This window comes from Sus scrofa, chromosome 2, assembly GCF_054392235.1.
Source record: "Sus scrofa isolate SSC_HxYL_T2T_F1_AM1 chromosome 2, Sscrofa_HxYL_maternal_Yorkshire_Landrace_v2.0, whole genome shotgun sequence".
Taxonomy (NCBI): Eukaryota; Metazoa; Chordata; class Mammalia; order Artiodactyla; family Suidae; genus Sus; species Sus scrofa.
In genome coordinates, this window is record NC_139384.1 from 68310034 (window position 1) to 68546713 (window position 236680).

The following is a 236680-nucleotide window of genomic DNA, read 5'->3' on the forward strand; positions in this document are numbered from 1 at the left end:
CGGATCGTTAACCCACTGAGCAAGGGCAGGGACTGAACCCGCAACCTCATGGTTCCTAGTCGGATTCGTTAACCACTGCGCCACAACGGGAACTCCTGTGATGGCATTCTGAGCAGCAAAGCAAAGGTCTGGAGGCTGAAACATTGATATTACTGCAGGAAACAGCACAACGTCCCTTATGTCTTTTTTTTTTTTAATTTTTGTCTTTATTTTATTTTTATTTTTTATTTTTTTTTTGTCTTTTGTCTTTTCTAGGGCCACACCCACAACGTATGGAGGTTCCCAGGCTAGGAGTCTAATCGGAGCTGCAGCCGCCTGCCTACGCCACAGCCACAGCAACGTATGATTCAAGCCTTGTCTGCAACCTACACCACAGCTCACGGCAACGCCAGATCCTTAACCCACAGAGCGTGGCCAGGGATCGAACTGCAACCTCATGGTTCCTAGTCAGATTCGCTAACCACTGAGCCATGATGGGAACTCAAGTCCCTTATATCTTCAGACTAAAAGATTGAAGGGCCATAACAGGAGAAATGGCTGCCAGCCTGGCGAGGATTAAAAGCCTTTAAAAGGTAAGCAGAGGAAATCAGATGGTGGCTGAGGGCAACAGGGAGCCTGTAGGAGAGGGACAAGGTCAGATCCCATGTAGGGAACGAACTTGACTGGGTGAGGCTGCTTTTGGGGTCTGAAAGGGAAGCAGAGAGACACCCAAGCAAAAATAGTTACTGATCCATGTAATTATGATCCGTGCCAGGTTGCATGTGAGACCCTTGGAAGCTGCCTTCACGGAGCTCATAAAATATGTCAAAGGAAGCTGATATTGAAACAAATAATCATGGGACTTCCCTGGTGGCTCAGCAGGTTAAAGATCCGGCATTGTCACTGCTGTGGCTCGGGTCACTCCTGTGACGCAGGTTCAGTCTCTGGCCTGGGAACTTCCACATGCCATGGGAAAGAAAAAAAAAAGAGGAGTTCCCATTATGGCTCAGTGGTAACGAACCTGACTAGTATCCATGAGCATGTGGGTTCAATCTCTGGCCTCACTCAGTGGGTTAAGGATCTGGCATTGCCATGAGCTGTGGTGTAGGTCGCAGACAGTGACTGGGATCCCATGTTGCTGTGGCTGTGGCGTAGGCCAGCAGCCGTAGCTGCGATTTGACCCCTAGCCTGGGATCTCCCATATGCCACAAGTTCGGCTCTAAAAAGACAGAAAGAGAGAAAAAAAGAAAGAAAGAAAGAAAAAAAGAAAATAAGAAAGAAAGAAAGAAGGAGAGAAAGAAAGAACGAGAGAGAGAGAGAGAAAGAAAGAAAGAAAGAACGAGAGAGAGAGAGAAAAAGAAAGAAAGAAAGAAAGAAAGAAAGAAAGAAAGAAAGAAAGAAAGAAAGAAAGAAAGAAAGAAAGAAAGAAAGGGAGAGAGAAAGAGAGAGGAAGGAAGGAAGGAAGGAAGGAGGAATTATTAATCCACTATAAATATGGTAAGCAAAGGGAAGAAAAACAGAGAGCTGAACATGGGTATAACAGGGGGTGCTGGCCCAGTCTATGGTGGCAGGGATGATTTTGGCTGAGGAGGAGCCAGTTTTTTTTGAGAACTTGGGTAGAACAGGGCTCCAGGGTGTTCTTGGCAGAGGGAAATGCAAGTGCAAAGGTTCTGGGGCTGGAACAGAAAAAGCAGGCCGGCAGAATCCAGAAAGAACCTTTATGGCCAGAGTATAGTAAGCAAGGGGCAAAGCCTCTATGGAAGTGGTTGCGGAGGAAGTTCCCCTGTGGCACACTAGGTTTTGTTTTGTTTTGTTTTGTTTTGTTGTTGTTGTTGTTGTTTTGCTTTTTAGGGCCATACTCTTGGCGTATGGAGGTTCCCAGGCTAGGGGTCTAATTGCAGCTACAGCTGCAGCCCTATACCACAGCTACAGCAACGCAGGATCCAAGCCGCATCTGCGACCTACACCACAGCTCAAGGCAACGCCAGATCCTTAACCCATGGAGCAAGGCCAGGGATCAAACCTGCAACCTCATGGTTCCTAGTCGGATTTGTTTCCACTTCGCCACAATGGGAACTCCATGTGGTGCACTAGGTTAAGTGGGTAATGTGTAGGGTGAGATTTGCTCCATTGGGTGAGAGGTGGCAGCTTGGACCTCAGCTGTTGCCATGGAGATACAGAGATGCATGTGGGCTGGAGGCCCTGGGGAATAGGCCCTGCTGATGGGATAAGGCAGAGTGAGGACAGAGAAGATGCCACACAGGTGTCTGGAGCCATTGATATGGGGAGGCCAGGGGCAGGGACAGCTAAGGTCTGCTTTGGGCTGGGCTGAGGAACTCTAGCAACCATTCAAACAGATAGTGGTGATAATTATACAACATTGCGGATATACCCGATGCCACTGAACTGTCCTCTTAAAAACTTGCTAAAATGGCAAATTTTACATGATGCTTATTTTTGACCCCACCAAAAAAAAAAAAAAAAAAAATAGAGGAAAACCTTAAACATACATCAAACTACAGAAAATGAGAAACAATCCTTAGGTTGCACTAGACATGACAAGGGCTCCACAACACCGTGTGGCTGGAGGTGGTGCAGACAGAACATTTCCATCATCACAGAAAGTTCTGCTTGGCGGTGCTGGCTTGCCATCACTTTTCAGCTCTGTCCAGGTCTTATTTCCTGGCGGTGTTCCTAGGGGCTGCCTTGAGCCCCACGCTGGGCTGAGAACAACATTCCTTAAATTGGCTTTATGTTGAATCCTGATGCTCATGATATCAGGCAGAGTCCTGGCAGCAGGCAGGAGTCCCTCAGAATGGATGATTCAAGAGAGTGGTATTAAGAGCTCCTGCTGGGAGTTCCCGTCGTGACGCAGTGGTTAACGAATCCGACTAGGAACCATGAGCTTGCGGGTTCGGTCCCTGCCCTTGCTCAGTGGGCTAACGATCCGGCGTTGCCGTGAGCTGTGGTGTAGGTTGCAGACACGGCTCGGATCCCGTGTTGCTGTGGCTCTGGCGTAGGCCGGTAGCTACAGCTCCGATTCAACCCCTGGCCTGGGAACCTCCATATGCTGCGGGAGCGGCCCAAGAAATAGCAACAACAACAAAAGACAAAAAGACAAAAGACAAAAAAAAAAAAAAAAAAAAAAAAAAGAGCTCCTGCTGTGGCAAGATGGGATTGGCAGTATCTTGGGAGCACGGGGACATGGGTTTGATCCCCAGCTGGACACAGTAGCTTAAAGATCCAGCGTTGCCACAGCTGTGGCTTAGGTTGCAGCTGTGGCTTTGGTTGCAACTGTGGCTTGGATCTTATCCCTGGCTAAGGTGCTCCATATGCCACGGGGCAGCCAAAAATGGAAAGAAAGAAAAAAAGAGAGAGAGAGAGTGGTAAAAAGGGGATATTTGCAAAGATGTGGCAGGGCTGGGTAACTGACATAGGGTGGTACAGCACACAGAATGGACAACAGTGAGGAGCTGTTAACATGCCCAGGCAGATGGCTCACTTGCTGAAACCACGGCCTTGGGTTGGGGGATGCAAGGCGGGAAATGTGGAGAGGAAAAACCCTCATCTTCTCACCCCTTCTTCCTTCCACCTCCTGCTGGTGGCCCCCCTGGCTGACTCTAGCAAAAGGCTGAGGGCCCACGTGAATGTGAATCAACCTCCCAGCACACAGGGCAGGGTGAAGTGTGGACAGGTAGATAACTAGCCCTACTCAGCTCTCTCCAACTCACCTTCCCCCCACTACCTGCCCATCACTCACAGGCCTCCATCAGCCCTTGGAAACCATGGCCATTGACCGCCATGCCACTCATCCCAAACTATTCTTGGGGTTGCCAGCAACAGAAGCAACTACAGCTGACTTAATCAAAAGATTTATTGGGAGGATCTTGGGGAGGCTACAGAATAGACAAGGAGGAAGGAATGCCATGGCTGTGGCCTCATCAGGGCCTCTTGCTCCCATCCTGCAAGGCTCTTCTCAAATGAAAAGTGTGGGGAAAGAACACCAACTCTGGACCCCTTGGGTAGGGAAGGGGGGCAGAACCCATGACCAGTGTCCTGAGCCTGCCTCCCACCTCCAATGGGGCAGAGATCCATCCCCCAAAGAAAGGGGGATGGAAGCCACGTGGCAACAAAATTAACCAATATCCTTTTCAAGATGTGACCTGTCCACTTCACAGGAGGGACTGGGGGGCCCAAGAAGTGGCCCCGACCCACCTGGGCCAGGCAGGTGGCACAAGACACTTTTTCAGAGACACCCCTCATTAGGAACATGACATGGGCTGAGTAGCAGAGAAGCTGTCGTTCCAGATGGCAGCTGGTTCACACTACTCAAGCCATGAGGAGTTCCCAGGGTTCCCCTCCTACCCCTGTCTCAGAAGGGGCCTCGTGGGCAGGGGTCATGGCCATGTTCAAGCCACTCCCCAAGGGACAGACGGAAAGACCAACAGAAGCAGGCTCAGTCGAAGGCATTTCTTATATACACGGTTTATTCCTCCTGACCCCCATGCTGCAATTCCAGCCTTATCTGCCTTCCCAGTATGGAGCTACCCACCACCTCCTCCCTCAGGGGGCTTCCTCTCAGGGAGCTAGATCTCCAGAGATGGGGTAGAGAGAAAAGGGGAAGCCCTAACACAAGGTGGCTCCCCTGTGACCTCAGCCCCCCAGAGAGGGGAGAGAGGAAGAAGGAAGGCAGCACAGAACTGGGGTTCAAATACTCAAGAAACTACACAATAAAAGACAAAAGTAACACGCTCTGGGGATGGGGGGCAGGGAGGAACCAGAGTCAGATTCCCCCCCTCCCAGCAGGGGCATGGCAACCCCAGGACCCAGGGGGTGAGGGGCAGGGCTTGAGAGAGAAGGAGAATAAGGGGGAAGGAGGAGCCCAAGGATGGTCCCACCCTGACCTGGCCTCTTAGGCAAAGGGCAAGGAAGGCCCGAGGAGCCCTTGTACTTGGCAATGGAGGCCTACAGCTTGGTCAGGTCCAGCTTCAGCTTGTAGGGTGGGGGGCTGTCTGCAAAGGCGTGAGATGGGGGAGGGTACAGAGGCCAGTCTGGCTCTACCATAAAGCCCTTGTGCTGCTCCAGAGTCAGGGGCTGCAGGGGGAGGAAGAGGGAGGGAGGGCTATGAGTCTCCCTGCCAACCCCACCCCACGCAGGCAAACCTACTTCCCACCCCTGATCTCAGGTCTCCCCTACTAAGAATGGGCGTTGTTTTCCTGCATTTTCACATGGGAGTGAAGAAACTTGCCTATGGTCACTCAGCCAATCGGGGTCCCTGGCTCCATGGGAGAAGGGGTGGCCCTATTCAGATGAGGGAACAGTTCTCCCCCCATGCTCCTGGCCCTGCCCGCTGGCCTCACCCACCTGGAACTTGAGGTGCTGGCCGGGTGCAGTCACCAGAGTGGAGCAGCTCAGCCACAGCATCACCAGCACAGAGAGGAAGAGGCAGCAGGCCAGGATCCAGCGAGGAAGCCCGGAGCGCCTGCCCCACCCAGCAGGCTTGCTCAGCGGCCCTGGTGGGGTCAGAGAGCCCCTCCCCTCCGGCCCCACCTCCACCCCACCTCCAGTGTTCTGCCACCCACCGGGACATGCAACTGAGGAAGTCATTGTCCTGAAGCTCATCAGACTCAATCTTGGCTTTGCTGCTGGTCTTGACTCGAATCTTGGCCTTCCTTACCTTGTCCAAGGGGCCTACGGGGTCTGAGAGAACAGGTCACCTCTCAGCAGCCTCCAGACTTTTGCCAAGAGGTGACAGAAGCCATGGAAAGAAGAAAGGAGGCCAGGACCTGGGACAATGGGGCATGGGGTCCTGGAATAGATCAAAACCCTGAAAGGTGGACCATGGAACCCTGGGAGATGGACCATGGAACCTGGGGAGATGGATCACAGACCCTGGGGGATGGACCATGGAACCCTGGGAGATGGACCACAGAACCTGGGGAGATGGCCTATGGAAACTTGGGAGATGGACCATGGAGCCCCAGGAGTTGAGAAATGGAAATCCCAATCCTCAAGGATTTGTTTGCCAGGAGGACCCTTTGTGGCAGTGGAGCACCTGTGGCAGGAACACTGGTCTAGGTTTGGACCTTACCAACATGCACCTCCAAGGCCTCAGGGTGGGATCCCCGCCAGGTCACCTCTACTCGCTGCAGACGGGTCCCCTCGTGCCCCAGGCTCTCTACTACAGGCTGGGTCTGGACCAGGAATAAGACAGCACAGAGAAGTCTTTTAGAAAGGCACCACCTTGGCCCTAGCAAGCACCTCTCTGTGCCCCCATGTGGGTTACATTGTCCCATGCTCAGCTGGTACCTAGGTCCACTGGGGAGAGAGAAGACACCCTCTGTGGAGCCATGAAACAGTGCAGATGCAGTTCCCTGCCATTGTGTGGCCCTGATTTTCTTGACCCCATCCTCCAGCTCCTAAAGTAGGGACATGATCCAGGGCAAGCCAAAAGAATCACAAGGATTAGCTGAAAGGTCATCACATGGCCAGCCAGGGCCAATCAGCTTAGTCAAAACCTTGAGAGAGGTTGTAACCTAGAGCCTCAGGCATCCACCATGCTGTGAGGAGGAAAGTGCTTGCTTGGGAATGAAGCCACCTCAAAGGACTGCAGAGTCAAGGGATAGAGGAAGACACTGAATTTCTGGATCCAACTGTCCCTGAAATTTGCTTACCTGTGGACTTGGCATCCCCTGAGCCAAGAAACAACACATCCCGCCTTCCTACCCTGACCACCCAACCACTACTCTGGTATGGCCCCTGCCAGAGCCCTCACCTGGAATACCACCACCTTCCCATTGTCAGTCTGCAGGTAGTATGTCCAGGTAGAGGAGACGAAGCCCTGAGCCGAGTTGACAAGGTCATTGCAGAGGGTGGAAAACAAGTCCAGGAGCGAGAGGGCCCCACTCGGAGCTTCCAGGACCTTTCTCTGCCAAGGGGAGGCCCAAGGCACAGAAATGTCATCAACGTAGGACATTAACCAATGGGAGGGGATCTGGGAGAAGTCACTGGGATCAAAATCCAGTAAGTGGTTTGGGGCAAAAGGACTTCATACAAAGAATCCAGACCTCAGCACTGCATTTGGCTGGCTTGGTGTGCCCTTGGGAAAGTGGATTGCCCTCTGAGCCCCAAAATGGGGTGATTCTATTCCTTCATGGGGTTGCTATGAGATTTCAAGTAGACAATGGCACAAGTGCCTAATAGGTAGTAGCTGCTCTTATTAGAAATGTTCACCATCATCATTGCTCTTATTTTGACAGCATCAGAAGAGAACTCGGAATAGGAAGAAATGACAGAGCACTGTGCTTGTATGAACAGTGAAAGCCTGGAGAGGGTGAAGGAAAATGAGGGAAGAGAGGAAAGGTCTTTCTGGGGAATCCCAGCACATGGGTTTCTGGCCATGATGAAGGATTTCCTCTGCCTCGGTTTCCCCTGATGCAGTGTGGTCTAGACTCACTCCCAGACTATGACAGGTGAGCAGTTATTGTCTCTCCCTGGGGTGGAGGGGGGTGTTATGTGTGTGCTTGGGAGGCTGTTCTTCCCCGAACCTCTGTCCTGAGCCCCCCACCCCAGATGACAGAAGCTCCCTGTTCATCGCAAGGAAAATGGCCAGGAACTGGCATGAAGGTTGCTCAACAGTCAGCTCTGGTGCCACTAAACACAAGTGAGGTGAGGGGTGGTCACCACAAGTCCTGGTGGCACTGACTTTAAATCTCACCTCTGCACAGCCCTAACTGTGACCTTGGCCAGTTGCTCTGTGGGCAAGCAATGGGGGTGACACTGTCTCAGGTGCCTCCGGGTGGCACAAGGAATTTGGAACAGACCGAGGTCAGGCCTGGATCAGGACAAATGCTTGGTAAATGCTGTAAACAGTGGCTGTTATGGTGGGGGTGGGAGGAGGGAGGATTTCTCACATCATGGAGATGATGATTGAGGTTTGAGACATGATATAGCTTAATCAGAGACACCCAGTAGGCCCGGAATGGAATGGAGAGCTTGGGGGACTCCGCATATGAGTACAGATTTTGGGGGGCAGAGGAGAGGTGGGATGCGCCTGGGGCCACAGGTGGGAGGGTGCCCACCTTCTGCTCCGGCTCCAGCTCAGGCTCAGGTTCCAGCTGTGGGTTCTGGCTCCAGCAGCCCTCGCTGCAGGCCTGCTGCTCCGTCTCCTTCACATAAGCCTCCACACAGGCTGCAGGGAGCAGGAGGGGGTGACTAGGGGTGGGGGCAGCCCTTCCCAGGCCACCTCTCCCCACTCTGGCTCACCCAGCCAGCCCTCACCTGCTTCACACTCTGCTTGGGTGGCATTGGGCTTGGAGCTCCTGGCCACGAAGCGGCAGATGGAGAAGAGGCGGCAGCCTCGTTCACAAGCACTGATCAGCACGGCCCTATCATACGCATTCACATGCGGGGACTCAGTGGGGTCCTCCTCCAGCTCCTGAAAGCGGAGATGTGGGGCTTAGCCCCAGCGGGGGTGGGGAGGGGGAAGAGCAGCAGGAGATCAGCACTGGAAGCTCTTGGGGGGAGATAAAAGATTTGATGCCCCCCCAAATCTAGGGAGATTTGGGGTGAGGTTGGTGAGAAGGCTAAGAATAATAGTAGGGCCTCTTAACTCTGAGGAGGAGAGAGGGAGGGGGGCTTGGGAAGGGGAATAAACAATGGAAGTCATCATTGGGTTTGGGTAAAGGTTGGAAAATTGAGTAAGAGGGAGGGAAATTGTTCCCTCCTCCCCCAAAGGCTTCAATGAGGAGGGATTGTCAGGCCTGGGGGTGGGGGGTGCTCAGAGGAGATTTTGTCATCCTTCAGGCCTGGGAAAATTGGGATCTGACTTGGGAGGGGTACTGGTAACTGAGGGGGGTAGGGTGGAGGATGTAGAAGCTGCTTGGGTAGAGGGGGAGGAGAAGGGGACTGTCAGGCCTGAGGGAGGTGGGGGTTGGGCGCCGCGAGGGTCCTTGCGCAGCACAGTACAGCCAGAGACCGGGAGGTGGCATCCAGGCTTAGAGGGTCTTCCACAACCCCGAATTCATCAGAAGGACCCGCATCCCTAAACCCTCCCGTATCAGAGGCACCCCACTGCCCCTCCCCCCTGCAGGACCCCCAGCCACTTCGAATGAACCCCAGCCCTTCCCCCACCAGAGGGACTCATCCCCATTGGAAAACCCCTCTTCTCTGACCCCTTCCCCCTCCGAGGAACCCCTGTCTCCCGCTCCCCAAGGAGGAAACCGCATCCTTAACCCCTCCCCCATCGGAGAGATCGCGGATCCTCTCGCTGGAGCCGCATGCGCTTCACCTGAGCCGGCTGCGGACTAGGGTAGCGGTCTCGGCACCGCAGCTGGCAGCTCTGCGTGTCCCCGAGCTGCAGGGCGAAGGGGTCGCGAACAGGCGGCGCGGGGGTGGCGGGTGGAGGCTGCAGCAGCAGCAGCAGGAGCGGCATCAGTACGACCGAAGCCATGGCCAGGCCGGGCGCAAGGAACGCGGGGGACGCCGGCTCCTGGCAGGCACAGAGGATGCGGCGGCAGCGGGGATTGGGTCGCTGACGTCACCCGAGCGAGGCAGCCTGGGAAGGGGGGGTGGAGGATGCGGAGAATGGGCGCGGGAGCAGCGCTGCGGCACTGTCTGGGTGCTAGCAGGGCGAGGCAGGTGGATCGTGGCCCCTGCCGTCTGTCCCATCTCCAGAGTGTCATAACACCTCCCTCGCATCCAGGGACGAGGGGATCTCAGCCATCGCTAGGGGCCAAAAGGAAACATAGGGTGATAGGATGGGAGAGAGATCTATTCGCCAGGGGAAATCAAGGAAGGCCTCTAGGAGTAGGCGATATTAGAGCTGGCCCCGCGAGAAGGGCAATCGACGCAGAACAGCGAGGGCCCGAAGAGGGGACGAGATTGTTGGAAAAGAAAACAGCAGGGCGGTGGGGCTGGCCCGAGCCCCGCCAGAGTGGAGGTGGAGGGTCCTGAGGGTTTCAGGGCTGGATTAAAGAAGGCCTTCGGAAAGATCTGTGGCATCAACTCCTCTGATACGCAGATCGGAGAGGGGGTACCTTGTGTGCAGTTTGCCTCCTTTAGGAAGCTCTCCCAGGCCCTCCAGGGTTACCCCAGCCTCTCCTCCCACTGGCCCAGCCCTGATCCACAGACCCAAGGGATCTGGCCCCCCGAGTGGGGTTCCCTCGGCCTGGGGCTGAGTGGGAGGGGGCGCAGAAGTGGTGATAGGGACGATTGAGTGCTGTTAAAATTTCTAATTCTCGTGGGAAAACTTGGGGCAAACAGGAACACTTCTGGATTCCACAACTGCGCACTCCAAGGTGACACAGTGCAGCCCTATGAATCTGGGGTTAGGAGATTCCCCCTAGCTTCCTCTCCTGCATGCATGTTAGTAGGGGCGCCCCTTTAAGCCTGAGTCCTTGCAAAAGTGACACTCTCTCCATCGCTGGCTTGCCCTGCACAGGTGCCTGCCGCCTGCGCAACTCCCATCCACGCTCCGCCCCAGCAGACCCGTTCGGCAGCCACGCGGGGTCGGCGGGTCAGAGGGCGCCGCAGGTTCCGGACGAGGAGGAGGGGACGCGGGGGGGGGGTGCTGGCGCGCCCCCCGCCACCTCCCCTGGCCGGCCGCCGCTCTTTCATCTTAGCGGCCTCGGCCAGCCCCCACGTGGCTTAATCAGGCGCGGCTGTGCCTGGCGGACCCTGAACATCTGGATCCCCGTGCGGCCCCTCCCCCGTCCCGCCCCGCCCCTCCCGGGCTGAGCTGCCGCAACCGAGAGGGGAAGGCTTCCAGTCTGTGGTTTGCGGGAGAGCCAGGGAACCCCACATATAAACCACCGCTCGCCAGGCCTGCGCCTTGGGAAATAGCCATTGGTTTTGACCAATACTGTACCCCATTTCACAGGTGGGAAACTTAGTTCCCAGGACATCCAGGCAGAGCCAAGAATTCAAGCCCACACATGTCAATTCCAGAGCCCCGCGCACTGAAGCCTTCCACAATTACTGTTCTCATTCATTCCAAACAAAACACTTCCCAAGCATTTTCTTGCAAAAACCCTATAAGGAGGGACTGGTAGGTTGTCCTAATTTATAGATGAGGAAATTGAGGCTCAGGGTGGCAAAGGCGGCCGGCCCAGATGGCAAACAAGGGAAGCAAAAAGAGACGAGCAGACCTCTGACAAGACTGGAAGGTGGGGCGTCAGGAGAATCGGGCTTCAGAAGCTTCTCTTAAAGCGCAACAGGAAGGAAGGACACCCGCTCCCCTTTAAAAGCTAAAGGGGAAACTGAGGTTGGGGGAGTTCGGGCGCTGGTCTAGGTCGCAAGAGAGGAGTGAGAGGGTTTGATTGCCTCCCATCCACCCCCCCTTTCCGCTGCAAGAGGCCGCCTGGGGCGGGAGCGGAAGGAGGACTTGACCCTGGCCCCCCAGGTGAGCCCCCGCGCCCCTCCTGCCATTCCCGAGGGAGCAGGTCCAGGTGAGGGGCGGCGGGCCGGCGGGCGGCCGGGGTCGGGTTTCAGGAAATCCGCCGACATTCCTTCGGGGCTTAAGAGGGAAAGTTGACTCGGCGCCGCCCCTCGCCCCCCCCCACTTCCTACCCCCCGGGGCGGCCCGGCCGGGGCGGCGGGGGGGGGGGGTGCGGGGGGCGGAGGTGGGGCGCTGCGGCCCTCCTGGGCGTGAATCAGAGGCGGGCCAGGCGTCCGGGAAGCGGCGGCCGAGGTCAGCGCGGGCATCGGACAAGCACCCTTTGTCCCTTGCCGCCCTCGCCACGACCCTGCTGACCCCCACCGCCAAGCCGGGTACAGGCTGGGGAGCAGGCAGGGCATCACGGCCCCGGCGCTTTGCTAACAGTGGGTGGGGGGAGGGGAAAGGGCACATCTGTCACCCCCAATATAACTGGCTCCTCCTGGGGAATCCAGACTTCTGAAGTTCTTCTCCAGGGTGCGGAAGGGTAGGGAACTTAGGCCTCTGTGACCTTGTGAACACTGGCCCTGACTTGGACATGGGCACCTCTGCACTCCTGAGATCTCACCTCCAATTCATATGGGATCTGGATTTTTAAAGTACAGACTGCACAAAGCTTGAGACCCAGGCATCCCAGCTCTCCAGGCTCATCCTCTGGGGTAGAAATGATAAAGCCCTACCTTCTCCTGCACACAGGTCCTGAACCTGGGTTTTCTGTTGCCCCAAGCTCATGTCCAGACCCTCACTGTCCCCGCTTCTTGGGAACACTGGCCTGGAACACAAGGCAGCTAATCCCATACTGAAGAGCCCTGACCATGGGGGTCTCAGCATGGGAGAGGCAGCTCTGTGCCCTCTTCACATGGGACCTGATGGTGCTGTTACCACCACCTCTCCCTGGTTTCCTCCCCAGAATTATGCAGGGAGTTGAGCTGGAGGGTCTCCCCCACCCCCCTGCCCGATGATGACGTAAATCCTTAGGTGTAAAGACTAAGGAGGAGCCCCTCCCTCCATCTGTACCCCCAGTACATTCCTAGCCACTGTCAAGGACTTGGGTCAATATTTGCCTGAAGTTCCATCAACGCTGGTTCCCCTTCCTGCACAAAGAGGTGGTGGGGCTGAGGAGGAAGGGGTTAAGGAAGGCACCTGGAGGACCAAGGGCAGGGAAGAGTGCACCTAAAGTTCAAGTTTCATTCCTTAAAGTCAAAGGTAGTAGGTAGAGGTCACCCAGGAGGCAGAGGGCATGCTCCAGGGTGGGGCTGGGCAAACAATCCATAGCCTTCTACAGGTAAAGGACCAGAGAAGGGTACTACCAGCTTGGGTCACACAGCAAGTCAAGGCCTGGGTGGGACCCCAGATGCCATTATTCACTGGGACTGAGTTTTCTTGCTACTCAGAAGGACTGGGATTCTCCATCTTTTTATTTTGCAAATGTTTACTGAGCTCTTCTCCTGCTAATGACACTGGGCCCAGCATGGGGTCCTTATGGCTCTCAGGGTGCTCATGATCTAAAGATGTCTCAAGAGAAAGATGATGTTTGAAGAACTGTGTTACGAAGACAATTGAAAAAGTGGAAGGGGATGGAGGGTGCCTAGGAAGGAGAGTGGGTGACCCTCTGAGAACACTTGACCTGTGACCTGATGGAAAAAGTGCTAGCTGGGTGTGTAGGGGGGATTGGGGGGAACTGCATCCCTGCAGAGGGAACAGCAAACATACCAAATCCTGTAATGATAACAAGCCAAGTGTATTTGGGGAAAATGGGGCTGCAGCAGCTGGAGTGGAGTGAGGAAGAGGAAGGAAGAGGATGATGATAGTGGAGAAAAGGAGGGGGGAGAGGGTGGCAGGGCAGTGAAGACCTGCTTTGCTTCTTTTAGAAGCTCCGTCTGCCTGCTGTGCAGAAGAGGGCTGGAGGGTTTACTGGGAAAGCCCAGGAGGAGGCTGGGCAGCATCCCAGACAGAGATGATGGGGCCTAGACCCAGATGGGATGGGGAAAGGGGGTCCGAATCTCAGAACGGGGATGTACTTTGGAATCAGAGCCAGCAGGATTTGCTGATGGATTGGACATGGGGGATGAGCGAAGGAGAGAGTTGTCACGCGCACCTCCAGGTCTCTGGTCTGAGCACCTGGTTGGATGGGGAGAGTGGGGAATGACTTGGGGAGGATCAGAGACTGGGTGGGGAGGTGGGATATCACCCCAGAAGCCTGAAGTGCCCTAGGGGTGAGGCAAACATTGCAGGGCAGAGGTTGTAGGAGAGGAGGGGTGTATATCCTGGAAAAACAATTTCAGACAAAACCCGCCACCTCCCCTTAACACTCTGGCAGGTGTGACTATGGTCCCATTTTTCAGAGATGACAAACTGAGGCTCCAAAAGAATGTGCCCCCAGTGCCAGGCGCTATTGCTTAGACTGTGGAGCCTTCTGCTGTGTCGCACCTTCCCACAGGAACCCTCAGGCTGGCTAGGAGTCGTTCGCCGTGCTGAGGAGGAAACTGAGGCAGAGAGGCCTAGTCTGCCCCAGCGAAGGGCGCTGCACCATGCCAGGGCTTTATGCTCTTCTTCACAAACCCATCCAGAATTGAGAACCGGGCGGGGGTGGGGGGATTCACTCTGGATTCCATCCTTCAATCTCTTTTCTGACAGTCTGAGATCTGAGTTGGGGACCTAAGGAGTAGCCTTGAGCAAAGGAGGTGAGAACTCCTGAGCCCTCCTTGGACACTTTTACCGCCTTGGCCAGTTAGGAACCTAGAGGGAAGGTCCAGGCCTCTAAGGGAACCCCTGGAAGAGGGGGTTAGAGCCCTTCCCCTCTGAGGGCACGCGACTGGGGGCGGCGCTGCGACTCAAACCGCGGGGCTGGAGGCGGCCCCGGAACTCTCATTTCGGGCTCCCCCTCCACCCGGGCCTTAGGGGCCAGGATCCTTTTATCTTGGGCGCCCGAATCTGGTGGGGACCTGGGGGGAGGGGGAGGCGCCCGGAACGGGAGGGGTCCCAAAACTCAAGCAGTGGCCAAAAATAATAACACGGAGAAGGATCCCTGCGCAAGAAAAGGAAGACAAACTATGCGTCGCTCGGGGCGGCCGGCGTTACCTGGAGTCGGCAGGCGGCGGCCGCCCCAGCGATTACTCACTGCGTGGCGCACCCCACCCGCGGGCCGCTGAGCGGATTTTTCCGTGGGGGGGTGTCAGCGAGTGGCGGGGGGGAGGGCCTCCTTAGCACTTTCCTTCTGAGAATCTCTCCTGCCTGGCATACGCTATCCTCCCAAGCCCCCGTCCCCTTTCGCACCGGGGCCCATCTCGCCGACCCCCCGCCCACTCGACAACTCCCTACTGAGGCCCCGGGTGCCTGCGCGGAACCTCTGCTCGGTCCTACTCAAGGGGGACAGCTGAGCCAGGGTGAGGTCCGGGGACTCCTTGCCTTGCAGCTTTTTCTCCGTCTTCCCTCCAGCAAAGCCTGGGGCCGAGGCTGCTGCACGGGGAGGACCAGAAGAGGCGGGATGAAGTGGGAGGGGGAGCGCTGGGCCGACTGGTGGGACTCGAGAGCCGATGACTTGGGGCAGGAGGGAGGGCGACTTAGGCCCCTGGGGAGGAAAGGGGGCTGGAGAGGGGAGCAGGCGGGGCTCAGGGACCGCTCAGTGGTGGGGGGCGGGGCCAGAGTTGGGGTGGGGGCCGAGACAGAGGATGGGGGAGGAGGAGCGGGCCAGGGCTTGGGGCCGCAGGGGACATTGAAGGGGCAAGCGGCTGAGAGCAGGGTGCAGGGCAGTGGGCAAGGGTATGGAAAAGCGACTGGGGGCGCCAGGTCCCAGACTGGGGGTGGGGAGCCTAGAGCTGGCGGGGTTGGAAAGGGAGGTCCCAGGTCGATAAGTGTAGAGTAGGGGTTTTGGGGCCGCGGGACAGGGCGCGTGCGGTGAGCAGCAGGGCGGAGGCCGGACGGGTGGGGCTCGCAGTGCCCGCGGGCGGCCGGGCGGGCGGCGGGGAGGCCGGTGCGGGGCCCGTCGCCCGCCCCCCCCCCCGGGGCCGGGCCGGGGGCGGGGCCGGGCGGGGCCAGCGGAGCATTAGCGCCTTGTCAATTCGGCTGCTCAGACTTGCTCTGGCCTCCGCGCCCGCGCCCAGCGACGTGCGGGCTGCTTAGCCCGCGCCCGGCCTGCGCCCGCGTCCCGCGCCGCCGCCGCAGCTGCCGCCCGCCGCGCGCCCCCGGCAGCGCCGGCCCCATGCCCGCCGGCCGCCCGGGCCCCGCCGCCCAATCCGCGCGGCGGCCGCCGCCGCTGCTGCCTCTACTGCTGCTCTGCGTCCTCGGGGCGCCTCGAGCAGGATCAGGAGCCGGTGAGTACCCGGCGCTGTGCTCCCCTTTTCCCGCCTGGGCCGAGAGCGTGCGCCCCGGGGGCAGCCGCGGGGGGAGGGGTCGCGGGCGCCACCTGGACGTCCCGGGAACAAAGGAAGGCGCCCCCGGAGCGGCCCTCGGGGCGCCCTCACCTGTGGGGTGCAAAGCGCCGAAGTCCCCTGGCCCGAGGGTAAGGCTTCCGCTACCAAGGCCTTCTTACCTGGGCTTCCCTGCGGAGGACGCCCGACTCGGCTCCGGGAGGTCGAGGGGCCGCGGCCTGGGACCCTCTGCACGCCGGGACGCGGTGGGCGCACGCAACAGAATCTGCCACCACTCCCGGGCGGGGGCGCACGCGGTAGGCGTGCTGGGTGCCGGCCCTGAGCGGGCCCCCCCGGGTAGAGGGATGAGCCCCGTGAGGAAGGCGGGGCGGGAGGGGGCCCGCTCTGGCCGCCTGGCGCGCGGCCCGGGGTCCCCGGGGACGCGCCTCTCCGCGGGCCGGCGCCGCCGCCCTCCCCCGGCGGGACCCCGCGCGCGGGGGTCCGCGGAGTCCCCGCCACCGGCGACGCTCAGAACCGTTCCCGGCCACGCTGCGCCGGGCTGGGATACTCTAACGAGAGAAATCTTTGTGAGAGAGTGGGTGAGAGGGAGAGGGAGCAGGAGCCAGCGAGTTCGGGCACTGCGGGCCTAGTCTTGTGGGGGGGAGGGTAGCCACGGGGAACCCAGAACCCCCGCAGGCTGAGACCCCCGCCCAGTTGGGAGTTCCTGGCCTCCGGCACTCTCCAGTCCCCCACCCGATACACACCCCCGCCAGGACACCGTCTCCACATCCAGACCCACTCTGGGACACACCCAGAGACACACAAAGACTCACACTGGCTTGTGGCCCGTCACCCTCGCCCTCAGATGCGCGCACACTGCATCCCAGATGCACATTCGCACACCATCGGGGCGCGCACACACACATTCCATCCCTGACACACACACTCATGGTCACACACTCTTTCTGAAGGGGGAGGCAACATAGGGCACACACGCAGGCACAGCCTGTCCTGAATGTTCGCAATCACTCCATAAACCCCATCTAGGCATACAAATTGATCAGGGTGGGCATATCCTGCTCCCCAGGTAGAACCACACTGCCCAGAGCTATATGCAGGCTCCCAGAGGTGCTCCGCCAGAAAGGGCAGGGTTTAGTTTTTTGGGGGCACTTGCTGAAAGCCTCACATGCCCAAGGCTCCCAGGCAGGTGAGGGACTGTCCTGGGCCCTCCTGGGGTTCCTGACAGTTCTGCCAGGCAGTGGACAGCACCTATGAGTGCCACCTTCAGTGGCAGGCTTTGTTTCCCAGCCAGCAGAGCAGCAGGAAAAGGTGGTGGCAGTGGGAGGATTGTTGTGCGTGTGTTTTTTCCTTTAAGGGGGAAGAAATTAAATAAAGGAGTCTCACACCTCGGCAATATGTTTCTACTTACGGTGTGTCTTAGCACCTGACCAGCAGGCGGGTGGGTCGTAAAGTGTCTGCAGGTACCAGCAGGACAGGAGATGGGGACCCCTGTGGGGACCCTGGGATAGAGGCCACCCTCCTGCCTTGCTTGCAGAGAATCTCACACTTTTCCCTTTTAAAACACATGGTGTTCCTTTTTAATAACGGCAGTGGCTCCAGATTGGGAAGGGGGAGAGGAAAAAACTTTTAAAGGCCCCAGCTCTGCGGGAAAGGCGGGGAGTCAGGGAGCGGAGGAGGGGGGGCTGTCCAGAAGCCTAGCCCAGGAATATGCTTAGGGGAGCCTTACAGGAGGCCCCCCCAAACCAGGCCAAAGGCCCCCCTCACCACAACCTCAGTGGGCTGTCTCCAGCTGCTTAGCCGCAGGGGCTGGAATGTATGCATCCTGGTCCCAGCTTGGTGCATTACTTGGGGAGGCCTGGAGGGAGTGCACCAGCCAGCCAGGAGCCCAGAGCTGGGAGGAACCCTAATCCCAATAGTCCCTGGGCACCACAATGTGCTAGACCCTCTGGACATTGTGAACTCATCTCATTAATCTCCCCAACAGGTAGAACGTATTTTTCTCCCATTTCATGGAGTAGGAAACTGAGAACAGGGGTGGGGAAGCCAATTGCCCAGGTGCTCCAGCTGAGATTGGCACCCACGTGCCAGGAGGAGAAGGCGTCCCTCTGACCTTTCCCGCTGGAGCTTGGGGTGGGGGGACGGGCCTGGACAGGCCCGCCTGGCCTTGCCCTCTCGCCCCGTCCCCCGCCCAGCCCTGGGAGGGCAGCTGCAGCTGCTGGCAGGCAGGCCACACCAGCCCAGGCCAGGCGGGTGTGGCAGAGGGGCAGTGCCCCCCCAGCCAGGACCCCCCAAAGAGCCCCCTTTCTGGCCTGGCCTTGGTGATGGGTGGGGGACAGAAGGGGCGTGATCCACCCCAGGAGGGCTGACAGTGGGCCTGGGGTCTGGGCAGGCCTGGCTGTGCCGCCCACCCTGCTGGGGGGGCCCAGGCAGGAAGCAGTGGGTGGGCCGGGGCAGAGACGCTGGCACGCCCGAGTTCATGCCGGAGGAATTCCGAATTAGCGGGCGGCTGGCTGCCTGGGACCTCCGGGGCGGCCCCCTGGCCCCCCGCCCCCGGCCGCCCCCGCCTCCTCGGCTCTGGCCCGCTCAGCCGGCTCCTTCGCACGGACGCTGAGACCTCCGGCGAGCCCTGGGCCAAGCCCCAAACGCAACTGCGATCCCAGGCTCCAGCAAGACATGGCCCTCAAGCCAAGTTTGCCCCGGAAAATTGTAAGGGCCGGCCCCAGGAACTGTGTCCACCCCACCTCGCCCATCTGGGGCAGTAAGGGCCAGCACAGGGCAGCTGCTGGCATTCAGGGGACCTCCCAGGGGACCAGGATCACCCTTGGCTGCCAGGGAAGCTGGGCTACTCCCGCCTCTCTGCCCCCCTGCAGTCCCTTCTGACAACTGCCTGGTGATCCTTTTAAAATATAAATCCCTCCCCTGCTAAGAACCCTGGAATAATCCCTCCCTTCAGGTTTGGCCCCTGCTGACCTCCCAGGCCTCATTTTCTACCACCTCTGCCCCAGGATCTTTGTACTTGCCACTCCCACTACCTGGACACTCTCTTCTATATATTTTCATGGCTCCTTTTTTCACTTTATTCATGTCTCGCACAAGTGCCACCTCCCCAGACAGGCCTCCTGGGCCATTTAGCTCTCACCACTGATTCAGGCTTTATGATTAAATTCTACCTATTTAATCTTTTAGATATTAATTTGTTCTTTTTCCTGCTGCATCTTTGGATTCAAGGCCCACAAGGCATGAATTTTGAGTATCTCGGTCATCATTATGCCCTTAGGTCCCGGCACACTGTAGGTGCTCCTTAAATGAATGAATGAATAACAAAATGAATGAATGAGACCCTGCAACCACTCTGATGGAGGGAGAGACCCTCTCCCAAAGACTCAGATTAGTAAAGGGACCAGGTCAACTTCCACAGTGAGTTGGTGGGATTCGAACCCAGGTCAGCCTGGCTTAAAGGTCCCACAGTGTTGTCCTTAAAGTAATATTTTCACTCTTTTCAGACAATTCCATGTGGTTGATACTATGATGCCCACTTCCCAGATGAGGAGACTGAGACTCAGAGGGTCATCAGGGATTTGAACTGTGCATCCCCTCCCCCTCTTTTGTGCCTTGGGTTCCCCTTGGGTCAAAACAGATTCCTCTTAGGTTCTAATCTTCAGAAGGGGAAGCCATGGGCTGCCCTAGCATCAGGCAGGAGGAGAGGCATCAACCACAGCATTCCAGAGGCCCCTGAGCCCAGCACCCAATTCAGCGCACAACCCAGTTTAGGAAGTCACTTCCCATCTAATCTTCCCAACAGCCCCGAGGACTGTGAGCTTTCTTGTTCCCATTTTGCAGATTAGGAAAACAGAGTTGCAGTTCCCGTTGCGGCTCGGTGGTTAACGAACCTGACTAGCATCCATGAGGACACGGGTTCGATCCCTGTCCTCAATCAGTGGGTTAGGGATCTGGCATTGCCATGAGCTGTGGTGTAGGTTGCAGATGCGGCTCGGATCCCATATTGCTATGGCTCTGTTGTAGGCCAGTGGTTACAGCTCCCGTCGGACCCTAACCTGGGAGCCTCCATATGCCTTGGGTGTAGCTCTAAAAAGACAAAAAAAAAAAAAAAAAAAAAAAAAAAAAGGGAAAACTGAGTAGAGGGAAACCATGCTAATGGCAAGTCACTTTGGATAGGGATTGGGAGTCTAGAGCTTGCCACATCCACCTTCAGTTCCAGGTGGCAGTGAGGAGCAGAATTTTGGAGACTGACAAATCTTGGTTTAAATAGTGTGCCGTTCTAGTTGGTGATCTTCTGCAAGGGACTTGATCTCTCAGAGCCTTGTCGTCTTTTTTCATCCATAAAACAAGCGATTCTAGTAAGGGGTCATGGCACCCCTTTTTAGAAATGCCTTCTGGAGTTCCCGTCGTGGCTCAGTGGTTAATGAATCCGACTAGGAACCATGAGGTTGTGGGTTAAATATCTGGCATTGCTGTGGCTATGGCATAGGCAGGCGGCTACAGCTCCGATTGGACCCCTAGCCTGGGAACCTCCGTATGCTGCAGGTGCGGTGCTAGAAAAGGCAAAAAGACAAAAAAAAAAAAAAAAAAAAAAAAAAAAAGGAAATGCTTTCTTCTCCACAGAGACATCTACTATTGGTGAGGTTCTGGGGGTATCAGAAAGAACACACAAACTGTTATTTCTAATTGTTAAAAAGAAAATGAAATGAGATTTAAAAAAAAAAACAAAACAGAGTGTAGTGATTGTCAGAAGTATGTGCAAAGCAAGAATTACTTGGATCTGAGTGAGGTTTGAAACCACTCAGAAAGCCTTGTGCAAGTCAGTGAGAAAGTGGCTTGGAAGGACCTGAGTTGTAGAATCAGACAGTTCTGGGGCTGAATCTCTGCTTTACCACCAATCTTGGGGTATTCTAATTGAACCTATCCTAACTGAACCTCAATTTCCTTCTTGGTAAAATGGGGGACAATCATAAACGGCTTCTCTGCAGAACTGCCATGAGTCCTGGAGGACCTAGAATGGTGGGGGGGCGGTCAGGGTAGCTCCATCCCAGTCCTGACAGGTGCTCCTCTCTGACCCCAGACACGGCTGTGATCAGTCCCCAGGACCCCACGCTTCTCATCGGCTCCTCCCTGCAGGCCACGTGCTCAGTGCACGGGGACCCATCTGGGGCCACGGCTGAGGGCCTCTACTGGACCCTCAACGGGCGCCGCCTGCCCCCCGAGCTCTCCCGAATGCTCAACGCCTCCACTTTGGCCCTTGCCCTGGCCAACCTCAACGGATCCAGGCAGCAGTCGGGGGACAACCTTGTGTGCCATGCCCGTGATGGCAGCATCCTGGCCGGCTCCTGCCTCTATGTTGGCTGTAAGTGCCCCCCGCACCAGGACACCCAGGGGTAGCTCTCAGGTGCAGCATCTCTCTCTGGAGAGAGGACACGAATCAGGGACCCTCTGGTCTGGGGCTGAACAGCGGGCATACCAGCACAAATTGAGAGGTACGGGCCTCTGGGGTGGGAATGAGAACCTGGAGACCCACCCGACACCATCTTCAAGAGAGCCATGCAGGTGGTCCTGCCAACATCCACGTTGTCCATCCTCCTTCCACTCCACGGTGGGAGCCCCCGCTGGCAGCCAGCAACTCCTCCCTCCACCTGTCCATGGCTGGCCCAGACCCTCAGCCCCTGCAACTCCACCCCTTCCCCAGTGCCCCCAGAGAAACCCTTCAACATCAGCTGCTGGTCCAAGAACATGAAGGACCTGACATGCCGCTGGACGCCGGGGGCCCACGGGGAAACCTTCCTCCACACCAACTACTCCCTCAAGTACAAGCTGAGGTTGGTGGTGGCCCTCGGGTGACATATGTTCCAGCCTGGCTGTGTGGCCTTGGCCGAGCCCGCCCTCTCTGAGCCCTGGTGTCCCGTCTGCACGACAGGGCTACCATGGGGAGGTTTGGGGCCCCAAAGGGACCTTCACATGTCCTCCTCCCCTTCTGCCCCTGCAGGTGGTACGGGCAAGACAACACGTGTGAGGAGTACCACACGGTGGGACCTCACTCTTGCCACATCCCCAAGGACCTGGCTCTCTTCACACCCTATGAGATCTGGGTGGAGGCCACCAACCGGCTGGGCTCAGCCCGTTCAGATGTGCTCACACTGGACATCCTGGATGTGGGTGAGCCTGGCCCCCCGCAAGTCCAGCCTGGCCCACCTGGGGTTCCAGGCCCCACCTCCAGCCCAGCCAGTGGCTGCAGCTCAGCTGAGGTCGGACCCTGCTAGTTGGGATGAGGAGGAGCTAGGCATCCACCCATGGGTCCCCAGCCTCCTGAAGCAGCCAGGATACCCCCACTCTGTGGAGAACACCTGGCCTGGCTGCCTCCCCCCTCGGCAGCCCAGGTGTGCTGGAAGGGGCCCCCGGGGAGCTGAGAAGGGGGCGTCCAGGTCGGGAGGCGCCCCAGGAAGCAGCAGCCTGGAGCTGGGGGGGTGCAGGCGGGAGGCAGGAAATGGATGATCTGCGAGCAGAATTGGGCCTAATCTAATTAGGGTGTTTCTCAGCCCCTAGCAGGCCTGTGCCTTAACCCTTTCAGCCCCTCACCAAGGCCTCAGGGGAAGAGGCCAGCCTTCCTTACTGCCCAAGGGGCTCCCAGAAGGATCCTGCGGAGGCTTGGACTCCTTCCTCTAGCCTGCTTCCCGCTCTGCTTCTTTATTAAGTCCTGAAGCTGCAGTGGGCATGTTCTAAGCCTCAGTTGTCCCTCTGCACCCAGCTGTCATATGGAGGTCCTTTGTAAAGTAGGAGGAGCTGGGGGTGGGCGGTGGAGGGGGTCAGGAGGAGCTTCTTCCCAGGGGTCTGGCAGCCTGAGGGCCCCCTGATCTCCTGGGCATCATCATCATAATAATATCATCGTCCAGGCAGTGTCTGCTTTTTAGATAGTTCCCTGAAGATAGGATTATGTTTCTCCTGTCACAGATAATAATGGTGATAACAGCTAACATTAATTGAGTGCTTCTAGGTGCTGAGTGTTTTCCTGAATAATATCTAATGTAATCCACTCTTCCTGAAGGGGGCGGGGGGGGGGGAGAACGGAGGCAGGTGCCATCTAAGCCCCGTGCCCTGGTATTTGGACCTAGACAGGGGCCCGCCAGGTCCAAGGAGACTCCGGTGACTAAGCCCCGCCCCGCCCCCCTAGTGACCACCGACCCCCCGCCCGACGTGCACGTGAGCCGCGTTGGGGGCCTGGAGGATCAGCTGAGCGTGCGCTGGGTTTCGCCGCCCGCGCTCAAGGACTTCCTCTTTCAAGCCAAGTACCAGATCCGCTACCGAGTGGAGGACAGCGTGGACTGGAAGGTGCCCGCCCCTGGCCCCCCCAGCTCCGCTCCTCCCCCCACCGCCCCTGTCCCTGCCTCTGACCCTGCCCTTGGCGCCCAGGTGGTGGACGACGTGAGCAACCAGACCTCTTGCCGCCTGGCGGGCCTTAAGCCAGGCACAGTCTACTTTGTGCAAGTGCGCTGCAACCCTTTTGGCATCTATGGCTCCAAGAAAGCAGGGATCTGGAGCGAGTGGAGCCACCCCACCGCCGCCTCCACCCCCCGCAGTGGTGAGCACCCCATCAGGGCTGGGTGGTACCCCACCAGCCAGCAAACCAGCCTGGGCTTCACTTTCCTTGTTTCCTCCAAGAAATCAGAGGTCTCAAACTCTTGGCCCCCTGGAGGCCGAATGTGGCCCTTGGATCTATTTTCTTGGCTTGTCATTTGGGGATAAAATGTTTGACCTCCACGCAGACTTTTAAAAACATTAAGTTTTAACACAAATATCCTTGATTCTCTAGAAAAACTGACTAGAAAATGTAACAGGGAGTTCCTGTGGTGGCGCAGTGGTTAACGAATCCGACTAGGAACCATGAGGTTGCGGGTTCGGTCCCTGCCCTTGCTCAGTGGGTTAACGATCCAGCGTTGCCGTGAGCTGTAGTGTAGGTTGCAGACACGGCTTGGATCCCGTGTTGCTGTGGCTCTGGTGTAGGCCGGTGGCTACAGCTCCGATTCGACCCCTAGCCTGGGAATCTCCATATGCCGCGGGAGCGGCCCAAGAAATGGCAAAAAGACAAAAAAAAAAAAAAAAAAAAAGAAAAAAGAAAAGAAAATGTAACAGGGCACAGCCAGAGTTACCCCCAGAGCCCCACAGCCCCCATCGGCAAAGGCTGCACCTTAGGTCAGGACCCCCACCCTTCCATTGCACCATCCCCATCTGGCCCAGTTCCCCCACATGTACCCCTTCTCCAGCATCTAAGAGCCAGTGAGTTTGAGACCCTTGATTCTAAGGCTGATGGGCTGCCAACTCTCCTTTTGAAAGGCTTGGTTTGCCCTTCTGTTCAAATTAGGGGGATGGGTGATCAAGGGCCTGGCCTGATTCCCTTTGCTGTCTGGGGTTCATCTAAACCCACAGACCTCCCTTCTCTCTTGTGTGAAATGGTATGAATTCTTACTTGGTATGTCGGGCCTCAACTTCCTCATCTGGAAAGTGGGGACAATAAGCATGCCTGCCTCAGTGCGTTTAGATGAGAAAACCCATATTAAGTGTCCTCGTGGTGGGTGCCACCGAAGCATTTGGCAAGTAATAGTGACTGAGGCTCCAATCCCTGCTCCCCCCATGGTTTGACCCAAGGGAGGAGGCTTCTTTTTCTCAGATGAGGACACCAAGACCCCAAGAGGTTCAGCCAGCCCCTAAAGTCAAACAGTGATCTGAATGAACTCAGTTCCCCGGAAATCCAGGCTCACGCTCCTGGGACGATGGGGAAACCAGGGCCCAGAGAGGGTCCCAGAATCAGGGAGTGGCAGAACAGGACTCCAACCAGTTCCCCAGCCCCCCTCCCGGGCCCCTTCAGGTTCGGGGGTGGGCGGGAGCTAGCATAGCCGGGAGGGGCCTGAGCCTTGGCCCCTGCTCGTGCCCAGCACCTGTGATTCTTGCACGGGAGCCAACAGGCGGCTGCGTCCGCTTGGGAGGCTGGGGAGGCTGGGGGAGGCCGGCAGGGGCGGTGGGGGCCGGGGCTGTGCCAGGGCCTGTCAGCGGGTCCCCGGTGTTATTTATGATGTGAGGCCGATGTCCTTATCCGCCGGCCTGCTCAGGCTGCTCAGGGCTGGCTGCGGCCAGCGGCTGGACCAACAGGCCAGCCTCCCACCTGGCCCTCCTGGCCCACTCCCCATCCAACCGGCTCTTACTCTCAGGCCTGTCCTGGGGACTGTCCCCTGCCTTCAGAGTCACCTCGAATTGTCTGGCTCCCTTCATTTTTCTGTCGCTCTCTTTCTATCTTTCTGCCTTTCTTGGTTCCTGTGTCCCTACATCCCCAGGGTCTCTGTCCCTCCCTGCTCTGGCTCTCTCCATATCTCTCTCCATCTTGCGACCCTCTGCATCTCCTTGGCTGTCCCCAACTGCTTTCACTGTCCCTATATCTCCTTGCCTCCATCTCTCAATCCCTGCCTGTCTGTCTTTGTCTCTCCAGCTCTTTCTCATCAGCGTCTCTCTCTTCCTTCCTCTGCCCCCTGCTCTCTCTGAATCTCATCCCTCTGGCCCTGGCCCCTCTCCTCCCTCCCTCCACTTCCACTCACACCTGGCTCAGGCCACAGGAATTGGTTTCCTGGAGGAGATGTGGAGGAGGAGCCCCTTCCTTCCCCTGCCCCCATCTCCTCGGGGGCGCAGCTGGGCTGCTGTGCTTGACCGTGGGGAGGACCGGGTCCCAAAGAAACAGGGAGGGAGTTGCCCAAGGGGAACGCAGTCCCGCCGGCGCGGTGGAACCTCCCTCTCCCGCTCGCGCGCGCCCTCTGCCGGGCGCGCCCTGACGTTGCCGCTCCGCCCCATCAGAGCGCCCGGGCCCGGGCGGCGGGGCGTGCGAGCCGCGGGGCGGCGAGCCGAGCTCGGGGCCGGTGCGGCGCGAGCTCAAGCAGTTTCTGGGCTGGCTCAAGAAGCACGCGTACTGCTCAAACCTCAGCTTCCGCCTCTACGACCAGTGGCGCGCCTGGATGCAGAAGTCACATAAGACCCGCAACCAGGTAGGAAGGAGGGACCCCCGGGCGAGGGGTGGAGGGGTGGGGCCAGGGCGGGTGAATGGGCTGGGGAGGTAGGTCCGCAGCCCCCAGACACTGCCTCCTTCCTTCCAAGCACAGGACGAGGGGATCCTGCCCTCGGGCAGACGGGGCGCGGCGAGAGGTAAGGGGGGCCCAGGTGGGTGGGCAGGCAGGGAGACAAGGGCCCCTCCTGGTGGCCACAAGCCGTGGGCCCCCCACCCTCAGCCTTAGAGTTACTGAGGTGCAGCCCCTTCCTCCATCTCTTATTTGTCAGCATTTACCTACTGTATGCCTGGCCCCGTGGCCCTTAGCTTAGTAAGAGTGTACCACCCCTTTAAAATGCCCAGAGGGGAATGTCATCCTCAAGAATGAATGCACATACTCACTCTGGTAGCGTATGAGCGCCTCCTGCATGCTGGCCCTATGCCAAGAGCATCACCTGCAGGACATCCCAGGGGATGGATAGATAACTTCTCAGACGGGAAAACCACTGCCCAGAGAGGGACAGTAGCCTACTCAAGGTCACCCAGCTGACAGTGGTAGGGCCAGGCTCTGAACTGGGGCCTCCTCATTTGCTCTGTGGTGCTGGCCCCTCCCAAACTCCTTGCTAAGCCTGGTTTCCCCTCTGCCTGCAGGTCCTGCCAGATAAGCTCTAGAGGCTGGGGCTGCCCTCCTTGCTTCATGGAGACCCAGGGGCCACCCCAAGACTGGAGCCACCTCGGAACCCTCATCCCAGGGTGCCTCAGCCCTCGAAGCTGGGGCAAACGCTCTGAGCTCTGAGGGCCACAACAGCTTTGGCTTCCATGTGAGGTGTACCCCAGTGTGGGGGGGGTGTATGAGGGTGGGCTGAACTTCAAAGAACGCCTGCCAGGGCTGGGGGTGAAGAAAGGTCATTGCTCGCCCTACCCAGGACCCCTCCAAAGAGTCTTTTTAAATAAACAAACTATTTAGGTGCCATGATTGTGAAGGTGAGTTTGGGGCTAGAGTAGGGGCTGTGGGGTTTAGTGGAGGTGTAAAGAATCCTAATGACCCTTTGGGACAGGAATCTGCGCCTCCCAGAATTTCTAACTTTCTCCATGATCTGAAATATCTAGTTCTAAACTTCTTGGAGAGTGTGACTCAAAACACCAGTTTCTCGGAGTTCCCGTCGTGGCGCAGTGGTTAACGAATCCGACTAGGAACCATGAGGTTGCGGGTTCGGTCCCTGCCCTTGCTCAGTGGGTTAACGATCCGGCGTTGCCGTGAGCTGTGGTGTAGGTTGCAGACGCGGCTCGGATCCCGCGTTGCTGTGGCTCTGGCGTAGGCCGGTGGCTACAGCTCCGATTGGACCCCTAGCCTGGGAACCTCCATATGCCGTGGGAGCGGCCCAAGAAATAGCAACAATAACAACAACAACAACCAAAAAGACAAAAAAAAAAAAACAAAAAAACACCAGTTTCTCAAAACAACAAATACTAGCTTCTACAGTAATGGGGGGGTGGAATCTCGCATCCCCCCCCATTCCTGGCTTTGTGGGAACCCACCCTAGGACATGGAGACCGTACAGCAACTGCAGACATAAGGTTTTTTAGGTTCTTTATTATGAGAGGTGAGGCAAACTCAAAGAGGGTCAGTGGCCTGGTGGGGTGTGACCCCAACCAGCTGGCAGTCAGGGCAGGGTGCCATATGCCCCATTTCTCATCTTCGGTTCATCCCTGGGGTGCCACCATCACTCAGCAGATTCTGCGTCAAACCTGAGGTCCTGAAGAACCTCGCTGATCTCTTCCATGGTTTTAATTACCCTACAAGAGTGGATGGGAACTATAAATAAAACCCAGATGGGGCGAATTAGCTGCCGCTGCGCAGCTCTGAGGGGGCTGTGGCAAGCCCCGGGCCCTCCTGCCTGCCGCCAAACCTCCAGGCAGCACTAGCAGCTGGGAGGACCATTTGGGTGCCTGGGAGGAGGGGTGGTCCCTTGGGTCAGAGGGATAGAAAGAAAAGGCCATCTTGGGTGGGTGGATGCCATCAGAAACGTGTGCTCAGGGACTGTGACAGATGCTAAGTGGGTGTGCATCTGTGCGCCTGGGGGACTGGAGGCCAGAATGTGCAGATGTGTGCCTGGTGGGGCCCAGGTGACTGTCTGAGCTCCAAGTTGAGCCATGTGAGCAGGACTGGAGCATGTGAGGTGCACAGCCATGCCCTAGAGATGTACAGTGAGTCTGGTGTGCAACTGTAGGGCATGTGTGCTGAGGGAATGTATATCTAGGAGCCACCAGATGAGGACTCTGGAGTGCGCACCCTAAGGGTTGTGTGCAGGTTCAGAGGATTGGCACAGCCTGACCTTGCCAGCCCTGGGGCACACCTGGCTGGGGATGGGTGCCCAAGGATGCGTGTGCAAACCAAACATGGGGACAGCGCTCACTTCATCTTCAGCTGGTCCATCTGCATGGTATCCTCCTGCTCAGTCAGCTCTGGTGTCCCCATCAGCTGTAGCAGGGCCACCTAGTTGGGGGGTGGGCAGCAAGGAGGATGTCACAGCTGGCAGACCATCCCCCTGCCCTCCCATGTGTTAGGAAAAGATGCTGAAGCACCAGGAAAGCCAGCACCACGGTGGGGCCATAGGAAGCTGAAGTCTCAAGGGGTGCTACTAAGCCCAGGAGGAATCTGGGGTTAGGTTTAGGGGGCTCCTGAGGCCAGAGGCCGAATGGGCGGGCCCTAGAATCAGTGCAGAGCACAGCACAGGCGCAGCCTCATGTAGGCAGGGAAAGGAAATAGTGGTGAAATCTCGGCCAGTGATTGGTGGTCCAGGGTGAAGTACGTGGGGTCTCAGGGACCAGCCGGGGCTTTATAATCCCAGGGTGGATGTAGGCCAAAAACCTCGACTGAGGAGTTCCCTTGTGTCACAGCGAGTTGAGGAACCCGTGTTGTCCCTGCGCGGTGCAGGATGGGAATCCCAATGTAAACTATGATGCAGGCGTGGCTTGAGGTGAATTTGGACTGGGAATGGTAATACATCAGCAGAGTAGGCGGGGCCATGGAAACCTAGAGGGAGGAGCCGGCCCAGAACCTAGGGTGGGAGTCTAAGGTTACTCGGAATGGGACTGGGACACGGCCAGGAAACTCAAGGCCCCCAATCTTCAGGGGGTTGAGTACCACATCTGGGGTATTGGCAAAAGCCAGAGAAGAAGGAGCGCGGTAGGGGCGGAGTCTGGGATAGAGTAGGCGTGTCCTGGGGCTAAAAAAACCTGGATGTAAGTGGAGGCAGACAAGAGGGGACTAAACCTGAAAATTTCCAGTGAAACCTTAATGGACGACTAAAGTGGGGGCAAGAAGAAGTGGATTCTGGGGCGCCAGGGGCGGGACTTGAGAGGACGGAATCTGGCCCCTCCCCCAAGTGGCGCCCAATGGGCCAAGGCCCGAGAGACAAGCCCTAGAGTAGGACACACTGCTGCCGGGCGGGGCCTCACCGTGGCCAGGCGCGTCTCCTCCAGCTGCTGCAGCCTGCGCACGTGGCTCGCGAGCAGCGGCTGCTGTCGGGGTCCGGTCAGCTCCGCCTCCACCGCCAGCACTTCCCGAGAGGCGGCGGTGAAAGCCTGGGTCACCTCGTGTACCGTGCTCCGGTAGCGCGGGAAGTCGTAAGGCGGGCCGCTGCTCAGGTACTGGCGGTGGCCTCTGTGGCAGGTGGGGGTCCTGAGGCTACGGTCCCAGCTCTCAGTCCCTGCACCCGAATCGACCACCTGAAAGCCCCCCAAGAAGTGTCCCTGCCCTGGACCCCAGAGTATGGAGGACGTTGTGAGTACCGCAGGGTAACCCAAAACGGGCCCACCCCTGCGCATGGGGAGGGGGAAAGATCTGGTCTCCCTGTAAATCCCGCCCCACCTCTGACACTGCGTTCGCTCAGGTTCCCAGATTCTTCCCACGGCGCACCCGTCCCGCGAGCGGGCTGGGTGCTGAACCTTGCGACTTCTCCTTTCCCCTACGCCCACACTTACTCCTCCAGCCGACGGAAGGCCTGCGCGCGCTCAGCCTGCAACTGGTGGATGCGCTGTACCAGCACCCGGATCGGGGCATCTTTCTATGGGGCGGGGGGCAGGGCTGGGGCATGAAAACGGCGCCCTCGGGCCTGCACCGCCCACCCCATGCCTGTTCCCGCTCGGGCTCGAGCTCACCCAAGGCCACACCAGCTCCTCTCTTTCCGGGCCTCCCGTGTTATCCGCAGCCTCAGGAACCGCGGAGACAGCCGACTCTGCCGCGGCCTCGGCGGTGATCATGACTGCGCAGCCCTGGCCCCGCCCGGGAGCAGGTTGCATCGCTGCGCCAGGCGCCCCCTGGAGGCCCGGAGGCTTCTAGACCCAGCCTGCGGCAGGAAAAACTTGAGCGATCCTGGGGAAGACTGGGAAGCGAAGACAGCCAGCTTCTCTGTCCTGACACTCTCCAAGCACCCCCCACTCCCTTGTTTCCGTCCAGCGCCTGCCTTCTTAACATTTTTGATCTTGAAATGTACAGGTTCACTATAGAGCAAGGGTATTCCTCGGTTTGTTTCCATACGATGTCAACGCTCGACTTCCATCTCCTCACATCCCATCTCCACTCAAATAAGGAATGGAACCTGAGGTGATATCCGTCATCTAATGCCATAAGCTTGTGACAAGAGTAGAATCTGGAGTTCCCGTCATGCCTCAGTGGCTAACGCATCTGACTAGGAACCATGAGATTGTGGGTTCGATCCCTGGCCTTGCTCAGCGGATTAGGAATCCGGCGTTGCCTCAAGCTGTGGTGTAGGTCGCAGACACAGGTTGGATCCTGCGTGGCTGTGCCTGCGGCGTAGGCCAGTGGCTACAGCTCTGATTAGACTCCTAGCCTGGGAACCTCCATATGCCTCGGGTATGGCCCTAGAAAAGACAAAAAAAAAAAAAAAAAAAAAAGAGTACAATCTGAACGCAAGTTGACACTGGAGTCACTGGAACCCAGTCCACAGCAGATTCCCCGGGAACTACTCAGAAATGAGCTAGGAGAACCTGTGCAAAGGCCCTGATGTGGGAGTCTGGGGCAGGGCTGAGGCCAGCAGGGGTTCATATTAACCACAGAGGCCTGGGAGCTGGAGATAGAGCTCATGGGGTAGAGGAGAAAAATGGTGGTAGCCTGGCCTAAAGAGAAGGGGGTAATTGAACAAGATGAAAATCAACCACCTGGGGTATTAAGTGACAGCCTTTAGATGACACTCCAGGTCTCAGCTGTTTTTATTTATTTTATTTATTTATTTATTTTTGGTCTTTTTGCTATTTCTTTGGGCTGCTCCCGCGGCATATGGAGGTTCCCAGGCTAGGGGTCTAATCGGAGCTGTAGTCACTGGCCTACGCCAGAGCCACAGCAACGCTGGATCCAAGCCGCGTCTGCAACCTACACCACAGCTCATGGCAAGGGCAGGGACCCAAACCCGCAACCTCATGGTTCCTAGTCGGATTCGCTAACCACTGCGCCACGACGGGAACTCCTCAGCTGTTTTTAGGAAACACTGTCTAGGTTTGGGTTGTCATCTACAAGCTCCAATTTTTGCAAGACAAAAAAAAGGCATTGTCTTACCAGGGAACTACAACCCTCACCCGATTTGCTGGGGCCTGCCCTTCCCAAACATCATTGGTCTTGGGTGGGGCCCAGAAGCTAATGGTCAGTCCAAACTGAGAACAGGTGTTTTATGTGAGATGAGGGTGTTCCTTTCTACCTGCCCACACTTGAACACCTTTAGGGCCCAAGAATGAGAGTTGTCAATGTGCCTGACCAGACCCCATCAGACACTAGGCTTAGTCTATTCTCAGGTTATAGATAACATAACCCAGATGGGCAGGCTATGTGTGGCTCAAACTTTCCTGTGCTGTGGTTATGACAACTTCAGATGGGAAGGGCAGGGACCATGGCCCATTTTACAGATAATACAGCTGGAACCCAGGATAAAGGACCCCCATGCACTATGACAAATTGGGTAATAGCAAGTCCCTAGGGGAGACACCTACACTCAACCACCTCCCCATTGGACAGACCAGCCACAGGGACACCAGTTACTGCTCCAGTCAACGAAAGGGAAACTTTATTGAGGCCCCAGGGCCATGGGGCTTGGGCAGGAGGCTGCCCTGCAGACAAAGGAGAAGCTGGTGGAAAGGTCTTATTTGACCTTCTTCTTGGGGCGCAGGTTGTTGGTGTGGCCACACTTCTTCTTGCGGCAGTTCACCGCGCGGGGATGCAGGCGAGCATAACACCTGAACAAAGACAAGAAGAAGTGATAAGGGCACACCCTGACTCCCTCCAAACCAAGGCCAGCCCAGCCCCCACATCTGAGAGTGCATACTTGCGGCAGATCATCTTGTCGCAGTTGTATTTCTGAGCGAGCTGGCGGAGGGAGGGCTCGATGATGCCACCTCGCAGACGAAGCACCAAGTGCAGGGTGGACTCTACATGAAATGAAGGGTGGAGAGACAGCAACTAAGCCTAGGCCCAGCACCTCAGTTCCACAAGTGCAGGGCAGCCTCCACCACCCTGTAGACCAGAGCTTCTCAAGTGTGATGGGGACACATCAGAATCTCCGGGGTGTTCTATGTGTAGATGGACACACCACCCCATTCCACCCCACCACCTGCATCCTGTTATTTCCCACCAGTTCTCAGGGGGGGTCTGAGACTAGTATATACCAAAAGTGGTGTCCATCTGAGTTTCCCCACAGGCAAGGCAATTATAAGTGATGCCTTCTACTTTGCTAAGCAATATAGCTAATCTTTCACTGCAAAAAGTGATGCTGATTTTTTTACAGTAGCTGTCACATTAAAACACGCACAACTTAAATTTTTAAAAAAGGTGAATAAAAACATGTGAAACCACTGCCATTTGAAAACACAGGTGGAGATCGTAAGATGCTTTCCAGTGATGAAAACAGTTATCTTACAAAACAACACTCTCTAGCTCTATCAGGTCCTCACCCTTAATAACCACCCCTCCCCCTGCGGCCCTGTTCTGGTGCCAAAGAGGCTGTCAGTGCCTCTTCTTGGGTCGCAGGTCTCACTGAAGTCCTATTAGCCACTTCGCCCCAATACCTTTCTGGATATTGTAGTCTGAGAGAGTGCGGCCATCCTCCAGCTGTTTGCCAGCAAAAATCAGACGCTGCTGGTCAGGTGGGATGCCTAGAGAGAGCACACTTCAGTTACAGAGGATCTGGTAAGCATATTACTGGCAGCACTCCCCTCCCTCCACAGAGCTGCTCCAGGATTACCCCTAATATGTTAAAAGAGAAACTGATAAAGACGACAAGCTGCCTCAAGATGACATGGGGGAAGCACTAGCAAGGCTGACATCCGTCCACACAGGACAGCAGATCCCCAGGGCTGAGGAGCTCCCTACTGGACAGAGTACCCAGGCCTAGCCCAACTCACCCTCCTTATCCTGGATTTTAGCTTTGACATTCTCAATGGTATCACTGGGCTCGACCTCAAGGGTGATGGTCTTGCCCGTCAGGGTCTTCACAAAGATCTGCATCTCTGCGTCTGCTGGGAAGAATGGGGAGAAAAGAGAGAGGTTGAGTGGCGAGCACTGCAGGTCCAAGCAGTCTGAGCTCACAATCTGCCAACCTTAGTCTCTCAGACTGCCAGCCCTATGCCTGCAATAACCTCAACAGCAGGCATGCCCCAGTACCTCTTTCCATCCACCCTTTCCACGCCTTTAGCTTCTCCTTTGAAGTTAGAATAAGAAGTACAGCGATACGGCACCACCTTGCCAAGCATATTTTCCCATGCATGGTTTGGAAGTCCCAGCCTTTCTCTTCTCTGGCAGTCCCTGCTCTTCCTGAAATCTGGGTGGGAATCCCATCTTAATAGCATCTCCCCAACACACACTACATCCCCCCCACCACAGTCCTTCTATTTCCAAACTCACAAACCTAAAACTCTCGCTTCCTTCTGGGTAATGGCCTAATTCTCAGACCACACTTCCTGCCTTTGATTCAATCCATAAATAACTAACCACGTGCCTAATACTTGTTTACAATAGTATCAAATGGTCGCCACTACCAAACTCTCTTTACAGATAAAGAAATGGAAATAGGTAGCGACCCAACTCAGGCACTTGATATTTTTAAATGGGCTGGCAGAGTGCCTGGCCCAAGTAAAGTTACATAACTAATACCTATCCCGACAACACAACATCGTAAATCAACTATATTCCAATAAAATTGAAAAAAAATACCGACCCCTATTAAATCAAACTTATCCCAGGGAACACGTCCTTGCCTTTTCCCCCTATGCCTCGTCTGATAGCTCGGGCCGGCAGCAGGCTCCTCTTCCACAGGCCGATTCCCCTCCTGAACCCCAGTCCAGGCTCCCAACCCCGACCCAATGCACCCTGCCAAGCCACCCCACAAAGCCTGACCCGCATAGAAGGGTGCCGGGCACCCCCTCCGCTGCCTGGGCCCCCACGCTCCCCCACAGCCTATCGCCCACCCTAGCCCGGGGCCAAACCGCAAGACCGCCGCCACCGACCTGCTCGGCCGCCTCGTTGAAGAGAAAAAGGGCGGCGGAACCGGAAACCGGCGATTCGCCGCCGAAAGCGCCTGCGCACCGAGCACGCTGCGCGCTTGCGTCACAATCCGCGCCGTGCATCCTGCCCCGCCCCATGCTGGGTGCTGGCGAATGAAGCCACGGCGTCTGTGGGCCACCGTCGCCCACCTGCTTCCGGGGGCGAGCCCCGCCCTTCAAGGCACGTAGGAAGACTGCCGCGCTTTTCCAGGTGTTTCTGCTGGCTGTAGACTCCCCGCAAGTAGCGGTTGAACAGAGTAGGGGAGACTATTTGGTGCTTAAACAAAGACATTAAGAAGAGGGTCTAAGAGGCACGAGTCCATACAGGAGGCGGCCGGAACATGCCGAGGCCTGTGGGAGTCACTGGACACTCTCTGGCCGCTGTACACAGATGGATTTCAGGGCGGTGCCTACAGGAGCAGGGGGAGCAGGTGGAGTGGTGCATTCACTCAAGAAAATGAGGTGGGACCCAGAGTCCTGTTTGGAGTATAGGACGTTGGGAACTCAACAGCTAGAGTGCTGAGCGCCGGAAAGAGGTGAAGACTGAGATGTTACCTGTGGGCTTGGCAGCCTACCTCATTTATTTCCTGGAACATTCCTAGCGTGTGCCATCACCCCCCAACCTTGGACCAGGCAAAAGCAGAAATCTGGGAAGAGGGCTTTAATAGCATACTTTCTTAGTGCTTCAAGATGAGGGGACTGTGTGAGAATGTCTCTTGGGGAATGAGACCCAGTCTTGCTCCCTTAGGAGCCCACCTTAGGGCTGAGATTTGGAGAAGGAATTATTCAGGAAAGTAAGGGAATAATCTTGTGAGGAGTGGGAATAGCACATGCCAAGGCCTAGGCGGCGATAGGAAGTAGGGTTATTATGGCTGTCCCCACCAAAGACTCTACCCAAAGCAGCCACATCTTACTAGCCCAGTGGTGCCTGGCTCTCCATAACCATCTTGTCCACCTTCTGAGCTGTTGGGCCCAAGAATAGAAGGAAGCCACTACTAGATACAGTCTTCCCTTTGTAACAGAGTCTTTTTATTGATAACTTCCCAACAGCATCTGTAAACATCGGGTACAAAAATATTCTGCTTAACTCTGTTTTCCATGGTGGCTCGGCTTGCTCCACAGAGGCCCCGAAAGAGCCCTGCTGGCCCCTCAGAGTCCACACCTCTGGTCAGAGAAACATGGGCCTTACCAGGTTCGAGGCCAAGTGGATGGCTAATCTCTGCCTTGAACCTTCCACAACTGTCTCGAACCTTCCACAACTGTCTCAGAAACCTTGAGCTAATGATTGAAGAAAGTACTGAATACTTTCATTGGAGGGAGGAGCAAGGAGACAAGAATTTGTAGATGCAGGGATGGGCTAGGATGAACTCAGACATGACAGTGCTTGGCCGCCTTGAGGAGGTCCTGACCAGGGTGCTGGGGCAGGGGACATCTGGATCTGGTCTCTGGGAATCTGAGTGTTGTTCAGAACAGATCACAGGCCTGGCTCTGGAAGTTTCCTTGAGCCCAACCCAATGACTCCAGCTGGGCTGCTTGTCCCCTGGCCTGGCAGAGGGGTCTACAGAGGAGAGATATTCTCAGTGAGGAAGGGGTGGGAATGAAAGATCCCCAGGAATTCCATATTCCAGAGAGGGAGCCTTGTCCCCCAGGGGGCCCCAAATGACAGAATAGGGAGGCAGAGCTGACCATCATGGGGCAGGGCTATCTGCTGCCACCTCAGACATGTGGGGTTGGTGCTGCCGCTGCTCTGAGACCCCTTGGAGCTCCCAGGAGGAGAGCTACTCGCCTGGTGTCTCCTCGTCATCTGTATGGCTGTGGCCATTGATGGCAGGGGAGCCAGGCCGGACATGGGACAGGTCCTCGAAGCCAGGGCTGAGGGAGGGCGAGACTGTGTCAGGGCTGGTGTCACATGAGCCTGTGCTCTGTTCCGAGGTGGCAATGGTTGTTGTGGTGCTGGGAGGGATGGGGTCTTCATCCTCGTCTTCCAGGAGGGACGCCTCCGGGATGTCTGGGGGAAGGAGGCCCAGGAATTGGCTTAGTCACCATGCTAAGTCACTGTGATTAGGAATTAACTGGGCCCATGACCCCTGATGGCTCCCCCAACCCCATGGGACCTGGTTCATTTTATAGAGGCCTGAGTGCATGAGAGGTCCCTCTTCAAGGTGAGGTTAAGGACTCAGGTTCTCTGGGGTCAGGCCTAGATGGGCCCTGGGGTAAAGTATCTGGGCCTGGCTCTGCCCTCTTGACTGTGTCACCTGGGTCTGCTCCTCCCCTGCCCATGCCTCAGCTCCCTGCTCTAGGAACTGGGAATGATGGCATTGCTTTCATGCCTGTGGTTATGTTCCTATGGTTATTTGTGCCTGTGGCCTTTGTGGCCCTGGGGTGGGGAGCTGTTGGCCCATTCAGCAGACTGGTGGACAGAGGCTCAGCATGGAGGATGCTGCCCTCCCTCTGACAAGTCACTGCTCCTCTGGGCACAGCCTACACCTCATAGCCTGGCCCCTAGAAGTACATGACATTCACTGGGGTAAGGACTATCATCATTCTTCTTTTTTGGCCACACCCGTGGCATGCAGAAATTCTCAGGCCAGGGATCTACCTGAGCCACAGCAGTGACAATGCTGGGATCTTTGACCTGCTGAGCCACCAGGGCACTCCCAGGACTGTCATCATTCTTGTCCTCATCCCCTCATGTGACCTCCCATGAGGGAGGAGACTCTGGTCCCAACACCTGTTCAGCAGGTTGCTGAGACCAGGCCGGCACCCCCGCCCCTGCCCCCAGCTTCTCTGGACCCACTGCCCACCAGGGCCTGGGCTTGGTGTCAGCCTGCGGTGACCTTCTGGAAGCCAGCCCTGGGCTGAGGGCATCAGCATCCAAGGGCGCAGAGCCCAGAAGCAGGATGCAAGAGCTCTGGGTGACACTTACGGCTGAAGGCCTCCGGGTGCTGCCTGGCCAGCTTCCCTTTCAGTGTCCTGTGGGGGAAGGGAAGGCACACAGGGCTGAACCTGCTGAGTGGACTGGCTGCACCTGGTGCAGGCCATGAACCCCTGCTCCCAGCTCTGGGCAGGTAGGAGTGGGCAGACCTCCCCCTGACTGCTTGCCACACTCTGCTCCAGGCAGGAGGGAGGCCCAGGCACTCAGCCCTGCGGACCTCCCACCCCCAGGATGGGTGGCAGCTACCCAGCTGTCACGTGGCTTCTGAGTGCCCTCAGCACTGGTTCTGCCCACAGTGCCTTATGTCTATCCCTCTTCTACCAGGACAGCCTTCCAGGAAGCCTCCCTTGCCCCCTCTTCAATAAGTTCTCCTTGGGGTGACTTTCGTCCCAGACTGTCTCTCCATCCCTATGGGGAGGATGTCTGTGTGTGGCCAAGAGTGCTGACTGTCCAAACCCCAAACACTGAATATGGGCACCCACGAAACAGAAGCACCTGCTTCCATCTTGAACCTGCTGGTGTTTTTCCTTTTTACCTGAAGTAACACAGTTCTGTTTACAAATAAGTACAAAAGGGTCCTCAGAGCAATCTCTCACCCCTGACTATGGGCAACCAGCACCCCCACCCCCACCCCACCCCCGGCCCTGAAGTACCAGTGCTGCCACTTGCCGCCCTCACAGCCACAGCCACAGCAATGCAGGATCCAAGCTGTGTCTGCAACCTACACCACAACCCACAGCAATGCCAGATCCTTAACCCACTGGATGAGGCCAGGGATTGAAACTACATCCTCATGGATACTAGTCAGGTTCACTGCTGCTGAGCCACAACGGGAACTCTTGTCTTGTGATTTCTGCACACAGCTTGGTCAAGGAAACAGGGTGCCTTCAATTTGTGGCACCTGCACTGCCAGCAGGTGCAGCTGCCCCTGGAACAGAGGAAGTGGCACAAGTGGGCAGAAATACAGCTGCAGTGCCAGCTTGTTCCAGACCTGGGTGCCCCAGCAGCAGTTGTTAACGGCAGCAGTGATGATGCGAGCTCCAGGTACTGTCCAGGACTCTGTGTAGCTGCGGATTGGACATCATCTGTCCCTGTCCTCAGGGACGCCAACTTAAGAAGTACCCCTGGAGTTCCTGTTGTGGCGCAGCGGAAACGAATCTAAAAACCATGAGGTTGCAGGTTCGATCCCTGGCTTCACTCAGTGAGTTAAGGATCTGGCGTTGCCTCAAGCTGTGGGGTAGGTGGCAAACATGGCTCAGATCTGGCATTGCTGTGGCTCTGGCGTAGGCTGGCAGCAACAGCTCCGATTAGACCCCTAGCCTGGGAACCTCCATATGCCGTGGGTGCGGCCCTCAAAGGACCAAAAAAAAAAAAAAACAAAAGTACCCCCAAAACCTGGCATTCTCATTTGCCTCCTGACAAAAGACCTGGGCAAAGGCCAAGGAGGACAGGAGGCTAGCCTTTCATTGTCTGCACCAGCCTGCCTGATGCATCCTGGGTCTGGTGCTATGCTATATTTTCAAAAAAGAAGTAAAATTTAAATTCAGTAAGTCTAAAGTTTTCAGATCTTCTCCAATACTAAGTATACATTGAAGACTCATAAAACAAATGAGCTAAATCCCCCTACTGCCCTGTTATGTGGAGAGAATGGCCCTCGTTGAAGAGGAGAGTAACCTGAGGCTTGGATGGGGAGGCAGAAGTTGGAGGGCCAAGCACCCACCTGATCCTGCGAAAGATGCTGTCCAGGTCCCGTTTCATTTCCACCAGGGTCCTTGTGTGGTGCAGGAAGCGCTCACTCATCTGTTGCAAGCGGGCACTTGACAAGTTGTTGAAGTTCAATAGCATCTCATTGGTCTTCTCAAAGCGGTCCAGCCTGGGGCAGAAAGAGGACACCAACTCCTCTGTTCAGCCTCCAGGGACCATTCCCTTGTCCTATGGAGCTCCACCTGGTGTTTGAGCAACCTAGCAAACTCCTATTCAACTTTCAAAACCCTAATCATGTGTGCCCTTCTTGGGTAGCCTTCATTCTCTCCCTCAAGCAGATTCTTTTTTTTTTTTGCTTTTTAGGGCTGCACCTGCAGTATATGGAGATTCCCAGGCTAGGGGTCCAATCAGAGCAATAGCTGCCTGCCTACGCCACAGCCAACACTGGATCCAAGCCAAGTCTGTGACCTACACCACAGCCCATGACAACACTGGATCCTTAGCCTACAGAGTGAGGCCAGGGATCAAAGCCGCAACCTCATGGTTACTAGTCGGATTCATTTCCGCTGCGCCACAATGGGAACTCCTCAAGCAGATTCTTTGATTCTTCTGATTCCTGTAGCTCCCAGGTTGTTTCTCTAGCCCAGACCTGACATCATGAGGCCAGGAAGGTTCAAGTCTGATTTTGCCTCCTCTCAGTCTGGGAGTTCCCCAGGGCCAAGTGTGAATCTGACTTAAAGAATTAGAAGGGAGATGTGTATTGCTGAGACCTAAAGATATCCAGCACCCCTGTCACAGGGCAAGAAAGGTAAGATACAAGGTTTGTGCTATGTTATAAAGCAAGAAGTAAGGAAGAGCTTTGGGCTTAAAGTCACAAAAATAAAGCCCCAGGAGGAGTTCCTGTTGTGGCTCAGCAGGTTAAGGACCCAGTGTTGTCTTAGAGAGGATGTGGGTACTGGTCTTGCTCAGTGGGGTAACGATCCGGTGTTGGTGCAAGCTGCAGGGCAGTTCATAGATATAGCTCATATATGGTGTTGCCGAGGCTATGGTGTAGACCTCAGCCACAGCTCCAATTCAACCCTTGGTCCAAGAACTTCCATATGCCACAGGTGCAGCCATAAAAAGAAGCCCCAAGAGACTATGCTTCCTTCCACCCAAGATTGTGTCAGCTGTTACTCCCCACAGGGCAGGCCAGATTTAAGGTGAGGCTGCAGTGGCCACAGTGCCAAGCCCCAAGGAGGGCAAAAGCCCTCTTTCCCTATCCTTCCAAATGACCACAAGTGCCCTGTGGAGACAGCCAAGGCTCTAAGAGAACAGGTTCCCAATCGGAAGTGAGCAGACTGGCTCCCTTAAATCCCTTAGGAGCCCTTTCCTTATCCCGAGTCTCCCCAATCCAGGTCTCAGAACAGGAGCTGCTGCTGCCCCCGCCAAACTGCCCGCAGCTGCAAAACAGTCCCAGAGCCCCGCTTCCTGTGCCAAGGCCTCGCCTCCGGGCCAGGAAGGAATTTACTTTGGAGCCAGCCAGCGGATTTGCTCATTTCCTTCATTTTATCACCAGTGTGGGCCCGAGGTAGAGGCGGGCAGGGCAAGAATGCTGGCCAGCAAGTGGATTCCTTCCCACGCCAAGGGCCCAGGCCTTGGCCATCACTCACATGTTTTTCTGGGCCAGGATAATGGCATTGACATCGTCTGCATTCACCATACTCAGGATGCGGCTGCAGAAGACCCTCGAGGCCGAGTCCGGGGGGTCCATCTCTTCCTCCTCCTCCGCTGCCTGAAACAGGCAGGAAGAAAGAGTCTTCAGTCTGTACCAGGAAGTGGGGGAAGTGGAGAGGAGGGGCTGGGAACCCTGCAGGACCATAAATTGGTCAAGGCACCTGAGCCTAAGCTTTGTCATCCCAGGAATTCAGGAATGTTTTGAGAACTACAGGGATTCATATTTTTAACTTGTACCCCAGCACATCAGACTCTCATTTCTCCCACCTGCACAGCTCCCCCGTCCATGTGCCCTCCTCCCACATCCCCCTGCCTTTGCCACCACGGGGCCTTTGCACCTGCTGTCCCCACTGGTAGAACATACATGGCTGACCCTCAAATTATGGCCCCCTCCAATGCCTTCTCGCCCAGGAGGTTTCTGATAGCTACCCCTACTCTAGTCACTCTTATCACTTCACCTTGTTTTAACTGCTGCACTGGCACATCTCTTTCTGAAGTTATCAGTCGACCCATTTGCCTGTCACCCCTATAGCAACGTCAGCTGCAACAGAGCAGAGGCATGTTGTTTGTGCTCACTGCTCTGTCTCCAGAGCCTGGCCCAGAACCTGGTTCACACCAAGGATTGGGAAAATTAGTTTGGTGGAGGCAAACGGACCCTTTCAAACCCAGCTCTGAAGCTGGATTAGAAGTTAAAGGCAAGAACGGGAGTTCCCTTCATGGCTCAGTGGTTAACGAATCCGACTAGGAACCATGAGGTTGCGGGTTCGATCCCTGGCCTTGCTCAGTGGGTTAACAATCCGGCGTTGCCGTGAGCTGTGGTGTAGGTTGCAGACATGGCTCGGATTCTGAGTTGCTATGGCTCTGGTGTAGGCCAGTGGCTACAGCTCCGATTACACCCCTAGCCTGGGAACCTCCATATGCCACGGGAGTGGCCCTAAAAATGGCAAAAAGACAAAAAAATAATAATAACAATAAAATAAAATAAAATTTAAAAAAAAAAAAAAAAAAAGAAGTTAAAGGCAAGAACTTGGGGCACTGGCAGCCAGGCTGTGGGTCCCAGCAACTCAGATGGCTTGGTAGCCTCCAGCTTCCTTGACACACAGATGCCATCCCAGGAGGTGAAGACTTCCTGGACCATGCCAGGGCAGGAGGGGGCCACAGCTTCAGGACTGACCTTCCTGAGGGGGTTCAGGAAAAACCCAGAATCCTGACACAGCTTGGCTCTAGGGACTGCACATTTAATGGCCCACAGAAAGGCCCACATGCAATTGATTATATTCACACACAGGATCAGGAAGGGCTTTCAGAGCCTGCTAACTCTACTCCCCTCTTTGTTACCTACTGTATGCTAAACAGGACACCAACTTCAAACACTGGCAATTGTTATCATCCTTATTTCTATATGACAAAACTGAGTCTCAGACACTGAAGAACTGAGCCACTGTCACATAGCCAGTGAACTTGAGTCACAACTTAAATGCCACGGTCCACAGGATCCACAAACTCTGGACAGATGTTCAGTATCCACCTGTGACAGAACAACTGCTTCTTACAGCAGCTGATTCCTGCCAGACTTCTGATTTTTTCCAGAAAAAAAGCTGAGTTCTTTAGTGGCACAGTAGGTTAAGGATCTGTGTTGTCATTGCAGCAGCTTGATCCCTGGCCTGGGAGCTTTCGGATGCTGCAGCATGGCCAAAACAAACAAACTGAAACATATATTTTTCCCCTTATGAAATCGCCTCATTTACAAATGTTAGCAACTAACACTTTTTTTTTTTTTTTTTTTCCCCAAAGCTATAGAGGCTGAGAGTACATATCTATTTGTGCTCTGAATCTAGCTAGGGTCTGCAGCCTTATGTGCCTTCTGGAGATGAACTGCCACACCTGATGAAACCCCCCTCCCCCGCCCCCAATAATCACAATGTTTATTTTGTTCTGACTGTGTGCCAGGTATGGACGCTCACAGCCTCCACATTTCCAAAGATCATATATAAAGAGGATACTTGGGCTCTCAAAGGACAGAGGCATGTGGCAGGAACCCCACAACTAGGCCTGGAGGGCAAAACATTTGGACCCCGGGAAATGGTTCTGCTTCAAAGTAAGGCTCTTTCCTGTCTCTGGCTCCCAGATGTGAGGGCTGAGAGATTCAATGCATACTCCCTCACCAGCTGCTTCTCACGGGAAGCCTTCCCTGACTAAGTATCGGTCTGACCCATATACAGGGTGAAAAATGATCCAGTATAGGCACTAGTCCCAGCTCCAAATATATTTATGGGGGAAACACGCAGAGAGGGAGGCTCCGTGACCTTAGGAAAGTCACCTCACCTCCTGGGTCCTTCTCATCCAGAAGCTAGGAATAACAAAGAATCAGAATCTCACAACACTATCTTTGGGTAATGAAACCAATAGTGATGAGACAGTGGACTGGTAGCAGGCAGTTTCTCCGAGGGGAGTGTTAAGAAAACCTAGGACTGGGCCAAGAATCACTATTCTAATGAGGGTCTCCCCAGTGCTTCCAAGAATACAAACGAACACTTGTAAAACACTTCATTTAATCCCTAATCACCCCTGAGAGGCAGATAGACTGACACTATCATTTCCGAAGGCAACCAAGGCTAGAGAGGTGGGCTCAGTTGCCCAAGGTCACACACCTAGGCAGAGAGACGCCGCGACTCCACCTAGATCATTTAACAGAATTTAACTGGGCTACCCCAGCTCTGCAAAACCCCCCAGTGCGGCGGGGCTCACAAAGCCCCTCAAGCCCCGCCCCTGTGAAGCCGGGAAACTGAGGCCTAAGCAGGGAAAAGCCCGGTTCTGGGTGATATAGCACAGCTTCAACATAGACGCCCCCAACTCTGGCGCCCCGGATCCGGATCCAGCCCACGGCGCCGTCCGCGCGTCCACTGCGCAGCCGGGGAAACTGAGGCCTGTGCGCAGGGTGTCCAGATGTTGCCAGCGGCGCGCCCCACCCCGCGACAGCCCGGGGACTGCTCCCGCCCGGCCCAGCTGCCCAGAAGCCCCTGCGTCCCCAGCCCCACCCTGAACTCGGCCCCGGCGTCGGTGGCAGCAGCACCTGCACATCTGGCGGCCTTGCTCGCGCTTCCGGGATGGCGCCAGTGCCGCCTCAACGTCATCACGTACCATGAGTGCTAGCGCGCGTGTCCGCAACGTGCCCGGGGCCGACTTGCGTGCGTGGAGGCGCGGCAGGAAGAGGTGGGACTTAGACGCAGTTACTGTTTGCGGGGAGGGGGTTCATAACAAATAGCCAATCAAGCAGTCCCTCGCGCGCCTGCGTAGTTTCCAAAACCCTGCTCCTTGGCAGCCCGGAAGGGCGGGGGGAGGGGTGGAGAGAGAGGCTGAAAACACGCCCAGTTTTGTAAGTGGTAAGACAGAGATCCGAGAGTGGCGGGCATTCCCACAAGGGCATATAGTGCTCTAGTGGCCTGTGGTCGACCCAGACCCACGTGTTATGTTTTCCAGGCTGGGAATCAGACTCATTCCGCTTCAAAAATCCCTGCTCTGCTTTTGGTGACCTTTTTCTGGCCAGGCTAGGGGTCAAATCAGAGCTGCCGCTACCAGCCTATGCCACAGCCACAGCCAAGCAGGATCCGAGCCACATCTGCAACCTACACCACAGCTCATGGCTACACCGGATCCTTAACCCACTGAGCCATGCCGGGGATCAAACCTGCAACCTTGTGGTTCGTAGTCGGATTCTTTAACCACTGAGCCGCAACGGGAACTCCGGATTAATTATCCTTAGTTATTGAGGCCTTGTGATATGTGTTACATATTATATATCTTATTTTTCTGGTCCTCAGTTTAACTGTGAGTCCAGGTGAACACAGGATCTGCCTCTTAAGGTTACCAAGAGCTTGGGAGAAATACACATGCTCCTGGGCACACGGAAGTCTCTTTGAGAGCCCTGGAATTGGACATATCTGAGTTCAAATTCCAGTTCTATCAAATCCTGGTTGGGGGGGCCTGGTGCAAGTGGCTTAACTTTATGAGATCATGCAGGTAAATCTCTTGCAACAAAAGACTTGGTCCAATGCAAGCCCTCAATAAACTAGGGGTAAACTGTATTATCACTGCCATGCTCTCCTTCCTTCATTCATTGAATAGTTAATGATGACTAGGATTCTTATTTATAAGGCCAGGATTCCAGGATTTCTATATATTCTTATAGTTGAATCAATAGTTTTTGTTTTGTGGGTTTTTTTTCAGCTGCCCTGCAGCATACAGAGTTCCCAAGACAGGGATCAAATCCAATCTGCAGTTGCAACCCAAGCCATAGCTTTGGCAACACTGGATCCTTATCAAACCTGCATCCCAGAGCTCCCAAAACGCTGCTGATGCTGTGGTGCCACAGTGGGAACTTGAAACCAATAGTTTGTTTTGTTTTTTGTTTTTTTGGGTTGTTTTTTGTTTGTTTGTTTTTGCTTTTTAGGGCTGCACTTGCAGCATATGGAAGTTCCCAGGCTAGGGGTCCAATCAGAGCTACAGCTGCCAGCCTACACCACAGCCACAGCAACGTCAGATCCAAGCCGCATCTACAACTCATACCACAGCTCACGGCAATGCCGGATCCTTAACCCACTGAGCAAGGCCAGGGATCGAACCCTCAACCTCATGGTTCCTAGACGGATTGGTTTCCACTGCGCCGCGATGGGAACTCCGAAACCAACAGTTTTACAAATTGTTCACTAAACCCTCTAGCCACCCCTTCTGGCTTTGGCCCATATTCTGAGGATGCAGAAAATACTCAGTCCCTGCCTAGCCTTGGAGGATGAAGGAGAGTCTGACACAGACACTCCCAGCCCTGAAGGGAATAGTGTTGGCTTAGAAAGAGGAGAGATTCAAGCCTGGAGGAACCTGAAGAGTGGGGTATAAGAACTCATTCTAAGGCAAGGAAGCAGGTACATCTGGATGGAATTTTGAGGTACAATGAGGAATTTTCCAGGTGCTGACAATCATTCAGGGCTGGGGGGAAAGACAGGATGGTAGGAAAGCACATAGTGTGCATTTGATCTTTGTAAGAATTGTGGAGCTCCACAAGCTAGGCAGCAGCCAGTGCTAAGAAGGGCCTGGGTGGGGGCTTCTGGGAAAAGTAGAAAGAACCATGGCTCTGTTGGCGGGTTGTAACAGAAGAGGCACAGACTGGAAAAACCAAGCTTTCTAATGGGCCCCTTGGGCTCTGCTGGAGGCCAGGAAACATTTATGAGGGTCCTGGAAAAGGTGGGGGCTGCACATTGAGGCCAGAAGGGACTTGGCGGGCCCCAGATGTTCTGTGCACAGTGGAGTAGAGACAAGAAAATATTTACCTCTTTTGTGTTTGAGGAAAAGGGTGAGAAGGGATGGGAATGCTCAGTTAGCCCAGTGATGGGGACATTGATGTGGGGGGAGACCTAGGTCTAGGGACAGGAAACCTTTCTCTGCCACTTTTTTTTCAGTTTATTTCCTGCATAGCACTCATCAAAGCTGCAATTAGATACCCATCTGCATTACTGATTGTGCAATATCTGGCTCCCTGGCTGGAAAAGAAGCTCAATGGGTCAAAAGAACTGGCTCATCTTGCCCTTCATTGCTGTGACCCTGAACAAGGTAATTAATTTTTCTGTGCCTCAGTTTCCCTATCTGTAAAATGAGGATAAAGAAGTCTCACCAGGAGTTCCCTTGTGGTACAGCAGGTTAAGAATCTGGCATTGTCGCTGCAGGGGCTCAGGTTGCTGCTTTGGCACAGGTTCAGTCTCTGGCCCAGGAACTTCCACATGCTGTGAGTATCACCAAAAACATGTATTTAAACCACAAACAACAACAACAAAGAGTCTCACTAGAACAGGAGTTCCTGTTGTGGCTCAGTGTTAACTCGACTGGTATCCATGAGGACAAGGATTCCATCCCTGGCCCCACTCATGGGTTAAGTATCCGGAGTTGTTGTGGCTGTGGTGTAGGCCAGCAGCTGTAGCTCTGATTTGACTCCTTGCCTGGAAACTTCCATGTGCTGAGGGTGTGGCCCTAAAAAGACCCCCCCCAAAAAAAAGTCTTACCAAAACATACACACTCAATCCTTAAGAAGGCAGAAGAGAGGAAAGGACCATAGACTAGGTGGGGCAGAGAGAAAAACACATAAAAAGGCAGATTTAAGTCCAAACATGTCCATAATTACATTAAATGTAAACAGATAAATTGCCTCAGTTAAAAGGCAAAGATAGGCAGACTGAGTCAAAAAGCAAAACCTAGTTCGATATTGCTTACAAAGGACACATAAAGAACATAAGGATAGGAGTTCCTATTGTGGTGCAACGGGATTAGCAGCCATCTCTGCAGCACTAGTGCAGAGGTTCAATCCCCGGCCCAGTATGAGTTAAAGGATCCTGTGTTTCCACAGCTGTGGCATAGGTCATAACTGCAGCTTGGATCTGATCTCTGGCCTGGAAATACCATATGCCATGGGGCAGCCAAAAAAAAAAAAAAAAAAAAAGAAAAAAAAAAGAAAAGAAGAAAAGGAAACAGGAACCAAAAGACAAAAAGGTGTGTGATCTTTATACCAAAGGTCAGTCTAAGGCAAGAAGCATGGAGATAAAGAGGGTCAAGTCATAACAATAAAAAATTCAGTTCTCTGGTGGCTCAGTGGGTTAAGGATCCAAAGTAGTCACTGCTGTGGCTCAAGTTTGATCCCTGTATATTGTGGGGTGCAGCCTAAAAAAAAAAGTTCTGTTTACCAGGAAGATATGACAGTTGCAACTCTGTATGCAGCCGGAGACATGGCCTCCAAACATCAAAGTATTTGTCTCGTAAGGCTGATGTGATGATTAAGTACATGTAAAGTGTACACCTGTGACACCTGTCAGTCATTGCTGTCATAATTGTTGTTTTTATTACTTTGTATTTAGTTTAGTTGTTTAGGTATTATTGTTGTTATTTATAGTTCCTCCTGCCCCATAACAGAAGTGGGACTGGATGGGTAAGTGACTCCAATGTGCAGATAAAAACACTGAGGTTCAGAGATGAACAAGGAATAGTCCAAGTCCCTCAGACATAGGACTAGCCCAAGGTTTATTTGATGTTCCTTCCCAGGCAATTTCTCACATAATTCCACTGTCCTATCACCTCTTCTGGCCGGCCAGCATTCCTCCCTCCCTCCCTTCCTTCCAAAATGATTTCCCTGAATACCTTGCCCCCCCACCTTTTGTATCAGGCACTATATAGGCCTCGGTGCTAAGACACTGAGAAACAGCATACCCTTCCCTGATTTTGAAGATCTTCCAATCTATTGGGAGAGGCAAAGGTAAATCAACTGATGGTACAGACACAAGTAAATTAGCTATGAAGTGGGGGTTCACTGTACCAAGGATGCAGCCAATCAGGACACCTGGCTTTGCTTTGGGGTGGTCAGGGAGGGCTTCCTGTAGGAGAGGACTTCACAGCTCCTATCTGAAAAGTTACCTCCAAAAGCCAGTTACATCCTCCACTGTTAGCTACCTCCAAAAGCCAGAGTCTCACTCATTTACTAATTAATTAATTCAATTATTCATTCATCTCTTGAACTCCTTTAGGCCCTATTGGAGGTATTGGGGACAAAACAAGCAAAATTCTTCCCAGGATGTGGAGTTCCTGTCATGGCTCAGTGGTTAACAAACCCAACTAGGATCCATGAGGTTGCAGGTTCCATTCCTGGCCTTGCTCAGTGGGTTAAGGATCCAGTGTTACCATAACTTGTGCTGTAGGTCACAGATGCAGCTCAGATCTGGTGTTGCTGTGCCTGTGGCATAGGCTGGTGGCTACAGCTCCATTTCGACCCCTATCCTGGGAACCTCCATATGCCCTGGGTGCGGCCCTAAAAAGACAAAAAAAAAAATTTTTTTCCCAGGATGGAGCAGAGTTGGGGAAAGCAAAAGTATGAACATGATCTGGAAGAGGGTACTGCTGGGACTAAAACAAAGTAGAATGATGGAGGAATAAGTGTCCCCCACTTCAAAACAAGAGCCATAAAAACCCTTCTAGGGAGTTCCCGTCGTGGCGCAGTGGTTAACGAATCCGACTAGGAACCATGAGGTTGCAGGTTCGGTCCCTGCCCTTGCTCAGTGGGTTAACGATCCGGCGTTGCCATGAGCTGTGGTGTAGGTTGGAGACGCGGCTCGGATCCCGTGTTGCTGTGGCTCTGGCGTAGGCTGGTGGCTACAGCTCCGATTCAACCCCTAGCCTGGGAACCTCCATATGCCGCGGGAGCGGCCCAAGAAATAGCAACAACCACAACAACAACAACAAAAGACAAAAAAAAAACAACAAAAAAAAACCCTTCTAATTGATGCTGCCACCTCTTCTGGGGCCATGGGCACCTTATCACACTCTAGCAGAGGGTGCCAGGAGGATGGACTACTCCCAGTGGCCCTACTCTCTCTCAACAACTCACCTAGCCATTACTGAGTTCCTCCTGTATTCATTAGGCTACCTTCTCGGAATTAGAGGGACTACACAGCGGGGCGGAGATTTGTGTGTGTGCCCTTCTGCACGTCGTTTGCCCTCTGGGCCTCAGGTCTACATTTGCAACTAGGGGTTTAGGGTGGGTCAGCAGTCCGAGTTGCCCTGACAATCGAGCCTGTGCTCTTTAAGGAAATACCATTTAGTGCTGTCCTCCAGTGGATGTTTATCCCCATTTTGCAGATGAGCAGAATGAAGCTCAAACAGGAGTTGTGAGTCTGACCAGGCTGTGCGGCGCTGACCTGCAAACAGTCACAGATCTACAGCTCCCTGCCCCCGCCCGGGGGTGGTGCTGTGGCCTCTACCCCTTTAAGAACGCCCCACGGATACAAGCAGGAAGGGGGCGGTGCCTACGCCCGAGACGGACGTGCGTGCAGACCAATGGACGCTGAAGTCACGGTGGCGGCGGCCAATGGGCGCGGTGAGGGAGGGGCTGGGCGCCAGAGCCTGGTTCCCGAGGCGCGGCGGCCGCGGCTGGGGGCGGGGAGGGGGGCGCAGGACCCCAGGCGGGGGTCCCGGAGCCGGAGGCACGTGTCCCAGGGCGCCGGCGGGGCCGCGGCGGCCGGGAGCGCTGCCCGGGCTTGGGCTGGTCCGGGGGCCGGCGCGGCTGGGGCTGCAGCCGATAGGCTGGGTGAAGGGCCGCGGGGGAGGCGAGCCGGGGGGCCCCGCGGGGTCGGAGTGCCGGAGGGGGCGCGGCCGGGCGGGGGCTGCTGGGGGTGGGGGCCATGGAGGGCCATGGGCAGCGGGTGGGGGCGCTGCTGGTGAAGACGTGCAGAGTCGGGGGTGCCCGAGGGGTGCGGGGGGGTCTGGAGCCCCAGACGTGGCGTCAAACATGCGTGGGGCGTTGGGGACTTGGCTGGGAGGTTGACGGAGGGCCAGGCCGGAGCAGGGGGCGGCTGGAGAGCGTAGGGTGTTATGGGATAGGGATGGGGGCGTCTGGGGACATTAGGGTTTTCAGGGGAGAGAGAACGGCTGTGGGGGGAGCTGGCCCGGGCTGGGGGCGATGGTTGGGGTGGGGGGAGGGCTACTTACGCGGGCGCAGGGGATTGTGGGGTGTGAGGGCTGGGAGGGTCTCAGAAAATGAGACCCTATCCCAGAAGGAACAGGCAGGTGAGCGTTAGGAAGGAGATGCAGTGGGTTAGAATGATGGTTCTGCCACCTCTCAAGCTTGGGGCCTGGGGGTGGGGGCCAGTTCTTGATGGTCCAAGGAAAAAGCCTTGGGGGTCTCAAGCACTCCTGTGAAGGAGGCTACTTTGAGAGGGTGGTAAGAAGGCCTGACGAGTGGAGAAAGCCCTGCTAGGGAATGGTTTGGGTGGTTTGGGTCAAGGTCTCTGGTGTCGGGGTTGGCAGGGTATTAGGTTCAGTGTATGGAAGGAAAGACTGGCCTTTCTGGGTGGCTTTCTTGAGGAGAAGGGACAACTGAGGGTGGGGAGCCCTGGTAAAGATTCAGTTATTTTTCCCTTGGGCTCTAAAAATAGCCTCTTCAAGATCTCAGGGGTTGTCCCTCTGAAAAAGAGCCCCAGTACCTGCTCTGAGCATTTCATTAGATAAAGCCCCAGGTTCAAATCCAGCCCCTTGTGTTTGGCTTGTGTTTTGACCTTGGACCAATAGCTTTGGCTTTCTGGGCCTCAATTTCCTTTTCTGCTGAGGGAGGTGGGGGTGGGGGTGATGGGATATTCCCTACTTCCCAAGGTGTTGATAAAGATTAAGTAATAATTGTTTCTAATAATAGCTAACACTGTTTGAGCCTGATGCCCAGGGCTTGATGAGTGGGTTGTTAAGTCCTTTGGACAAACCAGGGTTGTTACTGTACCCACTGTATAGAGGAGGAAACCGAGGCCTGGAGTCCCTGAGTCACACAGAGCAAGTGATTGGCAGTGTGGGGAGTGGATGCAGAGGAGAAGTTGAAGGCTTGGTGGTATTTTTACCTGCATCCATTTTCCCTACCAGGGCCAATTCCCGTCCCCCCAGCAGCATGGCGTCCTGTGCTGAGCCCTCTGCTGCAGGCCCTGAACCCACTGCCCCGCCACCTACTGGAGCCCCACCACTTGAGGACTTCGAAGTGTTGGATGGGGTGGAAGACGCAGAGGGCGAGGAGGAGGAGGAGGAGGAGGAGGAGGACCTGAGTGAGCTGCCGCCACTTGAGGATGTGGGGCAGCCCCCAGTGGAGGAGGCCGAACAGCCCGGGGCCCTGGCCCGAGAGTTCCTGGCCGCCATGGAGCCTGAGCCTGAGCCCGCCCCAGCCCCAGACGAGTGGCTGGACATCCTGGGTAAGGAGCCGGGGTGGCTCGGGTTGGACCACGGGGCCCAGACAGCTCAGGTGCGGGAGTGACCTTGGCCTGGGCTTTCTACCCTGAGCCTCATTTCCCTATCTCTGTTTTGAGGTAGGTTGGAAGTAAAACGTGTAACCACCGTGATCATCAGCCACAGGTAGTTGCTTGAGACACTTCATGGCTCAGAGAGGCTGAATCACCTGTACAGGGCCACACAGCCAGCTCAGCAGGCTCTGACAGCTTTCAACCCCCGCTCCTTTTCTTGTCATTTGTCTGACAAGTACCTGTCCCTAGAAAAATGTTCTGAGGTCAGATAGACCTGTGGAACATCTCATTTTATTCATCACTCTGTCAGGTTCAAAGTATTCATTAGTGTTATTAGTGTGCTCATTGTTTAGAACAGTCCTGCAAGAAAGAAACCAGGAGAACCCACACATGTGCTCCTGTCCCCTATAACCCTTCCAGCACCTCTAGAAAATAAACATAATGCTACTAGTTCTGATATCTAATATACTGAATAATGCTAATGTCCAGACAAATAACAGTGAAACATCCTTCCTGCTACCTTTAATATTAACAATACAGTAGTATCAAATAATGCTGACAGGAGTTCCCGTCATGGCGCAGTGGTTAACAAATCCGACTAGGAACCATGAGGTTGCGGGTTCGATCCCTGGCCGTGCTCTGTGGGTTAAGGATCGGGCGTTGCTGTGAGCTGTGGTGTAGGTCGCAGAGGTGGCTCGGATCCCGCATTGCTGTGGCTGTGGTGTAGGCTGGTGGCTACAGCTCCGATTAGACCCTTAGCCTGGGAACCTCCATATGCCGTGGAAGCGGCCCAAGAAATGGCAAAAAGACCAAGAAAAATTAAAAAAAAAAAAAAAATAACGCTGACACTAATGAAACAGAATTGGTACTGATTTCGCTTCCACCACAGGTATAACCTTTACTACTCCTAAAGATAACAGCGGGTAGTATTTACTGAGCCCTGGTTTTGGGCCTGTGCTTCGTCTTATTTTATTGTCATAACAACCCCATGATGTAATTCCTAACGTATCCCCATTTTATAAATAGGGAAACTGAGGGTCAGTGAGGTGAAGGCACTTACTTGCCCAAGGTCGTGCAGCCTCCTTGGCTGCATTAAAGTTTGGAAAGTTCTTCTGTGCTAATACTAAGATCTGCACTGCACCCTGTGTGAGCATGAGGCTGGCTCCGTTTGTTTTTATTCAAGCCAGCTACTTTCTGAGGTCAGAATTCAGGCTTCTAGACAAAGAAACTGAGCCTTGGAGAGGGGATGTGATTTACCCAGAGTTTACTCGCTCTGGATTAAGACCCTACCAGCACATCCGCTATTAGTGTCCAGAAACCTCAAAGATTCAGGGGGTCCCTTGGTATCCACTAGATCAGTGGTTCTCAAACTGCATGCAGGAGCATGTATAAATTGGGGAGCATTACAGAAATTTGGAACACTCTAGAATATTCCAGAATATGAATTGCTATCTCCCTGCCCCTAACCTTTGGACTAGGATCTACTTAGACTCCCGGTGGCATTTTCCAAACCAGTGGTCTGTTATAGAACAGGGGTACTTGTTGGAACATGGGTAACTACGGATGCTGTCAGTCTGTCGTGCCCCATAGGTGTAAGCCTTCTGTCACCCCAGCAGTTGTCATGGGACCACAGTGGGTGTTGTCGTGGTGGGGGCTCCTTGAGTGGATTTGTGAGGGCACAAGGCTTTGTGCCTGGGTATTTAGAAGTGTTGGCTGTGGCCATTTGGCTGTTCCTAAGATTGCTTGGAGTATGGAGGGGAACAAAGGGGTCTCTTCGGTGGCTGTGGGAGCGTGAGGGGCTACTTTTCCTTGCAGGCCCTTTGGTGGTGTGGTGCTTTGGTTGGTACACACTCCTGGCATCACAGGTACTCTGCTAACCAAGCAAACAACTCACCACGTGTCGTCAGGAGACCCCCTGATCACCCCATATCATGGCTGGGATAAATCAAGGCCCACACGTCACAGGGCAGAGACTGGAACCAGAGGAGGGAGGAAAGGGTAGCTTCAGTCTCTCCTGGGCATCCCACCACCCTGACTGTTGTAGGCAGGATGGCTTTTCTCAGCCCTTTGCCTTCATTGAGTCTTGATTTTTCTCTTCCTTCCTCCCTGCTTCCCTCCCTCCCTTCCTTCCTTCTTTGACTTCCTTAAGATAATAGATCAGCCAGCGTTCACTGAGCCCATACTTAGGTCCAGTATCGTCAGTCCCCAAATCAGTCCTTTGATGTCAAGTGTCCAGGCAGGGACACTGAGGCCCAGAGCCGTGGGTCACCTGCCCAATAAGTGGCAGAGTGGCCACTGAAAGCTCGGCTTGTACCCTGGTGTTGAACTACTCTCAGGATAGGTGGAGCCAGGAGGGGGATGCTAGGGAGCAGGCACCCATCTGAGCACCTGGTGACAGGCTGCTTGCTCCTACTCCTCTGCAGGGAATGGGCTGTTGAGGAAGAAGACGCTGGTTCCAGGCCCACCAGGCTCAAGTCGCCCGACCAAGGGCCAGGTGGTCACTGTGCAGCTGCAGACATCATTGGAGAATGGCACACGGGTACAGGAGGAGCCGGAGCTGGTGTTCACCCTAGGCGACTGTGACGTCATCCAGGTGGGAGTAGGGTGGGGCCTGGGTAGGGTGGCGGGGGAGTGGAGGTAGTGGGGGAGGTGGGGGTGGCTGTGCAAGCTGGGGGTGGGGCTGAGGAGGGCTGAGCACTGCTATGCAGCACCTGGACCCACTCAATTCTCATGCTTCTGCCAGGCCCTGGATCTCAGTGTCCCACTCATGGATGTGGGGGAGACAGCTATGGTCACTGCTGACTCCAAGTACTGCTATGGCCCCCAAGGCAGGTGAGAACCTGCTGTCTGCAGGGGTCCCTGTGGGGGTGTGGAAGTGGGCGGGACAAGTTGCTCAGCTGTCTCACACTATCTGCCTGCACATTTTATAGAAAAGGAAACTGAGGAGTGCCCTGGTGGCTCAGTGGGTTAAAGATCCAGCATTATCACTGCTGTGCCGCAGGAACTTCCATATGCCACAGCCAAAAAGAAAAAAAAAGCAGAAGGGGGAGTTCTCACTGTGGTGCAGTAGGTTAAGGATCTGGCTTTGCTGCAGGTGCGGCCTGGCTTGGTTCCCTGGCCCGGGAACTTCCATATATCACTCAAGTGTGGCAAGAGTTTTACTGAAGAGGAGGTGACAGCCCTTTCCCACCTGCTCTCAAGCCAACCCATTGTGTCTGGGGTTCAGTCATGGTAACCTCTGGGTCTGAGTGCTATCCTACCTCCTCCCCCAGCAGGAGCCCATACATCCCCCCACATGCGGCCCTGTGCCTGGAGGTGACCCTGAAGGCTGCCGTGGATGGGCCTGATCTGGAGATGCTTACAGGGCAGGAGCGAGTGGCCCTGGCCAACCGGAAGCGGGAGTGTGGCAATGCTCACTACCAGCGGGCTGACTTCGTGCTGGCTGCCAACTCCTATGACCTCGCCATCAAGGCCATCACTTCTAGTGCCAAAGGTGACGGCCAGGTTGAATCCTAGCATCTCCCCTGCAAAGCCATCCTCACTAGTGCTAGAAACCTCAAGCTACAGAGGGCCTCACATTCAGAACACTCTAGAAAATTCCAGAATATGGATAGATGTTTAGCTGTGCCTAACCTTTAGATATATCCAGAGACTTATTATGGCACATCTCAGATCAGTGGGATGTTGTGGGTGGTGTGCGGGTAGACGTTGGAACGTAGGTGCCTGCAGATACTGTCAATCCATGTGTCCTTTGATCAAGCTCTCATTCCCATGGGGTCCATTTGTAGACTTCTTGGGAGTGCTGAGGATGGTGCTGGTCTTGTCCCATGTGAGAGATGAGGAAACTGAGGCCAGAGAGGCCTGGAATCTCCTGAGGAGTAGGTAGTGGAGGCCGCAGTACAGGGAGCTTGGACACCCCCTCTCCTGTGATGGGGATCCTCAGAGACCTTCCGCCTCAGTCTCTTCTACCACCAGGTGCAGAGGGGTGGACTGTGGCCTGGGTCACACAGTCCTTCTGCACATGGGTGATCATGGCGGGCTGCTGGCATGATAATGGTGGCTACAGCTGAGTGCTCTCTCCCAACAGTGGACATGACATTTGAGGAGGAGGAACAGCTTTTGCAGCTGAAGGTGAAGTGTCTGAACAACTTGGCAGCCTCACAGCTGAAGCTGGACCACTACCGTGCAGCGCTGCGCTCCTGCAGCCTTGTGCTTGAGCACCAGCCTGACAACATCAAGGCACTTTTCCGAAAGGGCAAGGTGAGCTGCAGCCAACAGGCAACAGGCGGGCAGACTGGCTCCCCCATTCCAGGGCAGTGAGGCTGGTCCCAGGCTTTAGATTGGAGAAGGGTATAGGCGTCAGCTAGCCAAACACTGGGGTAACAGGGGGAGACAGAGCCCCGGATGGGTGTGGGGGTGTGTCCTGAGTCATAGCAATTCATTAACTGAGGTCAGATTTGAACCCTGAGTCTTAGGTTTCCTCTACTCCTTGACACTGCCCTCTGGCCCATTGGTAACTGTTCCTCATGTATAACCCTTTGTGGCTCTCATCTCCCTCAGACTAAAAGCTGGATTCTCATTGTAGCCTTTGAGGCTCTCAGCCATCTCCTCTTCCTCCTGCCATCCCCTTCCAGTCTACTCTTACTTCTTTCCATCCTGCTCAGCTTCACCACTGCCTGCCACCCAGCCCAGATCTGCTCCCACCCTAGTGCCTTTGCATAGGCTATATCCTGAGACATTCGTACCTGAGATATACCCATGGGTTTCTCCTTTACATCCTTCAGGTCTTTGCTATGATGTCACCTTCTTAGGAAACCCTCTCTGTCACCCCAACCCTGACCCTCTGCCCTATCTTCACGTTTCCCATGTCACTTGTCAGCATGGGCAGGTGTTCTGCCCCTTGTCCCACTCCCTTACCTGAATATGGGGATCTTACATATCTCATTCCTGTTAAATCTCCAGCCCTGTAGACAGAGCCAGGCACACAGTAGGTGCAAAGTAAGTGCTGGTGGAAAGTAGAGATGAGTTTGGCTCCAGTGAATTTGAACTTAAATGCTTTTGCCCCCATTTCTGTTCATCCTCACTCTGTTGGGGAAAGGGGGTGATTTCAGCATTTTTTAGCAATAAACCAAGGAAACCAAGGTGCAAGCAAATGCTATGTCACTCAGTGTTTTTGTGAGAGGTCTGAGCAGTCCAGCTAGTACTATTGTTATTATTGTTATAATTTTTTTTTAGGGCTGCACCCACAGCACATGGAAGTTCCCAGGTTGGGGGGCAAATCAGAGCTATAATTGCTGGCCTACACCACAACCACAGAAATACTAGATCCAAGTTCCGACTGCGACTTACACCACAGTCCACGGCAATGCCAGATCCTTAACCCACTGAGCAAGGCCAGGGATCGAACCTGTGTCCTCATGGATACTAGTCGGATTTTTTCCCCCTGAGCCACAATGGGAACTCCAACCAGCCATCATTTTTAAAATACTTTTTTTGTTGTGGCTTTTTAGGGCCACAGGTGCAGCACATGGAGGTTCCCAGGCTAGGGGTCGAACCCAGGCTACAGCTGCCGGCCTATGCCACAGCCACAGCAACACAGGATCCGAGTCGCCTCTGTAACCTACACCACAGCTCATGGCAACACCAGATCCTTAACCCACTGAGTGAGGCCAGGGATCGAACCTGCGACCTCATGGTTCCTAGTCAGATTCGTTTCTTCTATGTCATGACGGGAGCTCCTTAAAGTACTTTTTTTTTTGTTTGTTTTTTTGTCTTTTTAGGGCTGCACCTACGGCATATGGAGGTTCCCAGGCTAGGGGTCTAATCAGAGCTGTTGCTGCCAGCCTACGCCAGAGCCACAGCAACACCAGAGCCAAGCCATGTCTGTGACCTACACCACAGCTCACGACAATGCCAGATCCATAACCCACTGAGCAAGACTAGGGATTGAACCTGCAACCTCATGGTTCCTAGTCAGATTTGTTTCTGCTGCGCCATGAGGGGAACTCCTAAAGTACTTTGTTGTTGTTGTTGTTGTTGTTGTTGTTGTTGTTGTTGTTGCTATTTCTTGGGCCGCTCCCGCGGCATATGGAGGTTCCCAGGCTAGGGGTTGAATCGGAGCTGTAGCCACCGGCCTACGCCAGAGCCACAGCAACACGGGATCCGAGCCGCGTCTGCAACCTACACCACAGCTCACGGCAACGCCGGATCGTTAACCCACTGAGCAAGGGCAGGGACCGAACCCGCAACCTCATGGTTCCTAGTCGGATTCGTTAACCACTGAGCCACGATGGGAACTCCTCCTAAAGTACTTTTTGAGTGTATAGTTCTACATAGAAACATGAGAAGAGGAAAGATGCTGTCCCTATTTTTTAAGGGTTTATAATCTTGGGGGAGTGAGACTGTCTGCTCATGTAGCTTCCCACATGTTTGGATCTGCTGGTTGAAGGTGATGAAAACCTATTCAAATGGATTCAGGGAAAAGGAGAAATTGATGGCATGTGGAACTGCCAAGTCAGGAGGATGGCTTCAGGCATGGCTAGATCCAGGTGTTTAGCAATGTTGTGCAGACGCTATGTCTGTCTGCTGTGTGATTCTTTCTCAGGCACACTTCTCTCTCAGGGTGACCAAGACGCTCCCTCCTGCTCTGCCAAAAGCTCCAAGCTTCCATCCTCCACATTTAGCAACTGGCCTCCCAATGGTACAAGCATAGTTCAGGCTGGATCTCATTGGCTGGCTTGAGTCACATGCCTGGCTCTGAATCATTCGAAGCTTTGGAAACATTCAGCTGACTTCTCGAGCCACGCAGGGTGGTGAGGGAGGAGGAGAGACTGCTGCCTTGGGTCTCCTGCACAGGATGAGACAGATACTCAGGGGAAGGAGTAGGTTAGGGGAATGACACTGAGTCTTATGGGCTGCCGCTCTTATAGTCTGAGGGCTCAGGAACCTCCAGGACAGTTGCTAGAGATAGATTTGGGACTGGTCAGGTGAACTTAAAGGAGAACTAGGCCCAGTGTGGGTCCAGAGTGATACACTATGTGCTTCCTCTGGCAGGTGCTGGCCCAGCAAGGTGAGTACAGTGAGGCCATCCCCATCCTGAGAGCAGCTCTGAAGCTGGAACCTTCCAACAAGGTGAGCAGGATGGGAGCCCCCTGGAGACATAGTGTACTGGCCTGTCAGGGAAGTTCCTCCTGTGGTCTGCCCCTTATCCTTCTTGCTGTGGCTCTGCCTGGGCAGTGGCAGGGGGTAGGTGGCTGAAGGGCCCCAGTCAGCCTGAGACCCTTGTTGACCCCTGCATAGGCAGTCTGGGCTCACCCCACCTCCCCCAATGGGGGTCCCAGAGGCCAAGGGCACTTGGCAGCCTGATCAGTGTCAGTGTCCTCAGCTTTCCTCAAAGAACCTTCCTCTTGCCTGGGCTCCTTTGCTCCACCCCATCCACTGGCTTCTAAGGGAAAGGAGGCAGTAGCCCCCACTTTGCTGATGCCCAGAGAGTAGCTGATGGAAGTGCTGTGTCCCAGCGGTCCCAGTCTCAAAGGGCCCCAGGGCTCCAGAAAGGTAGACTGCCAGCACTAGAGCCACCTGCTCTCACAGACAACCCCCTCTCAACAGACGATCCACGCAGAGCTCTCAAAGTTGGTGAAGAAGCACGCAGCCCAGCGGAGCACAGAGACCGCCCTCTACCGGAAGATGCTGGGCAACCCCAGCCGGCTGCCTGCCAAGTGTCCTGGCAAGGGTGCCTGGGTGAGCTTGGGCTGATGGGCACAGGGAGGCTCCCAAAGTAGGGGCAGGGGCCATGGACAGGGTACACCAGGCAGAGAGTTTCTTCATCTGGCAGACATTGATGTCTTTGTGAACTGAGCTCAGCTGGACCATGCTGGGGTCATAGAAAAAGCCTGGCTCTGTGTGACCAGGGCCAGAGCAGAAGATGAAACACAATCTGGAGGGCTCGGGAGGGGAATGGTGGCTCCTCTAGAGGGGAACAGGAGGTATACCAGAGGAGGGACATTTTGCTTGAGTTTTGACCCATGAGTAAGGGTTTTTCCAAGAGGCAGGCAGGTCATTGTCAGGCAGTGGTTTCCTGGGAGGCTTGTTTGGGCCATGTTGCTAGCTGAGGTGCATGACATCAGTCTTAACTTCTGCCTACCCTCCTCTTCCCTCTCTTTTATCCACAGTCCATCCCATGGAAGTGGCTGTTTGGGGCAACTGCTGTGGCCCTGGGGGGCGTGGCTCTCTCTGTGGTCATCGCTGCCAGGAACTGACTGCCCATGTGGCCGCCATCCCCTCCACTCATGGTGGACCCTACCCTGCGCTCCCTGACTCCCCCAGGCTCCCTGTCCACTGCCCTAACTGGCCTAGCCCCCTCCTCTGGGGCGGGGACAGTGAGGTTTGGGGGTTGTGTGGCCCAGTGAGCAGGAGGGACTGAGCCCTATAGGAGGAAAATGAGGCAGGGCCTGGGCCCCATGTCCAGCCCAGAGTGAGGGGGCCCTCATTCTTCCAGACCCAATTCCCACCCTTACCCACACTCTCCGGGTTAGGTCTCAGTTGGGGCCAGCCTCAGTTTCTCTTTCCCGACAGGCCTGGGGGCAGCCCTTCCCCCACCCAGTCCCTGTCCAAGCACCAACTCTTCCTGCCCCGCCTGCTGCCCTCTCCCCAGGTCCCCCTCCCTCCACCCCCAGCCCCAAACACAGTGAAATAAAGCCTCCCACCCGCACCACACTGGTTTCAGAACCTTCTTCCTCCGTCGCTTGGGGCTGAGCCAGGGACGGGCCTGTGCCACATCCAGGGTCACACAGGAGTGTGGGTATGGCTGAGCCAGGTCTATAGTGGGGGTATCTCCTCTTGGGCCCCAGCAGACCCTCTTTGCCGAGGGGGAAGCAGATCCGGAGAAGTGGGGCGGTGTGCTCAAGAGTTCCCCAGTCAGACCCTGTAGGAATTCACACCCAGGTATACTCCTTCCCCTATTCTCATGAGTCTTACTTCATCTGAAATTGGACCCCCTTATGGAGCGTCACTAGGAGGTGTACTGAATGCTCAGTGACCTCAGAGGTCTGGCTGTGCAGCAGGGGCACAGCCCCATGTCTAGGCAGCAACATAGCCAGTGCGAAGGCCCTGGAGCAGGATAGAGCCTGGTATGTTCAAAGATGATAAAGGCAGGTGGTCGGCAGATCTGGATCCTGCAGGGCTACAGGAAGGGGTTGGTGTTGACTCCAGGAGATCCATCCGATCTCACTTTGCTGGGGCTGTTGAAACTTCTCCCCAAGATGCTGCCACGTCACAGCCAGGACAGGCAGAGCCAGTGTTTGGGCCTTTACCAACCAGCACCTGAGGTCTTTCTCGCTGCTTTATCCTGGCCTCAGGATAAAGGTCTATCTCTGAAGTAGACCACTCAAATGTTTAGTCTGCCCCCATTCCCTTAGAGTCCTGGAAGGAAGCCTCTAGCCACAACTACTCAGCAGAAGGTGGCTGTCAGGCCTTGAATCTGTGTTTTTGCCCTGTCTGCCTTTTGAACCTGCATCTTTTCCCTGCCTGCCCCAGACCTCTGCTTTCTGGGCCACCTGGATTACTCTTAGGGTACAAATCTGGGTGTGGCTTGACCTTGCTCCTTCTCTCCACCATTCAGACCCCTTAGGTTTCTACCTTGTCCTCACAAAGGAAGGGGGCTTTGTGGGAGGTGCTGGGTCTGGGACTGTGGGTTGGCCAGGCTTAGGGTGGGGATGGGGATCATCTCAGGCGGGTACCCGCTCTTTCCTCAGTCTCATTGACCTCAAGCTGGGAGGCCAGCCCAAGGGGTGGCCAGTGGCACTGTGGAATGGCTGGAGTGACTTTCTGGCTCAGATGTGAGTCACCATTGCTGTGGGCAGATTGTATGTTGTCATTGGGTACCAACATAGCCTCATTCTCTGTAACCATTTTTGTTATATTCTGTGAAAAGTCCTTTGTCAGGTATGTTGTGACTCTGTGGCTCATGTTTCATTTTCTTACTCTTTTTTTTTTTTTTTGGCTGTGCGCACGGCCTGAGAAAGTTCCTGGGCCAGGGATCGAACCCAAGCTACAGCAGTGACAATGCTGAGTCCGTAACCTGGTTCCCTAGGCCATCAGGGAACTCCCACTTTTAATTTTCTTAATGATGTCTTTCAAAGAGCAAACATTTAAAATTTTAATGTGGTCCAATTTGTTAGTTTTCCTATGTTCCATTACTTTTTGTTTTGTGGGTTTTTTTGACTTCCTTGCAGCATATGGAGTTCCTGGGCTAGGGATCAGCTCTGAGCTACAGTTGCTACCTAAGTTACAGCTGTGGCAATGTCAGATCCTTAACCCACTGTGCCAGACTGGGGATTGAACTTGTGTCCCAGCATTCCCAAGATGCCACCAATCCCGTTGTGTCACAGTGGGAACTCCTCTATTTGCTTTTGGTTTTTTTTGGACCACCCATGGCATGTAGAAGTTTCCAGGCCAGGGTTTGAACATGTGCCACAGAAGCAACTTGAGCCACTGCAGTGACAATGCTGGATCCTTAACCTGTTTTGTTTTTTGTTTTTTGTTTTTTTTTGCTTTTTAGGGCTGCACCCATGGCATATGGAGGTTCCCCAGGCTAGGGGTCAAATCAGAGCTACAGCTGCCGGCCTACGCCATAGCCGCAGCTACATCAGATCCGAGCTGCGTCTGTGCATGCTAACTACACGTGTGAGTTTTTCTGAGCTCTGCTCCATGCTGAGGGTCTCTGTAACCCCTTGGCAGGTTCCATGCTGTCCTGAAGACTGTAGCTTTTTAATAATAATGGAGTCGGGCTGGGTGTGCCTCCCACCTTTGCTCCTTTTCTCCAAGGTTGCCTGGTTGGGCCCACTATTAGATGAGCAGACTGAGGCCCAGGAAGGAGACAGCTCCTGCCCAGGGCACTACTACTTGGAAGCAACAGGAAGGATTTGGCCCAAGTCGGCCTGCCTCCAGAGCCCATGTTCCACCGACTGGTTCTGCATCTTATTGCAAGATAGGGCTAGGAGATAAGGAGAAAGGCCTCGAATGACAGGGCTTGTAGTGTGACTTCAATATGTTTATCCCCTGGGGAGTCCATCCTCAGTGGTCTGAACAGGGCATGGGTAGGGAGCCAGGCATCCAGCATGAGGGTCATTGAAGTTGCCCTAGAGGAACAAGAGGCCTTTGGCATGTGGCAAAGGGTACTCCTGGTGCAAGCATAGCATGTGCAAAGGTGTGCTGGCTGGACAATGCATATAATATGTTCAGAGGACAACTAGGATGGAACTCTTTCATATCAAAATATATACCAGTGCCTTCTGTACACTGTCTTGGGCGATGACTCAGCCTGGCCTTGTCTTCAAGGGGTATGACTCGCAGCAGGCTGTGAATTGGAAATGAACACAGTAGAATGAGCTTTGTGTGCAAAAGCTCACGTCTCCTGAGCATGTAAACAGGGTGACCTTTGCATGCCTCCATCTCATGTCATCCTTTTTTTTTTTTTTTTTTTTTTTTTGTATTTTTAGGGCTGCACTCACAGCATGTGGAGGTTCCCACGGTAGGGGTCAAATTGGAGCTGTAGCTGCTGGTCTGCGCCACAGCCACAGCAACTTGGGATCCGAGCCTTGTCTGCGACTTACACCACAGCTAACAGCAATGCTGGATCCTTAATCCACTGAGTGAGGCCAGGGATTGAACCTGTGTTCCTATGGATCCCAGTCAGATTTGTTTCTGCTGAGCCACGATGGGAACTCCTCATCTCATCCTTAAAGGACAACTTCTGGAGATGAGTGCTGACTGGGCTCACTCAGCATGGGATCATCAGTCTCCCTACCTGAATGCCAGTCCATTATTTCTCCCTCTGGTGGAAGTCACCTTTATTTCTTTTCTTTCTTTTTTTTTTTTTTTGCTCTTTTTTTTAGGGCCATACCTGCAGCATATGGAGGTTCTCAGGCTAGGGGTCCAATCACCTGCTGGCCACAGCCACAGCCACAGCCACAGCCACATCAGATCCAAGTCATGTCTGTGGCCTACACCACAGCTCACGGCAACGCCAGATCCTTAACCCACTGAGCGAGGCCAGGGATCGAACCCGCAACCTCATGGTTCCTAGTCAGATTTGCTTCCACTGCGCCACAACAGGAACTTCTTATTTTATTTATTACCAGACAAATTGGGCTGGTTCCCCAGAAGACTTCAGGAGTGGGTCTGCAACCCAACCTGACCATTCAGAGCATTCCAGTTCCCGGGCCACAGTGATTGGCTCCTAGATGGTGATGTGGCCTACAATGACCCAATCAAATTTTTCCTCGGTACTTCTAGAGACATGAGGGCACTGGGGGCCCCACCAGCTGCAGAGCAGTAAAGAAATAACTCATCAGGAGTTCCCCTCATGGTGCAGTGGAAATGAATCCGACTAGGAATCATGAGGTTGCGGGTTCGATCCCTGGCCTCGCTCAACAGGTTAAGGATCCGGTGTTGCTGTGAGCCGAGGTGTAGCTCACATATGTGGCTCAGATCTGGTGTTGCTGTGGCTGTGGCGTATGCCACGGGTGCGGCCCTAAAAAACAAAACAAAACAAAACCAAAAAAGAGAAAAGAAGTAACTCATCAAACCTGGGTTGTCCAAACTCTGCACATTTAAAGGACTGGCCCTTGGAGTTCTCCGGTGGCCATAGTGGGTTAAGGATCTTGCATTGTCACTGCTATAGCTCTGATTGCAGCTGTGGTGCTTGTTTGATCCCTGGCCCAGGAACTTCTGCATGCCACAGGCGCAGCCAAAAAAAAAAGTAAAGGACTGGCCCTTGACCAGCACCCCGGGGTCACTTCTAGGCTCTTGGAATATCCTGACTGATATGAGTGTCTCTTACCTGAGGTTGTGGGTCACACCAGATTGTCCACACTAAGACTATGCTAAGGGCTTTTGACCACATGGTATATTAGTTTAACCTCTGGATGGGCTGAAGACTTGAGTTCAGTCCCATGGGTGTTCAGCCATATCTTCATTACTGACCCCTCCTCCCCAACAACAACCCTGGACAAGGCTTGGGTGAGCTTCTTTGGTTGAAAGAATGTGTGTTGCCACAATTGTTGCTGGGAAAATTAAGTAAGTACTGTCTGCAAACGGAAGCTGGTGCTGGCTTTCTCTTGGTTTCTGCCTTTTGCAGGCTTCTTTTGCTGATCTTAGACCATGTCTTTTCACTGTGATCAAGTCTAGCCACAAATATAACAGCTCTTCTGAGTTCTGTGAGCCCTAGTGAATGAGCAAACCTGAGAGTGGTCTTGGGGATCCCTAATAACGTATGTCTTTACCACCATCCTGAGAGGGGCTATGAGCCTTCCTATTGCACAAATAAGCCTTGAGGCCCCCCAGGGTGGGCTTGCTAGCTCTGAGGTACCCAGCTAAGGGAGCAGTGGAGCAGGCATGGGACCCTGGGATTGCATGCTGGCCACCCCGCTGCCCCAACCCCTTGCAGAGGGGCTGGCTCCAAACAGAGCACTCTCACATATCCTCATGTTCCCTCTGCTGCAAGACTGTATGCTTCAAAATCCCTAAGGCCCATTTGCTCTGACCTAGCTACTCAACTTTCAGGAAGTGTGGGACAAACTGTGCAGAGAGTCATCTCTAAGAGCTGTGCATTGCAGGAAATTTAAGGCGTTCCTGAGATTTCCCATCCTGCATCATCCCAGGAGTGGGAATGGAGTAGATCTCACTCCCACGATTGTATTGTTACTGGGCACAGTTTCCCTTAAGATATGGAGATAATCTGGGGTGGCCCTGACCCTGCTGGATGTAGAAGAAGAAGTCAGGGGGATTCAACGTGAGGGAGGTCTCTCTTACTGAATAGAGGGGGCCATATGGCCAGCATTTGGATAGCAGATAGCAAGGAAGTGAGGACCTTAGTCCTACAACCACCCAAAAATTAGTTCTGCCAAAAACCTGAAGGAGCTTAGACACAGCTCCTTCTCCAGCGGGGCCTCTAGATGAAGACACAGTCCAGCCAACATCTTGATTTCAGCCTCATGAGACCCTGAGCAGAGACCCAGTTAAAATATACCAGTTTGCAAGTGAATCGACTGACAAGGGATTAATCTCCAAAATTTATAAACGCCTTCTGCAGCTCCATACCAAAAAAACAAACAACCCCATCAGAAAATGGGCAGAAGATCTAAACAGAAGAAGACATACAGATGGCCGAGAAACACGAGAAAAGATGTTCAACATCACTCGTCATTAGAGAAATGCAAATCCAAACCACTCTGAGGTACCACCATACACCAGCCAGAATGGCCATCATCAAAAAGTCTGCAAACAATAAGTGCTGGAGAGAGTGTGGAGAAAAAGGAACCCTAGCACACTGTTGGTGGGATTGTAAATTGGTGTGGCCACTGTGGAAAGCAGTATGGAGATTCCTCAGAAAACTAAACATAGAACTACCATTTGATCCAGCAATCCCACTCCTGGGCATCTATCCAGAGAAAACCATGACTTGCAAAGACACATGTACTCCATTGTTTATTGCAGCACTATCTACAACAGCCAAAACATGGAAACAACCTAAATGTCCATCGACAGAGGCATGGATCAAGAAGACGTGGTACATATACACAATGGAATATTATTCAGCCATTAAAAGAACAAACTACTGGCATTTTTAGCAACATGGATGGACCTAGAAACTATCATGCTAAGTGAAGTCAGCCATACGATGAGACACGAACATCAAATGCTTTCATTGACATGTGGAATCTGAAAAAAGGATAGATTGAACTTCTTTGCAGAACAGATGCTGACTCACAGACATTGAAAAATTTATGGGAGTTCCCATCGTGGCGCAGGGGTTAACGAATCCGACTAGGAACCATGAGCTTGCGGGTTCGGTCCCTGCCCTTGCTCAGTGGGTTAACGATCCGGCGTTGCCGTGAGCTGTGGTGTAGGTTGCAGATGCGGCTCGGATCCCGCGTTGCTGTGGCTCTGGCATAGTCCGGTGACTATAGCTCTGATTCAACCCCTAGCCTGGGAACCTCCATATGCCGCAGGAGCGGCCCAAGAAATGGCAAAAAAAAGACAAAAAAAAAAAAAAATTTATGGTCTCTGAGGAGACAGTTTGGGGTGGGGGATGTGCTTGGGTTATCCTGTGAAATCAGACTGTTATGATCATTATACAACTACAAATGTGATAAATTCATTTGTGTAATTAAAAAAATATATATACATATACCAGATTTGTTGTTGTTGTTGCTCCTCAGGCATGCAGAAGTTCCAGGGCCAGGGCAACCTGCGCCACAGCCACAGCAGTGACAACACTGGGTCCTTAACTCACTGAGCCACCAGGGAACTCCAAAATATACCAGATTTTTGGGGAAAAAATGTAATTGTAATGTATACATGTAAGGATAACCTGACCCCCTTGCTGTACAGTGGGAAAATAAAAAAAAATAAATTATAGAAGTCAGACATTAAAAAAAAAACAAAAAACAAAATATACCAGATTTATAACTCATAGAAACGGAGATAATAAATGTTCCCAGTATTAAGCCACTAAGTTTGCGGTACTTTGTTATGCATCAGTATACAGCAATTGCTAATACGTATGTTAGCAATAGACAAACAGTGAATAGTGGGTGTTCATCCCAGTGTGGTTTAAAACCCCATACACTGCAAACACCATAAATGTCTAACGAAAAGGGATTGCGTAGATAAACTCTTGTAAACCCATTAATAATAAAAATAATGATTTCCATGGTGATGTCATTTGTTTTTGGTCTAGGGTCAGGCTCTTGGGTAAATACTGATATTTTGTTTATGGATGAGCAAAGTGAGGAACAGAGAGGATGGGACATATCCAAGGCTACATGGGGTGAGGGTCACACTAGGGTCATCATAAAGCTAGAACTTCTGCAATGAGCTTACTAGGTAGATTATGTGTTGAAAGCCCACCCAAGGTGATCAACTAGCTTCCAATTTCTTGGCTGACCTAGTTCTTAGAGACTTTGTAGAGCATGCCAATTCCTGATGATTTCCTCCATGACTGTTCTTGGGATCCTATTGGGAGACACTGGAGCATTAAGTATGTATATGTATACTTTATATATTATTATATATATAATTTTTTTTCTTTTTAGGGCCACACCCACAGCATTCAGAAATTCCCAGGCTAGGGGTTGAATAGGAGCTGCAGCTGCTGACCTGCGCCACAGCCTCAGCAACTTGGGATCCAAGCTGTGTCTGTGAACTACACCACAGCTCAGGCAATGCCAGATCCTTAAGCTACTGAGTGAGGCCAGGGATCGAACCCACATCCTCATGGATACTAGTTGGGTTTGTTACTGCTGAGCCACAACAGGAACTCCTTGGGGCATTAAGTATAAAGTGGAGCACAGCCCCTGGTTGCAGTGTTCTTAATTCTCTTAACTTTTCTAAGCCCTCAATTTCCTCATCTGGCAGATGGATCCGAACCACTGTATCTGCCCCAAAATGCAGTCATGGGTGCCAAACACTGAGCACAGAGTCTGGTGTATCTTAAGCATTCAACGCGAGGTGACTGTTATTAGTATTGCTGTCTGTTTCTTAGATGAATGCATTTAGGCTCAGAGAAGGGAAGTGCTTTTCCCAATGTCACTCAGAAAGCCAGTAAGCACTCACAGCTGCTTTTCCAATGTTCTACTTCATTTAGCAGTCTGGCCGTCTTTCCCCTTCCCATCTTCTAAACTCCAGACTGCCTGCTCCTCAGCCACCCCACCTGCCCCTTCTTTCTAGGTGCAATGAAACCCTGGTCTATTCTAATTCTTACCTGGCCCGGTCTCCCAGATAAACAGCTGGACACAACAGTGGGCAGACTGGTTAGTGTGCGAGCAAGTGCCAGCATCTTCCCCATAGAATGGACAGATCCTAGGTAAAGGGTGGAGGATCCCAGAGTTTTGGCCTTGGGCTCAAACAGGCTGGAGTTGGAATTTCTGCAGTAGCATGTGAGACCTCTCTGACCCTTGTTCTCATCTATGAAATGGGCTGATAGCTGTGTTGTGCGTATTAAATGACATCCATTATTAATTCAGCACAACCACCCAGTGCTGGAGGTTTTCAATGAAGAAATATAGAAAGGATACAGTGGTTTGGACCCATCTGCCAGATGAGGAAACTGAGGGCTTAGAGAAGTTAAGAGAATTAGGAACACTGCAATATAGAAAGGGACCCAGGTAGCAGAGGCAGGAAAAAATGTAGTCGGGAGGGCTCTGGGTCAGAAAGATCCAAGTTCAAAGTTTCAGGCAGGCCATTCACTGGCAGGGTGTATACCCCTGCTGTCTCATTCCTTTGATTCTGTTTCTCCATTTGTAAACGGAGATATTAATGACAGGCATGGGAAAAAGTTGCAAGGAATCTAGCATTGCCTTTAGGATCAGCCTTTAGGTTCATGGTCAAGGGGTAAATAGATGGCAGTGCCGGCCTGGTAGTGATAGGCAGAGCTAACAAGATCATCTGGGTAGAAACACATAGAAAGTCCCTGAATTCACCTTCCTCCCTTGCCTCACTTCATCCTATGACCACTGTCTGTAATTAGATTAAAATGAGAAGGAGTCCCTGCTATTGTGCAACAGGATCTGCGGTGTCTCTGCAGTGCCAGGATGCAGGTTTGAGCCCTGGCCTGGCACAGTAGGTAAAAGATCTGGAGTTGCTGCAGCTGAGGCTTAGGTCTGGATTGAGGCTTGGATCTGATCCCTGGCCCAGGGAACTCTATATGCCACGGGGCAGCCAAAAAAGGAAAAAAGAGAAATGTCCATAGATACAGAAAGTAGGTTAGTGGTTACTAGGGCCTGGGAAGGGGGAATGAGGAGTGACTACTTTGTGGGTGTGGGTTTTTCCTTTAGGGGTGATGAAAACGTTCTGGAACTAGATGGTGGTAGTGGCTGCACAGCATTGTGGATGTATTAAATGCCACAGAATTGTACACATTAACTAACTTCATGATAGGTGAAATTTTTTTTTTTAATGGGTGAGCAGGACAATCACCATCTCTCAGGGCTCTGGGGGGTGTAGGATTTTATTCTAAGTCTACCCTTAGCACAACACTGTAAATTAACTATATTTTAATTTAAAAAGAAATCTACTGTTACCATGAGCAAAGTTAATCTGACCCCCAATCATCCAACAGCCCCAGGCCCACCTTAGGGGAACCCTATTAGCCCAACCCAGCGTCCAACGCGCGCTCAGTTTACATAGCCACGCCCATCCAGCAGCGGATCCCTCCCCCCACGTGCTTTGCGCGGGCCCCGCCCCCTCCCACGCCCTCAATGCGGCTCCTCGCTGAAGCCAAAGACGGAAGACTTGGAGAGACCTCATAAATAATACATCACGTCATTGGCTGGTGGGGCGGTGCTTCGACTTGCCTGGCTGAGTCAAGATCATGAATAATACACACTGAGGCGGGGCTTGAAGGAGCGCGCGTGTCGAGGCGGAGTCCGGGCGCGGAAGTGGACACCTCTAGGGTCTTGAGAGGTTAGGGATGGGGGGAGTCCATCCACGCCTTACGAAAATGCAGGAAGTCGGGGCGGTAACTATGGGATTCCCTGGGCCCACATGATGCGTGGCCAGCCGCATCTCATGAATAGTGCAGCACGTCAGCGGGCGGTACCGCGGCGTCTGTGGTTCTAGGGGGGTTCCGGCGAGGGCGTGGCCAGCCGCGTCTTATGAATAATGCAGCACGTCAGCGGGCAGCAGGGTGGGGCGTGGCCGGCGCACCGCCCGCACTGGAGCCGGGAAGGGGGGGCGGGGGAGCGATGGTCGCAAGATGGCGGCGCTGAAGGAGGCTCGGAGCTACGGGCTGTCGTGCGGGCGAGTGAGCGACGGTAGCAAGGTGTCCGTGTTCCACGTGAAGCTCACCGACAGTGCTCTGAGGGCCTTCGAGAATTACCGCGTCTGCCAGGTGAGCGGTGCAGGCGGTGCGGCCGTCGGGGACATCGGGACGCAGGTCGGCCTCGCGCTCCTCTCGCCACGGCGTCCTAGCCTGGGGGCGCGGGGTCCGGCTTCTTAGGTGCTGCTTGTGAGTTCCTGGGCCAGCGGGGCGCGGGGTAGGCGCCTGTCCGGCTCGGAGCGCAGGGAACCTCGGCGCCGGGAGGAGAACCTGGCGGGTGGCCCGGGGCGGCCATGGGGCCCGAACTCTCGCTCCTGGTCTGGGGATAGGGGGTCTGTCCGGCGCCTTTCTCGGCCCATCCGGCACCTGAGCAGGAACTGGTCTTTTCACCTGTTCAGGGGAAGGGGTGGAGGCCCCGCTGTCCGAGCTCGGAGGTGGGGGTTTGGGGCTTCTTTGGCTCCTTTGCGGGATGGCCGGTAGGGATGACTGCCTGCACTCCCGAGGAGCAGCTTTTCCGTCTTGGTCACTGGTAGGGTGGGTCAGTGGGGCACCGCTGTCGGAGCACCTGTGGGGTTTTGTTCCGTTTGTATGGGGAGGTTGTGTCTGCACTTGGGGGCTGTCTTTGATGCTTTCCAATGAGGCCCCTGGAGTTGGGTTCACTTTTCGTTCCTGGGAAAGGAAATTTGGGCAAAACCTGTCAACTCGCCTCCAACTCCCCAGGTGACCAGGTCTCACTGGACACCTTTAGAGAGTAGGAGTGTTTTGAGAAGAAGAGGCTGTGATTGTGGAGGGGGGGATTGCTGGTATGGTGCCTTTAGAAGATTGGGAGCCTGTGGTGGGCACCTGGGAGGGAGCTCTGGCCACCGCACCTGGCTCCTGACTCACAAACTTCTCAGGGGCTGATTTGGGTCCATCTGGCTAAGTTCAAGGCGTTTCAGTTCTGCCACCTGGCGGGGGGTGGGGGGGGTTGGGGAGAGGCTTCTGTGTACCTTCTTTCAGGCCTGACTGTAGGGTACATCTGGGGCCCTGGTCAGAAACTGCTTCTTCCCATTTCTGTTTGTGTCATGGCGCCCTCCTCCTGTGTTGGGACAGAAGTTGCAGGTGCCCAGTGGTCAGGTCCTGAGGGGAAGTGGTTTGGGAGCCCTTTTACCTCCTCACTGGGAAAGTAGGGGCTTCATCGTGGCTAGGGGGAGCAAGGGGTCTGGTGTCAGGTTCAGGAAGGCCCCGCCCTCTGAGAGAAAGAGAAAGAAGAGAGAGAGAGAGAGAGTGAGAGAGAGAGAGAGAGAGAGAGAGAGAGAGAGAGAGAGAGAGAGTGTGTGTGTGTGTGTGTGTGTGTGTGTGTGTGTGTGTGTGTGTGTGTGTGTGTGTGTGTGTGTACTGGGGCTGGGGGGGGGCTCAGGGCGGGTGAGGAGAGAGACTAACTAGGAAGGAATGTGGCTTTCTTCCTGCCCTGGACTTGTTCGGCACCATTAGCTAAGCCGGGAATTTTTTCCCCTGTCTTGTTACCCGTGCCCACCCTTCCCTGGCTTCTTTCCACTTTTGGGGGCAATTTCCTTCCTGTTCTTGCGTCTCAGTTTTCTCTTCATAGAACAGGGACTTCATCTTTGTTGGAAGAGCAAATTCTCACCTTGTCAAAAGTGATTCCCCAAGGTGAGCCTGGGGTGCCACTGCAGGTGAGGAGGAGGGGGCATGGTGGCCAGCTTGAGCCTTCCTTGTGGAATTCCAGCCCGGTGACTTTTTCCCTGGGCAATTCCAACTTGTTCTGCAGGAAGGCGGGCTTTCCTAGAAACAGCTGGGGGAGAGCTGGTGAGTCATGTAAATAAGGTGAACTTGGTACCTGGTCACTGAGGGTTAGGAGCCCCGCCTTCCCTGCCATGCTGCCCTCCCTTGATCTACTCGTCAGGAAGGCCTGTCTCTGCATCCACCTCATGCTGTCACGCTGCTATTTTTAATTTAGGGTGTTGGTTACATCCCCTGAGCTGGATCTTCCTCCTGTGAGGGTGAAGGTATAACTGCAGACTCAAGTTTGTCCCATGCAGAGCCCAGCTGTGTACATTGGTGTTGATCAGCCAGATGAGGCTCCCTCTTAGAGCTTCTCCAAGCCATTTGTGTTAACTTGGCTGGGTGAGCTAAATTTTGGGGTTGACTTTGAGCTAAATTTTGGGGTTGACTCAAACTTTCATTTTTCTCAGAGGCTGACTGGTAATTTAAGTTACTTGGCAATTTCATATTTAATCTTACTCAATAGTGGACTGAGGTAAAATCAGGGCAGCTCGGGCACACTCAGTGCTCTTGGGTGGTGGGTATGGGGAAGGTGACTTGAAGAATTTGTTTGTGTGACCAGAGAAGGATGATTGGTTGTTAACAAAGCTCTTTATGTGTGACTTGTGACTGTCAGTAGTGTCTGTCTAGAGTTTCCTATTCTCTAGTGCCATGGTTATATAGTTTGCCAGTGACAACTTGTGAAGAGGGTTTTTACTTTTACTTTTTTTTTTTTTTTTTTTTTGCTTTTTAGGGCTGCACTTGTGGCATATGGAGGTTCCCAGGCCAGGGGTTGAATTGGAGCTGTACCTGCCAGCTTATGCCACAGCCACAGCAATGCGGGATCCGAGCTGCGTCTACAATGTACAGCACAGCTCAGGGCAACGCCAGGTCCTTAACCTACTGAGTGAAGCCAGGGATCGAACCTGCATCCTCGTGGATACTAGTCGGATTCATTTCTGCTGCACCACAATGGCAACTCCTACTTTTAGTTTTTTTTTTGGATTTTTGCCTTTTTTAGGGCTGCTCCCACGGCATATGGAGGTTCCCAGGTTAGGGGTCCAATTGGAGCTGTAGCCACTGGCCTACGCCAGAGCCACAGCAATGCGGGGTCCGAGCTGCGTCTGCAACCTACACCAGAACTCACAGCAACGCTAGATCCTTAACCCACTGAGCAAGGCCAGGGATCGAACCTGCAACCTCATCGTTCCTAGTCGGGTTCGTTAACCACTGAGCAACGACGGAAACTTCTACTTTTACTTTTTATAGTTGCCTCTAGAACAATGGGTTTGAACTGCCTGGGTCCACATATACATGGATTTTTTTCACTAAATATGTGTCACGGTGTATGGGACTCACAGTTGGTTGAATCTGCAGATGCAGAATTTGGGATATGGAGGGCCAACTGTCAAGTGTATTCGTGATTTTTTTCGACTGCTTGGGTGGGGGTTGGTGCCTCTAACTCCCCTGTTGCTGGAGGGTAATCTGTAATTACAAAGAGGTTTTTACAGATTAAGATATGGCAGGGTACTGGAGAGGAGCTTCCTTCAAAACTTCCTCTGTGGCTCCCAGGAGCCTTGTAATCCTAGCTGTTGGAGTAGCCCAAGTAGAAGTCCCTGACAGCTACCCTTTCCAGAGGGGTCTGTGTTTTGAGCTGCCTTTGTACAGACCTAGTGACCAGCTTGGAATGAAATGGAAGGTAAAGATGTAGTAATACGTGCAGCTGCCACTGTCCAGACTTGGGCTTCGTGTGGTCTCAAGTGAGTCCCAAAGCAGCTGCTCCCGTGGATCTGCGTGTTCACTGTGATGAGTTACTTCGGGAAAGAAGAGAGAGGAAGTGTGAACACAACCCATCTTTCTGATATAGCATCATGTGCCTATTCAGGGATGCGTCCCTGACACTGACTCTGAGGAAGTAACCTTCCTTGGGACACTTGCCTCAACCACCTGGATATTTCATGATTGGATTTGGTGGGCTCTGTTGCTGAGTGACAGTCTCCTCTCATTGATTATAAGGTCCTGAAGAGAGAGGAGCGTTTTGTTGTTGTTCAGGAAAATTTGAGGGCCCAGGGAGGGGCCCAAGAAACCTGGGGATGGGAGCCTATCTGGGTTTGAATCTTGACTCTGCCTTCATGAGGCCTTGGGCCAGTGCCTGACTTTCCTAGGCCGGATCCTCCTCCTCAGGTGGTGAGATCCAGTTGCCTCTTTGTATCCTTCTCTTTAGGATTTTAAGTGTCCCAGTACCTGACTTCTCTCACTCCTAATCCTTTTGCTCTCAGGGTTGTGGGTATCCCAGTGTCTGACCCCTCCCACCTCCAGATCCTTCCCTCTGGACTCTGAGGGTCCCAGGCCCTGCCCTCTCTGAACTCTAGTTCTTCCTCTGTGGGCTGTAAGGATTCTCTTGGCATGTGTGTGGCCCTCAGTATAACCCTGACCTTTCCCATGTTCTCAGCACTTAGTGCAGGTACCCAGGGCCAGTTCCCACCTGAAGGTTTGAGCAGAGACCATGGGAGACAAGGAGCCTGGGCTCCTACGTCTAACTGAATCTGACTGAGTGCCTAGTCTATACAGGACCACTGCTCAGAGGCTGGACATTTACAAGTAACCAAGACAGCTCTCAGTGTCATGAGGCAAGAGACAGATGATGAACAGGGTGGCACAGAAATCAGCCTGAAGAACTTGTCAGTGGTCAGTGTCAGGAAGGAAATAAAATGAGGTGATGTGAAAGGGCCCTGATTAAGAGAGGCACCCCTAGGAGTCCCACTGTAGCGCAATGTGTTAAGAATCCAGCATTGTCTCTGCAGCAGCTCGGGTTTGATCCCTGGCCCAGTGCAATGTGCTAAGGATTCAGTGTTGCCACAGCTGTGGCATAGGTCTTAGCTGTGGCTTGGATTTGATCACTGGCACAGGAACTTCTATATGCCTTGGGTGCAGCCAAAAAAAAAAAAAAAAAAAAAAAGAGCGGGGGGCACTCCTAGGAGATGCCAGAGCTGTGGTCTAAGGGGGGTTCCAGAGGTGGCACATGCAAAGGCCTTGAGGGTGTTTGGGTGGGGGGTGAGGCCCACGTAAAGGAGTGGGGGCAGCTTCAGGGCTCTGTCCTGGGATGGGCATTTAGAGAGAAGTTATGCAGTAATTACTCTGGGACTGTTCTAGAGCTGAACTGGGGGTTGCTCGCCTGCTGCTAAGGGGGCAGCTGTGTGGGTGTCAGCCTGGGCACTGGTGGCAGGAGGAGCCTTAATTTAGCCTCTGCTCCCCTCCCACAAAGAGGCCCCAGGAGATGCCTACATCTCTTCTCCCTGGGAGAGGGTGTGCCCCACTTGGCCCTAACCAGTTAGCTTCTTGTCTGCTTTTCAGACCATCTTGGGACTAGAAATGTGCTGCCCCTCCTGGCCATAGGCCAGGCCCCTGTAAGCCCTTTGTCCAGGTACATCTCATCTTCTTTTTTTTTTTTTTTTTGTCTTTTTGCTATTTCTTGGGCCGCTCCCGCGGCATATGGAGGTTCCCAGGCTAGGGGTCGAATCAGAGCTGTAGCCACTAGCCTACACCAGAGCCACAGCAACGCGGGATCCGAGCCGTGTCTGCAACCTACACCACAGCTCATGGCAACGCCGGATCGTTAACCCACTGAGCAAGGGCAGGGACCGAACCCACAACCTCATGGTTCCTAGTCGGATTCGTTAACCACTGCGCCACGACGGGAACTCCACATCTTATCTTCTTGACAGTCTTGGCAGGAAGGCTAGCTTATTGTTCCCACTGTTCACTGGGGGCAGTTGAGGTTCTGAGGGGCAGTGTTGCCTGTCTGTGGTCACTTAGATTGCCCTTATTGGCCCAGGATGCTACTTGAGTTGGGAGGAAGTTTGAGCCACTGGGACACAGCTAGGAAAGAGAGTCCCACTGGGTAAGTCCTTATGTAGTGCCAGTGTTTCAGGCTCCCGGGAGCGTTAGTGACCTGAATGGCCATTGCATATTCCTAAAGTTGCCAGCTTTTGACTGTACTGTGCCCCGTCCCCTGAAAAAGCCTGCAAATGGTCACCAGCACCTGTGGATCATGTCCTGCATGCCAGCACTGACCTGAGCTGTATGTGTTACTTCATCTTGTCCCCTGGCTGTCAGCTTTGTAATGGGGGGTGGTTCCCATTTCTCCAGTGAGGAAATGAGTGAAGACCCTGGGAGGCTGAGACAGCAGGAGTCTCCCAACTGGGATGGGGCTGGGAAGCGGACATCTGGCTTGGATGCAGTGTATGGCCCTGAGGTCTGCCCCTCTGAAGGGTGGTGGCTGGGAAGAGTGGGCTGGCCCATTGATGTCAGGATCATGACGTAGAGGTTCAGTAGGGCTTGTGTTTCAAGGTGGGCACTTGATAGTTGTGGGGACATTTCCCTCCCAGGAGGAGCATATCTCATAGGTACTGAGGGAAGGTTAGCAACCTGGGGTGTGGAGTGAGTGCTGGCCAATGAGGCTGTGTATGAAGATGGCCAATGAGGCTGTGTATGAAGGTCAAGCCCCCCCCACCCCCCTCCCCCGTTTTGGCCCCTGTGACCCTTGACTAGACTTCTGGCAACCGTTCACCATGGTGATTGTGTGTAAACAGCTGGCAGCTCTCGGAAACCCACTCTCTGTTGACTCATCGGCAGGGCCAGAGTTCATCACCCTTGAAGTAATTTTGACATCACACCGGATTGTGACATCTTTGAGGAGTCCTTGAAAAACAAGGCTGCTTCTCCTGTTCCATGCAGCTCTGGTCCCAAAGCAGACCCTGATTTTGGGAAATTTACTTCTTTGTGACAGCAGCCCTGCTTGACATGCCTGGCAGGGCCCTAGTTGGCAGTTCATCCTGTGCCTTTGGGTTTTGCCTTCCCTGGGTCTTTCATTTGCAGGGCCTTGGTCCCCTGCTCTCTGCTTTTATGACTTTCTCCTTGGTCTGTGACTCAGGTGGCCTGGAGTTGTCTGAGATCTCCTCTCTAGCTATATGTGGCCACTCTGAAGTCACCCAGAGCTCAAAGGGATGCTTTCCAGAATGATTCCTCCAAATGACCTCTGACTTGTAGTGCGGTGACACAGATAGCCATAATGTGTAGTTTTGTCACTTCGCTTTTTAGTAAAGAAGCTGATGTCCAGGTAAACCATTTGGGGGGAGACCTCCGGTCCCCACACTAAGTGGCTGCACTGTAGTCTGGTGCTAATTATATCCTTCCAGCTGGGTCCCTCCCTGGCCACGTTGAGATGTGGCTCCTGGCTGAGTCACCAGGTCAGAGGGGTCCGTTGGTGACTCGCCACAACCCCTCCAGAGGGGAGGGACCTTTGCATGTTTGTGAAGTTTATGGGGTCTCCTATTTAAAAGCAACTCGTTTGAGAAGTTTATTTATTTATTTATTTATTGCTTTTTAGGGCCACATCTGTGGCATATGGCAGTTCCTAAGCTAGGCGTCAAATCAGAGCTGTAGCTGCTGGCCTATACCACAACCACAGCAACATGGTATCCAAGCCACGTCTGAAACCTACACCACAGATCACAGGAATGGTGGATCCTTAACCCACTGAGCAAGGCCAGGGATTGAACCTGTGTCCTCATGGATGCCAGTCAGATTTGTTTCTGCTGAGCCATGATGGGATGTCTCTCTTTTTTTTTTTTTTTGTCTTTTTGCCATTTTCTTGGGCCGCTCCCTCGACATATGGAGGTCACCAGGCTAGGGGTCTAATCGGAGCTGTAGCCACTGGCCTACACTAGAGCCACAGCAACGCGGGATCCGAGCCGTGTCTGTAACCTATACCACAGCTCACGGCAACGCTGGATCCTTAACCTACTGAGCAAGGCCAGGGATTGAACCCGCAACCTCATGGTTCCTAGTCGGATTTGTTAATCACTGAGCCACGACGGGAACTCCCCTATGTTTTTTATTGTAGTGGTACACTTTGCGATTTATTGGCTGCATTTTCCATTCAGTGAGGACTCTAACATGTCAGTATTTTTCCAGCATCACACTGATCCTGGGGCTTCCTAGGTGCCTGGAGCCTTGTCTGCTCTGTGCTGTGGGCTGTGCAGAGTTGCTGAATTGTGGTGAGGGGTGTCCCCGGTGTACCTCTGTGTTTGTGAGTGGAGCTAGAGGTTGCAGGTGCTGAGTGGTACAACTGTGGTGTGTTGATCTCAAGGCACAGGAGAGGTATAATCCAGCCCGTGGTGTTGGATGGTCAGGGAAGACAGGTCTGGAGGTGGGGAAGCAGGGAGAGAAACTTGAATGGCCTGAGCTAGGGCCCACTAGGGGTTGGGCAAGGGGGCAGATGTGGGAAGTATTTGGGCTGCCACCTGTGTCTTGTTGGGGGAGGTAGACATTCCTAACCTTTCTTGATTCTGGCCATAGGGCAGAAATGTCTTCTGTATAGTTGGCTTATTGTCATGCCTGAGCCGGGTTTATGAGAGTCAGGTTATGCAGGCCTTGAGATGTTGATGGTCACCTCTGGAGTGACTCTTGGCTGGAGGAAAGGTGACTGTGTCTGATCAGAGAGCTGCTGCAGGTCTGCAATGGATAGATGATGTTGTTGTGATCATCATCATCCTTAGTGCAGGGGGAGGTGGAAGATATGTATGTGTGGCTGTGGTGTTCCAGGGTTTGGATGTCTTGAGGCTCTTGTCATTGTCCTAATGAGTGCAATTTGAAGGTGGTTTTGAATGGATGTGGCAGCTCTGAAAGCCAGCACCTTTCCTTTTCTTGGATTTTGTTCCTTGCTGCGGGCAGTTGGATGGCAGATTTCGTTTATTGGGCTGATGTTGAGAGTTTCTGGACAGTTGGGTGTACTGGATGCTGGGGGAGCCAATGCTGGGCCTGGACAGAGGGGCTGCACCCTGAGACAACATTTGGGGGTCAGTGTCACCCATAGTCAGCCTCATGGGCAGGCAGGCAAATGGGCTATGCCGTCCAAGTACAGAGCACATTGGCCCAACACCCACTTATCACTTCCCAGTGTTCCCAGGCACACTCTATAACAGGTGGTCCTGGAGTAGTTTAGCCTGCCATGGACTGCTCTGCTGTTGAGAAATTAATGAGCTGCTGATGGTCTAGGGCCATGGTTAATCCTCCACGCCATTGCTCTGTCATCAGCATTCTTCTGGTAGACCTCCTAAAAGGGAAACTGAAGCTCGGCACAGAGGTTCCTTTCTTGAGTATGTGCCCCCCAGCTACCCTGGTTTTTAATCTAGGCCTGTCGGGAGAGAGTCAGCTCCTCCTTGTTTACCTTGCTGCCCCTGTGTCCATCTTATATACTCAGGGAGGGTATCCTAACAAGGACATGCCTCCCTTGAAGGATGTCACACAATGGGTCAGGTAGCCTGGCTCCAGCTAGCTCCTACGGACAACCTGGAGTCCCTGGCTCCCTCCTAAGCCTCACTACCGGCAGTTGTGGTAGTGGCCTCCCAGGTCAGGCAGGCGATGCTTATGGATGCCAACCACTCCTCCCCGTGTGTGTGTTGGTGTGTATGTGTGTATGTCCTGCAAATGACCTGAGAAAGTGAAGCCTTTCGGAATTTAAAATACCCACTCCTTTGGCTCTGATGTCAAGGATTTCTTTGCAGAATAAAAGCATGGCTAGATTAAATGGCTTTCTCAAGTCTTTTTTAGCTACTTTCCCACTGGGAAGTCTACCACACTGTCAGAGGGAACTGGGCCCTCTCATGCATTCCCTTTGATCCTGCCCATGGCCTCAGTGGGCAGTGCACAGGGGCCAGATGGAGCTGAGGAGGGCCAGGAGGTGGTGGCCAGGTTTCTGGAGACAGGTCTGGCTGCGTCTGGAGGTGATTGCTGAGTCTGCTGGGTCGGTGGCCACTGCCGGTAGAGTGTGAGGAGTCAGGCACAGAGCCCAGGTTGTGGTGACTCCATCTTTGCCTTTAGGTTGTGCTCAAGCTTGTGGGTGTTGGGGAGTCACACAAGGACATCTTCCAGGGGCCAAACCCCCTCTCTACTTGGGAATGCTGTTCCCTGGGTATATGAGGGGGTTCTCTCCCTTCTATTATCCAGCTTGGTTGAGTGTATTAGACTGACCCAGTTGGCACTTACTGGTGAGCAGCCTGGCCAGTTCTCAAATCCCTGTGGGGGAGGCCACCCAAGGGTGATGGCTGCCTGGAGGGAGAAATGCAACAAGAGATGGGCTGGAGGTGCTCGGGAAGTGGGGAAGGTGAACTCATCCCCAGAAGGCCAAGGATGCATGAAATCTGAGAGGAAGGCTGGGGGCGGTGGGGCAGCCAGAGGAGGTGGGGAGTAAGGGATGCCTGAGCAGGAAGTTGGGGTTAGTTTCATCATCCAGGGAAGCCCAGACTGAGTGGCTGTGGCTGTTCTTCTCTGTGTGGATGTAGATGGCAGTAGCCTCTTCCTGGGCTCCCTGTGGGAGCCTTGACTCCATGGCTGCTTTCACTGAATGCATGAATGTTTGCCCTTGGGGGCTTCCTTCTGTGGCAGGTGGGACTTGGGGCAGGGTTATCATCAGAGAGGCTTTGGGAATGCTAAGACCAATCAGCTCTAGTCCAGTCTTTACCTGGGACCTCTCAGAGCCTTTGAAAAAAAAAATTTTTTTTTTTTTTTTGAGTTCCCATTGTGGCTCATCAGAAAGGAATCTGACTAGAACCCATTAGGATGTGGGTTCAATCCCTGGCCTCACCCAGTGGGTCGGGGATCTGGCGTTGCTGTGAGTTGTATAGGTTGCAGATGAGGCTTGGATCCCGTGTGGCTGTGGCTGTGGTGTAGGCCCGCAGCTGTAGCTCTGATTCAACTCCTAGCCTGGAAACTTCCATATGCTGCATGGGTACAGCGCTAAAAAAGCAAAAAAAAAAAAAAAAAAAAAAAAAATTTATTTTCCTTTTTCTGGCCGCACCTGTGGCATATGAAGGCTCTTGGACCAGGGATCAAATCTGAGCTGCAGGAGTTCCCGTTGTGGCTCAGTGATAGGGAACCCGACTAGTATCCATGAGGACGAAGGTTCAATCCCTGGCCTCACTTAGTGGGTTAAGGATCTGGTGTTGTCCTTGAGCTGCAGTGTAGGTCACAGACTGGGCTCAGATCTGGTGTTTGCAGCTCTGATTCAGCCTCTAGCCTGGAAACTTCCATATGCTGTAGGTGTGGCCCTAAAAAGACAAACAAACAAACTTGAGCCTACCACAGCTGTGGAAATGCTAGCTTCTTAACCCACTAAACTACAACAGGAAATCCTAAAATTAAAAAAAATGATTTTTTTTTCTTTTTTTTTTCCTTTTTGTCTTTTTGCTATTTCTTGGGCTGCTCCTGCGGCATATGGATATTCCCAGGCTAGGGGTCTAGTCGGAGCCATAGCCACCAGCCTACGCCAGAGCCACAGCAATGCGGCATCCGAGCCTCGTCTACAACCTACACCACAGCTCACGGCAACACCGGATTGTTAACCCACTGAGCAAGGGCAGGGACTGAACCCGCAACCTCATGGTTCCTAGTTAGATTCGTTAACCACTGTGCCAGGACGGGAACTCCTATTATTTTTCTTTAATTGTGATAAAATTCATACGTTTGCCATCTCAACTTTTTTTTTTTTTTTTCCCCCTTTCACCTGAGGCATTTGAATATTCCTAGGCTGGGAGTCAAACCCATGCCATAGCAGCGATAATGCTGGATCCCCAACCTGCTGAGCCAACAAGTAACAACCATCTTAACCTTTTTTTTTTTTTTTTTAAATATTTTACATTCTTTTTCCTGTATTATCTTCTATCATATTCTGTCATAGGATATTGGATATAGTTCCCTGTGCTATACAGCAGGACCTCATTGCTTATCCATTCTAAATAGTTTGCATTAGTAGTAGTTTGTGTCTACTAATCCCAAACTCCCAGTCCATCCCACTCCTTCCCCCATCTTTTTTTTTTTTTTTTTCTTTTTTGACCACCTGGCAGCATATGGCGTTCCTGGGACAGGGATCAGATCTGAGCCACAGTTGTGACCTATGTCCCAGCTGCAGCAACACTGGATCCTTAACCCAATGTGCTGGGCCGGGGGTTGAACATAGGTCCCAGTCCACCAGAGATGTCACCGATCCCATTGTGCCATCTTCAACCGTTTTTAAATGCACAGTTCAGTGGCATTAAGTACATTCACGTTGTGCACCCATTACCACCATTCATCTCCAGAACTTGTTCATCTTCCCAAACTGTAATTCTGTCCCCATTAAACACTTAATGACCCATTCCTCTCCCCCAGTCCCTGGCAACCGTATTTCTATTTTCTTTTTTTTTGTCTTTTTGCTATTTCTTTGGGCCGCTCCCATGGCATATGGAGGTTCCCAGGCTAGGGGTTGAATCGGAGCTGCAGCCACCGGCCTACACCAGAGCCACAGCAACGCGGAATCCAAGCCACATCTGCAATTGTTAATTATCTATTTTATATCCAGTAGTGTGTATATGTTACTCCCATCCTCCTTTTTCTTTCTTTAAAAATTTTTTTTTCTATTATTGTTGATTTACAATGTTCTATCAATTTCTGTTGTACAGCAAGGTGACACAATAATACAATAATTATTGTATTGGTTATACAATAATTTTTTTTCTGTACAAATCAAGCATTTTCTTTAGTTATATAGCAAGGAAACACTCATTCTGGACTTAAATATCGTACTGGAGATTTAAAATTACATTTGGCAGTGTGCTACAGAATAAGACTTCATTCATATCAGCTTTGGATTTCTTGGTATCTTTATATGTTTTCCATCATCCATTGGAACAATTAGTTCATCTTCCTTAGCCTAAAACCGATGCTTCCTGGATGTAAAAGCTACAATACTTTTTTTTTTTTTTTTTTTTTTTTTGTCTTATACCTTTTTTTTCAGGGCTGCACCCACAGCATATGGAGGTTCCCAGGCTAGGGGTCTAATTAGAGCTGTAGCTGCTAGCCTACACCACAGCCACAGCCATGCCAGATCCAAGCCTTGTCTGCGACCTACACCACCGCTCACGGCCACACTGGATCCTTAACCCACTGAGCAGGGCCAGGGATCGAACCTGCAACCTCATGGTTCCTAGTTGGATTCACTTCCTCTGCACCCTGACGGGGACTCTCAAAGCTACAATAATTTTTAATATTGTCAAATCCCTAGCTAGTGTTTAAATTTCCCTGGTTGTCTTAGACATGTTTGTACAGTTAGTCACAATTCTCTTTTCTGTCTCTATGAATTTGATAGCTCTGGAGATGTCTTTTTGTCTTTTTGCTTTTCTGGGGCCACTCCCATGGCATATGGAGGTTCCCAGGCTAGGGGTCCAATTGGAGCTGTAGCTGATGGCCTATGCCACAGCCACAGCAATGCGGGATCTGAGCCGTGTCTGCGACCTACACCACAGCTCATGGCAACGCCGGATCCTTAACCCACTGAGCAAGGCCAGGGTTCGAACCTGCAACCTCATGGTTCCTAGTCGGGTTCATTAACCACTGAGCTACGACGGGAACTCTCGGAGATGTCTTATAAGTGGAATCATAAAGTATTTGTTCTTTTGTGACTGGCTTATTTCACTTAGCATAATGTCCTCAAGGTTTATACATGTTGTAGCATGTGTCAGAATCTTCTTCCTTTTTAGGAAGAAATTTTCTTCCTTTTTAGGGCTAAATAATATTCTATTATATGGATCTACCATTTTGCTTTCCATTCATCTGTGTCCTTGATGGACACCCTTGGGTTGTTTCTGCCTTTGGGCTGCTGCTGCAAATGATGCTGCTATGAACATAGGTGAACAGTTATCTATTTGAGCCCCTGTTTGCAGTTCTTTTGGATAGACACTCAGAAGTGGGATTGCTGGATCATATGAATCATAGTCTGTGTTTAACTTCTTGAGGAACCACCATACTGTTTTCCATAGTGGCTGCCCCATTTTACATTCCCATCAACAGTGCCCAAGAGTTCAATTTTCTTTCTTCTTCTTCTTCTTTTTTTTTTTTTTTTTTTTTTTTTTTGTCTTTTTAGGGCCGCACTTTGGACATATGGAGGTTCCCAGGCTATGGTTCAAATGGGCTGTAGCTGCCAGCCTACATCACAGCCGCAGCAATGTCAGATACGAGCTGTGTCTGATACACCACAGCTCACAGCAATGCCAGATCCTTAACCCACTGAGCGAGGCCAAGGATTGAACCTGCGTTCTCATGGCTACTAGTTGGGTTCATTACTGCTGAGCCACAACAGAAACTCTGAGTCCAAATTTCTTGATGTCCTCACCAACACTTGTTATTTTCTCCTTTTTTGATAGTAACCATCCTGACAGGTGAGAGGTGGTCTTGGAGCATTTAAAATGTATTAAGAGGAGTTCCCGTCGTGGTGCAGTGGTTAACGAATCCGACTAGGAACCATGAGGTTGCAGGTTCGATCCCTGCCCTTGCTCAGTGGGTTAAGGATCCGGCGTTGCTGTGAGCTGTGGTGTAGGTTGCAGACGCGGCTCGGATCCCGTGTTGCTGTGGCTCTGGCGTAGGCCGGTGGCTACAGCTCCGATTCAACCCCTAGCCTGGGAACCTCCATATGCCGCGGGAGCGGCCCAAGAAATAGCAACAATAACAACAACAACAACAACAACAACAAAAAAGACAAAAGACAAACAAAAAAACAAAAACGAAAAAATGTATTAAGGGAGAGTTCCCGTCATGGTTCAGTGGTTAACGAATCTAAGAACCATGAGGTTGCGGGTTCGATCCCTGGCCTTGCTCAGTGGGTTAAGGATTTGGCGTTGCTGTGTCTGTGGTGTAGGCCGGCAGCTACAGTTCCAATTAGACCCCTAGCCTGGGAACCTCCATATTGCTGTGGAAGCGGCCCTAGAAATGGCAAAAAAAAAAAGTAAAAAATAAAATGCATTAAGGGGTTCCTGTCATGGTGCAGTGGAAAAGAATCCGACTAGGAACCATGAAGTGGCAGGTTTGATCCTTGGCCTCACGCAGTGAGTTAAAGATCCTGTGTTGCCGTGAGCTGTGGTGTAGGTCACAGACTCTGCTCCGATCCCCCGTCACTGCGGCTATGGTGTAGGCTGGCAGCTATAGCTCCAATTTGACCCATAGCCTGGGAACCTCCATATGCCACAGGTTTGGCTCTGAAAAGCAAAGGAAAAAAAAATTGCATTGAGATGCTTGTGACTCTTTGGTGAGAATTAAGGTCTGCAGGGCCTCTGACACTTGCTAGACCAATGATAGGCTCAGGAATTTTCTGGTTGCAGTTGACAGAGAATTTGACCCCAGCATAATAGGGGTATGTTGGTCCCTGTACTTGAAGTGAGCTTGGGCTGGCTTCGGGTCCTGCCTAAGGGAAGATCTTGAGCAGTGTCACCTGGGAGCAGATGACAGGAAGGGCAGGGAGAACAGGTGTGGCCCTGCCCTGGATGAGAAGCTGTGGTCAAGTGGAGATGACAGTGATGGTGCAGAAGCCTGGGCCCAGTCAACCCCAAGTGTCTAAGTTGAGAGAGTCAGTAAGTACCTGGGGTGGTCCAGAGAACCTGTGGGGAGGGGGCAAGCAGTAGGGGCTGAGGGCCAGTAAAGGGTGGGAATGTGTTTGATGTGGGATCAACCTAGGTAGAGCAGTTCTTTGTCACCCTTACCACTTCCTGGCCCTCTCAGAGGCAAGACCTGTGCTCCCCACTCCTGCTAAAACCAAACAGAGGCCCCAAGGTCATGTGGCAGGGAGGGTCTGGGCTCTCCCTGCAGGTACCTGAGGCTGCTCATCTCTTTCTGGTTATGAGTTTAGATGGGGCAGAATCTCCTCTGCTTTTGTGAGTTTAGCTGTTGGTGTCCCATGTTGAATCACAGGGGGACCGTTTATGAAAATGGGCTTTCTTCCAGGTGGGAAGCAGCCTGGAGGCCCCCAGGATCAGGCTCTGACCTTTTTGGGGTGCTGGGCAAGTGGGGGCTGAGGTTCAGCATTTAGGACCTCCAGTACCACTGTACCTGCTCCTGCCTTTGACTTAACCTCAAGGCTTTTGTGAAGGTGCATGGGAAGGAGGAGGAGCTGTGTTTTTTTTTCTGGACCCTGTGGGCAGATGCAGCCTACTTGTCCTGGGGGGCCTCCAGCAAGGGAAGTTATGCCTCCTTTCTCTCTTGCTTCTGCCTCCCTTCCTCCTGTATGGGTGTGTGTGTGTGTGTGTGTGTGCGCGCACTCTTGCATGCACGTGCATGTCTGCGTGCGTGTGCAAATGCCCTGGGCCCCACTTTGGTTCAGGGGAGGTTTCCTTGATTCAGGAGAGGCTGATCTAAGGGAAGCCCTGGTTGGGGTGGTCACCCTGTTATGCTGCCCTTCTTGGTGAGGGTGGTGTCTCTGGGACCCAGAGGGTTCAGGGTGACCTTGCCTTCTGCTAGTGCCCTGAGGAGGGTAAGTGGGTCAGGTGGTTCATTTATCCTTTTCCCCTTTTTTTTTTTAAGGGCCACACCTGAGGCATATGGAAGTTCCCAGGCCAGTGGTCTAATCGGAGCTACAGCTGCTGGCCTACGCCACAGCCACAGCAACACCAGATCCAAGCCATGTCTGCGACCTACACCACAGCTCACAGCAATGCCGGATCCTTAACCTACTGAGTGGGGCCAGGGATTGAACCCATATCCTCAAGGATACTAGTTGGATTCATTTCCGCTGTGCCATGACAGGAACACCCTCCCTTTTTAAAAACAGTGACTTTTTGGGGAAATTCAGATTCCTGCTGTGGATCACGTGGTTCTCCCCACATCTGGAGGGAGTGATTTAAGTGTCCCGGTACAACATTTCCCGCAAGGGAACACCCACTGAATCAAGTCAGTACAGCTGGGTTCACAGGGGCTAGAGCAGGGGCAAGCTCATCTTGGCCTTGCCCTTGATGATGGGTCCCTCCTTACCATGTTCTCAAGGTCCTGACAGTGAGCCTGTGCTGTGTCCCCCTTCCAGATGCTTCCTTTACTTGTGGGATTAGTGGTAGAGCTCATGAGCCCTCTTTCTGCCCCTGAAGAAGGTAACATCTCTTGTGCCCATTGTAGCTGCCAGCCCCCCAAACTAAGGCCTTGGCAGTTTGCCACCATGTTGAGTGAACAGAATGGATCGGATGAGGCTGCTGATGAAGTGCACTGTTAGGGCCTCTTCCCTTTTTCGGTGTCAACCTTGGAGTATAAAATGAGCCTGTAAACCATGGCCTACAGGCCAAATCTGGCCCCCACCTGTGTTTGTAAGTAGAGCTTTATTGGGACACAGTGGTGTTGTCTATGGCTCCTTTTGCACTCTGAAGGTGGCAGACTGTTTGCAACAGGGACTGGCCCTCAAAAGACTGAGACAGTGACTCTTGTCCTTTTCAGAGAAGCTTGTGGTTGAGTGTCGAGATGGGTGCGTTAGCAGGCTGTGCTCTCCTGGGGCAGAGCTTAGGCCTCGGACCTGTTTCCTGTGCTGTTGTGTGCAGCAGACCTCTTGCCATTATATCTCAGGGTTAGACCGAGACCTGGCAGGGTCTTTTGGGTCTGGCCCCTTCATGTCATAGTTGGGATGGTCCATAGTCAGGTCAGCACAGATTAAATCAAGCCTAAAACCTGAGGGTGTCCACTTTGGAGCTGCCTGCCCTCCCAATTTCATGCAGACTGAATGCTTCCCACCCCTCATGCATCCCTGGTTTTCCCAGGAGCAGCTTTTCTCAGGCAGTATCAAGCCTGGCACAGCTTCCAGTGGGCCTGGTCTTTTTATGTGTGACCTTCTGGTGAACTCTGGAAACAGAGTTGCACAGCCTGAGTGGGAAGGGCCGTGTGCATGTCCCTGTTGGAGCTGGGAGGGTGAGCTTCTGCCTGTGATTCCAGTCAGGCTCTGGCTGAAGTTCCCCTGGTCCCTTGGCCTCAGTCCCAGGGTGTAACAGCAGGGCCGGTTTCATCTTCTGAGGCAGGGCTGTGCCCCTTAAGGGTTCAGTTCATATAGTGTTTTTGAATGTATGTTTCATGGTCTGGTAGCAGTCAGATGACGGTGGTTTCAGATGGCTCCCTTGTTTGGAGACAGTGGGCAGCAAGAGTCTCCCGCTCCCCAGGAGTGAGCTCTCCACAGGCGGGGCTGGGGGCTGGTGCTTGGTGAACTCTTGGAGCTTTGCGTTCTCAGCTCTGGCCCAGTGCCACCTGTAGTTAGATTCTGACATGTGCCGTCTGTAGATGATTTGGAGTTACACACTGGAGAAGGGCTTCTTGGGCAGGCCTCTGCTAAGGGGCTATGGTTTTTGGGTTCTGTTAGCAGAAATGGCATGATTTTGCTGTTCTTATCATTTGGTGGTGTTTCTCCTTTTTTAGAATTGGGTGGGACTGTTGAGCTGTGGCAGGCTGGGCAGGGGGGACGGTGCAAGGGGAGGCCTAAGGGAAGGGTGAGGTCCAGAGCAGGGGATCGTACTGGGGACGTCCCAGGGCAGAGAGACTTCGGGGAGATGTCTGAGGCAGGGGCAGGCCACAGCTAGAAGAATGTGTTCCTTCCTCCCCTGGTTGTACTATTTTTGGTATTGGATGCTCACAGATGTCTGCTCGTTCCAGTGAAATACGCTAAGTTCACAGTGGATCTGGCAAGTGGGACGAGGACAGACAGCCCTGGTTTTCTGTGTCCAGCTTGTCTCCAGCCTGCTGTGGGGAGGGCACAGGCCCATGCCTGCTCCCTTACCCATGCACAGGGTCCTTTTAGTCGAGGGCCTTGTGTGTGGAGCCAACATGACCCGGTGAACTGTGCCAGCTCCTCCCCACTGGAAGTGGAACTTTGTTAAGAAGGATTCTGAAGTGGTGTCTGGCCTAGAGTGAAGGATTAATGGTACGTGGCCCCTGGCCCTCCCTGCTTTTAGCTCTGGCATCTTTGTGAGGAGGGTTATTGAGCAGATGAGGTTAATGATCTCCCAGGTGAGCCTGGGCTCTGAGATTGCAGCCAGTGAATGGAGTTTGCCGGTGGCTGGGTGTGTAGGGTGAGGCTAACCGTCTGTCTGTCAGTGGAGGTTGGACTGATGCCGTGCTGCAAAGACACAAGGTTTTGGATCCCTTTTTCCCCAGGGGTTGAAGGTGATTCACCAGGGTCTGTGCCCCAGAGCCATGGCTCTGATTGCACTTTGTCCTGAGATCTTCACATAGCTCCTGCCACCTGCCTCTCCTCTTCCTGCTTTTGTCTCTCATGTGTGAATTCACCAAGGCTTGGAGGCTTTCGTGTGACAGGAATTGCCAAGTGTGTGATCTACTCAGCACGGATCAGCCTCAGTGAGTGGTTGGTCTGAGTGGAAGTGGCACCTGCTTGCATGCCCTCTTCTTGGGGCTCCTGGTGCTCAGCCATTCAAGAGAGAGCACACAGTGGGTGTCCCTCTGCTGCTGCTAAGCTCAGGGTGGGCAAACTTGGAGGTGGTTGAAGCAGGTCATTGGAGGACGCAGGGCCCAGGCTTGGGGCAGGGCAGCAGGATGCCTCACAATGGCTGAACCAAGGCTGGTGTTGTACCAGCATGCAGACCTGGGGAGGCTGCCCACTGCCCTATGTTCATGTGGGTACCCGGCGGGCCTAGGTACAGAGGTTCTGGGTGTCTGAGCTCTGTCCCTCAGACAGCTCAGAGCCAGGGTAGGGAGACTGGCCGTATTGTTTATAAACCCTCACTGATATTGAGTCGACATGGGCTGGGTGGCTGCAGAGTCTGGGGCAGGACACAGGGAGTGGGGAAGAGGGGGGGATGGTTGTGGTGACAGTGGTGCTGCCTTCTGGACTTGTTTGCCCCCCTGCAGAATGGGGTCATCATTCTGTTGTGGGGTCTGTGCCTTCCTTCCATGCTGCAGCCCTTGCTGTCTAGTAGAATAGTCAAGGCCTGAGGTGTCTCTGAAAGGTAGGCATTTGCTCCTCTGTTGAGCTATGGGCTCCTGGGTGCAGGTATCATAGAGCCCTGGCCAGCCAGCTTCTCTGGTGTCTAAGTTTATAGGGTCTCTCTGGGCCCCCAGAGCCTGTCAATTGGACAGGTTAGTGGCAGGGCTTGACAGCGGCCATACAGGGCCTTGAAGAGTGGGCAGGTTCCAGTGTAACATTTCTCGTGACAGTGTTAGGGGTGGGGAGTGGGGATACAGCTAAAGCACAGATGCTGCCAGGCCTTAGTCAGGATGCAGCCTGGAGAGCTCTGTTTTTTTAAAGTTGGGACTTGTAGGAGTTCCCGTCGTGTCACAGCGGAAACGAATCTGACTAGGAACCATGAGGTTGCGGGTTTGATTTCTGGCCTCGCTCAGTGGGTTAAGGATCTGGCGTTGCCCTGAGCTGTGGTGTAGGTCACATATATGGCTCGATCTCGCGTTGCTGTGGCTGTGATGTAGGCCAGTAGTTGTAGCTCTGATTAGGCCCGGGGCCTGGGAACCTCCATATGCTGGCAGTGCGGCCCTAAAAAGCAAAATAATAATAATAATTAAGCTGGGACTTGTGTTTTTTGTTGTTACTTGTTAACTTCTTGATTAACCTTGTGAGTGGTCCTGAGCTGGCCTTAGGCCTGACAGCTTGGGTCAGGAGGCCCAGAGTCCCAATTCTGAACAGAAGGGTATTACTTCTTTGAAAACCAGGTCCTGGGATTGAGGGTTCCAGAGCCTGTAGCTGCTTCCTTTTCCGGCTCAGTCATAAATGAACGCGACAGAAATCAGGTATGCACAGCAGTTTCTTTTTTCTTTCTTTCTTTCTTTTTTTTTCTTGTCTTTTTGCCATTTCTAGGGCCTCTCCCTCGGCATATGGAGGTTCCCAGGCTAGGGGGCTAATCCGAGCTGTAGCCGCTGGCCTACACCAGAGCCACAGCAACGCCAGATCCGAGCCACATCTGCGACCTACACCACAGCTCACGGCAATGCCGGATCCTTAACCCACTGAGCAAGGCTAGGAATCGAACCCGCAACCTCATGGTTCCTAGTCGGATTCGTTAACCACTGAGCCACGACGGGAACTCCTGCATAGCAGTTTCAAATAGGCATCCAGGAAGAATCCTGAAGTCTGCAGAAAACTTAGGGGAAATTTAGAACAGGGATCACCATCTCCATGTCATTGTTTTCACTCAGGATGTGCATTGCGATTTTGGTAACTCAGATGCAAGATTGCAATTAAAAAACTGAAGGGGGAGTAGCATCAGACCCCTTGAGCAGATCCCCAGTCTCTGCTCAGAGGGCTCCCCATGTACCCCCGGCACTCAGCGTATCCCCTGAGGCGTGTGTGCTCAGCATTTGGGGACACATCAGCATGCTGTAGGAGCAGGGTGAAAACCATTATCATGTGAACACCTGGTGGAACTGTGTCCAGGAGGGCGCAGGTCCTGAGTGGTTCCCTTGTCCAACACACACTGCATGGTCTCTTCTGTCACTCCAGGGGTCGCTTCCTGCTCCGGATTCACTATGCTGTCAGTTCAGCTCCCTGAGCAGAGCCCTGCCCCCGAGGCTGTGACTCTTCTCGGTTGGAGAGACTCTCCTCAGTCTCATGTGTCTAATTCCCTCCCTTCCCATTCTCCAGCTAGGCTAGATTCCTTTTCTGACTTTTCCAAAAATAAAAGCCCTGCCACCTCCTTCTCACCTGCTTTATCCCGGTTCTCACCCAGTGTGGTGGACTTTCCTCCCAGAGTGCCATAAAGGCCCCTCTGGAGTTGCCTGGAATATCAGCACAGGCCCAAGAGTGGACGGTGCTGCTGGAGTGTTCTCTAGACCAGCTGCTCACAAGCACTTTCCCCATGGGGGCCTGGGCCTGGTGTGTTTGGCTGATTTTAACTCTTTTCCTTTTTGAGCTGGGTTCTCTTTTCACCAAGTAAAACCAGCTTTAAAGTGCCACTTTATAAAGTAGGCCACTGTGGTCTGCTCCCTGGTGAGGGTCGGGGAGTCCACCTGGATGGCCCATGCTGTGGGGGTTGGGCTTGGCTCTGACCAGGAGCTGGTAGTCCTTGGTGAGATCTGACCTCAGGGAGTCCTGGGCAGTGTTCCCCAACTCCCAGGGTGCTTGAAGTCCCTGCAACCTGCCCGTGAGGAGGGCACCCCCGATGGTAGCATTGGGGCATTTATCTGGAGCCCTGGCCGGTATTGTTACCAATGACCAGGCCTCTTCCTTGGCATTAGCAAACCTTGGCAAGCTGCCAAATGCTTTCCCCAGGCAGGGGCTTTTGAATTCTGCATTTATGGGCTCAGAACTTCTAAGTTGGCTCGGAAGCAAGAAGAGGAAGAGCATCAAGGTTACTTGCTGAGCACTGATCATGCTGCATGCCCTGCGTTCCTGCTTCTCTGCCTGGAGATCTGGGCTGATAGTAGCAAGTGGTGTCGCTGCTGTTTGTCTTCCTTCACAGATGGGGTATTAGAAAGCTTCAGAAGCCACTGTTCAGAGTACTGGAATGTCTTTTAACTTTAAAGATTTGTTCCTAGTTTAGCTGGTTGCAGAATTTTCCGTGGTGGTGGGGATGGTAGTCCCCATTTGCAGAATTGACTAAGGCCAACTTGCTCTGGGTTCCGGCTGCCCTGTCTGCAGCTGTCACCAGTGCACTGTGTGGTGAGGCCTGCTGCTTGCCAGTGCCTCTGTCTGGAGCAAGGGCTGCAGTTGGTGCAGGCCTGTGCCTCTCCCTCCCCACCTGGGATGCCCTCCGTCCCCTCCTGACTCACTGCTGTCACACCCAGGACTCATGAAAAGCACTCTGTCAGCATAGATAACTCTGTGGTCATGGCTCCCGGAAGCCTCTTTGTACCCACAGACACGGGGCCTTATATGTTTTCTCCTGGCGCATCACCCCAGGGTGGCCTCTCTGTTCCCTGGGCTCACTGCTTTCGTGACCCTCATTCATTTCCAACCACTGGACTGGGAGTGTAGGTCTTTAACAGGATATCCAGCCACAGTAATAGGGGCCACTCCCAGGGCCTTCCTGTCCCACAGAGCTATGAGACATTTGATGACCTAAGATGGAGTTTATGCCTCCTGTTACAAATCTCATGTCTGGGCTAGCTGTGTGCCATTGCTGCTCATTGCACATGTGGATAGTGATGTGTGATTTACAGGACTTCTGGGGACCCCACTGCCCTGGTCCCAGCATTCTCTTCTTGACTGCCAAAGGCTTTTCTTTTTCTTTTTCCTTTTTTTGGCCATGCCCTTGGAAGTTACTGGGCAAGGGATTGAACCTGTGCCATAACAGCAGCCCAAGCCTCTGCAGTGACAGTGCCAAATCCTTAACCTGTTGTGCCACAAGGGAACTCCTCAGAGGCTTCACTTTGAAAGTCTCCTCTCTAGCCTTGGTGCCATTGCTGCCCCCCTCCTTCTTGTCCACCATGGGGCACACTCCTGGAGCCCATGACACTACCCAAGGACAGAGTGTGCATGAGAGGACCTACTACACACCAGGCCTTTGCCGTGAGCCTGTGAATTTGATTGGGCTTTCTCTTCCTGGATCAGTGGTTTCCGACTTGGTTTTGCTCTTACATGTTGCAGCCAGCTTTTGGGCAGCAGCCAAGTGTGTGCAAGCAGACAGACCAGTGGAAAGTGTCTCACACCCCCAGAGTGCGTCCTGCTGAATGCTGAGGTCCTTTGGGTACTGCCCCATGGTACCTGGCCCAAAACCCTTGGCTAGTTGACCACAGATTTGAGGGAGAGCCTGGCTCTGCTGTCCTATGGGCTGTTGGGCTGTGCCTTGTTCCCTGCCACCTCTACCCCCACAACAGCTGACCTTTCATGCCACCTCCACAAGTGTCCCAGGACGTTTCCCACTTCCTTTTGCACACCAGATTGTCTTATTCTTCCTAATTTTGTGGTAGTGCTGGGCAAAAATGTTATTTCTCATTTGTGTTTTCTTGATGGCTTCTCAGGTGTTTTAGCCACTTGTACTATCTTCTCAGTTTGTGCCATATTCATTGCCATTTCCTGTTGGTGTGTGTGCCTTTTAATGGGGCTTACTCCAGCACCAGTTGACCCTGGCAGCTCTCTCACTGGGTGCCACCTGAGTGCTGTCTGCTGGCTGAGCTGGTGAGACCAGCACTGGATGTGGTCATTCCTTCTCCCAGGTGTTACTCACCACACTCTTCACAGAACAAGATAGGCTCACCTGCTATGAGTGTTGGCCTGAGTTGGCAGCTCAAAGTTGTTCTGGCTGTCTCTTGAGTGATGCTTACTCATAAGCCCTGCTCTGGGGAGTTAAACGTGTGAAGTTGGCAACCAGCTGGCCATTTGTCACTTTCTTTTGAGTGTGACCATGGACCCAGCTGACCAATGACTTTGAAGCACTTAGACTGTGTTGTTAGGCTATTTTCCAGGGTCTCGGGTTTGCTTCCCTTTACCTCAGTGACATAGTAGTGGAAAAACCATGCTTGTGGATTGGAAAATACTACATTCTGTATGGGGCCTGTTGGTTCCCAGAGTTATTCCATATACATATAGCGTTTGAGCTCACGGTGACTTCAGGAAGCAGTGTGGTCACTCAGGGTGCTGCCTGTTTCTGGGGCAGAGTGAGGGCTCACTGAGAGATCTGGGCCCCTGCGCCATGCTGGCTTTTGCTGGGACGAGGATGCGCTGTCCATCAGCCCCAACACACAGCTGCTTCCTTGAAGGAAGCCACAGTTCCTCCATCATCCCTCCAGCCTGCAAAGAGAGTTCCTGTTTCCACCTTTGTCAGAGTCAATTCCTCGAAGTGGAATCTGCTGACAGGTCCTACTTGGGGAAGATTAGCTTTGGCATACAAGATTTCAAATGTCATGACCAGAGGGTTGATGGGGCAGCTGTTAAAGGAATCCTCGACAGACGTCTGTGATGAGTGCTTGGCGAACATCGTCTAAAGGGTTTTAGTCAGATGCCAAATGTGCACCAGGGTGTTTATAGCAATACCCTCTACATACGTGACACGTGTGGCAAAATGAGCATGGCCAGTAGCTATGTTTTACTTAGATGAGCACTTACTGTTATTATTGACTTGTTATCACTTGGCTGAATATTATTTGAGGTCATTGATACAGTTTAGGGAAAGGTTCTGTGGCTTTGATGTTTCCCTTGATTTGAGGGGGCATGGGTCCTCCCTTTGTCTAGGTCTTTTCTGTCAGTAGTCCTTGATGGGGCCTCCCGGTGTGCCCAGAGTCCCCAGGCATCCTTTACCCCCAGCCCCATTTCCCTAAGGCCAGTTGTTACCCTGGTGGGAAAGCAGGTTCAGTGAGATCATATGGCCCTGGCTACCCCAGCAGTGCTGATGGGGTTGAGGGTATAACCTCACTGCCTTAAAAGGCAGGAACAAAGGCATTCCCATTTCACAGATAAGAAAACTGAGCAGCTCAGGCATAAAATATGCAACCCAAGGCTACATAGCTAGTTAGAGAGTGGTCTCCCTCACCCTGAAAGTGCTTGGAGGCCTCTTGGCCTTGATTCCTCCTGTGTCAGGGTTTTTTTGTTTTGTTTTGTTTCATTTTTAAAAGGGTGTTGCAATGCTTTATTTTCCAGCGTTTGGTAACTTAGAGGTAGGAGCTGGAGGTCATGTGTGTGGCAGAGCCGGTTTGTGCTGTTCTGTTCATTGTTTTAGCAACCTAGTGAGTTTTTGCCAGCCCTGTGTGACCAAGCCAGAGAGTTTAAGTGTCTTACTTAGGTCACACAGCTCTTAATTTTTTTTTTTTTTTTTTTTTTTGGCTGCACCCATAGCATGTGGAAGTTCCTGGGCCAGGGATTGAACCCACACCATCTGAGCAATCTGGGCTGCTGCAGTGACAATATTGTATTCTTAACCTGCTGCACCGCAAGAGAACTCCAGTCACACAGCTTTTAAATGGCAGATCCTGAAGTGGAAGTGAATCTTCTGAGCTCAGTTCTGGCCCCTGAGACAGAGGTTTTACTTTCAATTCCCAGCAGCTGCTGATGGCCCCAGTGTGTCATTCCTGTTGTTAAGCCCTTGGTTCTCTGTCTCTGCCGAGAGTGGCTGATTGATGTGGAAGCCGGGCAAGTGCACTGCTTCAGCTTCTGTGAGGAAAGGATGGATGGGACACTGTCAGGTGCTGCCTTGGCTTTCAAGCAAGGCCCAGCCGTTCCCCCCAGCTCTGGGTTGGGTTCGAATGGCTTGACGTAGTATGGAGGAGGGGACTTGGACCTGGGGAGTTTTGCCTTGTCATTCCTGTGTATGTCTGTGAGTTTCATGTTGCTTTTCTCTTGTTCTCCTTAACCCAGGCCCTGGGGCAGCACAGCGTAGTAGTGATGAGAGGCTGGACCAGCCAAGGGCTTCCAAAGTTAACCTGATCTCTTACCCTGGTTGATTCTAGGGTCCTAGCCAGAAGGCCAGAAAGAGTTTGGATTGGACTGTGGCTCTCACTGTCGATACACGCGCCTGTCAGTGTCCACTCCGTTTGCCTTTCCTAAATAGACCTTCTGGTCCTCCTTCCACTTAGGCGGCTGACCTGGAGTCCCGCCAGTTTCTACTGCTGTGATGGCGCAGTTCATAAGCTGTTCCCTAAGTCAGATTTTGGGCCAGAGATAAAATGATTCTGTTGATGATTAGGAAGGCGGGAGACTTGAGCTTTCCTTCTAGGTGTTTCATGTTAGGGTGATGTTTGCTCGCTTAGAAGACTTGTTATTATGGTCACAATGAGAGAGGTCAGTGTGCTTCTCCTGTCGCTGAGGGAAGCCTCACTTTCTCTTCTACAGAGATTACCCTTGTAATAACTTTTTTTTTTTTTTAAGGGCCACACCCACAGCATATAGAGATTCCCTGGCTAGGGGTCTAATCGGAGCTGCAGCTGCTGGCCTACACCAGAGCCACAGCAATGCCAGATCCAAACTGCATCTGCGACCCACACCACAGCTCATGGCAACTCCGGATCCTTAACCCACTGAGCAAGGCCAGGGATCGAACCCACAACCTCATGGTTCCTAGTTTGATTCATTAACCACTGCGCCATGACAGGAACTCCTGAAAAGTTCTTTCTTGCACCTTCCCTGGTTTTATTTATTTTCAAGCTCAGGAAGACATGCCCACCCATAGGTGCGGTGTGTGGCTAGGTCTCCTAGGGTCTGGCCCGGTAGCAGCTGAGTGGTTGAGGCAACACTTTCCTGAGTCAGCCCTCCGGAGGCACTGCTAGTTCCTGAGCTTGGCAGTCTCTCTGGCTCCATTGTCTCTGAGATGGCAAAACACTGTGAGAGGCTCCTGCCTCACTCAGAATCTTAGCCAGTGTCATCCCAGAGTCCATGCTTGAGGTCCTCCTGCATGCAGGGGAGACTTCTGGATGAGGCAGGGTCTGCCCCCACCTCTGGGGCTCACATGTGGTTGTCCTCCCCTCCAGTATGCCACTTGCCACACACACACACTTAGGTATGGCTGTCTTAGCTCGATGTGGTCATGATCTCATGTTTGGCTTGGTGATGCCGAAAGTCACCTGCTGGGGGACCTAGCTGGTCTGGCTTAAGTCCTCCTTCCCTTGTTGTGGGGCTTAGGCATGGCTCGAGCCTCAGTTTCTCCCTCTGTGAGAAGGGAGCAATCGCACTGGCTCTGGAGCTGGTAAGGGACTGAGTGGGGCCTCACATGAAGGGCCATGGGAAGGGCTGTCCTCTGCTCATCACTGTCACACTGAGGTGAAGATGTGCTTGGCCCCATCTCCTTGCCTGTCCAAACCCTGGACATCATCTTTTGTGGTATCCAAACCCCCGTTTTCAGGGCAGGGAGCAGGTGTGCAGAGGAGAGGCCCCTTCTGGAGTGTGTAGAGGACTGTGCTCCTTGGCTCTCCTCCCTGAACCCTGTCACCCCAAGCTCAGGACTGAAGGTCAGCAGAGGCACTGTCTGCTGCCAAATTTTCCCCACAGTCCAGGCTTAGATACTCGGGGCCAGCCCGTCAAAATCGTTGAGACTCCTCTGAAGTGGCTGTGCATGGGGCCTGGCTTCTGCTGGCTCAACCTAGGGCTGGGGCCCCCTCTGCCCCTCCCTGTCACTCTGTGTGGCCTGTCTCAGCATCCTTAAGGCTAGCCTTTCTGTTTAGGTTCCCCACTCCCCTCCCTCAGCTGCAGTGAGTGCTAATGGGGGCATGAGTGAGCAGGAACAGCAGAGCCCAACATCTTCTGTCTGGGGTCTCCTGCCACTCCTGTGTCCCAGCTGCCCAGAGTACTCGTTGACATGCATGTGGGGGCAGGCGTCTCCCTTCTGGATGCTCAAGCCCTTCCCTCTCTGCTCCGTTTCCCTGGCTTGGCTTCCTTTGAGGTCTGTAGGCCTCCCATCCTTCTGGTCTCAGCCCAGTGTCCCCTCTAACCCCTTGTCAGAATAGCCTCTCCAGTGTTACTCTGTTGTGCCCTCTGTAACTGTACCAAGGGCCCTGAGTGGGTTCCGGAGTCCTTGTTGGCTCCTAAGTCCCTGCCTCCTGCCTTGGTCCTTTTAGCTTGCTGTGGTGCTTCTTCTGCCTTCTCCAACTGTTGAATCCTCGGCCAGGTGCTTCTGAGATTGTACCTGCCTAAAGGTGTCAGGTGTCCAGGTGCTGCCAGCTCAGGAAGATTGGAGAGGATTCCAGCTCAGCCTGGGTGGAACTGATCCAGTTCTGAAGGCAAAGAAGATTCCAGGAAATGCAGTTACCTGGTCTGGCACCCAGAATGCTGGCAGATGAATGTGGGGTAGGAGGAGGGGTTTCAGCTGGGCAGATATAGAGAGCTGGAAATTTTCTTTTGCAGCCTTTAGTGCCAGGTAGCAGAGAGGACGGACAAGGTCACGGGGGGGCAGGGGGGTGTTTCAGGGGGGTCTTTGGGAATCCTCCTGCCTGGGGATAGATTTCTGGTTTTGATTTTGGTTTCCTACTACTTGCTTGGGGAGAGAGACTTCACTGTGTCCTCATGGGACAGGTCATCTCCTGGGGGGTCTCTAGGACTGCCCTACGGGAGGGCACCTCTGTGCTGGGACCAGAGCAGACAAAGCACAGGGAAGAGTGGTCATTGTCCCAGCAGCCTTTCCCAGACTGAAGGGTGAAGGACAGTGTTTCCCAGGGACCAGGTGGCTCATGGCCCATGGCCGTCCTACCCACCCTACCAATTGGGTCACCTGGGTAGGAAGGAGATAGAAAAACATGTTCACATGGTTCCATCTTTTTTTTCTTCTTCTTTTTTTTTCTTTTTAGGGCCGTACCTGTGGCATATGGAAGTTCCCAGGCTAGGGGTCCAGTTGGAGCTGTAGCTGTCAGCCTACACCACAGCCACAGCAATGCCAGATCCTTCACCCACTGAGCAAGGCCAGGGATCAAACCCGCATCCTCATGGATACTAGTTGGATTCGTTAACTGCTGAGCTACGATGGGAACTCCAAGTTTCATTCTTTTGAGTGAGGTGTCTCACTCCCATTTAATAGTCTGTGTTTTTTTGCCCAAGATGAAGACCCACGCCCTGCATTCAGAGAAACCCAACCCCCTCTGCTCTGGCCAGCAGCCTTGGAGGGGACAAAGAAGTCATTATGCTGCCTACAGCCCAGCAAGTTCTGCAGTGCCATAGTACAGAGAGTATGTTTTCTGGAAGGTGCTGGGCAGAGCTTCCCGGCACAGCCTGGTGGGCAGCTCTGAAGATAGTGGCCCCTTGGGATCACCCTGGGCTCTGAGCTGCCTGTGATGGTGTCCTGCTTCTTTGTTTTTAAATTTCTTATACAGATCCCTGGGTCTGTAGAAGTGGTTTGTCTTAATTGCTACAGTACGCCCTTTCTTTCTCAGTTACCTTCCTGGTCTGGTCTTGATGCAGAAGGTGAAGGTAGCCTGCACTTGCCTCTGCTTGTCCTTGTGGGGTTTAGAGACCACACCAGATCAGGAGCAGCAGTGTGGCCCAGGCTGCTCTGTGAGGTGTCTAGAGCTATGCTTTTCATGGGATGGGAAGGGGGGCTTAGGAGGAATTGTTGGGTGTGGGGAAAAAAACGTACTTATTGTAGCCTTTCCTGGCGTCATTCAGCCTGGCTGATGGAGGCTCAGCTGAGGCCAGCACACAGGGTCTTCCTGTCAGGGAGTTTGGGGAGATGCGGCAGGGGGGACAGCTGCTCCGTGATGTGCAGGGTTGGGGGAGATGGCCTGATGCTGGAGATGCCACCCTGAGTGACAAGGGGAGGCTTTAGAGAGAGGCCTGGTGTGTGTTGGGGGGTGTGGTCTAGACAGACCCCATGGGGGGGGGGTCTTTCATTTCCAAGTGTCCTCTCAGTTGTGTGACATCTTTTTTTTTTTTTTTTGGTCTTTTCTAGGGCCGCTCCCATGGCATATGGAGGTTCCCTGGCTAGGGGTCGAATCGGAGCTGTAGCCGATGGCCTACACCACAGCCACAGCAACGCAGGATCCGAGCTGCATCTGCGACCTACACGACAACTCATGGCCGTGCCGAAATCCTGAACCCACTGAGCGAGGCCAGAGATTGAACCCGCAACCTCATGGTTCCTAGTTGGATTCGTTAACCACTGCACCACAACGGGAATTCCGTCAGTTATATGACATCTTGTGGTGCCTGCATGCACCTGTGTTCATGATACGGTAAAGGCATTTTAAATAACTGGAATCACATGCTCCAGAACTCACCTGTGTGGTACCCACTTCCTGGAGACCCCTTACCCCATTTCTGTGGGTGTCAGGAAGTACTGGGGGCATCAGTCCCGAGCAGCACTGGTGTGGGGCTTGGGGCACTGATGTTCTGTGCCTGAGTTAACACTTTACATGGCTTATCTGGTGAGTGCTTACCCCCATCTTTCTGAGACCAGGAGTAAATAATGTTTCAGAAACAGTGATTAGTGCCAACTTTATAAGCACCTTTCGAGTTGGGCTGTCATGGCCATGCCCCATTTGGTGCAGCTCTCGGTCAGCTAGTGAGTCACAAGGGATCTTGGCCCTTTCTGAGGCCCTCTCAGAGGCCTGAAATATGTAGAATTACCAAGGAAATGCACTCCACAGAGAGTGAACAAAGTATTCAAAAGAGATGTGTGACCTCATAACAAATATCAGTGTGTTAAGTGATGAGATCTAGCAGTGAATCTAATTGCTGTAATTATTATTTTTTTTTAATTTAATGGCCGCACCCATGTATTGACCCCATGGATTGACCCATGGATTGACCTGGCTGCAGCTGTGGCAATGCCAGTTCCTTTAACCCACTGCAGCAGGCCAGGGGTTGAACCTGTACCTCCAGGACCTAAGAAGCTTAGTTGCTGTAATTTTGAAATACTCTTGAGCAAAAATGGTGTTTGAAGAGAGCAGCAAACTATCATTTGGCATTGTCTTGTGCTGCATCGGGGTAGTGGGTTATGGATTGGGAGGGGAGGCTTGGGTGCTGCTGTGGCAGCCAAAAGGAAAGAGCAAACTATCCTTTGATGCAGTAAAGCACATCTGAGTTGTTAACTGCTTGTACTACTGTAGTTTTTTGCCTACCTTTGTAACAGAAGGAAATGCTGAGTTACAGTTAGTGGCAATAGATGTGTTTTTGTTTGTTTTTCTTTTTTGGCTGCCCCCGTGACTCATGGAGTTCCATGGGCCAGGGATCAGATCTGAGCTGCAGTTATGACCTAAGCCACAGCTATGACAATGCTGGATCCTTAACCCACTGTATCGGGCTGGGATCAAACCTGTGTCCTAGTGCAGTGCTCCCAAGGTGCCGCTGATCCTGTTACATCACAGCAGGAACTCCTAGATGTGTTTTTTCTTCCCGCCCAAATTCAAGGACACCCCAAATGTGAGCCTGTCCTGTACACTTCCTCCCATGTAGGGCTCTCAGCATCTGTCTCTCTAATCTGCTGGATGGATGAAGAAGCTTCTCTGTCTCAGTATTGGAACTAGGGCTCCTTGGAGAGATGGGCGGCCCCGTGGTTCTGCCCAGAGCCTCCTCTGGTGCTCGGATATCAGAGCGGACTCAGAAGAGAATGGGGAGTTCCCGTCGTGGCGCAGTGGTTAACGAATCTGACTAGGAACCATGAGGTTGCGGGTTCGGTCCCTGCCCTTGCTCAGTGGGTTAACGATCCGGCTTTGCCGTGAGCTGTGGTGTAGGTTGCAGACGCGGCTCGGATCCCGTGTTGCTGTGGCTCTGGCGTAGGCCGGTGGCTACAGCTCCGATTCAACCCCTAGCCTGGGAACCTCCATATGCCGCGGGAGCGGCCCAAGAAATAGCAACAACAACAACAAAAGACAAAAAGACAAAAAAAAAAAAAGAGAATGGGAACCAGTTGAGAGCCAGGTCCAAGGGCCCCAGGGCCAGCCTGGGACAATCTAAGTATCAGGATAATTAAGGACTGTAATACACTTGAGAGTATTGCAAAAGACAGTCTGTGAGTCTGTGTTTGTCAGGGTTCTTCAGACAACCAGAACCAGTAAGAGTCAAAGAGTGAGAGGAGACTTTTTTTTGGCTGTGCGCATGGCATGCAGCAGCTCCTGAGCCAGGGAGTGAACCCGCACCACAGCGGTGATCCAAGCCACAGAGCAGTGACAGTGCCAGAACCTTAACCTGCTAGATCACCAGGGAACTCCAAGAGACTTGTTTTAGAAGAGCTGGCTTGTGCAGTTGTGGGGGCTGTCAAATCTGAAATCTGTAGGGCAGGCTGGCAAGCTGGAGGAACTGATGTTGCATCTTGAGTCCAAAGGCTAGGGGCAGGATTTCTTCTTTTTCCAGTGGATCTTGGTCCTTTTTTCTCTTACAGCCTTCAACTGATTGAAAGGGAGGTGGACGGTAATGCGCTTTACTCAGAGTCTACTGATTTAAATGTTAATCTCATCTAAGAAATACCTTCCCTGCAATGTCTAGACCTGGTATTTGACCAAACAACTGGGTTCTGTGGCCCAGCCAAGTGACACATAAAATTAACCATCACACTGCTGATGATAGCATGTAAATAGTGGGGGAAGGGAGGGCTCCTGTTCATGGTGGGATGCCGAGGCTGGCAGAGACAGGAGTTGCATTTTACAGTCACCACTGTGAAGCTGTGGACGATGGGGCTGGCTGAATGCTCAGGCTGTGGGTGGGCAGCAAGCATCTGCTCTGAGCTGCATGAGGAGAAGGCAGACAGAACAGGGTGGCCCTGCCTGAGCGATGAGGGTTACAGTGTCCTGTGAGGGTGGACAGACCCCTCTGGTTGTGCCTCTGTGTGAGGTGCCACAGAGGGTGACAGTCACCTCTAGGCCTGCGGCTGGAAGACAGTGCAGTTCATCACACTAGGCAGACCCAAAATGTAGCATGCTCTAGTAAAGAAAGGGGGGGGGCTATATCAGCCCCAAAATGTCAGTGTCTTATAAGTCATAGGACAGCTGAGAAACCTCCGGATTAAAGATAGCTTATGAGAGGGGTGGCTCAGTGCTGTGTGCTGTTCTCACTGGAGGAAGAGCAGTGCAGGGACACTGCTGAACCAGATGGCACTGTGGAAGGTAGACAGTGGTGCAGTAGTGTCCTGTTGATAATGAACATAGTGAAGCTGGTGGCTGTTGTGTGGTTTAGTCCCTGGAAACACACTGAGCATTTAGGGGGCAAAGCACAGTGATGCATGCTGCTTCTCAAAGGAAAGCAAGTGTGTGCATCTAAATCTGTATGTAGGAGTTCCCATTGTGGCGCAGTGGTTAACGAATCTGACTAGGAACCATGAGGTTGCAGGTTCAGTCCCTGCCCTTGCTCAATGGGTTAACGATCCGGCGTTGCCGAGAGCTGCGGTGTAGGTTGCAGACGCGGCTCGGATCCCGTGTTGCTGTGGCTCTGGCGTAGGCCGGCGGCTACAGCTCTGATTAGACCCCTAGCCTGGGAACCTCCATATGCCGCAGAAGCGGCCCAAAGAAATAGCAAAAAGACAAAAAATCAATCAATCAATCAATCAATCAATCTGTATGTAATGGTTTGCGTGGAAGTAGTGGGGCGGGGTGGTGGTGCAGAGAGAACCATGCACTTGTGGGCCACTGATTCTGAAGGAAGGCAGTCAGGGGAAGAGATAATGTCCTAATAAAGCAGTAGAGGGCCTCCAAATAAGGAGGCGGTCCTGGGTTCAAGTGTGTACTCTACCATTTACTGAGGAAGCTGCGGGCTTCCTTGAGCCTCAGTTTTCTCATCCACTTGAAGCTGGCTATGGAAACATGTGACCTTATCCACAGGTGGTCACCATGGTCGGGCTCCCGAGGGCCAGTAGGTCCCAAGCATCTGGCAGAATGTCTGCTACTCCCATCCTGGAAGAGATTGGCATTGCTGTCCCTCCTGTTCTGTGGGATGAGTCCAGTTTGGTGACATTTCAAAGCATTGTTTGCTCTAAGGGCAGAGCATCTTTCTGGGGAACAGTCAGTTGGTGGATCTTGATGTACACCTATGCATAACCTAACCCAAGAATGGGGCCGATCCTTTTGCGTGATGAGAGGCAAGTGGCAGCTGATGTATGTGGAGAGGCAGCCTGGGCTGAACATCACTCACTGCCAGGGGCCCTCTGGCACATTTCTGAGAACTTGGGGTGGGTGGAGGGTGGTTGAGGCTACCCTCCCTGTAAATGCTCTCCAGTTGGCCTGTTAGTGTCAGAATGTGCCATGCTCCCCATCTGGCCGGGGCAGCAGGCAGAGAGCCCATTGAAGGGTAGGTCTGAAACCAATGGCTGGATGAGCAGCTAGACGGGCAGCTGAGCTCTGCTCCCCCTGGGCTCCAACAACTCCTGAGTGTCCAGAGTCTGGAAGTCCGGGTTGTTCTAGGAAAGTTTTCTGTTTGGGTGATAGAAGATCCTGTTGTGCCTAAAGACTGACACCTGGGTTTGTTGGAAGCCAAGTGTGGATGATCCATTCTTGGCTCTGTCAGTGATGAAACATGAGCCCCTGAGAGCCACATGGGTCTTCATCATGGAGATACTCTGTGGGTGCAGGGCTCAGGGCAATATTTTGTCCCAGGGCTTCCCACCAGGTCCAGCACAGCCCAGCCTTGGCCAGGTTAGATTCTGTTTCTCAGAAGTTAAAAATGTGCTGATCCCTTTCCATCCAGGGCCCGGCAAAGAAGGGTGGTGAGAAGAAGGGCTGGTCTGCCATCAGCGAGTGATGACCGGGGAGGGTGGTGACTGGGGAGTACACTATCAATATTCACAAGTGCATCCATGAGGTGTTTTTTTGTTTTTTTAATGGCTGCACCTGCAGCACATGGAAGTTCCTGGGCTAGGGGTCGAATCAGAGCTGCAGCTGGTAGCCTACACCACAGACACAGCAACACCAGATCCAAGCAGCATCTGCAGCTTATGCTGCAGCCTAAGGCAATGCTGGATCCTTAACCCACTGAGCAAGGCCAGGGTCAAACCCACATCCTCACAGAGACAGTGTTTGGTCCTTAACTTGTTGAGCCACAATGGGAACTCCTGGAGTGGGTTTTAAGAAGTGTGCCTGTCAGGCACTCAAAGAAATCTGGAAATTTGCCATGAAGGAGATAGGAACTCCAGGTGTACACATTGGCACCAGGCTCAACAAAGCTGTCTGGGCCAAAGAAATAAGGAATGACCCTTAGGGTATCTGAGCATGGTTGTCCAGAAGGCGTAATGAAGATAAGGATTCACCAAACAAGCTCTATACATTGGTTACTGGTGTACCTGTTACCACTTTCAAAAATCTACAGTTAATGTGGATGAGAACTAACTGCTGATTGTCAAGTCAACTTATAGGCAAAAAAAAAACAAAAAAAGTGCTGATTTCATACAGCCTCCTTTTTTTCAGACCCAGTGAGGGCAAGGACTTCCTTGTCCCAAGCCTGGCCCCATGCGTGGCCCTGCCTGCTCCTCCAGGAGAAGAAAGACTGTGGGCTGAACTCATTTGGCTTGGCTTTCTGAGGCCTTGCTGCCCAGCACACCCACCTCACACATGTTTGTCACATTTATTCTGCTCTCTCTTTCCCCACACACTTGAGGGTAGGCCAGGCCAAGCCTTGGTCCCAATCAGTGCCCACTGCCTCGTGTCAGGAAGAGCATGTTGCCAGTGCCAAGGGACCTGCGAACTTAGCCCTAGGCAAACTTTTCTCCCAGATTTTGATGGCTCTTTGAGACTTTCAGGATTTTCTGGCTCAATATTTGAGCTGCTAGAACGAGAGAGGTTACTCAGCTCTCTGGGGAGCTTGGCTTTCCCAGGCCTCCAGGATGTCTCTGGAGCCCTCAGGAGGGGTATCGTGGGTAGACATGACTGAGGTCACGTCTCTGACCTGACCTTGTGTGGAGGTGGCCTTCACCACCCAGCTGCTTGAGGGCTGGCTCTGCTCAGAGGTAGGCCCGCAGCTGTGAGTGGTGTGGTGTCTAAGGCAGAGTCTACAGTGTGGCCTTCTCTGTGTTCCTGAGCAATTAGGATTTATTCCAGTGTAACAGTGGAAGTGGCAGAGAGTGTTAAACATGGCCTGGAACGGATGCCTGAGGCTGATCAGAGGCTGATAGGATGGAGAGGTGCATGGACTTGGAGCATGTATCTGAGGTGATACAGTGAGACCAATGCTGAGTGAACTCCTAGGCTGGGAAGGAGGCCTCCTGACCTGGCAGCTCCCAGGTTGCAGGTCATGTGTGTGTGAGAAGAGGATGCAGGAGAGTGACCCTGCTTTAGCACCAGCTTGAGGCCATGGGTGGGGGTTGAGGATGTCACATCCCAAAGGGCAAAGAATGCTGAGTTCTCAGCCACAGCTGTTTGTCTCTGATTTGTGCCTGCAACTCCTGGGATGGGTTTGTGGCACTTTGCAGGGGCAGGTGATGAGGCAGGAGAAGTGCGAGCTAAGCCTCATGCCAAGATGGGGAGCATCTGGGCAGCCAGCATCCTGGGCTGGACTCCAGAGGACCCAGGCCATCTAGGTTAGGCCCTCAGTTTCCTCTGCTGTAAGATTCCATCTTTGGGGAGTTCTCTGATGGCCTAGTGGGTTGAGGCTCCTGCGTTCTCACCGCTGTGGCTCTGGTTGCTGCTGTGCGGCATAGGTTCAATCCCTGGCCCAGGAATTCCCACATACTGCCTGTGTGGCAAAAAAGAAAAAAAAAAAAAAATACAAAAAAAACCCAAGAGAGAACCTGAAATAAACGTTGCAACTCTCATTTAAAAAAAAAAAAAAAAAAAGGGAGTTCCCGTCATGGCGCAGTGGTTAACGAATCCGACTAGGAACCATGAGGTTGCGGGTTCGGTCCCTGCCCTTGCTCAGTGGGTTAACGATCCGGCGTTGCCGTGAGCTGTGGTGTAGGTTGCAGACGCGGCTCGGATCCCGCGTTGCTGTGCTTCTGGCGTAGGCCGGTGGCTACAGCTCCGATTAGACCCCTAGCCTGGGAACCTCCATATGCCGCGGGAGCGGCCCAAGGAATAGCAACAACAACAACAACAACAAAAAAGACAAAAAGACAAAAAAAAAAAAAAAAAGGAGTTCCCGTTGTGGCGCAGTGGTTAACGAATCCGACTAGGAACCATGAGGTTGCGGGTTCGGTCCCTGCCCTTGCTCAGTGGGTTAACGATCCGGCGTTGCCGTGAGCTGTGGTGTAGGTTGCAGACGCGGCTCGGATCCCGTGTTGCTGTGGCTCTGGCGCAGGCCGGTGGCTATGGCTCTGATTCGACCCCTAGCCTGGGAACCTCCACATGCCGCAGGGGCGGCCCAAGAAATAGCAAAAAGACAAAAAAAAAAAAAAAAAAAAAAAAGATCCCATCTTTGTCACTGCTGTCTGGGCAGAGGGAGTGTTGTCATATTGCTGTCAGGCCATGGGCGGAGGACGGGTTTGGGCAGAGTGAAGTGCCTGTTGATGAATTAAAAAGGAAAAACAAGGAGTTCCTTGGTGGCTTAGTGGTTAAGGAACCAGTGTTGTCACTGCTGTGACTCGGGTTCAATCCCTAGCCTGGCAACTTCCACATGCCTGGGCGTGGCCAAAAATAAATAAATAAAAAGGAAAAATAAGCCCCCCCAACACTCAGGCTCCTGGCAAGGCATGTCAGAAGAACATTGGTATGGAGTGCACATATGCTTTCTTGCTTATTTGTCTGCATTTCCTGAGTGCTTCCATCAGCCTCCTCAGAGGTCTCCCTGAGGGAGAGAGGGAAGAGACCCAGGACATAGCCTCTGAAGTGGGCTCTTGCCCAGGTGGTGGGGACCTCAGGTCTCCAGGTCAGAGAGCATGGGGCTGGGCTGCAAACTCTGAGACATAGCTCTGGGGTTTTGTGCAAAGCGTGCTGTGTTCCTGCAGGGAAGCAGAAACACAGACGAGATGAGGTCCAAGGTTCGGCCATCTGTCCCTGCCATGGGGATGGGGCTAAGTTCAGCATATGGACCCAGCCTCTCCACAGGCTGTGCTCACTGCTGCAGGCTGCCTGTGCTGGAGGCGTGCAGCAGGTACTGACATGGGGCGGCTTCTTAATTTTTCTATTTGAGGAAAGGCAGATGGGAAAGATGAAATAATGATGAGGCGAAGGTGTTGAAAAGAGGGTCTGGCGCAGGCGTGGGTTGCACAGCTCAGAGAAGTGGCAAGGGTTGGTGGCTCATGACAGCCGCACACCCCTGGAGGCAGGCCTGGAATGTGCCGCTGGCAGCTGTGGATGGAGCAGGGCTCAGCGGAATAGAAGCACTTTAATGTGAAGAATTGTTTCAAAGCAAATGTTTGTCTTGTCCCTTTACCACGGGGTCAGGTGTGTTTCACAGTGTTTGGATAAGTTGTGAAATTGGGATACAATCTAATGAGTGGAGTGGTGATGGAGCGTGAGCTGTGGGTGACCCCAGGGCTGGTCTTCCTGTGAGGGTGGGATCAGCTCTTCTGGTGGAGTGAGTGCCCCAGCCCTGCCCCTTGGATCTCCACCCTGTCCCCCTCTGTACCTCATTTTTCTCAGTCGTAGCAGTAGGAACCCTGATACCTGAATAGTTGAAGATGGGAGTGAGTTTCATGATGGTGGCTGGCTGTCCTCGATACCACAAGTCATCATGTTCAGTTTGGCTGTGATATCCGTGGAGAGCCTGTGCCCAATGAGTCCGTGCAGCCCCTCTACAGTGTTCAGATGCCATCCACCCACTCATCTCTGAGGGGAGCATGGGCCAAACCCTGCCCTATGGGTCTTTCTTTCCTTGATGGATACAGAGGACCTAGTGGGGGTGTGGTCTTGGTTCCAAGTGGCCCAGGCCCAACTTGTTACCTTTATTGGTGTGTGAGCCATGAAGCAGTATGTGCTGCAGCTCAGAGTGAGGCATGGGTGTCAGGGGCAGGGAGGACACCACCTGCCCCACTCCACAGGGGTCAAGAGGCTGAAGCCAGACAATGGCCACAAACCTGGCACCATCTTGGTGGTCAGCACCCAGGGAGCCCATGGTTGTGACATGGGAATCTGAAAGAGACCTTCCAGTGGGACCCGGGGTAGCGGAGGTGTTGGACTCATCAGTTCCTTGGAACTTTTTTGGGGGGAGAGGAGAGGGAAGTCGGTAAGAATTAAGATTTTCAGAAATGGAGCTATTTAAAAAAAGGAAGGATGATAGCTTTAAAAAGCAAGCCCCATAAAAGAAATAAGTGCTGCTACTTCATCAAAATTAAGAACTGCTGGAGTTCCTGGTGGCTCAGCAGGCTAAGGATCTGGCATTGTCACTGCTGTGACTCTGGCTATAGCCACGGCACGGGTTTGATCCCTGGCCTGGAAATTTCTGCATGCCGTGGTTGCAGGCCCCCCTCCAAAAAAAAGGAATTAAGAACTGTTTTTTGAAAGACACTTTTAAGAGAATAAGAAGACCAGCCATGGGCTGGGGGAGAATCTTTGCAGACCTCATCTGATAAAACTCCTGTATCTAGAATATATGAAGAACTCTAAAAACACGATAATAAGATGATCCAGTTTTAAAAAATGCATTGGAGATTTGTATAACTTCACCAGAAAGATACAATAATGGTAGATTAGTCCTTGAGAAGATTCTTCCCATCATTAGTCATTAGTGAGATATAAGTTGACACCATGAGACAGCACTTCACACCTATGAGAATGGCTAAGATAGAAAATCTGAGGACACTAAATCCTGGCATGGATGGGGGAGCAACTTCCTTCACTGCTGATGGGAATGCAAAAAATGGCATAGCTACCCTGGAAGACTGGCTGACCATTTTTTCATGAAGGTAAACACACACTTACTGTGGAACCCAACAGTCATGCTCCTGGGTGTTCATCAGGCGAAATGAAAACTCATATCCTCACAAAAACCTGCATGTGAATGTTTATAGCAGTTGATTCATTAGTTCCCCAAACTGGAAGTGGCCCCAGTATCATTCAGGCCACAAATGGATGAATAGCTTCTAATATAATATGGTGGGTTTATCAAGCAGTAGAAAGAAATGGACTCTGGTGTCAGCAACATGGATGAATCTCAAAGATGTACTAAATATCATGTGGTCAGCTGAGTAGGGGTCCCAGTACCTGTCCAGGTCTTAACCCCTGGAACCTGTGAATGTGACCCTTTGTGGAAAAAAGAACTTTGCAGATGGGGTAAGTTAAGGATTCTGAGATGGAAATATACTGGATTATCTGGATGGGTCCTAAATGTGATCACAAATGACCTTTTAAGAGAGAGGCAGAGATGGGAGTTCCCTGGTGGTGCAGCAGGTTGAGGACCCGACATTGTCACTGCTGTGGCACAGGTTCAGTCCCTGGCCTGGGAACTTCCACATGCTGCAGGTGTGGCCGAAAGGAAAAAAGTAAAGAGAGGCAGAGAGAAATTTGACACAGACAGGAAAAGGTGATACAGAAGGTGATGTGACTACAGAGGTGGAGACAAGTCGTATGACCACAAGCCAGGAATGCATACAGCTTCCAGAAGCTGGAAGAGGCAAGGACAGCTCCTCCCCTTGAGCCTCTGGAGGGGTGCACCTTGATTTCAGCCCATAGATGCTAATTTCTGGCCTCCAGGACTGAGAATAAATTCTGTTTTTTTTTTGTTTTTGTTTTTTTTTTTGTCTTTTTTTTTTAGGGTTGCACCTGCAGCATATGGAGGTTCCCAGGCTCAGGGTCTAATCAGACCCACAGCTGCCAGCCTATACCACAGCCACAGCAACACCTGATCTGAGCTGTGTCTGCAACCTAACCACAGCTCATGGCAATGCTGGATCCTTAACCCACTGAATGAGACCAGGGTTTGAACCTGCAACCTTGTGGTTCCTAGTCGGATTAGTTTCTGCTGCACCACCATGGGAACTCCAATATCTGTTTTTGTTTTTTTGGTCTTTTTTTCCTTTTCTAGAGCCGCTCCTGCGGCATATGGAGATTCCCAGGCTAGGGGTCAAATCCGAGCTATAGCCGCTGACCCACGCCACAGCCATAGCAATTCGGGATTCGAGCTGCATCTGCGATCCACACCACAGCTCACGGCAACGCTGGATCCTCGACCCACTGAGCAAGGCCAGGGATCGTACCCGCAACCTCATGGTTCCCAGTCGGATCCGTCAACCACTGTGCCATGATGGGAACTCCCAATATCTGTTGTTTTAAGCTTTTAAGTTTGTGGTGATTTGTTACATAGCCGCAGGAAACTAATACAGTATTATTCCATTTAAAAGATCTTACAGAAAAGGGGCAACCTTAGGGACAGGAAGGCAGATTGTAAGTCACTGGGAGTGAGGAGAGAGTTGGAGTACAGGTGGGTACATGGGGATTCTAGCAGAAAGCACAGTGGCCTGTCCATTGCTGGCTGTGTTTATTTGTTGACCCAAGAAGAGCAAACAGAAATGCACGGGAGTGTATCAGGGCCAGTTTCAGATGATTTACCTCTATTTTTCTAATCCTCTATATCTTAAAATATTTTCCCTAAGCTTTTTTGTGCACTTCTGTGACTTTAGGTAGAAATATATGCTGTGCTGGCCACCAAGTGGGTCCTGATTTACACCTGGCTAATGGCTGCTTAGAACCCCTTTTCTTGCTTTTATGTGTCCCTCCACATAATGATAAATGTCCTGCTGTCCTCCTGGCCCAGGGGAGGAGCTGCCATGGGCCCAGTGCCGGCCCTCCACACCCTTGCTCTGCTGTGACCTCATCCTCAAGTAAGTGTAGAACCTCAGTGTATCTGCCCAAGTTTCCCAGCTCTGCCCTGATCTGGCCACACCCACTGGACTGATGTCCTGGGGATGTGTCCCAGGTCTTTCTCCCTGCCTGTGGTTCATGGAAATGGCCGCTCATGAACCAGACACTGTGTAAACCCTCCACTGCCTCGGCATACCACTTGGAACCTGCCAAGAAGTCAAAGGGAGGATTCCTGAAAGGCGTTTCCCAATGGTCTCTGCTTTACTGGAAATTGAGAGACAGTTGCCAGGAGGTCGGCAGCCAGGCCTTTTCTCAGGACTTAACCTCCCCCCTTTTGCTGGCCACACGCTGCCCAGGAGGGGTTGGATCCTTGTGCTTTGTAGAATCAGAAAGACTCTTTAAAGAGCAACAGAAACTTTACCTTCGGTCGTTTTCCCTAGGCACCTCTGAGTTATGGGGGTTCAGGTCACAAGGATTGTGTTGCCTGGGCACAGTTGACACTGCACCCAGTGGGCATTTCAAGACTGGGAGGGGTGCTCTTAGGTACTGCTCCCCATGCCCAGCCAGTGGCAGGCATCCTGGGGCAGTGTCCAGATCTGCCCTGTCCTCGGTGGTCCTCCTACCTCCACTGGGTCCATCCCTTTCCCCCAGATAAAGCACCAACTCTGCACTTACTATACTCACACCCATCCATTCTGTGTGCTGCGGGTGGCAGGGGGGTCTTATACATGTGCATTTTTATCTTAAATTTTTGCGTGGGAATGTTTCAGAGATGGGAATAACAGTCCCCTTACTGCCACTCACTCTCTGAGCTCTGACCAATCTTGGCTGACCCATCCTGTGCTCACCTCATCCCCCGGCTTTTTTTTTTTTTTTTTTTTGGTCTTTTGGTCTTTTGCCATTTCTTGGGCTGCTCCTGCAGCATATGGAGGTTCCCAGGCTAGGGGTCGAATTGGAGCTGTAGACACCGGCCTACGCCGGAGACACAGCAACAAGGGATCCGAGCCGTGTCTGCAACCTACCCCACAGCTCACGGTGACACCAGATCCTTAACCCACTGAGCAAAGCCAGGGATTGAACCCTCAACGTCTTGGTTCCTAGTCGGACCACTGAGCCATGACGAGAACTCCCTCTCTGTTTTTTTTGTTTGGTTTTGCTAGAACATTTTAAGAAGTCCCAGGTTTCTCTTCTTTTCTTCTCTTTTCTTATTTATTTATTTATTTTTTTGTCTTTTTGCCATTTCTTGGGCCGCTCCCGTGGCATATGGAGATTCCCAGGCTAGGGGTCGAATCGGAGCTGTAGTTGCCGGCCTACGCCAGAGCCACAGCAACACGGGATCCGAGCCGCGTCTGCAACCTACACCACAGCTCACGGCAACGCCAGATCCTTAACCTACTGAGCAAGGTCAGGGATCGAACCCGCAACCTCATGGTTCCTAGTCGGATTCGTTAACCACTGCACCACGACGGGAACTCCTCTTTTCTTTCTTTTCTCTTTCTTTCTCCCTTCCCTTGCCTTCCCTTCCTTCTGTCTGTCTTTCTGTCTGTCTTTTGCCTTTTAGGGCCATACCTGCAGCATATGGAGGTTCCCAGGCTAGGGGTCGAATTGGAGCTGTAGCCGCTGCCGTGAGTTGTGGTGTAGGTCACAGATGCGGCTCAGATCCCTCATTGCTGTGGCTGTGCTATGGGCCTGGAAACTTCCTTATGTTGCAGGTGCAGCCCTCAAAAGACAAAAAAAAAAAAATGTCTCCAGACATAACTAGTGTCCCTTGGGGCAAAATCACCCAGTTGAGAACCGCAAGTGTAACTTGATGCTTTAACTACTGCACTTCCTATAAACTGGGTCACTAGACCTGGACGTGTATTTCATAAGCCACTTCCTGTTGCTTCACCCCTGAAGGGTTCTTCTCCATGGGGAGAGACAAAGGGATTCTGGCCATAAGGTTCCTCTTTGCCCTGTGCCCCTTCTTAGGGAAGAGGGGTCTTTGGCCAGTGTTTACACCTCCTTCCACATAACTTGTCTGTTCCCCTGACTGTCACTGCCCTGTGCCCTCCCTGTTTTTCCTTACATACTCAGCATCTTTTTTACATCTTCATTTTTTCACCCGAGTTACACCCCCTTGTTGGGGAGCTGCATAGGGGCCCAGTGACTGCTGGGTGTGGATGTCCTTCCCTGCGGTGTTGAGGCCTCTGCACCGCCCACCCCTGCCAAGCCTCCCAGTTCATCCCTGGGCTCGCCACCAAAGCATGGCACTAGCAGTGACACTTGTCTCGAGAAGGTCCTGGTTTCATACCCTGTATACCACCATGGGAGATGGTATTCTGCCACTCGGGGTGCTGACAGGGCCAGTGTGGGGCTTGGTGCCTGGTGCTCAAGAGGCACTATCCTGGGCAGCTTGGGCTCGGGGGGGGGGGGTGACCTGTGAGCCAGTGGTATGCACAACATGAGCCCTCAGAAGGTTTGAGGAGCCTAAGTGTGTCGAGTGTAATGTTGCTGGTCTGAAGCGTAGTTCATACAAGTGCCGAGTATAACAGGCAGGGAGGTGGGCAGTGCTGTGCCTGAGGGGTATTGTGGGAAGTTACACTACCGGTGACTTGCCAATAACAGTCTGAGGGCTGACCCCAAAGAGACAGGGTGGGCAGTGCCCAGGCTAGTCCGTCAGACCTTCCTGGTCCCCAGATGTGTAAAGGAGGTAACAGGGTGGCAGGGTACCCCTAACAAGTGATGTCTCCCTAATCCTGTGAGCTGTTAGCCCCTGCAGGGAACAGTCAGCCAGAAGGCAGGAAGGGCCATGTTTGCATGGTGGGCCCGTGCACCAACAAGGGTGTCCCAGCTGCCGGAGTCCAGGCCAGACTGGGTGGGTCTGGAGGGTGACACTGGTCCTGTTGTAGAGATACTTCTTGCCTGCTTGTTCTGAAGACACTGTTGGTACCATGTCCACCTTCAAGGGGCCCATGAGCCCAGGGGGACCCCTGTGCCCCTCAAACTACTGCAGCCCTACACACCACGCCTTCTTCCCGACAGTGCTCATGCTGCCACCCTCACTACCTGCAGTCCAGCTCAGTGTCTGCTTCATCTCCCTCGCTGTGTGCGCCGTGCCCACTGTGCTCTTTACTTCTTCCTCTCATGTACAGTCATGGCCTCGTGGCATCCTCTGTCTGTCCATCTGTCCCACTCTGTGAGGCATGGCCTGGAACCTTCGAGGCTCAGAAAGTGCTACTTGAGTGCAGGAACGGGTAAGAGGTGCATGTTTAGCACGTTCAGCATGTTCAGTATGTCCAGCAGGCATATGTGTGAGTCCGCCTGCTCCATGTCCCCAGAACTGAGGTGCAGGGAGTTCAGGGTCAGCTCTGGTCAACCTCCTGCAGTGGATCACATAGTGTCAGGACCCTGGGACAGTCTGCTCTCATCTCCTCCTCGTCCTTGCACCTGGTTGCCACCCATTTAGCACCACACATCCTAACCTTGCACTTCATTGTTACTTATGCCTTAAACTGTCCATTATTTTTTACAGAAACATAACGAGAAAAAAGTCTTTCAAATTCATACATGTTCCTGACATTCTTCGTCCTCTATGCAGATTTGTCTTATCCATCTGATGTGACTCTCTCTCCTCCTAAAGAACTTCCAGACCCTTCCTTGTAAGAGATCTGCTGCAAACAGATTTTCTCAGCCTTTGTCTAAACAAGTCTTTATGTCTCCTTCCTGGAATCTTAGGATGACAATATTGTTTCTTCAGTGTCTTGGAAGATATTCTTCCATGGTCTCTGAGCTTGTTTCTGGCACTTGGCCTCCTGAGTTGGGTCTTTGCTTCTCTGTGGCGTCTCAGTCAGTGGTTGTACTGATTTGCATGATGTCCCCTGACATGTTTTTTGTTTTTCCTGCCGGAGCATCTTAGATCTGTGGATTTATAGTGAACACATCACATTTGGGGACTTGGGGCTGTTATTTTTTGGCTACTGTGGCCTTGAGGATTCCAGTTGCACTTTTTTTTTTTTTTTTTTGTCTTTTGTCTTTTGTCTTTTTAGGGCTGTACCTACAGCATATGGAGGTTCCCAGGCTGCTGGCCTATACCACACCCACAGCAACGCCAGGTCCAAGCCGTGTCTGCAAACTACACCACAGCTCATGGCAACACTGGATCCTTAACCCACTGAGCGAGGCCAGGAATCGAACCCACTACCTCATGGTTCCTAGTTGGATTTGGTTTCTGCTGTTCCACGATGGGAACTCCTCCAGTTAACATTTATAATGGGTTTCTTTCTACTGTCCTGCCAAGACCTTCTTCATTTTCCTATAAATTTTTTTCCATGTTGGGGAGCCTTGGAGCCCTCCTGGGCAGCAGCTCAAGGCCCTGCACAGGTGCCAGAAGCAGCCGCTCTGCACTGTACTGCCTTCAAGAGCCTCTGCCTGCACATCCCTTTGGCTTTTTTACCCTGAGATCCAGAGCTTCCTTGAGGCAGTGAGCTGGGCAGTCCCTTGGTCCTTTCCCTTCTTGTAGGCCTCTCTGGCCAGTGCTGCTTGTATTTGTGTTAAAACATTGTATGTTTTATCCAGCACCCTAGTTGTCACCTCTGGATAGCTTGTCTGATCCCAGGTGGTCTGTCTGGCCCTTAGGTAGGTGCATGCTTGTGAAGTTGCTGAGAGGATACAACAGGCCAGCTCTCTGTCCATCCACTCTTCTCTCCAGCCATTGACTGTTTCCTGGCTCCAGTTGCCCACCATGGCCTCCCAATTGTAGAAAGACCTGCCCCCCTCTAGTTGGAGTGGAGGGCCTGAGCTATTGGACTGAACACCTCATCTTCAGACTGAAGTCTAGAGATGACTGTAGCAGACGTGGCTGTGTCCTCCTTGGGGTTAGCCTACAAGTTCCTGAAGGGCTCAGAGAAAAGGAGGCTATGAGTATGTGTACCACCTAGCACAGTACTTGGGACTTACAGGTGGGCAGGTGGAGTTGGATCCTGGTTCTCTATAGTTTTGGGCAACATTTAACCCTCCATGATACTTGAGGTTTGTGGTGGGGTTTAGTGATAACAAGCCTGTGGCCTGCATAAGGTGTTCCTGGGTGTCATGTGCCCTGGTCCTGTGGTGACCCCTTCCCCTCTACTCAGGATGGCTCCAGGTCCCAAGCCCTTGCCAGCTGTGGAGGCTAAGTCAAGACACGTGTAGGTGTGCTGTTCCTCAGGGATCCTGGGTCTCTAGCTTTCATTGTGCACTAAGCATCCCCATTGGCATTGATGGAAGCTTGCTGGTTGGAACGGGAGGAGGCCCAGATGGTTCAACAGTGGAGGGAGGAAGTGGGGCCATGTCCCCAGGTACTGAGAGCTATTTCTGTCAATATGAGCGACCTATATGGCAGGGTTTCCAGAGGGGCCTATGGCATTTGGTGTTCCCCTCAGCCTCCCTGGCCCACTCTGAACCTGATTCAGGGAAGGGAGAAGCAGCCAACTTCTTCTTCTTCTTCTTTTTTTTTTTTTTTTTTTTTGTCTTTTTGCCATTTCTTGGGCTACTCCCACGGCATATGGAGGTTCCCAGGCTAGGGGTTGAACCTGAGCTGTAGCCGCCGACCTACACCACAGCCACAGCAACTCGGGATCCGAGCCGCGTCTGCAGCCTACACCATAGCTCACGGCAACGCCAGATCCTTAACCTACTGAGCAAGGTCAGGGATCGAACCTGCAACCTCATGGTTCCTAGTTGGATTCGTTAACCACTGCACCACAACGGGAACTCTGCCAACTTCTTTTTCTGTAGGTTTTTAGAGGTGACAGGGCTGGATGTGCTTTGAGTCATTCAAATTTAGTATAATTTAAAAAAATTAAGTGTATTTGCTTCACAGTAAACACCTGAGAACTTTTGTTTAGGAAAATAAAAACATTGCTTTGATCTAAAAACAAATCTCCATTCTCAGGAGCCCCCCACTCCTGAGGCCACTTTGGTGGATGTTGGAGACATACAGTAGTTTTAGTACATTTTAGAACTCTAGAAAATTCTTTTATCTTAAACCTTCTGGTAACAATTTTTTGTTGTGCATTATTAAAATAAGGTTGGACCTCTGAGCTGGGAGTTTATGACAGGTAGGATGGTCATGTACCAGTGTGTAGGACACTCCAAAATTCCAGACCCTGGCAGCCCTTGGAGAGGTCCCCTAGCTAGTACCTGTGTTTCCTCTTAGAAACCTGATGGGGGCCACAGTGGTAAGCAGGTAGCTTACCTACATGCACCCCATGTGGAAAAGTCTACACAGAGGGTCAAAGCTGTCACCCCTAGGATAGAGGAACTGATGGGCAAGAGCCACAGTCAGCTCAGGAGGCTGCATTAACCCAGACCACTGAGGGTGGGCCCTCCAGTGCCTGCAGACATGCTTTTTGTTGTTGTTGTTGTTATTTTGTTTTTTTAAGGCAGCATTCATGGCATATGGAAGTTCCCAGGCTAGGGGGTGAACCAGAGCTATAGCTACTGGCCCACACCACAGCAAAAGCAACACGGGATTTGAGCCGCATCTGCAACTTACACCACAGCTACGGCAACACTGGATCCCTAACCCTCTGAGCGAGGCCAGGGATTGAACCTGCATACTCATGGATACTAGTGCCATTAGAGTACACCTCAGTCATTCAGCAAGTGTCAGGGCACCAAGAGCTGCTCCTTCTTTTGTTTTAAACCCTTACCAGACAGGGCCCTTGTTCCCCCACCTGCACAGGGGCCTGTGGAGCTTAGGTCTTGACTTGGTGCCTTTTTTGTTAATAGATATAGGCAGGGGTATGTGTATGTGAGAGAGCAATGGTATGAGTAAATTGCTGTGTTGTTGATAAGAAGGTCCTGACCTGGAGTTCCCGTCATGGCGCAGCGGAAATGAATCCTATTAGGAACCATGAGGTTGTGGGTTTGGTCCCTGGCCTCGCTCAGTGGCATTGCTGTGGGCTGTGGTGTAGGTTGCAGATGAGGCTTGGGTGTGGCATTGCTGTGGCTCTGGCATAGGCCAGCAGCTATAGCTCCAATTAGACCCCTAGCTTGGGAACCTCCATATGCTGCAGGTGTGGCCCTAAAAAGACCAAAGACCAAAAAAAAAAAAAAAAAGGTCCTGGAGTTCTCGTTGTGGCGCAGTGGTTAACGAATCCGACTAGGAACCATGAGGTTGCGGGTTCGGTCCCTGCCCTTGCTCAGTGGGTTAACGATCCGGCGTTGCCGTGAGCTGTGGTGTAGGTCGCAGACTCGGCTCAGATCCCGAGTTGCTGTGGCTCTGGCGTAGGCCGGTGGCTACAGCTCCGATTAGACCCCTAGCCTGGGAACTTCCATATGCCGCAGGAGCGGCCCAAGAAATGGCAAAAAGACAAAAAAAAAAAAAAAAAAAAAAAAGGTCCTGTGATGACAGGCCAGATGGGGACTTGAAACCAGGAAGCTTGGGCATTCAGGCCTCTTGATCAACTTTTTCAGTGTACAAAGTCTTATTCTTAGTGCCTTGGGAGATGAGTGAATTTGCAAGAAAGGAATCTTCCAAATTACTTGCTTGACAGCTATTAAGCCAGTTAAATGCTTCACTAAGTGGCCAAAAGGGAACAGATGATCCAGGGAAAGGGTGGCGCACCACACTGTCTTGCCAGCCAAGCACTGGTTGGGCCGTCCTAGTGGAGTCCCTTCTGGGGAGGTGGCACCCTTCTTAGTTCCTCTCCCTTGCTACCTTAAATCTAGTCTCATGTCATTGCTTTTGTCCCAGCATCTATCCCACAAGCCCTTGGAGCTCACAGGCCTTGCTATGTGCACATGGCAGACACATTTGATGCTGCTGTTAGCCCCAGGCTGAATCCTGCATGGAGATCCAGGCCAAGAGACCGGGGCCACAAGAGCTGAGCCCTGCCTGCTCGCTGCTACTGTGGTGTCCTGTGTCTCTGCTCTGGGCCTTGCACCTGCTGTTGCCCCAGCCAGGAACACTCTTGACTTCCTAGCTTCTGTGATTAGGTGATGTCAGTAGGGCACTCTGTAACTTGACGGGCATTATCTTTGCTGTGTGTTATGTATTCTGCTCTTTCCCTTCCATCCACTTTACATCACTCTTGCACTGAAAATGGTTAATAGACGGGAGTTTCTCCCCTGCCTGTTCAGTAATCCTCTGTACGTTCAGGTGATGTTCCTCAAAGCCCACACAAGTCTTTAGAGAAGACCCTCTGTGCACCCAAGGGCAGATCACAGCATTATGCAGGTGTTGTTTACAGCCCATAGAACTTGTCCATTTAAGGTGTATAATCAGTGAGTATCAATATTCCCCAGAAGAAGTTCCCTCCAGCCCATAGGTAGCCATTCCCTACTCCCTGGCACTCACTCATCTACTTTCTCTTTAGTTTTGCTTTTTTGGGAATTTGTATAGATGGACTCATACAATGCGTTGTGTTGTATGTTGGGCTACTCTCACTTAGCTAGCGGCTTCTGAGGTTCATTCATGTTATGTTCATCAGGAATTTCTTTTCTTTTTTTTTTTTTTTTTTTGTCTTTTTGCCATTTCTTGGGCCGCTCCCGCGGCATATGGAGGTTCCCAGGCTAGGGGTCTAATCGGAGCTGTAGCCACCGGCCTACGCCAGAGCCACAGCAACTCGGGATCTGAGCCGCATCTGCAGCCTACACCACAGCTCACGGCAACGCCGGATCCCATTGAGCAAGGGCAGGGACCGAACCCGCAACCTCATGGTTCCTAGTCGGATTCGTTAACCACTGCGCCATGATGGGAACTCCGTATTTCTTTTTATTTCTGGTTAGTATTCTGCTTCTTTGTCCACCAACTGATGGAAATTTGGGTTGTTGCTGTTTTGGGGATAGTAAAAGTAATTCTGCTGAGCACATTTATGTATGTTTTCATGCAGATATATGTTTTCATTTCACTTGAGTATACCATATCCCTGGAAATAGAATTGTTGGGTCATGTGGTAACTCTGTGTTTATTAACCTTTGAAGAAATTGCCAGACTTTTCTACAGGGGCTGCTCCTTGTATGCTCCTACCAACAAGGGACGAGGGTTCTGGGGTGTTGTCTTTTTTAATTTTAGCTATTCCAATAGGTACCTGGTATTTCCCTGCACAGTCTGCACTTCACTGATGGGTAATGGCTTCTCACATGCTCATTGACAGCCTGCAGGTTTTTTTTTTTTTTTTTTGAGGGCCACACCTGTGGCATGTGGAAGTTCCCAGGCTAGGGTTCGAATTGGAGCTAACAGCGGCCGGCCTACACCACAACCACAGCAACTTGGGATCTCCAGTCTACACCACAGTTCACAGCAAAGCTGGATCCCCAACCCACTGAGTGAGGCCAGGGATCGAACCCCCATCCTCATGGATACTAGTTGGATTTGTTTCTGCTGCGCCACAATGGGAACTCCCCAGGTCTTCTTTTTGATCTCTATCTTTAAACCAGGTCCAAGCAAAGGCCGCTTAAATGTTGTGTCTCTAAGGACCCAGCTGGGCAGGGCCCCCACTGGTGCTGCCCCTCTAGTTCTCTGAATAGCAACCCAGGCAGTGGTCTGGGTTGTGGTTTATGGGATGGCTCATCTCATCATTAGCCTGATTTGAAAGGAGCCTGGGCCCTGTCTCAGCAGCATGGTGGCCTTGTTCTTGCAGGGGCTGCCTCCCAGTCCTGGAGCAACACAAGGGGCTGGAGGACATCCCATATCTGCCGGCCTGATGTGCTTTGGAAGTGTGGGGTGGTTCTTGGGTATTAGATTCCATGGAGGTAAGTACTGGAGCTCTGTGTGACCTCTCAGGTCTGCTCCAGATGGCAGAGTCCTTGAGGATTATTGGCAGGAAGGTGGGCTTCTGATAAACAAAGGGGGTGAGTGTGAGGCCCACATGGTCCAAGCTGAGCCCTGTCTCTTTCACACAAGTCTATAGCTCTTGGCCCAGTGGCTGACAGAGTCACGGGCACTGAGAGGCCAGCCTGCCTGTTGGTTGGTTCTCCCCATGTGTGTGGAGCTACTCCACCCACCCAGGACGTGTGATGAGCCTGACATTTTAGGTAGGGAACAGATAGGTAGCCACTGCAGACACTATGAAAGAAGCATGGAGGAGAGCCTAGGGGGCACAGGGGTGGAGGCCTGAGAAGTGGTCTCTGATGGAGGTGGGAGAACCCAGGCCCTTGGCTGCCATGTGGAGGAAATGGGAGGACAATAGGTGTAGAAGCGAATTTGGGCCCTGAAGGTTTGGGGGTGGAGGGTGGGGGTTGTGGTGAGAAACTAGCACCACTGTGCTATGGGGTGATGTCTGCTGTACAGAAGGTAGGTGCTTAGAGCCCCAAGATAGATGAGAAAGAGAGATGCGACCCTCCATCTGGATCCATGTTCTTTCTAAAATTCCGCCAGAAGGCTGATCTCTGAATAGCTAAAGCTTAAATTATTTTGAGTTTTTAAAGTGTATTTTTTCTTGTGACATTTGGAAATTCTGCCACCCCAAGCGCAGTGACAAGCTGCTCTGAAGCTGTGACAAGGGAGCTGGGCAGGCATTATTGAGTGCTGTCCTGCCAGGGTGTTGGTGGCTGGGGTGTCACCTCATTAACCTGCTTCCTGGAGGTGGTGCTCATCCATCCTGATTCCATTCTGAGGGGGTGAATCTGAGGCAGAATGGCCTGGGCTGATGTTGGTTTGGGGAGAATGGTGAGGAGCTGCCCATTGTGTGTATTTTCTTTTTTCTTTTTTTCTTTTGCTTTTTAGGGTCGCACCCTCAGCATGTGGAGGTTCCCAGGCTAGGGGTTGAATAGGAGCTTCAGCTGCTGGCCTACATCACAGCCACGCAGGATCTGAGCTGTGTCTGCAACCTACACCACAGATTACAGCAATGTTAGGATCCTTAACCCACTGAGTAAGGCCAGGGATTAAACCTGCGTCCTCATGGACGCTAGTCAGATTTGTTAACCGCTGAGCCATGACAGGAACTCCTTCTATTGTCTGTATTTTCACTCTTGCCTCTCATGTGCCTCCAGCCCTGGTCCCTATGCCATCTGAGGAACTCCTATTGATTCTTCAAAACCCTACTCTGGACACTGTTCCTGTAATTTTCAACACGTGTTGTTTTCCTCACCCGTCTTGAAAACACTATCCTTTTTCTCCCCCCACTGCCTTTTTTTTTTGGCTGCCCCGCAGCATATGGAGTTCCCAGGCCAGGGATCAGATCTGAGCCGCAGTTGCAACCTAAGCCATAGCTGTGGGAATGCTGGATCCTTAACCCACTGTGCCAGGCCAGGGATCAAACCTGAGCCCCAGCACTCCCAGGATGCTGCCGATCCTGTTGCACCATAGTGAGCACTCCTAAAAACACTATCTATATCCTGTTCATTGTATGACTGGAAACTGAGTCTTTGGATTTCCAGATATCTTTATTAACATTTCCTCATCTTGCCTTTTTGCAGGATTCTGTTTCGCTGAGACCCTCAATCCGATTTCAAGGAAGTCAAGGGGTGAGTCTTTTTTATCTTAATTGTATTTAGAATTGTGAAACTGGTAGTGCTCCTTGCCCTTCAGGGGCTTGCTGGGCATAGCAGCAGGCAGGGAGCTATGTTTTCGCCCCATCCAGCTCTGTGCCAGGTCAGGCTCTACATCGAGCCAAAATCAGCCTCTGGTTGCCTACAGGCTGGTCCCATGTCTGGGGGCCATACCAGGAGATCATCTGAAGGACTGAAGCAGAACTCCTGTCCAGCAGCCTCTTAGACCTTCCTATAGCTGCCAAACTCTTCTGTCCTGCTTTTTGTGCTGATTTGAAACTGCTGCCCCAGGGCCCAAATGGATATGGAGCTGTGGCCTCCCCAGGGTGGGGGTACTTGTCTCCATTGGTGGCCCTGGGACTATGGGTGCTTGTCTGGCTTTGGTTCCTGGGCTGGGGGCGGGGGGGGTGGTTGCGTGATGGTTTGCTATAGAAACTCAACATTCCCATTTTTTCCTGAAAGGCATTTTACTATGAATGACCATCTTACAGAAAAGTTGGAGGATGGAAGAAAGGGTGGGTTTTCCATAATTCTTGCCACCCAGGTCTTAGGACCCCCATATCCTCCACCTGCCAAAGGCACTTTTGAACACTTTAGTTTTGCTTTTATTTTTTCCCGCTTTTTGGGTCACACCTGCGGCATATGGAGGTTCCCAGGCTAGGGGTCTATTCAGAGCTGCAGCTGCTACACCACAACCACAACAATGCCAGATCTGAGCCGCATCTGTGACCTTCACCACAGCTCATAGCAATGCCAGATCCTTAACCCATGGAGCGAGGCCAGGGATCAAGCCTGCAACCTCATGGTTCCTAGTCAGATTCGTTTCTGTTGTGCTACGATGGGAACTCCTTTAGTTTTTCTTCTAGGTGTTTTTTTTTGTGGGTTTTTTGTCTGTGGGTTTTTTTTTTTGTTTGTTTGTTTGTTTGTTTTTCGTCTTTTTAGGGCTGCACCCGCGGCATATGGAGGTTCCCAGGCTAGGGATAGAATCGGAGTCACAGCAACACCACATCTGAGCCGTGTCTGCAACCTACACCACAGTTCATGGCAACTCTGGATCCTTAACCCACTGAGTGAGGCCAGGGATCGAAACTCTAGTCCTCATGGATGCTAGTCAGGTTTGTTAACCACTGAGCCATGACGGGAACTCTCTCTCTAGTTTTTATAGCAAGTGTTTGTTTGTTTGTTTCTTTCTTTCATCTGAAGAGTTGCCACATGTGTCTAAGTCAGCTTCCACCTGACAGCCTGCTGGCTCCTTACAGAACTGGAGAGATCTGTGAGTTTCACCCTGTCCAGAGCGCTCCAGAGAGCCGGAGCCTCTAGGAAATACGGAGACACATGTCTCTGTGTACAGATACACTGATACCAAGAGATTTACTGCAGGACATTGGTTCTTGTGATTGTGGGGCTGATGAGTCTGAAATCCATAGGGCAGGCAGGAGCTGGTGCTGAGGTTCATAGACAAGCTTCTTCCTCCTCGGGGAAGCCTCACTTTCCTTATTAAGGCTTTCAGCTGATTGGATGAGGCCCACCGAGACCATTGAAGGTCATCTCCATTACTTAAAGTCAGCCGGTTGTGGATGTCTCTGCATCTACAGAACACCTCCGTGGCACACCCAGATTAGCATTCATGAAGTCCCTGGGGGCTGTGGCCTGGCCAAGGGGGCACATGAACTGACACTCACACTAAGACTGGTCAAGGTCGGTGCTTAAAGGCCCTAGGCCCCCTACCCCCCTGGCATCTCCTCTGAGGTATCCACACCTTCACTGGCCCCCATCAGAATCTTCCTGTGGTCACCCTTTTGCAGCTTCCACTTTATTTTCCCTGAGACATCTCCCCAGGGGTTGGAGCTCTGTGTTGGGGGGCGGGACTAGCCTGGGCTTGCTGCCAGACTGGTTAAGGATGCCCTCTTGTGGCCAATGTTCACACTCGCCCTCAGCAGCTGTGGGGAGATGAGGGAGCCTGTGCATGGATTGTTCATTTATCCAGTGAGCAATGCTTTCTTGTCACCATGACACCACTTCACTGCTCCAGGAAGCACCGTGAGGTTCTGAGCTGTACCCTCTGTCGCCCTAATCCCTGTGCAAAACCTAAGAGCCACATCCGTTCAAGTTAAGAGCCCCAACGTCTTAGTTTTAGAAATGTGCTTTGCTTGCATTTCTTTCCTTCTGGGCATTCTCAGGTGTAATGAAATTCTTAGAAGGTTTTAAGAGTATGGAGGTCCTGTGCTGCAGCTTAGGGCAAGCCAGGCCTTGAGTTTCCACTAGGAAGCTATTCTCTGTATGAGCCCATGTGAGGAGCAGAGGAGGAGTGTGTCTTGAGGAGGGTGCTGTTCTTTCCCCACTTGTTGTGACAGATCAGGTGCTAGGTTTGCCCCCTGTGACTCTGGACCTTGTCCTTCCCCTCCTGGGCTTTGGTGGAACGTGACCCTTCCCCCATGCCAGGCGTGAGAGGCCTGGCCTGGTCTCAGGCATGCAGCAGATGCTGTTCTGGCCAGGCTGCACCTGCGTGCACCCCCTAGGGCATCATTGAGCTGGCCACCCTGGATCCCTCTGCTGTCAGGGGCCACCTCTTTTTTTTTTTTTTTTTTTTTTTTGGTCTTTTTGCTATTTCTTGGGCCACTCCCACGTCATATGGAGGTTCCCAGGCTAGGGGTCGAATCAGAGCTGTAGCCACTGGCCTACGCCAGAGCCACAGCAACGAGGAATAAGAGCCACGTCTACAACCTACACCACAGCTCACGGCAACGCCGGATCATTAACCCACTGAGCAAGGGCAGGGACCAAACCCGCAACCTCATGGTTCCTAATCAGATTCGTTAACCACTGCACCACGACGGGAACTCCAGGGGGCCACTTCTGAGTTGTCAACCCCTGACAGTTGGTGAAGCCTCAGCCTCCAGGGGGCAAAAGGAACCTGTCCCCCCACCCCCACCCCGCTCCTGGCTAGCCCCATTTCTAAACTCTCCACTTGATGAAAAAAGAGGTAGGTTGGCTTCCAGTGCTGTTCAGGCATATCCACATGCTGCAGCAGGAACTGGAATGGCAGTTTCTAGAACAAGGTATGGTGGCACTTGTCAAAGTCCTTTTGACCAGTGTCTGTGTGTGATCTAGGAGCTGGCTCTGCAGAAGTCATTAGAGATGGGCACAAGATTGAGCCCCAGGGGTGCTTGTTGCTGTGTTGTGGGGTCTGTTTGGAAAGCCTGGGAAGTGGTGGGTGGCCGGGCTTGTATACTCCTGCTGAGTGTCCCCAGTTCGCCAGAGTGGAGCGGCTCTTGGAGAGGAAGTAGATGCTCAGAAAGCACCCTGGGTTTGGGGTTGAGAAAGCGAGGGCCTCCCAGTGGGAGGAAGAGGCTGTTCTGCTCTTGGAAATCCTGTTCAGCCATGCGGTAGTAACTCTTTACCCAAAATATATTCTATTCTGAGGGTTCCCTGGGAAGTAAAAATAATGAAGAAAACAAATGTTCCCTGAAAACCCCTCAGGCCAGAGAGAGTCTGGCTAGTCGTTGTTTGGCTCCTGTGTGTTCCTGTTCTGTCTTGTTTTTACCTGAATGGAATACCAAGTGCTGCCTCCACCTTTTAGCCCCTGCCCCACCCCCACTCGGGCCTGGATTTGTCTCATCTAAGCTCCCACCTGCACTGTGGACAAAAGCCCCACAGATCAGGACTGCGGGCCTGACTTGTGTCAGATTTCACAGAGGGTTGATGGAAGGGCTCTGGCAGGGACTTGACGCACCCACAGCGGAACCAACACCCTGTCTCAAGCCCCAGACCTCAGAAGCGGATGTCGGAGGCCCCTCAGGTGCCCAGGACCATCCAAGACAGGACAAGCCTGTTTGCTTGCATCTGTGCACATAGACACCCAAGTCAGTTTGTGGAAGCTCCCTCTGCCTCCTATAACCAGGAGTAGGGGCATGCGTGCTTGCATGTGTGTGTGTGTGTATACTTATATGTTTTCCTGTTGAAGGTGAGTCATAGCAGGCAGTTCAGGTTTGATTTTTTTGGGGGGGGAGGCTGTTCCCACGACATTGGGAAATTCCTGGGCCAGGAAATAAACCTATGCCACAGCATGACCCAAGCCACTGCAGTGACAACACTGAATCCTTAACATGCTGTGCTGCAAGAGAACTCCTGGGTTTGATTTTTAGACAATGTGAGCTTCTCCATCTCTCTCTCTTTTTTTTTTTTTTTTTTTTTGGTCCGTGCATCTGCGACATGCAGAAGCTCTCGGGCCTGGAATCGAACCCAAGCCACAGCTCTGACAATGCCAAATCCTTAACTGCCAGACCACCAGGGAATGCCCTTTTTTTGATCCTAATAAAGAAATGTGTTTATGTTGAGATTAGGGTCTGTGTGGCTGGCCAGGGCCCTGGCATTGCTGCTCTGTGGGTCTCCACCACAAGCTTTGGCCTTGCCTACCACTGGGTGTGTCCTGGGTGAGCCCCTCCTCCTGAAATATACCAGAGGGTCAGGAGTGGGTGGGCCTGGGCCAATGGGGCAGCCTTTCATCTGGGCAGCACTCATCCTGCTTCAAGGAGGTGGGGACAGGGATGACCATCAGCCCAAAGTCATCTGCAGTCCCAGGATGGCTGGTACAGACTGTCCATCTCCCCTAAGCTGGGCTCTTTCTGCCCTGAGCCACTCTGTGCCTCCTTGGCTCTCCCTGTGAATGTTGGGGATCTCTCCTTGAAGCAGGGACTGGCTGAGCATTGAGGTGGTCACACAGCATTTTGAGCCAGCCGTGAGGGCTAGGGCGGGGGAGCTGGACCCCTCTTTGTGGCCTAAACTGCTGCATCCTTGGTCTGACAGACAAGGCTCAGACAGGCTGAGCTGCCTGCATTCACATGTGACAGTTGGGCTCAGGGCAGGGGGGATTCGGCCCTGAGCCACATTCTGTCCAGTGCTGATGGAGTTCTCATGCTTTAGTGTTCCTCACGTTACCAAAGAGATGTGCTTGGTGGGCTGAGGTAATGCAACAGCGTGGGCGCAAGGCCTGGATGAGGCCTGCATGAGACCTGCTGCCCCCTGACCTTCAGTACTGCCCCTCCTGGTTGACCACTTGTGGCTCTGCCTTTTGTGTCTATTTAGCTGTGACAAGCTCCTGTGCTCACGCCCAGGGATTACTTTATGGCACGCCCGTCACCTCTGGTGACAAGGTTCTGGATGCAGGGGCTGGCAGCTGGAATGTGAGGTTTTCCTGTCTGTGTTTTTCAGCTGCCACTGGCCTTCACCCAGTGTTGGCAGAGGGCCAGAGGGTCAGCCTGGAATAAAACAGCCTGAGTGTCCTCCCTGTGCTGATCCCTGTACCTTGGCCAGGACTAGTGCTGTCTGTCTGCAGGCCAGGCCATCTGTTCTCCCTGGGTCCTGTGGCTTTGCCTAGCTAGGCTCCAGCGGTTATATAAACCATGGCACATGCATCCCATGTCACAGTTTACTGGGGGCAAGTGCTGCCCATCTCTGAGCTCCTCAGGGCCCAATGCCTGCCTAATTCACAGACACCCAAGACACTGGCCTGCAGGAGTTGGAGAGAGTGTGGCCAAGCGGGAGTGCCAGAGCAGCTGGACCTCTCAGCATGCCCTGCCCACGATTGATGCCTACTCATCTCATCTTCACCATTGTCCTGGGCCAGATATGCTTTATTTGGTGGGGAAACTGAGTCACAGCCCAGATCGAGGTGGGGTCCCTGCCTCTGGGTATGTCCTGAGTGCTTTGTGTTCCTTAGACTGTGATGCTATTGCTGCTTAGAAACCAGACATACAGAGTTCCCTTCGTGGCTTAGTGGAAACAAATCTGACTAGTATCCATGAGGACGTAGGTTTGATCCCTGGCCTCATTCAGTGGGTTAAGGATCCGGCGTTGCTGTGAGCTGTGGTGTAGGTCGCAGATGCGGCTCGGATTTGGTTGCTGTGGCTGTGGTGTAGGCTGGCAGTAGCAGCTCTGATTCCACCCCTAGCCTGGGAACCTCTATATGCCACAGGTGTGGCCCTGAAAAGACAAAAAAAAAAAAGCTAGACACAGGCCCACCACTCCCTTCCCCCAGCCACTGCATGGGAACCCAGGACCTGTCCTGTGGTGTGAACAGGTCCCAGGTCCCAGGAAAACAGAGGTGTGTTTCAAAGGAACACACCAGCACATCATCACTGTAAGGGGCATGCTGCAAGGATGAGCAGCTGGAGTCCTGTGCTGGCCCACAGGTCCCATCTGTGCTGTGGACCTATTGGTGATGTGTCCCCCTCTCCATGCAGCACATCTCCATCCCCCAGCCTGACTGCCCCACGGAGGCACGGACATTCTCCTTCTACCTCTCCAACATTGGCCGTGACAGCCCCCAGGGCAGCTTCGACTGTATCCAGCAGTACGTCTCCAGGTGAGCCTTGCCCAGGCCGTGCCAGGTCTTCCGATGGGCAGACCCCCCTCCTCCGACTTTGGGCACGGCATCTTCCAGCCCCAGTGTCCCTTCTCCCCCTCCTCAGATGAGCTTTCCTGGCTCCTTCAGTGTGTCGGCAAAGGCTCAGGTCCTGGCATGCCACTTCTGAGCCAGGGACCTGCATTCCACTGTTTCTTTTGAGTCCTGTGTGCCCTGAAGTAATCCTGTTGCCCAGATCAGCATCAAACCCTGTTTCCTAGCTGAGAGAGGTGGCCCTGAGACCATCTTTCCCAGTCGTCCTAGGTGTTCATCGTGACTTCTGGCCCCTTTTCTTACAGCCATGGGGATGTTCACCTGGACTGCCTGGGCAGTATCCAGGACAAAATTACAGTGTGTGCCACTGATGACTCCTACCAGAAAGCGCGGCAGAGCCTGGCGCAGGCTGAGGAGGAGACGCGGAGTCGAGGTGCCATCGTCATCAAGCCTGGAGGCCGTTACTTGGGTGAGGATCGGGGACCAGGGACTCCACCTGTGGGGGTCTTGTGCCTGCTGGGCAGCTATCAGAGGAGCAGGAGAGACTTAGGGCCCATCCAGACCAAGAGCAGAGTGGTGGGTTGACAGAGGTGTGGCCCCCAGGCAGGATGAGCTGGGTCAGTGTTGGATCAGGAAGGAATATCTTTTCTGGGTGGCCTCTGCTGCCTTCTGAAGCCCAAGATGGCTTAAGGGGCTTAAAAACTCCAGGTCTTCAAATCTCAGGGCCCTGCCCCCAGGCTGTAGCCTCGGAGACTCAGTATCACAGAGACTCACCCTATACAAAGGCAGGTTTTCTGGCTGTCCTTCAGTTACTACCCCTGCCATCACCTGCCCAGATGTCTCCTTCCCAAGGCTGACGTGGCCAGGGCAAGGTGCAAATGGCGAGATGCACCCTGTGGTGGGTGGCCTGCTGCTGTATTGGGGCCAGCAAGGGACTGTAGGGTGGTGACCACAAAGGAAACAATTTGATCTCTGTTCACTGGGAAGGCTCTGGCAGCTCAGAATCTGCATGGAAACTGTTTCTGTGAAGTTGAGATACAGCATTAAAAGTGGGGAGAAAGGAGTTCCCGTCGTGGCTCAGTGGTTAATGAATCCAACTAGGAACCATGAGGTTGGGGGTTCGATCCCTGGCTTTGCTCAGTAGGTTAAGGATCTGGCATTGCCATGAGCTGTGGTGTAGGATGCAGACTCAGGTTGGATCTGGCATTGTTGTGGTGCCGGTGTAGGCCAGGGGCTATAGCTCTGATTCAACCCCTAGCCTGGAAACCTCTATATGCCACCAGTGTGGCCCTGAAAAGACCAAAAAAAGGGCGGGGAGGGGGGAATGGTACTTATTTAGAAAATGCTATGATCCTGCTGCAGTCTTTCCATCTCCTGGACTGAGATATAGGGTTCAAGAGTCATTGGAATTCATTGCTAGGCAAGAAGGGCCTGAAAGAGGCATGAAATGGTTTATAAAGGAGGAGAACCTTGATGGCTTTTTGGGTGCTTTCTTCTTTAAGTAAAGTCAAGAGGATTTCGTATTCCTCCAAAGAGTGTGCAGTTTCCCTTGCTTGGCAACGTCTGAATGAAACCCCAGACGTTGGTGCAGGAGTCCATCCTGCCTGTCAGCACTGGGCCCCGGTAGCCATGGCCATGGCTATGAGTGCCCAGGGAACCTGGGCCCTGGGCTATACGCTGCCCAGATGGATCCAGAAGGGCTTCAACTGATTGCTCTTACCTCCGGATGCAAATGTGGACATCCATGTACATTGTAATAAGTTTTAAGGTCTTTCAGCCAAAAACATGGTTCAAAATTTGTCTTACTGTTCTACTTTGGGTACAGTGGAGGTTTTTGCAGTGGTTTATGTCCTGATGGAAACACTCATCTCCCAGTCTCTGAAGCCGCAGATGTACCCTTCCCAACTGTGCCAGGCCTCTCCCCGACCCCATGTTGGCCTGTCTGATGGCTCATCCTCTGGATACCATGTCTGGCCCCGAGGATTCTAAAAGCACTTCTTCTGGGAGTTCCTGTTGTGGCTTAGTGGTAACAGACCTGATGAGTATCCGTGAGGATGCGGGTTTGATCCTGGCCTTGCTCAGTGGGTGAAGGATCTGGTGTTGCTGTGAGCTGTGGTGTAGGTTGCAAATGCAGCTCAGATCTGGCATTGCTGTGGCTGTGGTATAGGCCGGCAGCTGTGATTAGGCCCCTAGCCTGGGAACCTCCATATGCCGTGGGTGCGGCCTAAAAAAAAAAAAAAAGTTGTCACGGAGAGTTTTCTGGCCCAAGGATTTAAGATGTGCACTGACCTTGCTCAGTGGTCCTCATTCCCGTGGTGGTGGGTGCGCCATCCAGGGTGGAGTTTATGACAGAGTGCAAGTGTCCTCCCTCAAGAGCAGTGCTGGAGGCACAGTGGAGGATACCTTGTACACCTCTGTTTGCACCAGGAGGGTGAAGGGCTCCTCCTTCTGCTGCCGGGGGCTCTGAGCACAGCCAGGTCTGTCCAAGGAGCACTTGCTGGGGCCATAGCTGGGGAGTTGCTCACACCCCAGGGTCTCCAGAGCAGCTGCCCAAGGAGCCCTGACCCCTTTAATTTCTCCTTTTTCATAAAAGAGGATAGTGGCTCCTCTGGGGCCAGGATAATGCTATAAAGTGTAGGCTCTGGGGACTCCCTTTTTAACAGCAGCCCTCTCCCCATAGGGGCCAGGTGCTTTGGGTTCCCAAGATAAAGGCTGCCCATTATGAAGCCAGTTAAGGCTCTAAACATGCTTCTGCTTCCTGTATCCCCCACTTCTGAGACTGGGGGGCCCTGCAAGTGCCCACTGAGCTATTTGTACTCAGCAGTGAACACTGAGCAGGTGGGGCTAGACAAGGCTGAATTGCCTTCCCTTTGGCCCTGGTGAGAGTTTGGGGGCTGCTGGCCATTGGCCATTCATGGGCATCCATGTCCTCACTCAGGAACTTAGCGTCAGCCCCAGGTGGTGGGACATGGCAGCCACCCCCTTCCAGTCCCTAACATCCCGGCTCCTATTGCAGGCAAGAAGGTTCAGTTTCGGAAACCGGCACCAGGGGCAGTGGATGCTGTGCCCTCCCGGAAGCGGGCGACCCCTATCAACCTGGCGAGTGCCATCAAGAAGACCAGCGTTGGCAGCATTAGTGGGGCCAGCGGGGTATCTCAGAGGCCCTTCCGTGACCGAGTGCTGCACCTCCTGGCACTGAGGCCTTACCGGAAGGCGGAGTTGCTGCTGAGGCTGCAGAAGGATGGCCTGGTGCAGGCAGACAAGGACGCACTGGATGGCCTCCTACAACAGGTGTGTGCTTTCCTGGGCTGGGCTGGGAGTGTGGTGCTCATGGGGCCTTCCTCCTCAGAGACTGCTGACACACAGGCAGCAGGCACAGCACGGGGAATCCAAGACTTCAGTTGCATAAGGTTTTTAGAGTTGAATGAAGCCTAGGGAATCCATAATTGGGAGTTGCAAGAGCTTGGGCCTTACAGTCAGGCAGGCGTGTTGCTTACCAGTTGTGGCTCCAGGCAAGGGGCTTCATGTCCAGACCGGGAAGCTCTGGACATGAAGCCCCTCTCTTGGGGACATGAGCTGAGCAGGTGGGAACGCGCCAGGTAGGGGAGCCTGCTATTAAACAGTCAGGGCTTTGGAGCAAGAGTGGTGGCCCTAGCTGCCTTGCTGAGGCCCTACCCTGGAGGAGGCAGCTTGAGGGCCCCTGGGAAGGTGAGTGGCTGCACTGCATCAGTGACCATGTGGATGCTACTTTGCAATGAAGTGGGCATGGGCCACCTCAGAGCACTGCTGTGAGGATGAGCCAGCAGCAGTCATACCAGTATCCCAAGGAGGAGAAGGAGGCAGCCAAGCCCATCCCAGCCCCTCCTGCTTCCTGCCTCAGATCCTCTGGGCATGTGGATGGTGCCTTCTGTAGCTGAAAGTACATGCCGTGTCTGAGGATGAATTTCCAATTTACCAAGTTCTTCACCCAGCCTCTTGGCGCTCTTCTTCCCTGTTTCCAGTGCAGTCCAAGGCTGGTAACCACACAGCAGTCTGTTAGGAGGAGGTTGATGTGGCTCTTGTCCCCCTGTGCTCTGCTGGGGTCTTCATGTTACTCATTCCCCCCCAGAGAGTTCAGGGCAAAGGAAAGGAATAAAGAGGGAGAGAGACCTCCTTGACTTTCTCCTGCAGAAAAGACAGAGCTGCACTCTGAGCATGGGTGCAGATCCCATCCGCCCCCCACCGAGGAGAATCCTGTGTCTGAGATGCTCACTGGAACCTCATGTCACCTTCAGGAGCTCCCATGTGCACTTACTGGGTGCCTCTGTGTGGATTTGGCCTCCTGAACCACTGTCTTCCACACAGAGGTTGTGCTGGCAAGGACTGAGCAGCAGTAGCAGTGTTCCTCCCTGTAAGCTTAGTTTTTTTTCTTTTTTCTTTTGTGGCCGCCCTGTGGCATATGGAGTTCCCAGGTCAGGAATCAGATCTGAGCCACAGTTGCCACCCAAGCTACAGCTACGGCAACACTGGATCCTTAACCCACTGTGCTGGCCGAGGATCAAACTTGTGTCCCAGTACTTCTAAGACTGCTGCCAGTCCAGTGGCACCACAGCAGGAACTCCCTCCCTGCAAGCCCAGGGCCTGTTAGAAGATAGATACATAGCTCTGTAGCCCAGAAGTTGTCTTTGGTACAGGGGTTTTCCAAAGCATCCAGAAAGATCCAGAACCAGGAATGTCATTCCCAGGATGCTTGTTGTTTCTTTGGAAAGTCACATGCGTTGGCCTTGTCCTTGGGAAATTGGAGGAAGCACGTGGGAGGCCCTTCCCCTGGGCTGGGGGCTATGCAGAGCCTCCTCCTGCAGCATGTGGTGACCGAGGCAGGGCTGAGGGGAGCTTAACAGAGTCATCGGATGTGAACCAGGACCAGACAAGGCTGGGAGCCACCCCCGCCCCTGGGTGTTCCCCCAGCCCGAATTGCTGTCCAGCCCAGCCCTCAGTCCCTGGTGTAGCGTTTTTAGAACTGCCCTCGCTGCTGCCCTCCTCTCTTGTTCTGTTTATGCCCAGAATAAAAAGCATACAATTCCATCAAATGCAGGATGTGAACCTTAGCTGACTGAGCACCTGGTTACAGCGGAGATTTATCTGCTCAGCTGCCCTCAGAGGCAGCAGGGATGTCAGGCTCAGTTCTCTGACGAGAGAGCTCCGGTCTGGTGGGGCCAACTTGCTTCTGCCTGGGGCACCGGCTCCATCTTTAACCCTTGGGAGCTTCTTGTTGCTCCCAGTCCTTTGCTGAGAGCAGAGAAGCACTGTGCTGGACACTGGCTTCTCCCATCAACTTGGGCTTGGCAACTCCTGGGGTCGGCCTGGCCTGGGTCTCCAGGCATCCTCCTTGTGCCTGCTCTCATTTCTCCTAAAATCTGTCCGTCTGTCTTGTGCTTCTGTTTACTACCCAACTTGTTCTCTTCAGCGATTGTGGGGATGGGGGAACAGCAGAACCCCACCAGCTTGATAGGAAGATGTCAGGGGCTATGCCTTACCCAGGATGCTTATTTCCAGCCCCCTTAAGTGTCCAGGGATTCTGATGACCAGGGACACTGATGCATTCAAAGGCCGCTTTTCATTTCCTTCTGTGAGAATATCCAAAACAAAGACCTCAGGCCTTCCACCTTCACAGTGGGAGTGTTGATGGGTGGGTGGCTCTTTTGGAGAGCATTTCAGCAGAACATATCAAGAGCCATAAAAATGTTCAGAGTCTTTGACCCACTAATCCCACTTCTGGGAAGCTGGCCGAAGAAAACCATCACCAGCATGGAAAAACCTGCACAAATGACATCTGTTTATGCTACAGAGAAACTGGAAACGGCATCAGTGTCCAACAAAGGAGAAAGTTTGAGTAAATCACAGTGCGGCCCCTTGATGGAATATTACTCAACCATTAAAAAATGTTCCTTGTGGAAACCGCTGTGACGTGGAGTCCTTGTAATCTCAGTAATAGCGAGAAACAGTGGCTGCCGTGCCAGCCACACAGCTGCACATGCATGTTTTCTGGAGACCACAGTGCCTGGTGAGAGACTCAGGGAAGGGCCCACTTCAGGTCAGGGGCCTGAACTCCATCAGACACTCTAAGGCAAATATTTTAAATCCTTCTTTGCCAAGAGTCTTGGAGAGCAGCTCTGCTTTTGTTAACCAGTAGCAGCAGGGCTGGCTGGTTGCAGGGATGGCGGGCTCAGCCTGGCCCCTGGAGGGCACTCCTCACCCAGCACCTTAGCTCAGCCACCTCTGCCACAGGAGCTGCAGATCCGAGAGGGAGTGTCTCAGTCCCTCCAGGCTGCTGTAACAGTACCATAGGCTGTGTGGCTTATACAGAACAGACATACACAGCTTTAGAGGCTGGAAAGTCAGTGATCAAGGCAGATAGGGTGTCTGGTGAGGGCCTGCTTCCTGGTTCCTAGACAGCTATCTTCTCACTGTGTCATCACAGAGTAGAAGGGGTGAGGAGGCTCTCTGGAGCCTCTTTTATAAAGACACTAACCCTGTCATGGTGGCTCCACCCTCATGACCTAATCACTCCCAAAGGTGCCCACCTCCTAATACCATCCCCTTAGGTTAAGGATGTTAAGATTTAACATGTATTTTGGGAGGACAAAAGCATTCAGTCCATAGTGGGTGGAGGGGCTGGTGATGGGATCTTGGGAGTGTGGATGGCAGCCTCCCCTCCCCTGCCTTTTGGAGCCAGCCTGGCCTCCAGCAGCTGTAAGGCACGTGCATCTGAACCTGCTGCCTTGACCCTTCTGCGTACCAAGGGTCACTGACCTGATGTGCACAGAGCTGGGGGATGAGGTGTCAGCTCAGGGCGGGAGCCTACTATTCTCTTTCTTCTTTCCTGTCTGTCTCCACTTCCCCTGCATCAAATGCTTTCAGGAACGTCTACCTCTCTTGGGCTTCACATGAGGTGACACTGGCTCTGTCTTGTAGGTGGCCAACGTGAATGCCAAGGATGGCACGTGGACACTGAAGGACTGTGTGTACAAGGATGTGCAGAAGGACTGGCCCGGTTACTCAGAGGGGGACCAGCAGTTGCTGAAGCGGATGCTCATCCGGTAACACTGCCTCCCCACCCCCTGGGCCTAGGGAAGACGTCATCCTAAGGAGGCTGGGGCCTCATCTGGCCCTGAAGGCATCAGGGCTGGCAGGCAGAATGGAGGGACCTCTAGAGACTGCCATGGTGGCCCATAGCCACCTCTGTGGGTGAAAGGCCAGTCCTTGGTGAGCGGGGTGGAGAGCATGAGTTGCTGTCTTAAACACCAGAGTGCCAGCACAGAAGGCCTCTGTCCACCCAGCCGGTTCCTGCTGCTCCCTCCTTCTCTTCCTGACAAGCTTCCTTCCAAAACCTGCACATCTGCATAGGCTTCTGCTGCAGGCCAGGCTCCTTAAAAAGAACATGAAGCAAAGAGAAACAAGAGCGAAACAAAACTCCCTGAAGACACAATTAAGCAGCATTAATTAAACACATCCCCTCTCTGATTAATTGGGACCTGCGGTCAGGAGTGGCCGTGGTGGCTCAGGGGAGAAGTGGTTAAGTAGGCCCCTGGCTCAGGCAGGCAGTTAATGATTTCCTTCTCAGTTGATGCCTGGCTTGGGAGCACTGGCTGCGAAGCGCCTGTTCGGAGCAGCTTGATATGCTAATTAGTCCTTAAGTGATCTCTCAGGGACTTGGAGTTATTTATGAAGTTTTTTTGGGTTTTTTTAAGTTTAGCTCTTTTTTATTTTCATTTTTAAAATTTTTGTCTTTTTGCTTTTTCTCGGGGCACTCCCGCAGCATATGGAGGTTTCCAGGGTAGGGGTCCAATCGGAGCTGTAGCCGCTGGCCTACACCACAGCCACCGCAAAGCCAGTTCCGAGCCGTGTCTGCACTCTACACCACAGCTCATGGCAATGCCGGATCCTTAACCCACCAAGCAGGGCCAGGGATCAAACCCGCAACCTCATGGTTCCTAGTCGGATTCGTTAACCACTGAGCCACGACGGGAACTCCAAGTTTAGCTCTTTAAAGCAGTAATTGCATCTGGGAAGTTGAGCCAAGTTGGGGCCCCTCTAGGTGAACCCTGAGTTCCCCTTTGGCCCTGTTGGGGGCATTCACCTGCTGTGCCAGGGTTACTGCTCTGGCTGTTGGGAAGTCTCTGGGTGCTCAGGGAGGCTGAGAAGAGATGGTCCCCCTCAAGTCCCCTGTCTGGGGGTGCTCTGTTGCCCCAGCAAAACACATCTCAGGTAGGCGCTATCACCTCCTGCTGCAGGTGTTTCCATCTATGAAGTGCTTTGAGGTGAGGGGCACATGGGGCACTGTGAGGCTGTTCCTATTTGCCCTTCCTTCAGAGCTCTCTCTTAGTGCCCACTGAGCTCAGACCCTGTGGGCCTTGGCCTCTTGGAGCTCCTGGGAAGCAGCATGGCCAAGAGCAAGCAGCCCGTGTGCATGTGGGTGGGTGTAGTCTGTACTAAACAGTGCCTGAGCTGAATCTTGAGGGGAGGGGTGTCAGGTGGGAAGTTCCTAGGGATGTGAGTGCTGGAGCTCAGTACAATGCCAGGCTCATGTTTCCTCCTCAGTTTTGCTCTGGGCCATCTCTGAGCTCTTCTCTCTGTCTGCATGGGCCGGCCGTGGTATTGGCATTGCCCAAAACTGCCCAGGACACTGACAGCACCAGCTGCTCTTGGAAGCTTGAACTGATTGACGTGCAGAGGTCAGGGTCAACATCCCTGACACCTGCAACCACAGAGAAGGCTATCCCAAGCTTCCCTCTGCACAGCTTTTTTTTTTTTTTTCTTATTTAGGTTCCCTCCCTGAAGAAAGCACCATTGATGGCAGCTCTTGAAGCTGTGGCCTCGTGGGAAGAAGGAAAAAAAGGGTCTTGCATGATTCTTTTGTTAGAGGCAGGGAGTGGGGACCAGTGTCACCCTAGGGACTGCAGCTTGCTCTAAACTCATACCTGAGTTAAGCACGCTCCTGCTTCCAGGGTCTGCCTGGGCCCCTGTGACTTTGCTCTGCACAGACACCCACTCCCAGCATCTCAGCTGTTTACTTGGATACTTCCTCTGCTTTTAGTGTCCATGTCCTTGTCTGTGTCTGTGTCTGTGTCCGTGTGTGTGTGTGTGTGTGTGTGTAGCTGCTCAGGCCTGGCCTGTCCTAGGCGGAGTCACTGAACATCTTGGTACCATCTCACACACATCTTGCTTTCCTGGGAATTGGTAACTGCTTGGCTGTGTTGTTACTTTCTCTGTTCAGTGTTCTCTGTCCTTCATGCTCAGCCCCAGGCTCCCTCTCGTTGTCCCTCTGTCTTGCCACTTTCAAGGGATCTGGGGTTCCACAGGTTCCCCTGGGAGTGGCCCCCCTCCCTTGCTGGTCCTCCTGTTCCTGGGTCTGTGATTCTGCCCTGGTCTGGAAGGGACGCAGCATTTGGAGCCTCTCTGAGGAGAGGGTATTGAGGGGTCCATTCACCACATCTTCATACCTGCATGGCTATCTCACTGAGTTGGCAGTTGGCCAAGTCTGATCTTCCAGATTGGAAGGAACTTTTCCTCTACTTTGAAGGCCTGGCCCTGGGGAAGCCTAGAGGTTCCTGACCCAGCCTTGTGTACATCTGCATGGTCACAGAATGGCCTGGCAAGTGCTCTGGGGCAGACACCATGGCCCTCTCTGACTGAAACTTGCCTCGTCCTTCTTCCCCATCCCGTGTGTAGTCGTGGAGAGGCCTCGCTGTCTTCCCTTGAGCCTCCTCTAATCCTACCCCTCCGGGCTGGGTTCCTGCACCATCCACTGTTGTCTTCCTCATTGATGGTTTTTTTCTTCTTCTCTATTTTTGGGAGATTTCTTCAACTTCTTCTATCTGTCTCGTTTTTTGCCATTATTTCTAATTCCCAAGCTGTAGCCACCACTCCTGTATATTTCCAGAGCATTTACCCAAAAATGAAACCCCGCATTAGCAGTCCCTTCCCCCTCTATGTTTAACTTTCTCCCTCTCCCAGCCCCTGGCAGCCACCGATCTGTTTCCTGTCTTGATGGATTTGCCTGTTCTGGACATTTCATGTAAATGGGATCATGTACATGTGGCCTTTGTGTCTGGCTTCTTTCACTCAGTATTGTTTTCAGGGTTCATCCACACAGCACATGTCAGAGCTTTGTTCCTTTTTAAGGCCAGGTAGTATTCTGTTGTGTGTGGGTATGCCTCCTTTTGTTTATTCATTTATCTGTCAGTGGACACTTGGATTGTTTCCACCTTTTTGTGATTATGACTAGTGCTGCCACGAACATTCGTGTATGAGGACACAAATATAACTGACATAGATTTCCGGTTCTCTCAGATATATACCAAGGAGTGGAATTGCTGGGCCATGTGGTAATGCTATGTTTAACTTTCTGAAGAACTGCCAAACTCTCTTCCTCATTGGCTGCATCATTTTACATTCACACCAGCAGCCCACAAATATGTTGGTTTTTCCACATCCTTGTCAACTCTCATTAAGTTTCCATCTTTTAAAAAATTCTAGCCATCGTAGCAGATGTGAAGTTGGTATCTTATTGTGGTTTGATTTGTGTCTCCCTGGATGAGTAATGATGTTGAGCATCTTTTCATGTGCTTTTGTGGAGAAAGGTGTATTTAAGTTCCTTATCTAAGGCTATTATGGCTGGTATTTTTCTTCTTTCTTTCTTTTTTTTTTTTTTAACTCATAATATCCACAACATTTATTCACAGTATGGCTGGTGTTTTTCTTATAGATTTCACGTTTTCGTCCCCTTGCAGAGTCTCTTTCTTCTCAAAAGCCTTTTCTTGTTTGTCTGTTTGGGGATCTGACATTTGTTGCTGGGAGCCCAGGTGCAGCCCCTTCAGGACTTTCCCAGAGGCAGCTCAGCCTCCTCAGGACAATGCCAATACATCTCCGAATGCCCTGTGGGGCCCTCTCTTTCTTTTTCTCCCGAGGCCACATCTCTGTCCATCCCATGTGGCCCGAGTAGGCTCCTGGCTGTCTGGGCTCCTTCGCTCCTGAACATGCCATGCGCTCCCTTCCTCGCTGCCCCATAGCAGGCCGGGACTCAGAGCAGGGCTGCGTGGGGACAGCCTGGCAGGGGCCCTCTAAGGCGGTCCCTGAGGTGCCCACCCCAGGCCCATGGGGTTCTGCTGCCTGAGACTCAGTATTCTTGAATCCTATAGGACAGTCACCACTTATACTTTTGCTTTTAGTGTTAAATATCATTGCTCTCTTTTTCCTTTTCTCTTGTATACATTTGTAACAGAGGCTTGAAAAGAGTGGACATAAACACCTGGTTTTGTCTTTAACTGGGCACTCTTCCATGTGGCTGGACAGCAGACTTGCCCTGCTCACCCTTGGCCTCAAGGATTGTGTTGCCCTAAGTGCCTGTGTGTTTTGGGCACTTTTCTTGTGGCTCTTCTTGCATTTCAGGCCATCGTGGAGGGGACAGCAGCAGGAGTCTGAAGTATGGCTCTTGGTCAGAGAGATGGGCTCTGCTTGTTGCTAGTAGAGCAGCGCAGACACAGCTCCAGACCTCAGCTGAGCTTCCTTGCAGGGCGTGGCAGCCTCCCCCCACTGCCCGCCCCCCGGCACTATGCATAGCACCAGACCAGCTGCTTGGGTTCCATTGAGACTCACAGCCTCTGGGAGTACGAGGGACTAATCAGAAAAAGCACCCCCTCCCTCCCCATCCCCCCCCCCACGCCCCTAGCCAGGTTGACTGTTGGTGCCTTCATTTACCCATCAAGCACTGGGATGTTTCTGTCTGTCTCTTTTTTTTTTTTTTTTTTTTTGTCTTTTTAGGGCCACACCTGTGGTATATGGAGATTCCCAGGCTAGGGATTGAATTGGAGTCATAGCCACCAGCCTACATCACAGCCATAGCAACACCAGACCCGAGCTTTGTCTGTGACCTACATACACCACAGCTCATGGCAGCGCTGGATCCTTAACCCACTGAGCTAGGCCAGGGATCGAACCTGCATCTTCATGGATTCTAGTCAGATTTGTTCCCGCTTGAGCCACAGTGCGAACTTCCCTGGCTACATTGTTGTGCTCAGGTCCCAATGGAGTGGTCCGGGCCCCTGGGATCCCTGGAAGCGCTGTGGTCTAGGCTCCCTGGAAGATGGGTGCTGAATCTGGGAGGCCCTCCTGCAGCAGACCAGGGCATCTCAGTCCTCTTCTGTGTTCTCTGTTTTTGCAGCGAGTATTAGTATTAAGATGAACAGTTTTTTTTTTTTTTTTTTTTTTTTTTTTTGTCTTTTTGCTGTTTCTTCGGGCAGCTTACACGTCATATGGAGGTTCCCAGGCTAGGGGTTGAATCGGAGCTGTAGCCACCGGCCTACGCCAGAGCCACAGCAACGCGGGATCCGAGCCGCGTCTGCAACCTACACCACAGATCACGGCAACGCCGGATCGTTAACCCACTGAGCAAGGGCAGGGACCGAACCCGCAACCTCATGGTTCCTAGTCGGATTTGTTAACCACTGCGCCACGACGGGAACTGCAAGATGAACAGTTGTTTTTAAAAGTTGGGGTCTGCACCCCAGTGTCTTCAGCTCTCACAAGGGCGCAGCATGGATCTTGGATGTCTGGTCAGTTTTACCTAGGTCCCTGGTCTCCACAGTAATGGGAGTCTAGATGAGTGGGTGATCGTCTGACCCTCCTCTGGGTGCAGGACACCCAGTGGGACGGTCCTTCTGGCAGTGAGGCTGAGGCCCTGGCCACAGGGCCACTGTGGATGCTCCCCAGACAAGATGTGTTCAGGCTACTTGCTGCCTGCCAGGCCCTGGTGTACCCATTGCCCTCAGTTCTGCTCTGGTTTGGCTGGGAGGCAGGCCTTCCCCAAAACACTGGGCATGGGTGGGGCACTGCTGTGGAGCCCTCCAACCTACCCTGCTTTTTCTTTTCAGGAAGCTGTGCCAGTCACAGAGCACAGGCGGCCTCCCTGGAGACCTTGCTGCCAACAGCCCTCCAGGCGACCATGGGAGCTCAGCCTCACCTCCTCAGGTAGGAGTGACAGGTGTGGCTGTGACAGCAGGTTGTGATGAGGGAGGGCAGGTCTCACCCAGAGCCAGTAGGCCTGATCCAAAACCTTGGTGCTGGGAGCCTGTTGGGCCTTCAGCTCAGGGCTGGCAAGTTTTCTTGAATGGGTGAGCAGCTGTCTGGCTTCCCCACCAGGCTGGGGATCCTGGGCCTGGGACCTGGGTATGGTTCCTTGGGATACCTGTGGTAGTGCACCTGAGGGCGGGGTGGCTGCCAGACCTCACTGAGCCTTGTGCTTTCTCCGCATGGTGGATGCTGCTGCTTCCTAAGGCTGTTGTAAAATTAAGTGTGTAGCTACAGCCTGGCCAGTGCCCAGGAGGGCTCCATGAGCGGTAGTCGGTAGTTGGGAAGGACTCAGGGTACAGCATCACTGTGGGGGGTTTGGGCTTCAGCAGTACTCCCTTACCCTTGCTTGAGCTGTTGGGGGAAAGCTATCCCCACCCACCTGCACGCTCTGACTTTTGAGTCCCATGTCCCTGGCCCCCGCTAGGCCAGCCCTCCTCCTCTCTCCCACCTCCTCTGCCCTGCAGGTACCCTGCCTGGGTCCGTGGCTCCTTGTGCATGCTGTGACTCGGGTCATTGTTGGAGGGAGAGGGCCCCATTTCACTGGCATTCCTACTGCCGCCTTCTGGTCCTGTGCCTGACCGTTCACCCTCTTTCTCCCTTCTGCTTCTTCCCTGGGCCTTGGCCACCTGGTTCAATCCTGGCTCCATTCCTGTGGTCTGTCCTTGCCTCACGGGTCTCAGTCTTCTCATCTGTGAAATGGGGATGAGGCCCGCACCATGTCACCGGCTTGTCATGGGGATACAGGTAGTCAGGGGCCTAGGGGTTATGGTCCTGGCCTGTGGGGCTGCCCTTTGTCATTCAAACTCTGTCACTTTTTCCTTCCTAGGGAAGATGCTGAACACAGGGATGTTTTTTGCTTTCTTCTTTCTTTCTTTTCTTCGTTCACTGCACCTGAGGCATATGGAAGTTCCTGGGCCAGGGATCAAGTCCAAGCCGCAGCTTCAACCTGTGCCACAGCTGTGGCAGTGCCAGATCCTAAACTCAGTGTGCTGGGCCAGAGATTGAACCCATCCCTCCATAGAGACAACATCTGATCCTTAACTGCTGCACTGCAGTGGGAGTTCTGAGCACAATGGTGTTTTAGACTAATTCCCAGAGTTGGCCCTTACGGGCTGGAACCAGGTCCACTGACTGCTTCTCCTTCACTCTGGTGGCCTCTGGGCCCAGCTGAGAGCCCCCCTAGGCAGGCCAGCTTTGCAGAGCACTGGACATCCTGGGCCTGGCTGGTGTTCGCGCGCCCCCGTGTGGTCAGAGTGGGCTTTGCATGCAGGCTGTAGGTTTCCTCAGTGCCTGGGACTGCATGGCCTGGTTCAGCTCAAGGTTGGCCTATTGTTGCCCTTCTCTCCCCAGGGGACACTAGTAATGCTGGGCATAGGCTCCCCTCTGAAATTCATTCCCTTCTTCACAGAAACGGCCGCAGCCTTCTGATTTCATTGACCCTCTGGCCAACAAGAAACCCAGGATATCGCACTTCACCCAGAGAGCTCAGCCCACAGTCAATGGGAAGCTGAGCCTGCCCCACAGCCGCGAGGCCCTGCTGCCCACCCCAGGCCCACTGGCTGGCACGGACCCTCATCTGCCCTTGCGGCTGGAGCCCCCACGGTCCCATGACCCCCTGGCTGACGTCAGCAACGACCTGGGCCACAGTGGCCGGGACTGCGAGCATGGGGAAATGGCTGCCCCAGCCCCTACTGCACACCTCAGCCTGCCTCTGCTGATGGACTGTGCCCAGCCCAGCAGGCCCCACGGCAGCTCCTTACATGGCAAGTCCAAGAAGAAGTCCAAGAAGCACAAAGACAAGGAGAGGGCAGCTGAGGACAGGCACCAGGTCCGGCCGCCAGACCATACGCCAGGCCCCCTTGAAGCCCCGTCGGTCGCCCCAGGTAGGTGCCAAGAAGCAGGCCTAGGGCAGGGGGCTCTGCAGGAGGGTGTCTCCAAGAGCTTGAGTGCTGGCCCCCTGTCCACCCTCACTCCACAGTGTGCTGAGGGGCCACACTGCCCTACAAATTCCCCCTTTGGCTCACCCTGCCCATTAGGCCCCTTGACACTCCACGTCCTCACAGCGGCTCATTTGTGAATGCCCTGGCAGTGTTGTTCCCAGAGCCTCCTGCAGTGCTGCTGTGTGCCAGACCAGCCCTGAGGGCCAAGGGCTGAGGCTCCTGGGAGGGGACAACACAAGGAGAGGAACAAGTGCCAGGCCACAGTGCTGGCTGCAGGGAGGTCCCAGACACTGAGGGGGAATGGGGCGGGGCTGGGGCTCAGGGAAGGCAGTGGGGGACAGGGCCTGACAGGGAGGGGGTGGCAACCACTGGATCACCAGAGGCCTGGTGTCGCCTCTGAGCCAACATTTCCTGTGGAGAAAGGGCTTAGGAGGCAGGACCACAAGGAAGTGGAAGACTGTCCGTAGAACAGCAGGTAGGAAGAGCGAGATCAAGATCTTGCAGCCTGTGGGGAAGCTGGCAGTGGAGAGACCTGGGGTTGCAGCCCCAGGATGAGGGATGCAAGCTGAGCAGGGAAACCTCCATGGGGCCTTGAGCACTGGGGAGGCCCAGGGATAGTGTAGAATGGTGGTGGTGGTGGGGTCATCACCCCCAGAGCCTGGGCTGCCCCAGGGCCCTGAGCTGAGCACCCTTTTGGCTACTATCAACCCCCAAAATAAGAGGCTGCAGATAAGAAAATGGTTTATTTGGGGCCTTAAGAATTATAAATTGGGGAAAACAGATTCAGGTAACTCTGAAAGAGTGTTCTGGGGAAAAGAAAGAGTTGGGCTTGTAAAGACAAAAAGCCAGGAGTTTGTTAGAAGTTGTCTAGTGAGAATGGTGATTGACCCTGACGCAATCAGAAAATATTTGTTTTAGGGTAGGGGTCCAATAAGTAGACTGTCATCAGTGTTTTTAGAGTAGGGGGTCTGATAAGTAAATAGGCTGTCAGGAGTTTCTGGCAGATGACTTGATCAGCTCAGAAGGTCAGATTCCATCCAGGCTTGAGATGTGTGCACAAGTCATACTTCCTTAATGGCCTTCCAGCTCCATTTTAAGAGAGCTCTCAGCGGTACTGACTCCGTTGTGATTTTCCTTTCACAGAGATGAACCGAATCAGTATGCCATAGCCACAAAGGTTCAGCCACGCCAGCCAGGGGCAAGGGGGCTTCGGCTGCTGCGTGTGGCATTGGGCGTGGGGCAGCCTGGGCTTTCAGTTTATTTTCTTGGGAGGATCCCCAGCAGGGGGCATTCCTGGATCAGGGGTGGAGCCCCTTTCTCCTTAAGGCTTCTTAACTTGTCGCTCAACTATCTTCCGGAAAGGCCGTGCTGGCCCCTCCCTCTGTGGCTGGAGGGCAGGCCCTGGAACTGCAGGGTTGTGGGTTGGTCCAGCGGAGACAGTTCAGTTTCATCAGTCCTCTGGGTTCCCCCAGTCCTGCTGTGGGCTAGGCTTCCCAGTGCACATGGGAGGGCTGAGGGGGAGAAGGCAGCCAGGTTCCCTGAGCACACACCCTCTGATCCAAGTCCTGCTCCGGGGGACAGGCCCTGAGTGGCCAGGTAGCATGTTTTGTCTCACATGGTGGAAGACAGCAAGACCCCGCCTGCTTCTGGTAGGGCCCTGTGGAGGAGGACTGTGGGGCCAGGCATCAGATGGGCCATGAATCGCTGTCCAAGCCAGCCTCACGCAGGGCTCAGATAGCTTTGGATCCTGCCCTGCATGCATCAGCCCCTGGCAGCTTGTCCCCAGGCCGAAGGAAGAAAGTGAGGTTTGGGATCAGGCAAACCAGTGAGTCTAGGTGCCAAGGAAAAAGAAAAGGACAACTGAGGCACCAAAAGCTGGGTCAGGTGTTGGGTGCCCCATCTTAACTGGCCTCTCAGGTGGCTCAAATGATAATGATCATGAGTGGGCACAAGGCCCCCTGCCTCCCAAGCTCCCACTTGACTGCTTCCCCGCCCCCCGGCCCAGGCTCACAGGGGGAGTTACCTCCTCCCCTTATCAACAGCACTGTTCTCTGTGTTCCCCAAGACTCGCTGGAGAGGGTTCCAGGTCAGCACCTGAGGAAGCTTCCTATGGGACAGAGGGACAGGCATCGATTTAACCTACTCTTCTGCATGACACTGTCCCCCTGTGCCCACCTGCGTCCCTGGCCTTGACTTGCTCAGACTGTGAACCCTTCTTATGGCCAAAGGGTGCCTTCCTGGAAAGGCTGGCAGGCTGGGTTGGGGGCTTGGGCTCAGCCAGGCCGAGCTCAAGTTAGCTCTTCCATGGTCCCCTGTGTAGAGACCAGGGCACCCCGACTCAATGGCATTCAGACCTGGGTCCCCTCACCCCCTGCCCCATGAGGGACAGGAGAGGCTAGTGGAGGAGAGGGATGGAGGTGGGAACCATCTCAGCTGGTACAGGGGCGGCTGGGCTCAGGCAGCCACTGCTGGAGCAGGCATAGGGGCCACAGGGGTTTGCCACCCAACCTGGTTGGGTGCCAGGTTGATCTGAACCCGAGCCTCAAGGCAAAACACCCCAGGAAGCCTGCCCTGTGTGGGGGGCGGATGGTGGGAGTATGGACCAAACCCTCAGGTTGCATCCCAGGGAGGCTGCGGCCTCTTCAAAGATGTCACCGGGTGGGGTCGTGGGAAGGTTGTGCTCCACCCACTGGTGGGAATCCTGCCTCGTGCCTGAGGATAAAACACACAAGGGCTCTCTCTGCAAACTGCTGATCTGCTGCAAGGGCTGCTCTCCTCTGAGAGGGACACAAAAATGTGTACTCAGGATATGCTGCTAATGATAAAGTCGCTTTTATGTTGGGACAAAAGGTCATATGGAAGAATTCCCCAGGGGAAAGGACTAGATCATAGGTTTGGGTGACTGAAGCCCCGGCAGGATTTTTTTTTTTCCTTCGCTTTTTAGGGCCGCATCTGTGGCACATGGAGGTTCCCAGGCCAGGGGTTGAATCAAAACTGTAGCTGCTGGCCTATGCCACAGCCACAGCAATGCCATATCCCAGCCACATCTGTGACCTACACCACAGCTCACGGCAACGCCAGATCCCCGACCCACTGATCGAGGCCAGGGATCAAACCCACATCCTCATGGATGCTAGTCAGGTTCGTTTCCACTCTGCCACAACGGGCAGAATTCCTCTGGGCAGTCTTTGAACACCGTGGACAGTCTTGTGTTACAGTCCCCAGGCTCTTAAGCCTCCAGCCCAGCCCTGTTCTGGGGTTGACCCTCCTGTAGTTCCAAGTCTGGTGGGAACAACGGGAGGATCTGAGGGACTCAGACCAGGGACCAGAGCCTACAGGGCTTGCAACTCCATCCTCAGGGAGAGGCTGGGCAGGAGGTTGGGCTTTCCCTGGTGGCTGTCTGTCTTTGTCCTGTAGGGCCAGAGACCTGGATGTCCCAGAGACTCAGTTGACCATGGGTCACTGGTTTTCAGCTTAGTGGCCTTTTATATGAGGTCAGCGGAGGGAGCAGAGGCTCTGGACAGGTTGCCCAGGCTTTAGCCCTGCAATGAATTTGTCCATCCTTTTGGGGGCCTGCCAGAAACACACCCATCATGCCATCTGGGCTCTGCATGCCTCTGCTCTGGAGACACAAACCATGATGACTTGCCACCTCTCCCACGGGCTGAAGGTACTCCCAGCTCCAAGGGGGCCCTGGAGGTGGCCAGACAATGCCTGCCCGTGGCTCACGCCTCCTTTGCCCAAGCTGCAGGGCCTCAGCAGCTGTCTCCACACAGCCTCCCCTCCACAGCCTTCAGACAACAAAGCATGAATCTTCTGCAGAGCTTGCTGTGGTCACTAAGCTGTGGACTCAGAAGGTGTGCATCTGCTCTTTGTAGGTTTAAATGGGACTTGCAGCAGCTCAAGTGTCCCCACGTCGACCTCGGAGACGCCTGACTACTTGCTGTGAGTACTTCCCTTGCCAGCTGCTCCTCTCCCTCCACACCCCTGCAGTGCAGGTTAGCAAGAGTGAGTGAGTGTGTGTGTGTGTGTGCCCAGGTTGTTCAAGTGCCCTGGGGCTCTCTGCAGCAGCCCCCTGAGCCCCTCTCCTCTGTCTCCCCAGAAAATACGCCACCATCTCCTCCTCAGAGCAGCGCCAGAGCTACAAGAATGACTTCAACGCCGAGTATAGCGAGTACCGAGACCTGCATGCCCGCATTGAGCAGATCACACGGCGCTTCACGCAGCTCGATGCCCAGCTCCGGCAGCTCTCCCAGGGCTCCGAGGAGTACGAGGTATAGAGCCCCTGGCCGTGGCCCTGTCACCGTGCTGCACATCTGACGGCCCTGCTTGGTGCTGGTGTCCTTGGACACATTCCGTTGTATTCTGGGCTGAGGGCCCTGCCAGCCTCTCTTTCCCACCCCATGGGTTTAGGGCCGTCCCTGGGGCTCCTCAGCGGTGAGGCCAGTCAGGTGGGGGAGGTGTTTTGGGCAGCGGAGAGGGCCAGGGACCAGTGTGGGTGGGGGGGCATGCACCCCCACCTCTGAGGGCGCCTCGTGCCTGGGGTTCTCTCTACGGCCCACTACCCACGTCGCAGGAGAATCAGCCCCCCAGGCAGGAGGGAGCAGGGCCAGGCCACATCCCACAGTCCATCAGAGTGGTCAGAGTCACAGTGGGAAGTGGAAAGGGATGGAGGCTCCCTGCAGTCCTCCCGCCCCCAACTCTCTTCCTCTGGCCTGGGGTTCCCCAAGCCATTCCGTGTGGCAGCTCACTGTAGGGGCTTGGTCACAAGCCCTGGGCCGCCAGCTTCCCCTTTGTGCCACCTTTCAGAGCTGGTTACCTGACTACAGGGCTGGCCCTGATTCTTCAGGGTGTCGGGGTCTGTCTTCCCTGGTGGTTTCCAGAGGAGACTGCCAGTGACTGGAAGAGGAGTGGGGTTCTGAGGGTCTAGGACAGACAAGCCCCTAGGGCATCCCTGTCCTCCTTTCTCCCTGCAGCCACCACAGGGACACTCCCTGGGTGCTGAGGGCCTCTCTGCTTGGCCTTGCACAGTGGACAGGCCAGCTGGGTGTGAGAGAAGGAGACCATAATGCCTGCTCTTTGCTTCCTGCCAGGGCTCTGACCAATCTGCCCCTCCCACCATGCGGCCTCATACCTCTCCCTGAGACTGGGCCCCTGCCCCTCGCTCCCCTGGCCCAGCTTCCTCCCCCACCTCCTGCCTCGCTCATCCCCCAGCCTGCCCCTCCTCTGTACTCCCTCACGCCATCACGCCATGCTGAGGCCATTGTCCCCAAGCAGGCGGTGACTGTACAGGTCATAGGTTATCAGGGAGAAGGGGCAGTAGGTTGGGGTGTCCTGCAAGTGATGCATTGTTCGTTTTCTCCTTTGTTTTTCCTCCAGACTACTCGTGGGCAGATTTTGCAGGAATATCGAAAAATCAAAAAGGTGAGTCTCCATTGTAGGGGTAGGGTGGGGTGGGGTGGGGTCAGAAGCAGCAGTTTCAAGGGGAGTGGCTCCAAAGTTTGGGAGAGGGAGAGAGGAAGAGAGGGAGGGTGGGCCGGCCTCGCTGGGCTGCTCTCAGCCCTCAGAGTAGCCCCTGCCCCTGTTTATAGCTGAGAAGCTGAGCCTGTCCTCTGAGCTTCGGCACACTCCCTCACTGGGTATCCTGGCACCCCCCTGGCTCTGCCACTGCTTGGTGGGTGCAGCCCCGAGGCCCTTTCCAACACCTCAAAGGGCCAGGGGACGAACCAAAGTTCCCCACCCCTAGCCTGACACCTTCTGAGTCCTCAGCTTCTAGTCCAGGAGGACTGCCCCCACTCCTGGGAGCACCCAGTCCTTGGCCTCAGGCTTCCCAGCAGTCTCCTGTGATGTGGTTCCATCATAGCAGGTCTTGCTCCTGAAGGCCACGTGGTTGGTCGTGTGTCAGCCCGTGTGCCAGCCAGGCCCCAGCCCAGTGTGAAAGCTTCATGGCCTCTCTTGCCTCTGCCTCTCACCCTGGCCATGACCATGTTTCCTCTAGTGGAGCCCAGAGCAGGGGTCCCTGTCATGGCACAGAGGGCTCTGCTCTGCACACCAGGGGAGTGGGAACCTGGGGCAGCCAAGTGGGGCGGCTCCAGTTCGGGTTGGGCTCTCGGCCCTGTGCATGAGGCTCACCTTGGCCACTCTCTTACAGACCAACACCAACTACAGCCAGGAGAAGCACCGCTGTGAGTACCTGCACAGCAAGCTGGCCCACATCAAGAGGCTCATCGCTGAGTATGACCAGCGGCAGCTGCAGGCCTGGCCTTAGTCTGAAGCCATGGAGCAGGAGGTCCCACTCGGCCAGCCAGGCCACCTCGCCACCCGCTGACTGTTCTGGATGATGGGGGAGCTGGGGGCAAGGGGGAGCTAACGACAAGGAAAAAAGAGATTTCTTTAAAAAAAAAAATAAACATGAGGAAGATGCATTCATCTGAGCCAGCAACGCCGGCTTTCAGGGGAGCCCCTGCAGCCCTGGCACCCACAGGTCACACAGGTCCAGGTGGGGTATCCAGCTCCTCCGGGGCCCCCACCCAGATGTGTTCCCCAAGAAGCCCGCCTCCTCTCCAGCCACCCTGCAAGGGGCATCAGCTTCCTGAAAGACTCTGAGGCTGGCCCGCCTGCCTTTTCTAGTTTTATACAAAGACAGCCACTTTTAGCTACTGCTTATGAGACTTGAGTCTATTTTTGTACGAAAGAGAAAGCATCTTTTTTCTAAACCTATGCCTCCCTTCCTTGGACACCCAGGGTCTAGACGCTGCCCTGTGTCCTTTCTGCAGTATTACAGATGCCCTTGGGAAGTGCAGCATTGTTTCTGAGAGCTCCCAGGAGAGACTCTGGCCGGGGGGGGGGGGGGCGGACCCCGCTTCTCCCTCCCTGGCTCTCAGGGGGCTGGTGGGCAATGCGACCCCGACCCCCCGCAGCCCTATTTGGAAAGCTCCAGCTGGCCGGGAAGCAGCTGCTGGGAGCCGTTGGCCCGCCCTGCTATTCCAGGCCCTCAGCTGTTGGGGGTCACTGGGAGTTTCTGTGCTTGTTGCCCGGATTCTGCAGCAAGAGTGTTGGATTTTATTTTACTGTCGTTTTCATTCTCCCTTTCGCTGCTGCTCTTCATTTCGCACTGTTGAGACCAAGTGGTCTCCACGCTGTTGACCTCGCTCCACTCCTCAGCCCACTCGTGGGTCCTGGGGCCGTCTTTGCAGAGCCACCACGGGGTTTGCACTCAGGGAGGGGCTGGGGGTTGATGGAGCTGGGGGGCCCCAAGAGTGAGCTCAGAAAAGGCGCCTGATCTTGGGGGCGCTGGCCCAAGGACACCCCAATTGCTGCTTAGTCACTGTGCCTAGTCTAATGCCCCCCAGAGCGTCACGGGGGGTACGCGTGTGTTTGTGTGTGTGAGGGGCCCCACCAAGGGCATGGTGGGGTCTAAAGTGTGCGTTCATGTGAATCCAGAGCCTTGTTCAGCAAAGCCACGACTGGGAAAGGCAGTGGGAGTGGCTGCGACCCATAGCCCAGGAGTCAAAGAGGGGGTTGCTGCCACCAGCAGTAGGCAGGGAGAGTGGAAGTGCTCATGTAGACACGTCTATTTTTCTAAGCTGTGGGGGGTGTCTCCAAAGAGCAGGCGCACCTGCATCGTGCCAACCTCACTCTACCCCAAAGTGTGTGTGGAACCCTGGGGTGCCAGAGCACCAAGAAAGCTGACCCTCTATGTTTCAATAGCTGTTGTTTTGTTTTTCACTTGGGATGGAGTAGGGGAAGGGCTGAGTAGTCCCTGGAACCCCACGTTCTGCAGATGGCCATCTCGTACTGGGCCGGACGTGCAGACTCAGGTGAAAGGGGATCACTCAGGGGCCCCACCCTGGAGGGCTGACATGTCTTTGGCCCTGGGATCCAGTTCAAGGGACTCTCAGTTGAATTTCCTCCTTGTTTTGTTTTGCTTTTTTCCTCCTTTTAAGGAATTTGAAGCTAAGAAAAGTTTTGTGCTTGGGGGGGGTTGATGGACAAAGGTTATAGCTGATTAAATATGGTCTAACTTATTGATACTGGTTTTTTTTCTTTTAATATTGTACTGTGGAGAAAAACTATTTTGAGCCATGGAGTTGGTGTTTACAAGAACTTTTCCCTTTTGCCAAAATGTTACAATTGAAAGGCATCTGCATCTTCAGTTCCCTGATATTTTCTTAAAAGATCTAGTGTCCTTTTTGTACACTAAACAGGTGAATGCTGATTTTTTTTTCAACCTACAATAAATTTCACTGAACTGAACCTATCAGCCCAAGCTGGGAGTGTGCGTGTCAGTCCCTGGGAGTGGGGGGTTGGTTCTGTGTGGGGGTGGACTGGGGTGAGGAGGCAACCTGGCCCTGGAGCAGCTGTGATGATGGGCAGGGCACAGGCTGGTACTGGGCAGAGAAGGCGTCCTGGGCAGCCTGCCAGAGCCACTGCCCAGGAATGAGGCCAGCAGGTGGAGGGCTGATCAGAGGCAAAGGGCCCTGCAGGTACCAGAGCAAGAGGCCAGACAGCCTGGTCATAGGTAAGAAATGTCAAGACCAAAAAAAAGGGGAGGGGGGAGTTCCCGTCGTGGCGCAGTGGTTAACGAATCCAACTAGGAGCCATGAGGTTGCGGGTTCGATCCCTGCCCTTGCTCAGTGGGTTAACGATCCGGCGTTGCTGTGATCTGTGGTGTAGGTTGCAGACGCGGCTGGGATCCCGAGTTGCTGTGGCTCTGGCGTAGGCCGGTGGCTACAGCTCCGATTCAACCCCTAGCCTGGGAACCTCCATATGCCGCGGGAGCGGCCCAAGAAATAGCAACAACAACAACAGCAAAAAGACAAAAAAAAAAAAGAAATGTCAGGAGTTCCCACTGTGGCTCAGGGGTGACAAAACCGACTAGGATCCATGAGGATGTGGGTTTGCTGCCTGGTCTCACTCAGTGGATTAAGGATCCGGCATTGCTGTGAGCTGTGGTGTGGGTTGCAGGCTCGGTTCAGATCCTGCATCGCTATGCTATTGCAACTGCAGTTCTGATTCGACCCCTAGCCTGAGAACTTCCATGTGTCACAGATGTGGCCCTAAAGAGCAAAAAAAAAGGGGGGGTTTGGAGGGGAGCCATGGATGATGTGGTGTGAGCAGGGCAGTGGACAGGGTGGGCTGATCCAATCAGGGGGATCCTGGGCCTCCCACAGGGCCAAAGCCCCCTTTAGTGGGGCCACACGGGGCAAAGAGCTGTGACTGATGAAAAGAGCAAGTAAGGGCACTATGTGATCATTCCTCCCAGGCTGCATGCTGGTGTTCGGGGGGGGAGCCCTTGTGCCCTCTATGGGGACAAGGACCCCAAGGCCCAGTGGAGCCCCACAGGCCCCAGGACACCAGCTAGGATGGCCGTCCTTGCCCCTTGTTCCAGGTGAGGAGCTGAAGGCAGGGGGGCAGGTTCTAGCCTCCAGGGACACGGTGGGTGGGTGGGGGATGTTTATTTTAGGAAGGAAAAACAAAGAATAAGACCGGGATTAAAGGGGTCCAGGGGTCAGGGACTGTGGGCCTTAGCCTCTCTGGTGGCTCTGCTGGCCAACGGCCTTGGCCTGAGTTCTGAGGCGGCCCAGGAATCTGAGGGGTGCGGGAGGGGCGGTCAGGCAGTTCTCTGTGGGGCAGAATGTACCCTGCTCCCCGGGCGGCCTGGCCACGCCGTTCTAAAGGGATTAACATCTCTGTCCCCACACTCCGGGGCCCAGGGCTGACACCTGCCTCCTTCAGCCTTGTCACGCCTCAGACTCACCCCTGTTCACCCTCCTCCCCCAGCCTTCCGCCAGGCTCCCCCACAGCCCCCACTGCCCAGCGACACTGTGGCTACAGGCGGTTCCCTGATCATCCTTCCTGTGCCAAGGACACCCAAGTCCAGTCCCGTAGGGCCCCAGAAGGGTTTTCTCACTCTCATGACCTGTGCCACCGTGGCCAAAGGTTTGGGGGTTGCCCACCAGCCCCTGCCAATTGCTGGACAATGTCTTCCTCCTGCCAGCACCTAGATGCTGCAACTTCCGTGCACGGGGCGCTGGCACTCAGCAGTGATGGAAACAGCTCTGCCCCTGCCCTCAGGAGCCTGCGGTCTGGTGGGAATGGGGTCCTCAGTCGTTCACTGCTCACCCCCAGGCAGCACACTCAGTCCCTGTCACACACCCAGACTGTCCCTGCAGTTCTCCTTACAGCTCCAACCAACTGCTTGGAATAGAAGCAGTCAGAAGCCACATCCCCTGCAGCTGCCCCTCCAGGAGCCTGCCTGGGGCCACTCTGCCCCACTACCCTCCTGCCAGCACCTCCCCCAGGCTGCCCTGTGAATGCTGGGGTTCTTCAGGGCTGGGTCTTTGGGGACCTTTCTGTACACATTCCTGTGATGTCACACATGGCCTGGAGGCACAAGCTCCCTCCAATTCTCCAGCACCAACTGGACATCCAACAGTTCCATTCCCATGTCAGGCATCTGGCCCCACAGGTTGAGGGACTCAGCCCTCACTTCAGATGCCAGCCTCAAGTCCCTGGCCACTCATATGTCTGACCAAACAACCCTCTGTAAATCCATCCCTTTCAGCCCCCTCAGAGGTTTAGTGATTTGCTAGAATGGCCCGAGGTGCTCAGGGAAGCACTTGAAGTAAATGCAGAGGGCAGGGTGTGGGGAATGGCGCGGGGCTGCCACAACTTCTCCCAGAACCTCCATGGGTTCACCAGAACCTCACTGTTAAGGGTTGTTACAGAGGTAATGGAACCTAATGGATTGTAGGTATGATTGAATAAATCACCGGCCATTGGCAACTGAACTCAATCTCCAGCCAGGAACAGGGGGACAAAACCCAAATATTTATTATACTGTCTTTCCTGTCCCCAGCCCTGAAGGTCTACCCTGGTCCCCAGACTGCCTCCTTCCCCCTTGCGCTCAGTCCCTTTTCATCTGCCCCTGAAACCACGCCCCCAGGTTTTTGCCTGGGCAGTCCTTCACATTTTTGATGTCTTCAGATCTCAAGATCCCTCACCGCGCCACATCCTCCAGGCAGTCTGCCCTGCCCAGCGCTGCCTGTTAGGTCCCTCTGGCTGGGAGTGACCCAGTCCACTTCTGACTCCCCCTCACTGGAGCCCCTGGAGGGCAAAACCTGGACCGGTTTTAGAACCCCCACCTTCCAAGGCCAGGCCCTGACCAAGTTTCCTGCAAATGTTCCCAACTATCCACCTTTTGGGTCAGCTCCAGTGGTGGAAACTTTCCAGCCGGAGGAGGCCGCTTGTTTTGGAAAGTTCCTGGGGGAGCCGCCCCCGCCCGCCTGCCGGGTTCCCACGCTCCTTTATCGCTGTGCTCTTAGGGGGGCTTAGTGCTGTGCTGGCCTAGCTCCTCCCCAGCGGGCCGCCTCTGCTCTGCCCATCCCATCCCCTCCCCTCCTCTCCCCTCCCCTCCTCTCGCCAACAGTCTCTCCCCCGCCCCCACTCCAGCCTGGCCCAATCAAGCCCTCCTGCTACAGGTGGGGAAACTGAGGACTCGCAGCCACCACCCCATCCACGTGAACCCTGTGGCGGGGGTGGGGGTGGGGGGTTGATATCTGGAGGGTGCTGCTGTTCTGGAAGGGGTAGGGGGAGGAGGCAGCCTGGGCTGGAGGAGCGTCTGGCTTCGAAGTCTTAATCCCGGTTTAGTGTCTCGTGCCTCGGTTTCTCCAGATAACCCCGCAGAGGCCCAGCCTCCTTGCCTGGCTCCACCTCCTGCCTTGTGGCTGGGGCCTGCGCTCACTTACATCCATATGATTCTCTTTTGTAATATGAGGGGAAGCTGCCGCCGGCTCAACCCGCGATGCGAAGTGAATCACGCGCGCCGAGCTCGGGCCGGGGGTCTGCGGCCCATATGATTGTCCGGCCGCGCAGGACAGTTTAGGGGACCAGATTAACACGGGGGCTCGGGGCAGAAGGGCCTCGAACCCGAATCCAAGGCCTGTGTGCACCGTCCAGGCCGCGAGCGCCCCTCCTCCGCGGCGTGGGCGGAGCGAGGGGGCGGAGCGGGGTGGAGCCACCGCTCTTTTCTCTCGAGTTCGCGCGCCCCGAGCCCTAGCCGTCCGCTGCAGTTCCAGCCGACTCTGCGCCGGTAAGTGCGGCCCCGGGAGGGGTGCAGACTCCCCAGGGACCGAAGTCGGCTTGGCCCAGCCAACTCTCGGGTCCCCGCTGACTTCCTGCCCACCCCGCGCCCCCAGCTCACCACGATGGAGGCCGCAACCGAGTTCGTGGTGGAGAGCCCCGACGTGGTCTACAGCCCCGAGGCTATCGAGGCGAAGTACGAGTACAGGACGACGTGCGTCAGCCGCGAGGCTGGCGTCCTCAAAGTAGGCGAGGGACCGGGCTGGCCGTGAGGCTAGGGGGAACCAGGGAGCCGAGACCAAGCGGGAATTGCCCAACGTCTGCGATCTCCGCCCTGCGATGAGGGGGGAGGGGCCTGTGGTCCCCGACTCACCGCACCGCCTGTCCCCAGGTGCATCCCACGTCCACGCGCTTCACTTTCCGGACCGCCCGGCAGGTGCCCCGGCTGGGGGTCATGCTCGTCGGCTGGGGCGGGAACAACGGCTCCACGCTGACCGCTGCCGTGCTGGCCAACCGACTGCGCCTGTCCTGGCCTACGCGCACCGGCCGCAAGGTGGGGGAGTCGGGCGGCGCCTGGTAGAACCCAGGGCTCCGCTGGAATCCACGCAGAGGGGGAGGGGCTCTACGGAGGAGTGGGTCTTAAGGGGGCGGGGTTCCTCGCTGCGGGCGGACCCCGGGGCGGGGCTTCCACGGGGCGGGGCGGGCACTCCTCAGGGGGTCTTGTGGGGGCGGAGCCCAAGGTAGGGAGGACTTCGGGTTGGGACCTCCGGAGGGGAAGCAGCTCTTGCCTTGACTTGGAGCAGAGCTGAGGCGCCCGAAAGTAGGGCGGAGCTTGAGTGTGCCGACTCTTGGGCCTCCCCACGCCACGCCCACCCATCTCTCTGCCCTGTCTGCCGCTCCCCAGGAGGCCAACTACTACGGCTCGCTGACACAGGCTGGCACCGTTAGCCTAGGCCTGGACGCCGAGGGCCAGGAGGTGTTCGTGCCCTTCAGCGCGCTGCTGCCCATGGTGGCACCCGACGATCTCGTTTTCGACGGTGGGCGGGGCCCTGGGCCAGGGGTGGGGTGGGAGGCCGGGCCTGTGGGGGTCCAGGATCCCCGCCGAGCTTGAGGGTCCCCGCCCCCCCAGGCTGGGACATATCGTCGCTGAACCTGGCGGAGGCGATGAGGCGCGCGCAGGTACTAGATTGGGAGCTGCAGGAGCAACTGTGGCCGCACATGGAGGCCTTGCGCCCGCGGCCGTCGGTCTACATCCCGGAGTTCATCGCAGCTAACCAGAGTGCGCGCGCTGACAACCTCATCCCGGGCACGCGCGCGCAGCAGGTGCAGCCCCTCCCGGCGCCCCATATCCTCTGCCACTTGTTCTCCCTTGTCATTTGTCCTTTCCCCCACCCCCGCCACCTGTTCTCTTTTGTCCCCATGCTTCCATCCCGAGGGTCCAGGCCCCACTTTGCACTTGGGTAATTGAGTCGCCCAGGCCTCCACAGGTCGGGAGAACCTGTACAACCCTCCCCCTTCGCCCGCTCCCGCCCCCTGCCAGCTGGAGCAGATCCGCAGGGACATCCGTGACTTCCGGTCCAACGCTGGCCTGGACAAAGTCATTGTGCTGTGGACAGCGAACACAGAGCGCTTCTGCGAAGTGGTGCCTGGCCTCAATGACACTGCTGACAACCTGCTGCGCACCATCCAGGTAGGCACGCCCAGGGGTGGAATGGGGTCAGGGCTAGCTCCCAAGGACCCTTCTGTGCTGACTGCCTGTCTGTGCCCACAGCTGGGCCTGGAAGTGTCGCCCTCCACGCTCTTCGCCGTCGCCAGCATCTTGGAGGGGTGCGCCTTCCTCAACGGGTCCCCACAGAACACACTAGTGCCTGGTGCCCTCGAGCTCGCGTGGCAGCGCCGCGTCTTTGTGGGTGGAGACGACTTCAAGTCCGGCCAGACCAAGGTCAAGTCTGTGCTTGTGGACTTCCTTATCGGTTCTGGCTTAAAGGTGTGTGAGCCTGGCAGGGTGTTCCGCTCAGGATAGGGGTGCCTGGATCCCAGGCTGGGCTTGTGCCCTGCAAGGCCTGCAGCTACCGCGGGGTCTCCTTGTCCTCCCAGACCATGTCCATCGTGAGCTACAACCACCTGGGCAACAACGACGGGCAGAACCTGTCAGCGCCGCCACAGTTCCGCTCCAAAGAAGTGTCCAAGAGCAGTGTGGTGGATGACATGGTGCACAGCAACCCAGTGCTCTACAAGCAGGGCGAGGAGCCAGACCACTGCGTGCGTGGAGCACAGGCGCGGCAAGGGGTGGGGGGAACTCCCAACAGAGAATAGCAGGGGTCCGTGTGACCTCGTGCCATCCTCCTCCCCAGGTGGTCATCAAGTACGTGCCATACGTGGGCGACAGCAAGCGTGCCCTGGATGAGTACACATCGGAGCTGATGCTGGGCGGTACCAACACGCTGGTGCTGCACAACACGTGCGAGGTGCGGGACGCGAGGGGGCAGGAAGTGGGGCTGCTCACCAGCCCCGCCCACCTCCTGACCTGCTGGCTCTGCAGGACTCGCTCCTGGCCGCGCCCATCATGCTGGACCTGGCGCTGCTGACCGAACTCTGCCAGCGTGTGAGCTTTTGCACGGACGCCGACCCGGAGCCGCAGACCTTCCACCCGGTGCTGTCGCTGCTCAGCTTCCTCTTCAAGGCGCCGCTTGCACCGCCCGGCAGCCCCGTGGTCAACGCGCTCTTCCGCCAGCGCAGCTGCATCGAGAACATCCTCAGGTGTGTCCCGGCCTTGGGGGTCCCCATTCTTTGCCCACGTGTCCACTGTGGGGCTGTGCACAGGGCCTAGGGACTGCAGGGCACCTATCTCACGGTCTGGCCCCGCTGAACCCTGACCATCCCCCAGGGCCTGCCTGGGGCTCCCGCCGCAGAACCACATGCTTCTGGAGCACAAGATGGAGCGCCCTGGCCTCAAGCGTGTTGGGCTTGTGACTGCTGCTTGCTCCCTGCCTTGCAAGAAAGGACCAGCGCCCACCACCAATGGCTGTACTGGCGACGCCAATGGGCACCCGCAAGCTGAGGCACCCCAGATGCCCACCAGCTAAGGCCATGGCCACGCGGTTCTTCCTTAACTCCTGCCCCTGTTGCTCCTCGGGACCCAACCCTTTCTAGGCCCCTCAAAGACAATAAAACCAGTGCCTCTATATCAGCCACACCTGTGGATTCTTGGCGTCTGTGACCTAATCCTAACTGCCCCCAACTCCAGCCCCATCTTCCCATTTTTCACCAGGCAGACTCCTACCTGTCCTGGGAAACTGTTGTCCCAACCCTTAGGAGCTTTCCAGAACCACTGGAGGGGTGCCTCTGCCCAAGCACAACCCTACATGCCTGGGTTAGGACCCCAATGTGCAGGGTGCAGCCGTAAGCCAAAGTTAAGAAATCTGAGACCAGATACCAAAAACCAAAATCAAGTTATGTTTATTGGTGGGGCCCACTCCTGCTGTCCAGGGGAAAGGAGGTTCTCCAAGGAGCCCTCCCGGACAAAATAGAAATTGCGGGAAGGGCCCGTACAGGAAAGAACGTCTCTGAGGTCCTTGTGTTTTTCTATAAAATGAAATGAGTCCTTCGCGCGGGGCCTCCCAGCCATCCAAGCCTTGACCGGGAGTCCAGCTGCCCAAGGTGTGACCTCAGACCCTCACCCTGCAGACCACCCGAGCCCCTGGACCTTGGCCCCAGGGAGGGGCGCCGGGCAGAAGCCGAGGCCGGCAGTGGGCAAGGGGCTGCGGCCCCATCACACGCTCATGGTCATCCCGGGGGAGTACTGCGGAAAGACGAGGGGATGGCGCGCGGGGCCGGCTCAGTTCCGGCCTAGGCTGGGACCCGCCCCCACCCCCCGGGGGGGAATGGGGAACAGGGCGGTGTAAACGTGGGGAGGAAGAGGTCAGAGGGCGATGCAAGGGCGGGTCGCCTTGGGCTCCCAGGGTGGGGGTGGGAGGGGGTGGGAGGGGGTGGGAGGGGGCGGGGCGGGGCGGTGAGATAGGGCAGGCCTGGGGAGTGGGGAAGGGGAGGGGGGGAGGGGAGGGAAGGGAAGGGAAGGATGCCGCGGCCGCCCCCCCACCTGGCCCGCCGCGGTCACGGTCTTGCTCTGGCCCCCCGGCCGCCCCGCCGGGGTCTGCCCGCCAGGCCCCTCCGGCCCGACGCCGCCGCGGGGGGGGAGTCGACGCAGTCGCTTACGCTTTCGCTCGGGAACGGGTGCAGGAAGGTCCCGGCGGCCGCCATCTCACCGTCGTCCCGCGGGGTGCCCGGGGTGTTGCTCAGGCCGGCCACAGCGCCGGGGGAGCTCTGGGGGCGGCCGCGGTCAGCGGGGGACACCCCGTCCCGCGGGCCGGGGCCCGACCGCCGCGCGACCCAGCCCGGACCAGGCCTCTCCGCGCAGGCCCACCTCGCGGCCTGCCCCCTGCCCCCGGCCCCCCGCTGGAGCGCCGCCCCCTCACCTTCGGCAACCCGTCCAGATCGCCCGAGCCTGCGGACCAACAGACGGCGGACACGCGGCTCAGATGCGCCGGCGCCGCCCAGCCGGCTCGACCGAGCCGCTGCCCGAACTTTGCCCGCGGCCGCGCCCCCTCCCTCCGCCCAACCCACTAGGGCCCCCCTGGGGGTCCTGGGCCGAGGGTCCACATGGGATGGGAGAGATCAGTACCCGCGGTCGGGTGTTCCCATGGTTTAGTTACTCGACCCTTCCCCCAGCGCAGCCCAAGTCACTGGGCTGCCCAGTGTGTGCACACACGCAGAGCACACACGGCGGAGGAGGCCGAAGGAGGCCGCCAGGGGGCGCACGAGGCTCGCGAAGCAGCGGGGCGGGGGCGTGTGATCCCTCGACGCCCACTCACCCAGGGATCCGTTGACGTGGTGGGGCTCCATCGCACTCATGGCGGCCATGGGGCCCTCCGGACCAGGGCCAAGCGGGAACTGTACGCAGAGGAGCAGCATGGGTCTTGGGCTACCAGCTCCCCACTCCAGGGGTCACCGCCTCCCAGCAGCCCCCACTTACATTAGCCCTGCCAGCGGCCGGCCCGATGGGGTTCATGATGGTGTACATGTTCTCACTGGAGTTGGTGGAGTCTGGGCAGCACAAGAGGGAATGGTGTGTCAGAAGGCCTTTCCCAAGCACACCCCTCCCTAGGCCCCACCCGGGCAACAGTACCTCCAGGACTTGGCATGATGGGTGTTCCAGGGGGCCCACCTCCTCCTGGGGGTCCCTGCACACGGGGAGAGAGAGGTGAGAAAGGCCCTCCATCTGCCAGCCCATAGCCCCTGCCCCCAGATCAGGTTGCCCAGCTCTGGCCCCACTCACCGTGTAGCTGCCAGGAGAGGAGGAGGAGTAGGGGATCTGGGGAGAGGGGCAGCTGTGAGCAGTCCACCCACTCTACCACCTCACACACTCCCACCCCCCATCCCCCACCCCAACACTCACCGAGTTGCTGCTGGGGCTGGCCCATGGGCCGCGCACTCCAGGTCCCCTGGAAGAAAGAGCGGTGGACCCTGGGTGTAGTGGAGCCAGGTGGCACACACCACACACTCCCTGACACCCCCCTGATCCTGCCCACATGCCCCCCAGAACAGCAGATGTTGGCTTAGAAGAACGCAGGGATTCCAGGCCAGCCTTCAAATCCTAACCCATTACTCACTGGCCTTTGAACCTTAGTTTCCCCACCCAGCAGGAGGTAAACAGTATGGGGGCTGTAGTGTGGCTTCAGCATTCCCAGCCCATGAAGCTGGGTGGTGGCCCGCATGGGCACACTCCTAGGGGTCCCTGAGGGCCTTACATGTTCATGGTGGGCAAACCCGGGCCAGCAAGAGAGTTAGGTGGGGGCCGCATGCCACCTCCGTAGCTCTGCGAAGGCAAAGGGGCCGTGAGTGCAGGCCAAGAGAGGGCAGCCCCGGAAGCTCCCCTGCCACCTGGGCCCAGCCCTTACCTGGGGCCCCACGCTGGTCATGCCTCGAGGAGGTGTCACCCTCTGCATCGGGCCCATGCTCGAATGCCCTGGGGGCAGAAGGAAGAGAGCTCAGGCCAGGACCATCCCCTGTGTGGACACCGGCTGTAGCAGTAGCACACCGGCTGTAGCAGTAGCGGGTGTTCCTGCACAGTGAGGGAGCAGGAGCTGGGGTCCTGACCGGCAGCAGGGAGAGGGCAGCTGGAACTTCCCTACTCACCCTGAGCACGCGGGGAGGGGTCCATGGCGCCAGGGAGGAGGGGCTGGGAGCCGGGGAGGCCCACGGGAGGCTGCAGAGGGGGCGCAGCAGCACTGAGTGTGGGTGCCCCCACCCTGGCCCAACTCCTGACCCCCCTCCCCTCATCCCTGTCTCACCTGACTCGGCATCCGCAGGGTGGGCCGGGGGCCCCCTGGGAACCGCGGTGACATGAAGGGCTGGAAGAGGTGGGCCAGGGATCAGCACCTCCCCCCACCTGCTCAGCCCCCAAAGCTGCTCAGTTCCAGCCCCCAGCCTGGATAGCCCCCTCCTCCAGGACCAGCTTGCAAACCTCAGCGGGCCAGGCCCGGGTGGGGGTGCATGGGAGCACAGTGGGACACGGGCAGGGGAGTTGGCAGGAGGGTGTGCTTGTTTGAGGGCGTGGGGCATCACAGAGCCTTACCTGCACATGAGGCCCCATCATGGGGGCGTTGGGGTTGTGGGGGGGAGGCTGGGAGCCTGGGGGTCCCTAGGAGGACAGAACCAGGTGGGTTGGGAAGTGCGAGGTCATTTGAAACTCCTCGGTTTCCCTTGGCTCTGCTAAGGTTGGCTGGGAGGGGAGGATCCGCAGTGAAGGCGGGAGAGTGGGTCAACTAACCCCTTCCGTCTGCGGGATGTGGCGGGTGTGAGGATGGAACCCTAAGGGTAGGGTCATGGGCAGAACCTGTGGCTCACAGAACCATGCTCTGTGGCTCCAGGTGCAGAAAGAGACCCCTGGCTCTCCTGAAGGGGTCCCAGGCCATAAGGCCCCTCCCTAACTGGCTGTAAGGCCAGCATGCGCATGCCTGACACAAGCCCACCCAGGGTTGGGAGACAGGGGGCCCCAGCCCTGGCTGTACCTGGAAGAAGCCGGGTGCCATGGGGCCCGATGCCATTGCATCACTGGCGGCCATGCCCCCCATCACCGGGCTGGGGGCTGCTGTAGTGCTCTGCAAGGGTGGGGAGATGGCAAGCACCAAGTCAGATCCTCCTCTCCCCAAGGAGCTGCCTGAGGAACAAGGACCCCAGCCGTCTAACCTACTCACACAGGGGAGAATGGAGGACAGGGCACTTTAGGTGAGGGAAGAACAGCTGCCCCTGAGCCACCCTGGTTTAGCAACTTGATGTGTTGGGTGGCCCTCAGCAAGGGCTCTGCTTCCTTGCTGCACCCAAGATCCTGGAGTTGGTTAGGGCCCAGCTCTGTTGAGTACACTGCCCAGAGAGGAGGCCAGGAACACTAGTCCCCAGTGAGTTGCTGGCCTGAGGATTCTGGGGGGGGTCTGAGCATACCCAGGACCCCAATGTGTGCCTCATCCTTCTGGCACAGGCTTATTTTTTTGGTCTGAACCTAACTTCAGATGGGTGGAAGCATGGTCCCCCACTCTCAATCATCCCAATCAGCCTTGAGTCCTCCTGGTTGGCAAGGCAGCTTTAGCTGGGCCCCCAAGCCACCTCAAATATACAGACAAAAAAATCAAGAGGCAGCTTCAATATGAACCTCCTTCCCAGAAGGCTCTTCCTTGGAGCTACTGGGCAGACCACTCCCCCTCTTCCCCCAGGAGGGAGGGGAAGGAAGAGCAGTGGGGTCTCTAGGCCCCAAATCTCTTCAAATGGAGGAGGGGAGAAGACTGGGTGCCTGAGGAGAGTTCCCGTGTCTGCCAAAGGCGGAGATGCTGGTGGCAGGCCCAAAGTTGGCAGGTGGACAGGCTGACAGGCCACTTCCTCTGGTTGGTTCCAAGTCCCAGGCATGTCTGCCTTTGGGGCCCACAGAGCAGGGGGAATAGGGGAGGTGGGACAGAGGGGACACATCAAAGGACAAGGAAGGAGGAAGACACTGTAGGCACTGAGAAGAGTCTTCTCTTGAGGCGCCTTGACTCCTATCTGTGCATCATCTGCCCCCCGCCACTCTGCTCCAAGGCCCCAAGAGGAAGGGGATGGTCTGTCTGGGTCACTGCTGTCCATGGAACTGGCACAAACTCCAGGAACTGTGGAGCTGCAGCTACGTGGGCTCAGAGGGCTTAAGCACTTTGCCCACGGTCACACAGCACATCCTGCCCTATTCGAGTGGAGAAAGGGGCCCTTGTCTGAGTCAGAGTGGGGCCCTTGGAGACACACCCTTCCCTTTGCAGATGGAGGCCTGCCCCCCTTTCCTGCTCCTTCTCAAAGGTCAGCCTCTAAAGGATCTCTGCCCAGGCCCCAAGCTGGGAGGGTACCAGTGGGAGCACTCCTAGGGCCAGCACAAATCATCTGAAAGTCCAAATGACCCTGGAAGTGGAGGGACAACAAAGCTCTCAGTCCCTCTCCAAACTGCCCAATCACCCCTGCCTCCACCTCACCCTCTCTCACAAACACAGCCTGATAGCTTAGAGCAGCTACCCTCACTGGCACCTGCCTCAGTGGCTGGAGGAGAACAGCTCTGAACCCTGGGACCTCCCCCAACCCCAGAGGGAGAAAAGGAGGGCAGACCCCCTTTTGAGCCACGGCAGGCTGGGGACTGGGGAAGGCAGAGGTGGGGTGCCGAGCAGTGGCTCCAATCTTGTGTAGGACCTGGTAGCGTGGGGCTCCCCAGTCTAGGCCTTGAAGGGTAAACCTAGGGCAGGGAGCCCCCCCTTCCTGAGAGTGGCCTGAGTTGGACCCCCCATGTCAATCACCCACCAGAGGCGCCAGCCAGGCCTGTGTTGCCATGACAACGGGCTGGGTGTGCTGCGTTTCCTGGAGACACTGAGGTTGGGCCCCCAGCCCAGAGGTGCTGACTGAGCCCCTCTCAGAGGGCAGGAGGAGGGAGCCGAGACTAGGAATGGGAGGCGACAGGACGCCCATCATCCCACTCAACCCATCCCCAGTTAGTATACAGGCGGGGCATAACACCCCAGAGGCTGGGCGCCACCCCCTTCCCTGCTGCCCCTGCTGCCATGGTAACCAGCTCGTGCCCCAGGAAGTGCGCTCACTGCTCACCCAGAGGGGCTGAGGCATAAGCCGGGGCTGAAGGTAGGGGTGGAGAGGGAGAGGTTACAGCCACCGGCCTCCACACAAGAGGCATCATGAGAAGCTGGGACGAGGCTGCAGAGAGACAGACGGGCCCATGCAGAGCCAGGCACACATACAGCCTCAGACACGTCTGTGGCCCCTGTTCTGGCTGGACGGCCACATGAACAGTAGGACCAATGAGAGCAAACAGCAGTGACATGAGCTCCCATAAACGCGCACATAGTGTGCATGGGGCGTCTTCAGGGCCATGGTGAATTTCCAGTCTTCTTGAGCTGCACCCTGGTCCTCCTGAACAGGGGGCCTCTCTGCTGGGAGGCGTGCATGGTATGGGACCCTGGCCCACTGCAGAGGGAGAGGTAGGGATGGCCAAGCCCTGAGAGGCCCCAAGAAGCACACAAGGCAGATGGCTGAGGGTGTGAAGGGACCAGCTGCAGGTGAGTGGGTGCACAAGCAGAGTGGGTACACAAGGCAGGAAGGTGGGGTTGGGGGGACCTCTCTTGAAGGGCGGCAACTGCCACCTGCTCCCCCATGACAACAAGGTGCCGCCTGCCCCCTCATGTTATCCACCCTCTCCAGATAGGCCTCTGACTCCCACTCAACCTGCCTGGAAACTGAGGCCAAAGAGATGAAGTCAGCGGCCCAGTTGCTAAGCAAGGTTGGGAGGTTTGCCAGGTGCCCGGCCTATACTGCTCCAGGGTGCACTGGCAGTGAGCCATCCCCCACTACCCCTGCCTGGGCCCCTAACTCAGAAGGCTCAGAAAGGCTGGGGTGGGAGGAGACAAGCAGTGGTGGCCGTCCAGTCCTGTCCCACCTACACAAAGCTGGGTAGCCAGGGAGGCAGGAGCTGTGGTTCTATCTACCTGGTTCTACATGGGGTTCACATGAGGGGCAGCAAAAGGCAGGCTGGCCTCAGGAGAGTGTGGGGCTTATCGGGACCTTCACAAGCTGGGTACAGTGGAAGGAGCCTCACCTACTCTGTGGGTGACCCTGGACCAAGTTGGGGGCATAGGAACCCCACAGAAGTAGCCAAGATCTCGGTCAAACCCCATAGCCCAGCCCACCTGCCCATCCAAGCCAGCTTTGGGCCATGCAGCCCCCCAAGACCACAGGCCCCCGCCCATGAAGCCTGGTCCCAGTCCCTGGGGCGGGGACTCACATAGTCCTGGAAGGCCTTGGCTTCACTCGAGTGCTCGCATGCCTCTCTGCGGTCGGGCGCTGCACAGTATAAGTCCCAGAACACGCTGTGGGCGGCAGGGGGGGACGATGGTTTCCCCATGCGCCCCCACCAGCCCCCCTACATGGCCCACCCACACCAGCCTCGCACGCACCACCACCAGGAATGCAGGAAGCCTGGGGGCTCCCCCAGCGTAATGTTCTTCTCCCATCGGATCTGCAGGGAAGAGGGAAGGAAGATGAGAGCCTTCATTGCCCAGCCTTGTCTGACCCCCACCCCTCCTGAGAGGCAGCCCAGCGTGGCGCCCAGGGAACACTAGGGCAGGAAACTAGCGGATCAGGGCAAGGGAGCCAGGAGAGGGGCAACTTGGTGAGCAGAGCAACAGAGAAGCAGGAGGCAGATCCTTGGACGGATGGACAGACGCCAGGACGTCAGCCTGTGGGTCCTGACCTGCCCTAGGGCTCATTTCCAGGGCACAACCTGACCCCACCATGGGAGATTCGATAAAAATGGGATAGGGAGGACCCTGGTGTGTTGGCGGCGAGGAAGGGCCTGGCAGGGATGGGGCGCTGCCTGGCCAGGCAGGCTTACCTCAGACAGGAAGGTCTGGGCTGACTTCTGGGCACCAACGTGCAGCAGGTACTCATACACGTACAGCGCCAACCTGCAGGTAGGCGATCGGGGGCTGGCTCAGGCTCTCAGGAGGCCTGGACGGCCCCAAAACCCCTCCCAGGAGGTTCCTGGGAGGGGTTCTCAGGTGAGGAATCTGCCCTCCACTGGGAAGGTGGAGAAGATGGGCAGGGTTTTCCAGTAAGCCCCTCATCATATATACTGCCAGCCTCACTCACTCCCCCACAAGCCCACTGGTCCCCCCATCCCCTCTGTCTCCCCCACCCCTCAGAAGAGTTGGCCTCCTCACCAGCTCCTACACATCCATCAACACCTAGCCTGCAGTCCCTCCTTTAGGCGCACTCCTAGCAGTCCCCAGCCCCCTACCTCCACGCCAAACTCTGCTCAGTTCAACACTCCCTGATGGACCAAGTCCTGGCTCCATCCTGCCAATGCCGAGACCTCAGAGCAGCCTTGGCCCCAAGGAAGTCCTGTGCTTGGAGAAAGGGCTCCTGGGCATCACTCTCCATTGTGCTCTGGTGGGGTCTCCCAGAAGGCACTCTGGCCACGTGGCCAGGGCCCAGAGCCTTACTCTCCCCCAGCCTTACCTGCCAAGAAAGGAAAGGGGCCCTCTGACCTGAAGTCCCCCTCCCCCAAGTATCCCTGATCCTATCCTCTTCCTCAGGATCAGGTCCAGTTCCCTTCCACCAGTGGTGGCTCTGACATATCCATACCAGCCCCCAGGGGGACTCTGGGGAGATGGGACGGAGGGCCAACAGTACCACTCAGCTGCTAGGGCACCGCCTTGTCCAAATGCCACAATGCCCAGTATCCCTGGACACACCAACTTGGCCACTGCCCATCCCAAGAGCACGGGTCATCCTCCAACCAGCAATACCATCTATGGGCCGCACAGAAAGCTGGACCATCCACACCGCCTTCCAGGCCTTTCCATCCTTGGCCTCTACCACCCTGCACATCAGTCAGCAGACGGATAACACCACATCCACCCGGGTCACCCATTCCCCAGCCACCTATTCTACCTACTGGTGCTCCGGCCTCTCTGAGCAACCCCAGGGTCCTCCTACTGCCCAGTCAAGTTTCAGGTGGGCTGAGGGGAGTCTGTATCCGAGACTGGGAGGTCCCCAAGGGCCAGCCTGAGGCTGCCCCAGTAGAAGTTAGAGGCCCTTCCAGATGCCTCCCTGCTCAGCTGGCCACTCTCCCCTGACTGATGGGCCCATCCTAAAACAACCTTGCTTTGACTCATGCTCTGGCCCTCTCTCGTCCTTCCCAGCCAGGCTGCTCAATCCTCACATCCCAGCCCCCTTCTTGGACCACCCCCCACCCCCAGCTCACAGTCGGACCTTCCGGAGGCAGTGCAGCCCTTCTGTCCCAGCCCCCACCCACAGCTTCTGCCCTTGTCCTGGGTCCTCTTCCTCCTTTCAGCCCCCAGCCTCCTTTCAGTCATTCATTCTGTCAACAGTCACCCCCAACCTCCTTGAGTAGTGAATACAACAGATCCCTGTCCCCTGGGAGGCCAGCTGCTCATGGGGAGAGACAGAGAAGCAGCAATACAAAGGAGCAGGTTAAGTTATCCACTGGGTTGGAAGGCAGTGCCACAGAAGGACGAGAGGACACACTGTGGGGTCGAGGGGGGTAGCTATCACAGGGCAAGGCATGTCCATAGCTCACATCACATCATACCATGTGTGACAGGCACCAGAGGGACAGAAATGTGGGGCTCATGTAGCTCTGAGCATGTTTCCCACAAGACTGGCCAAGGTTCCCACCTCATCATCACAGCCCTCTTGGCGGCAGCTCTGGCCCAGGTGCCTCAGGTTCCAACACTGCACCCCTAGCAGCAACTGCCCTGCTCCAGCCCAGCAGCCTTTCTGGCCCTCCAGCCTCGCCTGCCCAGCTCACTCCTGGGACCCTCCTCCCTTTCCAAGAGGTTTCCTGATCCTTCACCAGCGGCCTGTATCCACCAGGCCTGAGTCCATTGGTGAGCTGGAGGAGACCTGAGCAACCCTGGCCTGCTCTGCACCTCACCCTTCAGGCAAAGAGAGGCTGACAGGTCCAGCTGGCCCCCAGGCCACCTTGAGGGACAATGGAGGGAGCAGAAAAGGCTAGGGGAGTGAGATACCTGGACAGGGAGCAAGACAGAGTTGGGGGATCCAGGTACACTGCCCCAGGAGGACAGAGCAAGCACTTGGGGGGCTGCAGTCTGGCCACCACTCCTGAGGACAGAGAGCTCTCCTCAGGGCTCAGGGAGCCTCCTGAAGAGGAATACATGGGTCCCCCCACCCCTAGCAAGGGCCCTGAGCTGCCAGCCTATCAATTCCTTGTCCATCTCCTCTCACCCTCCACTGTCCAGCAGTGGCATCTGACCCAGGATGGAGGTCCAGGAGCCCACCCCTGCCCTCTCTCCTCCCTCCTCTAGCCCTGCCCCAGCTCTGCCCTGGGCCCTGCCCCTCCACCCCTACCCTGGGTGGCCTCCCTTCCTGCTCCACCCATAGCACAGCGTGCTCCAGCTCCACCTCCCCTGGAACTCAGGGTCTACCACCCACCTGACATCTTAAAGGCCTAGCCCTACCCTAGTGTCTTCCTCTCCCACCCCTCCGGTTCCCCAACCTGGGTGGTCTTGACTCACACAGGTGCTCTGCAAGGGTAAAGAGCCACTCAACTCTCCCCTGGGACCACTGCATTTACTGAATTTAGAGGGGAAAACTTAAGAAAAAAGCACTCTCTCGTAATTCTGAGGCTTCTCCCTGCCTTTCTCAGCACACAGCTGGTCTAGGCCACCACCGTCACTTATCTGATCTCCACAGAGCCCCCACAGGTGCTGCTTCCCCAGCCAGCACTACTCACTCAGACCCTCCAGTACCTCCCCCCATGGCCACTCTTTACCTCTCCACCCCAGGGCCTTTGCACAGGTTGTTTCCTTGTGTGGGGCACTTCCACTAGAGACCCTCGTGGCTCCAATGTCACCTGTCAGAGGGTTCCCTATCGCTCTAACCCCATCCGCCATCATCTTATCTCCACCTGACACTAGGCTCTGTTTACTGCCTGCAGCTCCCACTAGATGTGGCTTTGGCAGAGCAGGGACTTCATCTCACTCCTGACCTTACAGAGAGCTGAGCCCCCAGCCACCCCTAATGAATGAGCCAACCAACCCTGGGCCCCTCCAGGGACATCAGTAGACCCTGAAGAAGGTCAGCAACTTACTTTTTTTTTTTTTTTTTTTTTTTTTTTTTGCTTTTTAGGGCCGCACCCATGACATCTGGAAGTTTCCAGGCTAGGGGTTGAATCAGAGCTACAACTGCTGGCTTAAGCCACAGCCATAGCAACGCCAGATCCAAGCCACATCTGCAACCTAGACCACAGTTTGCAGCAATGCCAGATCCTTAACCCACTGAGTGAGGCCAGGGATCAAACCCACATATTCACCAACACTATGTTGGGTTCTTAACCTGCTGAGCCACAATGAGAACTCTAATACTTTGTTTTATCAGGGTCAAGCCTCAAAGAATTGTGAGCAGTTTTTTTGTTTTCAGTGAAAAGTCTGGAAGTCTGGACAATTGGTCAGGTTGTTCCCCTTAGGGAGGGCTTCTGGCTTAGGGGTCACTGTCCAGGCTCTGACCTGGGTTATGGGGAAGGCCCAGGCTCTGGATCCAAATCCTGGCCCCACACTAGCCCTGGTCAGCAAATGAGCTGGATAATGAACAGCCCACCCACCTGAGGGGCTCCTGCTGCAAGAGGGCGGGAGATGGGAGGGGCTGTGGAGCACCCCGAAGGCCTTCCCTCCAGAAGGACTGGTGACCTGGAGCATATGGTGTGCCTGGTCCTGGAATGCTCATGAGAAGGGCACACAGGGCTGCAGCTGCTCAGGGAAGTGGTGACAGAATGGGGTCTTAGAGCTTCCTGGACCAAAATGCAGCACTACCCTTCATGATCAACAATTAGCAGAGTTCCCTTGTGATGCAGTGGGATAAGGATCCAGTGTTGTCACTGTAGCGACTTGGGGTGCTGCTGTGGAACGAGTTGGATCCCTGGCCCTAGTCTGGAAACTTCCACATGCCTCAGATGTGGCAAAAAAAAAAAAAAAAAAAAAAATTACCAAAGAGTTCCTTGGTGGTATAGTGGTTGGGATTCAGTGCTTTTGCTGCTGCAGCCCTGGTTTAATCCCTGGTCTGGGAACTGAGCTCCCACATCAGGCTGCTGCAAGCCCAGCTCCCCCTCCTCCTTAAAGCAAATGCTGGTGGGGACTGGGAGACACCCTCTACTTAAGGCCTTGGGTCTCACCCCCCACCTCTAACCCATCGCCAGGCCCCACTAATGCCCCCAAGGGACTCTCCGGCCCACACATTTCTACCCTCCCCTCTGCCACCCTCATGGTCAGGCCTTCAGCTCTTAGGAAACAGGGTGGTAGTCACCCTCCTTACCAGCCTCCTGGCAGCCTTTACGTTTGCTCCTTATAGCCCTTCCCCCACCCAGCAGCCAAAGCAACCACCCCTACTCAGAAATTCCTGCCCAGCATCCCTCCTCCTCCTGTTCCCCTCCCCAGACCCTGCCTCTTCTCAAGCTGTTCCCAAGAAGCTCCCCTGTGTCCACTGGCTCTGCTCAGCCTCCAGGACTCAGTGTGGGGGCCTTTTTCTCAAGAACCCCTTGGAGTTCCCGTGGTGGCGCAGTGGTTAACGAATCCGACTAGGAACCATGAGGTTGCGGGTTCGATTCCTGCCCTTGCTCAGTGGGTTAACAATCCGGCATTGCCATGAGGCTGTGGTGTTGGAGACGCGGCTCAGATCCTGTGCTGCTGTGGCTCTGGTGTAGGCTGGCGGCTACAGCTCCGATTCAACCCCTAGCCTGGGAACCTCCATGGGAGGTTCTTGGGAGTGGCCCAAGAAATGGCAAAAAGACAAAAAAAAAAAAAAAAAAAAAAAAAAGAACCCCTTAATCACATGACCCCCCCCAAAAAAAAACAAAGCCACCCACAGCCAGACCTGGAAGCCCAGCCAGGGATAGGAGAGACGCACAGTGATTCCCTTGTCTGCTGGAATAATGAACACAGTACCTGAAGCCATGCACCCATATCAAAACTAATCCTACGATAAAATACACAAGCCGTCCAGTGGTACTGTGACTGTCATTTATAGAACTATCCTAAACCCACTAGGCGCACTTAGAGTGTTCAAGGATATACACATATGTGAAGCAAACGTTTAGATCTCTCCCCTGCCCTAACTTAGGACAGTGTAGCCTCTGAGGCTAAAGAAGGAAGACATGCAAAGGGGACATGGGGGCTTTCATTTTTGTCATTTTTGTCCCCCGATTTAAGAAGACCTAAAACCGGAGTTCCCGTTGTGGCTCAGTGGTTAACAAATCCGACTAGGAACCATGAGGTTGTAGGTTCGATCCCTGACCTTGCTTAGTGGGTTAATGATCCGGCGTTGCCGTGAGCTGTGGTGTAGGCTGCAGATGTGTCTGGGATCCTGCATTGCTGTGGCTGTGACACAGGCCAGTAGCTACGGCTTGGATTCGATCCCTAGCCTGGAAACCTTTATATGCCCTAGAAAAGACAAAAAAAAAAAAAAAAAAAAAAAAAGAAGAAAAAAAGACCTAAAACCGATGACCAAATGCAGGTACTAGTTAGTTCTGGGGGTAAGTGCTCTTGGGGCTTCCCTTAGGATGACGTATTCAATATTTTGTTTGTCTTTTTACGGCTACACCTGCAACACATGAAGTTCCTGGGCCAGGGGTCAAATTGGAGCTGCAGCTACAGCCTACCTACAGCCATGGCAACACGAGATCTGAGCTGCAACTGCAACCCACCAATGCTTTTTAGCGATGCTAGATCCTTAACCCACTGAGTGAGGCCAGTGGCGGAACCTGCACCCTTACAGAGACAACGTTGGGTCCTTAACCTACGGAATCCCAATGGGAATTCCTTTTTTTAAAATGGGCCACTGACTGAACCTGAGCCACAGCCACAGCAACGCCAGATCCGAGCTGAGTCTGCGACCTACACCACAGCTCACGGCAACACTGGATCCTTAACCCACTGAGCAAGGCCAGGGATCGAACCCGCAACCTCATGGTTCCTAGTCGGATTCGTTAACCACTGTGCCACGACGGGAACTCCGGGAATTCCTTTTTTTTTAAGTGGGCCATACTGAATCTGAGCCACAGCCAAGGCAATGCCAGATCCTTTACCCACTGTGCTGGGCCAGGGATCAAACTCCCACCTCTCAGCAACCCGAGCTGCTACAGTCAGATTCTTAACCTGATGCGCCATAGCAGGAACTGTGGAGTGTTCATTATTTACAGAAGGAGAGGTTATGTTTTCCTACAGGCAGCCCACTCAGACCCCCAGCCTCCCTCTCCCACCCTGCCATCCCTTCATTGTACTCCTTGGACTCTGCAGTTACCACTGTTTGCTGTGAGCCTCCAAGGGCAGGGACCCAAAGTCCATGCACCTAGAAGGCACTAAGTCCATTTGGGGGACAAGCTGGCCCAAGTCTATAGTGTTTAGATGGGGAGCCAGAGGTGGCTCAGGACAGGGGCCCAAGAATGAAGGAGAGGAAGGGCAGGAGGAAGCAGGAAGATGAGATCGGGGAAGAAAAAATAGTCCCAGAGAGTCAAGGCCCTGGGCAGTGGAACCCACTCCACCCCATTTACCCCATTTCACAGAGGAGGAAACCAAGGCCCAGGGACAGGAAGTGGCTCGGGTGGTGGCTGCCTGTGAGGGGTGCTCTAACTGAAGCCTCTCACCCAGTCCTTGTGAGAATCCTGCAAGGCCCACATTTCAGATAAGGCAACTGAGGCTCAGAGCAACCAGCCCACCTCTTTGGTGTATCAGCCCCTATGCTTCTGAGAGCTCACCTGTGACCCAGAACCCTTGGCTTCAGCAGGTCCCTTCCTCTCCAGGACCCTGTCATCCCTGTCGGTGAAGTGGATGCCACCATCTGGTGCTTTCCAAACTTTCTTTAGCAGCAGAACCTCATCTCCAAGTCAATGCTTATACAAGAAATGGATGAGTGCAGGATGGCTCTGGCCAAAAATGATGGGGGAGAGGGGCCAAGAGCCAAGACCATGTTCAGAGAATCAAGATCTGGGAGTTTCCTAATGGCCTAGCTGTTAAGGATCTGGCATTGTCACTGCTGTGGCTCAGGTTCGATCCCTGGCCCAGGTACTTTCACAGGCTGCAGGCATGACCAAAAAAAAAAAAAAAAAAGAATCAAAATCTGGGAGTTCTTTGCTGGTCTAATGGTTCGGACTCAGTGCTTTCACCACCGCAGCCCAGGTTCAATCTCTGGTCTGGGAACTAAGATCCCACATCAAGCCACTGCATGCCATGGCCAAAAAAAACCCAAAAACCAAAAAACAAAAAAACCCCCAAAATCTTTCCTGAACTGTTCAGTGGGACTGAAATGCAACTCCAAACCCTACCACCCCAGCTCAAACCCATTTCCTCCACTCTGTCTCCATGACCACCACCTAAGCTGCCACCATTAGCTCTCTCCCAGTTAACTGTGCCTGCCTTTCCCAGGTCTCCTGGTCCTCTACCCCCACCAACCCCAAATAAGCCCTAGTCCACAAAAGAGCTGGAATGCACTTTCAAACACATGCCTCTCTGGCTCATACGGCACACCCCACCCCTGGACACCAGCCCTAGCTCTTTTGCCTGGCCTCACCCTAGGGACTCTGCACTTGCTGTGCCCTCAGCCATCAGCTCTTCCTCCAGGTCTCTGCACACCTGGCACCTCCCTCACACTTCACTACCTCCCACTTTGCTTTCTTCATAGCACATCCCAAGATCTTCACATCAGCTTGCTAAGTAACTCGCTTGCCTCCTAGCTAGGATGTGGGCTTCTTCAGGGCCAAGGTGTGCCTTTCCAACCACTATGCCCCAGGACCCAGCCCAGCACATGTCTGAACAAGTGAACAATTCCCACTGAGGGAGTGGTAGCCCCTAGATCCCAGCAGCCAGGGTAAAAGGATGGCTGCAGATGTGCCAGGATTCCCAGGAGTTGGGTATCCAGACATCCCCTGCTTCCAACCTCAAAAGAGCCAGGTGCCAGTTTCAAAAAGCCTTCCTGCTCGAAGGTGCCTGGAAATGGAGCCCACCTCATAACTGTGCAGATCGACAAGACAAGCCTAGAAAAGTACTCATCTACCTAGCATCTTTTGGCCAGAAGGCTCTTCTCCAAAATGACCCCAAGGCTGGGTAGAGAATGGACACTCATCCTTATGTGTGTATGTAGGAGTGGGGTGGGGCAGTGACCTCAATGTCAGCCCAGGCAGAAAAGGCAGAACAGGAAAGAGCCCATGTCCAAGGGGCTTCCTCACCACCCAGACATTCAAGTCCTTCTAGGATCTTGTGAATCAACCATTGGCCATCAGCCATGGCAAGCCTTCCCTTCTCTCTGGCACTTTAACAATACTGCAAAACCATTGGGTGCCCTTACTGTGAGGCAGTCGCAGCTCCAGCACCTTTCAAATGCTCCCCAAACCTAAGAGATGGCACTGCATTTATAAGGAAGGGAAAGTGAGCCTAGCAGGGGGTGCTCCCTCATCCAAAGCCACAAAACAGGTTAAGAGACAGTGTCAGAAGGCAAGGGAAGCACAGCAGCCCTGCTGCCTCCCCACCCCAAGAAGCTCTCATCACAGAGTCTGGAAATTAGCTACCTATCCTTCTAACAGCCTGAAAGCATCTGCTACCCACAGCCCAGCCCAGCCCCAGAACAAGTGGCAGGCCCCAGGACTGTGAGCCTTGCAGCTTCCTCAGGGCCCCATCCAGCCGCCCCAAGCCCGCTTGGACAGGTGGCCTTGCAGGCCCTTCTATCATCTCTCAAGCTTTTCCCAAGGAGCAGAAGTACCAGAGTAAGCAGTGTCCCCTACCTGGGAAACTTCCTGGGAGGATGGAGGAAGCTACACAAACTGTGACTCCATGCACTCACATATGCAACCTTGCACACCCAAGTCTCGACCGTCGGGGAGGTCTCGCGACCCTCTAGTCACTCTAGGATCTCGCGCGCCCCCTCAAATCTCGCACCCTCGAGTCTCGCGCGCCCCCGCAAATCTCGCACCCCTCGGGTCTCCTGCGCCCCTACTACTCTTTCAACCTCTCGAGTCTCGCGCGTCCCCTCAAATCTCGCGACCCCTTAAATCCCTCATGACCCTTTGGGTTTTGAGCGCTCCCACGTATCTCGCGCCTCCTTGAGCCCCCTCGGGTCTCGCGCACCCGCTCAAATCTCGCGGCCCTTCGAGCGTGCTCTGGCCCCGCACGCCCTGCACCCCGCACCCACGTGCCCAACGCAGTGCCCAACGCAGTGCCCGCTGGCGGTGGGGCCCACGGAAGCGGCGCGGCCACTGAGCCCCGCCCCCGGCTCCCGAGGTCCCGGCCCACTGACTCACTTCTCGCGTGCCTGGCTGTCGGAGGGCACGGCCGAGCCCTTGCCCCCCTTGGCGTACATCCTGCTCCGTGCCGCCGCCGCCGCGCTGGGGCCCCACACCTGTCAGGCGGCGCCGCGGGCCGCGCTCCCGGTCGCCATAGCTACCCCGCGTCCCGGGCCTCACCACCCCGAGCCCCGCGCGGGCATCGCGGGCATCGTCCGCGCGGGGGAGCTCCAAACGGCCGAGACGGCAGCGGCGGCGGCAGCTCCAGCTTTGGCTCTGACCACGGGTTTTATTTTCTTCCTCTCTTCCCTCAGCGCGGGCTGTTCCGGGAAGCGCGCGCCCCCTCCTCCCGCCGCGCGCGCCCCCGCCCGCCGCCTCCCCGTCGCTCGCGGGCGCCGCTCTTAAAGGGGCGATGGCAGGAGCGCGGGTGGGTCCCGCCGCCAGGACCGTGGGCCGGGCGCGCAAGCGCAGTGCCCGCCGCGGGGGGAGGGGGCGCGGGCTGCTCACGCTCAGGGCATGAGTGGGGACACCACTTCTGGGGCACACAGCGGGACACAGCTGATCATGGCTACACACACATTGTCCAAATAGAACCAGCCACCCAAATTGTACACCTAAGAACACAAGCCCACACTTAATTGCGATAGCATTCTCCGACACAAGACTCCACACGTAAGTCCGCATAACTACTGGAATAACTACTGATAGACCTATAAAGCTACAGGCAGTCACACTGGATGTATCACCCCGCAGCACAGGTGGGGACCGCCATACACAGTCTGCCCAGAGACACGCAGGTATACACAGCTTAAATAGTTGCTGTTACAGAACACTGAAACAGACCACGCGCACCTCGGCACACACCTGCATAGACACGCATTTGGAACCGCTATGGCACATCTTCCAACAGCTGTGGAATGAGCCCAAGCAGCTACTTGCTGTCACCCTGGGGCACCCTGTTGCAGCCTCTGGAGGGCTCCACACAGGGGCCTGGGCTGTCACTGAGCCACAGATAACTGTGTCACACAGTCACACGCAACGCACAGTCACACAACAGAGATGCTCGCAGCACAAAGACACCACACAGACAAGAAGCTCCTGGGGTGCCCAGGCCACACGCTGGGAGCCACTCTGCACAGCCCTACTGTCACACCTCGTGTCAATAGTCGGTGCTGGGTGACGGACTGGGTCACTCCCGCCTGCTCCGCCTCTCTGCCAGTGTTGCCAGCTGTTAATGGCATGAATCCCATTTGCCTGGGTGCAGGGAAAGGGTATTCCATTCTCTCTCCTGGGACCCTTCTTCTACCCCCAGGATATTTTCAGAGAAGGTGGAGGCAGACACTCAGGCAAGGAAGGACACCCGCAGGGCAAGGGGTGCTTGGGAGGGGTGGAGGCCTGTGCGCCAGGGGACCTGTGGGCTGCGTGCGTGGGCTGGGTGAGGAGAGGCGGTCCAAGGTCCAACTGTGACTCTAGGTCTGGATGCTTCTGGGAATATTTGCCATAGGTATTCTTTTTTTTGCTACGTGCAACCAGTGTGTGTGTAGACATGCGGATCCTGTGTGAGTGCACGTGTGCATCGCTGTGTGTGGGAGGATTGGCAAGTACCCAGTCGCTGGCGGGGCAACTGTCCCTGGCTCTGCGACGGTGGCTGCGTGTCCGCGGCGGTTTTGGGGGGCCAAGTGACGCCACGTCACATTTTGTGCACTAGGTTGGATTGCTGCCTCCCTGGGACCTCTGTTGTGTGGTTGTGCGCTCAGATTTCCCATGTTGTGTGTTTGTGTGTGCGCGCGCGCGCGCGCGCGAGCCTTGATCGGAACGCCCTTCCCGCTGCCCTACGACCCCCATTATGCTTCCCTCTTAGAACCGCCCCCAATGGCCTCCCTCCGACCCAAGGCTTCTGGCGGGCGGGAAGTCCTGAACCGCTGGGGTTCCAGACGGACGAGGAGGAAGGGAAGGGCAGGGCCAGGCGGTCGTCAGCCCCGCCTCCATCCTGAGGGGCCCCGGCCGGGGTTGGGGGGGACGCCAGCCCTTCCCACTTCCTGTCCAGCCGGTCGTCCCCTCCCCCAGCTTCCTCTCCCGCGGGCCTCCTAGGCCCCAGGCCGGCGCGGAGGAGGGGCCCTCTCTGCGTTTTAATGGGGCGCGGCAGACTTGATTCTGTCGGGCGTCGAGCTGGCGACTGCCCAATGTCCCCGGGGCCGCCAGGGGATGTGGACATCAAGGACACCCTCATCGTAATGCCCACCAGTGCCCATCACCGCTCTTCAGCCAGGCACACAGAGGGTGTGACTCACCCAGGTCACACAGTGTATTGGTGACAGCTGTGACTGCCGGGCACTACGGACGCCCCCATCCAGGCGCTCCCCATTTATCTCCTAATGTTCTGTGGCTCCCTAGGATTCTGTGCCCTGGTTGGGCCCCCCGCTATCTCTGAGCCGCCGCTCCTTAAGTCGGCGTGAGCCTTCATCCTCCGCGCAAACATTTATTGAGTGCCTGCTGTGTGCCGGGCTCTGTGGACCAGTCTGGACGTGTTGCTATTGCTTGTGAAGCAAAGGGAGGGCCGAACGTCAAAAGCTGGCGAGTCAGTAGGCTAATTTCAGGGAGTGCCACGTGCTGGGCAGAGGGAGGGGACCCCGGTGAAGAGGACCGGGCAACCGCTGGGGCGGAGGGAGGAAAGGAGGCTGGGAGGCGGAGGCACCCGCGGCCCGGCGAGTTGCAGAGGGGGAGGCACGGCTGGCGGGAGCGGAGAGCGCCGTTCTCATGGCAACCGGGGCGGATCTCCAAAACAGCCTCAGCGAGGGCGGAAAAGTCCGAGAAGAGCGACCTCTGGGCCCCACGCAGCGACCGGGAAGCTGAGTCGCGGGCACATCCACCCAGGCAGGGCTCACGCCTAGCAAGAACAGAACCCATAGAAACACCGCCCCCGATCCCCCTTGCAAAGGAGGGACGTGAGGGGGAAAAGGAAAAAAATTTCAATAAGGGGAGGGGTGGATCCGAAAGATCTGCAAGGAGAGTGCTCAGATTGCTGTCGCGGCAAGTGCAAAGGCCCTGAGGTGGGCACAAGATTAAAATGTTGAGGCAGAGCGAGGAGGGCAGTGTGGCTGCAGCAGGGGATAGAGGAACCGAGGGGCCGGAGCACTCCTGGCGGAGACCGGTCGGGATTTGTTCTAAAAGGAAAAGGGAGCCATCGGAAGGTGTGTTAGCCGCGAGGGACGGGATCTGCATCAAGATTTTAAGAAGCTTCATGGGGGCTGCCGGGTGGATCGGGATGGCATGGAGGAGGCAGGGAGGTTGGCCCAGGTAGGCAGGGGTCCTGGCCCAGGAATTGATTTAGGAGCCAAAGTGAGCGGGGAACGGTAAGCGAGGAGCGCTAAGGGTGAAAGTTGGACCCCAGACCTGCAACCTTTTTGCTGGCTCCCGGTCGCCCCCCTGTGGCCACGCGGGGACTGCAGCCCTGAGCTGGGTCTCTGCCTCTAAGAACCACCCATGCTCGCAAACCTCAGCCCTAAGCGGTCGGAGTCGGTGCCTGGAGGAACCCGAAGCCGGGTCTGCTTGTAGCGCAGGGGGACCGCCTGGAGGAGGAGCCAACCCTCCCCTCATTTACTCCTTCCAGCCCTTCCATTATTCAGAGGCACTCTTCATAGGCCCACCTCCCAGCCTTTGCACTGGCTGTTCCTGCTGCCTGGAGCGCTCTTTCTCCGGCTCCAGGCCTGGACTATTCTGGTTCCTCCTTCGGCCTTTGGCCGCAGCGTTCCTTCTCCCCCACCCTCCTTCTCTTCCTCCTCCTTTCCCTCCTCCCCCACTTCTCCTTCTCCATCTTTCACCTCTCCCTCCCTCTTCGCCTTCCCTGGCCACCTCCTCCAGATTACTGGTTCTGCACTAGCCTTGGTTGGACTTATCACTATTTTGATAAAATAATGCCTCAGGTTCTCTGTCAGAAGCCTCCCTCCTCCCCATGGATCTGCCTTCCCCGCAGAAACAGCGGGGGTGGGGGTGGGGGTGGGGTCCATGAGTATGTTGGGAAGTCTTTGGGAAGGCTGGTTTGGGTTTTCCTGATGAAGGTTCTTCCTCTCCACAGGAGGTGGGAGCTGCCCATTAATGGGGGAGGGGGGATTTGGGAAGCAGCCAGGATTCCGCCTGCAGACCCCAGCAGCCCTTCCCCAGCCGTGCGTGGGTGGCGGCCACAGCTGGGAGCAGGGTCTGAGCCATCAGACGTTTCCTCTCAGAAGCTGTAATTAGGGGTAATTTTCTAACTGCAACACAAAATTAAAACCCAAACAACGGCCGGGAGGGAAGAAACCACAGCAGCTGGTGAGCACCGGGGCAGGCTGGGGTGCGGTTGGAGGTTCCAGCCTAGACCTGGTCGGGGAGCCAGCTCCCTGGGAGGGGAGGGGCACGGGCACCAGGCGAAGGGTCTTTGAGACCCGCTGGACTCCTTGGAGAGCCGGCAACCCTTTGTAGTGTTGGTTTGCGAAATGGGGATTATACCCCAAGACCGATCACCTGAAGGCAGAACTTCTCAGATGGAGGATCTGGACCTACATTTGAACCCTGGCCGTGTGGCCTTGAGCGGGAGCCTACTGAACCTCAGCCCCCGGCTCTCAGATTCGTGAGGAACTCCAGGTGGGAGAAAGGACCCTGGAGGACGGGGCGGAGGAGCCTCAGTCGATCCCGCAGCTCCCTCCCCAACCCCCACCCCATCCTGTTCATACTCCACAAAGCTCAACCTGAGCCAGTACACTGCCCTACTTCCAAAACCATCTGTGGGTCCACAGCCCACAAATGAAGATCCCCGCTCCTCCGCCCTGCCTTTGAACTCCAGAATCAAACTAATCAGTAGGAATTGGTGCACCCAGCACTGATCATCCCTTAAAACCCTCCCAGCAACCTCATGAGAGAGGCAGCATTTTTTTCCTCTCCATGTTAGAGTTGGGAAACGAGGCTCAGAGAAACCCTGACGGAGATATGCCCACTGGTGGGGGCATCCCACCCACTAGAGTGCCCCCAGCCCCCAGTTTGGGCCTGGGATACTCCCTCTGGGAAATTGGAAGCATTGTGTGGAAACATCAAGAGCCCAGGAAGGAAGAATGGGGAGGGGGAAGCCTATAACAGCCACAGAGAAAGGTCTGCAAATAAAACTGGGGCTCTGATGGAGTTCCCTGGTGGCTCAGTGCATTAAGGATCCTGTGTTGTCACTGCCGTGGCTGGGGTTACAGAGCAGCATGGGCTCCATCCCTGGCCCTGGGACTTACACATGCCAAGGGTGCGGCCAAAGCAAAAAACAAAATGAAACAAAACGAAACAAAACAACTGAGGCTCTGAGCAGGGAAACAACTTGCCCCAGGACACAGAGTAGAAAGTGGAGATACAGGTCCCATGCTGGGGTGCTCTGGCAATACCTTTCCCTCACCACCTCTCTCCCTCAAGCTGGACTTCTCTTCTTGTGTTGGAGGAAAGGGTTTCCATAGCAACCTAAGGCCCTAAGATCCCAGGGGGGATACAGGGGGAGGGGTTTTTTCTTCCCTTGTGGGGGTTCCCCTGCCAAATAACAACACTGGGGAGTTGATGCTTACTAAGCACCAGGAACTAAGCACTTTTGTCCGTGATCCTGTCGCACGAACCCAGCTCATTCCACCTCAAAGCTTCTGCTGGCTCCCAGCCTGACACCCTTCCCCACCCCTTCCCCCTAGCTGGCCTCTCCTTGTCCTTGAGGCCTCAGAGAGGCCCTCCAACCATCTGGGTCACATTGCTCTCTTGGATTTTCCCAAAAATCTTGTTTTTGCATGTTAACTGCCCATGTACCCAGTAACCCATGAGTTCTTGGAGGGTAGGGAATTCCAATATTTTGTTCAGTGCTGTGTCCCTAGGGCTTAGAACAAGACTTGGCACACAATAGATGCTTAATAAATACCTGTTGCTGACAGAATTAGTTAAAAATTACCAATGTCCCCTCGGTGCGGGGGTCTGAGGCATCCAGTGCCCTCAGGGCTCTCAGCCTGAGAGCGACACACACCGTCAAGATCTGTGCACGCGTTTCTGGTGTGGCCCCGAGGTGGAGTCTGGGGGTCAAAAGTGGGAGGGACCAATTTTCTGCCTCTGCCCAGACCACCAGGACCTGCAATACAAAGCAAGGCCACACGAGGGCAGCAGAGATTCGCAAGTCCCACTCCTGAGGGTCCTTGCAGGACCCGCTTTAGCGCCCCAATTGAGACCCCAATTTTCAGGCTTGAAGTGTGTTCCTCCTCTCTTGACCTTGACCATATCCCCAAATAGCCTCCATGTTATTTACATAGTTATATACTGAATTATCTCATGGCAAAAAAAGAAGAAAAATACAGGAAAAATTACCCATTCTCCCCCTCAAACGTGGTCCCATTCTGAGCTCTTGCCTGCATGGCTTTTTTTCCTTTTTTGCCTATTTTTTTCTCAGAGGCCTTTTTGACTAACCCTCTTGAAAACTGCCAACCACCCTGTCTTGCTCTGCAAATCCCCCCAATTCTGTTTAACTTTTCCTCTTCAGCACTATTATTTCCTAAACTCATTTAAATTTGCTAATTTGTGGTTCATCGCATTTCCCCTCCTTGGCACATCAGCTCTCTAAGGGAAGGAGCTTTGCTGCATCCAGTTGGCTCTCTGTAAGATTTTTGGAACGAACGAACAAAATCTTACCAAAATTAAAAAATAAATGAAGTAAAACTCAGCAAATAAAGCTAAATAAACTTTTTAGCCCGCACCCCCAGGCAGTCACTTCCATAATGTCAAATCCATGCATCCAGGAGGGGTAGTGTGTGGTCGTATGCCTTCCAGGAATATGCAGACCAGTGTATCTTGTCTGAGCACATGTAGCGTAATGATCAGCCACAGGTATTTGGGACTGACCCTTGGTTGCTGTAGAGCCTTGGGCAAACTACTCAAAACACAGCTTGGCCTGGGAGTTTCTTTTGTGGCTTAGTGGAATCTGACTAGTATCCATGATGATGTGGGTTCAATCCCTGGCCTCGCTCAGTAGGTTGGGGATCCAGCATTGCTGTGAGCTGTTGAGTTGAGATATAGGTCACAGACATGGCTGGGATCCTGAGTTGCTGTGGCTGTGGCGTAGGCTGGCAGCTGTAGCTCTGTTTCCACCTCTAGCCTGGGAATTTCCATATGCCACAAGTGTGGCCCTAAAAAGCAAGCAAACAAACAAACAAAACCCCAGAGTGTGGCTCAGTTTCACCATCTGTAAAATGGGGGTTAAAAACAGTTCCGGAGTTCCCGTCGTGGCGCAGTGGTTAACGAATCCGACTAGGAACCATGAGGTTGCGGGTTCGGTCCCTGCCCTTGCTCAGTGGGTTAACGATCCGGCGTTCCCGTGAGCTGTGGTATAGGTTGCAGACGCGGCTCGGATCCAGCGTTGCTGTGGCTCTGGCGTAGGCCGGTGGCTACAGCTCCGATTCAACCCCTAGCCTGGGAACCTCCATATGCCGCGGGAGCGGCCCAAAAAATAGCAACAACAACAACAACAAAAGACAAAAAAAAAAAAACAAAAAAAACAAAAACAGTTCCTACCAGGAGTTCCCGTCGTGGTGCATTGGAAACAATTCCGACTAGGAACCATGAGGTTGCTGGTTCAATTCCATGTCTCGCTCAGTGGGTTAAGGATCCGGTGTTGCCTGAACTGTGGTGTAGGTCTCAGATGCAGCTTGGATCTGGCGCTGCTGTGGCTGTGGCTGTGGTGTAGGCCAGCGGCTACAGCTCCGATTCAATTCCTAGCCTGGGAACCTCCATATGCTGCAGGTGCAGCCCTAACACCTCCCCCTAAAATAATAACAGTTCCTACCTCAAGGAGCTATCCTGAAAATGACAAAGCTTAATGCTACTTAAAGAGCCAGTGCCTGGCTGCTGCTATTTATAATGACTTAAAATGCTTTAAAAATCTAACTTCTGGAGTTCTTGTGGTGGCTCAGTGGTAACAAACCCGACTAGGATCCATGAGGACTCGGTTAGATCCCTGGCCTTGCTCAGTGGGTTAAGGATCCCAAGTTGCTGTGGCTGTGGTATAGGCTGGCAGCTATAGCCCCGATTTGACCCCTGTCCTGGGAACTTCCATGTGCCTGGGGGTATGGCCCTAAAAAGACAAAAAAAGTTTAACTTCTGGAGCTCCCGTGGTGGCGCAGTGGTTAACGAATCCGACTAGGAACCATGAGGTTGCGGGTTCGATCCCTGCCCTTGCTCAGCGGGTTAAAGATCCGGCGTTGCCGTGAGCTGTGGTGTAGGTCGCAGACACGGCTCGGATCCCGCGTTGCTGTGGCTCTGGCGTAGGCCGGTGGCTACAGCTCCGATTAGACCCCTAGCCTGGGAACCTCCATATGCCGCGAGAGCGGCCCAAGAAATGGCAAAAAGACAAAAAAAAAAAAAAAAAAAAAAAAAAAAAAAAAAGTTTAACTTCTTATAGCATTCCTTTATATTCCTCCACCTATCTTAATTTGGGGTCCCCTAGAAGCTGAGGTATTCAATAGCATAATTATTTCGGAGGAAGCTATCTTCCAGGTGAGGAGAGAGGAGGCCTACAGGGGGTGCCAAGGAGCAGGCACCAAGGGGCTGGATTCCCAGGGGCCCTCAGGGAGGCAGCACCAAGCAGGTGCCTCAGAGTGTCTTACCCAAGGGAGGAGGGAGCTGAGACATTTCTAATCAACTCTCCTTCCGCCTGTGGTCAGGGCTGCTCCCAGGAGAGCCATGTGGGTCAGCAACGTGGCCTCCCATGACGAGAGCAGCTTCAGCAAAGAAATATCCGGCTTGCAGGTGGAGTATGATTGCTGACTGCAGCTGCCCTGGTGCAGTGCGACATTATGTTTGCCCACACCCTGCTTCCCAGAGGCATTCAGTGACTTCTAAAATTTTATTATAACCAATAATAAAAATAAATAAGTACGGAGTTTCCGTCATGGCACAGAGGAAATGAGTCCGACTAGGAACCATGAGGTTGCAGGTTCGATCCCTGGCCTCATTCAGTGGGTTAAGGATCCAGCATGAGCTGTGGTGTAGGTTGCAGACTCGGCTCGGAACCCGCGTGGCTGTGGCTGTGGTGCAGGCTAGCAGCAACAGCTCCAATTAGACCCCTAGCCTGGGAACCTCCATATGTCCCGGGTGCGGCTCTTAAAAAAAAAAAAAGACGAAAATAAATAAATACAACCACTATGGAAAAGAGTATGGAGGTTCCTTAGAAAATTAAATATAGACTGACAGGATGATCCAGCACTCCTGGGAATATGTGGGACAAAATGATAATTCAAAAAGATACATGCAGAGTTCCCTTTGTGGCTCAGTGGAAATGAACCCGACTAGTATCCATGAGGATGCTGGTTCCATCCCTGGCCTGGCTCAGTGGGTTAAGAATCCGGTGTTGCCACAAGCGTGCTGTAGGTCAAGGATGTATCTCGGATCAGCAGCCACAGCTCTGATTCCACCTCTAGCTTGGTAACTTCCAAATGCTGCATGTGCGGCCCTAAAAAAACAAAACAAAACAGCAAACCAAAAAGATGCATGTGGGAGTTCCTGTTGTGGCTCAGCAGTAAGGAACCCAACTGGTATCCATGAAGACTCTGGTTCAATCCCTGGCCTTGCTCAGTGGGTTAAGGATCCGGCCTTGTAGTGAGCTGTGGTGTAGTTTTCAGATGCCGCTCAGATCTGGCATTGCTGTGGATGTGGTGTAGCTGCAGCTCTGATTCAACCCTGCAGTGGGTGCAGCCCTTTGACCAAAAAAAAAAAAAAAAAAAAAAAAAAAAAAAGATGCATGCACTGGTATATTCACAGCAGTACTATTCACGAAAACCAAGACATGGAAACACACTAAATGTCCATCGACGGATGAATTGGATTAAGAAGATGTGATACATATATACACAGGAATACTACTCAGCCATAAAAAGAACACAATAATGCCATTTGTGGCAACATGGATACAACTAGAGATTCTCATACTAAATGAAGTAAGTCAGAAAGAGAAAGACAGATACCATATGATATTACTTATATGTGGAATCTAAAATATGGCACAAATGAACCTATTTACAAAACAGAAAGACTCACAGATGTAGAAAACAGCCTTGTGGTTGCCAAGGGTGAGGGGATGGAATGGACTGGGAGTTTGGGATTAATAGATGCAAACTATCACATTTAGAATGGATAAGCAATGAGGTCCTGCTGTATAGCACAGGGAACTATATCCAATCTTTTGAGATAGACCATGATAGACGACAATATGAGAAAAGAAATGTAGGAATTCCCTTCTCGTGGCTCAGCGGTTAATGAACCCAACCAGGATCTATGAGGCTGCAGGTTCGATCCCCGGCCTCTCTCAGTGGGTCAAGGATCTGGCATTGCCGTGAGCTGCGGTGTAGGCTTGCAGGTGTAGCTCTGATTCGACTCTCGGCCTGGGAACCTCCATGTGCCGCAGGTGCGCCCCTAAAGAGCAAAGAAAAAAGAAGAACGTATATGTATATATGTATGACTGGGTTACTTTGCTGTACAGCGGAAATTGGCATAACATAGTAAATCAATTACACATTAATTTTTAAAGTGTAAAAATAAATAAAGAGTACCCTGATGGCTCAGCAGGTTAAGGAGTTGTCACTATTGTGGTTCAGTTTCCATCCCTGGCCTGAAAGCTTCCGTATGCTGATGGCAAAGCCAAATAATAATAAATATATAAAAGTTACTATAACCAAAGAAGCCAAGTGACCTCAAATAAGGTCTTTCCATTTCATTAAAAATAAAGCTTAGCCTTCTAGGAGTTCCTGTCATGGCTCAGCGGTTAACAACACTGACTAGTATCCATGAGGACACGGGTTCGATCCCTGGCCCTGCTCAGTGGGTTAAAGATCCAAGGTGCTGTCAGCTGTGGTGTAGGTCGCATATGCAGCTCGGATCTTGTGTTGCTGTGGCTGTGACGCAGGCCAGCAGCTTTAGCTCCAATTTGACCCCTAGACTGGGAACTTCCATATGCCATGAGTGTGGCCCTAAAAAGACCAAAAAAAAAAAAAAAAATTAAGCTTTACCTTCTGATTTTGATTTTTGTGTGTCATGGATCAGCCACTCCTCCCCTCCAGGCTTGGGACTCAGCTGGCCCATTGTTCACACATATCCCTAGAACTAGGCACATGCTCATTTTTATGTCTGTCTCCCACCCTTTCACAGCCACCTTGCACAGTGGTTTTTACTGTCCTCATTTTACAGAGGAAGCTGAGGCCCCTTGTACAGTTGAAGGCTCTAGCTCACACAGCAATGAAATGGCTCAGCAGACTTCAGTCACTGAATTAATAACCTGCAGGTCTGCAGTTGCCCACATCTGCTCACACTCCATGTTTGTCCCTAGGTGTGCTTGGCTACCTTAGCCCAGCCCTTGGGCATCACACCTGCCTCTGCTTCTGACCTGCTAGCTCCAGAGCCCCTCAAATGCCTCAGGATCTCCGGGCCCTGTCAATGGTTTCTACTTGTGGCTCAGGCTGTCACAAGAGAAGTTCCTGTTGTGGCTCAGCAGGTGAAGAACCTGGCTAGTATCCATGAGGATGCGACCCCAGGCCTTGCTTCAGTGGGTTAAGGGTCCAGCATGGCTGCAGGCTGAGACATACACAGATGTGGCTTAGATCTGGTGTGGCTCATTGGCTGACTTCAGAGTTTCCATCGAATGTGTCAACTCTGATTTCTATTCATATGACACAATAGCTTTAGGAATGAAAATGGCTGTGGCTGTGGCATAGGTTAGCTGCTGTAGCTCTGATTTGACCCTTGGCCTGGGAACTTCCACGTGCTGCATGTGCAGCCATTAAAAAAAAAAAAAAGAAAGAAAGAAAGAAATGGGGGACAGAGAAAGGCTTGGGCCCAGGAGCCCCACAGGGCCCTGCTCGATTTCAGTATCTCTAGGAGTTTCCGAAGGTCTCTAGGAGTCTCTGAGGCTCTCCAGAGATCTCTGTGCTGAGAGGTTGGCCCTCCCTGGGACTCAGATGGGCACGAGGGGGAGAGCCAAGATGTGCCGTCCAGAGCTTCCTGTTCCTCTCAGTCAGGGTGGGGGTCAGGGGAGCCCGGAGCTGCCCCTCTTCCCGTCGTGGTCTGGCCGTGGCCTGCATGGGCTTCAGCAAGAAGGCCCAGGCCGAGACTCGCACCCTCCCCACCCCCTCGCCAACCAGACCCTCCTCTAGAACCCACTCCTCCACTCTCTCAGGCCACAAACTTGCCCATCTCCTCCCCACCCCACCCCCAGCCTAAGAGCCCAGTGCTCTATTTCCTCATTTCCTTCACTTCATTTCCTCATTTCCTCCTATTTTAAGAGGCCTCAGCACTCAAATCCACCCACACCCAGGCCCCACAGCCAGCTGGCGCCCCTCTGTCCTCTCATTCTAAAAGCCAGGGTTCTTACTTGTGCTCATTGGCTGACTTCAGAGTTTCCATCCAATGTGTCAACTCTGATTTCTATTCATATGACACAATAGCTTTCGGAATGAAAAAAATCTAAAAAACATACATGGGAAGATTCTTCCCATCATCCCCCACTAAGAGTTAACCCTGGAGTATTTATCTTTCCTGTTTCATTTATGAGTTTCTACAAGAAGCTTTTTTTTCTTTTCTTTTTCTTTTTCCAGTTAACATATTCATTTGGAGACATCTGCTCTCATCCAGGCTCTCTTCTGCCCCAGGGCCTTTACGCAGGTTGTTCCACCCCCTGGCTGGCCTTCCTTTTATTAATATTCTTATATTATTATTATTTTATTATTATCATTATCATCATCATCATTGTCTTTGTTATCTCTATTATTTTATTTTTTGCTTTTTAGGGCCGCACCTGTGGCATACGGAAGTTCCCAGGCTGTGGGTCGAATCGGACCTGCAGCCACAGGCCTAGGCCACAGCCACAGCTACGTGGGATCTGAGCTGCATCTGCGGCCTACATCACAGCTCAGGGCAACGCTGGATCCCCAACCCACTGAGTAAGGCCAGGGATCGAACCTACATCCTCATAAATACTAGTCAGATTCGTTTCCCTGAGCCACAGTGGGAACTCCAACCCCCTTATCTTTTGCAATAAGGGCTCCCCTGATCATTCCATTAAAAAGTTGCCACCCTCCCTCCTTCCCAACTTTACTTATTTATTTATTTTTTGTCTTTTTAGGACCGCATCTGTGGCATATAGAAATTCCCAAGATAGGGGTAGAATCGGAGCTGCAGCTGCCAGCCTATACTACAGCCACAGCAACGCCAGATCCTTAACCGACTGAGCAGGGCCAGGGATTGAACCTGAGTCCTCATGGTTACTAGTCATGTTCACAACCAGCTGAGCCACAACAGGAACTCCCTCTCCCAACTTCATTTTCCCTGAAACCAACTGTTATGTATTTTCCTGATAGGCCATGGGTGCGGCCCTAAAAAGACAAAAGACAAAAGACAAAAGACCAAAAAAAAAAAAAAAATTACCATTTTAGCTATTTTAGGGTTTTGTTTTGTTTTGTTTTTTTGTTTTTTTCTTTTTAGGGCTGCATCTGTGGCATATGGAAGTTCCCAGTAGAGGCTGAATCGGACCTGTAGCTTCCAGCCTACGCCACAGCCACAGCAATGCCAGATCTGAGCGGCATCTGCAATCTACACCACAGCTCACTGCAATGCTGGATCCCCAACCCACTGAGCAAGGCCAGGGATCAAACCCACACCCTCATGGATACTAGTCAGGTTCATTACCAGTGAGCCACAGCAGGAACTCCTACAGTTTTAGCCATTTTAAAGTGCACAATTCAGTGATTATTATTTTTTTTTTTTTAAAGGCTGAACTTGCAGCATATGGAAAGTCCCAGGTTAAGGGTCGAATTTGAGCTACAGCTGCCGGCCTACGCCACAGCCACAGCAACACGGGATCTGAGCTGAGTCTGTGACCTACACCACAGCTCACTGAGCAACGCTGGATCCCCGACTCACTTCACTGATGGAGGCCAGGGATTGAACCTGCCTCCTCATGGATACTAGTAGGATTAGTTTCCACTGCACCGCAATGGGAACTCCAATGATTTTCAGTGTTGCACAACCATCACCTCTGTGTAGTTCCAGAACATTTCCCTCACCCAAAAGGAGATCCTGTCCCCATCAGCAGTCCCTCCCCCTCTCCATCTCCTCAGCCCCTGGCAACCATGAATTTATTATCTGTCTCTGGGTATTTACCTGTTCTGATCATTTCATATCAATAGAATTACCCACTATGTAGTCTTCTGTTGTTTCGTTTTTGTTTTTCTCTTTTTATGGCCATATCTGTGATATGCGGAAGTTCCCAGGCTAGGGGTTGAATCAGAGCTGCAGTGGAGGCCACAGCCACAGTCACAGTAACACCAGATCCAAGCCCCATCTGCGACCTATGCTGCAGCTTTCGGCAAGCCAGATCCTTCACCCAGAATTGAACATGCATCCTCACCTGCCACATATGGAAGTTCCCAGGCTAGGGGCTGAATTGGAGCTACAGCTGTTGGCCACAGCCACAGCAACATGGGATCCGAGCCATGTCTATGACTTATGCCACAGCTCATGGCAACACCAGATCCTTAACCCACTGAGTGAGGCCAGGGATCGAACCTGCGTCCTCATGGATCCTAGTGGGGATCGTTAACTGCTGAGCCACGAGGGGAACTCCCTCACTCAGCTTAATGTTTTTGAGGTTCATCCACAATGTAGCATGTTTCAGAGCCTCAATCCTTTTTATGGCTAATATTCACTGTATGGATGGACCATATTTAGTTTTTCCATTCATCAGTCCCTGCCCCTGTCATTTTGTAAACATGCCGATATTCGAGAGAGTCCCAGGAGTGGGATGCTAGATCAGTCAACAGGCATGTGCATCAATAATTTCCATCACAGGATGCCTTCTATTAGGCTGCACACAGATGCTCCTCCAGCAATGTGTGGGGTTGCCTGTTTCCCCACAGCATGGCCAGCACAGGGTGTCATCACACTTTTGAATTTTTGCCAATCTGATAGGTGGAATCAAACAGTATCTCAGAGTTTTTGTGCTTTGCCATTTTCTTTTTCTTTCTTTTTTTTTTTTTTTTTTGTCTTTTTGCTATTTCTTGGGCCGCTCCCACGGCATATGGAGGTTCCCAGGCTAGGGGTCCAATCGGAGCTGTAGTCTCTGGCCTACACCAGAGCCACAGCAACGCGAGATCCGAGCTGCGTCTGCAACCTACACCACAGCTCACGGCAACACCGGATCCTTAACCCACTGAGCAAGCGCAGGGACCGAACCCGCAACCTCATGGTTCCTAGTCGGATTCGTTAACCACTGCGCCACGACGGGAACTCCTGCCATTTTCTTACTGGGGGTGAGATAAGTTTCTTTGGGTTGTTGAAGGACAATTTGCAGCCCTTTCCCAAAGTCTCGGTTCAAAAACCTTTGACCATTCCTCTGAGCTTTGAGATGGAAAGGGGCAGAGACTGAAGAGAGGGGAAAGCGTAGGAGAGTAGACTCCAGCCTCTCAGAGTCCAAGAGAAGGCTTATACCCTTTGCCCCATTTTGCAGATGTGGAAACTGAGGTACAGAGCAGTTAAGTTCAACAAGCCAGGGGCTAAAAAGGATTTGAAGCCGCTCTGCCTGAAGCCAGGACCCGGTGAGGTGGAGACCCTCTCTCAGCCCACCCCAATCCATTACCTCCTCACTCTCTCTTTTGCCGCTATCCCTTAGGTCCTACTCAGGCCCCCTCTCTGGCCTCCTTGCAAGGTTCTGCACCTCCAGACCCCAGGCTCACTCCAGTAGAATCTTTTGACTCAGTGCTCACAAGCTGCTCTGGCCCTGGGAATACAGCCCCATTCCTGAGCATGGCTTTGGTGGCTTGTGCTGCCTGTCCCCCTGCTCATGTCACCAGTTCCTCCATTTAGCCGCTCCACTCCTAACTATACTGTCACAGCCGGCCATGCTTTCTCTTCTCTCTGGAATCTTCAATGCATTCGTTTCTGCTGCCACTGCTATTTATATTCCAAGCTCCAGACTCAATGTCCCCTCACACAGGGTGCCCTCCTCATATCTCCCTGCAGCCTGGAAGCATGAATATATGTTAGGAGAGCTCTGACTTGCGGGGGATGCTAGGAGCTTGGGGAGTCAAAGGCAGGTTTTAGGAATCCTTGGCAAACTCCCATTCATGTGCTGAAGCCCCAGTTCTTCTTCTTCTTCTTCTTCTTTTTTTTTTTTTTTTTTTTTTTTGTCTTTTTTTGTCTTTTCTAGGGCCGCACCCGGGCATACGGAGGTTTCCAGGCTAGGGGTCTAATTGGAGCTGCAGCTGCTGGCCTATACCATAGCCACAGCAATGCAGGATCCGAGCTGCGTCTGCAACCTACACCACAGCTCATGGCAACGCCAGATCCCCAACCCACTGGGCAAGGCCAGGGATCGAACCTGCAACCTCATGGTTCCTAGTCAGATTCGTTAACCACTGAGCAACGACGGGAACTCCTGAAGCCCCAATTCTAATGCCTCCTCTAGGAAGTCTTCCAGCACCCTGTCCCTCCTTCTGGCCCTGACCTGACTCCACCAGCCTGGGGGTGTCTTTGTCCAGTTCTGTCTTCTCCCAAGACTGGATATTCCTGGAACAAATGGCCAGGGCTGAAGCCTCTTAGGGACTTAGCATGGATGATGTTTGTGGGGTTTTTGGTTGTCTTTTTTTTTTTTTAATGGCAGGAATAGAGCATCTGAGCCGCTTCTGTGCCCTACACCACAGCTACGGCAATGCCTGGATCCTTAACCCACTGAGCAAGGCCAGAGACGGAACATGGGTCCTCATGGATGCTAGTAAATTTGTTACTGCTGAGCCATGACAGGAACTCCTGAGTGATGTTTGTTGAATGAATATATGAATGCAACTCATTGTGAAGTAAGTTGATGGGGTAGAAGTTAGTTGGGGCGTTAATGGGGGCCATGTAGTCACTGAGGGCCAGCAAGAGGGAAGTAGGCTGCCCCTCCCCCTCTCGTGAGAATTCTGGTCCTAGAGGCCTGGGGAGGGGGAACGGGGAGGAGGCCTATGGGGCTCGGTGTCTTCTTCATTTTTCTTCTCTGCACTCCACCCGGGCACCAGTTCCTCTTCCCCCTGAGTTGCTGGTTGCAGAGCTTGAGGAACGCCAGAGACCCTAGCGGATCCAGATCCCCGAAGGGTCCGTCGCTCTGGCCCCTGTGTCCAGGTGAGCCACGACGCAGCCCCTCCGCGCCAGAGACTTCCAGCCCGGTCGAGGCAAAGCCGTGCCAGTGGAACTAGAAAGGTAGGACGGAGGCACTAGAACTTGGAACTGCTCAGGAGCGGCAAGCCAAAGCCGGGGGGCCCTTTCAGGCCCCGCTCATGACTCCCTCCCAGCCGCCTGTCGTTCAGGAAGAAAGGCAGAGGGGCGGGGCCGTTTCCAGGGCAACCAATCTTTTTTTTTTTTTTTTTCCCCTGCTTTGCAGGGCTGCACCTGCGCCAGCAACCACTCTTTTTGCATATAGTCCTGTCTGGCCAACAAGGGCTCCCGGAGTGTTGGGGGGCGGGGAGGAAATTGGGCAACTTAGCCCAAAGTGGCTTATCTCAGAGAAGGGGAAGGGGCTGACTGGGCCAGGTCTCCTCCTTGCCTTCTGAGCCCTTGAGGCACCCAGGTTATGTACCCGTTCCCCGGAAGGGGAGACTGAGGCTGGGGGCCAGAGCCAACCAAAGGGGCGTCCAGCGAAGGGCTATGTTTTAACACTTCAGAAGTGGCCTGAGCTGTATATATATATATATATATATATACACACACATAACAGGTGGCGACCACAGGCTGAGGTTAGGCTTTGGATTCTGGTCTCTCTGCCTAGGTTGCTTAAATGGGGGGCTCCCTGGTGTGGGTGCTGTTGTTGCCGCCGCCGCCGTTGCTGCTGCTGCTGCTGCACAATCCAGGCACCCAGGGAACGTCGTGCGTGTCCTCCGGGAACGTGGACTGGACCAGAGAGTTCACGGACACATGCCTGAACTTCAGTGGCCAAAACTTGAGCTGGCTGCCTCAGAACCAGTCTCTGCAGGCCAGAAGTGTGACCATCCTTGACTTGTCTGGAAACCGCCTTCGCAAGCTCCCATCAGTCTTCTTCAGCCACCTGGGAGAGCTGAAGTTCCTGGACGTGACAAACAACCCACTGGAACACGTGGATGGGGCACTGGCCAGACGTTGTCAGCTCACCCTGAAGGCTGATTGCAACTGTGTCCTATTTTCCTGGCACAAGATTCGGCAGGACAACTGTTCTGGCCAGCCGCCTCTGCAGTGCCTAGATAAGACCACTGGTGCCTGGCACAACTTCTCTGCCTTGGAGGAAGGCTGTCCCCCTGGCCTCTCTGCAGGAGCCGTAGGAGCACTGGCAGTTGGTGGAAGCCTGTTTCTCTTGCTTGCCATTGCTGGCCCAGTGTTGGCTTGGAGATTCTGTAGACGTCGGATGGACAGCGGCCGGGGCCTGAGCAAAACGTGGGCTGCTCAGGATGGTTCCAGGTCTGGCTCAGGTCGGCAGCCGAGGTACAGTAGTCGGGCCCTCAACCTTAAGCCCCCAGCAGCTACCCTGACCAGATCTTCCACGTCGGACTATGAGAACATGATCGTGGGCCAGCCAGCTGCCGGGCACCAGTGGGCTGAACACAGGTGAGTAATCCACCCACATCTGCCTGCAAGACTCTGGAGCCAGATGGCCAGGGTTCAATTCCCAGCTCTGCCTCTTACAGGCTATGTGATCTTGGGCAAGTAGTTTGACCTTTCTGGGCCTCGGTTTCTTTATCTGCAAAATGAGGATAATAACAGCCCTCCACCTCATGGAGTTGGGATAAGAATTAAGTGAGTTCCTCTATATGTAAGAAGCCTCCCCCTTCATGACCTGCAAACCCACTTTTCTGACTGCCAAGGACGGCAAGTGTTCAAGGCAGAGTATGGGCTCTGTGGTAGCCGTTAGCAGCCTGGGCTCCAATCTCCCATGACCCAGGGTTGTCTCTGAACCTCAGTTTCTGTCTCCGTAAAATGGGACAGCATCTCCATCTCTCTTTGACATAAAGGAGATGCTAAGAAAGCCACCTGCCTCTCTCTACCGCCACAAAGCTCTGCCTCCAGAATTGGCTGGGCTTAGGTAGATAGGTTCAACTTTCCCCAGGTTGGATGGAGTGGAGGGGATTTCACTCCCCTAGGGGCAGGGATAAATAGGAACAAAGGCCCGGAGGTAGGAGGGAACAGAGAATCTGCCCTTGATGAGTTTTGAGAAGGCAAGACATCAGGGCTGAGGTTGGAGGGGGCTGGGAGGATTCAAGCAGGAAGGGAAAGAGGGTCATGGCTGGGTTTGGGCAGCAGAATCCACAAGCCAGGGAGGCCCATGGGAAGCTATTGGTGAGAAATGAGAGAATATGTAAAACAGATGCAAATATGGCTCAAAAGCAGAAGTGGTCTATGGCAGGGAGTTGAAGGCACCAGACTCCCTAAGGCAGCTTGTCTTCTGATGCTTGCCTCTGCCTCACTGTTACCATGTCCTTAGGGCCAGCCAGTCTCCTCTAAAAACATTGTTTAAAATTGGATGTGTCAATCCTACCTGACATTTTACAGTTGCAGAAACAGGTCCTGAGAGGCAGGGGAATGACTTGTCCAAGGTCAGAAGCAGAGGCAAGAAACAAACCCTGATTCGCATCCCCATACAATCATGTATGTGTTTGGAGTAATTTATACTAAAGTATAAATGACTGATAGACACCACTTATCCAAAGTGGCCTTTGCTACAAGAGGAGCCAGGGTGGGATTCTTCTCTGGGGGTCTTGCCCACCATAACAAGATATTCCTAAGAAGCTACCTCCTCTGTGACCAATTCCATGGATCTAGAGACTGAGGCTCAGAGATATATTTTTGTGTAGAGGCCACAAAGTCAGTTGCTTCAGGAGATCTGGCAAAAACATTTCCCATCTGAAGGGGCATTGGTTTGGCTCCAGCTATTTATGTTCATATGGCTGGTGTGGCTAGAGCTTCCAATTTTTCAAAAGAAACCAAAGTCCAGATTCGTTTCTTTCCATGTTTTTTTTTTTTTTTTAACAGCTGCACCTCTGGCATATGGAAGTTCCCAGGCTAGGGGTCGATTCGGAGCCGCAGCTGCCAGCCTACACCAAAGCCACAGCAACACCAGATCAGAGCTGCATCTGCAACCTACACCACAGCCCATGGCAACACCAGATCCTTAACCCACTGAGCAAGGCCAGGGATCAAACTGGCATCCTCATGGACACTATGTCAGGTTCTTAACCTGCTGAGCCACAACAGGAACTCCCAAAATCTATTTCTGAATGTTAAAAATGAGCAACCATCTCAACTTTAAGGAAGGAAAAAACCCTACAATGACTCAGGGTTGTTGGACCAGTGTTACAATGCTGAATCCACAGAATCTTCCCTGAATCACTGCCCCCTACTTGCTTTCCACAGTGAAAGCTGGGCCAGGCTGGAAGAACACTGCCCAGAGCCTCAGTTTTCTCATAGATAAATAATAGGAGTTGACTCAGTCTCCCTGAACTAACTCTGCCTCTCAAAACTGACATGCCAGGAGTTCCTGTCGTGGCCCAGAGGTTAACGAATCTGACTAGCACCCAAGAGGGGGCAGGCTCAATCCCTGGCCTCGCTCAGTGAGTTAAGGAGCCGGCACCGCCATGAGCTGTGGTGTAGGTCACAGACGTGGCTCAGATCTGGCCTTGCTGTGGCTGTGGTGTAGGCCAGTGGCTACAGCTCCCATTTGACTCCTAGCCTGGGAACCTCCATATGCCACAGGTGTGGCCCTAAAAAGGAAAAACAAAAAACAACAACAAAAAAAACCCACACACAAAAACTGACATGCCAGCTCCCTGAGTCCTACCTTCCCTCCCACCCTTCTGTCCCCACAGGGATCACCCTTCAGAGGACGGTGACTTCTACATGACCTATGAGAGCCTCCCACAAGACTCCCAGCCTGTCTACTGTAACCTGCATTCCCTGGCCCAGGCCCCCATGTACGAAGACGAGTACGTGATCCCTGGGCGCTGAGCCTTCAGCACCTCAGACTCCAGCCTGCCCCCTTCTAGGTGACTTGGGGGCACTCTAGCTCTTCCCTGGCTTCAGTATTCCCATCTGAGGAATGGGGCCAGGGAAGAACCATCCTTTGAAGCTCTAGGGATGTTCTGCATCCCCCTCCCTAGCCCGTTCCGCTCCTCAGGCCCCTTGGCTGCTAGAAGGGGAGGAGGAGAGACCCCCAACATGGGGACAGAAGGGTCAGTGTATGAACTCTGTTCTCACCCTCCTGTGGGTGTGCAAGCGGTACCCCCCAAAATGCTATGGGATAGACGAGGCTGCTGGCAAGTGGGTTCCCCATGGTGGCAATTTCTTGAGCTCCCAGGATAAGAGCTCTGAGGCTCTCAAATTCCTCCCAACTCCCAGTCTCTCCCAGTCCCCTGACTCAGGTGCCTGGTATCCAGACTTGGCCCCGAGGGCAGTCCACACCAGTCTCAGAAGGATCTTTATAACTCATGATTGGGACTCCTCCTCTTCCCTGCTCACACACCCTCCATGGCTCCCAAGTGCCTGGTGGTTGAGACCTGTATGATCCAGGCCTACCCTTCTCAGTGCCCTCTCCCATCCCTCTGCCTTTCTGGTCTGGCCCTCCTTCCCAGCAATACCGCCTCCCTCTGGAAGCTTTCATTTTCTTACGCCATTTACCTATGTCCCTCTTTTGGCCCAGAATGCCATCCTCTTCCATGTTTTCTCACTCTTATTAAACACCTGAGTACACATGCAGAACTCTGGCCTGGGCATTGAGAAGCACAGGTCCAGTTCTTGGCTCTGCCATTAACTCTCTGGGCCTCAGTTTCCTCATCTGTAAAACAGTGTGATTAGAATTGGTCTCTAAGAGAAATGCACATCAAAACCACAATGAGGTACCATCTCAAACGGGTCAGAAGGGCCATCATTAATAAGCCCACCAATAACAAATGCTGGAGAGGGTGTGGAGAAAAGGGAACCCCCCTGCACTGTTGGTGGGAATGTAAATTGGTGCAACCACTATGGAAAACTGTATGGAGATTCCTCAGAAAACTAAATATAGAACGACCATAAGATCTAGCAATCCCGCTCCTGGGCATATAGCTGGACAAAATTATAATTCAAAAAGATACATGCAGGAGTTCCTGGTATCCTTGAGGATGCGGGTTCGATCCTTGGCCTTGCTCGGTGGGTTAAGGATCTGGAGTAGCTGTGAGCTGCGGTGGAGGTGGCAGATGCGGCTTGAATCCTGCGTGGTGTGGCTGTGGCGTAGGCCGGCAGCTACAGCCCTGGGAACTTCCTTATGCCAAAGGTGTGACCCTAAAGTGATACACACAAAAGAGAATACAATAATGCCATTTGCAGCAACATAGATGAACTAGAGATTCTCATAAGGTGATTCAAGTCAGAAAGAGAAACATAAATACCATATAATATCACTTACATGTTGAATCTAAATTATGGCACAAGTGAACCTATCTACAGAACAGAAACACACTCACAGACATAGTGAGCAGACTTGTGGTTGCCAAGGGGGAGGGGTGGACCGGGAGTTTGGGGTTAATAGATGCAAACTATTACATTTTGAAGGGATAAGCAATGAGGTCCTGCTGTATAGCATAGGGAACTTTATCTAAAATCACTTGTGATAGAACATGATGGAAGATGATGTGAGAAGAAGAGTGTATACATATATAACTGGGTCACTTTGCTATATAGCAGAAATTGACAGAACATTGTAAATCAACTATAATAAAAAATTTAAAGAATTGTTCTCTAAGCCTGTTTAATTATTTAAAATTTTTATTTCTTTGGCCACGCCCATGGCATGCAGAAGTTCTGGGGCCACAGCTGTGACTTAAGCCTCAAAATTAAAAATTAAAGGGAGAGACACAAAGAGCATGCCTGACCAGGAGGTTCTTTTCTTTCTTTTTTTTTTTTTTTTTTTTTTTTTGTCTTTTTAGGGCTGCACCCACAGCATATGGAGGTTTCCAGGCTAGGGGTCTAATCAGAGCTGTAGCTGCCGGCCTACACCACCACCACAGCAACACGGGATCCTAGCCTTGGCTGTGACCTACACCACAGCTCACGGCAATGCCAGATCCTTAACCCACTGAGCGAGGCCAGGGATCGAACCCGCAACCTCATGGTTCCTAGTCAGATTTGCTAACCACTGAGCCACGGCAGGAACTGCCGACCAGGAGTTTCTTTTCTTCTCCTCCCCTCCCCTTCTTCTTCCTTCTTCTTCTTTTCTTCTTCGTCTTCTTCTTCTTCTTTTTGCTTCTTAGGGCTGCACTTGCAGCATATTGGAAGTTCCCAGACTAGGGGTCAAATTGGAGCTGCCACTGCCAGCCTACACCACAGCTCATGGCAACCCCGATCCTTAACCCACTGAGTGAGGCCAGGGATTGAACCCACAACCTCGTGGTTCCTAGTCGGATTCGTTTCCACTGCACAACAGGAACCCTCACAATTCTTAATACAGTCAACCACTTCCTTATAATTTATCTTTCACTCATTTATCTTGTACTCATTGGTCTCCTGCCCTTGAGTAAGCTTTAGCGGAGTGGTTTGTATTTGCCTTATTACTTCAAATCCTTAGTGCCCAGCCAAGGCCTGGCACAAAGTAGATACTCACTGAATACATTCGGGGGCACCTACGGTCGGTCAGGTCTGCCTGGTGGTGATGTTCACAAGGAATGAATATCACTCACTGCTGGAGCCAGGTACTCTGTCCTCCAGACCCTAGCAATTCCTCAGGGTGAACCGGCAAGTGGGTGTGGGGAGGGCGCTAGACATGGCATATCTCAGAAATCTGAAGATTCTAAGTAGGAAAAGATACAGAACCTGGGAGATGTGGTGTGCATGAAAATATTGTTCACAACTTGTTTATTTCTCCCTGCTCTTTTTATGTGAAAGGATAGAGATGCCATTAACATGAAGGGAGGTACCCCAAACAGGAAGGATAAGAGACTCTGATAGGTTGGGGGAAGATTCACACACAAGGCTCTTGATTGCAGACAGACATGAATCTGGGCTGCCTGTGTTTGGAAAAGTAACTCCCCCGCCCCAACATGGGGAGAGACAGCAGGGTGGTGATAGAGACAGGGCCAGCCAGATAACTATAGCAACAGGAGTACTGAGAAATGGGAAGAGATGGAGGGAGACTGAAACCCAAAAAGGTCTCAGAAACAAAAACAGAGGAACAGAGAAGTAGAGAAGCACAGAGAAGTATGTTTCCAGCTGCCCTTGAAGCCCATTGGTGTCATACCAGCATCTAATTGCCTGGCATCCCTAGGAATGTCCCACCACCCATTCCCTGGATGTTCCAACCACCACACACCAGGTCCCTTGTGGGAACTGAGGCCAGCTGGGGGGTGGGGGTGGGGGTGGAGGGGGTGGTGTGCTTCCCAAGGTCACCAGCTCCATCCCGGACACCACAGGGGTCAGTCACACAGCTTCATTTTTTTTTTTTTTTTTTTGGTCTTTTTTAGGGCCGCACCCACAGCATATGGAGGTTCCCAGGCTAGGGGTCGAATCCGAGCTGCAGCTGCCGACCTATGCCACAGTTACAACACCAGATCCCAGCTGAGTCTGCGACCTACACACAGCTCATGGAACGCCAGATCCTTAACCCACTGAGCCAGGCCAGGGATCAAAGCTGCATCCTCATGGTTACTGCTCAGTTTCCTTTCCGCTGAGCCACGACAGGGAACTCCCAGACAGCTTCATTTTTATTACCAGTTTTTCATAAATACACACACTGTCAGAACCCCCCTCCCCAACCCTCCTGACCCCAGGCAGATCAGCCCAATAAATTAATAATAAATATAAACATAAATACAGCGGTTTGGGCGGGAGAGAGCAGACAGCAATGGTTAAGAATGGGGTATTCAGGTGCCACAAACCCATTGGACAAGCAAGAACGAAGTCACTTCCACTGTGCTCCTGTCCTAAGTGTAGGACCAGGGCCGCTCATACGCAGTGGCAGTCCTTGGCCACAAGGTCATCGAAGGGTGTGAGTGACACACGGCCATCGCTGTCCTGGTGCATAAGAACCACCGGCTCATAGCTGGCTGGCACACAGCATGGAGCAGGGGCAGCATCAGGGTTCAGGCCGTGCAAGCGCGCCTGCATCTGCGCGTGCGTGTTAGCCGATCGGAAGTGGCTCGGGCACGCGCCGACGCACATGCGCACGTCCAGCTCGCGGGGCGCCAAGACCCAGTCGGCCCAGCCTAGGTCCTCCAACGACGCGCGCAGGCTCTGCAGGCGGCAGCAGCGCCCTGTCCCAAGCGGGCAACCGTCCCGGGTGTGCGCATGCGTGTTACGGCGCCCCCTAGTAGAGCTTGGCCGCCAGTGCAGCTCAAGCTGGGGCTGTCCAGCGGGCAACGCCTCCAGCAGCTGGTCCGGTCGCTGCAACAGTCGCAGGTGTATTGCCGAACCTCGGGAACCTCCGACGCTGAGCTGACGCCGTAGTGGTCGCGTCACGTCCCACGAGCTCCGAGCCGTCGGGGACAGTCGGAGAAGGGCCCGATGCAGGCGGGAGGCTGCGGGGAGCCCCTCAGTTAAGTTGACGCGAGGGATGCGCAGGTGCAGGTGGCCGCCTGGCCCAAGTCGAACTATAGGAGAGAGGAAAGCCAGTCACTCACGAGAGTATTGTGTGCCGGGCGCGGGGAGGGGTAGGGGAATGCCCATTTCTTCCAACACTCCAAGCTGAATCCCAGATCAGGGCCTTTGCACGAGCTACTTCCTCTACTGGCCATGCTCTTGCTCTGAATCTCTGCATGGCTGATTACACATCCCTCCAGCCTGCCTGAAATAGACACAGTCCTATTTTACTTCGTTGTGTAGCATCTGTCTCCGCCACCAGAATCTCAGCAAGGGTTTCTGTCTGCTTGGTCACCACTGCGCCTGGTACACAGTAGGTGCTTACTTGATACTTGCAGGAATGAATGCATATCTCATCTTTAGACAGACTAAGTGCCTACAAAAGGCCCTGGGGATACAGCAGCTACTGTGTTTTCAACTCTCTGGATCTATCTGAGAAATGAAGGGTACCTGGCTCCCCAGAATTCTCAGACTTCCAGGTTGGTACAGATGTTGGGGACACTGGAGAGACTGAGGTTTGAGGACTCTCAACCCAGTCAATAGGCTCAGAGGGGGAGAGAGGTTTACATGGAGTTCCTCAGCACAAGTGGAATTAGGGCGGGATAAGAACTCTCTGCCTAACACCCTTCCCTCAACCCCTCCCCTCAACCCCTCTCAGTTCTTAAGAGCAGCCCAGATCTTGCGCCCCCTCTGCCCTCTGGAGGCTGGGTGGAGGGCATGAAAATACTCCACTTCTTCCCTAGGGAACCAGTCACGTGCAATTTCAGCAGTGTCTTGGCGCGCGATTGCATCAGATTCGGAACCAGCCCAAGCAGGTTCTGCCCATCTCTACGCACCGTTCTGTCTCCGCCCCCTCTCCTCCCTTCCGCCGGACCCCTGGATCTTACTCCCCTGGAAATCCCCCTACTATCCTTTCCTTACATCCAAGGGCAGGGACCACGGCCCCGCGCCCGACCTTGCGTCTGGGTTCTCCAGGCTCTGTGAGCCTTCAGTAGAGTCGCTGGATCCTCTGGCCTTAGTTTCCCCATCTGCGCCGCGGAAGGTGTTGTAACATCTCAGATTGGCTAAGCCCCGCCTCGTCCTTCTGCAAACCCGGCCGTTACCTCCCCCATCAGCCCCAAGGTGGGACGTAGCTGCTCCGTTCACAGGTAGGGAAACTGAGGCTGGGCCGCTAGCCTTGGGATCTGTGTCTCAGAACAATTGGTGAGATGATGAGTGCTGCCCAGAGTGGGGTCTCCCAATTTTACTCACACTTTGGAGTGACTATCCGGACTTGAGGAGCGGGGATGAGGTTCGGGTTCGAGTCTTCCCAGGTCTGGTTCGCTCGAAGCCGGGTCAGCAAATCTTCGTAGCGTTTCCGCAACTCCCGGAATCTGGAGACATCTGAACTGGAGTGCACGTCTGAGGGTCCCGGTAAAGCTGGGAGGTGCTCCTGGGCCAGAGATAGGGCGCCTCCCGACGGCAGCCAGGAGAGCATCAGCAGCATCAGCAGCGTCGGAGAGCGGCGCGGTGGTGATGGTAGCTGCCCAGGCATGACTCTGACGGTTAAGCACTAAGCTGGGACTGACCGGACGCTGCTGGACCGGCCTTTATAGTCCCCGGACTTTGTCCGCCCCTGCCTGCCTGGTCCCGCCCGCCGTGGGTGCAGAGTAAACACTCCAGGGACCACAACTGGGAGGAGTCTTCGGGTGCTTTTCATGGGGTGGTGCTTTTGATTGGGGGGGGTGATACTAGGTATGCTGGGGAACCCCCCTAAGCTCCACACCAAGCCTCAGTATCCTCTGCTGTGAAATGAGGACATCATCTCAGCTAGGTGGGCTGGCGGAAAGAATAATTTTCTCAGAAAAGATTTATTACTATGTGCTAAACTCCATAGCAAGAGCTTAAGAGGTAGTAGCCTTCTTCCTCCATGGGAGTCCATCTCTCCCCTCTCTGCTTAGGGTCAAAGGCTGAAGATAGTGAAGAACAAAGGAAGTAGAGGGAAAGGGGCCAGAAAGAGCCAGGAAATGCAACCTGGAGTAAGTCACTCCTCTTCATCGCACCTCTATTTCTTCATCTGGAAAATTAGGATTGAGACTTTCCCTGGAGAGAAGGTCAAATGAGGTGTAAAGGACAGGGCCAGGCACATAGCAGGTGCTTGATAAACTGTATGTTTTTGCAGTTCCTCAGCTGAGGAACTCCTATCCATTCCTCAAAACCCTACTCAAAAAGCCCTCCTCCAGGAAGCCTTCTCTGACATTATCTTTTCATGCTCAGCAGAGTGTTTCCAACTCATCCCTTCCTCCAGCCCAGCCCTGACCCCACAGCACTGGGAGTGTGTGTGCTTGGTTCTGTCTGCCCCAGACAGAGCTTCTTGAAGGCTTGGGCAAGGATGAAGGTCCTCTGGGCCCCAATCCCTTAGCTGGGCCCAAAGAGGAGGTGGCAGAAAATTAGGGTGCTGGGGCCTAGGGAAGGGAGGACCGGTGCCAGGTGCAGCCACCAGATGATGGAAGGAAAGGGGGTGTCCCAGAAATACACTTCTCCCTGGGGCACCTAGACCTAGACCTTGCTCTACTGCTCAGGACTCCTGGCCCCAGGCATCATTCCTGGGCCTGTTTCCAGCCCCCTGACTTCAGAGGGGATGGGCAGATGTGCAAGGCAGACTGTGGGTGGGTGTAAAGTGTGACAACAGTGTGTGCAGGCAAGAGATTCAAGGACTTGTTGGGGGTCACACAGCAAGGTTCCCAGGGAAGAACACAGTCCCAGCCTCCTGCATATCCAGGAGTACCCACTTGCTACGTGAGCCCAGTCAAGCCTCTGACACTCCTATCTCAGTCTCAGCCTCTGCAGTGGGGTTTGTCACCCAGTGGGGTTGTCATCCCTGGGGATGCTCTCGGTTTAGTAAACACCCCTGGTCACGCTATCATCCTGACCGTGGCCACTGGGAGGCTGGGCCTCTTGCGCCACCAGCTTGGCATACATAGTAAATGCTCAGTAAAGGGTCCAGAGCTGACCAGATAGGCAGTCACCCTGCCATGCCCCCTGCAGGGGCTGGGTCCCAGAGGTAAAGCAGAGTGCTAAATAATTCTAATGTGGCTAGGGCAGGTCAGCAAAAGGTAAAGATGCCCAGGACTAACTGTGGGTGGGTGGGGCAAAGGGAGCGCTGTCTGAGGCAGCGTCTCTACAAGATCAATAAGGGTGAGAAGCCAACATTTGCTGGACTCCAGGCTGTTCACATGGATAAAGGAGCAAAGCCTCAGAGGGTCAAGTGTGTGCACAGGGCTGTAGGGGGTGACCCCCACAATGGGGACCTGGCACAGGATCAGTCTTTGGCTGGGCCATCTCTCTCTCTCTCTCTCTCTCTCTCTTTCGCTCTCTTTTTTTTTTTTTTTTTTTTTTTTGCTTTTAGGGCTGCACCTGTAGCATATGGAAGTTCCCAGGCTAGGGGTCAAATCAGAGCTGCTGCTGCCAGCCTATGCCACAGCCACAGCAACGCAGGATCCAAGCCATGTTTGCGACCTACACCACAGTTCATGCCATCACCAGATCCTTAACCCACTGAGCGAGGCCAGGGATCAAACCCACATTCTCATGGATACCAGTCAGGTTCATTACACTGAGCCACAATGGGAACTCCCTGGAACATCTCTTTACCTGACATCTCTTGGCTTGTGATGGGATTCTGAATTTCCCCAGTGGTTAGTTTTGCCCAAATTTCAAAGCCTCATGAAGAGTTTGCCCTGATCTGTGTCCCAACAACCTGGACAGTTGATGACTCCAGAGAGGTCAGTCTAGGTTCACATGCCCACGCCTCCTCTTCCTAGCTGTGACGTGTGCAACAAGGAGTTTTAACTGCAAAGCCTCAGTTTCCCTATTTGTAAAAAGTGGTGATGTCACCCCCCTCACAAGATTGTGTGTGAGTGGGAATTCTGCACACACGGGGGTCAACACAATCACCACTCAAATCTCAGCACCCACCTCTCTAGCTGTGTGATCACTGGCAAGTTACTCAACCTCTCTGTGCATCAGAACAGAGGCAGTGGGTTGCAGGAGGGAGAACGCTCAGTACAGAAATCCTCTCCTCATTATCCATCCAGCAGACCACAAACCGAGCACCAGGTCATACACCAAGGACAGAAATACTGGTGATTCGGAGTCCCCTCTGCCAGCTGAGGACCCCAGGCTGAGGATGACCCTGGTGAACGCCAGCTTCTCACAAAGACACGCAAGAAATTGCACATTTCAAGTGTTTTATTTGCTTCCTGGGGTGTCAAGTTTGGGGTTTCCCAGGGCCCAGCCCTCAGCAAAGTCTGGCAGACCCTTGCCTGGCCTGGGGTTCCAGACATTGGGGTTTCAGACAAGGCACTCACAGGAGTCTCCCTGGGGTCAGGGAGAAGCCACCCCAAGGCTGCAGGGGCTGGACTCTCCTTTGGGGACAGAACGCAGTCACCTTCAGCAGAAGGGTTTTTCCTAGAGAGACATTTAGGACGAGAGAGAAACCTGAGATATTAAGGGAGCCCTGGGGAGTTCCCGCTGTGGTACAGTGGGATTGGGGGCAGTGGCAGTGTGTTGGGGACACTGAGACACAGGTTCACTCCCTGTCTGGCCTGGCCCAGTGGGTTAAGGATTCTGTGCTGCCACAGCTGCGGCTTAGGTCACAACGGAGTCTCTGATCTAATCCCTGGCCTGGGAATTCCATGTGCTGCTGGGTGGCGAAAAGAAAAAAAAGGGAGCCCTGGAAACTTACCAAGTACCCTCCCCCCAAGAGGGGGCAGGCTGAAAACCAACTGTGCTTTGCAAGATCCAGGTGGGGCTTCCCGTGGCATCCAGCCAGGCCTTGGGCTCAGAGAGCCTGATGCCAAACTGGCTTTCTTGGGGATTTCATCAAACAAAGTGTGCAGCATGCAAAAGCCTTGGAAGATCTTGGATGAGCCTGGCCCGGGCAGTGGGGAGCCAGGATCACCTCCCAGAGCCTGGAGGTGCTTCTTTCTTTCCTGACTTGTCCCCTTTCCCTGTCCCATATGTATGGCAGAGGCAGGCACTTCTGTGGCTCTCTGGGCAGCTGAAGGGAAGGCTTGGAGGAGGAGAGGGAAGAGGTGAAATGGATTTTATTTATTTATTAATTTTTTCCTTTTTATGGCCATACCTGCGGCATATGAAAGTTCTTGGACCAGGGGTCAAATTAGAGCCGCATCTGCAAACTATGCTGCGGCTTGAAGCCACACCTAATCCTTGAGCCACTGAGCAAAGCCAGGGATCGACGCCGAATCTTCACGGAGACAGCATTGGGTCCTTAGCCTGATGAGCCACAACAGGGACTTCCGAGAAAGGATTTTAAGTATTTTAAGTGGAGGGAGCAGCTTGGGCTGAACTGGAGCTCCCGAAACTCAGGTTGTGACAGTTGAGCCTCAGATTCCTCATTTATAAAATGTGGTACCAGCATCCCCTTCCAGGGCTGTGGGAGGACTCAGAGGAAGATTTGTGTTCATCATCTGTTAGGAGTTAACTTTCAAGACACAAACCTTGGGAGATCCCTGGTGGCTCAGGGGGTTAAGGATCTGATGTCACTGCTGAGGCTCTGGCTACTGATGTGGCACAGGTTTGATCCCTGGCCCAGGAACTTCTACATGCTGCAGGTGCAGCAAAAAAAAAAAAAAAAAAAAAAAAAAAAAAAAATTACGTAGACCCTGGCCAGTGCCTACTCACCTTAAATGCTATCCTCTTGGTCTAGCATTGAGTCAGATCCTCAAGTGGCATAGTTGTGGTCAGACAAGAACTCCAGACTGGGCAACTGGTGCCCTCTCTGGCAGATCCAGTGCTTCAGAGGCCTGGACATAGCCTCCCATTTGGGTGATGAGCTGACCCTCAGGCCCAGCTGGCGCTGCAAGGACCGTGGGACTCCCAGTGGGCTTAGTGCTACTGGGGAGAGAGGAAGCAGGGCCTAGAAAAAGTAGGGTTTCTCATGGGCAAGGGGGATGCTACGCCAGAAGTTCCCTGAAGGAGAGGGGAAAATCAGTCACTCATGGGCCTACTGTGTGCGGGGTGCAAGTGTGCCCATTTCCTCCAATACCCTGAGCTGTCTCAGGGCCTTTGCACAAGCTGCCCATACTCCTCCCCTGAATCTCAGCTTTGCTGGTTACATATCCCTCCACCTGCCTGAAATAGACACAGTCCTAGTTTATTTGGTTGTATATTATCTGTCTCCCCCACCAGCATCTCAGCAGGGGTTACTGTCTGCTTGGTCACCACTGTGCCTGGCACACAGTAGGTACTTACTTCATACTTACAGGAATGAATGCATATCTGATCTTCGGACAGACTGAGATTCCAATGCTGACTTTGCCTCTTCCTCCTGGCAGCCAACATCATTTTTACTGAAGGCCTACTAAGTGCCCAGGGCTGGGGACTACAGCAACCAGCTACTGTGTTTTAAACTCTCTGGGTTTCAGAGTTCCTCTTGTGGCTCAATGGTTAACGAACCTGACTAGTATCCAGGAGGACACGGGTTTGATCACTGGCCTTGCTCAGTGGATTAAGGATCTAGCATTGCCATGAGCTGCGGTGTAGATCGCAGATGCGGCTGGGATCCTGCATTGCTGTGGCTGTGGCATAGGCCAGCAGCTGCAGGTCTGATTCGACCCCGAGCCTGGGAGCCTCCATATGCCCTGGGTATGGCCCTAAAAAGACTAAATAAATAAGTAAATAAGTAAGTAAATAAATAAATAAATAAATAAACTCTCTGGGTCTTGATTTCCCTGAGAAATGCATGACGCCATACCAAAGGTCACCCAGTTTCCAGAATCCATGGGTCCTCCAGGACCCTCAGGCCTCCCCCAGAGTGGTCCAGATCTTGGGGACAGGCATGGGGTGGTGCTGTGGTTCTAGGGCCCTCAACCTGCATATGCAGGTTGCTAGGCTCAGAGAGGACAGAAGTTTACTTGGAGTCACACAGCACAGATATGATTAGAGAGGGATCAAAGCACTCTCTGAGCCTGACCCCCCTCCCCCTGCCAAACTCCTCCCAGAAGCTAGTTAAGCCCAGATCTCCTCCTGACCCCTGCCCCCTGCCCCTAGCCTCCCTGGTATGCAAAGGAATTGGAGAAAATTCTTGAGGGTTCCCACTGCTAATGACTTCAGTGATCTCTAACACATGATTTCTCCCAGTCCAGAACTAATCTGGGCAAGTTCTGTCCAACCACCGTCACCCCCATAAACTTACCTGGATCCCTGCCCCTGGATTCCTGACTCCCTTCGGCCAAGGTCAGGAACCCCACCCATCAGGCAACTTTGTCTCTGGGTTCATGCTGTACCCTTTCAGGAGAGTCGCTGGCCTCTCTGGATCTCAGTTTCCCCATCTATGATCCGGGAAGAGGTTTGAATAATCCTATTGTGGCTGAGCCCCACCCTATCTGGCGACAAGTGAGGCTGCTAACACCCCTGTCAGTCCCAAAGAAGAACGAGACATTCCTGCCGGGTTCACAGGTGGGGAAACTGAGGCTGAGGGGCAGGTCTGTGCCTCTATGACACAGAACCACTGGCCATATGTGGGTTCACCTGCAGCCTAGTCATCAAGTCTTTGTAGGATTTCTGCAGCTCCTAGACTCCAGAGGCAGCCGGGCTGGGTTGCACTGGTATGAGCCCAGGGAAAGCCAAGAGGCCCTCCTGGGCTGGTGGAGAGCGCACCCCAGCGGTAGCCCTGAGAGTATCAGCAGTATTAGAGAGTGGGGTGTTGGTAGGGCTAAGCATGGCTCTGCTAGGGGTGCTCTGAGCTGGGACTGACACGGCCAGACCTCCCTTTATGGTCTGAACCTATCCACCCTGACCTGCCTAGTATCTGCTGCCCACTGCTATGTGCAGAAAGAACACTCAAGAGGTCAAAGCCCTGCCTGGTACCAGGGATGTGCTCCTGAGGAAGCTGAGGCACTAGTCTGAGCCTCAGTATCTTCCTGAATGAACAGTACATCATCCCAGCCTGAGGGGCTTGTAGAAAGAATAATTTTCTCCAAACCCCCTGCCCAAAAAACCCAAAAAGCAAAACCCCACCTTACTAGTCACCACTATGTGCTAAATTCCATAATGAGCTTAAGAGGTGACTTTCCCCCATGGGGGTCCCTCTTTCCTCCCTCTGGTTAGGATCAAAGACTGAAGATGTTGAAAAGCAAGAAGCAGAGCAAAAAAGGACCAGAAAGAGCCAGGAAATGCAACCTGGAGTAAGTCACTCCTCTTCATCGCACCTCTATTTCTTCATCTGGAAAATTAGGATTGAGACTTTCCCTGGAGAGAAGGTCAAATGAGGTGTAAAGGACAGGGCCAGGCACATAGCAGGTGCTTGATAAACTGTATGTTTTTGCAGTTCCTCAGCTGAGGAACTCCTATCCATTCCTCAAAACCCTACTCAAAAAGCCCTCCTCCAGGAAGCCTTCTCTGACATTATCTTTTCATGCTCAGCAGAGTGTTTCCAACTCATCCTTTCCTCCAGCCCAGCCCTGACCCCCACAGCACTGGGAGTGTGTGTGCTTGGCCCCAGATTGGGAAGTTCTTGAAGGCTTGGGCAAGGATGAAGCCCATCTGGGCCCCAGTCCTTTGTCTGGGTCCAAAGAATAAGTGACAGGGAATTGAGGTGCTGAGGCCTAGGACATACAGGGAGGACTGGTGTCAGGTGCAGCCACCAAATGATGGAAGGGCAAGGGGTGCCCCAGGAACATCCTTTCACCTGGGGCACCCAAACCTTGCTCTATTGCTTAGAACTCCTGACCCAGGCATCCATCCCTATGTCTACTTCCAGCTTCCTGGCTTCAGAGGGGATGGGCAACTGTGCTAGGCACTATGGGGGTGTAAAGTGTGACAGGGTGTGTACAAACTAGAGGTACAAGGAGTGGGGGGGTGTCACATAACAAGACTCTCACTGGAGGAATGAGGTCCAGGCCTCCCCCACCTCTGGCAGGGTGAGCCTCACCAAGCCTCAGACCCTATCTGAGTCTCAGCCTCAGCTTCTGGGCAGTGGGATTATTGCCCACTTGTGGGGAATCAGCTCATCAGAGTTCCCGTCCTGGCTTAGCAGGTTAAGAACCTGACACAGTGTCCTTGAGGATGGGGGTGCGATCCCTGGCCTCACTCAGTGGGTTAAGGATCTGGCATTGCCATAAGCTGCAGCACAGGTCACAGATGCGGCTCAGATCCCAGCATTGCTGTGGCGGTGGCATAGGCTGGCACCTGCAGCTCCAGTTCGACCCATAGCCTGGAACCTTCCATATATCACGGTTGTGGCCTTAGAAAGAATACAGACAGACAGAAAGAAAGAAAGAAAAAAAATCCAGATATCTGCTCATGCCACTGTCACATCCATCTGATTGCAGCCAGTTAGGAGGCTGGATCAGTCTTCTTGTTTCCGCTGGATTCATCCCCTTTCTAGGGATAAGGAAACCACGGCTCTGAGGAGTAAGTAAGGTGGGTAGAGTTATAGGGAATGATCCCACCATGGGATCTTGCACATGTCCACACAGGCCATGCAGGCTTCATGTGAATCCAGCCAGAATGCCTGGGTACCCTGGGAACCCAGAGCCTGGAGGCCTGGCAGGAATTTTGCTCAGAAGCCATCTCCACTTACTTCCCCACCCCTCCTGGAAAGCTGTCATGGAACAGCCTCTCATGCCTCCCAGATTTGAGCCTCCCCAGAAAATTCAACTTTGTAAATATATATATTTATTTTCTTTTTCTTTTGCAGACACATCCACAGCATGTTGAAGTTCTCGGGCCAGGGGTTGAACCCACGCCACAGCAGCAGCCAAAGCCACAGCAGTGACATCACTGGATCCTTCATCCAAGGTACCATCAGGGAACTCTGAAAATTCAAGTTCTATTTTCCTTTCTTTTCTTTTCTTTTCTTTTTTTTTTAGGGCTGCACCTAAGGCACATGGAAGTTCCCAGGCTAGGGGTTGAATCGGAGCTGTAGCTGGGGGCCACGGCCACAGCAACGCAAGATCTGAGTGGCATCTGCGAACTATACCACAGCTCACGGAAATGTTTGATCCTTAATCCACTGAATGAGGCCAGGGATTGAACCTGTCTCTTCATGGATAGCAGTCGGGTTTGTTAACACTGAGCCACAATGGGAACTCATGAAAATTCAACTTTTAAAGTGAACAATTGGAGTTCCCGTTGTGGCACAGTGGAAATGAATCTGACTAGGAACCATGAGGTTGCGGGTTCAATCCCTGGCCTCGCTCAGTGGGTTAAGGATCCGCCGTTGCCATAAGCTGTGGTGGGGTTGCAGACATGACTCGGATCTGGCATTGCTGCGGCTGTGGTGTAGTTCAGCAGCTATAGTCCCTAGACTGGGAACCTCCATATGCTGCGGGTGCGGCCCTAAAAAAATAAAATAAAATAAATTGAACAATTGAGTGACATTTAGTACTCCACAATATGGTACAACCACCCCCCACTATCTAGTTCTGAAATATTTCCATCACCACAAAAGTAAGCCCCAGCCCCATGAGCAGTCACTCCCATCCCCCTCCCCCAGCCCTGGCAACCACTAATCTGCTTTCTGTCTCTATGGATTTGCCTCTTCCGGACATTTCATATTAAACATTCTTTCCCCATGTGAACAATTTTTCCGACAGCAGCTGGACATCCTCTAATTCAAATCCATTACGACACTATCCACCCAGAGATAGCGTCATACACCATGGCTTAAGGGCTCAGTGCCACAAGACTGCCCTCTACCACCACCCTTCTTCACATGCCAGTCACCTGTCCTTCTGACCAAATGGCTCGATATCAGAGGTTCCCACCATCCTCTCCTCGGGTTTGATTCATTTGCTAAAGTCAGAGATCTCAGTATACCCGTCTATTCACTAGATTATAGGTTTACTGCAAAGGATATTAGGAGTTCCCTAGTGTGCAGCAGGTTAAGGATCCGGCTTTGTCGCTGCTGTGGCTTGGGCTGCTGCTATGGTGAGGGTTTGATCCATGGCCTGGGAATTTCTGCATGCTGTGGGTACAGCAAAAAACAAAGAACAATGAAAAAACCCCAGCCAGATAGAAGAGATGCACAAGGCAAGGTACATGGAATGGGCAGTTTCCATGTCCTGTCTGAGTGCGCCATCCTCCGTATGTTCAACAACCCAAAAGCTCTTCAAAGTCCATCTTTTTTGAGTTTTATGGAGGCTTCATTACATAGACACAGTTGATTAAGTCACTAGTTGTTGGGGATTGAACTCTCATCTCCAGCCCGCCTTCCATCCCTGGAGGTGATGGTGGGTGGAAAGGTTGGGGCTGAATGTTGCAAACCTCTAATCACGTGGTTTGTTTTCCTAACAACCAGCTCCCAGCCTTGGGTGTCGCTGCCTTGGAGTTCCTGTGGTGGCTCAGTGGTAACAAACCTGACTAGTATCCATGAGGACAAGGGTTCGATTCCAGGCCTCACTCAGTGAGTTGGGGCTCCAGCGTTGATGTGAGCTGTGGTGTAGGTCGCAGCAAGGCTCAGATCCTGAGTTGCTGTGGCAGCGGCCTAGACTGGGAGCTGCAGCTCTGATTTGACTCCTAGCCTGGGAACCTCCACATGCCACAGGAGGTGCAGCCCCCCCCCCCCCAAAAAAAACAGGAAGAAAGAAAAAAAGTTCGCTTCCTTAACATAACAAAAGACCTTTATCTCTCTTTACAGGAAATCCCCAGGGTTTCATCAGCTCTGTGTCAAAAACAGGGTGGAAGACCAAATATACATTCTTATTGTAAGTCACAATATTGCACATATAAGTGGGATCACAGAGCATGTGGGCTTTTGGATCTGGCTTGTATTATTATTATTTATTATTAATATTATTATTATTATTGCCTTTTGTCTTTTTAGGGCCGCACCTGTGGCATATGGAGGTTCCCAGGCCAGGGATCGAATGGAACTGTAGCTGCCAGCCTACACCACAGCCACAGCAATGCTGGATCTGAGCCGTATCTGTGACTTACACCACAGCCCATGGCAATGCCAGATCCTTAACCCACTGAGTGAGGCTGGGGATTGAACCTGTGTCCTCAAGGATCCTAGTGGAACTCCTTAACCACTGAGCCACAGTGGGAACTCCCTGGATCTAGCTTCTTTCACTCAGCATATTTTCAAGGTTTATCTATGTTATAACCTGCGTCACTGCTTCATTCCTTTTTACGACTGAATAATATTCAAGTTTATGAAGACACCACACTTTGTTCATCCATTCATCCTTTGGATTGTTTCCATCTTTTGAGTTTTTTTTTTTCTCTTTAGAGCCACACCTGTAGTATCTGGAAGTTCCTGAGCTAGGGGTTGAACTGGAGGTGCAGCGGCCGGCCTAAGCCTCAGCCACAGTAACTCGGGATCCAGGCTGCATCTGCCACCTACACCACAGCTCATGGCAACACTGGATCCTCAACCCACTGAGCAGGACCAGGGATCGAAGCTACATTCTCGTGGATACTAGTCGGGTTCATAACCCAATTGAGCCACAACAGGAACGCCCCACCTTTTGAATTATTGTAAATAGCACTTTCTTGAACATTCATATACAAAGATTTGAGGACCTATTTTCTTTCTTTTTTTTTTTTTTTGGCTATGCCCATGATGTGGAAGTTCCTGGGCCAGGGATTAAACCCATGCCACAGCAGTGACAATGCAAGATCCTTAACTTGCTGAGCCACCAGGGGACTCCAAGGACCTGTTTTCAGTTCTGTGAGGATGGACCCAGAAGTGGGATGGCAGGGTCATATGGTCATTCGAGATCTACATCACTGGAATGTTTTCTACAGCCCTCTGCCTTTTGATTTTTTTAAAATTTTTGTTATGAAAGTATAGTTGAGGCATTCTTGTCGTGGCACAGGGGAAGCGAATCCAAGTAGGAGCCATGAGGTTGTGGGTTCGATCCCTGGCCCCAATCAGTGGGTTAAGGATCTGGCATTTCTGTGAGCTGTGGTGTAGTTCACCCACACGGCTTGGATCCGGAGTTACTGTGGCTGTGGCGTAGGCTGGCGGCTACAGCTCCGATTTGACCCCTAGCCTCCGATTTGACCTCCATATGCCGCAGGAGGGGCTCTAGAAAAGGCAAAAAGACAAAAAAAAAAAAAAAAAAAAAAAAAGGATATGTCTTAGGAGTTCCCGTCATGGCTCGACAGAAACGAATCTGACTAGGAACCATGGGGTTGTGGGTTCGATCCCTGCCCTCAATCAGTGGGTTGAGAATCCAGTGTTGCCAAGAGCTATGGGATAGGTCATAGACATGGCTTAGATCCCACATTACTGTGGCTGTGTCTGACAGCTGTAGCTCCAATTCAACCCCTAGCCTGGGAACCTCCATATGCCATGGATGTGGCCCTAAGAAGCAAAAAAAAAAAAGAAAAAAAAAAAATAGATATGACTTCAAGGCATTCTCTTGTGACACAGTGGGTTAACAATCCAGCGTTGTTACTGCAGCAACTTGGGTTGCTTCTGTGGCTCGAGTTTGATCTCTGGCCTGGGAACTTCCACATGCCACGAGTGCAGCCAAAAAAACCCACAAAAACCCTAGGCGTTTCCGTCATGGCTCAACAGTTAACGAACCCAACTAGTATCCATGAGGTCTTGGGTTTGATCCCTGGCCTCGCTCAGTGGGTTAAGGATCTGGCGTTTTTGTGAGCTGTGGTGTAGGTCGCAGACATGGCTCGGATCCCCCTTTACTGTGGCTACAATTCCGATTGGACCCCTAGCCTGGGTACCTCCTCATGCCACAGGTGTGGCCCTAAAAGACAAAAAGACAAACAAACAAACATAAAACCAACATACAACTTACAGAAAGCCAAAAGGACTAATCTTAGGTGTTAAGTTCAATGACATTGCACATAACCCCTTCCCAAATGAAGCTCCAGAGCATTCTCAGCCCCACACCTGTCCCATCATTCCTCCTACCTCTGGATTAACAGCTGTGCTTACCTGTTACTATGGCTAATTTTGGTACAGAACCGGCCAGCACATCCCCTTTTCTGTCTGCTGACTTTCACTCACCACCATGTCTATGAATTGCTGTGTTCATCTGTTGTGTGGGTCTTTCTTTTTCATTGCTATATAGTATTCTACTGTGCATGTCTGGGTGTGGAACTGCTGACTCATGAGTGGGTGTCTGTTACTTTACAAGTAGGACCAGTCATTAGATCATTTTATTCCTGGAACTTCTCAAGGGGGACAAAGCTCATGGGTGATCCCTGGAAACAGGAAAGGGTGACATTAGCTCCAGGGCGATTTCCACTTCACCAGACTCTGGCATGCTGGCAGCTGGGCTGATCTGGCTCCCCTTCACAGCACATTAGCTGATGACCTCATAGTCAGCCCCGTGGCCAAACTGGGAGGAGCGATGGGGCAGGCTGTGGGCATCCAGCCAGCAATGAGCTTAGTGGGCCGGGACCATGCATTCCTCAAGTCCTGCAGGCCAAGTCGGGGCAGAGGTAAACAGAACATGGAGGCCAGGGGTCAAGCTGTTCCCTCCACTTGGCTCAGCCCCAAACCTCCCAAAATGTTTCTTACCGATTACTGTTGGCTGGAGGCACCCTCATCAAACACACAAGTAAATACCCACTTCTGTGGTTTGTTTCTCGTGATTCAAGGCAAACATGGTCATGACGTCAGATCCGGACATGGTGAAAAAAATCAGGTTATTTAAAAATCTATGAGTTCAGTGGACAAGGAGAATTGCTGTCCTATTGCTGTGAACATCCCTCTAGGTCAGTATGCCTCTGTGTTGTAGACAGGGGTCCCTAGCCAGCCTGGGTTCAAATCCTGGCTTAGTTCTTGAGAGGCCAAGCAGATTTGGGAAGTATTACTAACTTCTTCAAAACTCAGTTTCTCAGTATTAGTATGAAGCTTGATTGTAACTACAATCGCAATGTTGTAGAACTCATTTCTATTACTATTATGAGTGGTTGGCCAATAAAATCTCAGTTTCAGCCAGAGTTAGGCTCAGACAGGCCAGGGCAAGTCTGCTTAGAAAGAATGGCCCCCACTGGCAATCTCCTATTTATCTCTTAAACCCCACCTTTGATGCCCCATCTTCCAGTAAAGACTTCCTTGCTCTCTTCTCTGTTGCCCTCAAGCTGAGGGGCCTTCCTCTGGCCCCACCTTGACCACACAGGGCTAGAGCATCCAAGTCTGGGTCTGTGCCCTGCCAGACCATGGCCTTCCCAAGGACCAAATTCCAGTGTCCCTATATCAGTGTCCTGTGGCTGCTGTTAACACATTGCTGTAGACTAGGTGACTTAAAACAACAGGAATTTATTCTCTCACAGTTCTGGTGTCCGGAATTTTGAAATCAAGGGTCAGCAGGGCTGTGTCCTCTCTGAAGTCTTAGGGGAGGAGGCTTCCTGGCCTCTTCCAGCTTCTAGTGGCCCCAGATGTTCCTTGGCCTGTGGCTCCATCACTTAAGTCTGTGCCTCTGATTTCCCATTTCTTTCTCCCTTTCTCTGTCTATCTCTCCTGTTTTTATTTTTCTTTTTTTGTTTTTTTTCTTTTTATTTATTTATTTTTTGTTTGTTTTTTAGGGCCACACTGCAGCATATGGAAGTTCCCAGCCTAAGGGTCAAATGGGAGCTACAGCTGATGGCCTACATCACATCCACAGCAACTCAGGATCCTAGCCATGTCTGCAACCTACACTGCAGCTCACAGCAACACTAGACCCCCAAACCACTGATCGAGGCCAGGGATCGAACCCAATCCTCATGATACTAGTTGGATTTGTTTCTGCTGCACCACAGTGGGAACTCCCTCTTTTTTTTTCTTTTTATAGCTGCACCTGCAACATATAGAAGTTCCTGGGCTAGGGATTGAATCAGAGCCTATGCCACAGCCACAGCAACACTGAATCCAAGCCTCATCTGCAACCTACACCATAGGCTTGTGCAATGCCAGATCCTTAACCCACTGAGCAAAGCCAGGGATGGAACCTGCATCCTCATGGATACTAGTCAGCTTCTTAACCTGCTGAGTCACAACTGGAACTCTTATTTCTTCTGTTTTTATATTTAGGGTCTATTGTAAATCCAGAACAATTTTATCCCAAGATCTTTGTCATTACATCAAACTTAACTGTATCTGCATAGGCCCTTTTCTGAAATAAAGTCAAATTCCCAGGGACTGAGGGATAGGTATCAGTTCATCAAGGTAGGTCTGGTTCAGAGAAGGGCCATGAAAACTCCCTGAGAGACATCACAATAGTGAATGGTGGTGATGGTTTGGGGAGACATCTACTTCTGCAGCAGAGTGTAGAGCAAAGAAATAAATACCAGGGGAAGAAAGTTTGAATGTCTACTGCACCAAACCAAATGAGGGTTGGATCATCCTAAGCACAGCAAAGCCAATCTACTGACACCAGGTTGTGATGAAGGAAAGTACAGCGTTTATTGCAGGACTCCAAGCAAAGGAGTGGGAGACAAGGCTCTGATCCACTTCACCTTGGTCTTTGAGTGAGGGTTTTTTTCTTTTTTCTTTTTTCTTTTTAAGGGGAAGAACAAAGAGATTAATCATCTTGTAATCTTGCTGTGACATTTTTTTTTCTTTTCTTTTTATGGCCTCACTATGGCATAAGGAATTTCTTAGGCTAGGGGTTGAATCACAGCCATAGCAATGCCAGATCCAAGCCAAATCTGTGACCTATGCCACAGCTTGTGGCAACAATGGATTCTTAACCCACTGAGCAAGGCCAGGTATCGAACCTGCATCCTTACAGACAGTACATTGGTTAACCTGCTAAGCCACAACAGGAACTCCTCTTTTTATTAAAAAAAAAATTATAGTTGAGTTACAATTATGCCAATTTCTGCTGTACAGCAAAGTGACCCAGGGCTGTGACATTTCTTAATCACAGTTCCAGGTATCAGAATGGCCCTGGTTTACAATTCTCTGGCCAGGTGGTCCATGGCTCCAGGGTCTGTGAGCTTATCTTGCCCTGGGGAAACAACCTGCGCTCCTATGTTAGCGATGTTATCTTCAATTTTAGTACATTAATGATGTTATCAACATCAACAATTTTAATCATCTGACTCTGGTTGATCAGTTGTTCAGTTAGCCCAGGATGGAGGTCAGAAGGGACATGAAAGGGAATAAAGTTTGGGATAGAGTGGTTGATCATAAACTGGGTAAGGGAACTGGGTTTTAGTGGGGCTTAGTTTCATGACTGTGTGTCTGGCAGGTAAGACATCATCCTTATGAGACCTGATGAGGTGGGCTCCTTACCTCCATTTCACAAGTGACAAACTGAGGCCAGAGAAGTGGGTGTGCCATGGCCAGAAGCCAGTGAGGCTGGGCTTGGAGCCCCAGGTGGGAAGCTCTGTCTCCCGCAGAGCCTCTAAAATGAGGGGATATATCTGCCCTGAGATGTAGCAGGGAAGGAAGAAGAATTCTCTCTACCCTTCTGAGTTCTTGTCTGAGACCTGCCCCCCAGTAATAAAAGACAGACTAACAAGAGAAAAATAGAAATTTGACATGCATACCTCCTGTAAATATGGGCGATGAAGAGGGAAACTGAGTTAACCTCCCCAAAATGGCCCAAGCCACTGCTTTCAATACCATCTTCAGCTAAAGACAAAAAGAAGGACATTGGAATGGGGGTTGTTGAGGCCAGTTCTGGGAGGCAACCAGGAAAAGCATGGTAAACAAGGGCGAGATTTGTTGTGCATATTTTAATTTATGCTTATTTTCCCCCTCTTTTTTGTACGGCCACACCTGCACCTGCGGCATGTGGAAGTTCTTGAGCTAGGGGTCAATTCAGAGCTGCAGTTGAGGCCTATCCCACTCAACCTACCCCATAATTTGCAGCAATGCCAGATCATTAATGCACTGAGCAAGGCCAGGGATGGAACCTCACAGACATCATGTTGGGTTCTTAAGCTGCCGAGCCACAATGGGAACTCTTAATTTGTGTTCTCCAGTGATAGGATTCTCCAGTGATTTATAGCCATCTTCCTCCTTCTTATATATAGAGGGAGACCCCCTTAAGAAATGGAAATTTCCGGAGTTCCTGTCTCGGCGCAGCAGAAACGAATCTGACTAGGAACCATGAGGTTGCGGGTTCAATCCCTGGCTTTGCTCAGTGGGTTAAGGATCCATTGTTGCCATGAGCTGTGGTGTAGGTCACAGACTTGGCTCAGATCTGGCATTGCTGTGGCTGTGGTGTAGGCCGACAGCCGTAGCTCCAATTGGACCCCTAGCCTGGGAACCTTCATATACTGCAGGTGCAGCCCTGAAAAGACAAAAGACAAAAGACAAAAAAAAAAAAAAAAGAGAGAGAGAAAGAAAGAAAAAGAAATGGAGATTTCCACCCTAAACAAGATGAAAGACAACTCACAGAATGGGAGAAAATATTTGCAAATGAAGCAACAGACAAGTGATTAATACAAAATTTATAAACGTCTTCTGCAGCTTAATACCAAAAAAGCAAACAATCCTATTCAAAAAATGGGCAGAAGAACTAAATAAACATATTAGACATACAGATGTCCAAAAAAGCACATGAAAAGATGTTCAACAGTATTGGAGTTCCTGTCGTGGCGCAGTGGTTAACGAATCCGACTAGGAACCATGAGGTTGCGGGTTTGGTCCCTGCCCTTGCTCAGTGGGTTAATGATCCGGTGTTGCTGTGAGCTGTGGTGTAGGTTGCAGACGCGGCTCGGATCCTGCGTTGCTGTGGCTCTGGCATAGGCCGGTGGCTACAGCTCCGATTCAACCCCTAGCCTGGGAACCTCCATATGCCGCGGGAGCGGCCCAAGAAATAGCAAAAAAGACAAAAAAAGACAAAAAAAAAAAAAAAGATGTTCAACAGCACTCATTATTAGAGGAACGCAAGTTAAAACCACTATGAGGTACCACCTTACACCGGCCAGAATGGCCATCATCAAAAAGTCTAAAAACAATAAGTGATGGAGAGGGTGTGAAGAAAAGGGAACCCTCATACACTGTTAGTGGGAAGGCAATTTGGTGCAACCACTATGGAAAACAGTATGGAGATTCCTCAGAAAACTAAAAATAGAATTACCATTTGATCCGGCAGTCCCACTCCTGGGCGTCTATTCAGAGAAAACCACGACTTGCAAAGACACATGTACTCCAATGTTCATTGTAGCACTATTTGCAGTAGCCAAGACATGGAAACAACCTAAATGTCCATCGACAGAGGAGTGGATCAAGAAGATGTGGTACATATACACAACGGAATATTACTCAGCCATTAAAAGGAAAGAAAGAATGGCATTTGTGGCAACATGGATGGACCTAGAAATTATCATGCTAAGTGAAGTCAGTCAGATGGTGAAGATACCAACATCAAATGCTATCATTTACATGTGGAATCTGGAAAAAGGACACAATGAACTTCTTTGCAGAATGGATACTGATTTATAGACTTTGAAAAACTTATGGTTTCCAAATGAGAGAGTTTTGGGGTGTTAGGGGGATGCACTGAGGATTTGGGATGAAAATGCTATGAAATTTGGTTGTGAGGATGGTTATACAACTATAAATGTAAAAAAATTCATTGAATTAAAAAAAAAGAAATGGAAGAGTTCTCATTGTGGCGCAGTGGAAACGAATCTGACTGAGAACCATAAGGTTGCAGGTTCAATCCCTGGCCTTGCTTGGTGGGTCGAGGATCCCGAGTTGCCGTGAGCTGTGGTGTAGGTCACAGATGAGGCTCGGATATGGTGTTGCTGTGGCTGTGACGTAGGCCAGTGGCAATAGCTCCGATTAGATCCCTAGCCTGGGAACTTCCACATGCTGCAGGTGTGGTCCTAAAAAGACAAAAAACCCGAAAGAAATGGAAATTTCCTTTATAAATGTAAATGTCCCTTATAAAAGCATACCTTCTATTCCTGTATCTACAGTTTCTCAAAATAATCCTCATGCCAAAGAGGCATGTTCTGGCGTGGCATCTTCTGTTACCCTTCAGATCAGATTGATGCATTTGCAGTGTCAGTCAAGTGACTGATGGGCCTGCAATACCTGGGCATTGTGGGAAGAATCCAGGCTCAGAGATGGGACTTTTAGGTTTGAATCCTGATCCTGCCAGTTCCTGGCTATGTAACTCTGGGTAAGTGGCTTGGCTTCTCTGTACCAGGCTCCTCCTTCAATGTCCTGAGCCCTGGACAGGCCACAACTGTGAGGATCCATGTGTCTTTCTCCTTGTTGTTGTATGAGAGGTGCCTTAAAGGAAGGCATCTATTATTCATTTACTCATTCACTCTATTCATTCAGTTCACAAATATTCTTTAACATCTATTATGTGCCAGATCTCCCTTCTTTCTTTCTTTTCTTTTCTTTTTTTCTTTCTTTCTTTTTCTTTCCCCCTTTGGTCTTTTTTGTCTTTTTAGGGCCACACCAGCAGCACATGGAGGTTCCCAGGCTAGGGGTCTAATCGGAGCTGTTGCCACTGGCCTATGCCACAGCCATAGCAACACCAGATCCAAGCCGTGTCTGTGACCTACACTACAGCTCACGGCAACGCCGGATCCTTAACCCACTGAGCGAGGCCAGGGATCGAACCTGCAACCTCATGGTTCCCAGTTGGATTCGTTTCCGATGCGCCATGATGGGAACTCCCCTTTTTCTTTTCTTTTTTTTTTTTTTCTTTTTCAGCCCAACTATGGCACATTGAAGTTCCCTGTCAAAGGATCAAATCTGAGCCAGAGCTGCAACCCGTGCCACAGTTGCAACAATGTCGGATCTTTATCCCACTGTATCAGGCTGGGGACCAAACTGCACCTGCGCAGAGACAAGCCAGATCATTAACCTACTGCACCACAGGGGGGACTCTCAGATCTCCTTTCAAGTAGCAAAAGAAAAGTTTCTAGGTGTAGAAGGAGTAGAGGGTAGGGTGATTCTGGCAGGGGAGCACATAGCATATTCAAAGGCCCTGAGGTCAGACAGGCAACTCCAGGCACCTGGCTGGCAAAGGAACTTGAAAGCTGATCCAGGTCTGTGAGGCCATTCATAGCAGGCAGGCCCGGTTCAAATCCCAAATTTGCTTCTCCTTGGCTTTGTGACTTGGCAAAGCCCGGCAAACACATCTCATCCCACAATCTTTTTTTTGTCAAAGGTAGTTTTCCTCACTGGAAAATTTCATTGTAGCTCTTTAGGGTCAAGATTAAAAAATCTGTGAGCATAACACTGTAAACTAACTATAATGGAAAAAATAAAAATCATTAAAAAAAAGTCTGTGAGCATGTAAATGCATCCTCAAAAGTGCTCAACTGATGGTGAGGTTACTTCTTAAGCAGTTAATTTTTAAAAATATTTATCACCATACTCACAGATAGGGAAGTTCCTGGGCCAGGAATTGAATCTGAGCAGAAGCTGTGACCTACGCTACAGCTGTGGCAATGCCAGATCCTTCACCAGCTGCACCATAGAAGGCATCCCCCTAAAACAATTTTTTTCATTGTGGCAAACTACACATACCATAAAACGCATCATTTTAACCATTTAAAAATGTGCAATTTAGGGAGTTCTCATTGTGGCTCAGGGGGTTAAGAACCCAACTGAGTGTTTATGAGGATGTGGGTTTGATCCCTGGCCTCACTCAGTGGGTTAAAGGATCCTGCATTGCCCAAGCAGTGGCATAGGCTGTGGATGTGGCTTGGAGTCGGTGTTGCCATCGTCATGGTGTAGGCCTGCAGATGCAGTTCTGATTCAGCCCCTAGCCTGGGAATGTCCATATGCCACAGATGCGGCTGTAAAAAGAAAAAAAGAAAAAAACGTGCATTTTAGTGGCATTTAGTACATTCTCAGTGTGTTATAACTATCACCATTATCTATTTCCAGAACTTTTCCATCATCACCAAAGGAAATCATGTCCCCATTAGCAGTCACTCCCCATGATCCCTCCCCGGGCCCTTGGCAACCCCTGAAACCGAGCCCTAGAGAGTTAACAGAAGCAAGTGACTAACAGGGATTCTTGAGCTTGTCTTGCAGAGCAACAGATAGGGGAACAGCTTATTAAAATCCCTCTGCTTATAAACTCCCTTCACTGATTAAACTTGCTTGCTTCATTCATTCATTCATTCATTCATTGTCTTCCCTTTCATTGCACACCTTCCCAGCGTCACGTAGCCCCATTGTTTTACTGGAACTTGGAATCAGCTCTTGTCTAAGAGAGTTGACTGAGGCTGATTGGGACCACTGACCCCAAAACTGGGCCTGCTCAAGTGTTGAATGAATGGCCTTTTGACGTCAGAGGACCAGAAAACTCCACTCTCTGATCATGCTAAGTGCCCCCATTTTTGAACATGCAGAAGCATGTAACCCAGATACGCCTGCGCAGAACACCGATTACCTCCCTCTTTTTCTCTACTTCCCATCCTTTTCCCCACGCCCAAGACCACCCTGCTTATCCCGTAAATATCCCAACCCCCTTGCCTTCGGGGAGGCCGATCAAGTCCTTCTCCTTGCTTGGCTGCCTTGTGAATCAATTCTTTCTCTGATGCAGACCTCAGCGTCTCAGTGTTTGGCTTGCTGTGTGTCAGGCAAGTCGGACCCAGTTCAGCAACACTGGTATAACATGCATGTACAAGTTTTTGTTTGAACACCTGTTTTTTAGTGTTCTTGGGTATATACCAAGGAGTGAAATTGTTGGGTCAAGTGGTAATTTTTTGTTTAAATTGTTGAGAAATATTCTCTCTTCTTTTCTTTTGTTTTCTTTTTTCTTTTCTTTTTCTTTCTTTCTTTCTTTCTTTCTTTCTTTCTTTCTTTCTTTCTTTCTTTCTTTCTTTCTTAATTTTTTTTGTCTTTTTAGGGCTGCACTCGAGGTATATGGAAGGTCCCAGGCTAGGGGTCGAATCAGAGCTGTAGCTGCTGGCCTATACCACAGCCACAGCAAAGCAGGATCTGAGCCAAGTCTGTGATGTACACCACAGCTCATGGCAATGCCAGATCCTTAACCCACTGAGTGAGGCCAGGGATCAAACCCGCATCCTCATGGATACTAGTCATGTTCGTTAACCACTGAGCCATGATGGGAACTCCCTCTAAGTTGTTTTTTAAACTGTGGTAAAATACATAGCCGCAACAGGAGATCCCTGTGATAGAAAAATCTTACAGGTACACATGGAAAGTAACACAGGGTTACAGTTGAAAATGAAGAGAATCTAATTCACTCACTGTGAAATATTCCAGTCATACACAAAAGTATCAATAATAAAATGATGGGGTTCCCTTTATGGCTCATCAGGTTAAGAACCCAAAACTGTGTCCATGAGGATGTGGGTTTAATCCCTGGCCTCTTTCAGTGGGTTAAGGATCTGGCGTTGTTGAAAGCTGTCACAGATGTGGTTTGGATCAGAATTGCTGTGGCTGTGGCATAGGCCAGCAGCTTCAGCTCGGATTCCACCCCTAGCCCAGGAACTTCCATATTCAGCCCTAAAAGGCAAAAAACAAACAAAACAAAACAAAACAAAACTCAAAAAACAAAAAAAACCCCAGAAGTTCATGGTGACTAAGCAGATGTTGAAGCAAGAAAAATGCAATGTGAAAATGGTAGGAAAGCTTTGTGGCATTTCTGCTTGTCTTTGACCCACCCACTTTGCAGCTCAGCAGAGGTCTTATAGCAGAAGTAACCCAGAACATGACCCTGGTTCCTGGATCTGCAGGGAACAGAGCAGGTCTTATTCACAGATTATTGTGTAGGTCTATTTTAACCTGTGTGGAGGCTTCCTGAAGCGCTGATGTGGGTGCTTTCTTCTGAATTGTCTAACTTGCAGCTCAGGTTGGAAAAGCGGTGGGCGTTGTTCCAAAAGTACTGCAAGCGGAACCAACCACGTACAGACATTTAGGGCAAAAGATCATGGTCAGGGAGTTTCCTTTGTGGTTCAGCGACTAATGAACCCAACTAAGATACATGAGGACACAGGTTTGATCCTTGGCCTTGCTCAGTGGGTTAAGGATCCGGCGTTGCCGTGAGCTGTGGTGTAGGTCATAGACATGGCTCTGATCCTGCATTGCTGTGCCTATGGCATAGGCTGGCAGCTGTAGCTCTGATTCGACCCCTAGCCTGGGACCTTCCATATGCTGCAGTGTGGCCATAAAAAGCAAAAAAAAGAAAAAAGAAAAAAAATAATGGTCAAAACATTATCAACCATTTAAACCCTGGGAGGAAAAGCTAGGGGATATTCTTTGGGAAATTAAGACATTCAAAGCATCTGTGTATGTGCAGTGGAATACTACTCGGCCATAAAAAGAACAAAATAATACCATTTGCAGCAACATGGATAGAACTAGAGATTCTCATACTAAGTGAAGTAAGTCAGAAAGAGAAAGACAGGAGTTCCTGTTGTGGCGCAGTGGTTAACGAATCCGACTAGGAACCATGAGGTTGCAGGTTCGGTCCCTGCCCTTGCTCAGTGGGTTAATGATCTGGCGTTGCCGTGAGCTGTGGTGTAGGTTGCAGACGCGGCTCAGATCCCGCGTTGCTGTGGCTCTGGCGTAGGCCGGTGGCTACAGCTCTGATTTGACCCCTAGCCTGGGAACCTCCATATGCCACGGGAGCAAGAAATAGCAACAACAACAAAGACAAAAAGACCAAAAAAAAAAGAAAAAAGAAAAGAAAAGAAAGAGAAAGACAAAAACCATATGATATCACTCATAGCTGGAATCTAATATGTGGCACAAAAGAACCTATCTACAGGAAAGAAATAAACTCATGGACATGGAGAACAGACTTGTGGTTGTCAAGGGGGAGGAGAAGGGAGTGGGATGGACTGGGAATTTGGGGGTAGTAGATGCAAACTATTGTATTTGAAGTGGATAAGCAATGAGATCCTGTTGTACAGCACAGGGAACTATATCTAGTCACTTGCGATGGACCATGATGGAGAATAATGTGAGAAGAAGAATGTGTGTGTGTGTGTGTGTGTGTGTGTGTGTGTGTAGACTGGGTTTGCTGTACAGCAGAAATTGACAAAACATTGTAAATCAACTATAATAGAAAAAATAAAATCTTAATTAAAAAAAGCATATGTGTATGTGGACGGAATCTAGAAATTCATGTGCATGCCCAGGGGTAAGATGAACGAACCCAGAAGGCTCTAAACTTTCACCCCAGGCTGATCCCTAGATACAGTACAAGTCTGGCTAAACATTAAGGGGGTATCCCAGCACAGAACTAATCTGAAAAGGCTAGATGTGGGGTTTTGTTTGTTTATTTGTTTTGCTGCACCTGAGGTATATGGAAATTCCCTGGCCAGGGATCGAATATGAGCTGCAGCTGCAGCAATACCAAGTTCTTAACCCCACTGTGCTACAGTGGGAACTCCTGAATCTTTTTTTGTTTTGTTAGGCTTGGTTTTTTGGTTTTTCAGTTTTCCTTTTTGAGCTCCTGGCATTCAAGGAAATTTCTGTCAAGACATTAGCTGAACCTGTGAGTTCCTGTTGTGGTTCAGCAGGTTAAGAATTTGACTAGTATCCATAAGGATTTGGGTTCAATCCCTGTCCTTGCTCAGTGGGTTAAAGGATTTGGCATTGCTGCAAGCTGCAGCATACGTCACAGGTTTGGCTTGGATCTGGTGTTGCTGTGGCTGTGGTGTAGGCTGGCAGCTGCAGCTCTGCTCTGATTTGACCCCTAGCCTGGGAACTTCCATATGCCACAGGTGCAGCCCAAAAAAGAAAGAAAAAAAAAAGACACTAGCTGAACCTGAAAGGAACAGAGACTTCAGTGATCAAACATAAAAAGGAATATATGCAGTCTTTGCAAAAATAGTTTGGAAAAGTACCTAAACGAAAGGAATACTACAGCCTTCAAAAATTCAAAAACAAAAACAAGACAGCAAACCCTCAGAAAGGAATAGAATCTGATTTTCAGATTTACCATATTTTAATATTGAAATACCTAGATTTTAACAACAAAAAACCCCACACAGGAGTTCCCGTCGTGGCGCAGTGGTTAACGAATCCGACTAGGAACCATGAGGTTGCGGGTTTGGTCCCTGCCCTTGCTCAGTGGGTTAACGATCCGGCTTTGCCGTGAGCTGTGGTGTAGGTTGCAGACGCGGCTCGGATCCCGCGTTGCTGTGGCTCTGGCGTAGGCCGGTGGCTACAGCTCCGATTCAACCCCTAGCCTGGGAACCTCCATATGCCGCGGGAGCGGCCCAAGAAATAGCAACAACAACAACAACAAAAGACAAAAAGACAAAACAAACAAACAAACAAACAAAAAAAAACACAAAAAACCCACACAACGTAAAAAGAACCATGAAATTATGGCCCATTCAAACAGCAAAAGTAGTTGACAGAATTCATCCCTGAGAAGGCCAGATAAGAGACTTACTAGACAACTGTTTTAATTTTTTTTGGCCATGCCTAATGCACTTGGAAGTTCCCAGGCCAGGGACTGAACCTGTGCCACAGCAGTGAACCTGAGCTGATGCAGTGACAACTATGGATCCTTAACCTGCTGTGCCACAAGAGAACACCCTAAAACAACTATTTTAAACAAGTTCAAAGAGCTAAAGGAAAACAGCACCAAAACAAACAGAAAAAAACTAAAGGAAATTGGAAAAATGATGCATGAACAAAATAAGATTATCAATAAAAAGATACAATTATAAAAAGAAACCAAAAAGAAATTCTGAAAAAGTATAGTAACTGAAATGAAAATTTTATTAGAGGGGGTCAGTCAAAGATTTGAACAGGCAGAAGACAGAATCAGCAAACCTGAAGATAGGACAATTGAAATGATCAAATCTGAAGAGCAGAAACAAAAAGAATGAGGAAAGGTGAACTGAGTGGACCTATGGGGCATATCAAGAAGATCAACATATACATTATGGGAGTCTCAGAAGGGGAAGAGAGAGAAAGAAAGGGGCTGAAAGACTATTTGAAATAATAATGGCTAAAGAACTTCCCAAATTTGATGAAAAATATAAATCTACACGTCTCAAAGGATCAATAAACTCCAAGCAGAATATACTCAAACAGAATCACACGGAGACATATTCAATCAAACAGTAGAAAGCCAAAGACAAAAAGTGAAGCTTGAAAGCAGAAAGCTACCTACCATGAACAAGTGATCCTCATTAATATTAACAGCCAGTTTCTTTTATTTTTTTGCCTTTTTAGAGCAACACCTGTGCATATGGAAGTTCTCAGGCTAGGGGTTGAATCAAAGCTGTAGCTGCCAGCCTACACCACAGCCAAAGCAACACCAGATCCAAGCCAAGTCTGTGACCTACACCACAGCTCATGGCAACACTGAATCCTTAACCCACTGAAGGAGATCAGGGATTGAACCCACCTCCTCATGGATACTAGTTAGATTCAACATACTTTAGCATTCGTTACCATCCTTCTGCTGATTTGAATTAGCACCATGACTGTCTTAGTTTGACCACATAGGGTCGAATACTCTCTTACCCAATACAAATAGGAGCTAATGATGTAAGCCTAATGTCTACTGGAAGAAAGAGGAATAGGTGGCTTTTCCCACTCCCCATTTTCCTTGGATTATAAAAATGTAGCCCACCTAATTCTCAGGGCAGAGCTAATTTTCCTGCCCATTATATCTCTCACTAGTGTCCTATCTTAATCTATTTCTTGCCTATCACTTTGTCTCTCACTGAATTCCTTCTGTACTGAGACACAGAGAACCTGAACTTCAGTAAGTCTGGATAACAGGGGAGTGATTCTAATGGAAAAAAAAAAAAAAGACAATAAGGAAATACTATGAGGAGTTCCCCTTGTGGCTCAGCGGTCAGCAGTTAACAAACCTGAGTAGGATCCATGAGAATGTGAGTTCAATCCCTGGCCTTGCCCAGTGGATTAAGTATCCAGCATTGCCCTGAGCCGTGGCATAGGTGGCAGATAAAGCTCAGATCCCATGTTGCTGTGGTTGTGGCACAGGCTGGCAGCTACAGCTCCAATTTGACCCCTAGCCTGGGAACTTCCATGTGCAGTCCTAGAAAAGAAAAAAAAGAATGAAAGAAAGGAAAGAAAAAAGAAAATTCTATGAAAAAGTGTATACCAGAAAATTCGGGAGTTCCCGTCGTGGCGCAGTGGTTAACGAATCCGACTAGGAACCATGAGGTTGCGGGTTCGGTCCCTGCCCTTGCTCAGTGGGTTAACGATCCGGCGTTGCTGTGAGCTGTGGTGTAGGCTGCAGACGAGGCTCGGATCCTGTGTTGCTGTGGCTCTGGCGTAGGCCGGTGGCTACAACTCCGATTCGACCCCTAGCCTGGTAACCTCCATATGCCGCGGGAGCGGCCCAAGAAATAGCAACAACAACAACAACAACAACAACAACAACAACAAAATTCGATAACCTAGATGAGATGGACAAATTCCTAGAAACACTCAAATTACCTAAACTGATTCAAGAGAAAATAGAGGAAATAGAAAATCTTAACAGAACTATAACAAATAAAGAGATGGAATTAATAATCAAAAACCTTGCAAGAGAGAGAAGTCTGAGACCAGATAGCTTCACTGGTGAATTCTGCCAATCACAGAAAATTACACTATATATAGAGAGATATATATATCTCTGCCCTCAGTTCCTGGCACAGAGCTCCTGAAACCCTTGTAACTTCCTGTGTGATAAGAGCACCAGGAGCATCTTTTGTTCTAACATTTGGTCTTTGACCTTGGTTCCTGACACAGAGATCCTAGATCCTCTGGAATTTCCTGGGTGTTAGGAGTGTCTTTCTTTGTAATAAGGCAACTCTTGGTGGGCCTGTGGGTGGCTTCTGGGTGGGGGCTAATCACCACAGGACCAAGCCACGATTAGAAATTTGGAATTTTCATTGGAGTTCCCGTAGTGGCTCAGTGGTTAACGAATCTGACTAGAAACCATGAGGTTTCGAGTTCGATCCCTGGCCTTGCTCAGTGGGTTAAAGATCTGGCATTGCCATGAGCTGTGGTGTAGGTCAAAGACATGGCTCGGATCCCAGGTTGCTATGGCTGTGGTGTAGGCCGGCAGCTATGGCTCCAATTAGACCCCTCACCTGGGAACCTCCATATGCCGAGGGTACGGCCCTAGAAAAGACAAAAAGACAAAATAAATAAATAAAATAAAAATAGAAATTTGGAATTTTCAGTCACATGCCTCATTCTTCAGAAAGGAAAGACAGCCTATAAATGGAGTTAATGATTGATCATGCCTACATGAGGAAGCCTCTCTAACAATCACAAAAGTACTGGGTTCAGAGAGCTTCCAGATTGGTCAATATGTGGAGGGGTCAGGAGGGTGCATGGAAGGAAGCTCTGTGCTCCCTCCCCCATGCCTTGTCTTACTCACCTCTTCTGTCTGGATGTTCCTTTGCATCTGTATCCTGTCCTTTTATAATAAACAGGTAAACACTAAGTAAACCATGGTCCCGAGTTCTGTGAGTTGCTCTAACCAAAGAATTGACCTGAACAGGGGTCCTGGGAGCCTCTGGTTTACAGCTGATTGGTCGGAAGCACAGGTGACACCCGGTCTTGTGGTTGACATCTCCAGTGGGGGCAGTCTTGTGAGACTGAGCCATTAACCTGTGAGACCTGATGTTATCTCCAGGTAGAAAGCACCAAGTCGTGTTAAATGGTCAGACACCCAGGTGGTGTCACAGAAAATTGCTTGTTGTGGAGTTCCCGTCGTGGCGCAGTGGTTAACGAATCCAACTAGGAACCATGAGGTTGCGGGTTTGATCCCTGCCCTTGCTCAGTGGGTTAATGATCCGGCGTTGCCGTGAGCTGTGGTGTAGGTTGCAGACGCGGCTTGCGGCTCAGATCCTGAGTTGCTGTGGCTCTGGCGTAGGCCGGCAGCTACAGCTCTAATTAGACCCCTAGCCTAGGAACCTCCATATGCCGCGGGAGTGGCCCAAGAAATTGCAAAAAAGACAAAAAAAAGAAAGAAAGAAAGAAAGAAAGAAAGAAAGAAAGAAAGAAAGAAAGAAAGAAAGAAAGAAAATTGCTTGTTGTGGGGAAAAAAACACAGAAGTGTCTTTCTGTGTCAGAAGTCTTGTGAGTATGGTAGTGATGTGAGAAACACACAGAGATTGAGGTTTTTCCTAAAACACAGATCAATATCCCTTAGGAATATAAATGCAAAATCCCTAAGCCCAATGCTAGCAAACTGACTCCAAAAGCATATTTAAAAAGCTGCACAACCTTGGGAGTTCCCACTGTGGGGCAGTGGAAACTAATCCGACTAGTAACCATGAGGTTTCAGGTTTCGATCCCTGGCCGTGCTCAGTGAGTTAAGGCTCAGGCGATGCCGTGAGCTGTGGTGTAGGTCGCAGACACGGCTTGGATCATGAGTTGCTGTGGCTGTGTCATAGGTAGGCACTGTTGATCCGATTAGACCCCTAGCCTGGGAATCTCCATAAGTCTCGGGTGTGGTCCTATAAAGACGAAAGACAAAGGACAAAAACAAAAACCAAAAACTTCAGAAGAATAGAAAGAAGTTCTTACACATGAAACAAACATTTATGAAAAACCCACAGTTAACATTATACCCAATGGTGAGAGGCTGAAAGCTTTCTCCATAAGATGAGGAACAAGACCTAAAAAGAAAAAAAAAGATCATTCACATTGTGGCTCAGCGGGTTAAGAACCCGACTAATATTCATGAGCATGTGGATTTGATCCCTGGCCTTGCTCAGTGGGTTAAGAATCTGGTGTTGCCACAAGCTGTTGTGTAGGTCACAGATTTGGCTCAGATTGAGTGTTGCCAGGACCGTGGCATAGGCAGCCCCTGTAGCTCCATTTCGACCCCTAGCCTGGGAACTTCCAAATGTCGCAGGTGTGGCCTTAAAAAGAAGAAGAAGAAGAAAAAAAGACAAGGAACAAAACAAGAATGTTTACCTTCCACCTGCTATTCAATATCATACTGGAAGTCATAACCAGAGCAATTAGATAAGAAAAATAAATAAAAGGCATCTAAATTGGAAAGGAAGAAGTAAGACTACCTCTATTTACAGATATGACCCTATGTATAGAAAACCCCAAAGAACTCACAAGCAAGCTAGAAAATATTTATATATCATATATCTCATAAGGGGTCCATATCCAAACTATATAAAGAAAAACAAAAGTACATACAACCCAATTAAAAAATGGGTGAAGGGGAGTTCCTGTTGTGGTTCAGTGGTAATGAATCTGACTAGTATCCATGAGGATGTGGGTTTGATCTCTTGCCTCACTCAGGGGGTTAAGGATCTGGTGTTGCCGTGAGCTGTGTTGTAGGTCGCAGATGCGGCTCGGATCTGGCCTTGCTGTGGCTGTGGCTTAGGCCACAGCTACAACTCTGATTTGACCCCTAGCCTGAGAACCTCCATAATGCCATGGGTGTGGCCCTAAAAAGGGCAAAGAATTGGTGTTGGTGGTGGTTTGTTTGAGTTTGTTTTGTTTTGTTTTTGTTTTTGTTTTTTTGCTTTTTAAGGCTATTTTTGTTTGTTTTTTCAAACATATAGAAGTTCCCAGGCTAGGGGTCCAATTGGAGCTTCAGCTGCCAGCCTACCCCTCAGCCACAGCAATGCCAGATCTGATTCCCACCTGCAAGCTACAACACAGCTCACAGAAACACTGGATCCTTAACCCACTGAGTAAGTCCAGGGATTGAACCTGTGTTTTCAAAGACACTAGTCATGTTCATTACCTCTGAGCCATCATGGGAACTCCTTTAGTTTGGGGTTTTTTTTGGCCGTACATATGGAAGCTCCTGGGACAGGGATCAAAGCCACACTATAGCAGAGACCCCGGCCACAGCAATGACAACATGGAATCCTTAACCTGCTAAGCCACCAGGGAACTCCAGAAAAATGAGCAAAGGATTTTTATATCCCAGGCCCTGCTTGTGAGCCTCTCTAGGGGTGAAGAGGAATCTCCGTGATTTTCATTCCCTGACAACTAGATCGAGTTTCTACTTATTGATTGTCCTGGGTTTATCTTCCCTGAGTTGCCTGTTCACACCTGTACTGCATTGAATAGTGTGTCCGAAAATTCATGTCCACCTAGAACCTCAAATTGTGACCTTGAAGGTCTTTGCAAATGTAATTACTTATGTTAAGATGAGGTCGTACTGGGGAGTTCCTGCTGTGGCACAGTGGATTAAGAATTGAAATTGAGGAGCTCCTGTTGTGGTGCAGCGGAAACGAATCCGACTAGGAACCATGAGATTGTGGGTTCCATTCCTGGCCTCACTCAGTGGGTTAAGGATCCGGCGTTGCCGTGAGCTGTGGTGTAGGTCACAGACTCGGCTTAGATCCTTCGTTGCTATGGCTGTGGTGTAGGCCAGCGGCTGTAGCTCTGATTAGACCCCTAGCCTGGGAACCTCCGTATGCTGCGGGTGCGGCCCTAAAAAGAATCCGACTTCAGTGGTTTGGGTTACTGCAGAGGCGAGAGTTTGATCCCTGGCCTGGTACAGTGGGTTGAAAGATCTGTTGTTGCTGCAACTTGGATTTAATCCCTGGCCATGGGTACAGGGATTAAACCTCCATATGACATGGGGGCAGCCAGAAAAAAAGATGAGGTCATACTGGAGTAGGGTGGGCCCTAAATCCAATGACTGATTTCCTTGTAAGAGGCCACACAAAGATAGAAGCCAAGGTTGGAGTGATGTAGCCATAATCGAAGGGACACTAAACAGTGCCAAAAGCCTCCAGAGGCCTGGGACCAATTCTCCTCCACAGCCTTCAGTTCTGCTGACAATTTGATTGGGACTTCTGGCCTCTAGAACTCTGAGAGAATAAATTTCTGCTGTTGTAGACACCCAGTTCATGTCATTGCTATGGCCAAAACAAAGTCGTCTGCCCATCTTTCTTTCTTCTTCTTCTTCCTTTTCTTTTTTTCTGGGGGGGGGGTCTTTTTAGGGCTACATCTGTGGCATATGCAGGTTCTCAGGCTAGGGGTCCAATCGGAGCTGCAGCTGCCATCCTACACCACAGCCACAGCAACACGGGATCTGAAGCGCACCTGCGACCTACACCACAGCTCACAGCAACGCCGGATCCCCAACCCATTGAGTTTGGCCAGGGATCGAACCACATCCTCATGGATACTAGTTGGATTCATTTCTGCTGTGCCGCAACAGGAACTCCATTTGCCCATATTTCTTTTTTTTCTTTTTTTTTTTTTTTTAGGGCTGCACCCACTGCTTGTGGAAGTTCCCAGGCAAGGGGTGGAATCAGAACTGTAGCTACCGGCCTACACCACAGCCACAGCAACAAGGGATCCGAGCAGTGTCTGCGACTTACACCACAGCTCACGGCAACATCGGATCCTCAACCCACTGAGTGAGGCCAGGAATCAAACCCGCATCCTCATGGCTCCTAGTTGGGTTTGTTAACTACTGAGCCATGAAGGGAACTCCCATTTGCCCATATTTCTGTCTGGTGTTTTTTTCTTCCTTCTAACTTTGGTGGTGTGGGTGTGGGGGTGTCACTTTCCTAAGTCGTGGAGGCTGTTCCTTATCAGTGAAATGCATCACACACACATCTTCTCTCAGTCCCCAGGTTATCTTTTCAAATTCTTTATGGAATTTTGCATGTGTGTGTGGCTGAAAGCTTGAGATTCTGATTGATTCCAATAGACTGTTCCCAAAGGATTCATGTTCTCCTAGCCAAGGGCAGGTTTTCATTCATCAGGCAGTTAGGTCAGGGGCATGGCACCCCTCCCTGATGCTTCTGGGTTGAGGCCTCTGCCAACACCCCCCCAAATCAGCACTGAGGGGTGGGGGAAGGAAGGGGACATCTGACTGTGAGTCATCAGGGCCTGGGCCACAGGGGGAGAGGGACGGAAATGGTCAGCTCAGGCCCTGGGGCCGGCTGTGTGGGTTCCTGGCTGCAGGGGGTCACCAGGATAGCCCAGCCAGGCAGG

General features: G+C 53.0%; 10 protein-coding genes and 4 long non-coding RNA genes across 57 annotated transcripts; 6 read left to right on the top strand and 8 right to left on the bottom strand.

Annotated features, from left to right (window-relative positions):
* Positions 1-4448: 4448 nt before the first annotated feature.
* On the bottom strand, positions 4449-9516 carry TMEM59L (transmembrane protein 59 like). 2 transcript variants are annotated; one of them, NM_001243817.2, is made up of 8 exons: positions 9269-9516; positions 8260-8416; positions 8061-8170; positions 6755-6907; positions 6071-6173; positions 5562-5679; positions 5344-5461; positions 4449-5073 (listed from the first exon to the last, which is right to left on the bottom strand). In NM_001243817.2, the coding sequence occupies exons 1-8, from the start codon at positions 9428-9430 to the stop codon at positions 4945-4947; spliced, it is 1050 nt and encodes a 349-aa protein (NP_001230746.1). In that variant the 5' UTR covers positions 9431-9516; the 3' UTR covers positions 4449-4944. The 2 variants fall into 2 exon arrangements, with proteins under 2 accessions (NP_001230746.1, XP_084865143.1); XM_085009017.1 differs by lacking the exon at positions 6755-6907 and having other exon boundaries at positions 9269-9487.
* Positions 9517-15484: 5968 nt separating this feature from the next.
* Positions 15485-26789, top strand: CRLF1 (cytokine receptor like factor 1). Of its 3 annotated transcripts, none has more exons than XM_021083475.2 (9): positions 15485-15726; positions 20864-21145; positions 21485-21614; positions 21782-21951; positions 22964-23121; positions 23203-23371; positions 25630-25817; positions 25927-25974; positions 26468-26789. In XM_021083475.2, exons 1-9 carry the CDS (start codon positions 15615-15617, stop codon positions 26486-26488), a joined length of 1278 nt encoding a protein of 425 aa, XP_020939134.1. In that variant the 5' UTR covers positions 15485-15614; the 3' UTR covers positions 26489-26789. The 3 variants fall into 3 exon arrangements, with proteins under 3 accessions (XP_020939134.1, XP_020939135.1, XP_020939136.1); XM_021083476.2 differs by having other exon boundaries at positions 25932-25974; XM_021083477.2 differs by lacking the exon at positions 25927-25974 and having other exon boundaries at positions 26468-26629.
* A 601-nt stretch (positions 26790-27390) lies between these two features.
* REX1BD (required for excision 1-B domain containing) lies at positions 27391-30086 on the bottom strand. 3 transcript variants are annotated; one of them, XM_003354143.5, is made up of 5 exons: positions 29981-30086; positions 29804-29886; positions 29279-29483; positions 28234-28313; positions 27391-27613 (listed from the first exon to the last, which is right to left on the bottom strand). In XM_003354143.5, exons 1-5 carry the CDS (start codon positions 30080-30082, stop codon positions 27541-27543), a joined length of 543 nt encoding a protein of 180 aa, XP_003354191.3. In that variant the 5' UTR covers positions 30083-30086; the 3' UTR covers positions 27391-27540. The 3 variants fall into 3 exon arrangements, with proteins under 3 accessions (XP_003354191.3, XP_005652989.2, XP_005652990.1); XM_005652932.4 differs by having other exon boundaries at positions 29279-29507; XM_005652933.4 differs by having other exon boundaries at positions 29279-29529.
* Positions 29465-30327, top strand: LOC106508380 (uncharacterized). Its single transcript, XR_001305188.3, has 2 exons — positions 29465-29603; positions 29713-30327. It is a non-coding gene; the product is annotated as an uncharacterized LOC106508380 (long non-coding RNA).
* A 1540-nt stretch (positions 30328-31867) lies between these two features.
* On the bottom strand, positions 31868-34360 carry UBA52 (ubiquitin A-52 residue ribosomal protein fusion product 1). Of its 5 annotated transcripts, none has more exons than XM_005652916.4 (5): positions 34331-34360; positions 33230-33340; positions 32894-32980; positions 32155-32257; positions 31868-32065 (listed from the first exon to the last, which is right to left on the bottom strand). In XM_005652916.4, the coding sequence occupies exons 2-5, from the start codon at positions 33330-33332 to the stop codon at positions 31972-31974; spliced, it is 387 nt and encodes a 128-aa protein (XP_005652973.1). In that variant the 5' UTR covers positions 33333-33340; positions 34331-34360; the 3' UTR covers positions 31868-31971. The 5 variants fall into 5 exon arrangements, with proteins under 5 accessions (XP_005652973.1, XP_013846724.2, XP_084865826.1 ...); XM_013991270.2 differs by having other exon boundaries at positions 34082-34360; XM_085009700.1 differs by having other exon boundaries at positions 33230-33343; positions 34082-34360.
* Positions 34361-35373: 1013 nt separating this feature from the next.
* On the bottom strand, positions 35374-43932 carry KXD1 (KxDL motif containing 1). Of its 6 annotated transcripts, none has more exons than XM_085012286.1 (6): positions 43863-43932; positions 40658-40779; positions 39022-39174; positions 37293-37339; positions 36153-36374; positions 35374-35924 (listed from the first exon to the last, which is right to left on the bottom strand). In XM_085012286.1, exons 1-6 carry the CDS (start codon positions 43863-43865, stop codon positions 35674-35676), a joined length of 798 nt encoding a protein of 265 aa, XP_084868412.1. In that variant the 5' UTR covers positions 43866-43932; the 3' UTR covers positions 35374-35673. The 6 variants fall into 6 exon arrangements, with proteins under 6 accessions (XP_084868412.1, XP_084868413.1, XP_084868414.1 ...); XM_085012287.1 differs by lacking the exon at positions 43863-43932 and adding an exon at positions 43795-43830; XM_085012288.1 differs by lacking the exon at positions 43863-43932 and adding an exon at positions 43760-43830.
* Positions 43933-49617: 5685 nt separating this feature from the next.
* Positions 49618-60233, top strand: FKBP8 (FKBP prolyl isomerase 8). Of its 7 annotated transcripts, none has more exons than XM_085012294.1 (9): positions 49618-49744; positions 51167-51475; positions 53947-54116; positions 54267-54355; positions 54796-55016; positions 55611-55783; positions 58577-58654; positions 59132-59263; positions 59695-60233. In XM_085012294.1, exons 1-9 carry the CDS (start codon positions 49618-49620, stop codon positions 59779-59781), a joined length of 1386 nt encoding a protein of 461 aa, XP_084868420.1. In that variant the 3' UTR covers positions 59782-60233. The 7 variants fall into 7 exon arrangements, with proteins under 7 accessions (XP_084868420.1, XP_084868417.1, XP_084868418.1 ...); XM_085012291.1 differs by having other exon boundaries at positions 49655-49855; positions 51156-51475; XM_085012292.1 differs by having other exon boundaries at positions 49655-49836; positions 51156-51475.
* A 10031-nt stretch (positions 60234-70264) lies between these two features.
* ELL (elongation factor for RNA polymerase II) lies at positions 70265-153072 on the top strand. 4 transcript variants are annotated; one of them, XR_014837408.1, is made up of 13 exons: positions 70265-70415; positions 90609-90686; positions 123285-123332; positions 129599-129720; positions 130059-130222; positions 132770-133044; positions 136708-136832; positions 142665-142761; positions 143690-144746; positions 148682-148748; positions 148906-149077; positions 150183-150227; positions 150955-153072. XR_014837408.1 is itself a non-coding variant. In XM_021083507.2 (13 exons), the coding sequence occupies exons 1-13, from the start codon at positions 70281-70283 to the stop codon at positions 151069-151071; spliced, it is 1920 nt and encodes a 639-aa protein (XP_020939166.1). In that variant the 5' UTR covers positions 70265-70280; the 3' UTR covers positions 151072-153072. The 4 variants fall into 4 exon arrangements, 2 of the variants coding, with proteins under 2 accessions (XP_020939166.1, XP_020939167.1); XM_021083507.2 differs by having other exon boundaries at positions 144272-144746; XR_014837409.1 differs by lacking the exon at positions 90609-90686.
* Positions 82390-96725, bottom strand: LOC146405435 (uncharacterized). The gene is made up of 2 exons (XR_014837416.1): positions 90926-96725; positions 82390-83110 (listed from the first exon to the last, which is right to left on the bottom strand). It is a non-coding gene; the product is annotated as an uncharacterized LOC146405435 (long non-coding RNA).
* On the bottom strand, positions 97829-107817 carry LOC146405436 (uncharacterized). Its single transcript, XR_014837414.1, has 2 exons — positions 107487-107817; positions 97829-100223 (listed from the first exon to the last, which is right to left on the bottom strand). It is a non-coding gene; the product is annotated as an uncharacterized LOC146405436 (long non-coding RNA).
* A 3790-nt stretch (positions 153073-156862) lies between the features above and the next one.
* On the top strand, positions 156863-160077 carry ISYNA1 (inositol-3-phosphate synthase 1). Its single transcript, XR_002341592.2, has 11 exons — positions 156863-156897; positions 157004-157132; positions 157279-157440; positions 157792-157924; positions 158017-158210; positions 158428-158577; positions 158659-158874; positions 158985-159149; positions 159242-159355; positions 159430-159647; positions 159775-160077. It is a non-coding gene; the product is annotated as an inositol-3-phosphate synthase 1 (long non-coding RNA).
* A 243-nt stretch (positions 160078-160320) lies between these two features.
* Positions 160321-178594, bottom strand: SSBP4 (single stranded DNA binding protein 4). 21 transcript variants are annotated; one of them, XM_085012315.1, is made up of 18 exons: positions 178418-178594; positions 167851-167923; positions 167414-167475; positions 167242-167300; positions 163958-164047; positions 163522-163587; positions 163238-163297; positions 163083-163152; positions 162845-162912; positions 162695-162762; positions 162343-162388; positions 162223-162258; positions 162073-162127; positions 161920-161990; positions 161759-161837; positions 161363-161391; positions 161103-161210; positions 160321-160689 (listed from the first exon to the last, which is right to left on the bottom strand). In XM_085012315.1, the coding sequence occupies exons 1-18, from the start codon at positions 178542-178544 to the stop codon at positions 160660-160662; spliced, it is 1197 nt and encodes a 398-aa protein (XP_084868441.1). In that variant the 5' UTR covers positions 178545-178594; the 3' UTR covers positions 160321-160659. The 21 variants fall into 21 exon arrangements, 20 of the variants coding, with proteins under 20 accessions (XP_084868441.1, XP_084868439.1, XP_084868444.1 ...); XM_085012313.1 differs by having other exon boundaries at positions 160987-161210; XM_085012318.1 differs by lacking the exon at positions 178418-178594 and adding an exon at positions 177283-177615 and having other exon boundaries at positions 160987-161210.
* Positions 178595-194347: 15753 nt separating this feature from the next.
* Positions 194348-200053, top strand: LRRC25 (leucine rich repeat containing 25). Its single transcript, XM_021083527.2, has 3 exons — positions 194348-194514; positions 195080-195888; positions 198144-200053. The coding sequence occupies exons 2-3, from the start codon at positions 195089-195091 to the stop codon at positions 198280-198282; spliced, it is 939 nt and encodes a 312-aa protein (XP_020939186.1). The 5' UTR covers positions 194348-194514; positions 195080-195088; the 3' UTR covers positions 198283-200053.
* Positions 200054-202122: 2069 nt separating this feature from the next.
* GDF15 (growth differentiation factor 15) lies at positions 202123-204444 on the bottom strand (the record flags this gene model as incomplete). Its single annotated transcript, NM_001174056.1, is given in 2 exon segments — positions 202123-202892; positions 204133-204444. Coding segments are annotated over 2 exon segments (927 nt in total). The 3' UTR covers positions 202123-202248.
* Positions 204445-236680: the final 32236 nt, after the last annotated feature.

What these genes read in the sequence shown, in the direction of transcription:
- LRRC25 (XM_021083527.2), top strand. Translation starts at nt 195,089, where the DNA reads ATGGGGGGCTCCCTGGTGTGGGTGCTGTTGTTGCCGCCGCCGCCGTTG. An exon ending in CACCAGTGGGCTGAACACAG is followed by an intron (nt 195,889 to 198,143) that starts GTGAGTAATCCA and finishes CTGTCCCCACAG; the next exon opens with GGATCACCCTTCAGAGGACG.
- KXD1 (XM_085012286.1), bottom strand. An exon ending in ATCCTGGCCCAGAAAAACAT is followed by an intron (nt 39,175 to 40,657) that starts GTGAGTGATGGC and finishes TTTCTGCCCCAG; the next exon opens with GCTGGACCGCTTTGAGAAGA. An exon ending in AGCATCTTTCGCAGGATCAG is followed by an intron (nt 37,340 to 39,021) that starts GTGGGTGCTTGG and finishes CTTCCCCCACAG; the next exon opens with GACACTGAAAGGGAAGCTGG.
- ELL (XM_021083507.2), top strand. Translation starts at nt 70,281, where the DNA reads ATGGCGGCGCTGAAGGAGGCTCGGAGCTACGGGCTGTCGTGCGGGCGA. An exon ending in ATGAACGCGACAGAAATCAG is followed by an intron (nt 90,687 to 123,284) that starts GTATGCACAGCA and finishes GCCTTTTTGCAG; the next exon opens with GATTCTGTTTCGCTGAGACC. An exon ending in GATTTCAAGGAAGTCAAGGG is followed by an intron (nt 123,333 to 129,598) that starts GTGAGTCTTTTT and finishes CTCTCCATGCAG; the next exon opens with CACATCTCCATCCCCCAGCC.
- REX1BD (XM_005652932.4), bottom strand. Translation starts at nt 30,082, where the DNA reads ATGATCACCGCCGAGGCCGCGGCAGAGTCGGCTGTCTCCGCGGTTCCT. An exon ending in AGGAGCTGGTGTGGCCTTGG is followed by an intron (nt 29,887 to 29,980) that starts GTGAGCTCGAGC and finishes CCCGCCCCATAG; the next exon opens with AAAGATGCCCCGATCCGGGT. An exon ending in ATGGACCAGCTGAAGATGAA is followed by an intron (nt 27,614 to 28,233) that starts GTGAGCGCTGTC and finishes CCACTCTTGTAG; the next exon opens with GGTAATTAAAACCATGGAAG.
- TMEM59L (NM_001243817.2), bottom strand. Translation starts at nt 9,430, where the DNA reads ATGGCTTCGGTCGTACTGATGCCGCTCCTGCTGCTGCTGCTGCAGCCT. An exon ending in GGAAGGTGGTGGTATTCCAG is followed by an intron (nt 6,174 to 6,754) that starts GTGAGGGCTCTG and finishes TTCCTGGTCCAG; the next exon opens with ACCCAGCCTGTAGTAGAGAG. An exon ending in GCCAGCACCTCAAGTTCCAG is followed by an intron (nt 5,074 to 5,343) that starts GTGGGTGAGGCC and finishes CTCCCCCTGCAG; the next exon opens with CCCCTGACTCTGGAGCAGCA.
- FKBP8 (XM_085012294.1), top strand. Translation starts at nt 49,618, where the DNA reads ATGGGCGCGGTGAGGGAGGGGCTGGGCGCCAGAGCCTGGTTCCCGAGG. An exon ending in CGAGTGGCTGGACATCCTGG is followed by an intron (nt 51,476 to 53,946) that starts GTAAGGAGCCGG and finishes ACTCCTCTGCAG; the next exon opens with GGAATGGGCTGTTGAGGAAG. An exon ending in GCGACTGTGACGTCATCCAG is followed by an intron (nt 54,117 to 54,266) that starts GTGGGAGTAGGG and finishes TGCTTCTGCCAG; the next exon opens with GCCCTGGATCTCAGTGTCCC.
- CRLF1 (XM_021083475.2), top strand. Translation starts at nt 15,615, where the DNA reads ATGCCCGCCGGCCGCCCGGGCCCCGCCGCCCAATCCGCGCGGCGGCCG. An exon ending in CTCCTGCCTCTATGTTGGCT is followed by an intron (nt 21,146 to 21,484) that starts GTAAGTGCCCCC and finishes CCCCTTCCCCAG; the next exon opens with TGCCCCCAGAGAAACCCTTC. An exon ending in CACATAAGACCCGCAACCAG is followed by an intron (nt 25,818 to 25,926) that starts GTAGGAAGGAGG and finishes CTTCCTTCCAAG; the next exon opens with CACAGGACGAGGGGATCCTG.
- SSBP4 (XM_085012313.1), bottom strand. Translation starts at nt 178,544, where the DNA reads ATGGAATACCCTTTCCCTGCACCCAGGCAAATGGGATTCATGCCATTA. An exon ending in CCCCTCCCCGCGTGCTCAGG is followed by an intron (nt 162,913 to 163,082) that starts GTGAGTAGGGAA and finishes TTCTGCCCCCAG; the next exon opens with GGCATTCGAGCATGGGCCCG. An exon ending in GGTTTGCCCACCATGAACAT is followed by an intron (nt 162,389 to 162,694) that starts GTAAGGCCCTCA and finishes TCTTTCTTCCAG; the next exon opens with GGGACCTGGAGTGCGCGGCC.
- UBA52 (XM_085009700.1), bottom strand. Translation starts at nt 34,226, where the DNA reads ATGCGGGTCAGGCTTTGTGGGGTGGCTTGGCAGGGTGCATTGGGTCGG. An exon ending in TAAAATCCAGGATAAGGAGG is followed by an intron (nt 32,981 to 33,229) that starts GTGAGTTGGGCT and finishes TGCTCTCTCTAG; the next exon opens with GCATCCCACCTGACCAGCAG. An exon ending in GACAAGATGATCTGCCGCAA is followed by an intron (nt 32,066 to 32,154) that starts GTATGCACTCTC and finishes GTCTTTGTTCAG; the next exon opens with GTGTTATGCTCGCCTGCATC.